Genomic DNA, 288358 nt, shown 5'->3' with positions numbered 1-288358 from the left:
CACAACTCTATGTGGTGAGCATTGTTTCTCCATGTCGGAAATGCAAAAAGTCAAAATGAGTTGAAATAACTCACCCAAGGTCAGCAAGCTGGAGAATGATGGCGGATGAAACCAGGTTCCCAGGCCTAAGCATTCAAACAACTATTTCGGGATTCAGCAGGCGATCAAACAAGGCAGTGTAAGAACAGGTCATGGCAAAAATTAGGCAACTGGTTATATTTTTCAGATGTGTTATTTCATTCGTCAGGAAACAGCAGTCTGTGTGTCCAATATTATTTGGTAGACATATACCTAGAACTAAAAGAGGAAACCTTTCTGACTAGCTACTGTTCTTCCCAATTCATTACAGAGAGGACTCCAAAATCTGTCACCTGGCCACTGAAAACCAAGTTCCATTTGTGAGACAGGAGACAGAAGCCCGTCCCTTGCAGGTTGCATCAGGGTGTGGAGATGGTTGGGCCTGATGGTGGCGCATGGCGGGAGGAGAGCAATGATAAATGGTCCCGGAGTCTGTGCTTTCTCTTTGCATGAACATGGCCTCCAGGAACACATGCTGAGGTCCCAGAGAGAGGAGAGAGAGAGAGTGAGAGAGAGAGAGCAGCTGCCACCTGTCTCTGTGGAGTACGTGCATCCTCAGTGCCATTATTTCACCTGCCACACACACTCACAGATGTAAAACCTCGGGACAACCAACTCGCCATCTTTCTCTGGGAAACTTGATGTGAGCTCTGGAAGTTAGGAATGAAAAGGCGGGGAACCTCCTTCACTGCACTTATTTTTAGCTCCCTGTCCTTTGCAGAATGGCTAACGCCAACTCAAACTATTTCTGAGAAGAGTTGCTGGGGACGGAGCGGCGCTGTGGGCCCGCCTCCTCGCCTCCTCGAGCTGGGCTCTCAGAAGCAGGTGAGATGCAAGATAAAGCGATTGCTCAGCCGCCACCTTTAACGTAAGTGCTGGATTTCTTCAATTAGCTTAATCCTTTCCTCCTGACACACTCTTTACGGGAAAGAAATGCCATCATTATCCTCCCCCATCCTCTCTAATCCCTGTTCCTGCTGCATGCAGACTGGCTCTGCCCCCTGCGCTGCCTGCCTCTCCTGGCCCTGGGTTGCACTGAGGCGGGCTGTGTGTGACAGATTGCGGAATCTGGCCTCCTCAAGGCAGGGGACTCTGTGTTCAAGTGGCAGTGACTGCTCAAGCCTCCCTGTGGGCCTGAGGCAGGCCCAGAAAGTTCTGGAGGGCTGCCTTGTGACTCAGGAAATCCCTTGCAGAGAAGGCCAAGCCCCTCACTGCTGGCAGAGCCCACTGGAAGTAGCTGGCCTTGTTTCGGATTTAAACCTGGGACCCTGCCCAGGAAAAGTTTCTCCCCTCTAGAGAAGAACATCCGGCCTCAGATGCCATGGCAAGCACAGACAATCATGTGACAGCTGGGGGCCTATTACCTGGTCCTGCCCTCCCATCTGAACACAGCAGGGCCCGTCTGTTTGCAGCCATTTAGCTATCCATCTATCTATTACTTCCTCTCCCCACACACTTACATTTCTTTTCTTGGGACAACTTTAGTGGATTCAGAAACTGCTATTAGTTAAAATTCAGCCCTGCCTCCAACCACCTGTGTGAACCACTTTCTGAGCCTTAGTTTCCTCATCAGTAAATTGGTAAAATTTATTTCTTCACAAGATCTTTGTCACGCTTGAATGAAATCATGAGTGCAAGTCACATAGTATACAGCGAGTATATAATAAACTTATTAATGGGACCAACCATGGCATATTAACATTACTGATACAGCCAGTAATGCATACTTCTCTAGTGCTTTACTTCATTATGATTTTCAAAATAATTTCACATAACATTTCTTCATTTGCTGTAAAGTAGATATTATGTCCCCAACTTTTTTTTCAGATAAGGTTTGATATGTTCTAGATCACTGAGATCAGAGGTTGGCCAACTATGGCCAGTAGACCAAAGTCAGCCCGACATCTGCTTTTGCAAATAAAGTTCTGTTGGAACACAACCATGTCCATTCATTTATGTATTGTCTGTGGCTGCTTTTGTGCCACAAAGGCAGAGTTGAGAAGTTTAGGCTTGTAAACCTTAAAACATTTTCTAACTGTCCCTTTACAGAAAAAGTTTGCTGACCTCTGACACAGATTACAAATGGCAGAACCAGGACTAAAATAATGAAGATGTCCTCTGATGCTCTTTATTGGGCTCATTTCTCTTTTTCCTGTTCCCACCCAGACCTATAGCACTCAAAAGCTTCTCAGAGTATTGGAGTGTGGCCTGCGCTGCTCAGAGGTTTGATGCTATCATCTCCTGGGCAGAAAATCCAGCACTCATGGCCCCTCCCTGTTACAGAATGGGGGAGTCCAAAAACCCCCAGAGCTTGTGGCTAGGGGATGGGGAAAAGGAAACAGCTTTCAGGATGCCTTCTCATGCTTGTGGCTGGTGGTTGGTGTCTTTGTTACACAAATGGCTTTGATGCTTCCAAGGCCCAAGAAGATGGGAGGGGTCTTGGACCATGGGATGGTACTGAAAGAGATTACAGAGCCTGTGTGAGGTTCTGTGAATGGTCAGAACTGGGTACCATGCGCACTGCGTCACAGGACACAGTCAGGGATTTAAAAATAAGCGGCAGACATTTTAACTGGGGACACCATGCGGTTTTGAGAAGGGCACACCATGCGGCTTTGAGAAGGGAGGACTCCATGCAGTTTACAAGGGGGCTGGGGAATCCAGGCGGTTCTGGATTAAAAGCTGGCAGGCAGCATAACACAGACAAGGCCTCCCCAGTCAGAATTGAATGATTAGCAGCTACTAGTAAAGCTGAACTGTGTCAAGAAGTAGGGAAACGGTATCTCTAACTTTTCTAAAACTAGCCTGGTTTGGTAAGGGGAGGCTGAATTGTGTGTTTGTGGGTGTTTTAAAGAAAATGAGACTTAATGGCAGAAATCCGCAAATAATCTAAATCTATATAACTATTAAATAAGGAATTCTTTTTCTTTTCACTAAACTCTGGTATTGAGAGTTATAATTCTGGCGGTGGGCAATTGGACCCCTAACAAAACAGCCTGTGGGTTCTGTTTCAATTGGAGAGCCCAGGGGTTCTGTTAGATCCCCACTCCCCTTCCTCCCCCACATATTTTCTAACAGCCTACCATGTGCGAAGCCCAGGCCTGACTGCCAGGGAGACACCAGGGGTGACAAGCCCAGGTGCTGGCCCTCCAAAAGCAGGGAGGAGGAAGAGGATCAGAAAGTAAAGAAATAATATTAAATTAAGGTAGATTATCTGCTCTGGGTATGCAAATTGTTTAGTAGATCTGGACTGCAAATTTGAGAGGGAACCTGGGAGAAGTGGCTGAGGCTAGAGAAGTACAGAAAAGGAAGACATTTGGGGGCTTTAAATCACATTTTCAGGACTTTGGATGGTTTCCTGAGGGCAGGAAGGAGTTCTTGAGGGTTCAAAGCGGGAGACGGCCTGAGGCTTGCCCCTCACACCTGCAGAGCCACCCCCCCCCCCCCCCCCCCCGCCACCTCTCATCCCAGTTCTGTTCCAGTCGGCAGAGGTGCTTTCTCCACCCTACGTTCAGGCTTCATCCGTACCCGGCTCCCAGGCAAACAGCTGTCACTTGGGTATGTACATTGGTCACAGCTCTGCCTTCAGGAAAACGGACTTGGGAGGGGTCCTCTGTAGGCCCAGAGTGGGTTCAGAGTGGGAGTATCAGGAATGCAAAGTCCTGGGTATACAGATCAAGGCCTTGAATTATGTGGTACAGGGGAGGAAGGGGGTACACAGGCTTTGGTGGGAACATCCCCTTGGCCTGGAGACTGTTGGTCCCATGGTGACTACTCTCCCCATCTGTGGGGCATAGCAGGAGAGCCAGAACTGGACCCTATGCAGTGTGGAACCCAGGCAAGAAGCCTAAAGATAAGGATCATGCCCTGTCACCCAATCAGATTGGACTGCTATCGTAGTTCATGCAACATTAATGATGGTCTGAACCGAGGTGAAGGAAACAGGATTGAATGGAGAAGATAATTCAGGAAGACAGATTGATAGGCCCAATTCTCCTAGTTGGTACTGTGGTCTGGCCCCTGCCCACTCGGATCAGGTCACACACAGCAGCTGAAGAGGCTGCCATCTGCACCTCCAAGGGCCGCCTCTGAACATGGAGGACTGCAGGATGGGACGTGTAGCGTTATAATTCAAGTATGTACCTCTCTGAGTCAGTGAGATCCGAAGGGTGGCTATGGGTCAGCCGAGGAAAGAGGGTGAGGGTGGGACATGAAAGAGAAAAGGACAGGGAACCATGTTCCAACAGAAGGATTGTCAGGAGGTGAAGAAATTGTGATGTCTACCCATGTTCTCTGGCAGGAGTGAAAGAGGAAGGTGGTAAGTGGCAAAAGGTAGGCCAGACCCAGGCTGTCAGTGGCATTAGAATAGAACTTAGTGTGTGTGTGTCCATACAAGTGTGAACGTGTCTATGCATTCACGTGTGTGCACACACTCACATGTTGGGTAGAATGTAAGGGCCCATAGGAGATACCTCTCCAAGCAACGCATAGAAGAAGGTTATACCAAGCAAGTCAGGGGATGTCTGCCTCAATACCTATCTCCTCTCTCCTGTGTGGGAATGTAAACATAGAGAAAGAATCCAATCTTATGAAGTGGAGGTACAAAATATCAACAACACACACATATGCACAAAGCAAAATGAAAAAAAACCGCAAACATCTCTTCATCTACATAATGAAAATAATTTGAAGTCTGACCCGACAAAGCATCTGAAAAGCAGGCAAGAGGGACATGACTTAGAGGCTAATCACTCTGTTTTTAACGAGTTCTTCAGATGAGTTTATGTTCCAGGCCTCAGTAGCCCCAGAGGACTCCTGGGTCAGTTATCTCTGGTGGGAACATTGTGTATACTCTCTCAGCACAAAACAGGGCCCACTTCCAAGGAGACGTAATGTTTTCCCTATCGATACAGCTTGATTTTTATGGATGTTTAAAATCCCACCACCGAGACCCACTGGTATTACACGGGTAGGTGTTGAATGAGTTCCAAGACGTGAATCTGCCAACATCCATAATCTTCATGAGCTCCAATGCCCTAAAATACTGCCCTTGAGGTTCTTCCCAGAAAGACCAGCCTTGCCAATCTGTCAGCACTCCTGAAACAAGACAGACACTTCTGAAGTTTGCAGAGCATTTTGGAAAGAGCTGCGCACTTCCCTCAGTGGGAGCCGGCCAGCCCTCCTTAACTTTAGGCCGCCTTATTCAATGGCAACTTCTACTTCCTCTCCTTGCTATCAATCCTCTTGTCTCCTCTCTGACCATTAACACACCTTTTAATAGGGATGCGGTGGAAGACCTAAATTAAGGTCTGGTATTATGGGCTGCCTTGGCATTTGGTGACATCAGGAGGGCCTTAAATTGCCTATACCTCATCTTCACAACCCACCTGGTTAAACAGATCAGTTGCAGTTCTTGCTTATACCCAAGAAGGAGGGTTTGGGTCCTCGCCAGCTCTAAGAATTATCCAAATGAGCCAATTAGATCCTCCTACTGGAACCAAGGGGGTTCCCCTCCCCTTTGGTAAATCTTTCGCACAGCCCCTCGTAGTTCCCTCTGTCCACGAGTGCAAGCCCAGTGTCTGCCTGGCACAGTGTCCTCCTCCTGAGAGCTGTTGAGTTTGTGACTAATAAACTGCTTTTAGTTTCATCCGTCCAGTGTCAGGTGTCCTGTATTGGGCCACTCCATAGCCCCGGGAAGTGAATCCCTCCCTCTCCTGCAGGTTGAATAGGAGATCATTAAAACCATGGGAGGCAGATGAGATGGCTTCAAGTCATTGTGCTATGCTACTCCAGTCTTTGACTATGTGACTTGGGAAAGTTATTTTAACTTCTCTGAGCCCCTCACCTGTAGTGCAGGACCCGCCTTATGGGTTGTTTAGGAAGATCAAATAGGATCACTTATTCAACAAATCTTTTCTGAGGACCTTCAAGGTGCCAGGAACAGGGAATGCAGCAATGCCCAAGCTAACAGGGTTTTTGTCCACGTAGAACTAATATGCTAATGGAAGACTCCAACAACAAGCATTTAAAATTAATGAGATGGTAATAGACAGTGTAAAATGCTACGAAGACAGAAAATTTAAAGTATGGTAGTGGCAGGTGCTAGGCCAGGGGTTGGAGGGTATGTTAGCTATGGATGGCATGGAGGGTCCTTTGGGTTGGTAACATTGGAGCCGAGACCCTAATGAAGAGGAGCCAGCCGTTGGAAGATTTGGAAGACAGCTATCACAGGCTGAGGAAAGCCAATGCAAATAGTTGGAGGCGGGAGCAAGCTGGGAGTATTGGAGCAACACCAGAGAAATCAGTGTGGCAGAAGTGTGAGGGGAGCATGGTACTTAAGGACCAGCGCCTACCTTCTCCAGGTGTTACAGAGGGAACCTGGCTACCGGTTCCATTAGTCCCATCAGTCCCATCTGGGGTCGCCAAAACTGTTACAGAGCAAAAGGGGGTTCTTTCACATGGCGCCTAGCTGTAAAACCCAACAACTAGTGTTGAGGAAAACAGGTTTTTACTTACAATATTCCAATGTGGGGAGGAGAGTGAGCACTTCAGCTCAGAGCCTTGTTCTCCCACGGGACCCAGCACTGCCCTTGCTCCCCAAAGGGCTAGAAGCCAAAAACATGTCCAGAAGTTCCCCATCCCTTATCTGTCAGCTGTCTCCTTCAGGATCTTGGGTACGAAGTCATCAGCCTCTGTATAACAGTCCAGGAAAACATGTGCCACGTTGCACTGGATCATGCATGGTTCTCCCTTTGCCCCTTCAAAGCTGCATGGAGTTCTCCTCCGCCCTCCTTGCAAACTGCATGGATCTCCTCTCCTCCTCTCAAAGCCGCATAGAGATCTTCTCTTCTCAAAACTGCATGGAGAATGCAGCTAAAATGTCTGCTGCCTATTTTTAAACCCCTGACTGCGTCCTCTGACACAGTGGGTGTGGTACCCAGTTCTGACGATTCACAGAACCTTGCGCAGGCTCTGTGTGCTTTTTCTGCATCATTCCATGGTCATAACCCCTTCCATCTTCTTGGGGCCTTGGAAGGACCAAAGGCATTTGCATAACCAAGACACTAGCTACCAGCCATAGTCATGCAAAGGCATCTTAAAAGCTGTTCTCTTTTCCCCATCCCCCAATCTGCAGGCTCTGGGGATTTTTGGAGACCCCCATTCTGTAACACAGGGAGCCCTCCAAAGTCAAAGCCTCCACTGCAACCACTGCGGTGCGCCCCAGGAGAAGGCACGCTCTGTCATTCTGAATCACAAGGGTTGCGAAGGGGAGAGCCAGAGGGGACAGGGTGTCCTGTGTGAACTAGTGAAAAGTCTGAGCCAGAGCATTTTTGCAGAAATGAAGTCTTTCCAGAGATCAGAATATAAAGAGAACTAGACCAAGTTTTGGCAAATACAGGTCCTACCGGGAACTGCTTCAGTAAAAATAATTAATAATAACCGCTTGAGACTAGCACCTCAGCTGATGAAAATTTCAAGCTTCTAATACTTATTTTTAAAGTACTGGGAAAGAGTTTGATTTCTCCAGTGCTTGGCTGGGCATTAGCTGTCTCTGGATTTGCATTCGACCTTCATAACTTTCTAGATACACAGAGCATGGACAAAGTACTTAAAGGTGTAAGCCTCAGTCTCTTCCTGTATCAAATGGGAAGAAAGGTGATGATGGTGATGATGACAATGGTAACGACAGCAGCTCCTATCGCTAAGAGCTTCACTGAAAAGATTAATTGAGATAATGCTTGGAGAACTCTTAGTGTAGCATATATGACCCCGATCAGAGTCCCCAAGGTTAATAAATTCAATATTTTCTGAAATATTTGTCCAATATTAATTACTTGCTTAAAGGTTTAAGTTACAATGGGTTTTGGAACACTGACCTACAGCCTGCAGCAACCTGTCCAGGAAACCAATGGCCAGTAGTTATCTATAGTAACCAGCCGAGGAAGCCAGCCAGCTGTAAGCCTTTCTTGCAGGATATCAGACTGCTAAACAATCTACGATGCTAAACAATAACTTCTGTAACAATTGACTCCCAATGGCGACTTAATAGCCAACAGCTTCCCTAATTTTTGTTTCCACTTCCAACCTGAGATACCAATCTGAGAAGGCCAAATGTTATCCCTTAACTGGTCACGTAGAATATCTCCCTTCTAGTTAGCCCCGCTCCAGCTCTCCCAGGCCAACAGCCTCCGATCAGATTCCCAGTCCTCTGCCTGCCTTTAAGTCTTTGCCAAAATGCAAGTGATAGTGGCTGACCCTGCTATAACAAGATCAGAATAAATAACCTTTGACTATTCTTATTTGGTTGGTCTTCTTTTGTTTTCATGAACTCCAAAGATCTCTTGGGCAGCTGGAATGGAGATAAGGGCCTTGTGTGAATCCATGTATTCTTCAGCCAGAGGTAGGCGCTTCAGGCATGAACGGAAGCTGTGCTCTCCCTTGGCTTCTTGGGACCAGTGGGTATACAGAGTGTCTTAGGTGGCCCATGAAGGTCCCTGCCAAGCCTGAACTTCTCTAAGAAACTCTCCACCATGGCTAAGGCAGAAGGAGTTTGGAATCTCGGTTTTCCGCCTACATTCTGGTTTTTATCTCTGTTGGAGAGAAGTTTAAAGCCAGTGTGCTCTTTACTGTCCAATGTAGAATTAAAGAAAAAAAAAAGTAGACCCAATGATTGTATCTTACTCTTTTCAATGAAAATTACTTTTCAGAACTATTAAATCTTCTGTGAAGGTTATAATAGAGGACTTAGATTCAGTTTAGCCCATTTATTAAGATATAGGCTACCGAGCCCCAACAGAAAAAAATAAACAAACAACTAGCAGTTTACTTGGATTTATGCTCAGTTTGTCTAATCAATCAATCTGTAAACATTATGCAAATGTGGGTAAAGCCAGACCTAGCCCAGACTTTACATATGCATTGTTATGTAAACGATCAATCTTGTTAATACAAATATTAGTATAAACGTGACATTAAACACAAGTTTACACAGCCTTGCTGGTTGGAGAGGGCTTGATTTACATTGAAATGTAAATAGCAGTAATGTTCTTTGAGGGGCTTTGGAAACCAGACTGAACTAGAGTTCACTGGGTGGCCTGACCCCACCAGGTTTTCAGACCCACCCCCAGGCCCTTCATTCAATGCATCTCCATGAGGACTTCAGGAAGCATTTGAATGGTACCTCATCAATGCTTACTATGTCCTTATCTTTGATATCCTAGGTCCCCAGGACCTCTTCTCAGACCACCTTTAGAACTGGGAATCCCTAAGCTCCAAAGCAATGGTGCAGGGAGAGTCATTTACTAGCTTCAACTCCCAGATGATTGAGGGCTTGCAGGTGAGTTGTTATGCCAACAGGGTCTGCTGTGAGGTGGCCCACTGGGCAGCTCTGCGAACAGCAGGTCTTGTTTCACTCTGCCCCTCCCCGTCCCCCTGGCTAACTTCTTATCTTCAAGTCTGTTTTAAATGTCACCTCTTCGGCCAGGCCTGCCTTTATATTCTCAATAGCGTCTCTCCTCATCTGTTATCTAACATAGCATCCTGTACATCACATTTATGATGCCGTTCTCAATTGTGATGACATATTTATGGCCTTTACTTCTGTGTTCACTGTTGTCCATCTTCCCCACCTATGAGCTTCATGAGATCAGAGTTATGTCTGTTTAGTTCATTGTTTTATACTCAGTGCCAGGCACATGAGCTGTGCTTAGAAAGATTTTGTTGGATGGATGGATAGATGGGTGAATGGACGGACGGATGGATGAGTGCATGTGCCTGCGCCCGCGTGTACACACAAACTCACACACACACTCTGGAACCTTGTTGCTTAGTACAAAGTTCTGCCTTTCTGTAGGCAGCCTCAGGAAATTGCCTGGTCCTGTCTTGTCTTAGGTCCTGGATCCTGCCCTGAATATACTGATAACCAGCCTGGCTTCCCCCCAACCCCTTCTGCCAGAGCTGAATCCTGTTCTCTAAGCTCTCATCATGACATGATAACAGCAGAAAAAGAAGAAGCTGTCATATATGCAACACTTAGTAGGTTCCGGGCATCATAGTAGGTGCTTTACACCCATCGTCTCATCTGAGCTTTAATCTTCAAAGCCTGTTTTTCAAAAGATCAGGCTTTTAACAAGGAGCTCAAGGTAACAGGGCTCGGGCGGGGATAGCACCTAGAACAGTTCCAAGTCCAGATGGGAAGTCAGCTAGATGTGAATTCAAATCCTGACTTCACTAGCTACGGGTCTTGGAAGAGACATTTACTCTGAGCCTCCGTTTCCTGAGGCGCTGAACAGGGCAGTGAATATTTGTTCCCCAGCGTTGCTGTGATGGTTAAATGAGACCGAGAGTATGGCACAAGAATTCAGTAAATATTTCTAACTATTTCCAGCTCTTACGCAACAGTTCAGACATCTGGAGAGCAAGGGCTGGATTTATTCTCGGTGATCTCTGTCTTCTTTGTCCCCTTTAAACCCTTGGATGTTGTAGTTCTCTCACGTCACCCCGTGTTCCTTCTAGTAGAGAATTTACATGGGTTGTACCTACCTTAGGGTGCGTCTGCCGAAATCAATCACCCCGGGCTGAGATTGAGGAGGTGATGACCCAGGTCCTTGCAGGTGGAAGAAAGAGACAGTGAAATGCCCTGAAACTTCAATACAACACATATCAGCCCTCACCCCAAAGGCCCTGAAACAAAGGGCGTGGAACTGGCCTCCACAAGGCGCAGCTAGTGGGTTACAACTTCCACCCAGAGCATATCTGTTACTGGCATGACTGTAAATGTCTGGATTCCACAGAGAGCAGGGCCTGTATCTGACTCATCTTTGTAACTCAGCAGCTGACAAAGTACCAGCACCAGGTGGGTGTCCAATTTGTTGAGTGAATATCCTTCTATAAACCCTCTTACCAGATTCACTGAACTTCTACTTTTTTTGTTTGTTTGTTTTTTGGTGTTTTTTGGGGGAAGGAGGTACTTCCGAGGTTGTCTTTGGGCGGCAGTTGTGGGTACAATAGGAAGAAGCCCACACAAATATAATTTCTCCTAGACTCTCTATGTCTCTTGGTGATGTCTGCTTGAAAATTGCCTGTTTATGGAGAGGCTCAGAGAGAGAGAGAAACACTGATCGGTTGCCTTCTGTATGTGCCCTGCCAAGGGATCGAACCTGAAACCTAGGTATGTGCACTGACCAGGAATCAAACCTTCAAATTTTTGGTGCATGGGACAATGCTCAAACCAACCGAGCCACCTGGCCAGGGCTTGACATATATTAATAATAGCACCTTCTGTCTGAAAAGGACTTTGGGATTAATAAAATGCTCTTTTCTGTATTATCTCATTCATTTCTCGCCAAATCCTTTGAAGTATTATTTATAAACAATTTGCAGATGGAGAAACTGTTCAGAGATAGGCCACAAAAGCAGCTGAAACCTCATGACAGCAGCTACCAGCATCCTTTAATGTTCCTTGATGTTTCTCTGGAATAAACCAAGGTAAGTAAGGGCCTCACGGGGGTCAGCTAGATGACCCCCTGGCGAAGTGATTGTAATTGTTTGCATTGTTATAGGCTCACAAATGCTTTGTTAAAGAAAGGAAACTTAGCCAGGATGGGATTTTCCCAATTCTTTAGAAAGAGTGCCAGAACCCTTACCTTCCACCTTGACAGTCCCCAGAGACTAACTGGAAGGACCTCGCTTAATGTCTCATCCGAAGGGTATTTGCAGCTCTGACTTCATCATTCAAAGCAGGAAAGGCCTTTGTCATGGTCAAATGGTTTTAATGTGTTTTGAATGCTACATAAATTCAAACTTGATGGCTCATTTATTTGTTGGATTGAAGTTTTATACAATAAACTAAGCCTTGGTATTTACTAATAACCTGTGCACTGCCCTTTGTTTGTTTAGAACAGACAGAAGGCAAAGAAGCTGACCCGAGTCCCCCATGGCCAATATGGTGTTCAGATCCTGGCATTTCCTGGGACAGTTTATGGGCTGGTGGGAGGGAAAATAAGATGGTTATGTGTGGAGGGGGCAGCAGACACAGTGGGGAAAGCACTGCAGATAGGTGTTTTTTCCTGACTTTCTCAGCAGAATCCCTCCCCCCTGCATCCCCCCCCACCCCAATGCCCCCCAACTGCTGAATTCAGTGAGCTGGGAATTCAGAACGGTGAGTGACAGGCCAGGCTTGGCTAGTGACTTGTGGCATGACCTTGGAAGATTCATTGTCCCCTGCTGTGTCTCACTGTCTCACTCTGAGAAAGAAAAAACAGGAAAGCTTATAATAAATTTCATTTATTGTTCAAGGTGAGTTTTTTTCACGTACTCCACTTTCAGGAGATCTTTGCTCTTTATTTGTACCCCATCCACAGATATTTTTCTCTTTCTCAAACTCCAGGAGGTATTATTTCTTCATGTCTTATGAGCAATAACACAGGCTTTGGTGTCAGAGCTGAGTGTGAGTCCCACGCTCCCCACTCATCTGATCTTGAACAAGTTAGGAGTGTTTTTGAGCTCCCATTACCCTATCTGCGAAATGGTAATAGCAGTGTATAATCTGGTGATGGCATTGTGAAAAGTAAATGATTGAATACGTGTTAGGCCCTAAGCTCAGTGCCTGACATTCAGGAAGTACTCCTTATATTATAAATAAGAGCCACATTAATTATAGCCTTATGTTTTTGGGTCCAGAATAAATTGTAAGATCCTGGAGGGGAGGGACTGGGTGGTTTCCAATCCTTCATCCTCCAGCACGTGGAGATGGACTTATTTTCTGTGATAACAGATTTTCATAGCCTACCTCTCAGACAGATAATGTGACGGCCCCTCCGAGGGCTCGCTGAGATCAGCAGCATCTTTGGGTTCATTTGAAGGGCAAGAATAAGTGGGCAGAATTTAGAAATCTCTACATTTCCATTGCCAAGGAAATGTATTCCTCTTGAGAATGGATAATAGGATGTTTCTTCAGTACCTCCCTGTTTCAAGGCAGCTGCAGCCCCTGCCAGTCCTCACGTCTTAGTCCAGGGGCTCAAAGGCTGGGGTAGGTTCTGGCTCCAACAGCGTACAGGAGGAAAGGCCCTGCTGGATTAGAGCCGTGGCCAGGGCCACTGCTGTGTGGGTCCCAACCTGAGCGAGGCCTGCTGCCCCTGCCTGCCTCTGCTCTGCTGTGGCTCACACTGGCGACCCTCGCCCCTTCCCCCACACTGGAGGAGGCCCAGTTTGGCTCCAGGCTCCACATCTCCCCCAGGCTACTTAAATGGATTCAGACTGGTGGAAGCCAATCACAGCAGTCTCTCTCCTCCGGTGAGAATAGAGCTTCTGAGTAAGGTTTCTTAACACTTCAAAAAGGGATCAAAGAGATATCAACGTCATACTGGTCCCCCCCTCCGCTGCCTTGCGGCATACCTCTTCAGGGGAAAGGCTAAGGGAGTAAACCCTGACAGAAAATCCTGAGCCGGAGTCCCTAAGGCGGTTTGACGTTGTAGTCAACACTGGCAACTCCTGCGGCGCACCTGAAGCCAAGCTGTATTGACTCCGTCTTTCCCTTGGACCCTTCAGCTGCGAAGAGAGGGGGGATCTGCTGCATGGGCAACAGCAGACCCTCCATATCACCCTGCCCAGGCTCTGTAGCTTCAGCTTCACTGGAGAGGACACTCCAGCGTCATCGCAAGATGTCGATTCAACACGGGAGGAGACAGATACCGTGTCACTCCCGAGTCGGACTGCACAGCCATTCTCGGCGGTGCAGATAGACTCTTAAGAAGCTACACCATCGTCTCTTGAGACGGACAGCTGCCGACGACGACTGGTCCCCCCCTCTAATCAGGGTGCTCCTAAGAACCAATAGAATGGATATATACTCATGATCTGGCTTCTGGTTTCTATTTCAGCTTCAACTCTTTATCACTTGTCCACAGGTCAGACTGTAAGCTGCTGAAGTCTCTCTCTCTCTCTCTCTCTCTCTCTCTCTCTCTTTGTCTCCCTTCAGGACCTTTGCATATACAGTTTCCTCAAAATGAAATGCCACCTACTGCTCTCTATGTTGGCCCATCCGTGCCATCTCATTCTTCATGACTCAACTAAGCCACTCCCTCATCTAGGAGGCTTATTTATTTATTCATTTTTAACACCCTATTCTTTGGTTGGATATTTTCAGATTCTGGAACAATGTTGTTGCTTCCTTTCCCCTTAACGTGGCCTGGGAGACTCCATGTTGTGATGGCCAGAGCACGGGACAGAGAGTCGGAGGCTGAGGTTGCTGCCTCAGGGTCTAGCACTAATAAGCTGTGGGACCTTGGGGAAATCCCTGGGGGCCTCGGCTCCTCTGCCTTTTGAAGGACGAAGTCCAGCTGTGCCAACAGTTTTCAAACTGTGTCCTTCAGAGCCTGAGGGTTGCAGAGAGATGGCCCAGGCCAAGAGCAGAGGAAGGGCAAAGAGCTCCTGGGTCCCGGGTCCCGTCTCCTAATTCCATCCAATTCTGACTACCATCTGCATCATGTATTGTGCTTTCATAAAGACAGTTTCCCCAAAAAAACAAAAAACCAACAAAAAAGAATTAAAAGCTTAAAAATGTTATAAAACCACCAGTCTTTCTAACTCAAGTCTTCTTCAGCCCACAGATACTGTCGTAGCCCAGGCAGATGAAGAGAGAGTCAGCTGAGGAAACAAACAATGATTATGGCAGGCCTGTGAGGCGAAATGAGATCCTGAGCCCCTGGGCAGGGCTGCACAGGATCTAAAGGCTACAGGATGAGACTGGATAGTATGGGCTTGGAATCAAAAGGCCTGAGTCTTCTGGACTCCAGCCCAGGGATTCACACCCTGGATGCTCAGAAGAATAACTTGGGGGCTTTTAAGAAACACCAATGCCAAGGGTCCACCCCCAGACAACTGACTCAATCTCCAGGGGTAGCGCTGAAGCATCTGGGTGATTCCAAGCATCTAAACCCTGGAACAGGAGGGACTGCGACTCTCTCGTTCCCGCTCGTATTCCTGGTGCCCAGCATATACGACCAACAGGGAACAGGCAAAAGCCAATATGTGATGAGTAGGTGAGTAAATGAGTTTTGTATTAGCAACTGACAGGCCTGTGTCACCTTATTCAGGTTGCTGCAACTTGCCAAGGTTCAGTTTTTCATATGTCAAATGAGAAAAGTAATTTCTACTTGGAAGCGATGTTTTGAGAATTGGAAATACATCAAGTACCTTGCTTAGCATATGGCACCCAGTAGTTGATTACTAAAATGGTACTACAATCATTAGTAGCCACTGATATTGCTCAGATTCGAATAAAAAATACTGGGTTTCAATTTGGCTGCCTCGTATCGGTCAGGATAAGCTAAGTTATGCTGTGGTGGCAAACAACTCCCAACTCTCAGGGGCATAACACAGCAAAAGTTTATTTTTACCCACCTTACCTATCCATCCCAGGTTGGCTGGGGACTGTCAGAGTGTCAGTCCCATGGAACATTACCAGTGACCATGAAAGTTAAGAGGAATGAATACTCAGGAACCCCTTCCACTGGCAAAAACTCCCCCTAGCACTGGCCAATGTCACTTCCACTCACAACTGATTGGCCAGAACTAGTCACATGACTGTAGAGGCCCAGAAAGTGCAACACAGCAGGTGCCCAGAAGACAGACAATGGGGAGTTATGTTGAAAAGCAACAAAAAAGAATTAGCACAGTTGATCTCAATAGTTGTGTGTGACTCTATACACACGTAATTCCCAACAATGACAGCAAGAGGAGCAAGGAACTCTGGGTATTTTGTTTTGATACCCAATGTTAATTCCTCCTTCTTTGGGGATCAGCACAAAAATATAATTTTCAAACAACCTGATAAGATCTAAGTTACATACCACAAATTTCCTTTGTTTTGAATGTGCAGTTCGGTGGTTTTAGGAAATTTACAGAGTTGTGCAACCATCAGCACAGTCCAGCATTTCCATCATCTCGTGCCCAGTTAAAGTCAGTCCCCGCTCACGCAGCTATTCATTCCTTTCCTGCTTCTACATTTTTACCTTTACTAAACATTTCATATCAATGAAATCATACAGGATGTAGTCTGTGTCTGTCTTCTTTCACTTCACATGTTGTTTTGGGGTTCATCCATGGTGTAGCTTTGTACGAGGTTCATAGAATTTAGGGCTGATTAAAGAAAAAATACGCCCAGGAGAAGCAGCATCACACAAGTTTTATTGGGTGGTGCTTCGGGTTGCATGAGAGGGAAAGTCCCTTTCAGGATGAGGTCATGCAGAGCCCTGTGGCTCTGGGGACACCATTCAGAAGGAGAGGGACACAAGGAACTCCTGGTGGAGAACTGGATCAGACAGGGGCTTTCGTGTCTAAGTGATGTCCCTTGACAGGGCAGTGGCAGTCTCCGGGTCAGAGAGCACTGAAGGGCAGCAGCAGCTCAGGGTCTCTGGCCCAGGGCACGTCTTATCTATTGCTAGCAGGGCGGGGTTACTGGGGAATGTGAAGCAGATAAGCTCTAAAGGACTAAAAATGTGCTTGTTTGGACTAGTTTTAGAGTAATTGGGTGTATAAAGACTTGGGTTTTGTCATAATTTTTAGCTAATGGTTCTCAGCCTGCAAAAATAAACAACCCAGAGGCAATACAGAGGCCATTATTTGGCTCATTTTTATAACAGCAAATAACCAATAACTTTTTCTCTCTTTTTTTTTTTTTTTTTTTTGCTGAATAGTATTTTATTGTATAGATATACCACATTTTGTTTATCCATTCATCAGTTGATGGACCTGTGGACATTTCCAATATTTGTCTGTTATAAATAATGTATATTCATTATTTATACTATACATTCACGTATAAGTTTTTTTTTTTTTTTTTGGTCGTTGAGATATGTTTTCATTTTTCTTGGGAAGATACCCGGCAGTGGCACAGCCAGATCATATGATAAGTTTCTATTTACTTATTTAGGGAACAGCCAAGTTGTTTCCCAAAGCAGTTATAAACATTTTACATTCCCACCAGCAATGTATAATATAAGGGGTCTAATTTCTTCACATTCTTGCCAAAATTTGTTATTGTCTGTCTTTTTGATTATAGCCATGCTAGTTAAAGTGGTGTCTTGTGTTGTAATTTTAATTTGCATTTCCCTGATGACTAATAATGGTGGTCAACTTTTCACGTGTTATCAGGGATTCATATATTCTCTTTGGTGATATGTCTATTCAAATGTTTTGCCCATTTTTAAATTGAGTTGTCTTCTCTGTTATTCTGTTATTTATTCTGAATACAGGTCTATTAGCAGGTATAGTTTGAAAATATTTTCTCCTAGTCTATTACTTGTTTCTTCATTTTCTTAATGGTATCTTTTGGAGACAGACACCATTACATAAAAAGTTGTTAATTTTGATGAAGTCTGATTTAGCAATTTTTTCTTTTGTGGATCATGCTTTGAGTATTGTATCTAACAGGTCTTTGTCTAATCCAAAGTCACAAGGATTTATTCCTGTTTTTTCTTTCTAGAAGTTTTATAGATTTAGCTCCATTTTAAACTAATTTTTGTGTGTGTGATGTGGAGTTAAGAGTCTAGATTAATCATTTTGCATGTGAATATTCAATTGTTTCAGCATTGTTTACTGAAAAGACTATTCTTTCCCCACTGAGTTGTCTTTTAGACTCAATTGTTTAATTTAAACATATACATATTTTCATACCCCAGTGTCACACTGTCTTGATTACAATAGTTAATAGAAAATTTTGAAGTGAAATTTCTCCCACATTTTTTTCCCTTCAAAATCAGTTTAGTTATTATGGGACTTTTGTCTCTTTATATATATTTTAGGCTCAGTTTGTTAATTTCTGAAAAACACTCCTGGAATTTTAATAGAGGTTATGTTGAATCTGTAGATTAATATGGGGAAAATTAACTTCTTAACAACTTTGTCTTCCAATCCATAAATATGGAATATCTATTTCTATATTTAGATGTTCTTCAATTTCTCTTAATAGTGCTCTGTAATTTTCAGTGCATAAGTCTTACATCTATTGATAAATCTATTTATAAATTTTTATCCTTTTGATGCTATTGTGAATGAAATTGTTATATTAATTTCATTTTGTGAATTATTAATTGCTATAATGTAGAAATACAATTGATTTTTTATATTGATCTTATATCTTGTGATCTTGCTGTACTCATATATTATTTCTAGTAATTTGAAAAGAAAATTATATGGATTCTTTAGGATTTTCTCTATATAGGCTCATGTAATCTGCAAATAAAGACCATTTTACTTCTTACTTTTAATTTAAAATTTTTGCCTTTATTGATTAACTTAAACCTCTAGCACAATGTAAACAGAAAGTGGCAAGTGAGGACATTCTTACTTTGTTCCTGAACTTGAGGAAAGAGTATTAAGTCTTTCACCATTGAGTATGATATTTAGCTGTAAGTTCTGCATAGATGCCCTTTATCAGGTTTAGGAAGGTTTATCCCTTCTATTTCTAGTTTGTTGAAAATTTTTTACTTGAATGAGTGTTGAATTTTGTTAAATGCCTTTTCAGCGTCTATTGAGATAATCATGTGGCTTTTGTGCTTTATTCTATTAATATGGCACTTTACATTAATTAATGTTCAGATGTTAAACCAATCTTGCATTACTGAGATAAATCCTACATGGTCATGGTGTATAATTCTTTTTATATATTTCAAGATTCATTCTGCTAATATATTCCTGAAGATTTTTTTGCATTTATATTCATGAGGATATTAGTGTGTAGTTTTATTTTCTGCTGATATCTTTGTCTGACTTTGACATCAGGGTAGTACTGGCTCTATAAAGTGATTTTCTGGAAGGGTTTTTGAAGGATTGGTATTTTTTACTATTTAAATATTTGACAGAATTCACTAATGAAGCCAAGTGGGTGTGGAGTATTTTTTTGGTGGTGGTGGGGGAGATTTTAAAATTAGTAATTTCATTTCTTTTTTGTTATAGGTCCATTTATATTTTTATATTTCTTCTTAAGTTCATTTTGATAATTAGTATGCTTCTAGGCATTTGTCACCTTCATTTAAACTGTATAATCTGTTGCCATAACATTGTTTTTACTAATCCATTATAATTCCTTTAATTTCTGTAGGATAGGTAGTGATATATTCTATTTCAATTCTGATTTTTGTTATTTATATCTTCTCTCTCTCAAGTTCCCGATTTCTCTCTTTTGTTTTATGGTCAATTTGCCTAGAGGCTGTCAATTTTATTGATCTTCTGAAAGAACCAACTTTGATTTCATTAATATTTCAGTGTTGTTTGTTTTCTACTTCATTGATGTCCAGTATAATTTTTATTATTTTCTTTCTCTGTTTGCTTTCAGTTTAATTTGCTCCATTTTCCTAGTTTCTTAAGGTGGAAGCTTAAGTTATTGATTTGAGGTCCTTTCTCTTCTTTAATATAAGCATTTAAAGCTATACATTTTCCTGTTAGCATTACTTTAGCTACAACCCATACATTCTTGATATGTTGTATCTTCATTTAAAAATGTTTTCAGTTTGCTTTGTGATTATTTTCTTTGACTCATTGGTTATTATGAAGTGTCTTATTTAATATAAAATATTTGTGGATTTCCCAATTTTATTTCTGTTGCTGATTTTTAATTTAATTCCTTGTGATTGTATTTTTTTTCCCCTAGTACATTCAATATGTCCTTCCACTGCCTCTGGCTGCCATTTTTAAAATAAGATGTTAGTTATTAATTGTATTTATGTCATTCTGTATGTGATGAGTCATTTTTCTCTTGCTGCTTTCAAGCTTGTTTTTTAGTTTTCTGTAGTATATCTATTTATATTTATCCTCCTTGGAGTTCATAAAACTTATGGAATCTGTCGATTAATATTTCTCATCAATTTGGGGGATTTGGGACATTTTTTTCTTCACATATTTTTATGTCCTTTCTCACACTTATTTCCATCTGAGAATCCCATTACATGGGGTTGTGTTTAGTTTTCTTCTTCTTCCTCCTTTTTTTCTCCTTCTTCTTCTCTTCTTCCTCCTCCTTCCTTCTTTTACCTCTCCCCTCCTCCTCCTCCTTCTGTTCTTCACGTTGGATAATTTCTTTTGATTTATATTCAAGGTCACTGATTCTTTATTATGCATCTCTAATATTCTCTTGAGCCCCTCTAGTGAAAATTTTATTTGACTTATTGTATTTTTCAACTCTAGATTTTCTATTTGGTTTTTCTACAAATATAATTTCTATCTGTATGTTGATATTCTCTATTTGATGAGTCATTGTCATCATATTTTCCCTTAATTTTTAAAGTATAATTTCTTTAAATTTTTGAACATATTTCTACTAGCTGTTTTGAAGGTTTTTTTTTTTTTTTTTTCTTTTTTCTTTGTGCTAGGTCCATCATTTTAGAGGACCTCTCAGAGACAGTTTCTGTTGACTATGTTTTCCCTGAGCTTTTTCCACTTAAATATTTCTTTGAATGTCTTATAATCTTTTATTAGGAACTAACCATTTTAGATAATATATTGTAGTAATTCTGGATTCTTACTTCCTCTCTGGGAGTTGTTGATATTGCTATTTTTTATTGTTGTTTTTGAATTGCCTGCATTTATTCTGTAGAGCCTTTCTTTACTCAGTGTGTGACAGCTGACATGTTTGCTAAGTTGCTTTTTTTGTTTTTGTTTTTCTTTCTAAGCTTTGCATTCTACTATTTACCCTTAGTTCATAACAACTTACTTATTGATCAGAGGTACTACTCAGACACATTGGGCCAGTAAGACTTTTACCCTTTGCTGACAGATCTCTCTACATGGATTGGGGAACACACTCAAGTGGAGGGAGTTTAGGAATCTGCCTGAGCTCTTCCTTTCTACTGAGCCTGTTTGTGTCTTCTCTGAACGCACACAAGCTCTCACATTACCCAGGGATGTGTAGAGGCCACCGTTTTCTCTAGTCTCCCCTGAGTATGCACTCAGCCTTTGAACACGATTACAGCCTTTCAGACCTTTGGGGATAGGATGGATTTTTTTTCTTAGCCCACTATGCCTATCTAGGTCCCTAGATGTCCCTGTCAAATGTCTGGCTATGTTTCCAGTCTATTACTTGTTCCAACCAATATCACAACCTCAGAATAACTATGACATTGGCCTTCCCCATTTGTCTGGTTATGCAACCATCTCTGTTTTCCATGATTTCAGCAGCATGGGATTTTTTTTTTCCATGCTCCGTTCCAAATCGAGTCAGCTGCCTCTGGCAGAAAAGCTTCCTCTGTGCTGGTAGACCTACTATGCTACTGAAACGGAAGAGTTGAAGGGAACAGCCCCAGGCTAAAATTTCAGAGTCCAATTGTCCTTTGCCAAGTTTCAGTAGGTTTCCTTGAATAAACATTTCTCAAATTTTTTTGCCAGTTTGGTCCATTTTTAGCATCTCAAGGTTGTTTTTGAAAACTTTGTCCAGTTTCATAGTTGTTTTAAGGGGAAGAATTTGCCCAGCTTCTCACTGCCATTCTGGAAATCCTACCTCTTCAATATAATTTTATGTCTTTATGTCTCTGTTGTGTGCTGCTTTGCTGAGACTGCTAACCAGAGGGCCCACCTTTTTCTACCCAGGAGATACACCTAAGACACAAGCTGAGCCTTCAAATCCTCTTGGCTCAAATTTTAAATTTCGATGGGTGTGATACAAAAACAGAAAATAAAAGGATGTGATTCATTCATGTTATGCACACCCTGACAAGACTCTCAATTATCTCCCCCTATGTACATTTCCAGCGCTCCCCAGTTTCATCATGTGCAAAGCCCGTTTCTCAAACCATTCATCAATTGTGGAAGGGCCCTCATGTTCATCAAAAAATGGCCTCTCCTGCTCAAGTTCACCAGAGCTCGTTTCTGTTGCTTGCAAACAAAGAACCTGACTAATACAACTTTTCAAAAGAAGGGAATCTTTAAAGACTCCAGATAAGAGGCCAATTATTCACATGACAGTTTTCAGAGTTGCCACAACACCCACGTGCCAGTGGGAAGCTCCTGAGCCGCGGTATGCTGTGTGTCTGATGAGATCCCACTGGAGGGGCCAAGTCTGCACCTGTCACCAGCCACAAAGAGGATCCAACTTTTATCCATTTCATCTGGAGAACCATCTGGGCTGGGAATAGCAGTAATAATAACACATTATTGTCACCAGATTTCCTCATAGATAGCACTTCTTTTTTGTTGCTCTTGTTAAAAATCAAGTTTTCAAGTTGGCTGCTGAAGAAGCAGCCAGCAATAGCTGTAAAGGCTGTTGTGGTCTGTTCTGCGACTGGACTGGGACTGGGACTGGGCCTAGAAACACAGCATAGAGAAACTTGGCTGCCAGTAGTCTTTTCCGGAGGGACAGAAATTTGGGAGGAAAGCCCCAGAAGAGTACGGTAGGAAATAGTCCTACTAAAAACCATGCAAGGGAGAGTTGGATAGTAATGGCTTTCTTATCAACATTATGTATGACAGTTGAGGTTTTGCTTGATGGAAGCAGGATGTGAGCACAAAGTAAGCAATCTCGGATGTTAAGTAGCATTAAGAGAAGTATGTTATCCTAAAGGAAAAGGTCGTCCTCTTCTATTTCATGCTTCTCAGGGTAAATTATATCTTCCTTTGGCTTCATACATTTTGTGTTATATAGACTAACAAGAACACATTCAGAGGAGAACAATCAAGATGGCTAATTGTTGTAAATTACCATGTCATGAACAATAAAAGAAACAGAAGGCATTTATTTTATAGAGGAGAAAATAAGGAGGTGGGAATAGCGAAGAAAAGGCATGAGAGATATTATTTAAAATCTGCCGGTCTGACAGGTGAAAAAGGATAAAATTTGTTCTCTCCACTTCCAGGTCTAGGATCACTGGGCAGATTCTATAATCAAGACACAACTTAAATCCATATACCCTCTATGTGAAATTCTTAAGTATATTTTTTCCAAAAAAGGTCTGGAAATGAACTTTCACCTTATAATTCCAGTCAAAGAGTGTATTATTGTGAACACTAAAGTTGTTAATTTATAAATACTGATACTGATAAGTGGCAGGTAAGGTGATAGGTATACCATTTGTGTGTGTGTGTGTGTGTGTGTGTGTGTGTGTCGGTATGATTTTGTTTACTTACTCTTTTAAAAATTAAGCTTAGCAATTGTATTACAGATTGTAACCGATAGTAGCAAATATGTGTTTCAAGAAAGAACTTACAGAATTGTCCAAATTTGAAATGTAAAGCTACTGGAGAACATGGATTTTCCATAATTAGAGGGGGCCAGGTTTGGTTATAGGAAGTAAGAAAACAGTCTAGCAAATACAACTAAGATCTAAAGTCCGAGTGGAATTAGGAGCAAAGTTGGTGAGCCCATGTCAGTGATTTTCAAAGATTAGGGTGCATCAGAACCTCCTGGAGTTTATAAGCACATATTTATGGACCCCACTCCCAGAGTTCTTTATTCAGTAGACTCTAGCAGTTCCCAGGTCATGATGATGATGCTGGTCTAGAGACCATCCTTTGAGACTGTACTATAGGTATTTGCAAATCTTAACGTGGGTACAAATCACTTGGAGAACTTGTGCAATTGTAGGTTCTAATTCAGTGCATCTGCAGTGGGCCCTGAGATTCTGCATTTCCTAGACAGTCTCACGTGCTGGGTCAAGGACCAGGTTTTGAGTATTAAAGGCCAAAGACTGCTTCCATGGCAGATGCTGAGCCTGAAGTCATGTGTCAATTTATCTCAGCTGTAGAGACTAGAGGACTGGTGGGCAGTGGGCCAGGTAGTTCACTCATGCATTCCACAGACATGAGTGCCTACTGAGTGCCAGGTGCTGTTAAAGGTACTGGGGACACAGCAGTGAACAAGCAAAGCCCTTGCTTTCGTGAAGTTTGCATTCCAGAGAAGCAAAGTCATGTTCACAGCTCAGTCCCCAATCTCTCAGAGGATTCAACATTTCATATCACAGCTTATCCCGAGAAAGAAGAACTATAAAAGACTGCAGAAAAGTAGAATAACTTAAAATACTTTTTTCTTTTCATATAAAGAAGTTTAAAATTTCTTAGACTTGTGAATAAATCATTCAAAAAAAGTTAGTATATTTAAATAGGCATAGTCACTTTTATTTTCTGTGAATAATTTCTAACAGAATGTTAAATGCATCTTAATGCCACTGTCATGTGGAGCTATAGACATACTTAAAACCTGAAAATTGACTTTATTTTTAAAAATATTTTATGTATTTGTTTTTAGAGTGACGGGAAGGGAGAGAGAAAGAGAAGAGAGGAACACAGATGTGCGAGAGGGACACCAGGTGATTGCCTCTCACAGGCCCCCGAGTGGGGATGTGGCCTGCAACCCAGGCATGTGCCCTGACTAGGAATTGAACCGATGACCTTTAGGTTCACATGCTGGTGCTCAATCCACTGAGCCACACCAGCCAGGGCTGGAGATTGACTTTAAATTGCGATACTTCAAAAGTATGGATCAGTTTAATATTTGAAGGGAGCGAATGGGAGTTTTCCATTGACTTCTACCTTCCTCCCAGGAAGTCTGGGTGAGTGGGAAGGAAACACCCAATAGATTGGCAGTCCAGGTGAGGCAGTGAAGGTTAGTGGCCAGATACATGGGTTCAAACCCTGTCCCCATCACTTACAAAATTTGTATCCCTAGTTCTTATCTGAAAAGGAAGAATAGAGTCTACCTTACAAGTGGTTAAGAGAAAGAGTGAAATAATATTCATACAGCTCAGAGTCGTCGTCGTCGTCGGCAGCCGTCCGTCTCGAGAGACGATGGTGTAGCTTCTTAAGAGTCTATCTGCACGGCCGAGAATGGCTGTGCAGTCCGACTCGGGAGTGACATGGTATCTGTCTCCTCCCATGTTGAATCGACATCTTGCGATGACGCTGAAGCTACAGAGCCTGGGCAGGGTGATATGGAGGGCCAGCTGTTGCCCATGCAGCAGACCCCCCCTCTCTTCGCAGCTGAAGGATCCAAGGGAAAGACGGAGTCAATACAGCTTGGGTTCAGGTGCGCCGCAGGAGTTGCCGGTGTTGACTACAACGTCGAACCGCCTTAGGGACTCCGGCTCCGGATTTTCTGTCGGGGTTTACTCCCTTAGCCTTTCCCCTGAAGAGGTATGCCGCAAGGCAGCGGAGGTTTTTTGGAGTCAGAGTTTTCCTTCTCTGATGTACCCTGACTGGAAGATCGAACCAGCGACACTTAGCTCGCAGGCCGACGCTCAATCCACTGAGCTAAACCAGCCAGGGCTACAGCTCAGAGTAAACACTCAGTAAATAGTAACATAGCAGCCTAGAGGTAGACCAGAAAATCAGGATAGTTCAAGGCTATTTTTGAGACATGTAAGCAGGGCAGAGGAATCCATATAGCTCAGGCTGTTAAAATTCTCCTCGGCCAACTGCCCAGAAGGAGGCTGGGAATGCAGTAGAAGAATTGTGTTGGGATAAAAAGAACGACACCAACTGGATAGTAAAGGACTGAGCTAGGCTGAGCAGGGCCGAGCTCTATGGCTATAACTAGTATGGATTCTTTTCTAGAATGATGGTGATGAAATTTTACAACAGGTACACAAGAACAGCTTTCAAATGTGTCATGCTTTTAAATATACCTAAAATCACAACACCCAGTTCTGGTGAAGTTGTAATACAACTGCTATACCCATAACTTTTTTGTGGCAAATTGGTGCTGACTTTTAGGAAAGTAATTTGGCAGTGTGAATTAGAAATTGTAAAAATGTTTATACTCTCTCACTTGGTTCTTTTTCTTTTGGAAATGTTTTCTAAGTAAATAATCCAAAAGAAGAAAAATGAGGAAAGTGGTGATTTCTATTACCTCTGTTTGAGAAGATAAAAACAGAAAGGAGATATAATAATGTATTTTTATTTTTTATTGAGATAATTGACATGTAACATTGTATACGTTTAAGGTGTATGTGTTCATTTGATACACTTACATATTGCAATATGTTTACTACAGTACCATTAGCTAACACCATCATCATATCATGTCACTTAATTATTGTTGTGTGTGTGTGTGTGTGTGTATGGTGAGAAGATTTAAGATCTGGTCTGGTAGCAACATTCAAATACACAATACAGTATTGTTACCTATAATCACACTGCTGTGCATTAGATCCCCAGAACTTATGTATCTTCTAACTGCAAGTTTGTACCCTTCTGACCAACATCTCACCAATTTTTCCCCACCCCCTAGACCCAGGTAACCATCATTCCACTTTGTATTTCTATGAGTTTGGCTTTTTTAGATTCTACATATGACATCATACAAGATTTGTCTTTCTCTGTCTGACTTATCTCAGTGTAATGGCCTCAAGGTCCACCTATGCTGTTACAAACGACAGAATTTTCTTCTTTCTCATAGCTCAATACTATCCCATTGTGTATATATTACCACTTAATAGACCCAATCTTTTCCCATTCATTTGTTGATGAACACTAAGGTTGTTTCCCTATCTTAGCTATTGTGAATAATGCTGTAATAAACACGAGAATGCAGATATCTTTTTGATACCCTATTTTCATTTCCTTTGGATATATATACCCAGATGTGGAATTGCTTGGTTCTATGGTAGTGTTATTTTTAATTTTTTGAGGGAATCCCATACTGTTTCCCATAGTAACCAAACCAATTTACATACCCACCAACAGTATACAAGGGTTCCCTTTTCTTTTTAGTTTGAGTTCGTCCCAGTTGGTTATTTTTGCTTCTGTTGCTTGTGCTTTTGGGGTCATATGCAAAAAAAAGTTGTTGCCAAGAGCAATGTCAAGAAGTTTTTTTCCTATGTTTCCTTCTAGGAGTTTTGTGGTTTTAGGGCTCATGGTTAAGTCTTTAAACCACTTGAGTTAATTTTTGTGAGTGGCATGAGATAGGCATTTAATATCACTCTTCTGCATGTGTTTATCTAGTTCTCCCAACATCATTTATTGAAGACACTCTCCTTTCCTTATTGAGCATTCTTGGCTCCCTTGTCAAATATTAGTTGACCTTGTATGTGGGGTTTATTTTGGGCTCTCTATTCTGTTCCATTGGTCTGTGTGTCTATTTTTATGCCAGTACCATATTGCTTTTAGTATTATAGCTTTGTAGCCTAGTTTGAAATCAGAAAGTGTGGTGCCTTAACCTTGTTCTTCTTTCTCAGGATTGTCTCGGCTATTCAGTCTTTCGTGGTTCCATATAAATGTTAAAATTTGTTTTTTCAATTATGTGAAAAGTGCCATTGGAATTTTGATAGGGATTTCATTGAATCTATAGATAGATTTGGATAGTTCGTCCTTTTCTGTAATAAATAGCTTGTGTTTGCAGCTGGGTATCTTTCTCATTCTGCCCCCTTCCCACTGAAGGTTGGGGATCCAAAGATCTCTTTTCATTTTGCTCTGTTTCTGCCTCTTTCAGTTCAAGATGGTATTCCTTTTGCCAATATAATGGTCTTGAAAATTTTGTGGTTTTTATGAATCTTATTAGTGTTCTCTTCATTGACAAAACCCACAAAGGGTCTTTGAGACAGACCCTTCTCTCTCTTAGACTCATTGTAAGGCTGCTAAGGGCAATACCCTTAAGAGCTTAGGTCTGTTATTTAAGTGGTATGATCTACAATGCATGGCCTTAAGGTCCTTAGATGCTTTTTACCTGGAGGGCAGTGTCTTGAGATACCATCTTGAATTTTTCTGAAATCTTTAAAAGTGTTTTAAAGTCACCCCTCTGGCTTCATTCTTCCCCCCTGACCACATTTTCTTGAACATCTTTTCCCCGAGGCTAATTTTTACTTTAAGAACCCTCTACTGACTAAAAATATCATCTTGGGCCCTTTGTGTTTTCTCCAAATTCCACTTGAAAACTGAGTAGTTGGCTTTTCAGTTTACTTGTTTGTACCTCTTTGCTCTCATTTTATTTTATTTTATTATAGGAAACCAGAAGAAGCCGGGAAGCATCTCCAACCCTCTGCCTGGACATTTCCTTGCCTAGATCGTAGAGTTCACTGGGTGCAATTTTTACTTTCAGCATTACTGCAGGTAATGGTTTCACTGACTTTCCACCACTACCTGATGATGGTCTTCATTCCTTCTATTTCTTTTAACATTTTCCTCCCTTTCCTTTAAGATCTCACTGACATAATTCACAAGGCCTTTGTTCATTGCCCAGTGTCAAAGCCAATACCATACGTATTACATTTTAAATACAGCAGTCCCTCATTTCCAGGTACCAAAATTCATTTTGGTTACTATTGCTGTATGGAAAATTGTCTCAAAACTTAGTGGCTTAAATCAAGGCTTTTATTTTGCTTATAATTTTGTGTATCATAAATTTGAAAAGGTTTCAGCTGAACAGTTCTCACTTGAGGGTGCTCATGCAGTTGCAATAAGATGTCAGCTGGGGCTGCAAAAAAAAAAAAAAAAATCCCCCAAAACAAAAATCAGATGACTTGAGTGGGCTAGATGTCCAAGATGGCTCAGCTGCAAGCACAGTGGGGACGTGTGTAGAGTGTCTGTCTACATGTGGGCCCTCCAGCATGGCAGTCTCAGGATACTTGTCTTCCTACACGGTGTTAGTTTCCCCTAGAGCTCACAGCCCAACAGAACCAGGCAAAAGCTGTAAGGCCTCTTCTGACTCCATTTGAAAGTTATAACACATCACCCCTGTTGCATTCTGTTGGCTACAAGGAGGTCAGTAAGTCATTGCAGATGTTCTAAGGGAGAGACACAGATACCACCTGTCCACGAGAGGAGTGACAAAGAATGTGTGGGTTTCTTTTCAAACTGCCACGACATATTAACTCCTCTAAGATGAAGTAAGTATAAGAAGCAGGATATAGAATTGCATGGATACTGTCATTGAAGCAATACACAAAAAATGTGTGTGTTGAAAACATCGGAAAGAAATGCAAAAATTGTAATTATTTGTCTCCATTTATTTTATAATAGGAAAGAGAAAAAGATGTTTTTGCTTTCTAACTTTTTATTTTTTTCTTATAGTTTCCACTTAGAGTACCATGAAGATCACCTGAAACTGGCTTTGGGGGTGAGCTGGGGCATTGTTAACATGACTGATTGGGCATGAAGGCAGCCATGGCTGTGGTGGCATCAAATGAGCCGTGGTCTAGGGGCTTTTATATGACACTTCTAGAGCAGTCTAACTCAGGGCCAGGAAGAAGCCCAAAGGTGCTTTCTTCTTAGTTGCAGGCTCAAGAACTCCCAAAGTAGGTTCATACATTCCATTACAATTGAATTCTCTCTCCTGCATAAAACGATTAACAGGAAAAAAAAAAAAAAAAAAAAAAAACTAGATCAAATGATGAAACCGGAAAATGGTGCACACCTGTCCAAACAGAATGTGCTTACATTCAGTCATGCAATCGATGCAGAGCCAAAACCATCTGTGTGTTACACACCAGACCACATCACCTCTTGTCTTCATACTCTGCTGTCCAGAAAGCTTTCTCAGCCTGCTTTTGCTCACATCACAGGGCCTGAACCACTAATCAGGTGAAAAGGACTATTATGGACGACTGCACTGTGTACTTCCAAAATTCATATGTTGAAACCCTAACTCTCAATGTGACCATATAAGGAGATAGTTAAGGTTGAATGAGGTCATCAGGGTGCGACCCTAATCTAATAGAGCTGGTGTTCTTATAAGAAGAGGAGAGAGATAGCAGAGAGTTCTCTGTCTCTCAGTGCACACTCAGAGGGAAGGTCACATGACAACACAGAGAGACGGTGGCCATCTGCAACCCAGGAGGAGAGACTTCAGGAGTAACCCAACCTGCTGACATTTAAATTTTGGGCTTTCAGCCTCTAGAACTGTGGGAAAATAAATTTCTGTTGTTTAAGCTACCCAGCCTGTGCTACTTTGTTATGGCAGCCTGAGCAGACTAATACAAGGCCCTTCAAGCTGGTTCCTGGTATCCTTTTGACATGTCTTTATCATTTATTGAGCACTTTTTTACTTTCTGGCACAATAGGCTCTTCACATTATCTAATGCTTTTCTTGTCTGTGGTAAATAGAACGATGCCAACCCCCACCCTGCCCCAAGACATTCACATCTTAATTCTCCAAATCTGTAAATATGTTACCTTGAAGGCCAGTTTGTATGTCACCATATGAAATTGTCTCCCATGAGAACAAAGAAAAGAATTTTGAAGAACACATATTTATAATTTTTCCTAATGAAATAAATATTGAAAATGAACTTAATTGAAATTTAAGAAAATAAGGAGCATTTTCAAGAATGAGAATGGTTCACTTCTTACCATCTCTGTACAGCAGAGACAAATGGAAATGGTAAAGAGTTACCATGGGATGGACTTGAGTGGGTGGTATGGAGAAATGAGGGCTTATACCATTGGAGTGGGCCATACACAGACTGAAAAACATCCTTTGAGAAAAGAGTTAGAACATATAAACTAATTCCCAATAATTCCAAGGTGTCTACAGGAAGGCACAGAGGTAGGAGCTGAGGGAAAGACAAAGGTTTTTAAGACATGATTCCTGTCCTCAAGGAATTTACAAACTAGGAGTAGATTCTCATCTATGTGGGCAACCAAAGAGATTACCTAAAATATATAGATATTTGGTGCTGGCAAGCAAATCAGAGGACTTGTTTAGTGACCTAAATGATGGAAAGATTTAACAACTAGAAGGCAGAAAGACACAGCAGTGAGGAATCTGACTTGAAAAGGTCAGGAGAGAAAATCATACTCACCCCAAAGCAAGCTTTATCACAGCTGAAAGAAGCCCAATACAAAAGAAACTATAGCACGTGGCAGAGCGAGGCCTTTGGGATCCTGGCACCTGTGTTTGCAGAGTTTAAACAGTTGCATGTGAATGATGTTAGCAGGAACAAAGCAACTGAAGAATTGGAGAGCTGTGGCTGAAGCTGCTGCTCCTGGTATCCCCTGTAAGATGGTGAAGAAATCAACTGGAAACATTCAAAAATGTTCTGCTGATGTTCTATGCTTCTCTTTGTTGGCTTCTGCTCCATATGAAACCCAGCAGAGGTCTTCGGGGTTAACTTCATGCTTAGCTCATGCTCAAAATATGCCTTTTCACCTTCGTAATGTGTTGATAAATGAAGAGTGTTAAGAATTTCCAAGATCCACCCAAGAAAAGTGCTTTGTGTAGTAGCTTTGGAATGATTATCCAGGTACAGGTCTTAGAAGCTTTATAGGCTGTGTGAGCTTAGTTGTGTTCCTAAACCTTTCTGGGTGTTAGCTTCTGTTTTATAAAATGGAACTGACCGTATAGCAAACAGCTGCATGGTAGGTGGGATCTTTACTTGGTTGACTCCAGGTCAGAATTCTTTGTGGGATGCTTGGATTCTTGGAGAAAAAATGACTGAACCTAGAGTACCTTTCCCTTGACCAAGCTGTTGGTGTCTCATAGTGAACCCTAGAGCTGGGTGAGACAATCCTTTCTTCATTATTATAGTTTAGGCCAAGTCAACTTGGCCTAAACTCTAGCATGTGGGGACATCTGGGGCCTTTCTCTTGGCAGTTGAGGGAAGCTGAGCCTAGCCCCAAACCAGCCAGAAGGGTGCATGTCGGGAAAACAGAGCTGTTGAATATGTCTGGCCCATCAGAGCTATGACCTTTTTTCCTGTATTTTACTTCTCTGTCATTGTCTCCACACCTATGCTAGGTCTCATTAAAAGTGACAACCTGGTCTCTCATCCCCTGTGGGAACTGAGTGGAAAGGCATGCCTCCATTTGCGACTCAGTGAACATAAGAGCAGAGTCCTCGCTTCCTTGAGGCCAGATTGGCAGTAGCAGTAAAGTCACCAGCAAAGGGCCATTGGAGACAGGGTCACTGTATGGTGACATGATGAAGAGGACTGAGTGGCAGAACTCAAAGGTCTGCACCTGAGCCCATGAAACAAGGCACCCAGAGGACTGAAATAGCTGGGAAAGGCTATGGTGAAATAGGAGAGTATTTTCTGCTAAATGAGTAGGCAGGGCTATGGACATAGTCCCTTGGGTTACAAGCTCAACACATTTCTTTGATAGAACCCACATACCTCCATACCCAATGACCATAGCCACTGTATTTAACCACTACTATATTGACAAGGACTAATTGCAAAGGATGTAGCTGGCCGTGGTGCTGAAGCTTCCAATCATTTGCGGAAGAAAGTAAATCCTATTGGTGGTGACATAAAAACGCGCTCCAAAACTCTTTTATAAAGAATGAGGATAATTGAGTTGTCCATCATTTCCCCCAATAAACCACGGGCTTCTTCCTGTTGAGACCAATAGAACTCACTACCAATCTTTTTGAATCCTGGATTTTAGTATTGGAGTTCTCTCAAGAAAACAGAGGGCATCTGACTTTCTGGGTGCCCCACTGTGACAGGAATTAACCCTTTAATTGCTGGAAAGTGGGGAAGTCCATGAGGTCCCAGAGGAGGGAATGGGGTAGCTGGTAATGAGGAGGTAAGCAAAGGACTTGGGTCAATGTTTATTTACAAAGGATTATGAAAATATTCCAGTGTTTAAACAACTGGAGCAGCTGGGTACTGATGCACACCAGTTCTGCATATACACACAATACCTCCACACAGCAGGTGTGTCTTCACCCTGATGTCACTTCCTGAGGATCTAGATAGCAAACTGAAGCTCTGGGTTCCCTGAAATTTAGCTGGGGGCTGGATAGGAGGACAACCCTGCTTCAGTTCAGGGCTCCCCCCATACTCAGGCATGTCTTTCCACATACCCCCCCCCCCCCTGCATAGGTAGGGAAGCTACATGGGAGAGACCCTGTGCTGTTACCCTTTCCCCCTGAGTCTTCAATGCAAGGCTGGTCCACATGCCCCAATTACTGTTTTAAGGCTGTGCTCTGCTTTGCCTAAAAATAAAGGTTGACTTATTTTTAACTTTAGCTCTTCTCCTTCTGGGCCTGCATGAATGCTAGTTGATTCAGAGCTGGCAAAATAAAACTATTCCCATGACCACAAAATCCCATCCAAGGTCCTTACCAACTCAACCCACACTCTCCTAGTCCAAATCAGTGAGGCTGACTCAGTTTCCTGCTGACTCACAGCAGTCCCAGCTTCCTCAGTCAGTTGGTTCCATGGGTTAAAAGTGACTCAAACCAAACCCAAGATCCCAAGGAGCCAGAGCCTTGCTCATGGTGCTGTGAGAAACTCTGTGTGAGTCCTCAGACCCCCTGCGTTGTCCTCCTGGCCTGATCTTCTCAGTGGGCTGAAGACCTCCAGTTTGCACTCTGAAATGGGAGCTTGAAACAGCAGGAGGTGCAAGGAGCAGCTAGAGGCGCAGGGCTGAGACTGCTCTTGAGCCAAAGGCCTCCGATTCCTCATCTGTTAACTTGAAATAAAACACTTTGGGATAGTCAGGCAACCTGGTGGTCAGTTGCAGAGAAAAACTGGATTTTCAATTAAACTCCAACTAGTTATGAAAGAAAGTAAACCCTAGTGTTTGTGACCTGGAAAGGCTCTAAAGCCATTTTTTTCAAGGAGAGAAAGGATAATTAGGTTGTCCATGATTTCCCCAATAAACCACGTTTTCTTCCTGCTGAGACCTATAGAACTCTCAACACTAATCTTTTTTAATTCTGAGTTGTGATACTGCAGTTCTTTCAAGAGAGCAGAAGGAATCAGATTTTCTTAAAGGAATATATTCATGGCTTAACATCAACCTTTTAATATCCACTCTAGTGAATCTCCTTGCGCAATTAACAACACTCACTCTGCTAACAAAAAAGTTGATAATCTTCTAATAAAAACAGCCAATTCCAAGTGGATGGAACAAACTACTTTATCTTCTCATAATTCTTAATTTTAATAAAATCTGTGGGCTCTGGGAGTAGGGCTTACAAGTGACAAGTAAATGGTTCCTCTTGGGGGAGTGACCGAGAAATTTCAGAGAGCATTTGTTTGTGGCCAAGCAAGAGATGTGACTTCAAATAACCACTGCTCTCCTGTCTTTACTTCTTAAAGATAAAGTTTTTTATATCCCCGAACAACTGTTAAATTGCTATGGTAAATATTATATTTCAACTTGGGTGAGCCACCATGCCCAGGTATGTTGTCAAATGTTATTCTAGATGTTTCTGTGATAGTGTTTTTGGATGAGATTAACATTTAAACCAATAGACCATGTGTAAAGCAGATTACCCTCTGTAATGTGGGTGGGCCTCATCCAATCAGTTGAGGGTCTGAATAGAACAAGAGACTGACCTTCTCCAAGCAGGAGAGGATTCAATAGCAGAGAGCCTTTAGACTTGAACTGTAGCATCATCTCTTCTCTGGTTCCTAGACTGCAGTCCACTCTGCACATGTTGAACTTTCCACTTGCATAAGTGCATTAGCCAGTCTCTTAAAGCAAATTGCCTGTGTATCTATACATCCCATTGGTTCTGTGTCCCTGGAGAACCTTGGCTAATACAAAAATGTTTCCATATTTCCCTAACTTGATTCCCTCCTCATATTCTCTTCTCAACCTTGGCTGAACAGCGGAATCATCAAAGGAGCTTTGAAAAACACAGATTCTGGAAAACCCACAAAAATGTGTTTTATGTTTATTTAGGAATAATAGAGAAATTACTGTTATTTTTGATGGAGAAAGTCAAATTTTTATAGTTTATTTCAATGTAAATAAAATGTGAATTTTGTTTATTTAAAAAAACAACAAGACACATAGATGGTGGGCCCTTGATTCCAGAGTCTAATTTGATTAGTCTTGGCTGTGGCCTGAGCATCAAGACTGTAAAAGCTTCCCAGATGTTTCTAAAGTGTAATCATGGTTGAGAAATATTACTTACTTGGTCAGAAAAATTCTAGGGAAAAACTGGGCTAAAACTCTAACTATTCCAGTTCTTGATCAGCTGATTGGCTCCCTCTCCTGCAAATCTTATCTTTCTGAGACTCTAGAGAAGGTTTACAATGTCCCAGGATGTATTTTTTCTCACAAAGAGCTTGGTGACAGCTCTTTGTCACCAAGTATGAACCATGCCACTTTGTATTTACACACAAATTCTGATCTTGAAGAAGAAAACCATGCCTTTCAACTTTATTTCAAAGTTTCACATTAATTCTTTAATGCTGGCAAGTGCTAGTTAATTTGCATCCATTTGACTCACAAGGAAACTGGGACAAAAAGAGACAATTTCTTTGCATAGAATTCTTTCTAGCAGCCATAACTGTCCAGTGAAGGAATAAATTGCCTTTTAAGAATTTCTTCCCATAGAAATTCTTATGAAGTCATGGAACCATGTCTATTGCTATATTTGTACATGAGCAAAACGACACACACAAGGTTATCCATTATAAGCCTGGTTTGTGAAAGTAAAAGACTGGAAACAACCTAAGTGTCTACCACGAGGGACTAGTTAAAAAATTATAGTACGTCCTAAATTGACATGGTCTGGGGTCATAAAAAGGAATAAGGCAACTTTTCACGCTCTGATATGGAATGATCCAGTCATGGGCTGGAGCTGGCTTGTACCAGTTTGTGAGGGTAGATTATTAGCACTTCATCCTAACTCTGCAGTCAGTGACCTCACATAGCTGGCAATGGCCATGGTGGGAGTTACAGTGTGGAAATCCATAAATGCTACCAAATCAGGGCTTTTCCTAACCTATGAAAGCTGGTTATTCAACATCTACTAGCACACCACTGAAAAGTTCTCCAAAACCTATCATCAATTGAAGAAAGGAAGGTGCAGAACAGTGTGCATATAGTAGAGTAGCAACTCTACAAAAATAGAGTGAATTATGGACATTCAGAAAACCTCTGGGTCCTCAATATTTAAACATAGAATTACTGTATGACCCAGCAAACCCACTTCTGGGTGTATACACAAGAGGAGTGTAAACATGCACTTGTACACAAATGTTACAGCAGCATTATTCATAATAGCCAACATGGTGAAAATAACCCAAATGTCATTCAGCCATAGAAAGGAATAAAGCACTGATACATGCTACAACTTGGATGAACCTCAAAAACACTAAGATAAGGGAAAGAAGCCAGACAGAAAAGGCCACATATTTTATGATTCCTTTAACATGGCAAATTCACTATAAGCCAGTCCACAGAGATGGAAAACAAACTGGTGGTTATCAAGGAGTAGGGGAGGAGGGAATGGGGGATGGTTGTTACTAAATGGGTGATTTAGCTGTTTGTCTTTTTTTTTTCTGGATTAATAAAAATGTCATACTAGAGAGAGGTGGTGGTTATACAACATTCTGAATATACTAAATGCCATTGAATTGTACACTTTCTAATGGCTATATGTGAATTTCACTTCAAGTTTTGCAAAAACCAGACCAAAAATCTCTGAGAGGCTGTACAAAGACAGGTAAATTAATTGTCTCTGGGAAAAGGGAACTGGATACCTGGGAGATAGTGTGCAAGGGTGGCTTTTCTTTATATGCCTTGTTGTACTTTAAAATTTTAAGCCATGTGGACAAGAGAGGGCACAAAAGTGTAGCAGACAGATGCATCTCCTCTGCAAAGTCCAAGATAAGTAGGTGAAGAATGAGTTAGTGGCAGATTACAATTAATTTAGAATCTACAAACTAAGGCTCTAGCTCACTTCTCCAAACACCCGTTTTGCAGATACTACCATTGGTTGGGCTAAGTTCACCAAATGCGATCAGTGGGCGTAGCTTTTCCAGAGGGCCGTTGGGCATCTGCGTGGACCCTGCCCTGTGGATGGAGGATGCAGAATGCTTCTCCAGTGGAAGAAAGGGTGAGGCCGATTGGGGGAATGGTCACAGGTCCTTGGGTTAAGTGTGTGAACTCCTGAACCTCAGCTTTCCCCTCTGTAATGTGGGACTGATCAGACACCTCTCAGAGTTGGTCTGACAGGGGTGTGGAGAATTAAGATATCATAAGGATGTGCCTGGTACACTGCAGGCACTCAGCAATGCCAAAATCCTTTCCTAGGAAGGGGACAGTGCTGCAGGCTTTGGTTTGCTCAGGAGACTCTACCTGGAGACTTAGGAAGACTTGCTCAGTCTTCTTTGTTCAACTAGTCCAGCTACTAGCACAATATTTCTTCAATGTCTTTGTGAGCCCTGCATTTCTTCTGTTTTTACCAGTCAAGACTGTCACTGAAGTGGAGAGTGAATAACAAAGTAAGAGAACTAGAGTCCTAAGGGTAATTCGAGGTAGGATTTATTGGGTGCTTACATTGGGCTTTGTGTCTTCAATGTATTATTTCTAACTCTTACAACAGCTCTGGAAGCAATATATTTCAAGCCTCGCTTTACAGGGTGCAGAGATGTTACGTAACCTGCTCACAGTCACACAGAGCTAGCAAGAGTTAAAGGTGGGACAGGAACCCAAGACTGCCTGATTTTCTACCCCTCACACTCCATTATGGAACCCAACCTGCACATTCCCAAAGTCAAGACTACTGCTCAGTGTGGACTTAGAACAATCATAGACTCTAGATGAATCTTGGAAGAGGCTCCAAAGAGTGACAAGGAGCCCTCACTCCAACACCCCTGATTCTTCGAGCTGGGGGTAGAGGACTCACCACCTCATGTGACAGCCCATTCCATTTTTAGACAGCTCTAATTACTAGGCAGACTCATAATGTGCTATTTGCAGGCAGATTCACCTGCTATTTTCATTCCAACTTTATACACCCTGATGAGGCCATCATTAAAATGTGCTCAGCTGAAATCCTGAACTCCATTACCTCCTGGACTTGCCATAAGGCCCCCAACATCATTGCCAAATAAGGTGTCTCCAGAACGTCAGCAATGCAGACAAAGTTGTGAAAGGGATGTTGATTGCTGCTTCAAATGAGTCTGGGATAGGCGATTATCTTTTCCTGAGAACAGGTTATTCTGGATGGGGTGTATTGTTACTCGGGACAGAGGTATAGCAGATATTGCAGTTTCAAATAATCAGAGTCTTGTGTATGCAGTGCAATTCCTTGGATAATTAAAAAGCTGAGAAAAGCATCGAGAGCTGATTTGGGTGCATCTCCTTCTTCCTGGTTTTCAGCTTCTCTGGCAGTTTTCCGTTGGGTTGAAGGACAGTCAGTTCTAAAATGATCTGAAATAAGCGAATGTCGCTAGCTTCCTGCATGATGAGCCTACTGTAAATCCAAGAACTAATGATGGAGATTATAAATGGATAAAAATTTCAGAACGGGTATTCAAGGTCTTCTAAGTGTGTGAGCTGTGCTCACCTGCTTCTCCGCAGGGGAAACAAAATATGTTTGCGTGATTGTGCGAACTGCGGGGAACTCCAGAGGCCAGGGTCAGAGGAGGCGCGGGACTTCTCTGGGAGTTCAGGTGGCAAATAGGATGGAGAATCTTAACTTCAATGAAGACAACAAAAATCACATAATTAACACACACTGTTAACACCTCATTAGTCTCCCGGGGCTTAAGCTATGCTAAAAATAATCAACACATTTTGCTTAAATAAGCAAATAAGTTGCTTTTACAGGTGGTCCTGAAGGCTGCCTTTGGTCATAGCAACATGAGACCATTTCTCTGCATTTTCTTTAAATGCTTTAAAGCAGACCTTATCTTTATTCCGAGGGAAGGATTACTAAACACATGTGGAACTCTGGAGTGGAAATGAGTGCACCGCTGAGAGCCTCTCTGACTCCAAAATCTTACACAGCCCTATTTTACAACCCAGGTCCCTTAAGTCAGGACTGCCTCCTAAGTTGATTTGCTAGGCGGATATTGGTGGTGGCCATGAGTCAAGCTGTGAAGTAAGCAAGTTTTATTTGGTCCCTTCCCTTCCCTTCCCTTCCCTTCCCTTCCCTTCCCTTCCCTTCCCTTCCCTTCCCTTCCCTTCCCTTCCCTTGCCTTGCCTTGCCTTGCCTTCCGTTCTCTTCTCTGTCACATTCTAAGCATTAAAACTTCTCTGTTTATACATTCTTTTCCACCCAATCTGGGCTTGGCCTGTGACCGCTTTGACTGATGGAATTTGAAGGAAGGGATGTTTGGGATTTCTGAGCCCAGGGAACCATTTGCAGTGTGTTGAGCCACCAGGTAAGATGTCTGAGTGCCCCTGCTGTAGAACGAGGCCGCTTGGAGAAGTCTTGGAGGATGTCATCACATGGAGAGCAACCACATGAAGGAATACGTGAGCCTCGCAGGTCCAGCCCAGGGGCAGCTGTCCCCATGGGGTTAAACAGCAAAACCCAGTGCTTAGGGATTGGGTGTTTTGTAAGGACTTTGCAGGATGTGGAAGCCCTGAAGTAAAAAATGATGATGATGATTCTACCAGCCAAGTGCCAATTGATTTGAACACTTTCTGGCTTTCAGGTAAAAGAGGAGGTTTGTTTTTTTTTTTGTCTGTTTAGCTAACATTTATGGCTTCCAACTGAATGATCTAATTCATTCATCTTATTTGACTGGTCTCATAACAGGAAGCAATTAAAATGTCCCAAGGGACCAAGTAGCCCACTTGTAAAAAGGGAATATTTGGAAAAACAAACAATCCCTCCCTTCGCGTCCACCCAACTAAGCCACCTTCACTGTACAAAAAGGGCAGCACTGAAGTAAACCAAAGCTCTGTTTAAATAGAAAGAAGTTCCAAAGTCTGGTCAATGACAAGACAAAGTCATGGACACTTAATAGAAACAGTCAGTTTTCAGTGGGGAGCTAATGTTCTTAGGACTTTTAAGAAACAGTGTCTCACTGGGAATAGATGTGAAAACTGAGCGACAGGATCATGTGATATACAGGCAGCTTCACAGGAGTTAATTTCTCTCCAGAACACTAATCAGTTTGTGCATAATCCACTGTGGAATGCAGTGTGGCATATGCAGAGGGGACAGATTTGTAGTGCTAGAAAGCATTCTCCACATGTGCAGAACTCGGACAACGCAGAGCAGCACCTGCGCTTTCCTTTGGGGAGCCATGTCTTTCTCTCTCTTCTCTGTGATTTGGGTGGTGCCGACCCCACTCCCAGTTACAGGGACAGGCCTGTGACAGAGCTGTATTCCATCCTCATCAAGCGGTAATTGGTTCAGATACGGGAACATGACCCAAATAGGTCTTTTGAGACTCAACCTGAGACCTCTGTTGGAGTTATTAGGGGTTGTAGAGCTACTGAAATATAAGATCCTGGATTTTTCAGTCATATGAACGGATAAAATCCCTTCTTGCTGAAATTGGCATGAGTTGCATTTCTGTCCCTTGCCACGTTAGGAGATCTAGCTGATACAGAAACAAAACATACCAGTATCTTGAGTCCTAAAGAGGAGAAATAGTCAACTGTGCTGATATAAATTTATTTTATATTCACCATAATCTTCCCATCTTACCCTGGGTTCTTAGTGTGTTCCCTAGCTCAATGTAGAAAATGAATTATCCTTACAAATAAGCAATAAAAGTAGAAAATGTGTGTTGGTACTATGTGCCAACCACTTTGCTTGTTACTTTTATACACATTTCTCATTTAATCCTTACACAATTAGTGTCTGGTTTTTACATGGGAGACCAAGGAGGCTGAGGCTCAGATGGATAACTGGTGTGAGGGGCATATGAGCTAGTAAACCTGAGGTCAGAAGCAGCACTCTGACCATCCTAGAGGTCTCCATCAGTTGTCAACTGCCCAACAGTTGTTGCAAGGATTGTTTAGTACCTCCACGGGACAACCATCCCAGCAATGACTAAAACCCCCTTCTCTGTTTATTCTAGAATGCTTGCTCCTTAGAGATCTGATCTCAATCTCTGCAAAACTGAATTATAAGGACCAACAATGTATAATATAAAATTCCATTCAAGTGACCTTGCCTGGAAAGAATTTGAACTTGAGGCTAACCTCACACCAATGTGGTCAGCCCAACAGCTGCCAGCCTTGTTATTCTGCTAATGTTTGCAAATGTCTCTGCTTTCCAAATTTATGGAAGTACAATTTATAAGCAATAAAATGCATGATACTTGACAGATGTGAATCCTCATGTCAGCATCCCATATTCAATGTATAGGACATTTCCATCATTCCAGAAAGATGTCTCATGTCCCTTTGGAGCTAATTCTAGCATACACCCACAACCTCTTCTCCCCTTCCTAGGAAGCCATTGCTCTGATCTCTATGACAATAGGTTAGCTTACCTGTTCTAGAACTTCATGTGAATAGAGTCATGTAATATGTACTATTTTGTGTTTGACTTCTCTCACTCAGGGTAACAATGTTGAGATCTACCAATGTTGTTGTATACACCAGTAGTTTATTCCTTCTTATGTCTGAATTGTGTTCAGGTTGGAAGTATGATACAAATGATCTATTCATCTGCTGATAGACATCCATGGTATTCCCAGTGGAACTATTAGGAATAAAGCTCATGTGCATATTCTTGTATAAGTCTTGTGTGGACATACACTTTTATTTCTTTTAAGTAAATCCCTGGGGATGAAATTATTGGATTACATGTTAAATGTATTCTTAATCCATTAAAAAATTGCACTATCTTCTTATTACTGTGTTGTTAGAGTTCTTTATAAATTCTGGGGATAAGTCCTTTGACAAATATGTGTATTAAGAATATTTTCTCCCCACCTGTGGTTTGTCTTTTCAGTTTTGTAAAGTTGTCATTTTAAGAGCAAACCTTTTTATTTGTAATGAAGCCCAATTTGTCCATTTTTCTCTTCTGATTTATGCTTTTTGTGTTCAATAAACAACCTTTGCTTTCCTGGAGACCACAAAGATTTATCCCTTGTACTTGATTGCTAATGTTTTATAGTAAGCTTTAAAGTATAAGTCTTTTTGACTACCCACTCCCAAATTATTTTAGCAATTTTATAAAAAATCTGCTAGGATTGTGACTCGTCGTCGGCAGCCGTCCGTCTCGAGAGACGATGGTGTAGCTTCACAAGAGTCTATCTGCACCGCCGAGAATGGCTGTGCAGTCCGACTCGGGAGTGACACGGTATCTGTCTCCTCCCGTGTTGAATCGACATCTTGCAATGATGCTGGAGTGTCCTCTCCAGTGAAGCTGAAGCTACAGAGCCTGGGCAGGGTGATATGGAGGGTCTGCTGTTGCCCATGCAGCAGACGCCCCCTCTCTTCGCAGCTGAAGGGTCCAAGGGAAAGACGGAGTCGATACAGCTTGGCTTCAGGTGCGCCGCAGGAGTTGCCGGTGTTGACTACAACGTCAAACCGCCTTAGGGACTCCGGCTCCGGATTTTCTGTCGGGGTTTACTCCCTTAGCCTTTCCCCTGAAGAGGTATGCCGCAAGGCAGCGGAGGTTTTTTGGAGTCAGAGTTTTCCTTCTCTGATGTACCCTGACTGGAAGATCGAACCAGCGACACTTAGCTCGCAGGCCGACGCTCAATCCACTGAGCTAAACCAGCCAGGGGTAGGATTGTGACTAGAATTGCATTAAATTTGAGATAATTCACATCCTAACGATATTGAATTTTTTTAAAAAATGATTTATTTGTTTGTTTATTTATTTTATTTTTAGAGAGAGGGGAAAGAAGAAAGGGAGAGAAACATCATTGTGTGGTTGCCTCTCACTTGCGCCCCCAACTGGGGACCAGACGTGCAACCTAGTAATGTGCCCTGACTGGGAATCGAACCAGCGACACTTGGCTCACAGGCTGACGCTCAATCCACTGAGCCACAGCAGCCAGGGCCTAACAATATTGAATTTTAATTGAATTATAATCAATGAATATGAAATACCTCTCTATGTATTTATATATATTTTCATAACTCCCAGACATTTTGTATTTTTGTACATTTTGTAAGTTTTAAGGGCAGAGATCTTTAAATCTTTTCCTAAACTTATTACTAAATATTTTATTCTCTTTGTGCTGTTATAAGTGGAATTTATTTAAATTGTTTGTTGCTAGTATAAAAATACATTTGATATTTACTCATTGATTTTGTGCTTTGTGACCTTGTTTAATTCCCTTATTACTTATAGTAGTGTCTTTTAATAGTTCTTAGCATTTCTTAAGTGGACAATCATGGTGATTGTACAATGTTTATTTTCTTCCTGATTTTTATGCATTTTATTATTTTTTATTCTTGTTTTACTGCACTGGCTAGGGCTTCCAGTACAATACTGAACAGGGGTAGGAAGTTCAGATGCCTTTGCTCTGTGCCCAGTCTTAAGTGGAAAGCAGTCAATTATTTCTTTATTAAGTATATATGCTGTTACCTGTAGGTTTTTCATAGCTGGCTTTAATAAAATTAAGAAAGTTTCCCCCTACTCCTAGTTTGCTAAATGTTTTGATCATGAATAGGTGTTGGATTTTGTCAAACACTTTTTATCTATCAAGATAATCATGAGATTTTTCTTCTTAATTCTGTTAATGTGGTGAATTGCATAAACAAATTTTCAAATATTAAATCAATTTTGCTTTGAGATAAACTCTACTTGGTCATAATATATTTCTCATGTTCTATATTTTCTGAATTTGTTTCGCCAATATTTTGTTGATTTTTTTTCTCTCTGTTTACGAGAGACCTTGGTCTGTCAGTATTTTGGTTTCAGGGTTACACTAGCTTCAAAATAGATTGAGAAGAATTTTCTTCTCTGTTTTCTAAAATAGTTAATAGAAAGTTGGTATTACTTCTTTCTTAAATATTTGACAATTGTTTGGTAAAAATCACCAAGTGAATGCACCTGGGTGTACACTTTTTGGGGGGTCTGTTAAGGATTATTTAAATTACAAAGTTGATTTTGAAACTATATATAAGGCCATTTAACTATTTTTCCTGCATCAGTTTTAACAAGTTATGCTTTCCCTTTTACCTCAGCTATTGACTTTACAAACATAAATTTGCTCAAAATATTTTCTTAGCCTCTTGAAAGCTATAGATACAAAGTGATATGCCTGCTTCCATTTCTTATGTTTGTAATTTGGATTTTTTTAGTAGTCTTGCTAAGACTTTATCAATTTTATTAATCTTTCCAAAGAATCCACTATTAGCTTTCTAAACTTTCTGTAATGTTTATCAATTCCCAATTTCAGTGATTTATGTTTTTTATTACTTGTTTTTCTACTTACATTGGATTTAATTTTCTGTTATTTGTCTAGATTCTTAACATTTAAACCTTCCTATTTTTTAAATATAGACATTTAAAGTTATACATTTTCCCCTAATAACTGCTTTGGCTACATCCTACAAATTTTAATATGTTGTTTTTATTAGGATTTACTTAGAAATATTTTCTACTTCCCTTATGGTTTCTTTTTGACTCATGGATTATTTAGTATGTATTATTTAATTTTTATAGATTTTGAGATTTTCTAGGTATCTTGTTATTGATTTCTATATTTTTAATTTATTTTTTTAATTGTATTTTTATATTACCATTTATCCCCCTAATACCTTCCTCCACCTCCACCCACTCCTCCTTCCTCCTGCAATTGATTTCTATTTTTATTTTATTGAAATCAGATAACTTAGTCTGTAAGGCTTTAACCTTTTTAAATTTGATGAAATCAAGATGGTGAATATCTCATGAGAACTTGAAAAGAATATTTTTGCAATTATTGGGGAAATATTTCAGTCACCTTGGTTGATAGTGTTGTTCAGATAATCTATATGCTAACTGATATTTTATCTATTTCTTCTATCAGTTAATAAGGGTATGTTAAAAATAAGGGTATGTTAAAAATGTTCAACTATAATTATGGATTTCTTTATTTCTTTAGACTTATAAGTTTTTATTTAATGTTTTCTAAAGCTTTGTTATTGACTATGCAAATATTTAAGATAATTGTCTTTTAAATAAATTTACCTTTTATCATTATGAAATGTCCAGTTGCTGTGACTATCTACAGCAATAGTCTTTGTCTTGATAACTACTTTGCCTGATATTAACACAATCATGCTCATCTTATGCTTAACTGTTTCCATGGTAAATCTCTTTCCAACCTTTTACTGCCAATCCATCTGTATTTATATTTAATATATATCTCTTATAGTCAGGAAATAACAATACTGAGCCATCACTTTAAAAAATGAGAGATATCACATAGAAACCTGAATCTCTGGCCTCTCTTGAGAAATAGAAGATCTGGCAGTAACAGGCGGCGCTCCCACGTGGCAGCACGTGGTTCCGCAGCTGCTGCCCCCTGTGGACGTGGGGCGTCCTCTCCCATTCCCAGTTGTCTGTACGGTCTCCCAGGCTCTGGTGCTGAATTACCATTTTTCAATGGGCTGTTGTTCTTCTCAGAGAAGACAAATATTTCTTCTGGTAAATATTTCCACTAAAATGGGAAGATAAAATGTAGGTAAAAGGCTGCCTGTTTAAAGACACAAGGCAACAAAGTATACAAGGCCTACTTTATTACGTTACCTCTTTGACTTCCATAGACATTAGACCTTCAATTTCTGTTGTAGTAAATATTTAAATTCTGTTTGAGATGATCTAACTTGGAGGATTAGAATTTTTTAAAAGGAGAGGAGAGAAAGGCAATGGCTTCAGCCCATGCATAGGCTATGGTTTTCACTCTTCATAGTTGTGGTGACCAGGACAGGATCTGGTATATAATTATATCAATTAGGCATAAATTTGGCTGTTACAGAAATCCACTCACAATGAAAGACATTGAGGTTTATTTTTCTCCCATTAAGAGAAGACTGGAGCTGCTGGTGTTGGTTAAGGTCCTCAATGAGGCACTTGTTTTCCCCTTTAGTATTCAGTTTATTTTGTTTACTTTTTTTTAAGTATGTTTTATTGATTATGTTGTTACAGTTGTCCCAGTTTTTCCCCCTTTGCTTCCCTCTGCCCAGTAACCCCACTTCCCTCCAGCAATCCCACCTCCTTTAGTTCATGTCCATGGATTGTGCATATCAGTTCTTTGGCTTCACCCTTTCCTATATTATTCTTAGCTTCCCCTTGTCTATTTTGTACCAACCAATTATGCTTCTTAGTCCCTGCACCATTTCCCCATTTCTCCCCTTTCCCCCACCCAGCTGATGACCATCCAAATGATTCCCATACCTATGATTCTGTTCCTATTCTGGTTTGCATAGTTGGATTTTGTTTTTACTTTTTAGATTCAGTTGTTGATAGTTGTGAGTTTATTGTCATTTTAATGTTCATAATTTTGATCTTCTTTTTATTAAGAAAGTCCTTTTGATATTTCATATAATAATAGCTTGGTGATGATGAACTCCTTTAGTTTTACCTTGTCTGGGAAGCACTTCATCAGCCCTTCCATTCTAAATGACAGCTTTGCTGGATAGAGTAATCTTGAATGTAAGTCCTTGCTTTTCATCACCTTGAATACTTCTTGCCAGTCCCTTCTTGCCTGCAAAGTTTCTTTTGAGAATTCAGCTGATAGGTAGGTAACTTTCTGCTTTTCTCTTGGTGCTTTTAAGATTGTCTCTTTATTTGAACCTTTGGCATTTTAATTATGATGTGTCTTGGTGTGGTCCTCGTTGGGTCTAGCTTGATTGGGACTCTCTGTGCTTCCTGGACTTGTATGTCTATTTCCTTTGCCAAATTTGGGAAGTTTTCCTTCATTATTTTTTCACATAAGCTTTCAATTTCTTGCTCTTCCTCTTCTCCTTCTGGCATCTCTATGATTTGGATATTGGTATGTTTAAAGTTGTCTCAGAGGTTCCTAAGCCTCTCTTCATTTTTTTCAATTCTTGTTTCCTCATTCTGTGCTGGTTGACTATTTTTTTCTTCTTTATGTTCCAAATCATTGATTTGAATTCCAGTTTCCTTCCCTTCACCATTGGTTCTGTGTGGATTTTCCTTTGTTTCATTTAGCATGGCCTTCACTTCTCCCCTTATGTGTTTGCCATATTTAAGCATATCTGTCAAACCTGTGAGCATCTTTATCACCAGTGTTTTGAACTCTACATCTGTTAGGTTGGCTATCTCCTTGTCTGTTAGGTTGGCTATCCCCTTGTCACTTAGTTGTTTCACTGGAACCTTGATCTGTTCCCTCTTTTGGGCCATACTTCTCTGTCTCCTCATCTTTACTGGATCCTATGTTTGTTTGACTCTGTTACATTGTAAGCGGGCAGAGCCTTAGGTATTCGTCAGTACAGGGTGATGTGTTTCACCATGTTGGGGCACTGTATGTGGGGGAGGGGTCTGAGAGGAAACAATACTGCTTGCTCAGCACTTGCCCCTTTTCCAGGCACTTCTCCCACTTCCATAGGGGACTGGCACCTCTCTAGCTGATGCCCTGGCTGTTGTTTCCAAAGTGGGTGGGTCTGTGGATGCTCTAGGATCATGAGGGCCCTTTAAACAAGTAGACTCTACTGAGAGACTAGCAGTTTTTTCCTCTGCCCCAACTCCCACTGGTTTTCACAGTCAGAAGCAATGAGGCTTAATTTTCACCAGCATTGGAACCATGAGCTGTGGGGTCTGGTCTAGTACTGAAAGTGCTCCCCAGGTGTCTCTCCCTACATTTTAAAATGTGTGATTGCACTTTCCAGTGGCCTGCTGCTGCCACCGCTGCTGCCGCCACCACACCACATCCTCTCCACCCCAGTTCTGCCCCTCCTACCTGTCTAGATGAGTATTTCTTTTTCATATCTTTGTTTGTTGAACTTCCATGTTGTTTTCTGGAACTTCTGGTTGTCCCTAGTTTTGAGGTAGTTGTATTCCTTCTTAGTGGTGGAGGGAGATACAGCGTGTCTGTCTATGCTTCCATCTTGGCTGGAAGTCCTATTTTGTTTACTTTTTCAATGAAGTTTTTGAAGACCCAGGATCTTTTCATCTTTCCCCTCCTCCATTCTGTGCATGTTGGCCTTTTGTTCTCATTCTTGTCAACTGATAGTCTCAAGGCAACAGCCACATTGCTAACTTTTCAATCCACGTTCAATGCAAAAGAAGGACGAATGGGTGGCACCAAGCACTTCTGTCCCTTTTATAATGAAGGTAAAAGGAAGTCATGTCAGGTTATGTCTCCTTTGCTATGACTAGGTCACATGACCACCACCAGTTGAAAGGCATGCTGGGAAAGCAGGTGTCTTGTTTTCCAGCTTGTATTGTGAGAGGCAGCAAGAACATGGGTAGGTATGGCTATGGGCTCAACAAATATTTTAAATAAATATGATTAGGAAGTAAGCTGAAAAGGCTTCCCTTTCTCCAAGTGGAATGTACTTGCAATTATTTTGGGGAAATCAATACTACCTTGGATATGCTTTGAAGTTACTCAGACTGTATCTTGTTTTTATTATTATTTTTTAATCCTCACGGAGGACATGCTTATTGATTTTAGAGAGTGAGGGAGAGAGGGAGGGGGAGAGAGAGAGAGAGAGAAAGAGAGAGGGAGAGAGAGAGAGAGACATCAATGTAAGAGAAAAACATCAGTTGGTCACCTCTTGTATGCGGCCATACCAGAGACTGAACCTGCAACCTAGGCATGTGCCCTGTCTAGCAATCGAACCTGCAACTTTTTGGTTCATAGGATGACACTCCAACCAACTGAGCCACATGGGTCAGGGCAGTCTCTTGTTTTTATATGGTAGAACAGGAATGGCTTGAGCTCCCTCTCACAGGTACATGCAAAAAGTGGACCTGGAAGCAGGGTCAGAGTCCACAAAAATGTAGCTTAGAGGGATTTCACTCAGGTGTTTTCCTGAGGGAATACTTCACAGACACTTATCTTCTGGTCAGAAAAGTCATTGCTTTCATGTCTGATCATTGGTCATTATCTTCGCATGGCCAGCCAACTGTACCTAGTTGAGAAGTTCCTAGTTTTGACTAGTTTTCATTACCTTCTGAGTCAAACACATTGTTCAAACACTTGAATGGAAGGGTGACATGTTCTCAGTGAAAAGGAAACTTTCCAGAATGTGACATGGACACAGAATGCAATCCATCTTTTTCATCAAGGAGCAGAACCATTAATTCAAATAAAAAGGTGCATGTAAATTGCTTACTGAGTGCCTGGCACACAGAGGCACTTAATAAATGTTAGATGCTATTACTTTATTCTTATTAATAAGAATGATGCTTCTTTTCTTCCTGCCCACCTTGCCAACAAGGATCTCTTTGTCCCTATATTACCCAAATGTGTTTTGGACAAAATGACAGGATCCAAGATTGAATTATGTACTTAACTGGTTCTACTTCCCTTCCCCCTCGGTGTTTCTGGAAGAACCTTAGGCAGGCAAGACATGCTTTCTCGGGCGTGTCTGAAACACTCTGGCTGAGTACACTGTCATCACACAGAACTTAGCCTTTAAGGGAGACAGCCTGAAACCCTAACTGTTGCTTTAAATTTTTTTCTCGTGGTAACCACTTATTTCCCAGTGGAATTTAATTATATTGGTTTTTCTGAACCCAGTGAAAAGGAAGCTATTTACAACTGGTATTTCTGTATAAAAGAAATACAAAGTCCTTAGCAGGGATCTTTTCTGCATACAGGGTGGGATAAAAGTTTTACAGTTGTTCGTATGGAAAAAATACAATAATTAGTAAATAATAATATAGGAATAAACTCTGTGTTTTGTATACTCACAACTGTAAACCTACTTTTGCCCCATGCTGTGTAAGTTCATGACTATTGACTGTATCAAGTGGTACTTTCTTTATTTATTCTAATTTTATTTCTTTTAAGGTCCAAGAAAGATCTCCATATGGAATTCTAGAATTGGCCTTCTAGGGGAAATTCACCCTGACCCTGGCAACATTCAATTCTCTTTCCTTTGGCAATAGTACCCAAATTTCCTTCTTGGAAACCAGTGCATCTTCAGTCAATGCAGGGGACATTGACTCTGCCCCTTGCTCCAAAGGTGGGGTCATGACTGATCATAGCATTGAATCGGTTCCAGGATAATCTCTTCATAGCCAATGAGATCAAAGACACTTGCTGGGGCTGTTGGAAAAGAGGTATCCTCTCTTTCCCACTGGATTTGAAACCAGAAGAGAAAGATTGGAGTTTTTGCAGCCACCTTGCCCCACTAAGGGACAACCTATCTGAGGACAGGGCCAATGTGGAGGGAAGCAAAATAAAAGGTGAAACATGGACCCAACAGCAGTATCTGAGTCCCTGGATCTCACCATGTCTAAAGCTATAACTCTTCATGATGAGGGTCAATACATTCTTATTTTGCTTGTTTAGGTTTGGTTTTCTGGACTTGCAACAGAACACTTTACAAGACACTTTCTCATATAGTATGTTATTTAATGCTTGCAATGTTTTTGTTGTATGGCTATTAATTTGCTCACTATGTAGATAAGGACATAAAGTACAGAGACAATAAGTAATGGGTCCAAAGTAGCAGAGCTAAATTGCAAAGTCAAGATTTACTTAAGACTCTCTGATTGCTAATCATTGTACTTTACTGCCTCCCAGCCTAGAGAGGAGACAAAAGGAAAGTTACAAAGGACAGGTGATTCTATACGGTGTAGTTATCTCTATAACATCAGTGACTCCCTTGCACTTGAGACACTGAAATACTGACCTTTAAACCTACTTTTGTCCACCCTGTATAATTATTATTTCATGAACTGAACAAAAATGCAGATTTATTTTTAAAAATTTGATGAATGAGTCACAATGAGAAACCAGAATGCTGTGGGGGTGGGGTAGGGCGAGAGCTGGCATCTGGAACTCTGAAAAGTCAACAGTCAAGGACAACTACACCCAGCAGCAGAATGCAGAGCAGCAAGGGCTGAGCGATGAGCCTGAAGGGTGGGTGGGTGGGTGGGTGGTGGGCAGAGGGGCTGGAGTCTCTGAATTCCCAGAAGTCTCCATCTTACCTTCTGGAATGGCTACTCCTGGCCAAAGATCTTTCGTTTGAATTCTTCCTGCCACATAGTGGTTCTCAAACTTGGCTGCTTACTAGAGCTATCAGCTTTTTATAGAGATGGCTCCAGAAAGCTCTTGCTGGCAATTGACTCACTCAGCCTGGAGTGGGGCCCAGAAGTCTGGATTTCTGTGGTGAGGACCAGTGTTTGGGTCTCCCAGGGCCTTGCCCACCCCCCGCAGCTGTACTCCCCACTCTGCAGTCAGTGGACCTGTTGACACTGCTGTTCCCTCCCCAGAGTTGAGCCCGCAGAGGAGAGGGGCACCTGCAGCCTTAGACGCCTGGCACACAGCGCAGTACCTGGCGTGGAGTGAGCACCCACTAAACATTTGTTGAAGGGAAAGCTGGGGGACACACAGGCAGCTGGGCCAGCTGCCTTTCCTCATGTGGCAGAACAATCGGGGGAATGAAAGCTTCTATTTCTGGATGGAGCTCTGTGATTGAGAAAAGATCCCAGCAGCAAAGGAAGAAAGGCCCCTGGGGCTGGGCTGGGCTCAAGGCTCGCTCAGACTCCATACTCCTTTAAAATGCTCCTTCACCACTTCGTAACCTAGTGACGGCGACACTGGTGACAATGGTACCGGTCAGCATTACATCCCCATTTTACAGACGAGGAAAGGGAGGCGCAGGGAGCTGGCAGGTCCAGGAGCACAGCGCCAGGAAGGGACACAGCTGGCGCTCTGCGGCCTGTGCTACCACACCTGCCTCTCACGTCTCCCAGGCGACGCGGCGCCCTTCTAAGGAGACACCAGGCATACTTGTCAGGTGCCCATTTCCATCGCAAAAGCATCCAGCAAAAATAAGTCAATAGCCAAGGAAATCGGGACAGAGCAAAGGGCCTCACAAGAAAGAAACCATTGTACCCCTCTCCAAAGAGGCTATTTTCTGACTTATTTTTATTTCCCTGCTGCTGCGTGCTGAAGGTCACTGGCTACGTCTGCACAAACCAGTGAAGTCATTCATGACAAGGAATACTTGGCCACGGAGGCCGGGACTGGGGAGAGGCTGGGGGCGGAGGAAACGCAGGAGAAGGAGTGAGGCAATTCACCCAGGGCCAGCCCGGCCTGCTTTCCCTCCCTAACTGGCCCAATGACCTTCTTTCCTCGGGGTGACCACTCCCCCGGGCTGGCTTTCCGGCACACCCACAAACAGCCCAGCCGCAGGCGTCCGGCGGCATTCCTGCAACTGGCTACTGCTGGATGCTGCCCCCCTGCCACACACTTGGAACAGCTGGAAAGGTGGGTGCCAAGAGGAAGTTCGTTGCGTTCTTCTCAGAGTTTGCCTAGTAGAAGCTTGCAACTGGGCTGGGACACCAGGCCTTGTCTTGGAAAAGTATTTGATCATCTTGAGAGAGAAATAGGCTTCATGACGTAAGCTGGCTCTTCTGCGGGATGAGCTGGGAGCTGGGGAGAGGCGTGAGGAAGGCAAGTGGGAGAAGCGGTTCCACTTTGGGTCTGCCAAGGCTGGACCGAGAGGACTTCGGTGTTAGAAAAGAGAAATCTGGAGGGAGCAAGGCTGCCCTTTCTGGATGCTGCATGGCCCAGGGGGCGGGGTGGGGGTGAGGGGGAGCTATTGAGAGAAAGCCACCTGCTTGTGGCAGGAAGAGAGAGGCAGGCCTGGCCTGGCGGCTCAGGCTCCCAGCCAGGCTCCTTCTGCAAGGGAGCCCAGGGATTAGAACGGACCAGGCTGCCATCTTCCCCTTTTGGTCCCATTTCTCTGCTAATCTTGTCTTCCCCTCCAGACCAGGCACAGAGCAGGGCCTGAAAAAGCCACTTGATCACCCACAGTTCAAACTAAGGGGGAAACTGGGCAAGAAGCTGGAGGCTTATGCGAGCTGGCCTTACGGGACAGAATCAACGGCTTAGGAGACAGGAGTCAGGGCTTAGCTGGGGTTCAGGGAGAATTTTCTTTTTGTAAAGAGAAAAACATCTCTGTACCATGTTAATTATTACCCAAGAGTTGTTGAAAGACAACAATCTGTTTTTGCTCCCTGTTTTTTAAGGAAGAACTTTCCAATTGGCAGAGGCCTCCTGAGGGGCAGGATTGCCTCCCAAGGAGGGGCTGGTTCCCGATGCTCGAGGCTGAGCTCTGGCAGGGCTGCTCCCCACTCCCTGGGCTTGCGTGTCGTCAGCCACACCAGGCCGTGTCAGACGTGCTCCCTCGTCATTCTCTGGGGTTTCCCTTCTACCTGCCACTTGTTTTTGGAGCCTCTTCTGGGCTCCTCTTCCCACGGTTTCAATGTCGTCTCTCAGGGGACGGGCCTGAAATCCCTATCACTCGTTTGTTTCTGATCTCTAAGAGCTGCCGTTTACCGAGAATTTTCTAGGTACCAGGCTCTGAGCTAAGTGCCTTCGACGAGAGCTGTTTAGTGTGGTGTCTAAGGTCGAGGCTTAGAGAAGACCACACACTTTCCAATCTTATCCTCAATGTGTAATCTTGGGCAAAACATTCATCTCTCTGCACCTCAGTTTCCCCACACTTCAGAGTGGGGCTAACGGTAACACCTGCCCTACAGGTGTGTGAGGCTCATGCGAATGACTTAACACACGCCACCTGCTTTTAACAGTGCCTGGCACATGTGTTCAGTACATATCAGCGATTCTAGTTGTCTCTTCTAAGCTTCACAGCAATCCTCTAGGGGAAGGGTAATGACCCCTATTTGCAGATCAAGAAAATGGAGGCTCAGAGAGGAGGTGGAGCCCAACCAGGGTTTGCAGTCCAGCATCTTCTCTGCTCCTCTGCCCTAAAGGGACAATGACAGACAGCTAACCCTCAGAGCCTGTGGCAGAGTCGGATTTGAGGTGGAGGCAGAGAGTTTCAGAATCCATCCTTTAACCACCCTACCGCCTCACCTTTCTGTAATAATTACGGAGAGAATAAATACCCAACCCCAGCACGGCCTTTTATTTTTTTATTTTTTATTTTTTATTTTTTAATGTTTTTTATTGATTATATTGTTACAACAGTTCCAATTTTCTCCCCCTTGTTCCCCTCCCCCCAGCACCCCCCTCCCCCAGCGATCCCCCCCAAGTCCATACCCCTGGTTCGTAAAAATTAACTATCCCCCCCCTCTCAAATATTAGGACCCTTTGTAATCTTGTAAAGGACAATGGGCGAAGGTCTCAAGCTCCTCTAGCTGCCCAGCACGGCCTTTTAGAATGGCACTTGCTTTGGGGTTGGAGAAGGCCTTTGAAAGTGCAGCTGACCCCCCGAATCAGTTGTTTGGAGGCAGTATTGATCCCCACGGGCAGATTTAAAGATGTGAAAATACCTGGCATTTAATCCCCACCGTGACCCTCGGGGGGTGTGACTGGCCTTATCTTACAAGTAACTGAGAGAGGGTCAGTCATACCTTCCCTGATGGTGTCACAGTTCCTATGAGTTGGGATTGGGATTTGAATCTGTATCTCTCTAAAATCCCTGGCAGGGTCCCAGAATCTTTGATGGAGCTTAAAAAAAAAAAAAAAAAAAAAGGCACATTTCCAGTTCATGGAATCAGAAGCTCTTAAGGTGGAGCCTGGGCCTGATTTTTAAGAGTCAGAATCTCACGTGCTGCCAACACTGAGAACCCTTCCCAGGTACACTGCTTCTTCCAGGTGCCACAGTCATGTTTCAGTCACCTTCTGAACATCCCACCTGGGCACCTCAGCAGCATCTCCCCCTCTCTCCTTCCTGTCGAGGCCTTAGACCACCATCCACACAGCCGTTCTCCCCTGGGAACTCAGTCATCCTCAACTGCTCCCCACCCCTCAATCCCCACCTCCACCCTACCCAGGGCTGCCCAGGATGTCTCCCAGTCCTTGCCCTCTTCTGCCTCTGCTGCCTCCACCTTGGAAAAAGCCTTCATTACCACTGACCTGGGTTCCTGCAACAGCCTCCGGTCTTATCGCCCTCTGAGATCTGTTTCTCCTTCTCTGTGTCTCCATCTCTCTCTCTAGGCTGTTCCCATTCCTTCTTCCCAATCACCTGTATCCCCAAAGTCCAGCCGCATCCTTCCTCCTGGCAGACTTAATGAACTAAAAAGCTATCTCATTATCCCCTTTGCTGCTTAAAAGCTTCCACCAGCACAAGCCTCCCAGCTAATAGCCACATTCAGCACAGCAAACCCAGCCCCTCCATCCCTGCCTCAAAGTTTGCTCTTAACCTCCGACTCCTCCCAGGTGGCTCAGGCCAGGTTCCAGCCACACTGAATTTGTCTCCATCCCCAAAACAAAGTGTCCTTTCACAGCCTGTGACTATGTCATGTTGTGCCGGAAATGGGCTCCCAACCTCGCTTGGCAGAAAAACTCCTACTTATCTTGTAGGACCCAGCTCAAAAGTCACCTCCTCTGGGAAGCCTTCCTGGAGTTCCCCAGGGACATGGACGCTGCTTCCTCCATCCATCCCTAGCACAGATTGAAGTTGGAATGATTTGATGACATGTCCGTCCCTCAGTGAACTCCTCATTCAACAATCACTTATTAAATGTTTCCTACTGCCAGGTGTGGGCCCAGGTGCTTGGGATACTGATGAATAAAACAGAGTTTCTGTCTTCAAGTCCACTGAGCACTGTAGAGAGGGGGACAGGGCACTCCAGAGAGAGGGCTCAGCCCTGCAAAGATCAGGAAGGCAAGGGCAGCACGTCTTACGCATGCCTGTGGGAGACGATGCTTAGAGAGTGGCAGGGGAGGGGAGATGAGAGGGGGGAGGTCTGGAAGGGCCATGAGATTCCCTCTCATGTGCCCCGAGACACCCCACCTTTGCCCTGAGACCCCCGCCTTTGCCCTGAGACTCTCCACTTATGAAAAGAGGACTCGAGAAGACCATGATCAGATTTGTGGCTCTTAAAAGCCCCTATGAGTTTCCCGAGATTTCTGTGTCAACCATCTTCACAAGCCCAGCAGTTAACAAAGTTCCTGGAACTCAGTAAGCCCTGGAGAAATATGGGCTGAAAGAAGGAATGGGCGAGGATGCTCCCTGGTGAGGATGGGTTGGATCCAAGGACTTGGGGTGCCTGAGATTTCGTGTCTCTGTTGACTAAGCCTCGCTCTTCCCCCACCCCGGGGGTGCCCGCAGGTGCCCGACTCCAGCCATGCTGGCGCTGCTGTGTGCCTGCTTCTTCATGGTGGCCTGCGCCTCGGACGACCGGGTGGGCCGGGACGTGTCGGACGCCAGCTTGAGCATGGAGGAGCAGATCCGCGACATGCACGCCAAAGTGACGGAGATCTGGCAGGAGGTGACAGGGCAGCGGGCGGCGGGTGGCCCAGACGCCACACTCCACGCCGCCTGCCAGGTGCGGCCCTCGGCCTCTCTGGATGCTGAGCAGCCCCAGGTGACCGGCTTAGTGCTCTTCCGGCAGCTGGCACCCGGCGCCCCGCTCGAGGCCTTCTTTGATATGGAGGGCTTTCCGGCGGAGCCCAATGTCTCCAGACGCGCCATCCACGTGCACCAGTTCGGGGACCTGAGCCAGGGCTGTGAGTCCACCGGGCCGCACTACAACCCGCGGGGGGTGCAGCACCCTCAGCACCCGGGCGACTTCGGCAACTTCGCTGTGCGGGACGGCAGCCTCTGGAAGTACCGCTCCGGCCTCGTCGCCTCGCTCAGCGGCCCGCACTCGATCGTGGGCCGAGCCGTGGTGGTGCACGAGGGTGAGGACGACCTGGGCCGCGGCGGCAACCTGGCCAGCCTGGAGCACGGCAACGCGGGGCGCCGGCTGGCCTGCTGCGTGGTGGGCTTGTGCGGGCCGGGGCCGTGGGCGCGCCAGACGCAGGAGCGCAGGAAGCGCAAGCGGGACAGCGAATGCAAGACCACCTGAGCGAGTCCCACCGGCGCGCGGCGCAGAGCTCCCGCCCTGACACTGCCCCTAGTGCCCCGAGATCTCCTCCACGTGCCTGAAGACCCCACACACCCTTGCACTCCTCTAGGCGCCCTGAGAGCCCCTCCATGTGCCCCAAGACCCTACCCCCACCCTGATTCTCTCCCTCTGCTCTCAGAGACACCCTCTACCCTGCGGTCCCATTTCTTGCATGGCTGAGGTCTCCCCAGAAGTCTCCTCTACCCTGAGATCTCTAACTAGGTAGACTCTTAAGGTCCCTTACTTCCCTAGACCCCTACCCTCACCCATGAGCCCTGAGATACCTGTATGCCCTAAGGACTCCCCCAACACCCCCACCCCCTGAGATTCCTCCTTGGCTTTCCGAGGCCGGTGCTGAGGTGGCCTAGGGTCCCCCCCTCCCCACCCACCACCAAAGTGTGACCCTGCCACCTCATGCTGCTTGCAGTTAGGTGCCCCTGCCGGAGTCCTCAGCTGTGTTTGGCATCCTGCCACCCTGCAGAGAGCAGATAGATAGCTTGGGGGCTGTTTGGCAATCTTCACGTTGCACATTAAAAGTTCAGCAGCTCAGTATTGCATCAGGGCCTTGCTTACTTTTTTTGTTTATTTGAGGCCTCTCTCCCGGGCTCAGTTACTATTTGGAAATAGCAGAGATATTTCCAAAAATCCCAGTAGGACTCCTTATCATTCTCTTCCCAATTCTGCTGGCAACAATGTTCAGTCACCAATGGTTGTGGGGAAAAAAAAAAAATCAGCTTGGAAAAACCAGCTGTGGGACCCAAGCAGAGAGAAGGAAATCTATTTGCAATAAACTTCTGGCGATTCTGACACTAGAGCCACTGGCCTGGGCCCGTGGCCCTCACATCTGCCTCTAAATGCAGCATGAGGTCCATTTCCCAGATGGTCAAAACAGGGCCCGTGAAGCAAAGCCACACTGGGCAAGTTACTGGGAGGCTGGTGTTGGCAAATGAAGTCACCAGCCTTCCCACAGTAAGGACAAAGCTCTTCTTGACACAAAGGCACTTGGAAGCAGTGAGGTTCAAAGGTAGGCTGATTTTAATTCCAGGCTTGTTGGAGTTTCAGCCTCTTTGAAAATTATAATCTACATAGAGACTAGATCAGTCTTGCGTATCCACCTTCACTTACTGAACAAAAGTTCTCATAATTCTTCAACCTCCTCAGGTAGACTGGCTTTCTAGCTGTGTCCTTTCCACTCTGGTTATTCGGAGGCAGCTTCCATTTCTCCCAGACTCTTAAGACAGTGAATCAAACTGAATCTTACCCAGAAACCCATCCCCAGTGGTTATTTTTACCTCTTACTAAGACTAACATTATTGAAAATTCTTTCCTTGAACCCAAGTGACAACTGGAGAGAAAGGCTATTATTGTCTGGTGACTTTGCTCCACTAACTCGTTCTCACTGGTTTGAAATATTAACTTGAACTGCACAGGTCAGCACAGAAAAGAAATGAGCAAACTAAGTCTTTAAGTACCCTGATCTCAAGGAGACGTATTTTCCTAGCCCCACAATTAAAAGTCCTGAATACGAGGTGGCCATTACATAGGGACACAAGATGAAGAGAAATAAAATGCCGATCTGCCATCTTCGACTCTGCTGCCCAGATTATAGGTTATTCAGGGTCATCCAGAGAGGTTTGGATTCATTTTCGGAAGGAGACTGGTGCTTTCCCTCACTTACCCTCTGTATTTGTCTGCTGCTGTCACGAAATACCGCAGATTGGGTAGCTTAGAAACAACAGAAATTTCTCACAATTCTGGAGGCTGGAAGTCCAAGATCATGGCCCCAGCACGACCAGGTTAGGACCTCTTTGGGGTTCACAGCCAGTGTTATTTCGCTGCATCCTCACATGGTGGAAGAGGCAAGGGATCTCTCCGGAGCCTCTTAGGCACTAACGAGATTAGTGTTCTCCCTGCCCCCCACCCCCATTCATGATTTTGGGATCTCCCAAAGGTCTTATGTCCTACTACTATCACCTTTGGCGGGTAGCATTTCAATATAGTTATTGGGGAGGGAGGGGGTGCACATTCAGACAATAGCACCTCCTGTTCTTACTTTCTGCATTACCCTCAGCTCCCCAGACTAAAGAGAGACCCTAGCAGACATATTCCTTTCTGTTCTGTCCATTAATGGGAATGGAATTCATTAACTATTTAATGGGGCTCTGGAGCCAAGAAATAGAGAGGAAATAACACAAGGGCAAATTACAGTTCACTGTCAGGGCAAAGGAATGCACAGAGTGTGGTGGCTGGCAGTGTAGGCTGAGCTAGAAAGGCTCGTTTGGAACCCCAGCTCTGCCACACTTACATTCTGTGTGACTTGAGCAAGTCACTTCACCTCTCTGGGCCTGGGTTTTCTCCTCTGTAAATTAAGACGATCCCATTGGATTGTTGTGAGGATTAATTAAATCAAGTGTTATTCATGAAAGCCATGTAGCATAACATGAAGACCTAAGGATCTAATAAGTGTCTAATTAATAACGCTGGCTAATGTCAGGAAAAGAGCTACTACTAATGGATTGGCCACCTTGTCAGATACTGAGTACCACTGAACTACAAAGACTCAAGTAAAGGAAAGGTTATCACCTCTTAGGTTTGTAAGAAGGATTTCTGCACCGATTAAGAGGCTAGCTGAGAGAAACTCTGTGATCCCATCTCTTGGGGGGGATGTGGCTAAGATGAAGGAGAGATTGTGGACCCCACTTGGCCCCTGGAGGCTATTTTTACCCCTCTCCTCTTACAGATCTATTTTGTTAATCTCTTTACATTTGCTGTTTTGACTTCCCAGCCAGCTTGCTAATCAGTTTGCCTGTTTGACTCACAGGGTTTGGATTTGTCACTGAGACTTAAACACACACTTGTTTTGATTTCTTTCTGTAAAATTAGAAGCATTTGATGTAATGACTCTACCTAGACACAGCTGGTAAAGTGAGAATAATGCTCAAGTTTGCACAGTTTAAACACAATGTAGACAATAATTAGAAATGCTATCTTTAGATGTTTAGGATAAGCTTTTTCTCAGAATTGCAGTGAATTTTTTTCTGAGTTGGGCTTTTCAGTGCATATATATATATATATATATATATATATATACGGAAATACTAAAAACGTAAGAAAATAGAGCAAATCAGTGAGTGCTTTGGTCAACTCGAAAGACTGCAAGAAATAACCCAACTGATTTTAGATCTGGCATTTTTGACTGAATGCATAAAATCTCTACATGCTCCATAATTTTCATGATAAGCATGTGAGCTAATAACTATAGGTGACAGATTGTAACTGATAAGTTGATACAATATTCTGGAAGAAATGCTCAGCCTGTGCTTGGCCTGCAGCTAGGGTGGAGAAACTGGCCCAAATAATAAAGATAATTAATCACATATATCAGGAAAATTACATTTTTACGTTATTTATTTATAAAAGATTTTATTTATTCTTAGAGGGGAAGGGAGGGAGAGAAACAGTGGTGTGTGAGAGAAACATCGATTGGTTGCCTCTTGCACAAATGCCCCAACCAGGGACAGGCAGGCAACCTAGGCATGTGTCCTGACTGGGTATCGAACCAGTGACCTTTTCTTTGTGAGAAAATGCCCAACCAACTGAGCTACACCAGTCAAGGCACACATTTTTATTTTAGGTAACAGAAATGATATAGTTATGATATATGATCATAGAATCCAATAAAGTAAGGTCTGCAAATAAACAGAAGTTACTTCTTTAAGTTAAACTATAAAATAGCAGTTGTTTTGCCTTTTTAAAAACCCAATTGTTTCACATTTAATCAGCTATCACTGGCCTTGGCTAAGATCCCAAAATATGTACATTCCTGGGCTCACATAGGTTCCAGAAAGTCAAACTTGTCAGTGTTATGCAAACATTCACTATGTATTAAAAAAATTCTCATTTAGTAAAGAGGTGATATGAAATGTAAGGAAGCACATCGATATCTATCATTTTAAATTGCCTTCATGCTGTATCAACGTGCTTTGTTTTTGGGAGCAATCATAACATCGAGAGACGGGGCCTTCTTATTTTTTCTGCTTCTCATTTCTATTTAGATCCATTACTGAGCTCTCTGTTGCATCTTTCTGATCTTCAAATTTTCCTCTGTTGAGAAAGGTATCCGGAAAAAAAGGAATATATTACAGGAGTGAGTTAAGGGGACTCCTTTGCCTTTTTGACATTCTAAGGTAGCCTCAATATTATTAAGGAGGAAGATTGTTTCAAATGGAGGCTTCCCGAATGAAAGCAGGGGGAGGCGGTGCTGAAACAGAACTCTTTCAAAGCAAAGTAGGGTACCAGGCCATCCACAGGGCTGCAGGAAAATGATCGAGCCAGGAGAAAGTGTCGTCTTTTTTTTTTTTTTTTTTTACAGGATCAAAAAGCCAAGAGGAGCAAAGGCATGCTGCTCTTGAAACTGTGAAGATAACCACGTGGGGCAGGTAGCTGGTCTTTGAAATTCCTTAAAAAGGAGCTTGAACCTTTTAAGTCCCACGGTGAATTGGGGCGCCAACACTCCAGTCTGAAGAACATGTCCGAAAAGGCACTCCAACAGGTGAAGGACTGCTACCAGAACCCTTTTTTAGAACTTCACACTGTGCTGGTGGTATCTGTTTGGGAGGAACAATGATGGGAAAACGAGTTTAGCTTATTTAAGACTGCCAGTTGGGAGGAGGTTCCAGCAGGGATTGAGCTGAATGCCATTAGAAGCCTCCAGCTAGCGAGGCGTGGCGAAGAAGAAAGGGGGGTGGGGGGAGGAGGTGGGCAGAGGAGGCTTGGAAAGGGAAGGAGTTAGGGATGAGAAATGCCTGGTTTACAGAAACCAATCCATTTCCACAGGCCTTAATTAAAAGAACGACAAACACTCATATGTAAAAAGGCTCTCAGGTACAGGGAGATCATAAGAAATGCAGTGTGTGCAAAGAAGCTTTCATTAAGAGACCTGTCAGCTCTGTTTCATTTATCCAGACTGTTCTGCATTCTGCTGGCAACCGAGCTGGAAAAATAATGGAAGGACAGACACACTTGAAGAGGTAAACAAAAGTGGGAACGTTCCAGCTGCAAAACAGGACAGATGATAAAGCAGCCAGGGAAGGGGGGAGGTGGCATTTTTCTTTACTAACAAACCCACCAATAGCCACCACCACTTCTCCCCCCAACTCCGCCCTCATCAGTAGCATAATATGCTGGCTTTTTAAGGACAAAAAACCAAAAAAAAAAAAACAAAAACAGACGCGGTTCTGTGACAATGCTGTTGGTGGCCTACTCAAATCTGTTTTCAACCCTTCTGTATTTCTCAAGACCTGCTTTTCGTGTTGGTGTTTATACCCTTTTAGAGTCTGTATGCTCAGGCACAGGGTCTCTCCCCAGTTCAAAGGGTGATCTTGATGAACCTAAACCCATGACATCATTTCATCTCCCTTGCCAGGGATTGGTTTAGACATAGATAGGTGTGCGATAATTCTTACCAATGACACATGACAAGAACTGAGTTTTTGTTCTTCAACAGACACACACAGAAAGAATAACTTTCTTCAGCCTTTGAACACAGATGTGGAAACAGGTGCTGGCTGGAGCAGCTGCAGTTATCTTGTGAGCTTGAGGAAGTAGCTGAAACACTGGCAGGCAGAGCAGGAAGATGAGAACCAGGTCCTTGATGACGTTCTTGAATGAACCAGACCTGGAATGCCCTACTTCTAAAGTTCTTGTTATACAATATAATTCGTTTTCTTATTGTTTACGTTTCTTAAAGGGTGAATTATGGCTGAGAGTACCCTGACTACTGCAGGCTTATCTGCTGAAATAGGGGAGAGAAGGCTATATACTTTTGCAATGACTCTTAAAAAGACAAAAGACAACCCTAAGTAATTGCTGAAACTCTCTTTAATGACTATGGAACACAAGGACCACACTGGGTTGGGAGAGCAGAGGTGGGACAGTGTCACATGTGTATATAATGCAAGGTCAAGGTTACGCATACAACAGGATCAACTCATTGGCTCCAGTGCCATCTCATAATGCAAAACCTTCCTAGGCTGATTGTGCACACACAGTTTAGCTTATTGCTCTACAACCTCCCCGCCCTGAACCCCAGACTCTCTGGTGCTCATGGCAGTTTTCCTGCCCATGATGGAATGTGTTGAGGGTTTGTTATAAGCCTTGCTTTTTAGAAGGTAAAGATGGGCCCTGAAGATGTGCTCCTGGCCCACAGTGTGTCGAAGCCAGAGCTTCTCTAGGAAGAGAGTTTTCTTTTTATTATTGTATTAAATCTGGCTGTGTTTTCCTTTGGTGACTCTGGTGTCCTATGTAGGAGCGCTGAACATTTGCAGATAACTAAGGCCTAGTGCAGAGGAAAATGATTTCCGTGACTGCTGGACTGTGCATGCTCTGCAGCTGTAGAAGCGACCTCCCTGCAGGGGAGGTTGAGGGGGTGGGCCTGGGGAAAGGCGAGGCTGGAGCACAGAGGGAGGAATGGGCACTTGGGCCTGGCAGGCAGGGGTAGATGGTGTGCCCAGCTCACCAGGAGCAGCAGTGCATTGGCTCGGCCATGCCCCCCATGCCACCAGCGGGGGTGACCTCTGGTGGGTGGAAAGAAAGCAACTGGAGGTTCCACCACTGTGCATGTGGCAAAGGACGGGACCTTCTAGCTGTAATTTCCCCCTTCAGAGTGAGACAGCACAGATTCCTACTGGGCTCCTGCTCTGCTAGCAGAGTGGCGCCTGGAGATGAAATGTGGCGGGGAAGTGTCAGGGAGGGCTGGCCACCCACGGGCAGTATCACACCTGGTTCACAATCCTGGTATAAACATCCGACTTTTAGGATGAATTTTTTACCTTTCCCACCTCAGGAGCCTCTTTTATCCCTGCAGGAGTGTCATGAAGGAGTGATTCTGGTTCTTAACGGTATTTCGAGCTTCTGGGATCTGGTATCAGGTCTTTCTGGGATAAGAAACTGAGTTCAGCTCAAAGAAAGTTCTATCGTGTGATAAGCCTTCAGTTTTCTGCAATGCCAGATGCTGCAGAAATAAAGCTAATTTTATCCCCGAGGAAAGAACCAGGTAGGGTTGACCACTCCCTCCTTTCCCACACTTGGAGCTAGTATGTGGTTCCACAGTGCCCCTCCAGGCTGTAATCAAGTTATTTTGTTTTCCTCTCTTTCCACTCGAGGGCCATAAGCTCTGTGTTTCGTCTTTAAACTCCCTGTACCTGGGGGATGGGGCGGGGGTTGCAGCAGGAAGGAGGCAGACTTCACATTCTGTTGGAGTGAAGCCTTAGAGGTTTTAGGAGGGGCGGGAAATTGGCCCTTAGCAGTTCTATCTTGCCCCAACCCCACATGGCCACAAAACCCTATATGCAGCGCAGGTTGAATGAGAGAGACTTCATTTCCAGGTTCTGGCTCTCAACTCATCTCAAAAACAAAAAATCAACACACCCCTGGAGTCCCCTTCCTCCCTTCTTATGCCCCCATCCATCCAGGTCGATTAATCCTCCAGAATTACAGGCTGGAAAACTCAGCCCGAGCAGTCAGCAAACAGGTCTCCGCAGGGGCTGTGGATTTCAAACTGGAAGCCCAACCTTCTGAGCCTGCTTAAGCCCCGTTCCACCTGCCAGTCGGAGCCACGACAGACAGGGCTGCAGGCGGGATGCCAAGAACACCCATGATGGGAGGTCCCGCGGGGGCCCCGGCGTGATGAAGTGCAGTGGGGACCCATTACACTCAATTACACCTTTCTCTCCAGCCGCCTAGCCATCACAAAGACGGGGCTCTGATTAAAAACCCCAGTGGTTTCTCACTCTTCCCATAATTTGGATCAACAACATTAAATGCTAATAAAAAACATCTTATCTCTAATAAAACAAATGCTGACAGAAAGACGGATGTGGAAAACCAGCCATATGGCGGACGCGATTCCGTGCCTAGCCGTGTTCACAGCAGTGCGTCGTCGGCAGCAAGAGATGACACCGGGGAGCCTGAGGACCCGCGTTTAATAAATCAGACCGTGCTGGCGTCCTCAGAATAGTCACAGTTTGCGACAGGATCCGTGTCTTTTCTCACTTGCAGACTTGGAGGTGTTTTAGGAGAAAGCAACTTCAGAGAGCTGTCTGACGCTGAATTCTCTATGTCCCCCAGTGCTTTTCATGTGTCATTATGCCAGGTCCCTGCCCCCTTCATGTTTTCACGGTGCTCCTTGGGCCACCACCCTCTGCAGCCTCCTTGCCATCCTCCAGGGTGGGAGCAGGGGCCGCTGGCTGGCTGGGCTCAGAGGAGTCCCGGCAAGATTTGGGGAGCGGCTCCCTGGAGGCCAGACCCAGAGGGGACGGCGCCGTCTTGTCCCTCAGACCCTCCCCCACGGGACGCTCTGCCCTCATCCCTGCCGGTTCTGTAGCTGCCTGTTCCTCTGTCAGTTTTGTTATTTCCCTTCCAAGCCTGTTTATTCCTGCTTCCTCAGAAGGTAACTGGGGTAATGAAGGATGAAAGTGCTTGCGTTGGTTCCCGTGGCTCTGATTTGCTGGGGAGGTGACAGCAGGCCTCCCGGCATCCTCCAGCGCCGTCAGCACCTGGGCTGGGGCACGACTTTCATCTTGTTCTTGCGTCCGAACCTCCCCTGGAACAGAACGAGGACAGTATCAAATCCCTGGCTGGAAGTCAGGCCCCTCGTCCCCGCCCCTCCCCACCTTCGCCCTCGGTCTTGGGCCCTCTGAGAAAGAAAATGCTTCAGCCCCACCCCGACGCCCACCCCTTGCTGAAGGGGAACACTGGACTCAAGTTCAGAAAGAAAGCGGCAGGGGCTTTGGTGGTTAATGTGTCATTGCGGGAGGGAAAGGGTCATTTCATAATGCATCCTGTCCAGGCTTCTCTTATCTCCTGCTTCACTGGCCTGCTGGAGTGTGCCCATTAAATATTTAGATCGAGGACAAAGGTTTTGTATGCTCTGTAGTGCAGGGAAGACCCGGGGCTCTTTAAAAACGGAAAGGGGGTCTGTCTGCCTTCAGGGTGGGAAGCAGAAGTGCAGTTTGGGAGGGATTCAGTGTTGCTCCCCCAATTCTCCATCAGCACCTGACTCTTTGATGCAAACACTGAAGTTTCCTCAAATTCTAATAAAACTATACACAAAAGCAGCTTCAAGCGCCCTCTGTCCCCGGCTAAACTGTTCCCTAAACCCCTGCTCTAACAATAGAAATTCTCGAGCTGTAACCTAAAGCAGACAGGAGAGAGCGTGAGGCCCTGGGAGCAGGTGTCTGGCCATCATTTTCCTGCTCACTTGCTTTGTGATGGGGGGACCTGTCTGGCCTCCTTTTCCCGATAGAAAATGAGGGGCAGGACTCTCTGAGGTCCCTTCCCTGCCGAACAAGCAACAGTGCTGCTGCATGGTGAGGAAGCAGCTGGGGAGCAAGGTTTTAGCACCCGGACACGTGAATTCAGCACCAGACTGTCAGGTTCCCAGAAGTCAAGCTTTTCTGAGCCCCGGGAACACAGAGTGATGAGATATACAGAAGAGGCTCACTGGTCTGCAGGGGTGAGGGGCCTAGGGAACGCTTCCTGGTCTCCCCGATGGAACCAGAGTAAAGTCCCACTGCCATCGGCTCGCATGACATGCATGCAGATGTGCTTTGGGGCTGAAAGCTGAAACTTTGGGGAACTGAGAGCAAACTGTAGGAGCATTAGAAAGGACGTTGGCCTGTTCTGACCATGCACTTTTCTGCTTAAAACCTTCTGCTGGAGGCTTGTGGTTTTTAGGAGAAATTTCAATTCCTTCCACCTTGGTTCTTCATAAGGTCCTACCTGACCTGCTCCCGCTTCACCCTGCAGCCTCATTTCCCATACTTCCCTCACCTCCAGGTGTCCTGTCCGTTCTATGCTGTCTTTCAGTCTGCCTGCACCATTTGGTTTCTCCTCTCTCTAATGTGAAACATACCAGATCATTATAACAGCTTATTAGGTGCTTTTCTGTGCTAGGCTTAGGACTCAGCATTTTAAACATTTACCTTACTTGAGAATGTATGCAGGGATATCACCTGACCTGTTCAGTGCTTGGAACATTCTATGCATTCAAGAAATTAAAAAAATAATAATTCCTCACTTTTTTTTCCTGATGGAAGTATAACATACATAGAAGTATACAAATCCTAAGTCTACGGCTCAGCTTAATTTTTCACAAAGTGAACACACCATGTAACCAGCAGCTGGGATAAGGAATGAAGTATTACCAATGCCCTACAAACACATCCCAGTCTAGTCCCCCCTAGATCCCCTTCCTAGTCACTTCTCTTCTGCAAAGGGTGACCACTATCCTACTTCAGATGCCAAGGATAAGTTTTGTCTGGTCTTTTTACTTTAAATACTGAAGTCATGCTGTATGTCTGGTTTGTGTCTGTATTGGCAGGTGATGGGTATATGCTGACTGTTTATAAGAATTATATGAATTTTTGAGGATTATTTACATAATTTTAAAAGATTGCATATTTAAACATGCATCAATCTACGTAGATATAACCTAAAAATGACATAATCTAAAACATTTGAATTAAAATGCAACTTAAAATTTCTGCAACATGTACTAATATTATAGGTATGGTCCACTTTAATTTTAATACAATGCATAAAAGTGTTTCTTAAGAACCGGACCTGTTAAAACAGAGTCTACTACAACAATATTTAAAAAATCAATGAAACCAGAAGCTAGTTCTTTGAAAAGATAAACAAGATTGATAAATTTTAACCAGACTCATCAAGAAAAAAAACAGAAAGGACCCAAAGAACTAAAATCATAAATGAAAGAGAAGTGAGAACTGACACCACAGGAATATAAAACATTATAAGAAAATACTATATTAACAATTATATGCCAATGAATTAGACAGTCTGGAAGAAATGGATAAATTGCTAAAAACATACAATCTTCTTAAGACTGAATCAATAAGAGACAGAAAATCTGAAGAGACCAATTACAACCAACAAAATTGAAGGAATAATCCAAAAAACAACCAAAGATAAAAGTCCTGGACAGATGACTTCACAGATAAATATTACTGAACATTCGAAGAAGAATTAACACCTATCCTTCTCAAACTAGTCAAAAAAAATCCAAGAGGAGGAAAGACTCCTATGCTTACTTATGAGGCCAGCATTATCCTTATTCCAAAACCAGATAGAGGTTCTACAAAGAAAAAAAATTATAGACCAATATCCCTGGTGAACATAGATGCAAAAATCCTCAACAAATTATTAGCGAACAGAACTCAGCAATACATTTAAAAAGATCATACACCATAATCAGGTGGGATTTATTCCTGAAATGCAAGGTTGGTTCAATATCTGCATATCAATTAATGTGATACACCACATCGGCAAAATGAAAGGTAAAAATCATATAATCATATCAACAAAATACAAAAATAAAAAGCATTTGACAAAATCTAGCATCCATTTATGATAAAACCTCGCAGCAAAGTGGGAATAGAGGGAACATATCTGAACATACTAAAGGCCATATATGACAAATCCACAGCTAACATCATAGTCAACAGAAAAAAACTAAAAACATTTTCCTTAAGATCAGGATCAAGATAGGGATGTCCACTTTCACCATTCTTATTCAACAAAGTGTTGGAAGTCCTAGCCACAGCAATCAGATAAGAAGAAATAAAAGGCATCCAAATTGTAAAGGAAGAAGTAAAACCTCATTATTTGCAAATGGCACCTGTGATACTGTATATAGAGAATCCTAAAAATTTCACCAAAAAACTACTAGAACTGAAAAATGAATTTGTAAAGCAGCAGGATATAAAATAAATATTCAGAAATTGGTTGCATTTTTATACTCCAATAATAAACTATCAGAAAGGGAAACTAAGAAAGCAATCCCATTTACAATTGCATAAAAATAAACTACCTGGGAATAAATTTAACCAAAAAAGTAAAAGACCTATACTTGGGAAATCATAAGACATTGAAGAAAGAAAATAAAGAAGATACAAATAAATGGAATCATATACTGTGTTCAAGAATAGAAAGAATTAACATCTTTAGAGTGTCCATACTACCCAAAGCAATCTATAGATTCAATGCAATACCAATGACATCTTTTTCTAGAACTAGAACAAGTAATCCAAAAATTTATATGAAACCACAAAAGATTCTGAATAGTCACAGCAATCTTGAAAAAGAAGAACAAAATTGGAGGTATCATACTACCTGAAATAAAAATATACTACAAGGCCACAATAATCAAAATAGCATGGTAATGGCATAAAACAGACACATAGGTAAATGGAATAGAATATAGAAATAAACCAAAGCAAGAACATACAATGTGGTAAAGACAGCCTATTCAATAAAAGGTGTTAGAAAAATTGGACAGATACATGCAAAAAATAAAATAAAATAAAATGAAACCAGATCATCTTCTTAGAACATACATAAGAATAAACTCAAAATGAATTAAAGACTTGAAACCAAAAAATTCCTAAAAGAAAACACAGGCAGTAAACTCTCTGACATTTCTCTTAGCAATATTTTAATATCTCCTCAGGCAAGGAAAATAAAAGAGAAAATAAACAAATGGAATACATCAAACTTCAAAGTTTTTGCATGGCAAATGAAACCATCACCAAGGCAAAAAGACCACCTACTGAATGGGAGATATTTACCCATGATACTTCCAATAAGGAGTTAATATCCAAAATTTATAAAGAACTCATACAACTCAACACCAAAAAACCTAACATTCCAATTAAAAAATAGGCAAAAGACCTAAGCAGACACTTTTCCAAAGAGGACACACAGATAACCAATAGGCATATGAAAAGATGCTTAACATCACAAATCATCAGAGAGATGCAAATTAAAACCACAATGAGATATCACCTCACACCTGTCAGAATGACTACATCAATAAATCAATAAACAACAAGTGTTGGTGAAATGTTGCAAAAAAGGAATCCTCATGCACTACTGGTGGGAATGCATATTGGCACAGCTACTATGGAAGACGTTATGGAGGTTCCTCAAAAAACTAAAAATGGAGCTGTCTTATGACCCAGCAATTTCACTTCAGGGTATATATCCAGTTCCACTTCTAGGTATAAAGAAACTTAGAACACTAATTCAAAAAGATATATGCCTCTCTATGTTCATTGAATTGTTATTTACAACAACCAACACATGGAAGCAACACAGGTGCCCATGAATAGATTGAATGAAAAAAAAAAAAAAGGTACATATATACAATGGAATATTACTTAGCCATTAAAAAAGAATGAAATTATACCATTTATAACAGCATGGATGGACCTAGAGGGTATTATCCTACGCAAAATAAATCAAACAGAGAAAGACAAATATCACATGATTTTATTCATATGCAGATTCTAAAGAACAAAATAAACAAACAAAACAGAAATAGAGTCATAGACAGTGAACAGACTGATGCTTGCCAGAGGGGCGGGGGGTTTGGGGGACTGGGTCGGAAAGGTGAAGGGATTAGAAGTACAGATTGTTAGTTACAAAACAGTCATGGGGATGTAAAGTACAGCACAGGGAATAGAGTCAATGATCTTGTAATCACTGTGTATGGTATCAGATGGGTACTTGAAATATCAAAGGATCACTTCATAAATTATCCAAATGCATAACCCCTATGCAGTATGCCTGAAACTAACATAAAATAATATTAAATGTCTACTGTAATTGAAACATACAATTAAAAAAGAATAGGATGTATTTTGAGCATCTATTTATTTAATTTAAAAGCTGGATGTGTTTTTTTGAGCATTTAGTTATTTAAAATAGTATTTAAATTTTCAAGAAACTTACAAATGGTGGAACACTGCTAAAAGAAAAACAACCTCTGAGAAACTTTAGAAGAAATGAAATATTAGTGAGTTCAGACTGACCATAAGACTGGACTGAAGCTACTAAAATGAAGAGGGTGGGGCACAGTGAAGGAAGAGAAGATGGTTGGTTGCAGACAGAGCTGGTGGTTGTGAAGTCCGCAGGCTGGAATCACTGGGGAAGGTGACTGTGGGTCTCAGTTCAGCCAGGCAGGCCATGACCACTGTCCCCTCACCTCTCCAGTCCTTCCCATGCACATTTGCTTCTCACCTTCAAAAGAAGCCATTTTCTTTTTCTTTAGCCTTTTTGATATCCATAGAAAAAGTCCAAGGGACAGAAGTTCAACCAAATCCACACTGTACTTTCTGAAGTGTGTGCTCAGTCACGGATAGCTACGTATTACTCTCCCGGGAACTCATTGACCTCAGTAAGTATTGTACCTGAAAATGAGCCCATTACTTGTGCTGACAATAAAATTCATAGTGTATAAATGAGTGAATAAAGCAAGACTTGGTTTTAAAAAAATAACTATTCGGATCTGCTCAGCTGGGATGATTTTGTTAGCTTCTAATCAGTTACTTTGCTTCTAGTCTCCTGCTCTAATCTACCCTGTTGGGAGAGCAACCATCCCTAAAGCTTTGCTACTCCAAGTGAGGTCCATGGACCAGCAGCTGCATCTCCTGGGAGCTTGTTCAACGTGCAGGCTCTTGGGCCCTACCCTGGACCTACTGTTTCAGAATCTGCACTTTAACAAGATCTGAAGCATTTGGGGTGCACGTTACAGTTTCAGAAGCACTATGAGTTTAAAGCACAAATCTGACCGTGCCTTTCCCTGACTATAAAACCTTCAGAGTCTGCCACTGCCACAGGAACAGGGCCTTAGCTCTTAGCCTGATTTTCAAGAATTTCAATAACCCAACATCCATGACCTTTCTACCTGACATCCCAGCTCTTCTCCTTGTATCCCGAGACTCCAGCCACACTGAACCTCAGTGACATTCCAGCCATGCCCTCTGTGCCTTTGCTCAGGAGGGTGATTCCTCCAGGACCATCATTCCTTTATGTACCCAGATGGCCAAGTTCAAGAATCAGCTCCACCTCCACCTCCTCCATGAAGCCTACTGGATTAAATCCAGCCAGAAGTAATTTCCCCAGTGACCTAATCTTCACACGGCTGTCTCTGGACCTCCAAGGGAACATAATACTTCCTTTTACCCTTAAACGATTACCTATATATAGATAGCTTATAAAAACCACCTGAAGTATAAAATCTTACCAGATTAATTTTTTTAACTTTGCCAATGTTCTACAGTAGGGGCTCAACAAATAGCTTATTAAATGTTTGAATCTATGGACATATGCATTAATTCATGAATAAATTAGTATATTTAAACACCAGGCATTAATAAATAAAGCAATTCTTGAATTTATGGTTCTTGATCCAGGTTGTATTCAGGATGCTACCCTAAAAGTTCTTACTATTACACTTCTGGAGAGAGAAAGAGGGAGAGGGAGAGGGGGAGAGAGAGAGAGAGAGACAGAGACAGAGAGAGAGACAGAGAGACAGAGAGAGAGAGTTCTAATTCACACAAACAGCTAGCTACTTCCGGGGTAGCTCAGGGAAGCAGTCACATCACTTTCATACTAAACAAGTGAAAATTTTTATAGTGTTTGCACAGGGAGCATGGGAAACACTGAGTCAAAATGACTACGTTTCCAGAATGGAGTGAGGAGCTGCATTCAAGAGGAGTAAATGACCGTCTTTTCTGCAGTGAAATTGTTCACCAGCATGAGATGAATAAACTTCTGAAAATTACTCTTATGACGTTACTCCATCCAGGACCCTTAACAGTGTATTTGGAAGGCCCTGAAAAATTAATTAACCCTCCCAGCAACAACCTGACCCCTAAACCACTGGTACTGTTTTTACTGTGGTCAGGTTAAGCTTCTCTACCTTCATTTATATTTAAGTGAGGGTGGTCTAAATGACACCGGGGACTTCTGGTGGCTAGCGCTTTGCCTTGTGCCATTACTTTAGGTGGCGGTCTGCTCACAATCAAATGTATCTACAAATCTTTCTGAAAATGGCAGGTCTCTGAGGTTAGCAGGGAGAACCTTTAAACTTTGCTTTTTGGGTGTGGGGAGGGGAGCAAAGCTGTGGTCATCACTAGGGGCCAACGCACAGCTGCAAAGCGGGATGGACAAGGCTGCAATTCTCCTGTTTGGTTCTCCCAGGGATTTCTTTCTGGTAAAGACCAGCTTTGCAGAGCCTCGGGACGTGAGAGATACAGAGGCCAGGTTCCAGGTCTAGCTTCTGGGTCTGTAGCAGATTTACCAAAATACTTCCCCCTCTTTGTTTATCCAACAGGTGTCTAAAAAATATACTCAAGTCATTGCTCTTAGGTCCAGCAAGAGTGAGAGGAGAAACAACAGGAGAACAGGGCATGAGTCTAAAACGTGTATTTGGCCAGCTGCACAAGCGGGCTGAGACCAGGAAGGCAGGAAGGGGTCAGCAGCAAACACAATAAAAGCAAGGGTTTTAAAAGGGGGAAGGGAATGGAAAGGGCTCTGTTGATGGCTTTGGGGGAGTTGGCCCTGGGAACAGAGAGGCTCACTAAAACAGAAAAGTTGCTAAGTTCTTGCTGGCAGGCTATGATATCTTGAAGGACACAGGCCTGGCCAGCAGGCTAAGCTATCTTAGGAGGACATGGGGAGTTACTAACATCGGCAGTTACTTAGAGGGGCCACAGATTTAATGGGGTTTGCTGAAATTATACCAGAATTCCTGGAACTCAGGTCTTATGCCTAAGAATTACCAGGAGACCAAAAGAAGTTACCAAAAAATGCCATGACTGTTGAGCCAAAACTAGGGCCTCTGGTTACTTGCAGTGGGAGCAAAATCGCCCTTTAATTCTGCGATTCTGGAACATTAACTCTTAAGCTGTGGAAATTTCATTTTCCCTTTGAGAACAGACACATGGCATTGCCATTTTCATAAAAAAGATTTCTGAACTCACCCAGTGGAGGAAAATATTATTATAAATAACAGTAATTATTCTGTGCTGTTTTAGCAAATGGAATTAGTACCATTAATACTTATTAATAACAATACACATATTAATAATGATGGGGCAATCAACTGATACAAATGCACTATGACACAAATAGTGTGGAAAAACATATTTTCTCAAAGAAAAAAAAAAGAAGAACAAACAGTAGTTCTCTGAAGGAAAGCTTGCTAGCTCCCTAAAAATGTTCCCCCCTCCCCTCTTACTGGCCCAGAGGGGATATTTGTCTTCTTTTGTTAACTGGTCTCTGATGCGCTTTGTCCCCCCTAGTGTGAGCCGCTTCAAGTTGGAATTTATCAGAGCACTGGTGACAGGGCAGGCCATCCCAACACCGACTGCTGCTACATAAACGCTTCCTTGTTTCCATGTGTGCGGCCGAAGGCCGAAGGCCGGGGTTGGAACAATGAGGGCTAATGATGGAATCCAGGAAGGTATCATTTTGAATCAGGCCATTACTTCTGTCACTCTTGTGAAAAGCAAGGCAGGCTCAAGTTCCATTTCGGTGAAGCAGGCCCATGCCCAGGCCCCCCAGGAGCTCAGCAGGCCCAGAGCAGGGAGAGGGCTTCGCTCTGCATATGGATCCTGGATGCTGGCATGGGGTGACCACCAGCCAAGACGTGTTCCAGTCTGCACAGTGGGCCATGCTGCGTTACAGACCAGCCTTGTGAACAGCCATATCCTGCTGGCTGGGAAGACCCAGCCTTGCCTTCTGGCAAGTGTGTGACCCACCCAAGTTGGGGGTCTCTCCAGGAATTCTCCCTGTGTGTGCCTGGGGAACCTCTGTTGAAATCCCAGACCTGTCCTAGCTTCTCTTCTTACCATTCCAGAACTATGATGAGTGTTTAGCACAGGCTTTAACACACAGCTGTCCAGATGTGCGAGGAAGTTTGTCGAGCCCAGCTCAGGTCAGCAGACCCGCCCATCTGACCAAAAGGCTTGTGATAAACAATACACCATTGTTGCTTTAAGGCCTAACATTTGGGGTGGTTTGTTACACAAAAATAACTGACTGATTGAGTTGGTTTGCAATTTTGTGTTTTGGTCAAACACAGTTTCCATGTCAGAGAATCATAAGGTTACAAAGGCAGGCTAGGCCAGGCCGCAGAGCTGTGATTTCAAGAGGAAGGCAGCTGGGAGCCACTGCAGCATTTGGAGCAGGGTGCAAAGATGCAAAGCCATGCTCCAGGGGCTTCACATTAGAGCAGCAGGATGAAGATGGGAATGAAGTCAGGAGGGTCTGGGAGCCAGGATATCGAGGGAGGAAGCCTTGCCGAGGAGGAAAAGTGGGCCTGTACCAAGTCAGAAGTGGGAGGAGTGGAAGTATTATATAAGAAACTCTAAAGAAAGGGCTGGGCTAAAGACCAGAAGAGGATGGGGAAGGAAAGTTGACAATGGTCAATGGTGACTCAAAGGTTTCAAGCCTGGGTAGCTGAGAGGGTGATGAAGAAGGGAGGAAGTAGGAAGGGCTGGTGATGTCATACTTGAGAAACCCATAGAGTATTTGGGTGCAAAACTTTGAGCTTCGGGAAATGTGGGACTATAACTGCAGATGGACCCAGTGGGAGGAAAATATTTTGAGAATATTTTCATGGAGGTGATGGTTGAAGGCATGACTCCGGAGCAAGAGAAGATGGAGAGAAAATGTAGATGTTTGAGGAAAGAACCTGGGTGTATTAGACATGTACTGCTGTGTAACAAATGACCTCAAAACATAACAGCTTAAGATTCAGGAGCCTGGCAGCAGTTTATCTGGCTGGTTCTGGTTCATGGTCTCTCCTGAGGTTGCATGCAAAATGTTGTCATCTGATGGCCTGACTGGGGCTGGAGAATCTGCCTCCAAGAGGGCCCCCTCACATGGCCAATGACCGGAGGCCTCAGCTCCACACCACACAAATGCATTAGGGCTGCCTAAGGAGTATCCTCATGACATGGCAGCCAGGCTCCTCCAGAGTGAATGATCCAAGACAGAGAGGGCAAAGCATATGCCACGTGTCTTTCATGACCTAGCCTTGGGAGTCACATACTGTCACTTCTGCTGGGTTCTGTAAGTTATATAGATCAACCCTGACACAGTGCAGGAGAGGGCTACACAAGGACATGAATACCAGGAGGCAGGGGTCATGTGGGGCCATTTTGGAAGCTGGCAAGCAAACTGGGGATGGAGGAAGAAGACAAGCCAAACTTAGAAAGATGTGAAGGACAGTTCAGTTGGAGAAACAAGACTGCCACATGGGAAGAGATCTGGCTCTTACACCTGATGGCTCATCTGTACCCTAAATGGCTCCCTTCAGAATACCCTGCCTCCAGAAAGTGTGCCTGTTGAGCAGAAGATTTTTTTCTCCATGCAACTGATTCCCAAGCCACTTACCAGTGCCAAGCAACGTGCCAGGATTTTTCTGAGGTTGGCACCATCGCTTATAGGTAAAGAAACTGAGGCTGAAGTTACTAGCCCAAGTCCTCACAGCCAATATGACATGGGGCTAGAATATGAACCCAAGGTGTTCAGCCAACGGAGCCCACACTCTCACCCTCTGTGCCACCGTGCAGAGTGTGCAGGGGCCTGCATTCTTCTGCTGGAAGCTCCGAACAAGATGAACCCATGTAAGCAACAAGAAAGAAGTAACCGAGAAACATGAGGGATGACCCAACTGTGCCTCTGAAGCTGCAAGAAGAGGAAGGACTGATGCCCACTGAGCCCTCTTCTGTCCCACGCACCAGCCAAGCAAAGACGAAGAGATCAAAGTTTGCTTACGGTCCCCGGGGTTTGCTTTGTTCTCAGCAGGCTGCTCAGCCAACTTCAGCAAAGGCGATCTGGACCTCTGCATGGCGGGAAGAGCGGGGTCACTGAACAGTATGGTGTCCTTGCCCCCTGTCATGGAAAAGGGGAAAATGGACATATTAGTTCCTCAGTGGAGTCACTGCTATAATACATTCATCCCTACACAAAGGACTGGCTGGTGAACAAGGCACCCCCTTCAGTCGTAGGTAATACTGTGGAAGGGAAATGGCCAGAAGGTCCTTTCTGTAATGTGAGGACAGGCAACAGCTGTCTATGAGCCCTGAGAGTCTGCTTAAAATAGGGCCACCCACAAATGCCACCAGTAAGGGGCAGCTTGTATGTCAGCCAAAAACTGAGTGGCATTGATCAGGGTGAGACAGTAATAGGAACGACATCAGCAGCATGCGTAGAAGCATAGGCTCTGGAGCCACACTATAGTGATTGTGTTCTGGACTCCATCGCTGCCTAGCTGGGTGGCTTTGGGCAAGTCACTGAACCTCTCTGAGCCACAGAGTCCTCATCTGTTAAATGAGGACAAATAACAGCATCCACCTCACTGAGTGGCTTTGATGAACTGATGCATGACAAGTGATTAGGCATTTAATCAGCACTCAATAAATGTCACCTATTAAAATCACTACTTTACAGGGCACCTTCCATAGCACTGTCATATACACTACATATGATTTAACTTGATTTGGTCATTAAGATTGAATAATAACTCTGTCCTAAGTCAGGTAGTATCAGATCCCCCAAATGACCACAGCTAAACTTTCACTTAAAACATACAATCCCAGACCAGTCAAAACCTCTCAGCTATTTGTATGAACTCCCTAAGTGGACTGAGAAAGTATGAGGCAAAGAGAAGGAGAAAAGGAGAAAAGGAAAACCATCACAACTCCACTCTGAAGGCCACAGCAAATGACAGAGACGAGGAGCGGGGAAGTATGGCTCTGAAGCAGGAGCACTGCGAACACAGGCACAAAACACATGGACATAAAGGGATGCTGCCACAGCAGTTATAGGAGTCCAGAAGGTGGGACTGGATCCCAAACTTTGCACCATGAGGCCTTGGGACTCTCTTGGTGGGAACCACTGTGCCAAACCCCAACCCCCAGGGGCCATGTCCCAGCCTATGCACCAACCTTAGCTGTCCAACTTTGTGCAAGACCCTTTCTAAAGCCAAGTCATTAAATGGGGCTTGCGTCAGAGGCTCGCACGTTCTTTGATCTTAGTTTCAGGTTTCACAGAGCACAGTGCAGTATTTGTGGGAAGACTTTCACTCCTTTGGTGAACCTAGACTCTACGCCCGAGTCCTCAATTTGTTTATAACACTATCTTCCCATTAGGCCATATCTTATTAACTTGATTTCTAAGAGTGTAGTAGAGTTTGTACATGGTAGGTGCTTGATAAGCATCTGATAAATGTGTGAATAAATGGCAGATGCATGCTTGGGAATCCTGATGTCTTGCGGCTGGTGCTTGCTGCTGCCTCAGGCAGATGGCATGTGCCATTAGCAGCCACAGCTCTCTGCTTTCTCTGCTCTCTGAGGGTCTTTCCAGAAGAATGGATATCTGATAGGAGCTGACCCTGAAGTGCGCCACCAGCACAGCTACTCTTCACATATGGAAAGAATGCGTAAATCTTCTGGGCCACAGTCTGGAGAGGCTTCCCAGAGACAACCATTGGGATATTGTTAAGAGACTCTCAGAATAAAGTCAACACAATCAGGTTTTCCTCTGAGCTGCAAAGGGACCATCTGGAAACACCTTGAGGGCTTAATGGTTACTATGACCCCACAGCAGATGCCTCAGGATGGACTTCTCGTTTCTCGCCACAGGCAACAGATACTGTACTCCGGTTGGGGAAAGAAAAGCATCTTTTGATCCATTGTTTTTCTAGCATGTAGGCTGGCGGCTCTCTGGCCGTAAGGGGACTCAGTAAGAGACACACTCTGCCCCTCTGTGAACAACCAGGTTCCCAAGTCCCCTCTGCCCTGGTGGTCAAAGAATCAGAATTATGGGCATAACTGGCAGCCGGCTGAGATCCCAAGCCCTTCCTGCCATGAGGAATTCTCCAGGGTGGAAGTCTGTGGCCCTCTCAAACCACAAGGCGTCATTCATCCATAAAGCTGGAGCAACATGAAGCCTCGCCCAGACTCTGAGAAACAAGCATGTAGAGAAGGGAACAGAAGCCACTGCTCATTCATGTCCAATCAAGGTGGGGCTTGAGGAGAAGATAAATACCTCCCCCAATGCCTGCCTGGGCAGATCGTTTCCCAATTTTGAGGCAAATGCCAAGATTTGGTCATTCTTGCAAAATATTTGAAGGATTCAAAGGTCTTTCTTAGAAGGATCCCAATTCTGTTGTTTCTAACTCAGTCTAGATTCCACCTACATTGGCTAAATTGAGTTCTAATCCGATGGTCTGCTGTTTCATAGTTTCATTTTGGGTTGTTGAACTGGAGGATGAGGAGCAGGGCAAGGGTGGCCCACAAACTAGAGTCAAACCTCAACTAACGTAGAAGGTCACCCCGGCCCTTCCATCCATTCAATGTGTTTGGGCTTCTGGAAGCCCTCCTGACTCCTTCTAACATAACATCCCTCATCTTATCTGAAACGTACCAAGAACTTTCAATATGCACATTTTCCTCCCCAGGCTGATACTTAAAGTGGAGAAGAGAGAATTAAAATGAAAAGCTCACAGAGCCAGGCTCTGCGCGCACCTGATTTGTTCTGGCGTTTAGGGTTTCTTTTCAGAGCAGAAGCATATCCAGGACACCTCCTTTCAGAGCTCCCCAAGCACCATTGTCCATGCAGAGGCCAACAAAGGGCTGGGAGGAGGATGACAGGTCTGGGCTGGGACGGGTGGGCAGAAGGTCATTCCTTCTGGAGGGGTGTGGCCAAGTGGGCCAGCCCACCTCTGGCACAATAGCTCAGGGACAGTTCAACAGTATGGAATGTGCTTTGCTAGCCAGATGATTTCTCCACAGGCTCTGACATTTGTCCAGCCTGTCTACTTTCCAGCAAGATCACAAGTTTGCCCCAACTCTATCAAACAGCATCAAGAGCTAGATACTGTTGGCTGAGAGAGTGAGGAGGGAGGGAGAAGAGAGTCAAAGAAAAATCATAGCATGTTCAAAGCCCAGCAATACTTCTGTCTTGCAGGAAGGAGTGGTTGGCTTCTTCTCCATTGTCCTTCAGTGTCTCAGAAGAGATTATTCTTGCTTCTGACTTCCTCTTCTCCAATGCAACCCCCTTTGTGAACTGTTTCCCAGCTGGTCTGATCTACCCTATCGTCTCTTCTCTGGATTGCAGTTCCCAAGGACAGGTGAGCCACTGAAAAGAAGACCTGAACTCCTGGGTTCTCATACCAGGCACTGTGGCCTCAGGTGTCATCTAACCTTCCAGGCTGCCTTAAGATAACTTCTCCACCTAAAACAAGGGAATCAAAATAGATCAGGAAAGAGGAAAATGTTTTCTCTCAAGTGTCCACTCTGACCCGGAGGTAGCTTCCTGGAAAGCCAAGATGGAAGACTGCTCCGAGGGCCACAGGTGAGATCATGAAGGAAGAGCAATGTGACTGATGCGCAATGTCTGCCACTGTCGTGGGAATGGCTGTTGTGCCTTATACACCAAGTATTCACCATCCTTGAACGTTTTGCTCTCAATGGTCCTTCCAGGTCTAGCACTCACTGACACCTCACACACCTATGCCTTTATGCCTCAGCACTTAATCATGTACCACCTTCTGCTTTCCTCTCACCACCTGACGTATGTTCATCTTGCTTCCCTAATGGGAAAGTGGATTCTTGGAGCGAGTGAGGGGCACGTCCTAGAAGACCTGGTACAGAACTAAATTCACCAAGTTGGTGCTCAGAAAGGCATCAAACACACCGAAGGCTGATTTATTGGAGGAGACACAGATGCTTTTGAGATGATGGTAACTAAGAGAGAGCTAGCAATTCTCTGAAACCACTGAGACCTACTTCCCTATGATTGGCTGAAAACATTATACTTTGGCTCCCATTTGGGGAAAGGAAGAGGTAGAGGAAGAAGAAGAGAAGGAAGAGGAAGGAGGAAAATGTAGACAAAGAAGAGGAGGAACAGGAGGAGGAGGAAATGAATATACATAGTACCTTAAATGGAGCCATAAAACAATGAACAGACAGAAGGGGCCCATCCTCCCCTTACTCTCACCAGGCTCTGAGAATGATCCTAATGTGAGGCTTCGTTGTAACATCCTTCATCACTGTACCAGGGCAGTGCTATTCCACTGTGAAATTGCCACTCTTTTTCCTGTCCTCCCATTTTGTATCTATGTGGAGGTCATGGCATAAAATCCATTCAGCTGGGTCCCTCAAAGCTAATTTTACCATTTAATATTTGCTTTGTACTAATTGAATTCTTGATTTCAATTAACCATTCTAATCAGGGAAGTGCAAGGATACATAGAGAATGCATTTCTATTTATTTACATGCATGGATGATATTAATGCACTACTGATATTTGCCACAAACACAGATATTTCAAATAGAACATACTCCCAAATCCTACTGAAACATTGTAGCTCAGGCCTTCAGGCAGCAAAAGGAAGGAAAGAAACAATGGTTATTGCATAATTCCCATTCCAACCTAGACCAAACATCACCAGAGACAGAAAACTCTCCACATTCATTCTTACTCAACTTCCAGCTTTTTTACATAAGTTGCAGAAATAAAACATTGTGAAATTTCACTAAGTCATTTGGAGAGGGGGAAAAAGAAAATCAAAACTTCAGTACATGCACAGAAATAGCAATCTGACTGCACAAATAAACGATAAATTTGCCCGACCGTGTTGAAATTCAATGCAATAAAAGAAAGGCCTTCAAAGAAGATAAGGTTTTAAATGCATCAAAAGGTTCTTGTGCAAAACGGATCATTCAAATCCCCAGGATGGCACTCGCCACTAATTAGTTCTGTTAGGTCTTTTGACCTCAACTTCAAGGAATCGCTGCTAAAAAATCCAATTTATGAAACACACTTCCAGGCAACCCAAGGCAGCTATTCAGATTTACGTTAAGAAACGTGTTGCCCATATCCCTGCTGCAATTCTCATCCCCCCACATTGTAGGGAAGCAACTGATACGGATCAAGGGAAGAGGAGCCTAGTTTGCGCAGAAAGGTTAAGTAACTAAAATAGACGTACAACGTTGCTTTTACGGGAAGAGGAGGGGGTGGGAAATGATAAGCACACGTTTCTGGGGCTGTAAAGAAAAAAGGGGAATGATTGACTGGGGCCTCATGAAGGAGGTGTTTTTTTCAAGACATACAGAATAAATATAGCTAGTTAAGGCGAAACATCAGTTTCCTCATGCACACAACTGTGAACAAAAATTTCCACAGGAAATTTTGATTTTCAGGCCACATCACAAATGGGATGGGGGAAGAGAGGAGAAGGAGGTTATCAAATGTCTTTGGGTTAAAGCATTTGTTTTTTCTTATTTCCACTTTTAGGATTGATGATTAAATTAATCTTTGTATTTTCTTAACATTCATTTGCAGGGGTGATAATTAAATTGAAAAAACCTTTATAAGACACGTATGGGTAACAAAAATGAGACAATTTCTTATATTCACAAAGTTTTAAAAAAATATACAAATCTTAAACAAAAAAACACACACACACACAATGACAATTTCAGAATTTAAATTAGCAAAACTTCATAGTTACATAGATGAGAACCTGCATATTTTATTTCAATGTTCAGACTTCCCTCCACAATGACAGTTTCTAAGTTTCAAACACTTGTAGATTTCTCAGCAATGATCTTCAAAAAAACAAAAGGAAAACAAGTTTTATGAAGTTCTGCTTACCTGGGAGACTCCACAAACCAGAAACTTCCAGAGTTCTTAATTTTTTCTCCAGTTCAGCCACCCGATTCCCTAGGATTCTGGAAAAGGGAGACAATTGCAACAGATGGATTAATGAGCATCTTTTCAGTTGCCAAAGCTGTGAGTAGGCTGCTTGGGAAACCCACTAGTGCACTAATAGAAAATGTTTTGAGATATAAGATATTTGCTAAACATGAAACACACAGACACATATATACTCTTTTGAAACACAAATAAAAATAGAGTAAATAATTGTTTAAAAAATACTGAAATGTTGCGATTGAAGTGACTCCTCTCCCAAAAAGGTGTGGGAGACCAGTACATAGCCACGGTGCCCCACATACCATACTGCCGATCCCACACGCTGGAGGGTTTTAGAAGTAGAATAGGGATGCAATGCACTCTTTGAAGCTGACCAAGCCTGCTTGCTCTGTGTAGCCCCAAATTCTTATCAGTAGGACGTGGAAACAAAATGTTTCAGGAAAAAGAGGCTTCTGGACTTCTAGGATAAGCCTTGGCGCCTCCCAGACTTGCTACCGATCTCCCTGTGCTGATCCCTGTGCTGACGTGTGTTTCCCTTTGTTCTTACCCCCAACCAGTAGGTGGAGGTCTGCATGCTCATCCCGTGCATGTCCGCACGCAGCAAACTCAGTACAAACCCTGACTGAGAAAGGAGTGATCAGTGATCTCCTATGAGACACTCACCCTTCTCTCTCCTTAGGCAACCTGTTTCTGAGTCAGTTCTTTCATCCGCACCGAGGGAGCTGCGGGACAGGGAACCTCGCAAGTGGCACACTGAGCAGGGACTGGCGAGAAGGACTCGCCAGGGAACCTCACAAAAAGGTAGTTCCTCGGAGAAGCTAAATGATTATTCACCATTGCCCAAACATCTTACAGCCTGTCTGTTGAAGAACTGCCTATTGCTAAAAATGACTATGAATTTTGAATACCCTTAGTGGCATCGCACCTTAATTCTTTGAAGGTAGATCAAGTCTAATAAATAACATGGGTAAACACACTTGGTAATGCTGCTTTGAGTGAGTAAAATAATAGTACCTGCCTTCTTAGACCTCACTTATGTCAGACTGATATCCCATTCTTGCTTGATATGTAGCATAACAATTGGTAGATGTTCAAAAATGCACTTGATTAAATAAATGTTATTCTTTTCTCATGGCTTGTAATTATTGATGGAGAGAATTTTTTAAAAAAACAGACATTTCTAAAGAATTCTCAGTAATTGCAGAATCACTAGAATAATGATATTGCTTTCCAAGGTAACGGTTATGTCTCATTGATATGTAAGTTCTGACGTGTGTATTTGAAAAGACTATACTCTTTACCTGCATGTCAAACTTTGCCTGTATGCATGGGAAGACATACACGCGGGCACATATTTCCCCTCTGTTACTCTACACAAATTAAATATACTGGGAAATGATTTCATAGTCATTTAAAACTTCAATCACTTTCCATTGGTCTGGAAATTAAAAGAACTAGTCTTTATATTATTTGGGGAATCTTCTTGGCACTGCTACGCTAAAATGATGCAGAAATATCCTAATAGCAAAGCTTCAATTCCTTTTAACAGGAGAAATCAGAACTCCAGAATTTCTCTTCTGGCTCTCTTTATATTCCAGAGATAGCTGCACACACCCACATACATACAGAGACATGAATATGTATATCTCTTCACATATGTATATGGCTTTAAATTCATCCTTATTTTATCTGAATTGACTTATAGCATATTAATTAATATTCCCTGTGAGTTCACAAAAAAAACTCTTTGACATTACTATATGTGGTTTTCCTCATCTAGGTACTTAGAGCATCTCTTTGCCTTTTTTCCTTAAGTCTTAAATTCTGCATAGTCTTTATCAATTACTTTCAATTTTCACTCCAATTGTTGGGTCTGTTCTGCTTTCATGACTCTGACCCTTCAATAAACACCATTCTTCTTAATCTCACTTTCAATATTTTGCTCAGACCCTCTGATCCAAGCTCCCTTTTCACCAGCTGATGGGTTTGAGATGCAATCACAGCAGTGTTCAAGTTAACGCCTGTTTCTTAACGAGATCAGATCATCTGTGTGCGGCTGCCTCTTGGAAACAAAAGATAAGGCTTAACTCTTCTGTGGACATTGAAGAATGCCGTCAGGGCAATGTTCAAAGGCGTGGTGAAGAGACATTTGGTTGTATTTTTTTTTCTAATGTTCCCAGATAACAGCCCTGTCTCCCAGAAATGGAGTGAGGTGAATTTGCTGGTGTCCCTAACAATCTACTTTGAGAGGCCCCATCTAAGTTTCTCTGTGGTGACTGTTTTCTTCTTTGGCCTGACACAGGCATTTGATGCGGGGCTGTAGGTCATCAAATGGACCCAGCAGAAGTTGCAGGAGTAGTAACAGTACCAATACCGACAGCAACTACACTACTGTTAACACTGTCAGCAAAACTAATCTTTCCTGAGTCTTGTATACAAACCAGGGTTCATACCAAACACCTACAGACTTGCGTTATTTCATCAGACCTGACAAAAACCTTGCAGTGTACAATGTATTTTTATCCTTCTTTTACACGTGGGAACCCCAAGGAACAGAGAGGGTAATCCACTTGCCCAAGGACCCAGAGTTCATCTCAAAGCTCTGCCTTTCCCAACACCCAGTGCTCTCACCACCATACTGTGCTTCTCCCATTACAAAACAGAGGTATGGGAATTAGTCACCTTCACTAAAACCACATGCAGGACTCAGCTGGTGATAAATCTGGATTTGAAACTATCAACCCATGGTCATTGGCGCCAATTCGAATGCCAACGGGAATCCCCAATTTGGAGTGCGGTGAAGAAGGGAACTTCACTCAGTGAAAACGGCTCAATGGTAATATAGCATGGCTTGGGATATAGCACGGCTTTGAAAACAGCACTGCTGTGGAACAGCTCGGTAGTGCGACAGCATGACTGTGAGGCTGTTTGCTCAGTGATGCTCTGCTCTGCTCCACTCCACACTGCACTGGTCTGGAGCCTGGAAACTCAGTCTTCAGATTTCTGTGGGAACTGCGCTTCCCAATCCAGAGGGAAGCCAGCTTTTATAGACAGAAGTCCCTGCCCCTCATCCATGATTGGTCTGTCCTTGTGCAAATGAGGACACCGAATCCCCAGTTTGGTTGGTCCAAAGGGTACTGTCCTGGTTGGTCAGAATAGAGCTGCTGTGATTGGTCAGAGCTCTACAGCTCTGATTGGATGGGGAAGCCTTAGTTAGTCCTATTGGTTGAAATAGGATTCCAGGAACTCCTTTATAAGGGCTGGCTCAGATGGCAGAAACATGACAGAAATGCCAGCAGGCAGTTCAGTGCAGAGGAAGGCAGTTTAGCACAGAGGTGGGCATGTCAGCGCAGAGGTTTCTCAGTGAAGTGCAGTTTGTGGGGGAGGCCCTATGCAGAAATGGCTGTGAGGTTCTCTCTCTCTCTCTCTCTCTCTCTCTCTCTCTCTCTCTCTATTTGAGTCTAGTTAGCCACCAGGAACCCTTCTTAGTCCTCAGGAGTCACAAACCTAAGCCTCAGTTTGCCTCTGAAGTGCATACTCTTAACGAAGACCCAGTAATGATAATGTAAAATGAGCTTTATCACGTCTGGAGCAAATATTCTCGTTAAAAACCATTTATATTGAAATATGGATGTAACCACAGCTGACTTGCCAAATATAACCCAAGATGCTTCAAATGACAAAGAGGGGCCTCCTGATTGGCTTGACACTGAAAGAATATGGCAGGTGGTCCACAGAACATAGCGGGATACAGCCCAGTGAGAGAAGAGGGCTATTTGAGTCTTAATAGCTAGCTGTATTTATAGATGGAGATGGTGGAAGGAGGAACAGGGTCCATTCAATTCAGTTTGACCAATTCGACAAACAGTTATTGCGGCTGTAGAGGATAATGAAGAGGAGCAGACCCTGTCCCTGAGCTTGAGGGACTTAAAAGCCTGGTGAGAGACAGACACACAAATGCACACACACGTGCAGTACCAGTGGAAGGCTTTAGTAACAGTTGATATGTGTCAATCACTTGCTCTGTACCAGATATTACTCTAAGCACTGCACAGTTATTATCTCCTTTAATCCCTTGCCACAACCAATGAGGAAGCTTTTATCATCCTAATTTTTAGATGAGGGAACTGAGACCCAGGGAGGTCAGCTAACATGCCCAGGGTGACACAGCTGCTAAGTGACGGGGCCAGAACCAAAACCTGGGCCTGGAAGTACACCAGTCCTTCAGTACATCTGTGGAGCAGAAGCAAAGTGTAAATAAAAGAAAAATCTAGAGAGGCTTGTAGGGACCCAGACATAATGACCTTGTTGCCATATTGACAATGTTCAGATTTATACACTGGCAATGGGTGGATATTGCAGGGTGAAGCAGCATAATGAATTTTAGGAAAAGTATTCTGGAGGCAGAGTTGAGAAGGGATGGGAAGACATATTAGTAGAAGCAGAAAGACCAGTAAGATGCTCATCATCCAAGTTGGCAATAGAGGTGGCCCCAAACAAGCCAGTGGGAATGTAGGGAAGCCAAAGAAATGGGTCAACCACCAGGCAGCGGGTGAGGAGTGTGAGGTGTCTACAGGATACCCATCTAGACACATGGGAGAGAGGAAAGATCTGGGAGTGAAAAGGTGGGTGTGGCTAGGGGGAGTGCTCACCAATAGCAGGGAGAAGTCAGAAGAACAGGGGACTAGTTTACCTCCTGCACAGGGCAAGAAAGGACCAGAGAAGTGCACCTGGAGATGAAGGAGGACAGCTAGGGCAATGGGGGGCCTTGGAAGCCAAGAGAGAGGCCCAGGCGGGACGCACGGTCAGTATTGGCTTGTTCTAGAAGTGGTCATACTTCTAAATGAAAGTTTAGAAGAGGCCACTTAGAAGATGTGCCTGAACCTTGGGAGAGATGTTTCAGTGGAGGTGATGAAATCCAGAATCCAAGTGACAGGGCTGAGACAACAGCAGACTATAAGTTGAGGCCATGCGTATAGATAATGCTCCAAGTAGTTTAGCAGGGGCTAGAAGGAGACAGCTGGGGCAGTAGCTTGAGGTATAAACAGGCTTGAGAGACCATTTTTCTTCTAGGGGATATTTTAAACAAAAATTTCACTTAGTTACAGTTTGTTTTAAGATTGGGGAAATTTCAGCATATGTCCATCCAGTAGTTTTAGGAAAAGCCTCAAGATGTCAGGCCTCTAGATACATTTTCAGTAGCAGTTTGTGATAATAACTTCATCATAAGGGATCTGCAAAGACAGAGCTCACTCAGGAACTGGACGGCATTGTGCCTCTGTTCTTGCTTTCTGGACAATACAGGGAGCAGGAATCCCTGAGAGGGGGTTCTTAAAAAAAAAAAAAAACAGGGCCCAAAGAAGCAGCCACTGGCTGTGGCTCTACACGGCAATGGAGATAACCCTGCTCCCAACTCCACCCAAGTGGCTTTCTTTTCAATCTCTGCTCTGATCCATGATAGCTTATGCTGCTACCAAGATCGTGAACTTCCAAGCTAGTTACCACTGGCCAGGGAGGCGGAAGAGCAACAAACAGTTTCAGCACAGCAGGAAGGGTAGTGAGAGGCCAGTATGTCTTCATAAATTCACCACCACCGCCACCTCTGGCGAAGTGACGGTCTGTTGGGAAGGACTGGGGAGTGAAACAGGACTTTAACATCTGCCTCTTCTATTAATGTTTTGCAATCTGTTTACAAGACAAGTGAACCTCATCTCTTCTTTAGCGATAATCAGGCAACAGTCAACTCTTTGGGAACAAGCACCTCAAGCAAAATGCCTTGTAATTGAACATGCTCTCAAAATGTGAAGTCCTAGGTTTAGTCATCACTTCTTCAAGATGGCTCTCATTGCACCTTCTCAAGGGGTGGGCGGTAACTGTCAGGCAGAGGGAATCATACTTCCGGAACAGAATATCTTTATTCCTGCTTATGATATGCTCCACAAAAACAAAGCTATCTTATTATCGTAGTTAGAAAATGCTAAATCATGGGGAATAACAGCAAGGAGACAAAATTCACATTCGATTCTTAGTGCCCATTCCATTTCTCATTTAATTAGTTTCTTTACATGCTCCCAAATAAAACATTTATCAAAAGTATCAAACTTAGGACCCTCTAAGTATTAAAAATGGCACATTAGGTACTTTATGTACTGATATAAAGCAATCTTCAAGATCTATTGTTATGGGCAAAGTGCAGAAGAGTGAAAACCTTTTTTAAAAAATGTATACTATCTACTATGTAAAAAAAGAGTATCTATATCTGTATAACCATACATGAGTATTTTTGTGTGTCTGTGTAAATGTATTATGTATTTACTTACACATGCATGCTTGGGGGGGAACCATAAGAAATGAGGAATGGTGCTTTCTTCCAGGAAGGGGAATTTGATGGTTAAGAGACAGCAGTAATTTGAAGATACAGGTAAGTCTTAACTTAACATCCTCAATAGGTTCTTTGACTTTAAGCAAAACAATCTATAATGAAACCAATTTTACCATAGGCTAATTGATATAAATGGGAATTAACTTCCTACACAACACGTCAACATTATAACAAGCTGACGTTATTCAAGGACCTGCTGTGTAACCTTGCAAATTTGAACCACGAAACAGTTTAAAATTATTAAATAGTTCAGAATGAAAAAGTGCATTAAAGCAAAGATAAGCCTGGCAAAATGAAAATGTCAGCCTTTCTCAAATGAGGTAAGCACCCGGGGACCTCAGAAATGCACAGGGCTCGGCAGGACAGGTTAGGGACACTGTAGGAAAGCAGCCTGTCCGAGGGGCAGGAGTGTCAGATCAACAGCAGTGTGGACCACCACACGGATCCTACGTCATGCCTGTTCTGGGGAGATTTCCCGTTCCTTCTCCCTTCCCTTATTAGCATTTGCATTTCAGCCTCTGGCTGTTCCAGTCCTTGGTTAAGATTTCTTTTAAAAGAATTTTTGAAACTTCTGTCAATAAATTACCCTTGTCATCCCTTTGAGATTGCCCAGACTCCCTCCACTGCTCCCTGCCTTCTTTTATATATATCTTAATCTCCTGCGCGATCTTCCCTTCATTTCCATCTCCTTTCTTTTCTGTTTTGTTTTTACAATACTCTCAATCATTTTCCAGGGCCCCGATTCCCTGATCCCTCCCCTGCTTGCTGGAAGCCCAGCCTTTCGTGGCCTGCTCACTTCTTCCACACTTGAGTTTTGGTTCTGGGATCAACTACATAATTGGCAGGACCCAGTGCAAGATGAAATTGTGGAGACAGGAGCATTAGACCAAATGCAGGTGCTTCTGAGTGTGGGGTGCTGAGCAGCCAGGGGGCACGAGCCCACAAACCGGCCCTGTTTGCAGTGTTCGCTGCTTTAATTGCTTGGTTACTCACCGTTCTCTGAACACTTTCCATTTTGCTTCTGTCGTCTCTAATGGCTACTTTAACGGGCTTGATTTTGCCCAGCACAGTCGCTATGTTTATAATAACCAAGTAAGATATTCTATTGTCATTGTTATTCCTTTTCACCATCTTTTCTGGATGACCCTGAAGGGTGACACGGGACTGCTTTGCAGGCTCAGCTGCCTTTGAGTGGATGCTTGGCTGTTGCTGCCATTCAGAGCCCCTCAAGGTCATGCTGCAGGTGCAAATGGCCCTCAGGAGGCGCCTCCCCTAAAGAAGACCTGGAGGACTAGTAGGCTGAGTTACCCAGGCAAGTGTACTACCAAAATCTCCATTTAACAGGCATTACTCAGTGAGTAGTTCTGGGTAAGCATTCAATAAGCAGTGACCAGTATTATTTGTTGGCTTGACCTCAGCTGAGAGCCAAGGTGCTGTCTTAATGCAGAAGCATAGTTCTAGTTGAAGGAGTTTCCTTCCAGAGGCAACGGTTCTCACCTGCTTCCCTTAAGGCCTGTAGTCCTGCCATTTGTCATCCCCCCATGTCTCTCCTGCCCAGCCCCCACCCAAAGGTCCAGCCACCTACTTGTTGGTCTGCCTCTGGTGCTGGATGACCATGTTTTTCTCATGGATTGTCTCCAACAGGGCTGTGGCCAGAGATTTCAGATCAGAAATGGACTGCGGAGTAGCTGGGAGGCTGCATCCGTGATCCTCAGATAACAGATCCTGAACTAGGTGGGAAATGAAATGTACAGCTCAGTCTTAAATTCTCCTGGAACACTGGGATGCAAACCCATGGCAGCGCTTCCTGGATAATGACGGGCCCCCCTACCCCTGCCCCCTGCTTCTCAACGCTACTATGATGCTTTAGAGAGTACAATTCAGGGGGTAGAAGTACAACAAAATAAAATTCAGTGTGCGGGTTAAACAGAAAGGAGGAAGTCCTTATGGACTTTTGTTAAAAAATTTTAAAAGGATAGTGATCTGTTGCATTTGTCCAGCATTTAACAGTTTCAACAAAACTTTTATATTAACTCACTTGAGACTTAAAATGAACCCTCCCCCCCCCAAATATCCACCTGGCAAATAGCATTTATCCTCATTTCATAGACAGCAAAGCAAGGTGCAGGTAGATTGAAAACACTGGCTGAAGGTCACGCAGCCAGGCTAATGACAATGACTCTACTCCTGAACTCCCTCTTTTAAAACAGAATCTCCCAGGGCACGGTGCCTTCAGTGGGTAGCAAGAAAATTTAGGAGGTTATTTAAACTACAAAATATATTTTGTATATGCACATTTTTAGAAAGGATAGATAAACAAAGAGATTACACAAAAAGAAAACAGCCACATGCACTCCCACCAGATAGAAGAAAAGGAAGCTATATAAATCGCCATAGATTTTTGAACACCATCTCCTATGTGTCTATATGTAGATACTCATATTTGTCCACTTTTCTTCAAAAATAGGAAAAACCCTGCTTTTTTCACTTAACCTGATGCCACATCATGAGTATTTCCCAAAAAGAAAATGATGCAGCTGCTTAGTTCATGTATAGATATATAATAATTAATAACTATGTTGTTTCCAAGGTTTTTTATTATAACCAATATAGGAAGAGCTTTCTTGAAATAAAATGTTTGCATCTGTCTATAGTTATTTCTTGCTGGCTCAACGGACATCCAATTAAGGCATTTCCTAATAAGTTGCCAAATGGTTATCTAGGAGGGTCGTCCAGATTTACCGCTCTGCCGTGGTGTCTGAGTGTGGCTGGCCTTCCCAGGGCAGTGGTAAGACTGCGATCTCAGCTAAGCTTAGATGGGCTACTTCACAGTTCTGTAGAGTACTGTAGTTTCGTTTTTAAAAGACAATTCTAGAGTGTCCTTTCCTACTGGAATAAAAAGAAGTTGTTGCTTGGAGAAGTGCCTCGGTTATTAGGTGAGCTGGAGAGTCGGCGTTTTTTCGGCTGCCCTCGCCCTGATTAAGACTGCCACCTGATCGTTGCTGCCCACATCGCCCACAAGCCAAGAGGGGGCCGGTCAAGCACGTTCAACCTGAGGCTGACGTTTAACACTGAGTTCCCAAATAGTAAGTGTCAGAAGCAAGCTCTCTGTTATTTACTCCCCTGGACTGTTCCTGGAAGATCATTATTTTTCATCGGAATCGACAAGGAGGGGGAACAAAATTGCAATCAATAAAAGCTTCTTTGAAAAAGGCACGTGTTCCATGATGAAATGATTTCAGCAGCTATGCGGCTTCTATTCTGATCAAAGAGGCCAGGAAAAAGGGAAATTCGATGAGGCTGAACCATGTACTCGGGGATGCTAAACCGATGATCAGAGAAGGGACGGCATTCTTGGAAGGAGAGCACAGTGCAGGGGAAGGGACATGCACAAGGGCCAGCTACTAGGAAAACCTCTAAGGCAGGGCCCTCAAACCAGCATCAACATCATCTGGGAACTTTATAGCAACGCCTGTACTCCAGGGCCCACCCCACCCCTACTCAATCAGAAACTCTGGGTGGGGTGGGGGGCAGTGATCTGTGTTCTAACAAGCCGTCCAGGGAATTCTGATGCAGGCGGAAGTTTCTAGGGCTCAGTTAGTTCCCAGTCCACAGAACGAGATGTGGATTGAGAGCTCCAGCATTCTGATCCTAAGGGGCCCCTCCCAGAGAAGGCACCCTACCTTGCTTTGCAGAGAGGACTCCGGTCAGAGCACTGCTGTTGGATCTACCCTGGCCCTTTGAGTTTTTCCGTCTCTCGAGAGCATTCTAAAGTAGCATTGGGAGGAAAGAAAAAAAAAACAACCGTTGTCAGAAAGGCCAGTAATGGAAAAATACCCAGTTACGGTTAGACGCATCCTCCCAATTCAGCGCACAAGAACCCTTCGCACACTCCAAAGGTTAGCCCACCTGTTCAAACTCTGAGTCCCTGCCAAAGGGTTAGGATTTGTATGGACCCGGTAAAGGGTTAAAAAAAAATGGTGCCTGGCAGAATGACAGCAACTACCTTCCCCTAAATACAAAAGGCACTCAATGCATATTTGTCAAATTACCAAATCTGAAGCAAGAACTTAGTCTAATATGTGAAGTCACTGGTTATGAAAACCCTTTCCAGATAGACAAGAGATGGAGAACAGGTTAACTTTCATGCACTGATGCCCAGAAATCATTAGTGGTATTTGGAAGGATTCTATGGCTGGACTGGAATGTGAGCCACCATCAATAGGTGATACCTGCCATGGATATAAGAAACAGAAGTGCATATGTGTCACCTAAATGCCATTCCTAGAAGAGACTCTTATATTAAAATCGATATGTACTATACAGCCAGTGCTTTGCATAAGGAGGAACTGAATAAATATTCTTAAATAAATGCATATGCACATATTTTTTAATTATAAATTTAAAAATGTATTAATTGTACATCTTTAAAAGCTGTATTCTTCTTTGGCTGCATGTGTATATTTAGACTGGTATAAACTGAAGTGTGGTGCAACAGAACGGAAAGGAGGAACAGCGTGGAGACTTCTGAGGAAAAAAGCCCACGTCAAAAGCCAGGAAAATAAGAAGCCTCTCTCTCAAGCATCTAGACTGCTGGAAAACTTCACCCTCAGGAAGAGAAATCAATCTATTTTCAAAGCAGAGAAACCCAGGAGATTTTTCTAATTATAACACAAGTAACATCTGCAGAAATAGATATTATCAAACTAATGGTGCTGGAATGAGAGGAGGAAATAACAGTGGGGAGAATTTAGACATTCTGTCCTTTCAGGGAGATGTGAACATTATGGTCTGGGTTGTGATTTCCTAATCTTTGTTTCTTCGTCGCTCGGAAACCATTTTCTTATAGATGACGACGAGACAAATAGTATCTGATGACAGAACGTTTTACAGAAAAGCCGGATGAGAAGCCTAATGTCACATGGACCGAGGCTGTAAGGCAACCACGTCTAGATTCTAGGGGTCTCCACGTGTCCTGTCCTGATAACAGCAAAAGAAGGAGCTCTCGCAAAAGCTGTTTTCCTTGTGTTTGTTGTTTCCGGTTTAATTCTCACCGGTGACCTCAGCTAAAGCTCTTATGGGCCTCTCTCTGGGGGGGCAGGCAGGCATTAAAATATCTTTGGCACATAAAAGAGAATTAAAACAGGATGACATTTAGAGGTACAATAGTGAATCATCACCGTCATCGTCACGGTTCTGCTACCTTGTATTTGGCAATGTTAGATTTCAAGAGGTTGACCTCTTCATGAAGTTGCTTTAGTCTCTCTTGAAGGTACCTGAAAAGAAAATACAACTAGAAAGTGTCCGGGGGCAAAATAAAACACATACATTCAAATAGGAGAGGAGAAAAAAAGAAAAGCGTATGTCTGAAGAGCCATCTTTTACATATGATGCCTTCTCACCACTGAATGGAGAGGGAGGAAAGTGTATCTTTGTGACCTCTGCTTAAATGGATGCGATCAAGGTCAAATGTGCCCAAATCACAAAAACCCCACTTCAGAAGAGCCCTCTGCAGAGATCCCCTAAGGGATATCAACACAGTTTTCACATAATTCTCATTAAGATGATTCCACCGGGAAGGAAGGCAGGAAGAGGTGGCACCAGACATAACACTATACACACACTGAAATCTGCCTCGGGGAAAAGAAAGAGCTAAGGGAATTTCTCAATTTATTTTCTTATTCTTTTCTCTCTCCTTGATAGCAATAACAAGCAGCTTTTACTGGTTCCCTACCCTCTCGCCCAAATAGGGAGAGGGAGGATGGGGTACACATGTAGGCATGTGGTACCTCCTTTCTGACTTTTACTACAGATACGTGACATTAACACCATTGTTTTGGGGGCTGTGACTTTCCTTCCACTGTAAGGCAGTTCTCTCCGATGTGAAGAGGGTGCCCAGCCTGGAGGCCTGCGGAAGAGCCAGTATACTACCCAGCGGATTGCGGGGCGGGACCTGACCACTTGCCTGTTCTCCATACACAGGGCGTCCACGTCAATGATGCGGTTCTCGTGGCCGCCCAGGATGTGATTTAGCTCCTGGTTGAGCCTCTCCACTTTGTCCTGGTAGGAAGACCGCTCTTCTTTCACGTCCTGAAGCTCATCCACAGAGGCCTGCAGGTCATGCTCCAGAGACTCAATCTGAAACCAAAGGAAGCGCCCTTACTCAAGATGTTCTTCCAACATCAGCTTTATGGCCAGAGATGGAGCCTTCTGTGTGGTTGGCTGACTTTTAGAGAGCTTATTAATACCACCCGAATGCTATAAAGCCATAAGAGTCACTCTCTGGAATATGATCAAAGCTAAAAGGAAGGGGACAATGTCCTGCCAGACACTTACTAAATATATCTAAGGTGGGAGGGGCACACCAGCTTAGAAAAACAGAGCCAGTCCCTTACCAACGGCAGCATGCCCTAAAATCAGGGGCTCAGAGAGGGCAACGCCCAGTGTTGGGGACAGCAGTCAGTCTCTTACTAACACATGCTTTTTCAATCCACTCTAGACCCAGAAATCTTGTTCTGCTCTTCAAAACCAATTAGCAAGAGAAGGAAAGCAAAGTCTGGGCTCTTTTAGCTGTTCCCTAACTAGGACTCCGTACCCGTTGAGATTTTGCCTAAAAAGCACTGCTCAGCATTTGAGCGGAAACTTGCAAATTAAGGCCAGTTTGTCACGTTTTGTTCTCTCCTTGTCTATCCTGGGTAAGGGGGGTGTTTCTTGTTGTGTTCAGAACAATGGCACCAAAACTGACAGCAGATCTGCTGGTAGCCAGAAACAGAGGCAGCTTGGGAGCCTAGCAGAGGGCCAAGGAAGAGAAAGCCTCCAGCTTCTATCCTCCATCCTCCCCTGACTCGCATCCCAGACACTCCACACCCTCTGAGCAACAGGGATTCTGCTCTGGGTGTGTTCTGCTGTGCAAACCCATTCCCTGCTCACAGTTGTTAGCAATAACCTGTTCCTTTGCTCTCTCCAGCTGATGAACCAAGTCTTCACGCTCATGGGCTGCAAAGTGCCGCACACCAATTTCTTCATCTCCAAGCCTCTGTTTCGCGATTGTCATCCTCAAGAGCTGCATTTTCCATTAGTAGGAGAGAGAGAGAGAGTAGATTAAAAAAAACAAAAACCCTAGCACACTAGGCAGAAAGTTTTGAAGGATTTTCAAGAAATACTGGGAAAAAGCATAAGACAAAGACATTTCTTGCCAATATCATGAGTTTTAAAAAAATACATTGTATTTTGTACACATGTGCATATGTGCATGCACACATGGTATAAGGCCTGAGTGTTTGAAGGTGGATGTCCTATGTAGAATAGCCACAGTGAGGCAAACAACTCTGTGTTTCTTTAAACTTGGCAAAATAGAAAATAATAACACATGCTGAGATGGGCAGGCTCCCACACTCCTAACAATAACCCTAACCCTAACCCTTGTTGTTTTTCCCTAACACACAGATCCAACTCGGCCAGCAGTGCCTGCTGAGGGTACGCTTCTTTGTTCCTTTCAGTGAATCTTAAGGGACTCATTACGAGTAGGGAAAATGAATGGCTTTATTTTCAAGTCTCTGAAGGGGCAAGTGAGAGATACTAAGTCAAAACACTTTTAATCCTCATGCACCACTGGTGGGAATGCAGACTGGTGCAGCCTCAGTGGAAAGTAGCATGGAGTTACCTCAAAAAATAAAAAAATGGAATTGCCCATGACTCAGCAATTCCACTTCTTGGAATTTGTCCAAAGAAACCCAAAACACTAATTTGAAAGACTATCTGCACCCCTATGTTCATCTCAGTGTTATTTACAATTGCCAAGATTTGGAGGCAGTTCAAGTGTCCGTCAGTCGGTGAGTGGACAAAACAGCTACAATATCTTTAAACAACACTGGGGAACACAGTTTCCGTTGAGTTAGATCTGACACTTGTTTTTGACTAACTTTTGGCATCTGAATCCAAAAATGATATAGTTTTTCTCTAGTACGTCAGCTTTTTAAGGTACAGGATACCTTCCCTTTGTCCTAAAAATCATACAAAATGTATATACAAAGGAAAATAAAGAAAAAAATTACCTGAATATACTGTTTATTTAGAGTTATTTTATTCATATAAAGGCTATATGTTGTTACTGTAAGTCAAATTGTATACAAGTAGTAAAGTTCTGCTACCAAACATACATATTAAGGTATTTTATCTTTTCAAACGACAGGCTAGGAAATGCCAAAATGAGATACTTGAAACAGTCTCCTTCAGTTGGCAAAGCTTTCACAAATTGCTTCATGAAATGCAGTTTTATGTGCAGTGGTGAGAATATAATGTTCTTTCTGTCAACAAGTGGCTCATGTAGAACGTTTGGATCACCAGGTTTGAGGCCAGATCTTGGAGACCAGTTCGACTCCACCCAATGCTTCTCATGAGCTCTGCTGTCCCACATAAACAGAAAACAGGGATACTTGGTGTATTCACGTTGCTGACCAAGAAGGAAACAGACCATTAAGGTCAACACAGATGATCCAATTGTGCTTGTGATATTGCAACGGATCAGTGACTCTCTTTATGTCTTCATACTCTTCACGAAAACAAACTGAATGGCCAATTGGAACTGCACCAAATAAATTGTCATTGTGGGGGGCGGGGGCACACTTCAAACTCCGCCTTGAGCTATCGATGAACAGTCGCCATTCAGTTGCATTCTAGATTGGAATTCCCAATTCCTCCATTAAACCATGTATGTTGTGGCAATACACAAAGCCACCGTCACTTCGAAAGTACTGCAGAAATGCACTTTCTCTTGATCGAAAGTAGGATACCTTCACTCCTTTTCAAGCAAGTTTTTCTCATGCAGTCTTGATGCTAGGAGTCCTGAAGCCTTCTTGGATAGCCCCAAATCTCGTGCCAAATCATTCAACTCATGCTGATCAAATCCCTTATGAACTGAGTCATCCTCAATTTTAAAATCTTCATTGTTGCTGTCACTTAGTTCTTCACCACACTCCTGTTTTTTGAAAGAGGGTAATTCAATGAAAACTGGCACTGGGATTTCAGCTGAATGAGGCACTGGGTGTATAGCTGATGGTAGACTAGGATACTCTATTTTACATTTATTTTTCTTGTTATATCCTGATGTTTTCACTATACAAAAGTAACAGTCACTTGAATGATCTCTGGGCTCTCACCAAACCATAGGTATACCAAATGGCAATTTATCACGTCTTCCCTTCCTCCACATCCATAAACTCTACACACCGCTTGTACACTTTGTGAGGGGCCCAAGATTTATCTTGATCGCTAAGTTTTACTTTAAAATATGCAAACTAGGCTTGCCTGAAAAATGCACTGATGTTTGTCCTTTGACTGGGAGTGGTGAAACTGCCACAGATAGAACAAAATGAATCAGGGTTGTTTAGGCACTTATGACAAGAAATAGCAGAGGCAGACATGATCTGAAGGAAAGGAAATAAGTACGTATGTAAATAAAATAATAAATTCTGCTAACCCCTTGCATACAGAAAAGAACTCAGACTACACTTCAGAATACGATTCACTATATAGAGCGGCACACAGCCTCTCATCACACTGTCTCATGTGTAAGTGAACAGCCTAGACAAGTAAGAACCTGTCACAGGTCTCAAAGGTTGTCTCCTACCCCTCCCCACTTGAGGGAGTTCTGCTCTCAGCCAACAGGAGAGCACTAGTGCTTCCCTCGATCCAGGCTTGATCCAGCCTAGAGTGGGTGCATTAAGATAAGCTATAGAAAAATTTGACATGATAGAAGAAAACTAACTGCAGTTTTGAAATCAGCATGCCTATTAAAGTCTAAAACAGCTGAAAAATTGAACTCAACAGAAATTATGTTAAAAATTGTTCCCCTGTGCAATGGAATACTATTCAGCTGTTAAAAAGAAAGAAAGAAAGAAAGAAAATTTAACCCTTGTGACAGCATGAATAGACCTGGAGAACATTATGCTATGTGAAATAATGCAGTCAGAGAAAGACAAATACCATATGACTTCACTCATATGTGGAATCTAATGAACAAACAGAACTAACAAGCAAAGCAGAGACAGACTCAGAGAGCAGGATGACAGCTCAGGGATGGGGAGCGGGCTGGGGAGAAAGTAGAGGAATTGAGCAAAAAAGAAAAGAGAAAGTACTCATGGACATGGAAAAGAAAAGGAAGTTAAAAGACATGGTAGAATACTAACTAGATTGAAATCATAACAAATTTTGAAAAGAAATAATGACTGGAGAAAAGTAAAGAGGATTTCAAGTGACATCCACTTGGAGTCTTTATTTAAAAACCATTCCTCTGACTTGGACTTATATTTAGTGTGCACCTACTGTGTGCCAAAGCATCACTGCGACTGGGCAGACAATGCTCTAGGCAGCGGAATAGCTTATATCGTACAAAGACCTGGCAGAGGATGTATACAGACAGCTGTGCTTTATGGAATCTGATTACAGTCAAGCTACATTACTCAAGGATTCTGTATTTTCAAATGTGCACAAATTTATTTGTAATCTCAAAATCAACACCCGTGGCACTTCTAAATCATGCACGGATGTGGGTGAACAAGTGCAGAGTTGCAAAAAATGTGAATTGTCCATCAGCCTGGCACCCAGCTGAGGCTGAACCAGGCAACGCTCTGCCTCTCGCTTAGCTCTCTACGCAAGTGTCCTTTTCATGGTTTATTTAGTGCCACATTTTTTTCACTTTTTTTTGCATTTTTGGGTGTTTTGCTGTTTAAAATGCCCCCATGAACAATGCTGAAGTGTGGCCTAGTGTTCCTAAGCACAAGAAGGCTGTGATGTGTCTCATGGAGAAAACATGTGTGTTAGATAATCTTCATTCAAGAATGAATTACAGTGCTATTGGCTGTGAGTTCAATGTTAATGAATCAACAATAGACATTAAATAATGTGGTTTTAAATAGAACAAAACACACGTAAAAAAAAAAAGTTATGTATTAATCCGTTGACAAAAATGTTGTGACCAGAGGCTCACAGGAACCTGTTAACCAATGTTGGCACCAATTCAATGCCAAGAGGAATCCTCAATTTGGGGTGCAGTAAAGAAGGAAACATCATTCAGTGTAAACAGCTCAAGTGTGATACAGCAGGGCTGTGAGAAAGTGCTCTCTCTCCCTTGGCCAGAGGAGAACTGACATAGAGACAGAAGTCCCCAATCCTGGTCCCCTATTGGTCTATCCTCATGCAAATGAGGACTCCAAATCCTCGCACTCTGATTGGTCAGTGAAGATGCTAATTGGGACACGGTTGTGGAGCTCCGATTAGACAGGGAAAGTCTTAGTTCTATTGGTTGAAATAGGATTCCAGGAACTGCTTTATAAGGGCTGGCTCAGACGGCAGGAACACAGTGCAGGCAGGCAGCTCAGTGCAAGCAGCAAGCAGCAAGCAGATTAATGCAAGCTTCTCCCTGAAGTGTGGCTTCTGTGAGGGGCCCCTGCTTACAAATGGCTGCTAGCCGCTGCTTTTACATTTGAGCCCAGCTAGCCACAGGAGCCCTTCTTGGTAGGTATTTTCTTTCTAAGGTCAACAAACCTAATCCTGTATTTCCCCTAGGAGCGGTAGTTCAGTTTCACTAATTCAGTGTTTGCAGCAACTTTGGAAAATATAACTACAGTAAATAATGAGAATCAAGTGTACTGGGTGTGGTGGGAAGGGGGTGGAATTTATGGCAGCACTTCTTAATTCACCTGAAAGCTGATGTGGGAAAATTATTTCACGTTACACAGTTGCTTGGCTCAGGACTGGCAGAGCCCCAAGTGAATATACAGAAAGACAAATAACTAAGCAAATACATTTTTTTTTCTCAAACCCAAGCGTCTAGGAGCAGGTAGGCTTCTGCCTTTTGTGGCCTGAGGCAACAGGAGATCTGTGACATGACTTTGCAAACGGGGCTCTTTTCTTGATACATGAAAAGCCAGACTGACAGCCTGAACTTTAAGTAATAAAGCACCACTGTGGTTTTCTATTCACAATATGCTTCACTGAACACGTAATTTAGAATTACACAATTATGTTTGCTTAATGCCAATTAATTATTAAACGTGTTTATTGAGGTCTGACAGCCATATAAGAGAGTCATCTTTTATATACTGGATGCCTGTTAAGCTTCAATAAATATGTTAACAATCATTTGGTATTTAATGTGCATACAATATCGGCTATTAAATCTCAGGGCTAGACTGTTTGGAACACTTATTTTTAAAAGTCAGGCCCAAGTTGTTAATAGCTGGATCGTTAGTTGGGTCTGACACTCAAGTACAATCAGCTGAAGGAGCCCAAGGAGGCCACTGCAGCAGGTATGGCAGCGCCCAGGAAGAGTCTCCTGCCTTCCCAGCTGACAGCTCATGGGCTCTGGAATCCCCCTGCCTGGGGTTCACGTCCCAGCTCCACAGTCTGTGCACTATACAACCTCAAGCATATGCCTTAATGTCTCTGAGCCTTAGTATCCTTTACTGTAAAAATTTGACAATAATAGTATAGCTTTTTACTGTCAGCTGAGCGAGAATGGAGTTGCCTTAAATGCACATTTAACTTAGGGCATTCAAATATATGTGTTTGGGAAAACAATGGCGGGAGGGCAGGAAGAGGAATAAGAGAGAGATGAAGAAGAGAGACCAAGAAATAAAAATTTAAAAAATTGGGTGACTTTACCCACCTCTACTGGGAGGTGGGCAAAATCATACAGTTCATATTTATACACAATACCACTGTTAGGTGTACACATGAGCACGTGCCCTGAACTTATGAACAATTTTAAGGGTCCATCAAGGAGAATTTTGACTCGACACAAGTTTCGGCCTATTACATGCTAACTTCAGGACCTAATCCTACGTGAGAGATCAACAATACCTTGCAGAACCCCTGGAACATAAAAAGTGCTCAGTAAATGTTAGCTGCTATTATGGTTACTGTTACCATGATGGTCAATGTCATCCTCCACATGAGCTTCCCAAAATAGACCCCCAGCTGTAGGAAGCAGAGCTCCCAGGCCAGCCTTATCTGTAGGCTGCAGGCAATGATGCTGATTTCCCCTCTTGGAAATGGCAAGGAAGCAACTGCTCAGGGCACTTAATTCCCTCAAACATGGTGTCCGCACTGCACAGCCAGCCTCCCGTGCCAGCCCTTGAAGTGGATCAGTGCCCTGTGAGGTGCACGCACTGCCATCAGTGCATGCATTCATTTGGTGACTTAGATAGAAATAAACGTTTATGAATGAGTTATGGGTGTGAGTTGTCAGCGTATGGATGAGCCGCAGCTGCAGCTGGGATGTGGCTGAAGGACTCGCCTGTGAAATGATGAGCCGGATGGCCCTTAGGTGCCCATCCCCCACCCTGACCACTGTGTCCAACTACCCTGCCAGTGCCCTGCTCAGAGTCCAGTCCTCTTCAGAGCCCCCAGCTCCTTCCCTGATCTCTTCTTAGGCTTCATCCCTCACAGCCCTCAACATTCTCTCTCTCATCTTGTTTTCATTTGTCTGAATCCATCCCCCCACCTAGACATTAAGAGGCAGCCAGCCGCAGGAGCAGCTATTACTCTCCAGGTGTTCAGATCCTGCTTCTGCTAATCCTAGTCATGTGTCCTTGGCAGCCACCAACCTCACTGGGCCTGGTGACATGTTATGCGTGTGTGTGTGTGTGTTTAATTGTAATTGTCTTCGTCCATTCAGGCTGCTATAACAGAATACCATAGACTGAGTAGCTTACCAACAACAGCTGCTTATTTCACATAGGTCTGGAACCTGGGAAGTCAAGATCAAGGTGCCAGATGATTTGGTATCTGGGGACAGCCTGCTTCCTGGTTCATGGTTGCTGTTATCTCATGTGGTGGCGAGGGCAAAAAGGCTCCCTGGGGTCTCTTTGATGAAAGCACTAATCCCATTCCTGAGAGCCCTGCCTGCCGTCATGACCTAAGCAACTCCCAAAGGCCCCATGCCCAGTACATCACCTTGGGGAGTAGATTTCAGCATAGGCATCTCATGGGGACACATTCAGTCAATAGTGAGGATAAAAGCTACCAATATAGTGGTAACTATATTGTTGATGTAGAGCTTTAAAAGTGAAATCCCCAGTCACAGTTGGTATGGTCATGGTTCTTATAAAATGACTGTATTTGCCAGGATTACTGTGAGAGTCAAATGAGGGAACCGTTAAACAAATGCTGAAGCTAGCCCTTCCTCACCCCCTGCTCCTGTGTACTGACGCAGATGGCACACTTAGGATGAGGTCAGCACCGAACACACTGATTGAACATTCACCTGGCATAGTGCTGTGCCTGGCAACTTCATAAACAAGGCCCCGACAATCTTTTCTTTACCTTTCCTGTTGGCTTTCTCCACATCCTCTCCCATTGCCCCCTGATACTTGAGATACTCTCAATAACATCGAATGTGAGAGTTAAAAAGACCCCACGTGGTCAACTTTTTTGTAAATAACAGAGTCCAAATTTCTGGTCCAGTTTTAGCTTTAAACCAAAGCATTTGTCACTGAAATAAAACAAATAAAAACAAAACCAGCAGTTTTGATTTCCTTTCTCCCAAGACTCTGGAGATCATTGCGCGCACACTCGTTAGTGTGGATCAGTGTTCCCCGGTTCATGAGCACTCAGTTTGGGCCCAGCAACATGCTGGACGATTCCTTCACTTCCAGGGGCACTTCCAGTGGCTCTTCACTGCACTGGAAAAAATGCCACAGCCCTTAGGAAGCTAACAAGCTGCTGCTTCCCGCCCATCCCCCACACCCCCATCCCCACCAACCCCATTTCTAACCCTCTCACCTTGCTCTCTGTTGTCCAGCCACTTTTTGAGTGCCTCAAATACATATGCTCCTGCCTGCCTCTGGGCCTCTGCACTCCCTCTGCCCTTGGACTAGCCTGCCCTCGTGTCAGTCCAGAACCAACTTCTTTTGTCACCTTCAGGTCTCAGGTTAAATGTCACCTGCTCTGAGAAGTCTTCCTTGGATATCGTCACTGAAGTTGTTCACCCGCTGGGTTACTGTCCCTCCCGCCGGCCTGCCCCACTGTCTCCATCGCACGAACAGGTGTGACCTCCTGCCCCTGCCCTGCCCTCCCCGCTACCAGCTCCACTGCAGCAGGCACCTTGCTTGTCATCTGCAGAGAACCAGCCTGGCACCCACAGCTGTGTCTGGCTTACCGCAGGGAGTCCTCAAGACCTTTTTAAATTAGGAAGCCTCTCATTTGATGCTTCCCACAACTCCAGGAGGCAGACACCATCCTCAACCCTGCACAGGTGAGAAGCCCTGAGGGGCTGACACAGGGCACTGAGGCCAGGTCTCCGTGCCCTGGGCACGTGCAGAGCCCAGGAGTACCCCCCACCCAAGGTTTCAGTCTCAACACTTTGAGCGCGAACACACATGCAGAACTACCTGCATGCCCAGCCCACGCAAGTCCAGAAAGCATCCTGTAAGTCACTGTTACCATCCTCATTTTCAAGTAAGAAGCCGAGACACATGGACATGCAGCACCTTGCCCCCATTAGACCTTCTGCAGAAACGGCAGGGCCAGGCGTGGGGCCCTGGTAGTCGAGGGCACTGGAGTTTGTGCTGCGCTACCTCTCTCCACAGCAGCAACAGTGCACAGGCCCCACCACGAAGGGGTGCTCTGTGCTTCATGCCGCTTCTGTTTAATCCTCACCAAAGGCCGCCTGGTCCCAGGCTGGGCTCTGTCACCCCCAGCTCGCTCTGCCTGCAGGTCCCCTCCCCGCATCCCCGGGTTCTTTGACCACCTCCCTCACTCTTCCTTCAAGTCTTAGTGCCAAGGGCATGTGAATAGACACTCTTTCCCTGACCACCCAACATGGCGTCCCCCGTTCAGCGCAGCCTGCATTCTACGTATTCTGTGGTTTGTATTTAGCGCTTTGCACCTCCTAACATATTACGTCGCACAGTAGCGCCCCCTTATCTGAGGGGGATGTATTCCAAGGGCGCTGGCAGAGGCCTGAAGCCACAGACAGTACTGAAGCCGATATAGACTCTGCTTTTTCCTACACATACAGACCTTGTCACACAAAGGAAGCACTTTACAGGCTCTCTTTGGCATATCCGAATTGCCAGCACCACCGCTCTTGTCATCTGAGGCCATTATTAAGTAAAACACCGGAGACTTGAGCACAAGCACTGTGATACCACTGATAACCGAGACAGCTACTTAATGACGGGTGGCTGGGCAGCGCGTGCAGCGTGGAGATGCTGGGCAAGGGATGAGTCATGCCCCAGGCGGGACACGGAGGCATGGCTCGAGATTTCATCACCGTACTCAGAACTGCCCTCAATTTAAAAGTTATTTGTTGTTTATTTCTGGAATTTTCCATTTAATATTTTTGGACCAGAGTTGACCACAGGTAACGGAAACTGTAGAAAGCAAAACCGCAGATAAGGAGGAACCACTGTGTTTCATCAAACGTGAGTCTCCATCACCTTTAAGAGCCACCATTATGCACCTCTGAAAAGAACAAAAGGTGACAATCATAATGACATGATACCACTGACTATGTCAGAGGTGTTCAAGTGTGAAAGGCTGTGCATCTCAGAATCTGTGAAGTACGATATATTCATTTACTTAATAAGTAAATATGTATGTGCTTCCTGTCCCTCTATCCCCACTGAAATGAAAGCCCCATGAAAGCAGGGAGTCATTGATTACTGTCCTACCCCCAGCACATCTAGTGGGCTTCTCAACAGAGATGTATTGATATGAATTGAACCACCCTCCACAAGGCAAGTACTGCTATTATCTCCACTGTACAGATGAGAACAGCTGAGGCACAGAGAAGTCAAGCAACTGACGCAAGATCACGCAGCTAGGAAGCCCCTGAATGACCTTCAGATACCTCAGCACACATTGCTCCCAGAGCCACAGTAGTGTCCCACCAAATAGTTTTAAAGCCGCTTTGATTTTGTTTTGCTTCAGTATAATTTGGATATGATGTGCTATAAAATAAGTCTTGGGCAGCGGTATCTTTCAGAACCAGTTCTCTACTAAGAAGTGCAATGACAACCCACGGTCTACATGGGACTAACGTCCCAAACCATGCTGTTTTGGTCTCATGGGCCATCCAGGCTACAAGCTCGTATAAGCCAGGACAGGCTCAAATATGGTCTGAGACCAAACGCGTCTAATTCATTTGCCAATGAAACATTAGGGAATGCTGATCAATCTGGCTGCTTGCTGAACGAGCTGAGCGTTACCTGTAGTTCAGTCAAGATCCCAGTTAGAGTAAGATATGATGGGGCTGGAGCGAGTGAAGGGCCCTTATCACTCATTTCAATTTTTTGTAATTAATTTCTCTAATGCCCAAGGTGAGAGCTTTTCATTAGAGTGCCCTCTTCATTTGGGTTCCTACAGCTAGGACATCTCTGTGCTTCTTTAAAGCATAAAGAGGAACCATTTGCAAAGAGCTCTCTGATGCCTCATCCTGGACCATTACAAGCATCCACAGCTGAGCTCTTTTTTAAAAATTTTAAATGAAGTGTACTTAATTAATCACCTGCATGCTCACTGGTCTGTCTTTATTGGCCTGTGGCTTTGACTTAATTGGTGTGCTCGCTGAATCTATTCGAAAGTCCCACGTCAAAGAGAGGTACGGTCACAGAAGGGCTTTATCGTTTTATGGTGCCGACACCAGATAAAATAGAGGTACTGAGAGATGTCAGCTGGTGTAGCAGAAAGCTCATTATTCAGGGCGAGCCCGGTGTTTATGCAATGTCGCCAACAGCTACATTTAATCTGGCCAGTGGGGGCCCAGGATATGCGAATGCGTGACAGCGTTAGCAGCAGTTGTCCACCTGAACCTGCTGGCTTTTGAATGCCTCGCACTGCATCATTGTTCTGCACTAACGTGCCATACTCTACACAATGAAGAGAAACACGAGCAAATGGACAAGAAGGTCAGCTGCTGGCTGTCTCCACGGGAACATGAGTTGCGCCTGCTGGTGTACCTATAAGGTGCTTATTCCACAAGGGGCACACAAAATGCAAGGAAGCGTCCAGGAACTCCGCACCAAAGCAAGGAGGCTGGGTGTTGGCAAAGTCTGGAGAGGGAATTAGGAGGGTTGAGTTTGGGGGATCATCTACCCAGCTTCTCATGCTGGTCTGTCTCTGTGGGGAGACACATAGCCAGTCCACTGGAAACAGTGGACCTTGAAAGATTCCTGGTGGAAGTCTTGTATGAGAGGATTCTGGTATGTTTACCCCATGTTGTGCTAAACATACCAGCAACATTCACCCTTGATGGAGTGCTTACCAGGCGCCAGGCTATACACTTTAGAAACACTTAATATTGTGTAAACACACATACAAAATCATTAAATCTCATTTTCCTGTTTCCGCTATCTAATGATCTTATTTATCTGTTTTCTTACTGTCTGTCTTCCCAGCTGGAACATAAGCTCTGTGAGAACGAGTACTTTGTCCTTTTTATTCCCTGATGTTTCCTTAAATCTCCGAACATTAATCAACACATAACAAGTCCCCAGGTATGTGCTGATGAATAAATGATGAAACCTGACAACAATTCTGCCAGAGGTGTTACTAGTCCCTTTTTACAGATGGGGACACTGAGGCCTAAAGAAAATATTGATTTGCCCAAGGGCACAGAGACAGTAACTGGCAGAGCTAGAATAAAGACCTGGGTCCCAAAATTTCCGAAGGCGGACCTACTAGACTATACAGTAAGTCCCCACTGAACATCATCAATAGGTTCTTGGAGGCCAACTTTAAGCAAAATGACATATAGCAAAATAAATATTATTGTAGGCTAATTGATATGAACATGAGTTAAGTTCCCAAAGCCTATTTCCAGTCACAAAAACGTCACCAAATTTCTAAATAAAAACCCCAAACACTTACAATATTAAATATTACAATAAATATAAATTATACAAACATTTAAGAAAGATTAATAGAAACAAGTGAAAATAATTATTTTCTAGCCTGCTGACTCTAGTTCAGGGTCACGGTTGGAGCCTGTTCTGGCAGCTCAGGGTACAAGATGGGACCCACGTGGACAGGACGTCCTTCCATCTCAGGGTGCACTCATACCCACCCACAACCATTCACATTGCGACAATGTACACTCTCACATGCACATTTCTGTGATGTGGGAGGACACTGGAGTTCAGAGGAAACCCATGTGAACAGGGTGAAAACATGCAAACTGCACATGAAATCTATTTTTTTTCTCATCAATTTTATAATTAAATGACATTGAACAAAGCAACGCTATTTGAAGACCTGCTGTATGACAATACATGACTTGGCAGTGGCAGGCTGGAGCTGGCTCTCCCTGGCAGTCTTTGCAACTCCAAGTTCAGTGACTTCTCTTTGGTAGCCTGATATTTGTCAGGGCGTCAGTAATTTACATCATGGAATTTAGCAAAGCGATCCCTGCCAGGCTTCCTCTTTCAGAGACCCAGCTGGTCCACCAGCTCTCCTTGGGATATTTGTGACTCAGAAGTGCTCTGCTAGTTTTGTTGATTGATTCTTACTACTCCTTACATTCTCAGAAACCTCCTTCTTCCCCTGGTCCCCTTCCCTGGATCCACTCTGAATGCAGAGCTCTGGGGCGGCCATTCTCTCAGAGTGCGCTGCTTTTCAGGCTTGAGGCTCAGCATGGTCTGGGTTTTCCACATAATTAATCGGTCCTTATTCCTTATAGATGGACACACCGAGAGCCCTTTCCCAGGGCGATTTGTGGAGTTGTGTGTCCTTCTAACCCCAAAGGCCTCCTCTTCCCTCATTCACCTTTCGGAACTATAATTATCAAGGCAGGGGACGGTTCCAGTAAGTTTCCTTTTTCACCTCTTTCATCTGGTTTGGATTGGGGGGAGGTTGTGTCCATCTGGGAGCCCCGGGAAATTCTTGGGCACTGTTCAGAGAGACAGCAGGTGGTGTTTGATCACAGCACCCCCACACTGTCACAGAAGCCGTCCCCAACCCCATGTGAGCGCTAAACTGTTTGTAAGCCAGGGTGGTGGCAACAAATCTTTCAAGAGGCTGTTTGAAAATGCTTTATGGCACATAGGGTTACAAGGCTCTAGCTGAACAAATGGAAAAATTAGTCTACCTTAAAATATCCAAGGCAAGTAATTTCCTATCACCTTGTTTCTTAAATGTAGTTAACATCTAGAAGCTGGGCTTCCCAAATGTGGATAAGGGTCATCAATTAAAATGGCAACTCGAAGATAAAAATCTTCCACTTTAACGGTCGCTCATAAAACGGCGCCATCAGCCCCTCTGTTTGGAAAGTGGGGAGCTGGGAGTCCAACAACAAACAGCAATTAAGTTTTCCTGAATTTCACAGGCTTCAGGTATTCGGCTAGTCAATGAACAGGACCTTACCCTGTGTCCACTGAGGCTCGGCATCAAACCCTCTGCTCGCGCCACGGGGGCGCTTCCCAAGGTCTCACACCTTGGGTTGGGTTGGGTTTGATTTGTTTTTTTCTCTGATGAAATGGTCTGCTTTTCTAGCTCCTTTTTCCAAATTCTTAAACAACTCCTCGCCCCATGAAGAGAGTTACCGATAAGAACCAGAGTGGCAGAGAGTAGTCCACTCATACTCTTGTATTTTCTTTTTCTTTTTTTTTGTTTTTGAACAGAAAAAAACATTGATTCATCAAATAACGTTTACTTATCAGGAACTAAGAGTGTTAATTCCTAGGTAGACAGTAGTGGTCAGTCAGGAATCTGGCCCGCAAGGAGATTACCTTTGGACGGAACGGGGAGCATACAAGTGCAGGCAGAGGGGAGGAAGTGGGGCTCTGTGAGCACCAGACCTGCCCCTAAGGGGCAGAGAAAGCTGCATTTGACCTATAACCTGAAAGATGAGCAGCAGTTTTCAGGAGAAGGGGAACAGTTAACCAGACAGCGCAAACAACAGGTATAAAGGCCCGGGGGCACAAGGCAGTTCAGCTTAGCAAAGGGGCTAAATTAGTGCTGCTGGGGCTGAAGAAGCAGGAGACTAGTGGTTAGAGAAATCAGTAGGGGCCAAGTAATGAAGGTCTAGCACACCATGGCAAGAAGGTGGGATAGGATTCAGAAGGCTACATAGATAGATGAATAAAAATAGTAATAATGAAGGGTTAACCTATTTTCCAACATACAGTCACAGCCACCTTTGAACAGGGGCCTCTTGAGCTTCTCAAGATGCCTGGTGTCCTTATCAAATAAGTAATCTGGTCTTAATTTTGATGACTGGGGAGTAGGGAGGATGACCGTGACCCACAGGGGGCTGAGAAGAAGCCAGCCCTACAACTTTGGAGGCAGATGACAATAAATGAAATTGCCGGGGCTCCCTGTGGTTGGTCTTCTTTGAGGGCGAGAGTCTGGACATTGAGATGCGGGATCTGTGGAACATTATAATGTCCTTCCTACACGTTTTGGCAGGTATATTCCTTCACAGGCCGTGAATTTGAGTCACTAAATTCTAAACCTTGGGCGAGAAAACAAAGTTTGATAAATGTGTCCAGCTACCTGGAATAAAGACCCAGAGCACAAGAAAACCAAGAAGTTCATACTGTATAAATGTGAGAAAAGCCCCAGACTGGTGCTTAGTGTTACACACACACACACACACACACACACACACACACACACCCATACATACTCACACCCTCTCTTTCCTTGAAATATCAGTTGTTAACATCAATTCCTAAAATATCTCATGCCTAAAAGTTGGTACAATTAAAAGTGACCAAAAGATGAGGTGTATTTAGGAAAGTCAGAGGTGGGGGTAGCTCAAAAAGAAAAAAAAAAGCATAGAAGAGAATATCAGTCAGTCAAGAAGAACCATAAAAATAACATTATAAAATGTTTCGGTATTTTGTGGGTTTATAATGTCTCCAAAATTCCTGTCGTATTTTTATGGACTTAAAGAAAACTACTGCACACACTTCACTTTATTCTCTAGAAAACTTGCCCTGCTGTCATCTCTTGAGGAAGTGACTAAGGTCTGGCCTTTAATTATTGACCAAAACTTAGGTTACAGGGCTTACATCCTTTTAATAATATGTAAAACCACACCAGATGCCTGATTAGCTTGTCCCATGTTAATTAGAACCTTTCTTAGGCATTCTTTCACACCTGCTATTTCATGACTGGAAATAGTAGAGCCTACTTTCTCAAATATATGTTAAATAGAAGAAGTATAAAAAAATTTTAGAGGCAGATTAAGTGGAGACGTCTCCCTCTAAGAAAGACTTCCCACAGATGGAGACTCTCAAGATAGCAAGCAGTACACTCAAAATCCTCTCCGAGCTTCTGTTATAGAAGAGTCCTTGGGTAACCAGACACTTTCATGCATTTTCTAAAAGAGGGAACATCTTTCAAAATGGGGCCTTCCAATAACCAAGTTGCCTTGCAACTCCCAGAAACTATGACCATGACCACACTTGGTCAAGGAATTTGGTCAGGTTTCAGAAACACTTCCCACGAAAGTACTTCCTCCCCACCAAGTAGTTTTCTTGAGTTAAACTCCAATGGTCATCTCTGTTGAGAAAGCCGCCTCTGGCAGGGAATTGGAAACAAATCTATCTCGGCAAAATGGGAAATTATCTGTGGGGACGGAATTAAACTTCCGTAGTTCTTCCTTTACTCAATTGTACTTTTGTTTGACGCTTCAGCTGGGAGAGTGCATGCATTTAGTTTGGTTTATGAGTTCATATTTTATAATTAACGTTGCCAACAGGGGAGTTTGATTAATACCAAACAGTGGATTTTGAGCAATGTTCCTTACAAATTGCCAAATTTAGCAATAAAATAAATTGGTTATGTGAATGTAATTAGTAGGATGACTACTTAAAATTCAAAACCGAATGTGAATAATTCCAAATCATCTGAGCCACAAGTCATTATTTGTATGGAAGGAGGAAAAGTATAGCATTTGGGTTTTATTTTGCCCTCAACCACAATGTTATTCACCACCAAGCTGAACATAATGAAGCTTCGACAATGAGTTGTGATGATATTTTAGGGCAACCCAGAAACACACACATACACATGCATGAACACACAAACACACACACACACACACACACACACAGGGAATGTCATAAAGATAACAAATGCCCAACTGTGCATTTTCATTGCAAATGTAAAAATCTCTAACCAATTTTTCAGCAAATGCTGCATTACATTTTTTCCGATGCACTCTGTATAAACCTCTAGCACACAGTCGCTCAGCAGGGTCCCTTTAAATAGTCACAGTACCTTATTGTCACCCTGGACTTCTCCAAGCCTTTGCTGAAGTTCTTTAATTTCTTCTCCCAGATGTTTATTTTGGTCCTGAGAATCTCTCAATAGTTGTGCAAGATTAGCCTGGAAATATCAACACATGATGAAATACAATCAGAAACGGAGGAGTGGATAAATGAGAGGCTTTATTAGGCTTATCGAGGCTGGCGTCCAAGCCCAGCTGAACCACACAAAGCCCATTAGAGTAAACAAACACATATATGAATGCAGCGAGTGTGCAAATCACACCACGACAACTGCACGAGGAAATGAAGTTGGCCATGAACCTCAGTCTGGGGATACTCTTTGTTTCCAGAATGGCTCACAGACAAGTAATAAAAAAGTTGTTTGTATTTGACTTAAAAAAAAAAGAATAATTAAGTGCTCTTCACTAAAAATCTTGTGAGGGGCATAGAGTTTAATTCTAAAATTTGGGCCAACAATATAGGGAAAGTTTCATTTCCTTGCTTAGATAGGACTTTTTCCCCCTTTAAGTAGATCTTGTTTCATAAACTTCTTTGCTACCTCAACTCCCAGAATTTTGATCACAAAAGGAAGCAGCCAGAGAAGACATGAGCGATGTGCCACAATTTCAGAAATCAGGATCCAGAGATAATTCAACAGTCTCCTGGGCTGGTTTTCCTACTTCCTCATTCCCAAACAGCCAGGACGGTCACGCGCCCACCCATCTTCGTGATGTCCTCCCTTCCTTAAGATTTGCGTGCAGCGCCGACCCAGAGCCCTCTAGCCCATGCGGCTGTCCAATAGCCTGTCTTCCCTCTCAATCCCACTTCACCCCTCACCATCACTGCCCTTTCCCCGTAACATACAGCGCCTTTTCCCACGTTCTCGCCACTTCTTCAGGTTCCCCAAACCTGGAAGTGCTCATTCTCCCCACCTCTGGACATGCTTTCATCCGTCAAGCCTGTACCTTCCCGCCCCACTGAGCGTCACCGGCTTCCTGTTCTGCAGCACTGTTTGTATTTCACTAGCTGTCATTGGCCCCAGGTCTCACCTTGTTTACGCTGTTCTTATCTAACATTAGCAAGAAGACCGCAAGCTATGGAAAGGCAGTCTGCTTCCCTGGCTCCAGGAAGCCCGTGTTCCAGCAAATGTTTGAAAGACTCATGATGAATAAACAAGAGAGGACAGAGGGAAGGAAGCAAGCAATCGGAACATGACTCCTGGATAGGGACTATTCAGAAATCATCACACAGGGCTTTTCAAAGGTTTTCTTGTAGAGTCCCTTCGTGTGATAGCTGAAGAAATTCTGATCCGTGGCCATTAGGCCCCTAGTATAACTGTACTGTTTAAATCTCCAAAGGCCTCAACGCTTCCACATTGGAAAATACTCAGTTATGTTAGGTACTAAAAAAAGAATAAAGGGGAAAGAATAGAAAAATTAAACATGGGCTCATCCTTGACTCCTTCCTTGGTCTCAGCTCCCATTTCTCATCGATCGGGGTATCTCGTGCCTCTATTCACAAGGCATCCCCCACCCAGGTCAGCTTCCCTCCAAGCCCTTTGCTGCTCCCCATGCACACCAGGCATGATCCCAGCTCGGCACTGCTGTACTGTGCTCTCCTGCTGGAAGGCTCTCCCTCCAGAATATCACTTGGTTCACACCCTCGCCTTTTTCAGGCCTTGGTTCAAAGTTCATGGTCTCAGGGGCCCACCTAAACCACTTCATTTAATACTGCATACTGCTCCTGCACCCAAGCCCCTCCCCCTACACTGCTTTTTCTTTTTTTTCCATAGCACTTGTAAGCTTTCCACATACCACGTGGTTTACTTTATGGTTTGTTGCTTATACTTATTTCCTGTCTTCTTCTCCCTACTAAAATAGAACTTACATGAAGGGCATGAAACTTTGTTTTCTCTGCTGACCTACCTCAAGCACCTACTAGATACTTCATAAATATTTTTTTTTTTAATGAGACACAATATGCTGAGCCTGGAGATTGTGATCTCAGCCCAGGCAGAAACCTGGAATAATAATAACAGTTACCAACACTGAAACTAGTCCCAGCTTGGAGTCTTTCATGAAAAAGCCCACTCCTCCCCACTGACTGATATTAACCAAGCCCCAATTTCTACTAACTTATTTGTGAACATTAATCTGATCTAATTTTTCTATCCCGTATTTGCAAAGTTCGTATCTTGTAATAGTTGCATTCCAATTTCCCCAGATTCTGTTCTCAGCAAATAAAAACTTGGTGGAGGAGGAAGAAAATTAATTCCTATTTTACAAGAAAGAAAGAAAAGAAATGAGACATTGTTACCAACCAACAGACTATTTTTGGAAAATTCTCTCTGTGGAATCAGAAAGACTAAGTCGGATCCTGGTCCTGCCACTTACTGGGTTGGGTGACCTTAGGTGAGTTTCTTAACCTCGAGTTTCCCCATCTGTAAAATGGAGTCACCATACATACTTTATGTGGAGATTTGATACTGCAAGTAACAAATACAGGACACCTACCACAGTGTTTGGCATACGTAGGCTCCCCTGATTAAAGGCTGGTTGCCTCCCCTTGATGGTGCCCTTCCACTTGCCCCAACTCAACCATGCAGAGAACCATTGGGTAGATATGGCCAAATGCCTCCTTGGACACAGATGGACCCTTTGTGATGCTGCCTCTTCACTCTTCCTTACTCATAGATTCATTTATACAACAAATATTGAGCACCTACTATGTGCCAGGCACTGTTTTAGACTCTGGAGCTATAGCACTGAGCAACACAGATAACATCCCTCGTCCTTGTAAACTTACACTTTAAGAGATGATAGTACATTAATTACATTATATTGTAACACAATAAATAATGATCCAGTAGTCGGATGATTAGTGCTATGGAGAAAAATAAAGCAGGCAAAGGAAACAGAGTGTGTCAGGGGAAAGAGCCACAGAAGGCCTCCCCGGAAAGGCCACATTTAAACCAAGACTTGAAAAAGGAGAGAGTGAGCAAGCACCTGTGGAAATCCCAGGGGGGAGGGGTGGTATGTTCCAGCTACTGACTTCCCTCTCTCCCTCTCCCCCATCACATGGAAAACCTGCCACTTTGGAGAGCAGTTCACCCAGAGACTGCAGTGAGTAGACAGACAGGAGATTCAGTTCTCCGGTTCCTTTTGCTGGCTCCTCTGCTCCATCCCATAGCTCTTCTTCCTGAGCACAAACTATCACATGTACACAGCCTCTGCCTTTCCCCCATATAACTCCAGAACATTTCCCAAACGTTAGCTCAGCAAGCATGACCCTTTTCCAACAGATGGAGGGACAGGCCCTCAGGCCTAGGGACTGGCCCAGAGGAGGCAGAGAGGGGCCCAATGCTGAAGGCAGCATCCCAGGAACCCGCTTCAGCCTCCACGTGGTCAGGCATGTCGGCACCCCATTTGCTGGGCACAGCAGCCTGTGGAAGAGACTCTCAGAAAGATATGCTTAAAAAAGTAACAGTGAAAACTTAATAAAAGACAAACAATGACAAAAAAATTTGCAATGTCCTTAGCCTTCCTTTTTAGAATCAATAATGCCTGGAGCCCCTCAGGTGGGTAGATGTTTTCTCACCTACATGATGCTCAGTATCTAAATCAGTACAACTCCATCTCTTAGTAGTGAGAGACCAGTTCTCTACCTCTACTCCATCACAAACCAGTACTTCTGCAAAACACCATAACCATCAATTACTAGGAACATGAATTTAAGAAGACATCAAGACCCCAAGTGTCTGTTAGAATCAAAACTCATGCTGTCAGATTGCTATCAAACTTTCTGAACACTTTTGACTTCTGCACTTAGCTTGTCCAGAAACAGAAGCTTGCAACCTGGTCCTTGGCCCTCACTTTGGACACGTCTGAGCTCGGTGATGCTCCCTCGTACTTAGACATGAGATAAAGCAGGGCGGGCACCCGGTATAAACCTCCGTTTCCAGTGATACATAAAGCAGAGGACGGGGCTGCTTTAGAAACAGCGGTTCAGAGACACTGTGATGTGATTGGCAGGCATTATTTATTTTGCAGCCTGGCTAAAGAGTAATCTACCAAAATAAAGTCAGGCATGTCTACAGCCGCTGCAAAACAATAGTCAATCAGAATCGCACTGCCTCCAAGTGAGTTCACAGTAAATGTTCACCAGCTTTAAAATTGACCCCGGGGGTAGGCTGGGGTGGGGGTGGTGTCCCGCTTTAAAGCAGTGACTTGTAATTTTCTTTTACATGTCATGGGCTGGATTACTTGTCAACACACAATTCTTTCCTATTCATCAGGCCTTCCACCTCTTCAACTCCAAAACAATGACTCTGAAAACTAGAAAATGACTATTCTGATACAGTGACTAACACCTTAACACCGTAAAGAACAAAAAGAAAAAGAAAAGTAGTACATTTCAAAGCACTCAAAATGGAGGAGAAAAGTTCACACAATTCTTTTGACCAAAAATAACCCCTGTGACTCACGCATGTTCACTGTAACAATCCATCAAGCGAACACGCTACGCCTGCTTATAATTTATCAGCTATGCAGAGTGTCTGGTCTCCGTGTTATTGAGAAGGATTCTGTGACCATCATTTAGCATGGCAGCACTATGTACAGGAAATGTCAGGGAAAAGGTGGCAGACGCTGGGAAGGATTTCACAGGGAAAGAAAACAAAACTGAGAGATTATTTTCTCTAAATCTCCAGGGCGCGGGGGAGCATAAATAGCAAAACATGAAAAGTCTTTAAAAAAAAAAAAGCCCTCTTTTCAATATTCAGATCTAGCCAGGACCGACATTAAAGGCTGACATTTTAGCTCGGATTACAGCAGAATGCTGAATATGATGGAATATATTGTAGAACCCACCCACACACACTTAAGTCACCCTTTTTGGCTAGATGTTTATCTATTAAAGTTGGGATGGGGAAGGGAGAGAAGAGAGGTTTGATGAAAATATAGCCAGGAGAGCTGAGGCTGAAAGTATGTTACAGCCCCCCTTCCTTTGTGGAGGAGGAGCTCACCCCCAATTACAAGCAATGTCTGCGGAAGTATTTTGCCAAGGCCAGCCCCTATTAGTGCAGAAACGAGGAGGCTCCTGGAAATTCTCCCAGCACAGAGATGAAGACTGGAGCTCCCGACAGGTGTGGCGAAGGCAGAGATCTGGGAGTTGAGAAGCCTGTGTGCATCTCACCCCAGGCCTTCCTGCGCCTTCCTGCAGAAATGTGCACCGAGGCAGATCCATCCCCTGGGCAAGGGCAGGCTCTCCTGCCTCTCTTCAGGTCCAGCTGCGTCCTAAACTCCTGCCTCTACTGCTGTTTCAAGTCCTTTAGAAATGCCACAAAATGTATCAGAACAGTTTATACCCTGGATGCAATACATTTTTTAAACTTATAAAAAGTGATGGGAGATTTTTTTTTTAAATGATACCTCACATTTGGCAATGACAACCACTGTAAAGGGTCCCTGTTTTCAACGATCAAGTATTCATCACTGGTGCACAAGGAGCAGATTTCAGGATACGAGTTGGGAGAAACAGCCCTAACCCTTTGAGACGGGGAGAAAGGGAGCCACAGTATACCGTTTTTCTCCCTGATGTAAGAAGTGGAAAGATGGTTACATGGGGATTAGAATATGTCACTCTAAAATATACCACTTTGTCATAAGGATTATTTTGAGCTAAAGGCAATTGAGAATCAACAAATACAGAGAGTACTCTTTCCTCCACTTTTCTGCCTAAAAGCAGGGTATAAATTTCCTTTTGTGAGCATGTCCCACCCTCTCCAGTGCCAGGAAGAGGAGAGCGATGCCTACCGCCAGAGACGGAGAGCCGGCACTGTCAACACCCCTAACTAACACATCCCCAGTCTTCCATTAGCTTCCGCATAAATTACCTAGTCACTTTCCTACAACTTACCTTTTGAAGCCCAAACCCTTTCCTTTTGTTAGGTTGGTATTTAAACCCTCAAATCTAATCACTTCTTTGAGCTCCACTTCTTTTCTGTGAATTCCCTTTTACATAAAATATTCATAAAATTATATGCTTTTTTTCTCCTGTTAGTTAAATTCACAGCCCCCCCCCGCCCCCCTACTGAACCGAAGAGGGTAGAAAATAAAAGAAATGAAAATAAAGTGGTGAAAATTTTAAGATTAACCTTCCAACCTGGTGCTACCTCCAACACTGGGAAGAGCCACATGTCTTCACCCAAGTCTTTCAATAATTCAGACCGGTGACCAGGAGGGGAAAGGGCGACTTTCTAGGACCGATCCCTCAGTCATCTTGAATCTTGGTAATTCACTAGATGAACATCATTTCCGTTAACCTAGCCATGGAAAAGTTACTTTATGTCGTAGCATAAAAATGATGCCCTACCAGAAAGCCCTGCACCCTACTTCTCAATTTGCTTACATAGCAAAACTGGAATTCAAAAATGGGAGGGAAAAATCAGAGAGAGACAGAGAGATAGGTAAAATCATGACCTAGGTACTTCCTCAAGGAGGTTAGGGGAAAAACGGTGTTAAAAAGCTCAACACTCTGGACTTCCAGCCAAGATGGAGGCATAAGCAGACATGCTTCACCTCCTCACACAACCACAGAAACAATTACAACCAGATCTCAAAACAAATAACACCCAGAACTGTCAGAAAACCAAGCTGTATGAAAGTCTGACAACCAAGGATTTAAAGAAGCCACATTCAACCAGACAGGTAGGAGGGGCGGAGACATAGTGTGAAGCAGAGAGGCAGCAATGGCAGTGGAATTGAAGGGCCTACATTCACACCAGGTAGATAAAAATCAAGAGGGATGCCTTGGGAGTGAGTGATCCCAGCCCCAGGCCAGACCACATAGCCCAAGTTTCCAGCACCAAGAAGAAAAATCCCAATCATCTCTGGCTTTAAAAACCAGTGGGAATTGGGGTGGGGGAAGAAACTGCCAGATTTTCACCTCTTACAGGGCCCATATGGACTGAGAATGTATGCAAACCCACCCACTCTGGGTTTCACCACCAAAGCAGCAGTGAGAAGGGCACCAGTCACATATGAGATGTAGGTGGAGTGACTGGAAATGAGGTGTGTACCAGGCAAACCTCCAGAAGCCAGGCAGTAGCATTGTCCCCTCTCAGAGCCCTCCCCCCATGCAGAGCCACAAAGCAGTAAAGTGGGTCACCCCACTCTGGAGAATACCTAAGGCTCTGCCTCACACAATTTAATAGGTGCACTAAAATGGAGTCAAAGTAGCTATACCTAATACAGTACACAGAAACAAACACAGGGAGGCTGCTGAATTGAGGAGGCAGAGAACTATGTCCCATGAAAGAACAAAACAAAACCCCAGAAAAAGAACTAAATGAAATGGAGACAGCCAACTTATCAGATGCAGAGTTCAAAACACTGGTGATCAGGATGCTCAGAGAACTCACTGAGTACAGCAACAACATAAAGGAAAAAATAAAGGTTACACTGAGTGAAATAAAGAAAAATCTGCAGGGAACCAACAGTGAAGGGAAGGAAGCTGGGATTCAGATCAATGATTTGGAACATAAGGAAGAAATAAAAATTTAACCAGAAAAGAAGGAAGAAACAAGAATTCAAAAAAATGAGGAGAGGCTTAGGAACCTCTGGGACAACTTTAAACATGCCAACATCTGAATCCTAGGGGTTCCAGAAGGAGAAGAGGAAGAGCAAGAAATTGAAAACTTACGTGAAAAAATAATGAAAGAAAACTTCCCTAATTTGGTGAAGAAAATACACAAGTCCAGGAAGCACAGAGAGACCCAACAAATTGGACTCAAAGAGGACTATATCAAGACATATCATAATTAAAATGCCAAAGGTTAAAGATAGAGAGAGAATCTTAAAAGCTGTAAGAGAAAAGCAGAGAGTTACCTTCACAGGAGTTCCCATAAGACTCTCAGCTGATTTCTCAAAAGAAACTTTGCAGGCAAGAAGGGACTGGCAAGAAGTATTCAAAGTGATGAAAAGAAAGGACCTACAACCAGGATTACTCTATCCAGCAAAGCTATCATTTGGAATGGAAGGGCAGAGAAAGTGCTTCCCAGACAAGGTAAAGCTAAAGGAGTTCATCATCACCAAGCCATCATTATATGAAATGTTACAGGAACTTATTTAAGAAAAAGAAGCAGTTCAAAACCATGAACATTAAAATGGTAACAAATTTACAACTATCAACAACTGAATCAAAAAAAAATCTCAAACAAACTAAGCAAACAATTGGAACAGAAACAGAATCACAGGTATAGAGATCATTTGGAGTGTTATCAGCTGGGAGGGGGAAGGGAGAGAATAGGCGAAATGGTGCAGGGATTAAGAAGCATAATTGGTAGGAACAAAACAGACAGGGGGATGTTAAGAACAGTATAGGAAATGGAGAAGCCAAAGAACTTATATGCACAATCCATGGACATGAACTAAGAGGGGGGATTGCTGGAGGGAAGGGGAGATATCAGGTGGGGGGGGGGCAAAGGGAGAAAATTTGGGACAATGTAATAGCATAAGCAATAAAATATACTTTAAAGAAAGTTCAACACTCTGGACCCCTTAAACCCACACCTTCGATAGGGGAAAGCGCTACATTAAACAAGATTATGAAATTAAAAAAAAAAAAAAGACAAAAAAAACATTGGATGAAACATCAGGCATACTTGAGAGGTGTGATTGATAGCAAATTTAATTGCAATTTCTACTCGGCTGCTTTGGTCTATGGCGACTCCTGTGTTAATAGTAATAAAGTGAAACTTGTTTTGCTGAGCAAGGGCCCCCTATTCATAGCAACCGCCAAACTGATGACCTTGGCTGCAGTGACAGCTTTCTGATTTACAAAAAACAACCACCCAAGAGATTATTCTCTACACATTTTTTGGCTGTGCAAGAAGCTCTCAGTAGCCTACTCCCACCTCATTATAATCTCAAAACACACACTTGTGAATGCATTTCCAGCCCACAGGCAAACCCCCTTCAATAGGTTTGGGAGGTTGCTATTTAAATAAACGTCTGCTTAATCTTGGTCATTATGATTCTGCGTCTGCCACTTAATGACTCCCTTAACAGATCCCAGGTTCTTTAGACTTAAGGAGCCTCTATTTCCTCACCTGTAAATTGTGGGTTGCTCTCACCTTCCTTACAAAACTGTTGCAAGATTCAAGGGTCTTATAGAAAGAGACATTAGGGCTCGTCAGGAAGTTAGCATTACATTTTGGGAGGCTTCCCACAGGCTGGACCCTGGATGTCTTCCCTGGATGCTGTACTGTTCAAAGTGTTATGAAAGAAATATCTCAAAGCACTTGAGACCTTTGAAGGAAGTTTTGGTTTCTGAGCATCAATCCAGGACCCAGATAAAAAGTTGCTCTGATTTGCAGTCACTGGGGACTTTAAGAAGTTTGACCAAGAAGACTTTGGTACTGAGATAAAAGGCTCTCCCACATGCCCCATCTCACAAAGGGCCACATATGCTCTGATTTCTCCAGGGTTGTCATCCTGGCGCATGCCACTATCTAAATAAGCTGTCACTTTTAAAGATTTCATTTATTTATTTGTAGAGAGTGGGGAAGAGAGGGAGAAAGAGAGGGAGAGAAACACTGATGTGTGAGAGAAGCATCGATTGGTTGCCTCTCAAATGCACTTGCCCCAACTGGAGAGCAGACTGCAACCCAGACATGTGCCCTGACTGGGAATCGAACCTACAAGCTTTCTGTTTTGGGGGCGGGGGATGCCAAATCCACTGAGCCACACCGGTCAGGGCTAGCCATCACCTTTTAAGGGAAGAAAGCCAAAGCTTCCTCCTGGACCAGGAGGAATGCCTCCCTGGTTTATCAGCTTGAAATCAAAACCGAAAGACACAAAGATGCAGCTGATGATTTCTTCAAGGAGGAATTTGCGTAGGGAAAATGTGTTGTTGTGATTCCCCCCAAATCTCACTTTAGAAGAAGATTAACCCAAGATCATTATTTCCATTCCCCTTTTTGACTCCTTTGGAGAGACAGCCTGTTTAGCAAAAGAAAAATATTTGAAGGGTCCTCAGAGGCCTTTTGGTGATCTCTCTCTTTGGTGCAAAGAGGCGCTCAGTGCACAGCTCTGCCTGGAGTGTCAAGAAGAAATTTTCATTTCAATATTCCACCAGAAGCTATTAGCGCGTCACTGTCGTCACAATTTCTTCACAGCTTCTTTAACGGATGAGTTACCGTTGGAAATTGAGTTGTCTTAAAAAGGATTCTAAGTTCTAAAAGAAAGCCTCGACAACTATATTTCTAGAACCACAACCATGAAAGTGCTGGTCTGTCCTCTGAGGAGGAGACAAAAAAAGCAGGAAAAAATAAATGATGGCCAGATATTGTTTACCACAGGGAAGAACACTGGCCTAGGTAAAAATTCCTAGGTCCATTTCGGGTTCTCCACCACTGTGAAGCAGAAAGCTTCAAGTAAAGCATTTAATCTTTGGACTTTCCAAATGGGTTGGGTTAAATACTGATTATGCATCCTCTCCACTCAAACATTCCAAGAACTGAATGTAGAACCAAAGCACCTGAACTCAAATCCTGAACCACAAGTTAGGACGATTCTAGTCCTGCTCTATTAACCTGCAATGTGACCTTGGGCAAGTCATAGGAAAAATCAAAAGTAGTCAAAAGATATTTTTTACTCACCATGGAGCACTCACCAAGTACAAGGAAGTCAGCATTAGAAGCATTATCATACCAGTTCCTCATAAGAACTTTACAAATATATCTAATTATTATGTTAATTTTGAAGAGAAGAGAATTGAGTCTCGGATAGGTTATACAAGTTCACCCAACCAGCAAGTGGTTGGGTTAAACTTGAATCCATGCCCATAATGTGCCCTTGAGACTATGAAAGACATAACTTGTCAGTGTGACTTCAGAAGGTAGTTGGGAGATTACATCCATCCATCTATCCATCCATTCATCTATCCCACAGCCAGACAACCAGTCATCCGGCTACCAAGCCATGCATATATATGCAGTCTCTAAAAAAAAGAAAAGAAAAAGCTCACAGCGCTACAAAGATGGAGGACGTGGTATTGTTCCCATTGATATCTGAGAAGGACCCTCAATACCTTTCGAGCAGCAGCTCTTAAATGCAGTCCCAAGAACCCCAAAGATCCATGTACGGGCTTCAGACAGAGTGTGAATCTAGGAAATTGAATGCAAATGTGTTTGTGGGCATGTATGTGTCCCATTTCTGGAGCAAAGGCCCATGGCTTTCATTGTATTCTCAAAGATATCTCTGATTCTCAAGAGTATAAGAACCACTGGTCCAGACAAATGGAACTGAAAACACTTACTTGTAATATCTCACTTGTTCCTTATAGCCACACTACAGAATGGGTACCACTTTCTGCCATTTTATGCTTGGGAAAGCTGAAACTCAGACCCCCAAAGCAACCTTCCCAAGGCCACACAGTTAGTTTGATGGGTGTCATGGCTGGCTCCTCATAGCTCTCCCATCCCGGGTGCTTAATCTAAGGAAATTAATGTATCGTATTCTCCTGGTGAATGCTAGTAGACCAGAAAGAGAAACAAGTCCAACGCTCCCCCAATTAGACTGGAGGGAAGGACTTATATTCTGGGCCTGGGTTTTCTACCTCTCCTGCTTAGAGGAATGAGCCTTAGAAGAAAACTTAGGCTAAGTTCAAGAGGAAGCTGATGTTAAGGTTGGCACAGTGATGGAATGGTCAGATAAAATACAGGACACCCAGTTCAATATGAATTTCAGATAAACAGTGAATAATGTTCAGCATAGGTATGTCTCTAATAATGCATGGAACATATCTTTATACTGAAAAAGTACTAGTCGTCTACCTGAAATTCAGATTTACCTGGGTGTTCTGTATTTTTCTACGTAATTTTATTTGCTAAGTGGGGCACAGTGGAGAGAATGAGTACATGATTATACAGCACCTGAAGCCTACACTACCTCTGAACTTTCTGTTATGTAAAGTCATGATTTCTGTATTGTTTAAGCAGTTTAGAATTTCTGTCTCTTGCACCCAATACATCCTATCTCATGCAGCAAGTCATGGCTCCAACCCAGTAGGCAGGGTGCAGGTGCAAGCTCTCAGCACCATACTAATCCTAGAGGGACAGAAACTCAATGCCACAGTAAAGTCATATTAAAATCTACAATGCCACTGTTTAGGATGTTGAAAAGTATATATATTTTTTAGATCTAGGAGAATGCAGCTTAACAGATTTACTAGAATTCATCAGATTCCTCAGTCAATGTACATTTTTTATAATAGAGTCATGGAATGAAAATTCATTTACACTGTAAAATTCCTCCAAGAATACTAACAAACTCTAAATTTATGGCAAAGATGACTGCTCATAGCCACCAAAAACACAAAAACAAAAGCACCTAGCAATTCCAGATGAAGGATTCCAATTTTTAGATATTAATAATAAATTTCCATGTAATTTTGTTTAGAAAAAAAAAATCAATTGGCTCCATAGAAAAATTTGACTTTAGATGAAACCTGGAGCATTGTAAAGTAATCAAATAAAATAGCAAGGAGGTTATGGGAGTGAGTAGAACCAAATGACTAAATGGGTAAGCACAGGCCTGAATGGCTGTTTAAGGGTGAACATTTGTGTGTGTGTCTTGGGTATACTGTTAAAACACAGAATCAAAAATCACAAGGTAATGAAACCAAGGAGTTTATATGCAGTGCCAGGTATATGATCAATGAACAAAAACAGGGGGTATTGCTATATTGGTGAAAATATTGCTCCGTGGGATACCTGAAATTTTCCTGCCTATATTTTCCTCTAGGACTTTTATGGTGTCATGATTTACATATAAGTCTTTTATCCATCTTGAGTTGATTCTCATGTATGGTGTAAGTTGATGGTCTAATTTCATTTTTTTGTAGGTACCTGTCCAAATCTCCCAACACCATTTGTTGAAGAGGCTGTTTTTACTCCATTTTATGCTCCTGCCCCCTTTATCAAATATTAATTGACCACAGAGACCTGGGTTTATTTCTGGGCTCTCTATTCTGTTCCATTGATCTATATGTCTGTTCTTATGCCAGTAGCAGACTGTTTTGATTACAGAGGCCTTCTAATATAGTTTGATATCAGGTATTGTAATTCCTCCTACTTGTTCTTCTTTCTCAAGATTGCTGAGGCTAGTCAGGGTCTTTTTTGATTCCATAAAATTTTTTGAAATATTTGTTTTAGATCTGTGAAATATGTAATTGGTATTTGAATAGAAATTGTGTTTTATCTATAAATTGCTTTGGGTAGTATGGACATTTTAATGATGTTAATTCTTCCAATCCATGAATACGGTATGTGCTTCCATTTATTTGTATCTTCCTTAATCTCTTTCTTCAGTGTTCTGTAGTTTTCTGAGTATAGGTCTTTTACCTCCTTGGTTAAGTTTATTCCTAGGTACTTTATTTTTCTTGTTGTTATAGTAAATGGGACTTTTTCCTAGTTTCTATATCTGATATTTCATTGTTGGTATACAGAAATGCCTTTAATTTCTGTATATTGACTTTGTATCCCACTATTTTGTCAAGTTCACTTATTAGGATGTTGAATTAGCCATTACAGTTATGAAGAGACCAAACAAATCTGTCCTTATTTGCATCCAGCGGTTTTGAAGCTCTCCTCTGGTGCAGAGCCTTCCCATAACACAGAACACACAGCATTAACATCACCATCAGCTCAGGTCCCTTTAAACATGTAAAAGGCTACAGTTCAAGGTATGTCAGTATAGAACAATTGTGAAGTTGAGAAAAGTTATAACAAAGATATCTTTGGAAAAAGCAATATGTATGTATGTATGCAATTGTATTAAAATAAATTTGATGTACAATATTCCTAGACATGAACATATAAAAATATTAACCATGCCCAAATTAATCTATAAATTTAACAAACCCTGAATCAAAATACCAATAGGTATGGGTTTTGGTGGGTGTTGGTGGGATCAGTGAAGGACCTGACAAAAATGTTTGTAAGTGTATCTTCCTGAAAAAAAAGTACAAAAGGAAGGAAATGAGCCCAAATAGATGTTAAAAGTACTATCAATTAGAACCAGAATAATGTGGTACAACCACAGGACTATACAGAAAGTTCAAAGGAACAGAATAGGAAGTCCAGAAACAGATCCATGTATATATACAAGGATTTGTTCATTGATAAAGTGGGCATCTAAAATCTGCAGGGAAAAACTGAATTTGTCAATAAGTAATGTTGGCTACCATTTAGGAGAAAAGAACATAAATGGCTTGTGAATTTTGCTGGTCAGATGGCTTTTAAAAGTCTGAAGTGCTAGGTGTCCACTTATAGATGAATGGGTAAAGAAGGTGTGGTCCACAGGGGAGAGCAATGGGGGGAAATGGGACAACTGTAATAGAATAACAATAAAAAAAAGAAATTTAAAAAAATCAAAGAAGAAGATGGGGTACATATACACAGTGGATTATTACTCAGGAATATGAAAAACTTAAATCTCACCATTTGCGACAAGATGGATGGACATAAAGGGTATCATGCTAAGTGAAACAAGTCAGAGTGAGAAAGCCAAATATCATATGATTTCACTTATATGTGAAAAACAAAACAAACGAACAAACCAAAACAAAAACAGACTCATAGATAAAGAGACCAAACTGATGGTTGCCATCATTTTGGAGGTTGGGGGGATGGGTGAAAGGTAAAGGGGAATAAGAGGTACAAACTTCTAGTTATAAAATAAACAAGTCATGGGAATGTAGTGCAGAGCACAGAGAAGAAAGTCAACAATATCATAATGACTTTGTATGGTGATGGATGGTTACTAGACTTAGTGTGGTGATCACATTATAAGGTGTATAAACATTGAATCACTAGTTTTACATGTGAAGCTAATATACTACTGTATACTAACTATACTAAAATGTAAATAAAATATTATTGTAATTTTTTTACATAAAGTATTAATGTAAATAATACAGAGAAGAGTAAGCTAAAGTGCCATATGCATGAACCCTAAACTCATGGTTTTCCAAAAGCATTCCCAATGAAGAAAGGGAATGAGGTCAACTGGGGTGTCTTCTTCTGCCTGTTGGACTTCACTGGGTTTCCCTCACCCTTCATCCCACGCGATCCCCTCTTTGCAGTCAGAATTCCCTACCAGCTTCCCCCCACCCCCGTAATATAAAAGGATTCTGGAAAATAAAAGATTTCTCTATACATTGTGGAATACCCTGATCTCCCTAACTGTTGTAAAGCACCAATGTAAGCAATGTAAGAGTTATCCAAAATCAGGAATAGGTCTTACCTGTTTCCTCTTTTCAGGGGGAAGTGATGGATCTCCATCCTACAAAGAAACAAGTGCTACACTTTAGTTTAAAAAAAAAAAAAGTGCTTAGATTTAGACCCTCTCAACTCCCGCCCCCTGCAACCAGAAATATGCTGAATCAAGCTCAACTATGCTTTTAAAAAATTAACCAGACTTATTTTGGAAAACCTCTAAGGAATCAGTTCCAATTAGGACCAAACCTATATATTTTCTCAAACTATGAGAACCAGCCTTGGTTGGTGTAGCTCAGTTGGTCAGAGCATCGTTGCTGGTTCGGTTCCTGGTCAGGTACATGCCTAGCTTGTGGCTTTGATCCCTGTGTGAATGTTTCTCTCTCCCTTCCTTCCCCTCTTGCTCAAATGAGAACAACAACAACAACAAAACTTAAAATAAAAACAAATATGTGAACCCAATAACAACTGGATTTATCAAAATTATCTTTGAGCAGAACCAATCTTATATTTCATTTGGTTTGAGTGGAGTCCCTCTTTTATATAGTTAGATCACTTGAGTTTTCTCTATGAATAGAATAATTTGGGGGTTGTGGAAAGGATGTGCTCAAAATAAAAGAAAATCAACTGAGTACTTTCAGCCCTATTAGACTTTTTGTCTTAAAAGGATTCAATCCTTTCCCTTGTGGGTCATGCAGGAATACAAGTATTTCTGGTGAATGAGTAAATGCTATAAAATGAGTACATTTTTTTCTGACACTGCCCACTTCTAGGTGAATGTTTTATTAACCTGAGGAATCTCTCTATTCTATTTCTGTTCCAGGACAGTGCAATGATCTCGGCACAAATGGTTAAAGGTGAGCAATAGTGTCAGCACCTAAAAAAGAGGTTGTGTCCATGCGGGAAAAAAAAGCAAAAATACAAAGTAGTACGATGTTGTTGGTTTCCCCCATTTCAGAATACAGTAGTCCTGCTCTCAGAGAAGGAAAACTCTGACTCCAAAAAACCTCCGCTGCCTTGCGGCATACCTCTTCAGGGGAAAGGCTAAGGGAGTAAACCCCGACAGAAAATCCGGAGCCGGAGTCCCTAAGGCGGTTTGACGTTGTAGTCAACACCGGCAACTCCTGCGGCGCACCTGAAGCCAAGCTGTATTGACTCCGTCTTTCCCTTGGACCCTTCAGCTGCGAAGAGAGGGGGGGTCTGCTGCATGGGCAACAGCAGACCCTCCATATTACCCTGCCCAGGCTCTGTAGCTTCAGCTTCACTGGAGAGGACACTCCAGCGTCATCGCAAGATGTCGATTCAACACGGGAGGAGACAGATACCGTGTCACTCCCGAGTTGGACTGCACGGCCATTCTCGGCGGTGCAGATAGACTCTTAAGAAGCTACACCATCGTCTCTTGAGACGGACGGCTGCCGACAGTCCCGCTCTATATCGCGGTTCACTTATCGCGGCCTCACTGTATCGTGGGATTTTTAAAAATATTATATTTAATTATTTATTGCAGGTTTTTCGCTATATCTTGGGATTTTGCAGTACTGTATACGTATGTTGTTAAAGTTACGTAGGTTTAAGAGTGTAGAATATGTTTAAGAACATAAGTAGTGTTTATGAAAGTGCGGGAAAGGTTAATAAGGGAGTGGGAACGGTTTATAAGTGTGTGGGAAGGGTTTATAGAGCCTTAAAATATATATGTACTAAAATAAATGTAAGGTTCCTACTTCACTGATTTTCATCTATCGCTGGGGGGGGCGGGTAGTGGTCTAGAACGTAATACCTGTGATAAGTGAGGAAACATTGTAATGTATATCCTTAAAATTCTTGCTATATAAAACCTTAGAGAGAATCTAAATGCTCAAGATAAGTGATTGGTTTTAAAAATTATGGAAATATTACTGTGCTACTACTTTTAAAAAGGAACGGAATTCGTGTGTATGGCCTCGAGAGATGTCCACAACAAAGCACTGAATGAAGAGAGCACGCTGCAGAACAACACGTACACCGCGCTATCCCGCAGAACTCTGCAGTGATGGGAACATCCTACACCCAACTGTCCGGCATAGGAGCCACCACGGAAACGTTCCACAGCAATGCGATTTAATACAGTCACCACCAGCCGCCACCTCTGCCAACTGAGTCCATGAAATGCGACAAGGCTGAAGAACTGAGTTTTCAATTCTACTTAATTCTGATTACTTAAAAATGGAATTTAAATAACCACATGTGGTTTCTGTATTAGAGCAGATTTATAATACAAATCTTAAAAATACTCCATATGAACAAATTAATAAGTAAACAGGCTCACATACACATACATACATGTGCATGTTTCATAGGGGCCCGAGTAAGCGGTCTGGAGGGATGTACACATGACTAGCCCGTGAGTTGTGGAGGAAATAGGGATGATGACTTTCGCTTTTTAATTTTCCCACTTTGGAATTGTTTGGAGTCAATCCTTTTTTGAAGGAACAGCATGTTAAAATGCCCTCTTTCCAGCCTCACGAGGGACCAGGAATGTTACCCTGATGTGATACGTACAATCAGCTCTCGGTACTTCTTCTTCAGGGCCTGGTGGCGTTCGCGAAGCTGATTGGCCATGAGTTTGTACTGGTCTCGCTCCTGCTGGCACGTGTCCAGCTCCTTGGAGAGGATCAGCAGGGCTTCCTTTTTACTTTCCAGCTTCCTTTTGCACACCAGATACTGCAACACAAACCCAGGCGAATGGTCAGAACGGCAGCAGGCCTCCGTTTAACACGCCCTGCAGGGCTGGATTTTTATTTTGTTCTGTTGCTTTTTTTGTTTTTAGAGATCATATACCCAGAAACACTTGTCAGTAACTGACATACGCACCAAAAGACTGCTACCTGACCTGTTTCCCTCAGGACAGAACTGAAATCTTGGATGCTCAGGAAGTTTGGTAAACCGGGGCTGATAAAATCATTTCATTGAGAGATAAGTAAAAGAGTAGAATATTTTTAAAGAATTACATAGCTGAATAGATAGATAGCTGGACCCCAATTTTGTTTTAAAAGGATTTATATATCCAGATACGATTATGTAAAGTTTTCCTAAAATTTTGCAAAATGATAGGCACAAAAAGTCACTTAATATATTACTAACAATTATCACTTGGTAGCAAAATTATTTGCATGCTTTTACAACTTTGTTCTTTATGTTTTTTCTGTGTTTTCTAAATTTTCTAGAATAAACCCATATGGCTTTTATAATTAAAAAACCCACAAAATGTTATTAAAAATAATTTAATTGAACCATAACTCACTGCAATAGATTGCACCTGTTCATGCAACAGCAGACATTTTCTCACTTGAGAGTTTTTGTTCACCGACTTGGCCAAGATATGCACAACGTCTCTGAATCCAGTGTACCCCCCTCCCACTAGAAACCAATTCTATGGGCTATTTGAGCCACATTTTGAATTATCCCCAAACAGTCAGGCGCACCTTGCAGGAACTCTTCGTCCCTCCTTCTCCCCACCCCACCCCTACTGGGTACCACCACCACCTGACAATCGCCCACCACATGGGCCAGGGGAGCCCTGACCAGGACGTCTTTACTTTTATTGGCTATGCTGCACCATCTGGTGCTATTCACACCTGTGAAATGTGGCGCTAAGTACCTTCTGAATGTGCCCCGCAAAAGACCCAATTCAGAGCATTCACGCAAACAATTCATAGTTTCATTATACACAAAGTGCTCTGACACCAGCACTTTGTCATTATGGATGCTCACACAAAGCAGAGGGAATCAGCACTCTGTGCCATTTGAGCCAGTGCTCTCTCATGGACAAAAAGCATTCCTCATATACAGTGCTTGCTCAGAACCGACTTTGTTAAGTTCCATTTCAAATAAATGAAAGGGGAGAAAGAGAGTTTTGTGCATGAGCACAATTTTTTCCCCTTAAAAAAAAAAAAGAAGTAATTGCTTAGCTTCCAAAACAAAGGGGAAAGAAAAGCCATTCTGAAACAGATTTGAGTTCTAAGAAAGGACACTTCCACCTTGGATGAATCTTTTTCCTGACAGTAATGAGGTTGGAACCCTGCCTTAAAATGTCCCGGATTTTAAGAGTTTGACATCGTCTTCATGGACGCAAAATGGTTCTGTTGCCACAGTGATTTCTCGAGAGTAAAATCCCCAACGAGTAAATATCAAAGGCGAGCGGCTCAGAAACCTCAGCTGCAATGTCCTAAGGGAGGTACTGAGACGTCCCCGGAAAAAAATACCGCTTACACACAACTGAACAGATCTGCCCACATGCCTGCCATTCCTTGCCCGCAGTCGGCAGCCTCCACTGTTAGTGCTATTAGTATTAGTGGTACCAAGACAGCCACCTTCACCCCTGCAGTTCATCAGATCCAAACAGGAAGCACCAGAGATACTCGGTGTCTTCCAACTTTGGGGAAGAAGACCCCAGTGGCATGGAGACATTGTAAGGGGCCGCAGGCGGGATGAGTCGTAACATCCAGTCTACTGAAGGGGAACAGGTCAGGACCACCACTATTCGAAAAGTGGAAATTCAAGTTCCCTGACCTTGAACTGCAGTCAGTTAGGGTCCAGGAGAAAAGCCATTTCTCTCTGAAAGCCTGGTCCAATGGGGCCTCGGAATCAGCGACACCCTCCCCTTGGGTCTAAGGTACCTGGCAGAAATCAGTCACAGAGGCCTCTGCCGAAACCCAGGGACCAGGATTGGAGGAGCAGGACCCCCGCAGTTTGCTTCCCCTCAGGGCATGGAAAACAGGACAATTATGACTCCACGAACAGGTAGGAAAGCAAATGCATTCTGTATAGAAGATGAAGCCACTCCAACAAAAGGGCGGTCTTTAGAAAGCCACTGCTGGACGGCGCTTTCTTCTGCTCACTATGGTCTAGAACAGTGAATTTCAAAAATTGCATTCCATGTCATTTATTTTTTTATCAGAAGAACAGATCTTAGGCTGAAACCTCATTTCTAAAACAGCTCGAAGTGGGACGCCTCCCCTGTAGCCCCCCTGCCCTGGTGTGGCTGCATCAACAAGGAGCCCCAGAAAAGATTGCTCTGCATCAACCTTGGGATGATGGTGAAAATGAAGATTCCTGGGCCACCGCCCAGACCCACTGATCAGAGTCTGTGGTGACTGGCTTGGGAATCTGCAGGTAGCACATGGCACAGGTGATTCTCACAACCATCTACACTTCATGGTGTCTCAGAAATTAGAACCTGCCACAATAGTCTGGAAGGACGGAGAGACCAGCAGCAAGCCACAAATTCAGGACCAAGGAATGGGCTCAGAATTGTTCTGGGGATGCCTGGGCCACCTTCTGTTGCCCAGAGGGGTAGTAAACAAGGACAAGCATGTCCCTAATAGCTGTTGGTGTTGATGTACCCATTATGTTCATTGCAACATTATTTGCAATAGCCAAGACATGGAATAAGCCAAAGTGTGCATCAAGGGATGACGGATAAGGAAGATGTGGTACATATATACAGTGGAATACTACTCAGCCATACAAAAGATGAACCATTGTCATTTGTGACAACATGGATAGAGCTTGAGGGCATTATGTTATGTGAAATAAGTGATATCGAAAAGGATAAAAATCATATGGTTTCACTCATATGTGAGCCTATAAAACAAAAAATTAACAAACAAGCTAACAAAACCAACAAAAACAAACAGAATGGTGGTTACCAGAGGGAAAAGGGGGTAGGGAAGGGCAAAATGGGTAAACGGTTCAAACATATGGTAACAGAAGGAAGTTAGACTTTGAGCGGTAAGCCCACAAGATTATACAGACATCGAAACATAATGTTGTATACTGAAATTTATATGTTATTAACCAATGTTACCTCAACACAACCCAAGCATAAGCATGAACTATCAATTACTATATCTGGCAAAACATCCTGTATGTGCAGAGTCTTAATAAAATAACAATAGGAACCCCTGGGAGGTGTGTGTTGGTGGGGTACTGGGGAAGGGAATGGACTTTCTCCCACTCATTCTAAAATGATGGTGGTTTAGTGCCTGTGATGGCAGCTGTTAGCATGTCCCATTTCCTATCTCTCCAACTGGAAACAAACAACAAAAACCTGGAAGGAAAGAAAAAAGGTGCTGAAGATCCTCCTGTTGGAGCTCCAACCCACCAGCAAATTCACAGATTTGCCTCTCAGCCTTAGAAGGAACTGGTAATAGCACAGAAAGCCAGACCAGCCAAGTACTCGGGATGTTTCGGCTCCTAAAAGGAGGATGAAGAGTAGATGATGGGGGAGGTGAATAGCAGAAAATCACTGGACAGAGGCAGGAGGCCTCCATCCAGGTGTAGGTCTAATGATGAGCTAATTGTGAACTATTGGGACCCTGGGAAAGCCACGAACACCAGGAGCAAAACAAGCACACACTGCCTGGGCCTCAGTTTCCACATTTGGAGTATGAGGGGTGTTCTTAGGGTGCCCCCCAACTTGAGGAACCCATAATTTTAACACCAGCACTCAATATCATTGGGGGTGAAGGGTGTGAGGGAAAACACTGGGGTGAGGGGCTCCTGTCCAGGAGGTGTGACTCACTTGAAGCGCCCAGAAATCACCTCCTCTGCCTTGTCTAGGACAGAGCTGGCTCAATGATGTTGAAAGATCATCCACGACAGTGGCAATGCCAGAATCTTTACACTGCAGGGGCTTTAGCCACCTGGTTGGAAGGGGTGCTCAAGCTGTGTTTGTAAGAGAGAGAAAAGCTATGTCTTATGAGTGCTTCTTCCCCAATATTTCCAGGTCTCCTTGACTTCCAGACAAGTGGAGGGACTGTCCTTCCCCATTGCTTTGAAGTAAGGCAAAGCCATGTAACTTGCTTTATCCAATAAAATGGGACTGGAAGGGATGCAGGAAACCTCTAGGGTGGAAGCACTTAAGAGTCAAGGTAAGAATCGCCAAGCTTTCTCCTCCCGTTGCTAGGTGAGCATGTGTCACTACGGAGGTGCCATAGGAACAAATCAGCCTGGAGCATGGTGCCAACACACAGACAATTGCCCTAGAGTCATGTGGGTCCACAGAGAAATCTGTGTGATCCACAAGTGCACGTTCATAGTATTAAGTTTCAGAGATTTGGAGGGCGGGGGAGTGTTTGTTACCAGAGCAGAGCTGAGCCCAGCCTGACTGCTACAGTCCATATCAAAGAATGGAAGACTGATGGGGTTGTATTTTCTCCTGCTCTGTGCTTCTGGCTGAGTCACCACAATGACGATGAGGATGAACATTTTCACTATTACTATCAACAACAACAACAGAACCAAAGTTTGGTGCCAAACACTTTCCACGTGTGACCACCTTTAGCCCTCACAAGAACACAGTCAGGTTACTGTGTTATCTTAGTTTTTCTAAATGAGAAGGTGGAGCTTAGAGTTTATATAACGTGCCAAGGGATTGGCAGAGTCAGAATTCAATCCCAGATCTCTGTAGAGCCAAGCCTGTGAAACCCCAATTCCTGACAAACTAAGCATTCTGTGCCCCCCACCGCTGCCCACACACACCCCCGAAAGAACCTCAGAATATTCCTGAAGTTGACTACTCCCTGCACAAGAAAGCTAAGAAAGAGTAATTTTGCATATGGCTATTTTTTAGACCTAGAACCAACGGGTCAAACATTTATTTGTCTTTTCACCCAATCCCCCCCTCTCTAAAACTAGTGGGTCTGCCTCTCCTTTCCTCAGATGCAAGGCCTAAAGGAAGAAGGGGAAAAAAACACAGAAATCCACAAGTGTCTCTCTCTTCTGCTCCTCGTGAGGCAGCGAAGCGGAAGCAATGAGGTCTCTATCCACTTGTAGGAAATGGAGCAAGATGAGAGGGCCTCAGAGGAGAACTAGAGGGCTCTCTTCTCAACAACTGCTTGGTCATAACAGGGGTTTTCTATAAGCTGTAGTCGGTCTCCATTCGTCATTCAACAAATATTTTCTGGGTGCCTCCTATGTGTGACGCTCTGAGCCAAGCATTGGTGTCCTAAAGGTGTACACGTTCCTGTCGGTCATGAAAAGGAAAACCATGAAACCGGGAGAACAAAATTTTACTTCCACAACCCCTTATGGATTGTTGGGAAACCCCTAAATTTCTAAAAACTTGCAAATATGTTCATATCCTGTTAAGGCCCTCAGCTGACATGAGGGTGTATGGTCATTAGGCCCCTAAGTATGAATATTCAGACATTTGCTGAAGACACATCAATGTTTTTGAGTATGGGCTGCTGCCCACGCCTCTACTGGGGATGAGATAAAATATACAGAATGTTTATTGCATTTCCTTCCAGATGCCAAAAATTCCTGCAGCTGAAACATTTGGGGCCCAAGGATTCTGGACAGGGAACCTAACTTATTTGAAAGTCACCCTTGCAAATGTCTGCATAGTCTCAACACACGTGGAACTAAGCTCAGATCTTCCTCAAATAGTAATTGCCCCAAATCTAAGCATTTATTAGATTTCAACTTCCTCATGTCACCTAGGAAAAACTAAAAGCACTTTCCGAGCAGTAAACGTTTAAGCTGCCATCATGCTGATGCGGTTCCCATGGCCTCCTACTTTCTTTCTTCTGTAGGATCAGCATGAATGCTGGAGCTGGGAGAACCTCGCAGATAACCCAGGCTACTGGCAAAGGACAAGGTTCCTGGCGGCCAGCATATTCCATAACCGTGTTTTCCAAATTGTGGGCCATGATACATTAGTCTGGGTAGTGAAATCAATTCAGTTGCAACCCTCGTTTTCTTAAATAAAAAAAAACACAAAAATTAGAGAATAGAACAGAAATGAATGAACAGAATTCATCAGCATGAATCCCTTGCAGTAAGGGTAAATATTGCTTCATGGAACTGTTTTGGATATGGGTGTGAGAATAAACACACATCATATGCACATTTTCACACATTCATTGTGGACTGTCACTTAAAAAGTTTGAAAACTACTGTTCTATAATAAGCTACTCTACACATTTATTCATTCAGGCGGTAAATATTTAGTAAAAGGCACCAAGAGAGACAAGAGTGAGGTTGTGGGCAGGGAGGAAAAGCTACACAGGAGATGATGCTTGGAAGGAGTTTTGAGGGATGAGTAGGTATAAAAGGCACCAAAAAAGGGCTATTATGTAATAGAAATAATTAGCCAGTTCTCTGGGATTGAGGCACAACCCTGATTAATTAATACCTGCTCTGCCAATCTCACTGAAGCTACTGTGAGCTTGAAATAAAAGGTGACATGCTGAACTTTGGCTTTATTTTTAAAGGTATTATTTTTATAGCACTTAAAGCTTACAGAACACTGTCACAGACACTCTCTCATTTGCTAGTAAACACTATATGACAAGTGGGACAAAAACTTCTTCCTATTTTACTGACAAAAGAGATTGTCTTTCTCAGGGTCACATAATCAACAATTGTCACCTCGAACTGGGACTCCTACCTACAAATTCCAGGCTCTTTTTCCTATTGCATATCAGTACCAAACAAATTATTATTTTAAAAATAATTTATTTATTTATTTATTTTTAGAGAGAGGGGAAAGGAGAGAGAGAGAGAAACATCTCTGTGTGGTTCCCTCTCACTCGTGCCCCCCAACTGGGGACCTGACGTACAACCTAGTCATGTGCCCTGACTGGGAATCGAACCAGCAACACTTGGTTCGCAGGCCGACACTCAATCCACTGAGCCACAGCAGCCAGGGCCAATCATATTTTTAACAAGACACTGTTAGGTTAGGGACCATTGGAGAACTGAAAGCAATGCATTTTAATTCATAGTATTTCCAGACCCTGTTTGGAAAACTGGCCTCCCAGCCGGGACCTTTTCAGTCCCGTTCCACAGGCAGCAGTTGAGGTGCAAGAGGCTGCCTGGAGATCTGCTCAGTGGTCAGTCACCTCCACATCCCTGAGACGTCTGGTTAGCTGAGGGGATGACAGGCTCCTCACACTGGGGTCTTCACCAGCGGAATCTCAGCTACGAGACACCTTATGTTTTAAAGAGAACGTGCGTGTGTAGCTGTGGCAGTTGTATCATGGGCGCTAGCCCTTGCCTCTTGGCTAACTCTAACCCCACCAGGTCAGAAAGGGCCTGGAAGGCGTTCACATTTTATTCTTCCAGCAAGCAGGAGCCCCACGGGTCTCGGACTAGGGGAGTGACAGTAGTAATCCCTTTAGGCCATCATAAAAAAATCAACAGACAACAAGTGCTGGCGAGGACGTGGAGCAAAGGGAACACTAGCGCACTGATGGTGGGAATGCAGACTGGTGCAGCCACTGTGGGAAACACAATGGAATTTCCTCAAAAAACTAAAAATAGAACTGCCTTTTGAACCAGCAATTCCATTCCTAGGATTATACCCGAAGAATCCTGAAACACCAATTCAAAAGACCTTATGCACCCCTATGTTCATAGCAGCACTGTTTACAATAGCTAAGTGCTGGAAACAACCTAAGTGCCCATCTGTAGATGAGTGGATCAAAAAACTGTGGTACATTTACACAATGGAGTACTATGTAGCAGAAAGAAAGACGGAACTCCTGCCTTTTGCTATAGCATGGATGGAACTGGAGAGAATTATGCTTAGTGAAATAAGCCAGGTGGCAAAAGATAAATATCATATGATCTCACCTAATACAGGAAACTAATGAACAAAACAAACAAACAAGCAAAACAGAACCAGAGGCATGTAAACAGGGAACAGACTGACGGTGACCAGAGGGGAGGGGAGAGGGGGAAAAGTGGGGAAAGAAGGGGAAGGGTCTAGTCAAGGAACTAATATGAATGACCCATGGACACAGACAACTACATGCAGATGGACTGTGGGAGAGAAGGAGTTGGGGGGAGCAGGGGAGAGCAAAGGGGGGAAAATGGGGAAACTGTAATAGAAAAACAATAAAAAAAGAACTGAAAAAAATACATAATAGTCGTAAAAGTTTTTTTAAAAAAAGGAATCCTTTTAGGAAGACAGTTTCATCCTGACATCATTGTGGAGGGGAGACCATTCCATGACATGACCACTGTCCGCCCCTCAAATTTGACCTGGGCCAGAATGGAGGTTGCTTTCTGCAGCCCCACCCCCAACCCCCCACCCTTACGCCCTTAAGAGACTGATTGTAACTGATGCTCATTCTGACATAAGTCAGCATCCCTCCCCTATCTCCTGCTATGAGCTGGGTCTTGGAACTGGTTGTTGTCCTGACCTGGTCAAGCACATAAAGTAACTTCCCTCACAGGGTAGCATTCACTTACTAGTACCCAAGACTGTGCCCACCCTTTACGTCTGTCATTCTTTGGCCCCTGCCAAATGGACATAGCGATCCATTTCATCTTGCAGCTGCCCAAGATATGCTTGGTATGTAAGTGTCCCTTAATGAACTCTATTAATTACCAGGCTGGAGTGGCCAGCCTCTTTCTTCTGTCTTTCCTGCCCTCTGATCACAGGATAGATTTCTAGTCTCAGGGCTTCTCCCTGGATCTGCGTGCATTGACAATCCCGTGTTGTATACCATCTTGGACTATATACAGCTTGGGTAGAATTTGTGGCCAAGCTCACATACGGAGGGGAAGGTGGTTGGGGTTCAGACCTCCCACTTTGCAGACCTACCTCTGGATCCTGTAGTTTGTTCTGATTGTCAGGTCTACAAAGCACATACTGGTTTTGCTGTTTCTAATGTGGGGTTTGTCTCGCCTCGTCTAACACAATATTGTTTGGCAGGTGGCTACCAGATGCACACATGGGTTTAGCCTCAATCAAGGCAGCTGGTGAGTGGGTGAGTGGGTTACATGGCCACCCACCCCAGCCCCCAAAGGGCTGAGCTGAGCAGGGCAAACCAAAGAAAAATGTCCCACTTTCCGGTCACTCGGTGGGGCCTAGGGATGCACACTCAGTTCTTTTTAGGCCTTGGTTTCCACTCCTTAGTCAAGGTGTAACTCTGCTTGTCAAGTTCATGTGTAGTGTAGGGGCCAGAGATATTTGCCCTCCCCTCTAGCCCCAGAAAAGGAGGGTTTGGTTTGTTGCCAAAAGAGAGGAAGGAGAAAACAAGTTAGTATTTTTTTTTGAATGTCTACTATGTGCCAAAAAAAAAAGACATTTATTTGATTATAATAGTAAGTGCAGCAGCTGCTATTTAGTGAACATTACTACTTTCCAAGCCCCTGGCTGGTTTGGCTCAGTGGATTGAGTGTCGGCCTGCGAGCTAAGTGTCGCTGGTTCGATCTTCCAGTCAGGGCACATCAGAGAAGGAAAACTCTGACTCCAAAAAACCTCCGCTGCCTTGCGGCATACCTCTTCAGGGGAAAGGCTAAGGGAGTAAACCCCGACAGAAAATCCGGAGCCGGAGTCCCTAAGGCGGTTTGACGTTGTAGTCAACACCGGCAACTCCTGCGGTGCACCTGAAGCCAAGCTGTATTGACTCCGTCTTTCCCTTGGGCCCTTCAGCTGCGAAGAGAGGGGGGGTCTGCTGCATGGGCAACAGCAGACCCTCCATATCACCCTGCCCAGGCTCTGTACCTTCAGCTTCACTGGAGAGGACACTCCAGCGTCATCGCAAGATGTTGATTCAACACGGGAGGAGACAGATACCATGTCACTCCCGAGTTGGACTGCACAGCCATTCTCGGCGGTGCAGATAGACTCTTAAGAAGCTACACCATCGTCTCTCGAGACGGACGGCTGCCAACGATGACGACTACTTTCCAAACTGTGCTAAATGCTCTGCTTGAAACGTATTTAATCCATTTGGCTGCCCTATGAAACAAGTTGTGTGATTAGCCCCATTTTAGAGATGAGGACACAGACGCTCTAAGAGGTCAATTTATCCTTCATCACAAAGGCTGTAAGTGGCAGAGCCAGCCAGTCCTCTGCGTATACCGATCAGGATCCCTGGGTTATAGCAGCAGCAACTGACACTCTAACAAGGGAATCTATTGGAAGGATATTGGCACTCCCAGAATTGGCAGGACAGCAAACTTAGAAACGGGTAGGTAGTGAGGTGACTCTGGAGGCTGGAGGCAGGACCAGGGACCTCCAGGTCTCCGTGAAGAAAGTTCAGGTCAGAGGCCACCAAACAGGGTAGAACTGAACTCATTATGTTTCGGTCATTTTGTCTCTCTGCTCAAGGGTGTCTCCAGCTGGCCTACAGCAGATCAGGTGCCCTCCTTTGCCTTGTGGGAGGACAAGACAACCAGATCATGTCCCTTCAATCTGTCCCCCCAGATTGTATCTAGCGGTAACAGCCTCCCAATTGAGGTGCCATTGAGAAGGAGAAACGAATGCTGGGAAGTAAGAAAACAGTAAGTTTTCACCACAGTAACCAAGGCAGATGCATGCCACTGAGCTTCTTTCTCAACCTTGTTCCCCTTCTAGTGAATGAACAAAGGTTGAAAAAGAAACAGCAGGTATTTAATAATAATTCCTCTTACTTTAATTTCAGAGTCTCTATTATTCAAACACAGAGACACAGAGACGGTGGTGAAGTTTACGCCACTGCTGTGGGGTAGGCACCTACCAACTGCGGAGGGAAGAAGGACGCACACCAACTAGACTGGGTAATCGGTGAAATTCAAATGGAATAAACTTGATACCATGTGCCCAGTTTTTGGCATATATACTAGAGCTCGTGAAATATTTTTATTATCCTTTCAAAAACAGTTCTCTTTTGAATTGTATTCCAATTACATCTTTAAAGCAGAACTCATAACTCATTTGTCGATGTAAATTCATGCCCGCCCACAAACACCATGAAGGTAGCCTTGCGCTTATCATCTTAAGAACCTGAACCCACAATTTTTACTACTGAGCAGCTTTTATCTACCCATTTGCTGTTATCTGCAATAAAGCAAGTCATAATTGCTACAAGGAAGATAATAATAATTAAGGGACTATCTGACATACTACATTCCTATCTGGACGGCTTTACCACCAGATAACAGCTGAGAGATGAAGGTAGCAGGCCGTCAGCTCGGGGACCTCCCCATCAAACAGTGATCCGTGGTCCTTGGAGACTTCCACTGATGAGATCAGGCTAGCTCTCATGAACCACTGCCAGAACGTGGCCTGCTAATCCAGAACGGTTTCTCAGTGTCATGATGAACACATGACACTCATGCCCAGGAATAATTTAGAAACTTCTCTACTGTAGACTCACTCTTAGACGTATTTCCTCCTCTGGCCCCCCTCAACTTTCTACTCTGTTACTGTCCTCTCTCTGCTTCCCCTCCCTCCTCCATCCAGAATATCTCCATCCCCATCCAATAAGCCGCTCGAGGTAAACAGGATTCAACCACCAACAGAACTTCTCCAACCTCAAATAAGTCCCTTCCTCCATTCCAAGAATCCCTACTTTGCCCTGCTCAGTGATCTCTGGCCGGGACCATCTTGACAGCCTCCTTTTGTCTCCCTACCTGTCTAGTCCAGGTACCAGTCTCTTTGACAACCATCAATTAGGTCCTGCCACTCTTCTTTAAAAATGCCTCCATTAAGGAGATCAGCAAATGAGAGCCCTTTAATATGTGCCCGCCAACCACCTTTCGGGCTTCTCCGGTCCACCATGTCACCATTAGTCCCACCTACAGGTACCCCACACTCATCTCCCTCCCCTCTGTCTTTCTTGTCCTGTCCTGGACCCAGCTCCCACATCCCTGTCTGGGAAGCCCACTGCCACCCCTGGGGCAGAGTAAGAACTGGTTCCTGAGAGCCATGAAACACCTTGATTAGAGTGCCACACACTGCATCACCGCCACCTGCCCACCTGTCTGCCTCCCACTGCCCAAGGCCTCCTTGCAGCCAGAGCAATACAACTTTGCAGCTCCAGAGCCAAGCACAGCTCCCGACCCAGAGGGAGTGCTCAATAAATATTTCACTAAGCTGAAAATATATAGATACATAGATATATACCTAGTATATTAATATTTGTTTATATATTTATAATATATATTTTTGTAGGGTAGCCATCAATTTATTAAGCCCAAATCTCTAAATCCTACTTTAGCATCATGTTTAGAAGAAAAAAGTCCAGGTACATAAACTCCATGTGTATGGAGAGGTCACAGGATAGCTCCTATAGGACTTTCTAAGTGGCATTTGCATTTATCATCATTTTTATTGCTTAAAATGAGCACTTCCCTACATCACATGGCCATATACTCAATTCACCACCTCTATTTTCTAAAGTCTTGCAAATTCACCATTCTAGGTAGGCATATAAAATTGTCACTTGGATACACATGTGAGTACACCTAACATAGCCAGGCTGAGCTGAGGCACCTGTAGTGTAAAATGCCACGTGTCACCAACCACACGCTGGTGTGCACCGCGCTGAAGTCCCCCGGCCCGCGGCGTCCCCAGCCACCAACATGGCTCACCTATGCTCTCGGTATACGTCTCTCCTGTCCGAGCCCAAACCCCACTCTCCAGGAGTACAGCTTCCTGAGCATTTCCACAACTGTCTAAGGCTGTGCTCACCTCGAATTTTCAGATAACACTTCAGCAATTTCAAGTTGGTAACTTAATGATTCTAATGCCATTCTCTAAGATAATTTTTTTTTAAATCTATCTTTCTCAGAGTCATCTTGGTGGTTTCCCCTCTCCAGTACTACTTTCGACAGGCAAACTTTGATTATTTGAATGCCCCAGGGGATGTGCTAAATTTTAAGTTAAGTGAGATTTCAGGTAATTGGAAGAGTCTATAATGTGAACTATAGTAGCTGGTGAGTATGTGGGATCCACTCACAGTCTTGGTTAACTGGAGTTCTGAATAAGGAAGGTTTGCCTTGAATATCTATTTCACCCCTTTCACTCCTGTTATTTCTCTTTCCTCTTTCTCCCCATCTTCCTTGTCTCTACACTCTACAAAGAGCAGCCACTGCTCGTCTCAGGCCTGTAAAGATGAGGGGGAAATGCAGGGGGAAAGGCTGGCTTTTCTTCTAGCTGGCCACAAACGGTCTAGGAACCCCCATCTCATTTGCTGAAGAGAGTATATATTTTTAAACACCATTGCCGCCTAGAGTGATTTTGCAGTCTTCCCACTGCTGGGCTGATCCGACCTTGCCTCAGGCCCAGAGACTGATGGTGGGCGTGCAATTCTAGTTTGTTTCAGAGATATCAGGGGTTGAGGATGGAGCACTAAAATCACCAGGCACCTGAGGCTCCCTTCCCCAGGTTGCCAGGGGCCTGGGATACACTGGATGCAGGTGACAGCTCTCATCACCAATTCTCACACGTGCAATGACATTATATAAGTCACATGTGGCCTGTAATGATAGATTCTCTGATGACTCCATTACATGATAATTCAATGCAGTTGCAGAGGGCTTTTCTTGTGGGTGGGGTCACAGTAAAAAGCCAGCAAGGCATGGACAACTTTTGGTCAAACTGTCAAAATACTGTGGTTCATTTTCCCCTTGTCTCAAAAAGAAATCATAAAAAGACTCTAAAATCTCCACTATTAATGAGCTACGGCACCCTCTTGCATATCTATCAGCTCTTAACCTCTCCAGTCTGTCCCAAACACCATGTGGCAGAGGGTATCCAGAGCAGAGCCTTCACACTGTAAATGAGGTCCTGAGAGGCTTCGGGAGCAATAGAAACAAAGGCGTCATTAACAGAAGCCAGGTGGCACCTGGGATTGAGAGGAAAATGTGGGTGTCACTGCCACCCCCTACCACTGGGCGTGAGAAGCCACTCACCCTCTCTGTGTTTCTGTCTCCTCTTCTACAAATGATGACAAGAATAACCATCATCGTTTGGAGGCTACTTGGTGCCCAAAGATGACCTAGTATTTCACATATATAAATCATTAATCCTCATCACAACTCCAAAAGGGAAACATTATTATTTCCTATACAGATCAGGAAATGGAGGCTCTAAGAGGTTAAAAAGAAAAATGCAACTTGTAAGAACAAAGGTGGGATTTGAACCCATGCCCTTTCAGCCAGTGTCCTGCCTCTCTGAGAGAAGAGTCTGTAAGGCAATACATGTGGAAAAAAACAATAAATTCTAGAGGCACCAATCTTATTATCACAGTAATCAAAAGAACAGTGTCGGTCCTGTTCAAAGAAGGAAAACAATCTCTATTCCTAAGTTTGCTGGCAGACCCTGCCTTCCTGGAAAATATCTCCCTGCTGGGAGGAAGAGTTCCATGCAAGGGCCAGAGTGCCCCAGATGAAGATTTAACTCAAGATGCAGCCTTTGTGGGAATACTCACTGGCTCCCATCACTGAGATAGTTGAGTCAGGTGCAGATACTCTAAAACAAGGAGGTGTTCCATCCCAGTCCAACCCTAAAGGCAGTCATCTGCAGCCTACTCATCTTGAAATCAGCCATGCAAATCCATCACCACTTTAATTATCCAAGTAAATAGAGCTCTTACCGCCATAGGCCAAGATTCTAATCAATCGTGATCATTTACAGCTCCCCCAATGGTTCTCTCTGGATGAGAATCACGAGTCAGCACTAAAGAGCCACTTGGGCCCAAATTTCCACCTGCAGGATGAAGGCTTCCCCAGCTGAAGCTGGTGCCTGGGAGCTGTTTTTTTCCCCCTCTCTACATCTTGCTCACATTTTTCTGAGCACTGTTAATTTGCTCCTGCACTTCATCTTCGTCATTCTTACTTTCTCCCACCAACTCAAGGCAATACTGATTAGTGAGAATTTTCCTCAACAAGAACTGTCAGTTCAGAAGTCAGCCCCACGGCAAGAAGTTAGGTGGAGATTCATTCCAGACCATGGGTGGGTGGACAACCCCAGTGATTCAAGTCACTGGAGATTTCAGCGGACAGATTAAATTGTAAACAACTTCTTAAGGCAGGACTCTGTCCAGCTCTGTTCCTCTGACTGATAACTGTGCAAATGAGTTGATTATGTTAGCAAAAGGCTCCTGCTGGTGGCCTGAGTTAATTACAGCTTTTAAAGAAAATGGCAAAATTCTCTTGGCTACACGTCACCAATGGACCACAAGGCAATACTGGGCATAATTTTACTCATTTTCCTTGACCATTTGTCGACAACCACCACTACTTCCATCATCACCGTTCATCAGGAGATCATTTAAACAACAATAAAATAGGTTTCTCCATTTTATTCTTCTCCAAGTACAGAATTAGACTTGACACTCAAATTCCTTGGAGAAGGGCACACAGATATCACTGATGCAGGTAACATCAAGGTTTGGGCATTTATTTCTCTTTTAGTAAAGAAAATTCAATAATAATCAGGATCACTGCAGATAGAGTAGCATCACAATGACATGGTAAATAATGATCAAAGCTGACCCTCCAAAAGGAGATGAAATTTCATAGGTGGAGAGACCTAAGAAGATATGGAGGGCAGCCGTGGCTGGTGTATCTCAGTGGATTGAGCACCGGCTTGTGAACCAAAGGGTCACTGGTTCGATTCCCAGTCAGGGCACGTGCCTGGATTGAGGGCCAGGTCCTAGTTGGGGGTGTGAGAGAGGCAACCACGTACTGATGTTTCTCTCCCTCTCTTTCTCATCCTCTTCCCTCTCTCTAAAAATAAATAAAATTTTAAAAAAGATATGGAGGGCAATGGAGATCCCAAGTAAAACCCTGAACTTAAGGGGTCTAACTTTCCTGGCTTCCAATCCCTGCCCTGCCTCATCTAGATCAATGACCTGGGGCAAATTAATCCAACTCCTGCTGAGCCAAGATTCCTGATCTGTAAAATGACAACCATGATTATATCTTCTTCATAGGGTTTGTGAGAAAATGAAAGGAGGTAATAAAACAAGGGATGTAGCCCTGTAACTGGCATGTAGCTGGCATTTATAAGAGGTATCAATCATCATCATCACCATCATCCATAATTATTATCGTCATAGATTCATCAGACCAGTTGCTGTCCACTTTGTGTGGGAAGGAACAAAAACTAAAGTAGTTACAAGTCCTACTTGGGAAAGTCCTACCAAGCCTGATGGGTCCAGACCCCAGATATGACCATAGAAGCATCGGCCGAAATGCAGACAGCAGACCCCTCTATCATTCACTGTGTCCCAGGCACTGCTGTAGGCACTTGACACATTCGATTCTCACAGTGAGACCTATAAGTGCTGGAAGCAGAGGTGTCCTATGGGACTTACGGGAAGTTTCCTTAAGGGAACGGCATGCTCTTTTTCATGTCTTCCTCTCTCTTGCAGTATATGGGTCCACAAAATTAAAAGCCTCACTCTTGGAATGGAGTGGTTGGCTAGAGAACATGAAGGTGTCTGGGTCCCCCACAAACTGTGAGCTGCCATATTGGCTCCACACTTTATTGCTCCTGACAGAGAAATACAGATAATTCTTTTCTATTTAAACCACTGTTGTTTTTGATGTTACATTAAAATTAATTCTAAATAATATACCAATATGCCCAAACAACTGATATCGAGAAAATCTGGTACCTTATAATGCAAGGTATGTAATTGAGTTCATATTACAACCTTATGTCACCACTGACAGGTGACATTGGATATCTAAGTACTATATCAAGGCATTAAAAAAGTTTAAATGAGAGAATACTTTCATTCTGGCTCCATAATTCAAAATATATCCTTCCTAAAAATGAGTATTTCACTGTATCAAGTTGGTTGGTCCATCCATCCATCCATCCATCCATCCAGTGAGGCTATGGTAGAATGGGAAAAACACAGGCTTTGGAATCAGAAAAGCCTAGGGTTCAAATCCCAGCTCTCCTATTACTCACATATTCCTTATGTTCACTTGTCATCTCTTACCCATGCGGACCACAGTTATAATATAGTGGTAACTCTATCTGCCTCCCAAGGCTACTGCAAGGAATAAATGAAAGTGCATATATAAAGCATCCAGCATAGAACTCAGTACATTAAAAAGGGCTCAATAAAATATTTTCTTTTTCTTTCAAATATGTGCCTGAACTGAACATTATATGAAAAAAAGCTTCATGTTGTACCCGGCACACATGTACTTAATAACTATAAACAGTAAAAGAAAAACTTGACTGCTATCAGTAATAATAACAGTACTAACAGTAGTAGCAGCAATCAGAATAGTGTTGTAATAATAATAGTGGTAGTAAAATAATCAAAAGCTAAACCAAGAGAGGATGAGATCAGGGGATGTTCCCAAATGCGCCCACATGGCCTGACTTAACTGCTCAGTGTCAGGTAGGAGCGTGTTCCTGGGAGACGTGTGAAGTTCTTCTCTTTGTCAGTGTCTTCACAAATGACTCCAATAACCAAAACAGGTACTTTCCTAGCTCTTCAATGTCATCTGAAAAGAATGTTTTTTTAAACCCTGGTGTTTAGATTGTCCAATGAATTTCTCTCCTCTTTTAAAAATGAGTTGTTAACTTGATTTTAGAGAGAGAGAGGAAAGGAGAGAGACATCGATTTGCTGTTCCACTTAGTTATGCATTCATTGGTGGATTCTTTTATGTGCCCTGACCAGGGATCGAACTCACAACTTTCGCATATTGGGATGATGTTCTAACCAACTGAGCTACCTGGCCAGGGCATAAAAATAAATTTTTAAAAAAGAAGTTAAAGAATGGGATGAAGTCATACCCAAGAATTTGCTCTCCTGTAAAAAACTTTGTACCAAGTGCTAGGATGCAAGATGCTCTTTCCAGCACCTGGAGTGGATAGTAGGATGTTCAGCATGACACATGTGTACTCAACAAAGCAAGCAAGGAGAGAACGCACAGGCAGGCTTTGCAAAAAAACCACAGGAAAATCTCTAAGTCACTGACGCTGCAGCCTGTTCCGGAGCTAAATAGAACCCCTGATCAGACATCTGGGCTTTCTGATGGCGGGGACAATACAATCAGTATTTCTAAGACATAAGCTCAAAGTCCAACGAATGTCTGGATAGCCAGTGCTGTGGGATCCTCTGCTGCCAGTATGACTGATGATTATGAGGATAATGGCAATAAGTTAATGACATGGAAGCTATTCCCTACTTATTGCTGAGTAGGAAGAAGGACAAGTTATAAAACCAGTATGCATTGGCAGAAGTCAGAATAATGGTTACCGGGGGGAGGGTGACTGGGAGAGGACACACAGAACCTTCTGGGGAGCTGGGAATGTTCTATACCTTGATCGGGGAGGTGGTCACACAGGTGCGTGCCATGTAAAAATGCACTGAGCATTCACTGTGTGCATTTACTCTGCATATGTTGGTCGCCATACAAATGAAAAAAAAAAAAGCATACAATGTAAACTTAGTTTTAGAAATAAAGGCATGGGAAAATGGCTGATGATTGAGCACAAAAATGCTAACAGCGGTCAGCTCTGAGTACTGATGTAATTTTTTTTTATGTATCTATATTTTCTAAATTGAGTGGGTGCAGTGACTTCATGTTATTTGCATATGTAAAGTTAAGTCCACCATGACCCAAGGCTTTATCATCTCCAGGCAATGCCTTTGGCTACTCACTTTTCTTCCCAAACCTCTCCTCATTCCCGGTTCAGTCCATCACAGGCAGCCCTCCCCTCAACAGCTGCCTAAGGAATCTCTGAGCTGGGGGTGAAGCAGGAGGGAGAGGGGCAGTGAGCCCTTGCTGTCGTTAGACCCCCTCACAAAGGAGCTGGGTCACCTGCATCAGCCTATATCCTTCAAGACACGACCACATCCACAGGTCTCCTGACACTGCTTTCACTCACCTTGCGGTCCGTATCGAAGTCTGGGCAGGAATCTGGAACCAGACCCCAAAGGTCTCTTTCTCAGCTCAAGTTCTTGGATTTAGAGCTAGGTCAGCTGATGTGAGTGGGCACAGGGTCTGCACCCAAGGTTTCCAGTGGGAAACTCATCTGACTTGAAGTTACAAGCCTGAGGTCCATACACTCGCTTCTTTCCAAGGAACCATAAAGAAGGGCTCAGAATTTCCATTTCTGTGTCTATAAAATGAAGACCCTACCTGCTGCTTGTCCTAACTGGCAAGGTGGTTATGGGGATTAGATTAGGGAATATAGAGGAAGGTGGCGATATCCCACTGGGCTGTGCACCCCAACAATTAGCAAAGTGTTTGGGACATATTAAATCCTCTTCAATATCAGGAGAAGAAAGACAAGGAGTTGTTTTTACTGTTTCTCATAAAGAGAAGCTGACCATAGGAACCAAAGAAATGACACAATTCTTTTGCATGAGAGTCAATGGTGGGGAGCAGATAACCCTTAATCAAGCTTAAACTGTAGTCCAGCTCAGAGTTCAAGGCTGGCACCTGTTCAGATCCACCTAACACAGGTCAGAGCCCATTCAGAAAACAGTTATTCACAACCAAATGAGTTCGCACCCGCCACTTCTGCCTGACTCTTCCCAAGCAATGTATCCGATATGATAAAATTCCAGTTGGAAGAAAGGAAGGAAAAGAAAGGACGGACAGAGAGACGGAGGAAGAAGTTACCTTCTAGTAAATTCATAAATCCTTTAGGGCTTATTAAAAGGAGATCTGACTCACTACCTTAAAAAAATCACAATTGTTTGAAACTCAAGTCTGTCCAAAGATACAACAGAACTTTGGGGGAAGAAACAGAGGAGAGTAGTGATTTGACAGGAAAAAAAAAAGAATGTTCTTGTTCTAATTCAATAGTTTTTCAACTCAAGGGTTCACTGAGAACCCAATAGGTTTGTCATCTCTTTAAAATTTGTTCACTACACACAGGACTTTGCACTGGGCCCAGTGGGCGATTCACGGATGAATCGGTCCTTTCCTGCTGGGAGCAATTCCTGGCTGGAGGGAGGCAAGAACATAAGTAATTCTAACATAAGCCGGCCAGGGAGATGTGAGTCACAGAGGCATGCCCAGATGCTATGGGGTCGCAAGTGGCAAGGGAGCATTCCACTGGGGGGCAAAGGAGTCATGGCCACGCCTTGAAAGAGGAGTGAGGAAAAGTAAGAACCCAAGGGTTCTAGGCAGAGGGCAGGATCTGAGCCACAGCCAGGTGTGTGGAAACCCAGAGAAGTTCTGTTTGCCAGGAGCACGGGACGTGTGAAAAGGAGAAATATGAAACAAGGCTGAACGTCTGGTTTAGATGAAGGGAAGAAAGGCCTTCCATGACAACGGAGTCTGAACCAAAGTGAGAGCCAACAGGGGCTATGGAGGCCTTTGAGCAAGGAAGGGTCAGGACCGGAGTTTTACAGGTGGGATGGAAAGGAGAAGGGGAGGGGGGGGTGCCCGTTAGTGCCATGTCTTTTCCTGAGGGTGGCCATCAGCTTAATAGGGGGCTTATTCAAGACTCCAACAAACAGGGAAATGGAGTGGTCAGCAGATAACTGACAAACAGAAAGGGGTACACATGGGGAAGGGCCAGACCATGAGGGAAAAGGTTAGACTGGGGACGGGAAGAGGGGTAGTATGTCAGAGGTGAATAAAGGGAGCACAGCAGAAGAGGCTGTGGTAATGGGAGGTGCTCAGGAATCGACTGAGTAGCTACAATGATGCTGAAAGTTCTGGCAATGCTGGAGACTATCGGGAAAGAAGAAAAGGTGACAGTGACCCTGGCAGAACTCGCCAGGGTGGAGCAAATTAAAAAGCAAATTGGAACTGGCTAGGAAGTCCCATCCCTGCCACCTCCAATATTGCCTTGGTCATGGGGTCTGCAGATGGCAGAGCAAGCAGATACGTCAATCTGTGCCCCATCACTATGAATTTTCAATGGCATCATGTTGACAGCTGGCAGCTGACACATCACCTCTCTTTGCAGAAGCATCTCTAAAGGTCCAGGAAGGGTTTTCTTAAAGCCCTGGCAAGGATGGAACCACTGCCTCTACTTTAGAGGGTTGGCGACTTTAAAACACATCCTCATATCACTGCACTTCATCCTCATCTTAAAGGAGAGACACAAGGCAGATACTGTTATCCTCACTGTATCAAGTCCGGAGAAACTGAGGACTGGAGAAGTCAGGGGATTTGCCCAAGATCATGGGCTACCTAATGGTAGAGCTCAATGACATGTGACCCTCTGAAGCCTGAACCAAGAAGCTGGCCAGGACACCAGACATGTGCCAGAGCCTTGTGGACACACTCCCAGCTCTTTCAGGGCTTGATCAGCCTGGGGAGAAGGTGAAAATGGACCATACTGGCAGTTGAGCAGGGCTGGCTTCACAGAAAATGTCAGAAATGCCTTTCCTTCCTACTTTCTTTCTCTTTATTCCCTCTTTCCCTTCTTCCTTCCTTCCTTCCACAAGTACCTGCCGAGTATCAGCTGCCTGACATTATGCTAGACATTGGTGACCACCCACCTCTCTGAGTGTCCCCCATCCTCAGGAACCCCATTACCTTGCCTTCTTATTCTGCCAACAATCCCCACACCACTTCCCCAACTGAAATACAGCATCTACTTCTCAACATCTTAAGGCCCAAGGAAGGCAGGAAGCCCAAGTGGAGGACGTGATATTTGAGCTGGGCTTCCTTAAAGTACGAGGTTACTTCTTAACACAAGCAAAGGCTTGGAGATGACTGAGGGTGTGGAATGGTCTGGTAATAGTCAGGAGTTGACTATTGGGGGAAACAGTAGGCATTGGGTGTACAGGGGAGTTACTGGATAAGAGGAGGCAGCAGGACCCTTGGGGGCCAACTGAGGGGCTGGCTTTCACTCTGCCAGCCCTGAAAGGCCATCAGAGAACTTCAGGCAAAGGAGTAGTAATGACAGCTCTGGTAAGTGCCTGGAGGAAAGATCTTAGAGGACGATGCAAATATTCTGGGGACAATGGATGAGAAGCTAGGCCATGGCGGGAGAGTGGGAATGGTGACATGCAGCCCTTATTGAAGGACTTGGACAGAAACAGAAAAAGTGAACCTTGATGAAAATTAAATTGGTGGGTAAGGTAAGTTGGGAAGAAGAACCAAAGAAGACACAGTGATGTCATTAGTTTAGATGGCATGGAATAAGGAGAGATAGAAGAGGTGGAGAGAGGATGAATTCAGGGCAGGGCATGTTGAGTGTGAGGTGTCTGGGGACATGTCCAGTGGCCTATAGAGGAATACAGAAGCCCAGCATGTAGGGACAAAAGAGTGGGGTGTCAGAGCCTGCACAGCCAGGTATCAAGTAGGTTGAGGTCTGAAGAAAGACCATTGGGCGTGGCAAATGTGAGGCTGGTCTTGGGTGGTCTTGGCAAGAGTATTTTTGGGAGGAAAGCAGGGGTGGAAGGCAGACTCAGGTGGGTTGAAAGTGGATGACAACAAGGGGACAGAAGTACAGGTACAGGTACAGGTAGGCTCCTGTGTCCTGCTCAATCCTCATGCCTATACTCTTGGCAGATCATTTACCTTCACAAAGTGTCCAGGCAACGTCTCCTTCAGCAAAGGGTCTGACCATGCCATCAGTCACCTCCACAATGAAGGCCACACTCAGGACCCTAGTGCCCTATACAGCTAAATGGGCACTCAAGGTCTACCTAACAAACAACATCTGGTGCCCTACTATGTGTCAACAACCAGAGACCAGACAATCTGGGATTTCCGAAACAAGCCTTGCATTTCACCACCTTTGCTCTCTCCCCTCCTTCTGCCTAGATCACCCTTCCTTTACATTGCTACCCACTGAAATCCTGCCAACCTTCCTGGCCAAAGTGCCACCTCCACCAAGAATCTTCCTCAACCCTCCAGTCTAAATTAAATTTCCCCTAACCTGCAGAGCACTTATCCCAGTGTGTCATAGTATAGTGGCCTGACCCCCATTCTCTGTCACCACTGGACTGTAAACCCCTCGAGAGCAGATGTCTCAGGTACAAGGCTTGCACACGGTAGTACTTAATATGGGTCTGGTATGTCCAACAGTGACCTTCTCCCCTGCTAGCCCCTGACCCACCAAAACACCCCTGGGCTCTCCTACATGCCTCCTTCATGCCAACCAACAAACCTAACAGCAGGATGGATCCATCTGAATGTCCCTATTCCCCCACCAGTGTCTCTGGCATTAATAAAGCTATAGGTGCACAGGCACATCCACGAGTCTCTTTCCATACATGAGGATGTGGGCTCAAAGTAAAGGCCGCACAAAGGGCCAGAACTAGGTCGGTTTGGGGATGCTGCATCAGTGTCCTCACTCAGGTCCTCCTCCTCTTGAACCATCGTATGAAACTCATCATTCTAGAATTCCTGTTTCCTACCCCAACACAGGCGCTCACAGTCCAGTCCCTCAGGACCTCACTACCTGGCGTCGGACTTAAGATCCGCACACAGAGAAGGAAGCACGTGAGTTCTGCGTAAGTGGTCTGGAATCTAAGCTACATAGGATGAACCTAGGATGAAAAAGCTCACGTCATGCTTGGGTGACTTTGTGAGGGATGTGGGTTTCTCTGTTCCACCTCAAAGGACTGGGAAAGGCTGGGAAGAAGTGGAAGGCCCACCTGCATGAGGTCAGGGCGCAGAAATGAGGTGGAAGCCAGAATGCACAACCGATCAGTTTGGCTGGAGCAGCCAATGTATGAAGGGAACAGTGACACAGAAGGCTAGAAAGGTCAAGGCCAGTTGGAGGAGGGCCTTCAATACCAGTAATGGGGAGCCATGGAAGGCTTCTGAATAAGAGACCCTGGTGAAATGTGTTTTATTTTTTTAAGGTGGCTCTGTAGGTTAGTTGTATAGCGGGTAGACTGGCTTGAAGAAATTTGATAACCTGAACATAATTAAGATGTGTGGTGTTTTAATAACTGATTTTCTCTATGCAAGCGCCACACAAAGCTTAATCATTGCTCACAGCTCTTTGCCAATTCTTCATCAGATCACATACTGCTGCTTCTAGCTCTTATATAACATAGTAGCTTTTTAAACTTTTAATAATCTAGTTAACATTCTATCAAGCACCACTATTTCAGCAAGTACCCTTTTCCAGTGCCTTTTAATTCAATATCTGAATATTGTAATTATTTTCCTCAGATGTTTTGTTTTCTCTTAATTTTGTATTTCTTAAACATTCTGAAAATATTTAAAAAATATTTCAAAATAATTTTTAAAAAAAGATGTGTGTTACAATAAAATGACATAAAATAACGAAAACAGTGGAATAGAAGAGATAAAAGGACAATGGGAAGACTTCAAAATAAAAAATTAACCAAATATTTGTGTTTCTGGGGGACCAGGCATCATTTTACCTGACGGGTGAGAGATGCAGCCTCTCCACTCAGCAATGTCCTCTGCCGTGAGGTGCCCGAAGCCCCAAATGGTTTTATTGGTAGAAAACCAGGCACTTGAGTAAGAAATGTCATTCACTCCAATCATTTTCATTCAGGGACTAGCCAAAGTCCTCTTCTAATCTTCAGCCAATTATTTCATTCAATGTGACGGTCAGTAAATTAACTTTTAACAAAGTAAGAGTAGAAACTGTCCATTTTAGAAACACATACGTGGATTTCCCTGCACAGGAGAGAACATGAATCCATCCCATCAGTTAAAAATGGCGGTTGTGCTCACTTTCCCCCACATGCTAATTTTAATAAACTTATTCTGAAATTAGTCTGCCTCTGTGAAGAGAGCTGCTCAACAGAAATGTCCCCAGTAAGCACTAAGATTGCCTCATTAGAGTTCCAGGGCTCCTAGGAAACCGAACAATGTGGAGTTCTGCACAGAACTCGGCCTTCTGGCAGACTCGACCACTCCCCAACCTTCTATCACACCCAGCACCCCACTTCATCCAGCCACCAAAGGTCATCTCAGACTCATTCCATTCCATATCCCCAATCCAGTTGGCTATGAAATCTGGTAGGGGTCATCCTTTAAAATCTTTCTCACTGCCATACCTTTTTCTCTACTCCTACTGAGGCTACATCATCTTCATTCATTCAAGCATCGAAGCATTCATATATTCCACCAGGCACACTGTTGAGTGCTAAAGTAACAAGTCAATAACATGTGGTCCCTACTTTCCAGGAGTCCTAGATCTTTTGGGTCCAGGGGTGAGAAAGATGAGTCATGGGTTACTTAGGAAACCCTGATAAGTGGCATGACATAGGAGCAACAGGGGTATTTGATGATGTGGATGGCAACAGGAAAAACTGGACTACCGATTTCTCATCTTAACTTGTCATTTCCTAATTCCTGGAAGAGTTACCAAATTTGTCTTTATTTGGTAAATAAAGGCTTGCAGATGATAACGGCGCAGTGATTCTTGAGTTCAGTGGAAACAAACTATCCCAAGGGTTTTCATCAACTTGTACTCCAGCTAGAATAGCATTCAGTGCCTCTCTGTTATAGCTACCTTTCTGTCTTGCTTTTGAAGTCATTCACCATCTGGCCCACCCTGGCCAGCCAACCTTAATCAATGTCCACTAAACCTCAACCCACTAGTTTCTGTCTTTATCTGAAGCATTTTCTCGAAGGTCAACCTCTAGCCCAGTATTCACATCATGCCCTCTTCAACCAAAGGGGAAGGACCCAGTTCAAGTTTCACTTCTTCTAAGAAGCTTTTTCCTATTTCATAAAACCTCACCAACTGCCCATACATGTGTTTAAGATATATTGTTCACTGTTGTGTACTGATTTTTTTCATTAAATAGTATTATTAATGTAGGTAATACTTTGAAATATTAACTGATACCCTATCTATCCATCTTGTCCCCATTTCCCGTCCTTCCCCACATACTCCTGTCCCTTTTTAGAAGCCAGACATTCTGTCTTTGTGTTCCAAGGAGGGGAGCATGCAGTAGAACACAGGCAAAAAGTGGCTGGTTTTTCAGTTTTGAAAGCCTGGTCCCTAAGACCTTGGGGCATAGAAGAGTCTCCCCACTACCTCTCTTCCCCATGACGTACCACCCCCATGCCAACACACACACAAAAAGACTAGAAAAGATCTTAGGGTTGGAAAAAAGACAAAATCAGAGTGCAGAAAAGGAGAGCTTGGTTATTAGCGAGTCTCTAAGAATAAACACTGAGCTTTGCCCTGTCAGCCTAGGGTGGGAAGAACGAAATAAGGACCGGGGGACTGGAGGGCGGCTGTGGGCTAGTTGTTATGGACACCTGATGAGCTGAGAAATGGAGAGGTAAGGAGTAACTTTTCTATAGTGATAGCTGTCTTGAATATTTATTTCCCCCCTTTTAAAAAAAAATTAGGTTTCTCTATGTAAATTTGGGGCATAATTTACATAGAGAAAAATTCACTCTTTTTAGGTGTACTGTGCTATAAATTTTCACAAACCTATACAGTCTTGTAGTCGTCACCACGATCAAGCCACGGAATATGTCTATCACTCCAAAAGCTCCCACGTGTTCCTCTGCAGTCGATCTGCTCACCCCACTCCCGGGTTCTGGCTAGCATGGATCTTGGTTTTCGTCGGCTTTGTTTCGCCTTTTTTGTGTTTGCCTTTTCAAGAATTTCACCAAAATGGAATCTTACAGTAGGCACGTTTGAGTCTCTGGCTTCTTTCAGTTACCAAAGCTTTTTAAGATTCATCCATTTTTTGCATGGACCAGTAGTCTGTCCCATCTTAACACTGAGTAGGTTTCTGTCAAAGAATGTCGTCTAGTTTATCTGCTCACCGGTTAATGGACATTGAGATTATTTCCAGTTTTCAGCAATTATAAGTAAGACTGCTATATACATTCCCAGAGAGGTTTTCTGTATGAACATGTGTCTTCATTTCTCCTGGGTAAATACCTAGGAGTAGGATTGCTGGGTTGTTCAGTTAAGTGTATCTATGACTTTATGAGAAACTGCAGAACTGTTTCCAAAGGTGCTTATACCATTTTATATTTCTCCAGCAACATATGAGACTTCTAATTGCTTCTCACCCTTGTCAGCTTTTGGTTTATCCATTTTTGATTTGTTGGTTTTTCCATTCTAATAGTGTGTTGTGGTATCTTATGGTGGTTTTCATTTACATTTCCCTAATCATTAACCATGTTGAGTATTTGTTTATATGCTTATTTGCTATCCAAATCTCTTCTTGAGTGTAGTTTCTGTTTAACTTTTCTGTCCATTTAAAAAATTAGTTTGTTTTCTTATTATTGAGTTATGAGAGTTCTCTGTGTATTCTGGATATAAACTATGTGTTCTGTGCACATTTTCTCCCATTCTGTGGCTTGTCTTTCCATTTTCTTAACAGATCTTTCAAAAAACGGAAGTTTTTAATTTTGATAAAGTCCAATTTATCCTTTTTTTCTGTTACTTTCTGAGTTTTTTCGTCCAATATACCCTCTTACTTTTTAACCTCCCAGATTTTGAAAGAGCACATCAGATAGTGATAAGAACAACTCTCCTCAATTTAAGTTGAGCATGCCCAGCTAAAAATTGCCATCCCTGCCTCCCTTGCAGCTAGAGGTGGCCACATAGCTATGCTTAAACCAGTGGGATGTAAGCAGAAGCGATATGTTCAGCTCTCAAGTCATCCCTAGTTAAAGAAAAACCCCTTGTTCTGAACTTTCTCTCTCTCTCCACACCCCCCTTCCAATTGGCTGGGACAAAAACACAGTAACAATCCAGCTTCAACCATACAGCTAAGGATCAACTCTTAAGACAAGTGAAAAGATGGAAAAAAACCTTGAGTTCTTAAATGACTCATGAAGCAGGGCTGCTCTCCCAGCCTGAGCTTCCACACTGTGACATGAAAGGCATGTTCATATTGATCTGATTTAAAACAATATATTTGGGGTGGGGGTAGGAATCTTTGTTAGAGTAGTTTAGACTTTACCCTAACAAATACACCCTTCTTGCTTAGGAAGTGTAAAATAATTCTAAGATTCCAGGACCCAGTCTTGTGTTGTGTGGTACATCTATGCAGACAAAGCACAATAGTTTCCCGCAGTTTCCCTCAGCTCAGGAGTAATTTGGAGGTGGCAGCATATGACCTTGCACCCACCTTGGGCAAGACAGCAGAACTGCCCATGCCCAGAGCAATGAAGGAGCACTACACTAACTTGTTCTTCGTTTCCCCAAAGTTACATGGGTGTAGCACAGACAGCCAAAGAGCCAGAGGGGCCTGAGAGGGGGACAAGCAAGGACACAACAGTGACAGCCAGTGACCAATGACCATATACTAGATTGAAATGACAGAAGTATAGCTAAATAAAAATAGCCCTCCATCCTATCCCCCCCTGCCAATGGCTAAGTACTACTGAAGCCCCCCCCAGAACTTAAATACAAGTTCACAGAAAGGGAAAGGCATGACTCCAATCCAGATTACATTTCTACCACCCTCATAGTGCGCATTTATAATAAAAATTAAGGTGCTATAGCCAAATAAAGAAGTTCCCATTTTGTGAACACCTGAGTTTGCGTTCTGAGATTCATCCTTATTTTGCCAGTGGTCACTAAACACTTACCACCAAGCAGATAGCGAGGATTAATTCATTTGAGCTTCATAATTACAGCACCTATGAGTTGGGTACTTTATTATCCTATTTAAAGATGAAAAAAAAGAGTCTTGGAGAAGTTGCATGGTGTGATGATTCTCTCATCATCCATTCCCCTGTTTCTGACAAACAACCTCTGAAGTCCCACCCACTCTCAGTCCATCTGGTCTGAACAGGGCCCCGTGCACAGCTCCAGAGCTAAGACAATTACGTCACTACTCTCCTGAGCGATTTCTCACAGAGAAGTTCAAATGGAGTGACTCGTGGAATTTTATGGGATCTACTACATAAGACTTTCCGGCTTCTTTTCTGGTCTTGAACTTGAGAGGATGAGAGGCTGAGACCAAAGGCAGGGAGCAAGCAGACTCAAAGATGGAGAGAAAGAATCTGTTTGAGTGCTGAATCTAGCTATGCCCAAGTGACCCCTATCTTGGAATTATTAGTCACATCAGCTGTATTAGTTTACTAGGGCTGACACAACAATTGCCATGAACTGGTGTCTTCAAACAACAGAAGCTAATTCTCTGACATTCTTGGGAAATGGAAGTCCAAAATCAAGGTGTCAGCAGGGCCATGCTCCCTGAAGAGGCTCCAGGGAAGGACCCTTCCTTGCCTCTTTCTGGATTCTCGTAGCGGCCATTGATCCTGGCATATCCCTTAGCTTGGGCTGCGTAACTCCAACATCTGCCTCTGTTCACACAGCCTTCTTTCCTCTGTGACTTCACCTTTTCTCCTTTCTGTGCATCTCTGTGTCCAAATTTCCCTCTTCTTATTCTAAGAATGCTGGCCATTGGATTAGGAGCCCATTCTAATGCCCTCACCTTCACTTGATTACATCTCCCAAGATTCTATAGATACAGGGGGGTTAGGACTTGAACATATCTTTTTTGGGGAGACACAATTCAATCCAAAGCATCAGCCAATAATTTTCCCCTGATCTGAACCACTTCAGGTTGGGTTTTTGAGCATCTGCATCAAGGAAGAGGTAGAGTCAAAACTCAACCCCAGATCTCTGTCAACAACCAAGACCCAGGACTGTGCCCTTAACCGCAGAGCCAGACTATATTTCGCTCCGACCCCTCTCTTCCAACTCAGTGGCTGTGCTTCAGCAGAGGCCCAGAGTTAACCATCTTCTGCCTCGCAGCCACTGCATACAATACATTCAAGGAACAGGAGAGTGACTGCTGTCTAATTAATTAATCAAGATTGAGTTAGGCACGGTTTATCATAGGGCAGTAGGCTGAGCGATGACCAAGATTTGTATCTGGGAAATGAAAAGCTATTGATTGTTTGCATGGTTGTATTTCAAGATTTTCCTCCAATTTTGGAAGATCACCTCAGGTGGTGATAAGAAGAACATTTCCCCCTCCCCAAACATTTAATTTTCAAAATAGAATACCAGCCATGCCTCTTTCGCATGCATGGCTGTGTTTACTCCAGGGCCTGAGAAAAGACTGTAATTTCAGCTTGTTATACTAAAAATATGAAAATAAAACTGATCTCTGCAGAATCATTTTAAATGAAAACTGCTTCCTGGAGGCAAGCTAAGGAAGCACACTGATTGAACGTGAGCGCAGGGCTCTGGGCGGGGAAGGGTTCAGGAGTGCAGACCCTGAGTGAGAGGCAGAAACCGGGACTTCTGAAGAAACAGGTATGTGTCAAAAAGGCCATCTGTCCCAGGTCAGCTGTCTGGTGGCCTCTTCCCCAGTTCCTTTGGCTGGGGGCCAAAATCACTCTGAAGTATCACTGGCCACTGACTACACTCTTCCTTAAACCCTACCTGGCTGAGTACCAGCCAATCCTCCACGCCAGGCCGAGTCCACACCTGGCAAGCTGAACTTGAGTGGGCAGGGGACTCACCTGGGTAGGTCAGTTTGTAAAAAAGGTAGATTTGGGGCTATATCCGCAGGTAATTTCATGTCCTATGTGTATTAGTTTACTATGGCTTCCATAACAAATTACCACAAACTAAGTGGCTTAAAACACAGAATTTTATTCTCTCACAGTTGGGGAGGCCAGAAGTCCAAACTCAACATGAGAGCAGCATTGGTTCTTTCCAGAGGCTCTGGAGCAGAATGTGTCCCAGGCCTCTTCCAGCTTCCGGTGGCCGCTGGCCACCCTTGACATTCTCTGGCTTGTGGTTGCAGAACTCCCATTTCTGTCCCCATCTTCATACGGCCTTCCTCTGGGTGTGTCTTAACCTTCTCACAGCCTCTTCCCTTGTACCCCTATAGCTCAAGTCTACCTTCTCGGGACACCACTCAGAGTTAGGACCCACCCGAAACCTAGGATGATATCATCCTGAGATTCTAAACTTGATTATATCTGCAAAGGCCCTATTTCCAAGTAAGTTCACATTCATGAGGGTAGGGGGAAGGAACATTAGGTAGATGTATCTATCAGAGGGCAAGCAGGAAGATTTCAATTCATTACAGTAGATTTGTGGTGAGACTCAAAATCTTGCATTTTTCCCCCAAATGCAAAGTGACTAAAATGACTCTGATGCAGGTGATCTGTAGATCATGTTCTGAGAAACATTTAATCCAGTTTCTGAGGAGTCAAAAATGAATAACACATGGTCCCCTCACCTGGAGAACCTACTGTCTAGTAGAAGATAGAGAGAGATGAACAGATGATTAAAATACAAAGTGTGTGCTCTGGCTGGTGTGGCTCAGTTGGTTGGAGCACTGACTCATAACCAAAAGGCTGAGTGTTCAATTGCTAGTCAGGGCACGTACCTAGGTTGTAGGTTCAATCCCTAGTCTGGGCACATACAGGAGGCAACCAATCGATGTTTCTCTCTTTCCCTTCCTCTTTCTCTAGAAAGAAGTGGAAAAATGTCCTTGGGTGAGGATAAATAAAATAAAACAAAACAAAATAAAACACAAAGTGTGGCCTCTCTGAAGTCAGACAGACCAAGGTTCCAATGCGGCTCCTCCAGCTGTGAGATTCTGAACAAGTTCCTTAGCCTGTCTGAGCCACAGTCTCTTAATCTGTAAAATAAGAAATAATTTCTCCTTTATACCATTATGAGAATGAGGCCACGTACAAGGCTTAACAGCAAAGATGGAGACAAGCAATAGCTATTAGCTATGGGGAAGGCAGGAAGCACGTCGCATTCAGTTTCACATGCCCTGGCCCCTTGCTGTGTGCTTTCTGCGTCTTAAGCCTTTAATGAATGTCAGTGGAAGGCAAGAAGGCATAACTGGAGAAATGCAGCTGGGACAGGTGAGACAAGTCCTGGATCTCGACTTTGTTCTGCAAGCATTTTCTGAGCACCTGCAGTGTACGGTGCTCAGTGTGTAGACCACTGGAAGAAAGCCAAAGAAAGCACACAGCCTAGCAGTGAGACCACTCGATTACAATACAGTGCACCTCCTTCCTTTGGTTTTCCACACTTCACGTTCACCTGTTGTATTCTTAGTATTGGTAGAGTTTGGGAAGGCTCCTCTCAAACTACCTTATGCTCCAGGAGTCCTTTGATGGCAGAAGGGGTTCTCGCTTCACCACTGAATCCCAAGGACCTAGCAATGTTCCTAACACCTAACAGGCATCTGATGAGTATTTGTGGGTGTGCTGAATAATCTGCTGATATTCCAGAGTTCAACACTGGACTAGTATGAAGAACCACCTCCAGCCTCCTTGACTGCTGGGTATGATTCTTGATGGGCCTAGAGAAAAGATGCCCAGAGGATCTGTCCCTCAGCCTAAAGCCTGAATGTTAGGGGAGATGGGGATGATGTAGAGTTAGAAGCTTTCAACTACTAGACCCAGAGTAAACAAATTAAACCATAGGAGAAGCTCTGACCTCTCATTCCTCCTCAGAAAGACAATGCTTTGCATACACGTTATCAGGCTGATCTGGAGGCCCAGAGAATGTTTAGAAGAGAACGTCAGTTCAGGATTTCCCTTCCAATCCCCCACAATAGAAAGAAGAGAGCAAACCATTACAGTCTGCGTGTGTGCACAGGAGTAAAGGAAAAGAAGCCCCATGTGGGCCTTGGGATGGAGGATAATTCTCAGAAGGGACAGAAGGGAGAATTTCTGGTGGGTGGTCAGCCTGGCTAGGTGACTTAGGTGACTGCCATCACAAACGGTAGTAAGCCAGGCAGCTTACCTGTGAGAAGGGGACATCAGCAAACCCTCTCACCTGGAGAAGTCAGGTAGTCCCTCCCAAGCCAAGAACTGTCAGGGTGGACTGAAGAGGAAATAGCATAGGAGTCCAAAACCCAGACCCAGGGGTGTTTATGACAAAATAGGAGGACATGGTTTCTCTGCTTCCACAAATCGAATGACTTTTGCACCTGTTTCATTTAGTAGGCCTACAGTAAACACGCCTTGATTTAGTGGAATAGTGAATGAATGAAGGCTGCCGAGGAACCTGAATTCCCCCACCCAAATCTCCGCTGTCCTGCGGGTAATGCCACCTGGCCCGGGTGTCACCCCAGGGCCCGGATTTCCCTCTGGCACCACCTTTCCGCTTCAGCACGGGGCGTCCAATCGCTTGGCTGCTAAAGAGTGGTGACTAGGAGGCGGGTGGGGCTTGGCTCCTACCCCTCCCGGATCCCCAGGCTTCTCTCTCCAATCCAGGGCCAAGCTCTGCCGCAGGGAGGGCCCCTCCCCAAAGGCTGTCACCAGATGGCGTGGAAGAAAGTGGCACCGAGATAGACCGGAAAGTGCAGGAGGAACAGCACACCTGGCAGGTCGCGCGGGGCCAAGGGGCCGCGGCCACCGGGTGCGCCTTCCCCGCCCGCACGTCCCTGCCCCTGCTCGGCCGCCCGGGGAGCAGGGGTCCGGGGCTGGCGGGCGCTCGGCCCTGCCCATCCTGCCTGGCCGGCGCCTTGGCCTCACCTCGCTCACCAGCCCCTGCCAGTCGCTCTCGGTCCGGTCGCCGTTCATGGCCTCCTCCTGCAAGTGCGGGCGGGCTGCATGGACGCCACCCTCCTCCGCCTCCGCCTCCGCCTGCGCCTCCTGCTGCGCCGCCGCCGTCGCAGCCACCCGGCCCGCGAGGGCCTGGAGCCTCGGAGCCGCTGCGCCGACGCCTCCCGCAGCCGCCCGCGCTGTCGCCTCCACGTCAGCCTCGGCGGGAGGAAAGGGAGGAGGAGCCCGGCCCGGGCCCGCAGCCACAGCCCTGCCGGCCGTGGCCTCCTCCACGCCCACCCTCGCGCGGCCCGGGACCCCGACGGCCGCCCCCGGCTGGCGCCCGGACTCCTGGGGAAGGGGCGGCCCGGGTCTCAGCCCGGAGGAAACCCGTGACCCCAGCATCACCGCTTTGCAGGACGGGAGGCAGGCAGGCAGGGTGGGCACCTGAGGGTCCCGGCAAGAAGCATATCCCCCAATCCTGCCCTTTCCTGCCCACCACCAGGCTCGGGCCGTGAGACTGGAAGCCCCCCACCCCGCCCCCGCCCCTGATGAAAGGCAGGTACAGGGCCTTGGCACACGGCAGGTGCTCCAAACATTGGTTGAACACCTGAATGGGTAAAGCACGTGTTATACAATTAACATTGCTTATCAGCTGTCAAAAATAAAGACTGTAAAAAATTAAAAATAAAATGATAGTGCATTCTAAATAGGTCCCAAAGCTGAGTGTGGCAGGAGAGGTGTTACAGACACATCATCAGCAGAGACTTCTAAGACGAAGGACGGAAAGAGAATGACAGAGGCCAGGTGGGCCTCACAGAAGTCGATGTCAGCCAAGGTGCTTTTCCTGTGCCCCCTAAAACCCTCCCGTGGACCACCACCAGCAGTGAGCTTCCCATACCTGCAGCAGCACTGCCTGTGGAGCGGAGCAGGGAGGGTGAGAAGCTGTGAAGTGTAAAGCAACCCAGCCTATAGGTACTTGTTATTTCTAGCCATTATTGATCCTGGATCAACCCTGTGAGGTGGATGGCATCCCCATTTATCAAGTGGGGAAACAAAGGCCTGAAAAGTGCAGAAACAGGGACTCAATGAGGGCGTCTGGCTCCAAGAGGCCCTCTTCAGCATCTTGGAGATCTGCAAATGAAGTATGCATCACCCCCGTGAGTTGGAAAGATTGGATTCTCTTGTTGGCCTTGTGTTGTTGACATGGTAGATTGTTTGCAAAATGGCATGAATAATTTCCTGCCTGTGTCCCAGCCATTGTCTGTAACTTTGATTCTTGGCTCAGCCATGTGACTCTCTATGGCTGATACAATGTTTGCAAATGTGCTACCGAAGAAGCCTAAAGCACTCTGTGCAGTCAGGCTTATCCTTGCTGATGTCCTTGGGAACCTGTGATCCCCACCATAGAAAGAAACCCAGAAAAGCTTGCTGGATGACGAGGGATTCATGGCCAACAACCACTCAGCTGCCACATGTGTGAGTGAGGCCACTGACCCCTAGCTGCCACAGATGAGACCAGAAGAACTACCCAGCTGAGCTTTGCCCAGTTGGCTGCCCCACAGATCATGTGCTCCATAAACTGTTGTGGTTTTAAGCCACTGATGTTTAGGAGGGTTTGCTATATATCAACAAATAACTGATGTAAATGGTAACAGTGGTGATGAAGAGCCGGGATAGCCTGAATGCTCCCTGGCAGCACTTAAAAAGCAATAGCCCCTGGCATCATGACCTGTTGGGTCCTCATCTGAAGAAGATTCTACAACAGATTCTGGCAGGCCAGGGACTATGAGACTGCTAGTCAGCACATTTACTCCGAGCCTCTTGTATACGAATCCTATATTCATCCTGGGTTCAATAACATTGCAGACCAGAGTCCCAGTCCTGGGACTTGAGGGTTTGCAAACCTTACTATTGAGGTTTTGCTCTAGGGAATAAGAAGAGAAAAAGAAGGGGCTAGAATGCAGCTAAAGCATCCAGTCTTCTGACAATGCTGGGCCACCTATTCTATTCTCTTTTTAATCCAAGGAGGTGGAAGGAAGGTCATCCCTGAGCTGAACGTCTAGGGTTAACTCAGTGCCAAGCTCTTGTTCCTAAAAGCCTGATGTCTCATGCTAAGAAGCAGGTACTGTCTGCCAATATATTGCCCTCTGGCAAACCATCTGGTTCCATTCTGACCTGTCGAAGGAATAGACTGTAGGAAGAGTGGACATAACTTGGTCCATCTGCCTTCCGCTGCTTCCTGGTCTGTGTCTTGCTCTCGGCTGGCATTCAGGTGGGAAAGCATCCTGCCCCTTCCAGTTACCACGTTTAGCTGAGCAGTACTGCTGCTCCTTGGGAACATTCGCTGAGACGTATTTCAGGCAGCAGGACAGGCCATCAGCAAGCTGTTGGGGGCTGAGGAATCTTACATTAGAGGCCATGTACCTTTAAGACAACTCTCTGTGTGACGCCATTTCTCCTATTTGCTTTCCTTCTCTGAAGTTAGCCAGTGTTTAAGGTATTTTAGAATAAAATTGGGAAGAAAAATCAAAGCATGGTGAGCTTCTTCCCTCCCCGGCATGTGGAGAAGCTTCCCACTCAGTTGAAACAACATCTCCAGTTGCTGGGTTTTCCTTAGAGGTTTCATGCCCCACCTGCCAGCTCGAACCTGCTTCACTTATGAGATGTGATGAAATCACAAACCAAGGCAGTGTTGCTGCGAGCAATCTTTTTTATCTCTTTTCATTTATGAAGCCTGACATTGAGTAATAATAATAATTAAATGCCATTTAAGCTTTCAGGCACCTATATAAGAAGGCTTCTAGACACCTCATCACCAGCAGCCCAGGCTGACAAAAACAAAGCCAATTATATTGTTGGTTAATGTTTTTCAAAAAATAGGAAAATTAATAAAACTGCTGACCAACTAGCCTTACCTCTGATGAAAGCACTACATTAAATGCTTTATCCGACAGTCCATTTGCACAGAACCAGTTTAAGACCAGGGGCCCTTGACTTAAATTTCCCACCTTGGACTAAGTATTAACACATGACTTTGGCCTCTATTTTCTTTTCTTTTCTTTTTTTTTTTACAGTTAAATGGAATTTTATTTGCTTTGCTCTAAAAAGAAGATAATAAAACTCCTATGACCTAGGACAATTGCTATATATATTTTAGCCTATTTCTCATATTTTTTCTATGCACTTATTGGGGGGGGGGGTGTTGGTTTTTACCATAGTGTGATATTCTGTCTTTTCTACCCTTTTGTAAATGTAAAAAATAAATGCTGTTAATACTGACATATTTTTAAAGCCCACATCAGGGTGTTTTATTTATTTTTTATTTTATTTGTCAATTACACTTTACATTCAATGTTATTTTGTATGAGTTTCAGAAGTACAGCATAGCGGTTAGATAATCATATATTTGCAAAGTGTTCCCCCGATGTTTCCAGTACCCGCCTGCCCCCATACACAGTGATTACAGTATTCGTGACTGTATTCCCCATGTTGTCCTTTGCATCCCCATGGCTGTTTTGTAACCACCAATCTGTACTTCTGAATCCCTTCGCTTGTTTCTCCCAGACCCTCAAACCGCCTCCCCTCTGGCAACCATCAGTCCACTCTCCCTGTCTATGAGGCTTTCTGTTTTGCTGGTTCGTTTATTTTTTAGACTCTATTTTCAAGTTCCCTTAGCACTCTGAAAGATCTCTAGGGACCCAATTTTTCCATATATATTGTAGCCGCGGGGCCAGTTTTATTTATTTATTTATATGCACCTTAGAGTTAGAAGAAAGTGGTTAGATGCTTCTGAGTGATGCTTTTCGCTTTCAAAGGCTGGAGAGGGTTTTAGATGTGGAAACTCCGAAATAGCTTGATCTAAGAAATTGAACCAGCAGATACCGATGAAAACAAAGGAAACAAAACAAAACAAAACAAAAAAAGTCTCTGGAGAGACTGGGAAAGAACAACGTGAACTTATTGTTGGAAACCCGATCCTCTCGTTACAGGTTTTCTACTGACTGGCAGGATCACCCTGGCCAAGTCCCAACTGCCCCAGACACCCGGGGGGAAACCATAAAGCTTTTGATACAACTTCTCCCGACAGTATTTTCCGTTCAAATTCTGGCTGCCCAAGCAAAAATGTCAGAGTTCTCATTAAAGGAAACGAAGCCAATCTCCAGGAGAGATTTTTGGCTCAGTTTTTCTTTGAACTGTACAGCTGGGCCATATTCATGGCCACTCCTTTCCCAAGCCTCTTTTCTCCTCAATGAATTAAGAAACCCAGTCTGATGAGCCTGGGAAGAAAATTATTCATAATGACTGTGGTTTATAGTGGTAGATATATATACATATTTTATAAAATACATATATTTTAATTAGCTCTATGTGAGCCAAGGTCCCCAGTTCTTGCTCTTGTCAAGGGAAGGCCATTTTGACAGGTCCTGCCAGGAGGCCCCGTGGGCTGGCTGCTAAATGCCTTCCTTTGTTCTGGATTTCATCCAGGGGCAGGGGACTGCCTATCCCAGTGTGCACTGCAGTCAGGCTTCCTGCAGGGCCCTGAGACCTGAGGTCCTGGGGCCACTGGCCTCAATTCTGTTTAAGATAAATTCCTCTCTTCCTCCTACCTGGGGACACTTTGCAAAGGGCTTCATCCATTTTTCTACCAGGGCCGGCAGCCAAGCAGGCAGGGGATTCTGGCCGGGTTCCTGACTCAGAGCATCCTCAATCTCATAGCCCCCGAGCCCCTGGGTCCTCCCTCTGCCCCCCCAAAGCCTCCCTGCGTGGGAGCAAACAATCAGTTGCTGGCTGCTTCCCGCCCCCAGCTCCGCTGGCTGCCAATCAGCCAGGCAGCAGAGGGTGGAAGTAAGTTCCACTCCCCGCTGAACCGCCAGGAGGTGCTCAAATTGACAGAGTGGGGCTGATGATGGCCTGGCAGGCTGGGGACCCGCAATTGTCATCCTGAGGGGGCCCAGGCACGGGCCTGATTGGCTGGGGTGTTATGGGGCAGGGGTTGGGGACTAGCGGAAGCAGAGGGGCAGCTCCTTCTGCGGATGGAAGAGTTCCAGGAGGAGGCACAGAGACACCAGCAGGGAAGGGCTATCTGCTGGAGGAGGCGAGATAGGAAAGGAGAGGCAGGGGGAGATGTGGGGCCTTGGGCTCCTGATGAGAGGCCAGACAATCAAGAACCAGGGGAGAAAAGTGGAAAACCTTGGGCACAGGGGTGGATGTGGAGAAAGACTTGTTGGATTCATGGGGGGTGTGGGAGGAGCAGTGGCCCAAGGAAGGAATTAAATGAAGAAGAGACAGGAAAAGTCACTGGCCTCTCAGATTATTCAAATTTGTTGCACTTATTGATAATGCATTTCATTTCTTCTATGTGTGTGTGTGGGGGGGGATATTTGATTTAGCACAAACCTGATGTAAATTTATGGAAATGTAGATGCAGAGAGGCTGCATGCAGGAGCTGAGGCAGGCCAGCTGCCTGGCCCTCAGGGAGGCGAGGTTACCACTTTCTGGACTTGGGGAGCTCAAAATAGAAGCAGCTGACTTGGGGGCCACTGGCCTCCACTTCAAGCCAAGAGAAGGACTGACCCTGTCGCTCTGGAAGGCTTATTTTAAGAAAAAAGCCTAATGACTATCTAAAGTAGAATCACCTACATTGTCCTCCCATCTGATTTTTGTCTCAGTGGGGGGGAGGGGGCAATTTTCATCCAGCAGCTATGGTCAGGGGACAAAAAAGAAGATTAACATTAACGAGGACCTCCTGGTACACAGAGTTGGCTGAGGAAGTGACAGAAATGTTGTTTTTCCCTGTGCACTATGAAAGAATAATGGGTTTGGGAAGGGAAAGAAACAAAACAAAGAAAACAATTTGCTAGCGAGGGTGAAAAGGTGGCATTTCATATAAATGGCCAGAGCTGGTAAAATATTTATTGTCCATTAGGCTGTCCTTCACAATACTGTGGATGCCGGTTTTTATCTTCCCCACTCCGACCGGGTCATGGCATCTCTCTGAAGACGTGTCTCACCCAACCAGCTGCAGCGTCCCCCACGCGGCAGTGGCTGTGGCCATGACAGCCAAGAGAACCATTCACAGTTGGGGGATAGCCTCTCTGGGCCAGGCTTTCCTCTGCAACTTGGAATCGCAGTGAGATAGGAGTTTCAGATGGTAGAGACAAAGCCAGGCCAAAGGGTTTTACTGTCTGTTCATCCCCGTTAAAGACAGATATTCTTGCTTTCCGCCAAAGCTGTGATTCCTTTCAAGGTCCAGACAGTGGTGCTGCCCCAAGCTGCTGTGGTCACCTGGCCTGGGGGGCAGACAAAGAGGTATTTAGTTGCAGCCCACGGCCATGGTTCATGGGCATATTTGAGCCAATGTTTCAAAGGATGGCCGTGATCTGTTCATTTTTATTACATTCATGGGGCAGAATCTGTCAGCCCTTGGTGACACTGATTATAATGCTTTGATCTCATTCAGTCACCAAAGGGCAAATTTCTCTTTGTTCTCTAACAGAAACACAACATGGCAAGTAAACATGAATTCTAAAAAGAAGCTGTCACATAGGGTATTTATGAGCTTATCTTGTACCTGCCGTTGCACCAAGGAGCTTCCCTTTGGAGAAAGAGGCACAAATGTGTTCTTCATAGGCCCTCATATGACACTATGGTTGCCATTTATTAACCCTGTCTATTCCCATGGGACAGGACAAGCAATCTTAAGGTGATATAAGAGAGTCTTAGGAAGCTCTCTTTTAACAGATAGGGTCACTTATTCACTCAGCAAACATTTCTTGAGCATGTATATGCTGAACTAGGTGGTGGGAATGACCAAGCTTAGACCTGATCCTCTGGCCTCGAGGCTCTTAGTCCAGTAGCCTCAAGCAGCTGAGTGCTGCAGATTCCTGGAGAGATGGTCCACAGCTGGTCTCTCCAGATATGAGGTATCATACAGGCTGAAAGAACAAGGAATGAACCATGGAAACTAGAGCCCTTTAGTATGCTTAGAAATGGTTAGAACGGCAAATTTTATGTTACCAATATTTTACCATAATAAAAAAAAAGTAAAAGAAAAAACATTGAGAAAAGAGAAAACACAAAAAATAAAAATCCGGGTCCATGTGGAAAGCTGGGACAGGACAAGTTCAAAGACTATGCAGGCACAGAAAGCACACGTTGGCGATTTTACTCATCAAATCCCAGGGCATTTGAGAAAGAGGAAGCAATGACCCCTTTGCAAAGTGAAGCAAGGAGAAATTGGACAAAAACTTTAGAAAGGGAGCAGGGGTGGAAGCAGTGAGTGTGGAACCTGGGACAGCATCACCTCTCTGTGACTTATCCTCTCCTACACAATGAGCAGGTTGGGCCAGATGACCTTGGAGATCTATGATTCTGTGAAATTAAAGCAGAATTTTACATTTGAATGGAACTCTGTACAAAAGGTTGGAGAAGGTGGTATTCATATCATTCAAGAGAGATTATGGCGCCACAGAGCATTAGAAATATGAGGAATCTTAGCAATCTGGACCCTTATTATACAAGAAAAGAAACAGAGGGACAGAGTGATAAAAGTCACAGAGCTTGTTAGGGACAGAGCTGTTGTGAGAGCCCAGACTTTAGACTCCCCGCGCCCTGGCCCTTTCACAGTGCTTACAGGTTGCCAATATTTGAGGTTCATAAGAGCAGGATTCTGATTATCTATTGCTATTCAATAAACCACCCAAAACCAGTGGCTTGAATATTAATTTATCATAGTCTCTTGTGGTTTTGTGGGTTGACTAGGCTCAGCTGGCTGGAGGCTGGGGCTGTGGTCCTCTAAAGACTTGGCTGGGCTGGATGTCCAAGTCGGCTTGCTCATATGGCTAGTGGTTGATGCTGTCTGTTAGCTAGGAACTCAGCTGAAGCTGTCAGCTGGAGCACCTATCATGTCTCTCCATATTGGGCTTCCCACAACATGGCACCTGGGTTCCCAGAAGGAGCTGCCCAAGAGCAGGTGTTTCAAGAGAGCAGAAGGGTGACTCAGTCCATTCTGCCTCTTATAACAAAATTTTCAGCTACCATGTACTGGTAGCTTAAAATCAACAGAAGTTTATTTCTCACAGATCTGGAGACTGGGAAGTTCAAGATCATGATGCAGGCAAATTCAATGTCCAGAGAGAACCCACTTCCCTATGACCATCTTTTCGTGGTGACCTCACTGTGGTGGAATGTGAGCTCTCTGGGGCCTCTTTAATCAAGATGTAAATCCAAGTCATGAGGGCAGAGCATTCATGACCTAATCACCTCCCAAACACCCCATCTCCCAATACCATCACCTTGGAGTTAGAATTTCACATACAAACTTCCAGGAGACAGAAACCTTCAGACCACAGCAAAGTGGAAGTTGCCAGTCCTCTTAAAGGCTGGTTCTGGAATTGGCATTGAGTCACTCCCACCATATCCATGTGGTCAAAGTTCTTCACAAGCCAGCCTAGATTCAAGAAGGTAGATAAATAGACTCTACTTCTAGATGGGGTTGAAATGATGCCTTGTGCATACATGGAGAGAAGAATTGGATGGTTACCATCTTTGGAAAAATGTGACCATAGCAGCAATTCTGATTTTTACCACAAATTATTTTTTGGTGCCCTCTTTGGAAAAATAATACTAGGCAGGTATTAGCCCAGCCTGACATTTTTTGTCTTAATAGAAATAAAATCAGTTGAAGTCAGGTCTCAATACAAGTTTTTGTTCGCTTGTTTGTTTAGAACCTACTAGATCAGGATCACTTAAGTCAAGCCATGACATAAGCAAGTCTCCAAAGAAATACTCAAATGAGGAATGCACGAAGGCATCTAGTGTGGACACAAAGGTGGAGCCAACAATGACAGGCACTGAAATACCGAAAGAGCCTCATCTCCCTTTGTTATGAAAAGTAGGGAAGTAAAGAGGGGAATCTCAGCTCTGCTAAAAATAAACTCCTTGAGGGCAGGGATTATGCCATATTCATCTCTGTGTTCCTAGTGCCTGGGCTAGTGCCTGGCACATAGTAGGTGCTTAATTAATGCTTAATAAATTTAGCTCCATTTAAGTACCATTCTTCTCAATAATAATGTAACTGGTATTTACTGAGCACTTACCATATGCCAGGCATTTTGCTAAGCACATGACACGTGTCGTCTAATCTTCTCAAAACTGTATAATTGTCTGGAGTTATCACAGGCCTGATATTCAGCAGGTAAAAGTCAGGAATGCCCAGCTGAGTGTTGAAATATTAAAATACTTCTATATAGGTTGGCAAGTAACAGCTTCTCTGTATTCCTTGAATGAGCCCCTTACCTCACACCTGTTTCCACTGAATACTCCAGCCCAGGAGAGACCCAGGTGGGCACTACCAGGGAGCCTCCATTAGCCTGGGGCCTCTAAGAGGTTCCTCCACAGTGGTCCCATCCCTGGCCTGATTTGACCAGACCCCAAAGGAATAGACAGAACGCTGGTACACATGTTGCTGTCACCTCAGCAGGTAAATGCTTGGTGCCTGTCTAGTCACCCAAAACTGGAATGTATCTTTAAGAATGACCTAGAGCCACTCTCTAGTGGCCACAGGTGTGTTTGGCAGCCTCAATGACATGGCTAATAGGCTGTTGAATATTTTGAATATCACTCCTGATTATCTACATTTGAGAGAAAAGGAAGTTGAGAATTTTAAAGTTTTTTAATGACTTGACCTGAGTCACATGGCCAGTAAGGGGTAGATCCAGGACCCACGCATGCCTTCGAGATCCAGGCACTCTGCTATTGTGAGATGCTCTGTGTTAGGTGTCTCGGGCTGCTGTGACAGAGGACCCCAGGCTGGGTGCTTTAAGTAACAGAAGTTTACTGTCTCACAGCTCTAGAGGCTAGAACTGTGAAATTAAAATCGGCTGCGGTGGTTCCTTCTCTGGATTGGGAAGGAAGAATCTGTTCAAGCCTCTCTCCTCGGCTGGTAGATGGCCATTTTCTCCCTGTGTCTCTTCACATTGGCTTCCTTCTCTGTGTGTCTATTTCTGTTCAAGTGTCTTTTTCTTTTTCATAAGGACACCAGTGATAGGGGATTAGGGGCCCACCCTACTCCAGTATGACCTCATCTTAACACATCTTCAATGACCATATTTCCAAAAAAAAGTCACATTCTGTGGTACTCAGGTGGAGGGAGGGGACGCAATTCAACTCATAACAGCTGTTTTCTTTCTTTTTGATGAGACTTCTGCATTTCTGTATAACAAACTTAACTAGGCATCTACATAAATGATCTGGGCCCACTAGCTTCTCAACAAATGCTTAACCACCGGCAAGGGTTCCCTGCCTTACCTTAATCAGAAGTGGTTTGAATTGGTGCTACCCGGCAACGCTCGCCCTTTCCCCATGCAACTCATATCTTTCCCTGGTGTCAATCCATTTTGCTATCTAGTGGAAAGCACTGAGATGATGTGTTTTTCTTACTCACTTTATTCCTTCTTCATGCTACTTCACAAAAAGGAATAAAATGTCCTTAGGCTTGCTGCTCTTTCTGCCATCACTGCCTGGCACATGAGGTCGGCTCTTGTGCCTTCAGTAGGTCAGTGAACTCTGTAGCTCAAGAGATCCTGGAACTGCCGTTCCTGTATGGTGACTCCTTCCTGGGTCCCAAGGAGACACCGCAAAGGCCGTTCTCGGGAAGTGCTGCGGGAAGCACTGCGTTTCAGCGGGAGCTCACTCTGTATTTCGTGTATGTAAGATGGTGGTCCGGTTTTCCTGCACACTGCTTTGAAACGACAGTAACCTTGGTCTCAGAGGCGCTGTCCTCACACTTGGAAACTCATTGGACCAAAAATGTCTACAACTTATTTTTCCCTTAGATTCTCTTTTTTTTATTGATTTTCCATTTTTAGCACAAGATTGATCACCAGCCAAATACCAATTTACATACAAATTCTGCTAAACTCAGCATCCTATATACTTGGGACTTTTTCATCCATAAACCAATTTTTTAAAGAGAGAGATTCTATTATCAGAAGTGTCCCTGATGACATCAAGATGGCCTATAAGGAGCAAACTCAGGAGGCCCTCAGCCGGGTGGGGTGAGCTCAGCTGATTTGTGAGCATAATAACTATGAAGCCAAGGTCGTAGGTTGCTACCGTGTGGGCAAGTTCATCTTTTGCTTACTTCTGTGGCCACAAGCTTGAACTCCAAAGCCTAGTCAGCTGTCTTACAAGTTCATTCAATAAAATTTAACAAATAGTCTTTGAGTACCTACTATGTGCCAGGATCTGTATAGGTCCTGGGAACAGAGCAGGAAACAAGACGGACATGGGCCTTGTCCCCATGATGTCTATAGTAGAGTAGCGAAACAGATATCAAACAGTTATGCAAATGATTATTTCATCAGCAAGATCATAAGTGCCATGAAAGAAAACTATGAGGACGCCATGAGAGCATAGAATAGGGAATCTAAGTTAAGTGTCTTTAAGCAAGATCTGAAATATGTGTAGAAGTTAGCTGGGCATACAATGAGCTGAGAAGGAGTGGCACCCAAGCGGAGAGAACAGCATGAAAACAAAAGAATGTCATGAAGACCAGCTTAACTTAAGTGCAGAGTAGGGAAGAAGTGATAGGACATCACGCTGGAGGGAGGATCAGAGCCTTAGCCATGTTAAGAAAGTTGGAACTTGTCACACAAGCACTAGGAGCCTTTGGAGGGTGCAGGGAGGCTCAGAGTGAAGCTACAGTAACAGAGACCCAAATACACTGGCTTGAATAAGAAAGAATTAAATTTCTCCTTCACATGACAGGCTGACAGGCAGCCCTGCTTCCAAGGCCATCCAAAGCCGTCGGTTCTTTACATGTTCTTCCTTCACCTGGGAAACCAATCTCAAGTGCAAGTTTGAGCTGAGTTGCTGGCCCAAGTGTGTTTCAGCTTGTGGGAAGCGAAAAAAGCCCAGGGGCCAGCAAGTTCCTTCTAAACAACTGAGAGGGAGGTGGCTTTCTTTCACTCCTATTCCCTTAGTGAGAACTCAATCACAAGGGCACATACCACTGCAAAGGAGCTGGGGATCCTCCCTAACCGGGTGGCCATGTGCCCATAGAAAGAAAATAGATTTCGGGTGAAAGAATGTTTTCCAGCCATAAAGTAATTCAATCAGATTTTCAAGTCTTTGTAGCTGAAAAAAAAAAAAAAATAGATTTTGGAAGTCATACAGGCCAAATTTTTCATCTTACAAATGGGAAGACAATACAAGGCCTAGGGCTTCAGTTACTATTGCTACATAACAAACTGTCTCAAAATTTGTGGTGTAAAATGTGTCATTATGTTCAGGAATCCAGAAAGGGCACAGTAGGCCCCGCTTGCTCTTCTTCATTAAGCATGGGTTCTCACTGGAGCGATTCAAAGGCAGTGAGTGACTCAGTGGCTGGGGCTGGACTCAACTGAAGGTCATTCTTTTGCATGACTGACACCTGGTCTGGGAGGGCTCTAAGACTGTTGACGAGAATGTTGACTTGTGGTCTCTCCATGTGGCTTTCTTCCTTACAGCATGGCAGCTCAGGGTGGTGATTTCTTACAGGGTGCTGTGGAGTTGCAAGAATGACTATTTCAGCAAACATGGTGGAAACTACATTGCCTTTTATGACCTATTCTTGGGAGTCGTTTAACATCATTTCCGCTACATTTTGTTTGTTCATGAGTGAGTCAAAAACTTGTCCAGACTTCACCTGTTGATGGGAAGAGTATCAGGGTTACAATTCAGAGGCATTTGGGGGATGGAAAAAGTTGTTGCAGTTATCTTTGGAAAATGTAATCTGTCACAGTGGCCATACCCACTGGCCACAATGTCCATTGCACATTCAAAATGAATCACTTGCCTCTCAAGACATACAAAATTTCACCTCATCACTTCATCAAATGTAAGTCCAGAATCGCATCATTTAAGTCATGTCAAGTGTGGATTAAGCTTCCATAGCACAGCTTTTTTTGGGGGGAGGGGTGCAGTGGGGTGGTCAATTTCTTTACCATTCTTCTTGATCTGCACATCTATGAACTAAAGAGAGGAGCACACAGCACAGCATGCAGCAGTAGGACAGGCCCAGTATAACTGCTGTCAACATTCCATTCAAAAATAGGGGAAACAGAAATCATTGATGGTCCCCGGTCCATAGCAATTCTGAAACCAGAGTTAGACTCAGTAAGCACAGATTTAGACTCACTAAAAAACTCTCTAGGAGTTTTTCCTTGTGGCTCTTTGTTCTACTCTGAGTTATTCCTCCTTTTTCTTAAGAAATGAATCATGCATGCAACTCAATAGCTTTTCATCCTGCTTCTTGTCCTTAAAAAATTAGAAGTCAAAAACCTCTCTTCAGACTTCCAGCCAAGATGGAGGCTTAGACTGACACGCTCAGTCTCCCTCTACAACTAGAAAGGAATACAACTACTTCAAAACAAAAGATAACTAGAAATTCCAGAAAATAAAACTACACAGGAGCACAATGTACGAAGTTATAAATCAGCGGTGCTCGTCGGACAGCTAGGAAGAGCAGAAACCGGGAGGTGCTGTTTGCGGTAGCACCAGGGACAGTGGCAAGGAGAGCAATCCTGGCTGCAGTCGAGCCCGGGCAGCTCACGACCCCAACGCTGGGCAAGGCAGCCACCGCATTGCCTCTGAAGGTGAGACCCAGAGGGCGGGAGGACGGATCCCGGTCTCCCGGTGGAGAATAACGACAGAAATCCATCTTGGACTCCCCCCCCACACACAAAGCACCACAGCACAGAGAAAAAGTTTGCAGATCGCCGCCAGTTGTGAGTTGTGATGAGTACACGGGCTCTGCCCCCCACAGCCTACTCAAGAAGCAAAGCAAAACACAAATCTGGCAAAATGAGGCAGACAACTATAGAAATCTCGGTGACGCAGCTCACCAGGCAACAGATGAAGAATTTGACAGATGAACAAATAAGAAACCTTTCAGAGGCTCAATTCAGAGCTATAGTCATTAGGTGGCTTACAGAATTAACAAAAGATTTGGAACAAGAAGAGAAAGGATTGAAAGCCACTCATACTGAAAAGAACAAAAACACATACAAGACAAGTGGTGAGGAAATAAAATCCAGAGATCAAATCAACAAATGGGAACATAGGGAAGGAACAAACAGTCGACCAGTGCAGAAAGAGGAAACAGAAAGCAAGGAAAGTGAGGTGAGGATCAGAAATCTCTGGGACAGCTATAAGAAATCGAACATATGGATTATAGGATTGCCAAAGGGTGAAGAAGAACTAGAAATTGAAAAATTATGTGAAAAATTAATAAAGCAGAACTTCCCAAACTTGGGGAAGGAAATAGACTTACAGGTCCAGGAAGCACAGGGAGTTCCAAAAAAACTGGACCCAGGGAGAAACACTCCAAGACACATTATAATCGAATTGTCAGAAATTAAAGATAAAGAGAGAATCTTAAAAGCAGCAAGAGAGAAGAAGAGAATCGTGTACAAAGGAGTCTCAATTAGACTATCAGCTGACTTCTCAAGGGAGACCCTGCAGGCAAGAAGGGACTGGCAAGAAATATTCAAAGTAATGAAAATCCGAAACCTACAGCCACGAATACTCTATCCAGCAAAATTGTCATTCAGAATAGAAGGGCAGAGAAAGTGCTTCCAGGACAAAATAAAACTGAAAGAGTTCATTAGATCCAAACCACTGTTATATGAGATGTTAAAGGGACTGGTTTGGAGAAAGGAGGATCAAAACTATGAACATTAAAATGAAAATTGCATCACAAGATCCAACAACAGAAGCTAGGGAATCAAAACAAAGGCAAACTAAATAGGCAACGAGAGTGGAAAAAGAACTATAGGTATGGGGAACATACTGGGGGGAGGTCAACAGGGAGGGGGAGAGGGAGGGAGATGGTACAGGAATTAAGAAGCATAGTAGGAGGGAATGGAATAGACAGGAAGAGGTTGAGAAGAACTACATGCACAACCAATGGGCATGGACTAAAAGGGGGGGACAACTGGAGGGAGTAGGGCCACCAGGTGGAGAGGAGCAGAGGGAAGGGAAATTGGGACAACTGTAACAGTATAATCAATAAAATGTATTTTAAAAAATTAAAAAATAAAATAAAAAACATCTCTCTTCATTTTACACTGTCCCTGTGCCTTTTTGCCAAAGCTAACATAGTTCCTTAAAATAAACTTAATGTGTTTTATTGTGTAGCAATACATCGTCCACTGTATTAGACAAAACCACACTGACACATCATTTTGAATCAGACCCTTCTTTTTTGGGCCGTGGTGTGGTTATGGTGGGACAGCGCCCTCAAGATTCTTTGAAGTTTTATTGTTTAATGAAGAGATTCTACAAGGCACACACTAAAGATCCTTAGAAGGCCTTTTATCTTTCTGGAAGAATCTCTAAAGTAGCACTTTAGATCTTCTGAGATTTAAACAAAGGGTCTTATAGCTACATCTTGAAATTATATTTTCTCAGAAGCTACTTTTTAATTTGGGATCCTTTCCTGGCTGAAAAGACTGCCCTGGGATCTTTCTTTAGTCTCGAAATCACACGTGAAAGCTTAAGAACTCATTAGTCTATCTTACTGCTCTCTCCTTTTGTTATATCCAACCACAAGAAGTCAGGCAGCACCCTGAATACTCTGTCTGGAAATCAAGTTTACTAAATTACATAGATGTAGTTTCTCTTTAAAACGTCACCACGGGAAACAGTGTGGCTGACATTTCTTCCACTACATAAAAAGGGTCTCCTTTCCTTCATTTCCTAATAACATCTGCCTCAGTTTGCTTTGAACGCTCACTAGCACTCTCCTCCAGGCCCTTCCAACTTTCCCTAATGGCCCCCACACAGGGCTTCTAGAACTCACCACCGCTGGGTCCCCGATTTAGATTTCTGTGACAGTAGTCCCCCACTTCCAGATTCCAGATTTTCTGTTTCTATTACTGCCAATTCTTTCCCTATTGTTTCCAAACTCAGTGGCATGAAATACTATGCTAATAGATGATGTGGATCAGGAACTCCGCAAGAACAAGGCAGGGAGAGCTTGTGTCTGGCCTCTCTGGAGCTTTGGCTGGAAATACTTGGAGGCTGGGAGGGACTCCACAACTGCGAGTTTGGAGCATCTGGAGGCTTTTGCAGTCAGGCTGGCACCTGACCTGGGAGAACTCAAAGACCATACTTTTGACTGGAGCGCCTATCCATGGCTACTCCGTGCTGCTTAGCTTCATACTGTGAATAGTCAGACCTGTCCCATGGCAACCCGGCTCCCAATGCGAATGTTCTGGTGAACAAGTCAGAAGCTCCATGGTCTTTATGACTCAGCCTCAGAAGTCATGCATGGTCACTTCTGCTACATTCCATTTGTTACATAGAAGTCACAAGCCTATTGAGATTCTAGAGGAGGGGACATAGACGCTTCCTCCTGATGGGAAAGTGTCAAGTTCACATTGTAAAGGAGTATGTGGGATGAGAGATTTTTGAGGTCATCCGTGGAAAATATAATCTGCCACATCCAGGAAGGTCATTACTGATGAAGCTGAAGTGAAAGGCAGTTGTTTTTAGGCCCAGACCCCAGTTCCTTTGCTATACCGCGCTGATGAGTCAATAGCATCATTTGCATGAATGAAGGACCTTATGTTATTAGAAAAAAAGTTGAAACATAAGGATAGAAGCCAAATTCAGTCTCAATTGAACATTCTCTATCTTACAAATGCAGCATAAATATATGTTTTCCGTAGCTCTCCCAGAGCAAACAGCTGCATTTATTTGTGTCCAAAAACATGGGAAAATTACAAACTGTAAGCAAAGGGAAGGAACTCAAGAAAACAACTTTCACTTCTATAAGTGTAAATCTTCATAAAAATAGTTGTAAGGTTGATTAAAGCAGGTGCTGAAAACTTTTCCTAGCCTGAAGTGTTCCACTTAACAAACGACTTCCTTCCCATATAATGATGTCATTCTCTAGGTATTACTCCTGTATTTGTCTAAGCAGTCAAAGACTTTTTACACTGTCCTGTGTTAACTTGTCCACCACTCTATCTCCACCCCCCCACACACACACACATTTACACACACATGCACATGAATACACAAAATTTCCCGTATCCCTCTGGAGTCCTTAGAGTTCCTTAGGTTCCTTATACAGAACAGGTATATTTTCTATAGCTAAGACTTGATTCGGACAAAAAAGTAGGGCATACCCACCTGTGTCCAAGTTGATTTGAATTGATTTTACTCCAGGTGAATTCCTTCCTCTTGCCCCATGAATAAAGATAAGTCTGGAAGAAGGTGGCATCAAAGAACCTTTATAAAATTCTCACCCCTTTTCACCCCTTGATCATATTCTTTCTCTGGGCTGAAAATCTGAAAATGTCAGGAAATGCACTGTTCCCTACAATTTAGCATTAGCAAGAGAGCTCTGTGGAAGGATTCCATTACATCTTTATGTCTTTGCGCATATACTAGGTCTTCCCTAAAAAACTCAGTTCGAATTTGATTTGCAGTGGAAATCCCTAAAGTTGTGGTAGGGATTTTAAGAGCTAAAGAAGGAAATATCACGCAGTGTGTACTGTGTCCAAAGCAACATGCTAGGTGCTTTTCTAGAGAGACATACATTGTATGGTTTGGCGTAAAAGAGGTGCGTAGATGGGGCAGGTGTCCAGGAAGGAAGAGGTGGGGGTGGGGGTGAGACAGGAGAGGGGCAGAATCAGGGAAAGTGGACACAGGATGGTTTTGAGGAATGCCTAGGAATTCCAGTACAATGGATGGTATGTGTATTTCTCCCACTTTCTTAATCAACCCGCTGCCTCCTTACCACTGCTAATGTGTGAACTTGACCATTACCAGGCTGTCTGAAACTCTCATCTCAGTTCCCACTGCCCTTAATCTTGCTTTCTCTGCTCCAATTACATTGGCCAGGTACCCTCCCACTTCAGAGCCTTTTCAGTTAGTTCCTTCTTCTTTGAACCCTCTTCCAAAAGTGCAAGAGAATAAATGGCTGTTGTTTTCAACCACCAAGTTTGTGGTACCTGGTTGTGGCAGCCCCAGGAAACCAGCAGAAATGTGCCATCATAGTCACAGAGTAAAGGTGTTTCCCTGTTGTTCTTGACGTGTCTGGGAGCTGAAATGAGTCTGGAAGCTAGGGAAGAAGAAAAATAAGAGGCACAGGGACATGTGATGGGTTGGGTAGCACACCTCTCATCTTTAGGTGACATTTGTCGTCAACTAAAATGAACTTGAATTATTGCTAAACTTCATCTGCCTGGTTACTACAGTGTCACGCACTTAGCTGGTCTGTCTGTCTGATGTAAATGAAGCATAAGCACCTTGATTAGCATAGTGCTCTGCCTCCTATCCACTGATGCTTCTTGCAAAAGCTGAGGGTGGCGAAAAGCAGTCCCAACCCCAGTGGTTTTACATCCCACAGTATGGTGACAATATTTGGTCCCATTCAGAACTGGTCTAAACGTGCTGTTTGGTGACTTCTGTGTTCTCCAAACTGGGTGACCCACCGCCCTGCTCTGCTGATTCTCAGAAGCTTCCGGAACCTGCTGTACTTTTTATCGTGTGGGTTCCCAGGGAGTAGAAATTGGCCCAGGGAAGCTCCAAATGGTGAGCTCAAAGTTTCTTCTCGGAGTAAGACCGAAAGACTTCGGGTAGATTAAGAAATTTTCCAAAATCTCTTCTCTCTCCTAATCATTAGCACCACCACCACTATCATTTCCATAATCATCTTTATAATTATTTGAAATGGAAAGAGAGCAGGTTACCTGCTTAATGAAAAATAGATGGGAAAAAATAGAAACTGTGGAAAGAGGTGATTGAAATGCACATAATCATGTGTGATTAGCAAGTTTGTGGGCATTGGACCCCAACACACCGTTCCAGCTTAAATGTGCTCTCTCCTCTCTTCATTCCAGCACAATGAATCTGACTTCCTACCATAAAGACTCCCCAATTCCTGACCTCTGTACCTACAACACCCCCTCCCACCACAGAATCCTCCACCTACCCCTTTCCTCAATCTCCAGGAAGACTTATCTAAACCTCTCTTGGAGATTTTTGTCATTTTTCTGCCTATATTATACATACGTAGAGTTTTTTCTTCTACTAGATTACAAACTCTCCAAGCAAGACTTTCTTCTCTGCACTCCCCATACCCTAGCCCCCACGCATGTGCTTTGAACAGAGTGGGTGTTTGATTAGTGTCTATTGAAAGAATGAGAAACCAAAAGTTTATTAGCTGGTTCTCTGAATAGACATATATCAAGAAGGAAGTGTTTCAGGGAACAACAGCAGGTGTGGTAGAGTCTGCTATTATTCTCCAAACATCTTTCCTCTCCTTCTTGGACACACAGGTAAATAACATTGACCTGCCTCATTTGCAGTTAAAGGAGAGCCTATAAGTGAGTTCTGGCCACTGGAAAGTGAGCAGAAGTGATTTGTACCACGTTAAGGCCTGGCCCACTACACCTCCATGCATGGCCTCCCATTTTCTTTCTCTTTTGCCAGCTTGATACAGATTAGCCTGGAGAGCTTGAAGGCTACATCTGAAAGATGACAAAGCCACAGGATAGAAGGAGCCTGGGTCCTTGAATCATCACCTGGAAAGAAGCCACCTACCAGTCAGGAGTACCATTTTAGGATTTTCTGTAAGAAATAAATGTCCTCCATGGTTGAGCCATTACACAGTTTGGGATTTATTTGTTACAGTAGCTAGGATTACCTTCACTAATATAACAGCTTTTAGTATTTCTGGGAAAAAGGTGCAAAAACCAGGATTCTTGGTTTTCTTATAACGTATATAAAATTTTGTATTAGTTTAAAACAGGTTAGGTTATACTACTTACCAATTGTCTGGGTTTTATGTGTGGGTTTGAGTCAAAGGAGGTCTCTGCTCCACACTGACACTCAGGTACTCAGCTGATGGCCTTTCTATACTTGGAGCTACAACATTTGGGAGGTGTGGCCTTCTCATTCACTGCATCAGGAGAGCAGAGACCAGACCAGCTCTGCCCCATTCACCGCATTGGCTAGAACTTACCATGTGACCTAGCTGGAAAGTAGGCAGATCAAACATAATATTTAGTGAGCATTATTGTCTTTGCCACATTTTTAGAAAGTCTCCGAGTTTTCCTCCAGCTATAGATAATGTCTCCTGCCTCAGAATTCTGATAGCTCTATATGTGCCCCTTCCTTATAATAGTTATTTCTTACATTGTATGAAGACACACACACACATGCACACCCCTATGTATATAAAATAGAAACCACTTTCCTGTTTTCATGTGTTAACTCATTTAAAACCCCACAATAACCCTGGAAGTAGTTACTCTTATTGTTTCCAACTTATAGACAAGGGAATCAGGGCACAGAAGGCTCGGTATTCCAGATGGATTCTAGCCAGGATTCTAGCACAGCCAGCTCACGTCCACAATGCGTGCTCTGAATTACTCCAGTGTAATGGCTTGTCTTTTTAACTTTCTTATTAGCAGAGATTAAGATATAAAATTGATTTATTGCTTTATTTTCCATAATGCCAAGTACCGTGTTAGGTACATTACAGGTTTTCTGAAAGGCCCAGCACACAATCAGTACCTCTTCTAATCAAGATTGTCAACAGATCTGATCTTTTAGTAATTCGACCTTCTGCACTGCTGATTGCTCGAGGTATCAGGAAGCATTTTAGGAAATGTGATTGTTTCTCCTTAGAAAGCTACAGGTCTTCAAGAAGATGAAATGGGGTCTTTCGGGACATCTAGGGCCTAGCAAGACAGAAGGCAACAGAGACTAAGGTGAGACGTGAGGGAAGACTTGAATCACTTTATTTATATTATGTTTGATTTTGTGCTTAAGAGACTGTTAAATTGCAATAGGGAAGTGTGGCTGCTAAATCTGTTTGGTCTTCATTTGCATCTCTAAACTCTTAAAATAAATCCAGATCCCCAGAGAGGGTTTTCCTTTGCTTAAATATGGATTCCTGGTAAGCTGTAATCCCTGACCATTGGCTGTGAGCCTTCTACAGACTAAATTTAGAAAAGTTAAATTATGACCTAGCAATGCGGTTCCCAAAATGAAATATACAGGGAAAAGTACCTGAAAACACCAGGTAGATAGTGGTGGAGGGACATGTCACAGGCCTGGTGGTCAGTGTCATGTGTCTACAATCAGAAGGCAAAGATCCTGTTCATTTAGAAAGCAATGGGGCTGTGCAAACCAATACACGTAGAACCATCAGGGCAGTGATGGGGAGAGGAGCCTCGCCCTAATTATGACTCTGTGGTCCAACCAGCCATGAAAGGAATCATAGGAAACCTATTTCAGGGGGAGGAGAAGGCATTCCCCAGTGTGGCCACGGCTGATGTCTCATGTGTGGTGAGAGCCAGTGAGTCAGGGAGGAAAAATACTAGAAAATGATCTTCTTCGATGACTAACAAAGAGGGGGCTGTTTCTCGTGTTACTCTGATGGAAAAATTGGTGGGATCTCAGGAACTAAGAAGGAACTATCAGCCCCTGCTTGGATGTCCTGTTGTAAAAGTGTAGACTTGTATGTATTTAAATGGGAGGATCTGGGAGGCACAAGAAGTCTATCCTGAGAAGACAGGGGACTAAGTGGTACTTTGTTATTAACCTACCCCTGGGATGGCTCTGCACTATCTAGTGAATGGTAATAGTTTCCAAGTCACCTTGACTGCACATCTTGACCCAAAATATTTTCTAGATTGAACAAACGAACAAAAAACCTAACGTTTTCCTAGTACTCTGAAGAGATCTCTGGTTTAAAAAAGGCTTTGGGGATTTAAAGAAAATTGTTTCCATTAAGATTTTTATAGAAGAGTAAGGCTCATGTATCAGTTAGGGTTATCAGTATTAATTTGTATGACAAATTATGTATGTATGTATATATGTTTGTATGTATCACACAAGCTTTTACTCATTTATTTACTTTGCAGCCTGGTGTCACTAGACAAATATTTATTGAGTCCTAAACTAGGCCAGGGATTATTCCACGCAATCCCTGAGAATGCCGTGGTGAATCAAAGTCCTTTTCCTTGTAGAGTTTATGTTCCAGAGGGAGAGACAGAGAACAAACAGCAGACAGAAAAACTAATAATTGTGTGGTTTCTTACTGAGATAATTGCTATGAAGGAAAACAAACAGTGTCTTAATCTGTTCAGGCTACTAAAACAAAATAGCATTAAAATATGGCATAAAAAATATTATAGGCTGAGTGGCTTATAAAGACCAGAGATTCATTTCTCATGGTTCTGAGGCTGGGAAGTCTACGGTCAGGTGCTGGCCAACTTGCTGTCTGCGGAGAGTCTGCCACCTGGTTTGTAAATACCATCTTCTGGCTGTGCCCTCACATGGCAGAAGGGGAATGAGACAGCTCTCTGGGGTCTCTTTTATAAGGGCACTCATCCCATTCATGAGAGCTTTATCCTGAAAGTGGTAACTTTCTATTTGTTTTCTGGGAGGACTGAATGCCGACGCAGGGAGGTGTACGTGCAGCTCCTCCTAGGACATGGGTCCTCACGCTGTGCAGCACTTCAGGTCCCCGGACGTCCCGTTTACACACAGATTGCTGGGCTCCGCTCCCAAAGTTTGTGACTCTGTAGGTGTAGGGTGGGGCCTGAGAACTTACATTTTGTGGAATACTGAGTTAAATAGTGTCCCCCAACATACACAAACACACACACCATGTTCATGTCCACCCAGAATCTCAAAAAGTGACCTTATTTGGAAGTAGGATCTCAGCAAATGTGACTAGTTAAGATAGGTCATACTGGATGAGTGTGTGCCCTGAATCCAAGATGACTGGCGTCTTTCTAAGAAGAGAAGAGACACAGAGAGGCACAGAGAGAATGCCATGCGGTGACAGAGGCAAAGATGGAAGTCATGCATTCACAAGCAGCGGAACACCAGGGCTGCCAGCAACTGCCAGAAACTAGGACCAGACAAGGAGGGATTCTTCCTTGAGCCCTTAACGTGGTCTACACTTAGCTGGGTTGAAAAGGAATAAGGACTTTTTACTTAAATTTTTTTATCATTCAAAGATAATTTTTTTTATTAAAAATATCTTTTTTCCCAATCATAAAAGGAATGCACATGTTAAAACAAAGAAAATGTGCTTTCTAAAGTGGTTTGTAAAACAATCTTTTTGCTTGTGACCCGTTGGTTAAAATGTCATTGTGAGCTGGTTGCTGTGCCTCAGTGGATTGAGCGTCGGCCTTTGAACCAAGTGTTGCTGGTTCGATTCCGGTCAGGGCACATGACTAGGTTGCATGTCAGGTCCCCAGTTGGGGGCACGAGTGAGAGGCAACCACACAGTGATGTTCCTCTCCCTCTCTTTCTCCTTTCCCCTCTCTCTAAAAATAAATAAACAAATAAATAAATGAATTTTTTTTAAAAATGCCATTGTATATCCCACTGTATAGACCATGAGAAGACTCAATGTTGACCAACTGAAGAACATTTCCCTGCGCAGGGAACACAAAAATGGTTGTCAAAAAAGCCCACGGTCCTGGTGAGTATGAGGGGATTTCATCCTAGCAAGGGGTGGGAGTTTCCTTTCTGTTAGGCCATCATGCAAGTTAATATACCTCCAGCTTTATCATCAGTCTAAGATTTGCCTTAAAACTCTCATTTATGTTAATCCTACACGCACTGTTAGAGTTTAAGACTTAAGTTTTTCATACACAATTGTTCGTGGCGTCTAAGGTTTCACATGCACACATGGCTTTTCCTCCGTGACCTGTGTCTTTTGACACTATGTGCCTCCTCCGCCTGAGCCACTTTGTAATGCTGTTATAAAGTCGGCTTCAGTGGCTTCCTACCTGACCTAGAAATCAGGGTCCTGTGCAACATGGTAACTTTTTCTTCTTCAAACCATTAAGGTGGATTATGGCGACTTTTTCCTTTTTACCCATGCACAAATGCATTTAAATAGTCTTAGCCAGGTTTTTTATACCTGCTCTTTGCTTCACAAACTCCATCCTCCTGACCTGCACTGAATCACAGGTGTTTAAGTCAGACCTGGCTCCCATGAGCCTGCCCCCAAGCCCATCTTTTTTTTCCCCAAGAAATTCCAGCCAAGCTTCCCTGACTCTCCCCCAATAACTTTCTACCACATAGTAAATATTCAAAATTTGCCACTACCCATCTTGCGTATTTCATATAAACATACAAAATGCTACCTTTTAAAAATGAAAAAGCCAGTAAAGTGCTCCCCAAGTTTCAATTCAAGTTTAGGAATTCATTACAATGAAAAGAAAAGAAGGAGGATTTTTTTTTCTTTTTTTTTTTTTTTTATTGCTGATAGTCGGTGGCATTGATAGATCATGGCAGCACCATCCGCAATAGGGCCAAATAATTTCACTGGAGAAGATTTTATATAGCTACAGCTAAAATTCAATGAACTGATTCAGAAGACTCAGTATAAAATATAATAGTGACTGTGAGTGCCAAATCAATCTGGGGACTTGAAGGGATAGGGAGAGCCCCCTTCACGGATGTGACTAAGTGGAACTGTAAATTCAGAGGCATTGGAGTGGCTGGGCAGTAGGTTATAGCCAGTGATTTAGGAGACCTGTCACAAAAAAAATCAGCAAGTGGTTGCGAAGACCAATGCTTAGGGAAGCATGTGACTCTAAAGTATGTCCGTGAGGGGAAGCTAGAAGGATATTCCTGAGGACAAATTAGGGATTTGCAATGCTGTGGCTAAGGTTCTGGATTTGCAATTTGGATCGATTCAAGATCCTATGTTCTACCTCAATTTCCTCACTTGTGAAATAGAAGGGATGGATCAGAGCAATGATTTTCACAGTTTTGTTTTGCCTTGGCTTTTTAATCAGCGGATTCATCTTACTGTGTTGAATGTTTGATTTGCTTCCCCGGACCTATACTTTAGCTGCTGTGGACTGAATGTCTATGACTGCCCGAGATTCATATGTTGAGTTCTAACCCCCAATGTGATGGTATTTGGAGGTGGGGCCTTTGCAAGGTGATCCAGCCATGAGAATGGAGCTCTCTCATGAACAGGATTAATGCCTTCATCAAAAAGACCCCAGAGGGCTCTCTTGCTCCCTTTAGGCCATGTGAGAATGTAGTGAGAAGACTGGTCTGTGACCCAGGAAGCAGGTCCTCACCTGACACTGAATAAACTGGCACCTGGATCTGGGACATCCCAGTCCTTAGACGTATGAGAAGCAAATATTTGCTGTTTAAGCCACCCAGGCTCTGGGTTTTGTTTGTTTGTTTGTTTGTTTTCTGGTTACAGCATCACCTTCTTCACCCTACCCTGAGCTCCAGGACTAACCCCTTCCACAGCGCAGGTGTGGCCAGTAGGAGGAGCCCGCAGGAGACTGAAGGATGGGAGATGCGGCATGAAGGTGTTTATTCCCTCAGATCTCTCCCAGCCTTGTCACTGGTTGGCAGTGGCTGTGTTCTTGCTTGGTGGCCCTCTCCTTCAGCTCCACCTCTCTCTCTGTTCCTCTGGGTTCCAGAAACATCCCCGGCCTTGTCCCTTCAAACATGGGCAGCAACCACTCTCATTAATCTCCAGAGTTCTGTCACCCCCTACAGGTTTCTGTTAACCCCACCTTTGCAAACAACACCTCTTTGTTAATTTCTCCTCAATGACCCCACAGAAACGTCACCTTTCTTTCCTGCTGGAACTGGTGCATACAGAAACTTCTCAGGTTAAACAGGTGACAGAGAGGCTGCTCTGGTTGGGGCGGGTACACAATATGTCCCACACCCACATGTGGGTGGGAGGGTGGGGGGAGTGGCAGGGAGACTCCTCTCATGCAGGAAGGAACTGCCAAAATATTTCTTTCCAAGCCATCACCTGGATGGGGGGGCTCCCTTATCCAATGTAATCAAAATTGACTGAGCACGCACATTCATTTGTTCCCTTACTAACTAGTGTCAATAGAACACCTCCATGAGCCAGAATCTGTGCTACATTCTGAGGTTAAGAGATACACAGGACATGATCCTGGTCTCAGGAGGCTCACACACATTCCACAAACACACACATCCCGCAAGCACAGGCACCGACTACTTTTCGTGGATTCACAGTCTGGGGGAGAGAGCTGCCCTGTAGACAACTCTCATTCCTGGCTGCACCGAAGTCACTCAATGGGGACTCTGGTGGAAGGGAGGCCCCACCTCCATACACAAACAGTCAGTTGTGCAGTGAGGACCCCACACCCTCTGAGAGGAGAGGGCGCAGGCAGAAGGATGAGACAGAGACGGCCTTGCCCCTGCAATGCTGTCAGGGGTTCAGGTGCACACTCTCCAGGGCTCTTGGCTTGGGTGGATGGTTGCTTCAGAAACCTGCAGGTCCCTAGAGTGGGCAGCAGAGGAGGCTGTGAATAGGATGGGCGAGAGAGTCGATGGGTTGTGCCAAGGGCCAGAGAGGCACTGTTTGCATGCCAGGGCCAGTCCAATGCCATGGTCTCTCCACCAGGGGAGGTGAGAAGAATCGTGCTCATCCAGATGAGAAGAGTCGAAATGGCCCTGCCATTCCTCAGCCCCATAAGAGGGCAGAGGGGGGATACAAGTGCATCTCCCTTATGACAGCTGACAGCCCGAAGCTGTGAGCATGAACTCCGGAGCCACACTGCCCAGCTATGAATCTAGACTGTGCCACTTGTTGACAAGTAATATATTTACCTTCGGTCTCCTCATCTGTAAAGGGAGGTTCTAGCCCTACATCATGGAACAGCTGTGAAAACTTAATCAATTAATGTACACAAAGGACTTAGAACCATGCCTGGCTCCGAGTACATGCTTTGTAAGTGTTAGTTCTTATTACTCCAAGTTACTTTACTATTTTCATTTCCTGGTGGCTAAGTTGTAAAAATGCTTCAAGACAGCCCCAAATCAAGTGGACTTGGAGGGGGACATTTAGCTGATGGGCACAAGGTTGAAAGGTGATGCAGAACATCCCAGGCCCACGAGCCAGCTCTGTGATCATGACAAGGATTTACCTTCTCCAATCCTTAGTTTCCTCATCTATAAAATGGGGATAACTACGGTGTTTACCTCCTAGGGCTGTGGTGGGGCTTAATGCAAATTACTCCTTCATTTATTATTCACTCAGTCACTCATTTATTTAATAAACAGATGTGTTCCACCATGCAAGCTGTGTTTACTAAGGCAACAAACTTGTTTTTCAATTTGAGGGTGAGTCTAAGGCACATATAACGGTCCTTTGGGTCATCTGCCAAGAAGGACCAGGTCTAAGCTGCCACCGGGAGTTGACATGATTCTAACTTCTGAGTGCAATGCTCCCCAGGTTTCTCAGTCCCGACCTTCAAGGACTCAGATTCCCTGAACACCCCATCTCAGCATCTGTGGACCCTCGGGGACCCCTCCTGGAGGAAAAGCAGCTGTTCCGATGGTGTGGAGGAAGGAAAGGGGCCGGGGACGGGAGTGTGCAGGAAATTGTTGCTGATGAACGCATGTGTGGTACCACTCAAGCCTGGGCGGTTACCAGGACTACAGGCCATGAGTGATAGAGCAGGAGCACGCCTCCTCATTCAGATGCACCCCCATGCTCCAGATCTTTCTGTTCCCAAGGAGGTTTCAGGGCAAGCTGCCCCGAATGTTTCTATTCAGAATGATGCATCCCACTCATTTTTGGAAGCTTTTAAACTTCAGGGTGGACAGCGTGGCCCTTGGGAATATGCTTTCATGTGCTGGGGAGTTGATTTTGAACAGCAAATATGCCGCAGTCAGTCACAGAAGGAAATAATAATACAACTTCAAAAGAGCAGAGGCCAAAAGAAAGGGTACTATTAATGGAAGAAAATTTTAAAGTCATATTAAACAGCCTCGAGTCTAGTGGAAAAAGCCAGGAAATGGGAACAAAATTAGCATTATTATAGCTTTTCATGGTAACTTACTCTGGTTTTTTATGGTGGCTTAAAACAGGAGAAAAGAAGAGAAGCCTAGCTGATAACAATTTCTCCGACCAAATACATTTCCCATCCAAAATGCACCTGTGATAGTGACTGTATTTAACATGTTTTCTTTTTATATCAGTTTGGCAGCTGTTTATACCTCACAGTGTTACTGGAGAAAGCAGTATTTTGTTTGGAACAGCAAATAGTAAAGCTCTTTGAGGCCTTTCAAGAAGAGGTGTCATTGAAGGGCCAGAAATTATGATTATTAATTTGCATCTTAATAATCCAGGTGTTCCCAGAAGCCCACACTGCAGATACAGCCTCCCAGACTCAGCAGAGGTCAGCACCTAGAGAAACGTGGCTCCTTGGATGCTATAGGACAAGGAGTTTCCACGAAGGACAAGGATTGTCTCTCTTTGCAATAATCTTCTTCTCATGGGCACAGAGTTCCCTCTGTTTCAGTCACCTCAGCTCACCTGGACCGCCTTGTCTTACTTAGAGTCTCCTCTTTCTCATCACTTAGGACACAGGGCCACCAATTCCCGGGCCTCCAAACATTTTTTTTCCATTTGGCTTAAGACGCTCACAACTCCACTCTCCTGGATGCATTAGAGGGCACCTGTATTCACATCCACATGTAGTGTGTGCACAGCTGCACCCTTTGACTCTTGAACACCCAACTTTATTGGTACACACACAGATTCTGTGATTCACTGTTTGGAGCCACCTGGGTTTGAAAGTAGGTGAAATTTAAATGGCTTAAAAAATATTTTCTATTGTGGTAAAAACACATAACATAGCATTTACCATCTTAATCATTTTTAAGTGTGCGGTAGTGTCAAGTGTATTCACATTGCTATGAAACAGATCTCCAGAAGTCTGCGGGTGAGTTAATGAAAAGGTTATATTTTTAGAGCAGTTTTAGGTTCATGGCAAAATTTAGAGAAAGGCACAGAGATTTCCTGTATAGCTCCTGTCCTCCCACATGCACGACTTCCCTCATTAACAATACCCCCTCACCGGAAGGCCCATTCGTCAGAACTGATGACCCTACGTGGACACCTCATAATCGCCCAAAGTCCGTAGTTTACAGCACAGCTCTCTGTTCACTCTTGGTGTTGAACATCCCATGGGCTTAGACAAATGTACAAGGACACATGGCCATCATTGTAGCATTAAACACACTGTTTTCACGGCCCGGAAACCACTCTGTGCTCTGCCTATTCACCCTCCCACCCTACCCCAAATTTTTCATCTTCCAACTGAAGCTCTATAACCAAAAACGATAACTCCCCAGTTCCCCCTGGTAACCACCCTTCCCCTTTCTGTTCCTGTGGACTTGACTACTTTAGATAGCTCAAATGGGTGGAATCAGGGTATTTGTCTTTTTGCCATGACTTTTTAAGAAAAGGTTGGAGTTCATCATTCTTGTTAGGAGACGATCGTGATGTCACTGGTGGTATCACTGATACTTCTGCGATGCTCCGTGACAGCCACCTGACCCTCTGGCAAAGCGCTCACTTCCCCAGTGACAGGGCTTGCTCCCCTCCCACTGTTGCCCACCGTCTATGTGGTCTGGGTGACAGCTGGGCAGGGACTAAGGACCACTGCTGGCACACCTGGTGGCAGGTCCAATGGAGTCGCCCTCCTCTCCCACCTCTGCATGACTACAGGGGCTGTCCCAGGTTCCTGTCAACCCTAGAAGGCCCCTGGCTCCACAGCGGCAAGAGAACTCCTTCCAGGCATGGCATGAGGGACAGTTCAATCAAATTCTCCTGGTGGGAAGGAAAGCAAGGGGGTGTCATACTGAGACTACATTTGAAGGAGGCATTTTGAAGAAACAAAGACAACGTTCTCCTAGGAACTTCAGTTACAGGACATTACCCCATCCCAAACTAGAGGGAAATAGGTGGGGGAGGATGAAGAGAGTCAAGGGGGTCAAAGATATGGTGATGGAGGGACAACAGACTTTGAATGGTGGGCACACAGATGATGTATTATGAAATTGTACACCTGAAACTTATAAACTGCTGTCATCGAATGCTAACCCAATAAATTTAATTTTTAAATAGAGGAAAACAGTCCTTGCTTTCATCTTCACCCAAGATGGTGACAGGAAACTTAATGAATGTCTTAGACTCTAGAGGTGGTTCTGAAAAAAACTGAGGCACAATTGCAAGAATATTGAGAGGCAAAAATATAAACCTCAAAGTTTTCGTGTATCTTCTACCAAATTAATTGGATCTGTGCTGAGTCATCTCTCCCTTTGCTGAGGGAGAAGCCAGAGTGCTTCTGGTGAGAGGAGGGGAAACCTAGTTAACCCAACTTGACCCCATAACAAGGATTTTCGTGAACTTGCCCCTGGCCTGATGATCCCAACTCATGGCCTCGGTGACCCTCTATTAACATATGTAAAGATTTTCAAAGTGACTTTTAAAGCTGTCCTGTTTTGTTTCAAGGCTGCTGACAGCCTCTGACTCCCTTCTCCAGGCTGAATTTGTGGATTTACTACACTGCCATTCTGGGAGGGCTGAACCAGATAGAGGCCATTTCAGGCTATTCATGTAAATTATTTTAGTGATCCGTTACCTCAGTTCCTCCCGGCACACACCTCACACGCACACCTACTTCCGGGCTTCACCACTACGCTCTGGCTCATAGGACATGGTGTTTCTAAGGGCCAGACCGATGGGCAGCCAACAAGCATATTGATTAATATGCATCACCAAGAGATTAAGGATGATGAGAAGACCGAGGTCAGCCATCTGAATAGGAAGGCATGACAAGAGCTAATTAAACTCAGAGCAATCCAGGACCCCACCCCATACATACTGTATGATTCCATATACACAAAACTCTAGAAGATGCAAAGTAATATAAAAGTGACAGAAGGCTGATCTGTAGGTACTTGGGATGGAAGAAGAGCAGGACTGAGAAGGGGGAATCACAAAGACAAGTTCTGAGCCATGGTTACACTCGTTCTCTTGATCGTGCTGATGGTTTCCTGGGTGCATGCATATGTCAACACTTACCAAACTGCACACTCTAAACATACTATTTCCTATAGCAATTATGCCCCAATAAAACTGTTTAAAAATTATCAGGGAAAAAGAAAAACATTCTTTTTGGTTGTACTTGGAGTGGTGTGTATGTAAGCCTGAGGCCACTGGCAGCCATATTGACATTGTGAGAAGAAAACCTGCCTGAGAGTGAAATTAGCACAGAGGAAACAGAACCAAAAGAAAGCCAGGGGAGACCAGACTCCGGTGATCCATTGAGCACCTGGATCTAGCTATGCCTGAAACTATCCTTTGAATTTTTGCTCTTTGTGTGTGTGTATGTGTGTGTGAGAGAGAGAGAGAGAGACAGACAGACAGACAGACACAAACACAGACACAGATATAGACTCAGAAAAAGATTAATAAACTTGGTTCAAATCAAGTTTTCTCTGTTGCAACTGAAGAGTTCCACACACACTGTTCACAGTCAGCCAGCAGCCTAAGAGCCTTTCATAATTGGCACAAATCTTAGGGAGGGATTCACTTGGGGATGATGGGCATGATTGGCACTGCCTGTCTTAAGGCAGGAGGGCTGTGCCCTGCTCCCCTGTGGCCCTTGAGCCGGAGGCCCAAGGGGAGGCTGCAGGGCTGTGCGCCGGGCTGTTGCCGGAGAGTCACGGCCAGTTGCGCCTCTGCTCTGGAGGAGTATTTTTAGAGGCAAATAGAGTGGTTTGTGAAGAAACAAACGCCTGGAACAAATCCTGAAAAGGAGAGCGCCTGTGTGTGTGCTCTGTCAAACTAGGTCAGCCTCGGGCACAACTACTTGTGACAGACAGTTTGCTCCCAGAGGTGACCCGCAGGGGCCGGCTCCTGTCCCCACAAATCAGCAATCTGTGGTTTGAGACTCTCAGGCCTGGAAGAGACCTGGGATGCGGTGGGCTCCATGCCCCTGCTTCCACGTGGGTGTACCCCTACTTCCATGTGGGTGTACCCCCACCCAATCGAGAACCCAGAAGGGTGAAAATTCCTTGAATTCCACCAAGGCAACCCTCACCCCTTTCTCGGTCGTTAATTCCAGGAGATGCCGTTTTGTCTAGCACCGACTAGATATTAAAAGGGATTTTTTTAAAAGGTGATATGAACGCAGATGAAATACAGGATATGATGGAGGCAGGCAGGACTGCAATCTAGCTCAGGCCCCAGCCCCGCTGCCCCCAAGGGATGTAAAATAGCTTAACCTCCCCTGATAACACCTCCCCCTAAGGGAGTATCTGCATGAGGTTGGTAACCCAAGGGGTCTGCCTCTTAGGAATGTTGACCAAATGGTGATAAGTACATGAAAACAGTTTGAAACTTACGTAGCAACAGGTTAGGTTCCCAACCTGTGCCGCCCAGCACAGTGGTCATTAGCCACACGGAGCTCGATATGGCTAATCCACGTTTCACTATGCTCTCAGCGTAAATGCACACTGGCTTGGGAAGGCTTTCTGTATGTTTTTAATAATGAGAATATCACATTAGTAACTTTTATGTTGACCGCCCAGTGAAAGGGTGCTATTTGTGATCATTGGGTTGAGTAAAATATATTGCTAAAATTAATTTTATTTGCATTTGATGTGAATACTAGCAAATTTTGAATTGCGCATGTGACTTACATTTGGAGTGTGACTTGTATTTATTTTGAACACCCCTTGTCTACATTCAAAGGGTGGTCAGTGAGCCTGGAGCAAAACTCAGATCGGGCGACAGGGTGGGGTAGGACAGCATCTGAAACAAGTCTGCTTTGGTTGTTTGGTTTTCTGTGAATAAAATGGACTGTCCTCCCTTTTCCTATCCTGCCTCCCATCATTCACCACCCACCGGCCTCCACAGGATGAAGTGGCTTCAGCAGTGAAAACGCTGGCAACACGGATGCAGATTCTGTTCTGCGGATGCTCCCTGGTTCCCTTCCCTCAAAGGACCATGTCTAGAAAGGAGCTCTTCGGGCTTCTCTGAGTGGAATATGTCTTCAGGAATTCTTCAAAGGGTGATATCTGTGGTCTACTGTCCAATGTCCATGCTTCCCTTTCTGGAAGCAACATGTTTTGTTTTTAGCATGGTTACTCCCAAAAGATGCTGACACCAAGATTTGGGTGCTGGAGGGAATCCTAAGGTGCACTGCAAAGCAGTAGAAATGCAACGCAGGGAAAGGATGGACACCAACAAAGGATGGATTGATAAGACCGCTGTGGGCACAGGGGCTCAGCCCCTTGGGGGACTTTGAGCTACAGAGTGGAGCACATACCATAATCACCTCACTAGGAATAAGCAGGCTAAGCTATTTATTCACTCACTTTTACTTCTTTATTTCGATACTGACAGTCACTTTGGAGGTACTAACTCTCTGGTATTTCTAGCTCGTAGCAATATTATACATACTCCTAGGGACAGAGAATTCCCTCAGTAAGAAAAATGTAGGGAATCTTTAAAGTATATAAGGAATGTCTTCAAGTGGACTTCAAGAAAGGCTGAGGGGAAATGGGAAACACACACCTTAGAAGATACAGAGGAGAGATGGGCAGAAATACGATCTTGGTGACGGTTCTGATCTGCTGGGTCAAGCCTCACCTGAATCCCACATAGGCCTCTCATTTCTCTGCACCTATCAATTCCATATACTGTTTGAGTTGAGTTTTCTGGTATTTCTAACATATTAATTCCTAACTCATTTCTTTCCTAACCTTGTTCCCACAACTAAGAAGCTTTCCTGTGGTTTCCAAGTCAGGAAACAGGGCTGACTGGTGAGTCATGCCATCATTTCCTTCCTGAAATGGGAGAGCAATGGTAAGGAAACGAGAAGCTGCATGAAATGATGGCCAAGTTCTCCTAGTGACCCAGCAGCCATTGCAGTGAAGGAGATCTCCCTGGGGAACTCACTCTACTCTCTGACCACTGTCCAAACTTCATGCCTAATGCATTTATGTTTATTCCAGATTCACATCAAGAATCTTCCTATGGATTTAGTAGATTTCTTTGATGCTCTAAGAATGTTCACAGAGCACTAAATGGAAAATGCCATGTTCCATGCAAGATAAATACATATATTTTACATACAATATAAAATAACTATTCCCACAAGTAACTTATGAAAATACCTAAGGAAGAATTTAAGCAGAAGAAGAGAACAAATTTCTCCTACTCTTCACATCATTTCACAAAGTTTCACGGATTCAGGCTATCCAGGCTCCAGGAAGATTTAGCATCACATCAGAGACTCCTCCAAAGCCTGCTTCTCTAGTACCCAAGCCCAGACCCACCAGTTTGGATCATTTGGTCTTCTCAATTTTGCTTTTGGGGGTGAGTGGGAAGGTGGGAAGTGATACAGGTCCATTGCTGAAATGGCCACAAGAGGGAGCTCCCAAAGGTTGGCTGTACCAGAAAGGAAGTCACAGTCCACTCCGTGGAACGTGACAGAAGAAAACTTGACAAAGAAAAGATGTCTTCCGATAAACCTCAGCACCTTTTCGCTAACATACAAAGAGCCATCACTGAACCCTTCTAGTCTGTTCAATGCAGCCTCTCAGGCTCTAAGCAAGAAGCATTGTCCTGTTCAATCGAGGTCATTCGATTTGGGGCACCGGTTTATCTTGGGAGCTGCTCCTAGATTTTCCAGGGTGAATTTTGGAGCAACAAGATCAAAGATTCAGAAAGTGGGTAAAGTTAACACTGAGCCCTTGCGTCTTGTAAACTGGCAATCGAGCCAGGATGGCTATTGACCATTCTGTAGCTCGGATCCTCATTTCACAGTGGTTTCTGAAGAATGCCTCCATCACCTCCCTTCCCAGCACTCCTCTGAGCCTTTTCAACTCATATTTGAATTGCTTCTCTCTCTTTCTCTTTCTTTTTAAAAATTTTATTATTATTATCATTTTGCCAGGGGCTTTGGATCATCACAAGATTGTGGGTAATGACAGACTATAATTAAGCTTAAAACAGCTTTTTCTTTTAGGGGAGAGAAGCCTCTGCTCTGGCTGAGACTCCAGATTGCTGGGCTGTCATCTGCGGCGCTGTGACAAAGGGGTCCTTTCTGCGCGTGGTGCGCGGCGATGATGAGCACGGAGCTAACGTTGAGGCGGGGGGGGGGGGGGGGGGGCTCTCGCGGCACGCTCGGAGCCAGCAGAATGGACGCCTAAATAGCTGAGTAGAGCTTGAGGCTGATTACAGGCCAGATCCTGCTATTGTGCCTCATCAGTTGTCATTGTTGAAGCTGCAATTGCACGGTGTGTTTCTCTTTGTCGTCTGCTCCAAGCGTGTTTCTAGGACATGAGGGAGACTGTGTGGTGAGCCTGAGGCCTGGAGGGGGGAGAATTGTTCTTCTGGTGTGTCACCCAAGGAAGGGCTTGGCGGCTCTTTGGAAACGGAAGATGGGCTGGCTTCCGCCATGATGCCGGTCGCCTTGGTATTGGTTTGGCTCCCAGACTGACTGACCGATAATCTCTAACCAAGAGGAAGGCAGTCACGGCTCTGCCCTCACTAGCTGTGTGAACTTAGGCAGGCAGTTCAATGTCTTTGGCCTTAGTTTTCTCATCTGTACAACAGGATTAACATTACTCACCGCCTATTCTGATGGCAGATTTGAGTACCAATAAAATGAAATATAAAAACCTCTGACACACACTATATATCTATATGTATATCTATATATATAATAGGATAGTAGATATAACAATCACTAATATATATTACTATGGGTATTGTGTGTATGTGTGTGTATAGTTTCTTAGTAATAGGGGTCAGATTATAGAGGGTTTTATATGCCAGGAAATGAAGTTTGAACTCCACTGACTAATAATAATTATGATGATGATGATAAACTTACGTTTGGGTGCTTCCTATGAGCCAGGCACTTGCCCTGTAGTGAAGGAATGATTTTCTACAAAACACCATTGGAATCTGGGCAGGACCATTCTTTGTCCTCTTTGGGACAGTCCTGGCCATCGTATGACGTCCAGGTTCTTGCAGAACCTCAGCATCTCTGCCCAATGAGCACAGCTAACACATCCTCTGTCATCAGACAGCCCGACTCCCCTGCACATTTTAAAATACCCAGCTGAGAACCAGTTTCCTAAAGTAAAGGCCTCTGCTGTCCAGTAGAAGCTACTGGCCCCATGTGGCTGTGGCGCGCTGGAAATGAAGCCAGAATGAGGTGAGAGGTGCCAGAAGAGTAAGACAGTGCACACTGGGTTTTACAGACGTGGCATGAAAAAAAAAATAAGTATCTCGTGAATATTTTTATATTGATTACAAAACGCAATGATAACACCTAGGATATATCATGTTAAGTAATATATTTAAATTAATTTCACCTGTTTCTTGGTACTTTTAAACATGTGGCTACTAAGAAATGGTAAAGCCCATTTACCTGTAGTGAGCATTTGTGGTCTGTGTTACATTTCTTGGGGATAGTGCTGGTATAAACAGAGGGGCAGTGTGAAGGGGTTTTGAGCCAGGGCTTTTTATTATAAAATGGGAATAATATTTACCTGTAAGTGTGCAGTGAGAATTAAATGAGAAAGTGGTTCTTATGTGCTTACCCTAGTGCCTGGAAATAGTACGTTCTCAGCAAACGATAACTGCCGATTTTCTTGTAGCATCGTCCCTGATGGGCTCAGCTCCCAGCCCCCTCTCTGACCTCCATATCTTCAGGGCCCATGTGGGGACAAATCTGACACCCGCTGCAGCATCAAGGAAGCGGGAGACCTTAGACAACCAAGAATTCCCAGAGGTGAGATTTTGGTTTCATTTTTTCCTGATAGAAAGGCACACCGAACTTCTCTATGACTCTGATGCCTCAGATGGAGCTTCCTAGACAATGCTACAACGAGAAATGTAGGCCATGTGATCAGCCAGGAATGCCACAGGCTCATAGCAGAAGCTCTGAGCTGCCACAGACACCTGTCTGCACCAGAAAGAACTGAGGATTGGGGATCAGACAGGTTCTTTCCTTAAAGTCCGCTGGGCCTCACCTCTCTCACTCCAGCCGCTTTGCAGTGGCCAGCTCCAGGCAGACCCTGACTGGCTTCGCGCAGGGACAAGTGGACACATTGTGTGGGACACACACCTCTGTCCTGCTGTGGGAGAACGTACATCCTGACGCCATCCTACGGGGCGCCCCCAGTGAATGTCTGCAAGGCCATCTGTGGCCAATGGGAGACGGGAGCTGATGCATATATGTTTCCCTTTCATTCCCGCTGCAGGCAGCCCTGAAACCCAGTTCACACGGCCACTTGGACGGGCCTCGTGGGATCAGGAGGCAGCCCCACAGCACCAGCCACCTTGCTTCTTCCTCCGGCTCTGGGGCTCACTCATTCCAGTAGTAACCCCTTCCAACAAAGCCTTGGTCTCAGGCCAAGACAACCCCCATGACTCTCCTGAAATGAAATTCATTCATCCTACATCCACACATATTTAAAAAATAAAATAAAGCAATATAATGCCCTTATTGTATTTTAATGGGCACATAATAGGAATAGGTTCTAAAAAATAAAACATCTTTCAACGTGTACAAGTTCAGACAAAACTCTTATAGAAGACCACGGGAGTGGTAGAGATGTGGGCACCTTTGTGTGGATGTGACCTCGTGGTCAGAACCCTAGGAGGGTCAGGGGACCTGGCTCTAGGTGTCAGGTCTGCCATTAACCTCCTGTGTCATCTGAGTCCTTTACTCTGGGCTCCCGTTTCCTCAAGGATAAAATGTGGCCTTGAACTCTATGCTCACTCAGGTCCACTTCTGCTCTATTTCTGGACGGTTTCCTGATCTTCAGACCTTTTCTGAACACGGGTTTCCTTATTCTGGTCTCCCTCCAGCTGTCAGAGTGGGCATTGACAGTTAAAATAATAATGTTCACATGGAGGAGCCATGTCCTCCAGACACTGACAGAGAGACAAAGCATGGCCATTACGGAATTTACATGTAGGGGGGCCGGTGTGGGGTGGAGAGCAGGCAACAAGCAAACAGCTAAGCAGAAAGTGTTACTGGACATCAAGAGTAACAGAGAAAAATAAAACAAGTAAGGACTAGGGAACATGGGGGTAGGAGGCAAGGAGGAGTTGCTGAATAAATACATCCTTTATGATGTTCATCTCAGAGATTTATACATGAACTCGCTCCCATTTGGAATGCCTGCTACTCTGGGTAGTATTGCTGCCTAAAGAATGGCCCCAACATGTAGTAGCTTAGAACAGTAAGTATGTCATCATCTCTCATGGTTTCTGCTGGCCAGGACTTTGGAAAGCGCACGGCCAGGTAGTTCTGACTTGGGGTCTCTCCCACAGTGCAGTCAGACAGGTGTGGGGCTGCAGCAGCTTAGGGTGTGAGACCTCGCTCTCTCTTCCTGTGGGCTCAGGGTTTCTCCATGGATCTCCCCACGTCGGGCAGTTGGAGTGTCCTCACAGCTGGGAGGCATCTGCACAGTCAGGCCACTTACGTGGTGGCACAAGAGCTCCAGGTGAACGTCCCAGCAAACCAGACGGAAGTCGTAACACCTTTTGTGGTCGACGGTCCCTAGAGAGGCCTCATGATTCTTGTCCCATAGTGTCTACATTCTGTGGAATGCCCTCCCCTTGAGGTTGGCAGGAAATGTGACCCCATTCTAACCAGTAGACTAGGGTGATGCAATGGGCTGTCAGTCCTATGATTGCATTATGTAAATGACAAAAGTGTAAAAAATTTTCAGATGCAATGTCCCTAATCATTTCACTTTGGGTTCATGAGCCTGAATGGGCCTGAACTAATCCCGTGGACCCTCTGCAAGAAGGTCTAGACCCTTCCTGAAGTGAGAGGCCCCCTCTGTCCGTTGCTTGGTATCAGGGGCTGACTGTGACCCCTCTAAATTCAAATGCTGAAGCGCTAACACCTGCTACCTTAGAAGGTGACTAGGTGGACATAGTGCCTTTAGAGATGATTAAGTTAAAAGGAGACCATTAGCGTGGCCCCTCAGCCAATTCAACTGGTGACCTCCTCAGAATAAGAAATTGGGACACACAGATAGACACCAGGGATGCATGTACACAGAGAAAGGACCATGGGAGGACAAGGGCAAGAAGGCCGCCATCTGCAAGCCAACCCTCAGAAGAAACCAAGCCTGTGGACACCTTGATGTCAGACTTCCAGCCTCTAGACCTGTGAGATAATAAATTTCTGTTGTTTAAGCCACCTGATCTGTGGTACTTTGTTATGACAGCCCAAGCAGACGAATACACTTGCCTTGAAGAAGCCAGCTGCCGTGAAGTCTAGAGTCACAAGGAAATAAATTCTGCCAAAAACCTGAGGAAGCTTAGAAGTGCATCCTTCCCTCCCTGAGCCTCCTGCAAAGAACACGGCCCAGTTAACACCTTGATTTCATCCTTGGGAGACCCGGCGAAGGCACACCAGAACATATGACCCACAGGAAGACTGAGAGGACAATAAATGACGTGGTAAGCCGTGACATGTGTGGTCATTTGTTACGCAGCATAGAACCCTAACCCATTTTGTATGGTTCAGCCTTGGAGGTCACAGCCCGACTTCTGCAGCGTTTTATTGCATACAAGGGAGACATAAGCCCGCCCAGATTCCAGCCTTGGGATGTGAGGTATTGCCATGGCCAAATTCGGAAAACACAGCCTGTGGCACTAACATAATTGAATTGTAATTTGTGGCTCACATTTGAAACCGTAGCTTGCTCTCTGCATTTACATCATGTTCATTTACACTGCCTGGCCACTCCTTGGTCTTCTGCTGAGGTCTGTTTGAGCCCCTCTGCAGGATGTCTGTCTGTCGCTTTGAAGAGCCCCCAACCTACACAACACCAGCATGTATTATAAAACAGGCTTTTCCAATTGTGCTCTCCATTTTTGATGGCTCTTCGTCAGACGTGTTCTCATTTAGTAGGTAAAAACATTTATTTCTCTTTACAGAGATTCCTTCCCCCCACCTTTGCGGCTCCTGGTGGCTGGTCAATTGGCCAAGCCAGGGAAAGCATGAGCACGGTGAGCCAACCAGAAGTGTGACCCCTTGTGAAGTGGTCCCGAAGTTGGTCCACTCAGCCAGTGCTCAGGGCTGTACCTGCTCGGAGAAGCCCCCAGCTTGGACGGGCACTGCTCATGTGGGCATAGTGAGGGAGCCACAGCCCAGAGCCCTGTCCCCAGGCTGGAATGCCAGAGGTGCCCTCAGAGGTCCATCAGCCAGGCCACACTCTCAGGTGCCCCCGGCCAGGAAGGACCTCAGGACATCCAGGCAGCTGAAGCTCAGTTACATTCTACAACATCCCCACCTAGTGGGCCTGCCAGAGTGCTTCTCCTCGGGGATGCTAATGACTCTCAGTTGCCCCCGGAAGGCAAGAGCGGGCTCTACCCAGAAGAAAGAGGCTATTCATCAGCTTGAGCCTCTAAGCTACCTTCCTTGACCTCTTTAGCAAGACAAGAGTCTTGACAGCCAAGTGCTGTCAAAAGAAAAGAATTTTCTAAATTCCTCTAGTTTCATTGGCCTACTGAATCATAGTTTTGCCTTAAGACAGAGGAAAGGGCAGTCCATTCCTTCTACTTTGGGATTGTGGGAAGGAGAGGAGAGAAGCAGGGGCAAGGTTCCGGATGTGGGGAGTTATGCTGCAGAGGTCAGAATTCTACAGAGCCAGTGACCCTTCCCCATGCATCCCAAGCAGAGGCTGCCAGGGTCTAAGAGAAGCAACCAAGTGGCCTCTTCCTATAAGGCGCCAGATGAGGGACGACAGCCTTAACAGGAGAGTATTTCTGGCCCCAGGGGATCTCAACATTTCTGTGACAGCGTGTGCTAAGAGGGCTGGCAGAGTGGCCTGCAAGGGAGACAAAGAGGCCGCTACAGGTAAATACCTAAGACCTGGGCAAGTGGCCCAGATCCAGCGATGGGCCTGGCCAACAGCAACGAGATGAGATGTGTATCAAACCCACGCCAAATGTGAGGCATTGCTTGAAGTGGTTTTCATATATTATCTCATTTAATCTTTGAATCATCTGGTGAGGTAGGTACTGTTATAGTCACAATTTTGCAGATGAGGGAACCTGCCCAAGGTCACTTAGGAGATTATTTGGGATCAACTAGACCTTAGTGGTCCCAAGGCCAAGTACCAAACAAGGGCAGGGTAAAGGCCAGGTAGAATCCAGAAAATTCTACGTGCATATAAGGATCCTCTCTTACCCCACTCTCTCTGCCACAAGGACCCTGAAAGTTCTCCTGAAGGAGAAACCCAGACAGTGGAAATCTGAAAAGCTGGGTGTTTAACCCACCACAGCCGGAATGATCTAGGGAGAGTACTGAAATTGTTCACTAAGACTGAGTTTATTGGACTGGCCTACATTTCATTTACTCGTTACCCAGTGGGGTGGAGTTCATAAAAAATATTAGGTTAATTAGAAGACAAATACAGAAGCTTAATTTTTTTTTGTATGTTCGAATGGTGTGGGAGTCAATTTATGACCTGACTTTATTTCTTAGCCTTGGTCTGTCTCAGGCATTGTTTGGTCTCAACTTAAGAGTTGGACAATTCTGGTTTGAATTCCTGCTGAGCTGCTCACTTGCTACTTGACTTTGAACAACTTGCTGAACCCTCGAGGGCTTCCTTTTCTTCACATGTACAAAGTGTGGGTGCTAGATTAGGGTTGCCAGATTTCACAAATAAAAATACGGGATGTCATGTCAATTAAAATTTGAATTTTAGAAAAGCAAAGAATAATTTTTAGCATAAGTGTATCCCATGCACCATTTGGGACATCCTTGTGCTTTGAAATGTTGTTGTTTATCTGAGATGCAAACTTAACTGGGCATCCTGCATCTTCAACCCCATTCTGGAGGTGAACTAGGTGTGTTCATACCCCAGGTCTCATTCACTCTACAAACGAGCGAGTTACCTAACTGTTCCGGGCCACAGTTGCCTGGTTTTGCTCATCTTTAGCTGTACGACCCAGGGAATCCCTCAACCTCTTTGTGCCTCTATTTTCTTATCTGTAAAATGGGGATATGAGAGTGCCCACTTCATAGAATAGTTGTGAGAATAAGTGAGTTAAGGCATGTGATACCCTCTACCTAGTGCCCAACAGTCAAAAATCACATCCTTTCAGAAAATATTAATCGGGAAACTGACTCAGACACAGACTCTGGAATGAGCGTTTCCTCTTGCTGTGGCCGCTTTCCTCACCCACGACTTTACTGGTTATAGAAATTCCACATCAGTTTCATCTTTCACTTCCTAATGGCTCAGTGAGCAGTTGTTTGAATTAACTCATATTTTTCTTTGAGAATGTCCACTGTTTTCTTCCTCTGAGCCATCATGACTATAAGTCATTGTCTGTAGTTCCAGGCTTAGAAAGAGCCATTCTGGAGCCTCTGGAGGGTTTTACTGGGCTATTTATTGTGACCGAAATGCAAATGTATTGGCAGTAAGCATAAGGGGAAACGCTACCTCAGCAGTACACACAGAACGTAAATGCAGATGGAAGCGGTGGGAGAAAGTGTCATTTTTAGTAAGTAGAGCAGATACTCCACTTTGCTGAAAATACGAAATGCCAGAAAATTCTCCTGATTTTCTGTGTTACTGAAAGAAATTTAAAGTTGACCTGTTTCTTCTTCGGGATCCCAGGATGACATTACAATTCATTATATTCGATGTGAAAAGATAAAATAGCCAATAAAAATCTAGAAAGGGATTGTGGGAAAGAACAGAGCTTTACCCAATTCTATCAACTCCTATCACCTGCAAAACATGTCCTCTCTCAGTGCTGGCAAATTTCCCTTGTCTTCGGGTCTGTTTCATACCGAAAAGATCTTTTCCACGTGGATAAGATATATTGTTCTGGTCTCTGTGAACAAGTTGAAAATAGACGTTAAGAAATAGGAAGGTTGAGCTCCCCATACCTGCTCAGATGTAAAGAGACATTGCCTTGTCCCGAATTGTTGATGCTAGGGGGAAGAAGGCTCCTTTCCTACTCCCGGTTTCTCCTTCCCTATGGAGGAGACCCTAAGAGCATAATAGTCCCAATGCTAACCTGCACACTTCACTCTCCACCCGAGCCAATGTGGGATGTCCTACTGGGACTGATGAGTGAGGACAGAGAAACTGGACATGCTAAAGCCAGTCTCCCCCTCCCGTTCCCGGTGTGCACGCCGAGAGCATACCCCTGCTCCTCCACACTATAAGTCTGCGACCAGGTATGCCTGTCTGTTTCGGGGCTTAGTGCTAGGAAACCCACTTGCCTGCACATAGTAAGTCACAGTCTCTAATATAATCTTTACCAATAATAAAGGTGCTATTCTGGCATGTTCCCATTTCTCAATGGGTGTAGTCTTTAAAGAACAGAGGCTTGTGTCAGTCAGGGCTGCTCTAAAAGAATACCATGGACTTGATGGCTTATAAAAAGAAATTTATTTCTCACAGTTCTGGCGACTGGAAGTCCAAGACCAAGGAGCTGGTAGATTAGGTATCTGGGGAGAGCCCACTGCATGGCTTGCAGGTGGCTTCCTTTCCCTTATATCCTCATATGGTAGAGAGCAGAGAGAGATCTTATGTTTCCTCTTCTTTTTATAAGGGCACTGATCCTGTTCCTGAGGGCTCCACCCTTATGACCTCCTCACCTCCCAAAGGTCTCATCTCCAAACCATCACATTGGGGGTTAGACTTCAACAGATGAATTCAAGGGGGCGCACAAACTTTCAGTCCTTAGCAGCTCGTGACAGGGTGAGTATCCTGGATGGCCTTCAAAGCAATGTCATCTTTCTCTGGGTCAGACAAAAGCCTCAAAACAAAGGCAGACGATTAGGAGTAAATCACACCAGGGCTAAGCAGAATTGAACCTGGGGCCAGGACAAGATTCAAGACTGTTATTTTCTTCTAGGCCCCAACTTGCATTCACATACTCTTCAGATCATTCTACTCTCAAAAGAAAAAAGGGAGAGGACAGAACTAACTGGGCTGGTGATACAACCTGGAGTCTCTCAGTCCTACCAACTATAGATGCTGATTGGAGCTCTGGGTCATTTCAGGGGATGGTGGAGGGGGCAAGATGGAGACGGAGACCTGGGCAGGTTTCTCTCTGCCCTAACGAGTATTTATTGCAAGGGGAAGGAACTCAGCTGTACTTTTCACTCTTGGTTTCCAGTAGACTTCCTGGAGTAGACAACTGGAGGGGTATGCAGGAGAATGTTTTTCAGGCCTCACATAGACATTTCAGAAAGTGCTGGAGATTCTGGAGTAGCTCTTCCATTACTGAAGGCCTCTCTTCCTGTGTTACGTTGGTTTGCTATCTGGCTGAAGGCCACTTCAGGTTGAGCAAGAGACTGCCTGGAGCAGTGGCCAAGAGGTAGAGTTCATTCACAGCCTTCGGTCTCAGCTCTGCTACCCATTTGTTGGGAAAAGTCATTTGTGCCAATTAGACCCTGCTTAGTAAAGGGTTGTCCTGTCTGGGAAGCAGGTAAAGAAGCTATTTGCAAGAATAGGTGATCAATGAAAGTGACACATTACTTATGCCTCCAATTCTTCTTAGACAGTTAGCCCTCAATTAGCTCTCTGAGAAGCAGAGAAAATACATCTACTTGCCTTGCTAATGGGCACATGGTCAGGACTGGGCAATTTGTACAAAGCATTTAAGCTCTAAGATGAAATACACTGAGATATTGGGATTAATGAGCTTCTGATTCGTGAGCTTGGAAAGATTGTGTTTTTACACTTCTCCACAAACAATGATTCAGTAATAAAACAATAAGGAACCAGTCCCTTTTCCCCTCTTTGTCCTGGTCAAAAGAGTACTTGTCCTGACCTGAGTGACATTTTCTCCTAGGAATCTATCATCTATACTCACAGCTTATATCCCATGGGAATGCACTGGACCCAGCTTAGTGGTTGTTTATGGTTAATATCTATTCTGATTCACTGGGCATCCATTCTGTTTGTGGACGCCTGTGGTGGACACACCCTAAGGTGGGCTCCTCCTATGAGTCAGCCATGTTCTTTATAATCCATTCCCTTTGAGTAAGAGCAGAACCTGTGACCTGCTTCAAACCAATAGAATAGGGCGATGGTGATGGGGCGTCATACTGATGACTCCTGATGACCTTGGAGAAACCAGCAGTTACGTTGTAAGAGGATTTATGGAGAAGGTCACTGGCAGCCACATGTGGGTAGCCTCTAGGAGCTAAAAGAGGCCCCCTGACCAGGAGCCAGCAAGGAAAGGAGGCCCTCAATTAAGAAGGACAAACTTCCAGTTATAAAATAAGTCACAGGGATGTAAAGAACAGCATAGGGCACACAGTCAATAATTTCTGAGTAAGTATGTACAGTGACAAATGGTTACTAGATTTATTGTGATCACTTCGTAATGTACATGAATGTTGAGTTGCTATGTCGTAAACCTGAAATTAATATAATATTGTATGTCAACTACAATTAAAAATAAATTTTAAAAAAATCCACTGCCACACACACACACACACACACACACACACACAAAACGAGGCCCTCAGTCCTATAGTCACAGAGAATTGAATTCTATTAACTACCTGAATGAGCTTGGAAGCAGATCTGTCCCTAGCTGAGACTCCAAATGAGAATGTAGTCTGGCCAACCCCTTGACTGCAGCCTGTGAGACCCTGAGCAGGGGACCCAGCTGAGTCGTGCCAGGACCCTTGACCCACTGAATAGTGAGCTCACGTGTTTTGTTTAAGCCACTACCTCTGTGGTAATCTGTTACATAGCCATAAAAAAACAAATTCACTGCACACCCCATACCAGTAGTTAAATACTCGACCATCACCCCTGTTCCCTTCAGTGCACAATTAGCTACACACCACTTTGTAATACAGAATGGTGTCTAGACCTTGTGTTACGTCTATAGACTCAGGCAATTCTGAGTTTCCCTCTTAATCAGATTGCATGTCCCATGAGGACCAGAATTCTGTTCTTGTACTTCTTAAAAATTCCACAACACATCAAAGTACTTGGCACACAGTAGATATGGAGTCATATGTTATTTGAGTTTTTGACCTTGCACTTGTGTCAACTAAACTAAATGGGTCTTAAAGACAGAGAGACATGCAGCAAAGTTTCACCAAATGCCTAGTGTATACCAGGTTAGATCCCAGACACGCAGAGGACAAGTCAAACATCCTGTCTTGCCAGCTGTTCGTGGTTCAGTCCAACCAATGAGATCTTGCAATCTCATCTCTTTACCATGCAGAATCAGAAGACACCCAAAGATTCCTAGAGTTCTTTGTCAGTCTGTCAAATTCTGATTCTGCAGGTCAGGTAAAGGTACAACTGGAACATTCTTCAGTGACTTTTCGTGGGTGTTTAATTTGCAAGTAGGAGACACAAAAGATCCTTGTGGTACCCATCTTCCAATGAAATAGGGACTAAGCCATGAAGACATGTGGACACACTCTGCTCTTCCTCAACAGTCCGGGGTGGTCATCCCTTCAACTCTGTGATTCAAGGGGACATATCCACATTCAAGCAGACGAGAGATCAAAGCCATAATAGGCAGAAGCTACTCTTTATTCATAGGGTTACAGAATATATCAAATTAAGAGGCATATCATTTGTTAACTCTATTTACCAAAAAGAACTAAATATATATTCAGCCTTAAAATGCATTCATTGTAGCTTGCATACTGCAAAATTCGCTTTCATATACATACAAACTATTCTTATTTTGCCTAAATTATGCATTTAAAATACATAAAAATGGTACCAAATGGCACATTGGCCTATTTTATCACAGGTCTTATACATTCCTGATAGTCAAAGGGGTTGAGGGGAATGCATAGTTTCCTACTAGAAAAAAGGTAGATTCTGATACAAGCAATGGCATAATGTAAGGATAAGAGTGCCTTGGTTTAATTTCAGTAGCTTTCCAGATACTTCTTATTCTAATTAGTGTTATAATTGGCTCTTTTCATTAATAATCAGGATGCTATTAATTTGCCTGGTCATTCCACCGTCTACTTGCCTGGCTGAGGCAAAGGAAATCATTATGACTTTTTCTTTTCTTCCAGTTTATTTCCACTTTCCCCAAAGAGTTTCCTCCACCACAGCCATCTGCCCTGCTTTTCTATCCATTTCCTTTACTTTTCCCCCAGGTCTGGGCCATTTTACTCACTGTGTGAACAACTAGATTATTGCCCTCTAGTCCAGGGTGCTGTTTAACAGAATCTTTGGTCACTGCCTAATTAAAGAACTCTTCTAAAGCTGGGAGTAAGGGGCTGAGATTTCTGCAGAAGAATCAGAAGCCGGCTCAAGACATTTTCCTTAGGTGGCATGCAAATAGACTCCCCTCCCGCAGACCTTCCTCTCCCGTTTATTATACCCCGATGGAGAAATTTCCATCGTGAGTGTTTTTGGCAGCCAAACCTCCAGCATCCCACGCTGATTTCTTTCCTAAAAATATGCAGCCTCTCACTCCATGGGGAAGAAAAATGCAACCCTGCCATTTCCAGCGCGCTCCCCAAAGGCTGATGGCGGCCTGGAGCAATCCATCATCACTCATGCATTCAAGTTTTCGTTTTCCCCCCTCACGAAACTGTCCTTGTGTATCCTGTGGACATCGTGACAAGAACCAGATGCGTCTCAACCTCAGCATCCTTCCCACAGATATGTGAGAGGAGAAACAACAGTGCCAGCTAGAAACCCTCTTTAGAACAGAAAATTATCTAAAACTTCTGGAAGGCATTCAAGAATGGGGACTTGCATGTAACGGCAGTTCCATGGTATTTAATTGTTAAATGGACCGGTTGATTGGATGGTGTCTACTCAGCACTATTTTCCTTCTGGCTATGCACATTTTGTTGCATTTTTAAGTTTTATCTCAAGGTGCTGTTATATTCAAAATCAAAACTAGAATGTTTTCACTTAGAGGGCATGGCCATGTCACAGAAAATACAAAGCCTGCTGCTCAAAGGGAAAGTTCTAGTTTTGCCACTCACTACTGGGTAATTTCGAGTGAGCAATTGACTTAGAATTTGTGTCTATTTCCTTCTCTCTGAAATTGGAATAATATCTGCCCTCCAGTAAACCGAAGAACTCCCTATGAACAAATGAGAAGAGCACAGTTTACATTGAAAACTATAAAGCTTTGCTGAAATTCAAGTGGGTCTTATTATCCGCTGCCCATGAACACAGCATCATTCACACAGAAGGTTTATTTTTAGAGTCCTCATAAAAGGTCTATTCCTGACTCCATGGCATTTGGGGACAAGTCCTCAGTTTAAGACTGTGTCTTGGCCACATGGTTACGTGGAAGGACTCATCCTGGGAGTCTAGCCACCAAGATTACAAAGAAAAACAAGCTGAGATGGTTGATCAGTGGGTTACGGAAATGGACGAAGAAAGAAGCACATCTCCTAAAGCTACCTCCACAGAGATGGTCCCCCCCGTCTCTCAGCTTTGGACTTGTGTTGTTGCTTTTTTTGCCCTTACATTATTACTGGAAGAAATCTTCTTACAGAAATTGTTTAAAACTTGAGGGCCTTTTGGGATGGAGCAGTAAGATTAATGAAGCAAAGCTTTCATCGCCTCGTGCCAAGAACATCTACACTCCTTAAGTAAGTCGGCCAGAACAAATATCTCCTCCCTCAGCGCAGGGACTCTGCAGACTGCACACTCGGATCTTGTCTAAAAGTTTTCAGACAAGCAGGTAAAAGAAAAGAAATCCTGATTGCAGCTGAGTGGCTTACCCACCCTCTCTCTCTCCGACCCCCACCCCCCATTACAAGCTTTAGATTTTTTGTTCACCCGGTCTCATCTGGACTCAGCAAGTCACCCCACCCTGCCCCACGCCCAGCCCGGCACCCTGTGCTCCCTAGTTTTCCAGACTGTGGGCACTGGTGACCAGGGTGTGAGTGCATGTGGTAAACCCCTAATTTCACCCTCAGAGGGGAAGCTGGGAAGTTGGTGCACCACGCGGTAGAGGCAGCACTGTGACCATGGCCCAGCTGCTTTCTCTACAAACATCTGAATCAGGACATCATTTTGGTCTGGCCCTAGTGTAGTCTAAACGTGTCCTACTTGGCTATTTGCCTTGTCAGCATCCAGTGCAGGGATCTGGGCATTTGCAGTCAATTCAAATAACCAGGAAGGCACAAGAACGCAGAAGAACGAGTCACTTGTGCTTTAAAAGATGAAAACCCACCACGTTTCTCTTGTTCGTTTGGTGCTTAGTATGAATGTTTCAAGCAACAAAGCCACTATGTGTGGATGAGTTAGTTCATTAAAATCCCTGGTGTCCTAGGCTGGAAGTCCTCACCCTGCAGTCCCAGAATGCGCCCGAGAGAGCTGTTGTGACATCAATGCATTGTTCTCTAAATGTTATTTATTGCCTAGATCTGCATTGCTTAAAGTCTGGAAACAACAAACACATTCATATTTGTGGCAAAATATCTACCTACTCATGACTTGGCCAACAAAAAAAAAAAAAAAAATCATTAAAAAGATAACAATACAGTACAATGATTATGCTACGTTCATGGCTAGAAGAGAAGTCGTGGGGTTACTCTTTGAGAGCCACTCCTAAAAAGCATTCACTTCACATTCTCTGAACAGAACCAGCTAACCAGGCAGGACATCCACGTGGACCCTTCCACAAAATCGGAACACTGCCCCACCCCGCACTGACGAGTTGCCCAATGGTCTACACCGGAGACGCCCAGTTGAAACAGACTACCTGGGCCCCTGAGCACAGACCTGCTCTGTGGGAGTCAGTGTCTGGCTCCAAAGCTGGTCCCTACTGATCAGTTGGTCCCCCACCCCCACCCCGTACAGGATGAACCCCTTGGTGGCACATGACCCCAAGTGAGCTAAGGACAAGGAGAGGAAGCGTACCATCCAGAGTACCTCATCTTCTACAGTTTGGTGCTACAGCACCTTTAGAAGGGCTGTGCTGGCAGCAGCAGTATCGGCACATCAATAAAGCAGACTGTTACATGAGTAGGGAGGTAGGCAGGTGGGCAGGTAGGTAGGTTGCTATTCAATTACTTGGAAGATTAAGTTGCCCAGAGGGCAGAGACATGCATCAGTCAAAGGGCCATCTCTAGGTTTCAAAGTACATGGAGATTTCTGTAAAGTCCTCCTTGACTCCATGAAAATCTGACTTCAAAAATTCTCATCAGATGGAAATAACTGTTCTGTTGGTCTACAGGACAGAATAAAAAGCACCATTCAGTCTCTGGGCTGTCTGCTGGTTACCCGCACACTCACAGGAGGGGGTCAGAGGAGTAGATGAGTCACGGAGAGCATCAAACAAGCCCTGTAGCTCCGGCCACCATTGGGGTCAGCTCTGAACCACAAGAGGAGGAGAAACTCCTTTGTCTCACTCCTGGGCCCACAGCCCATCCTGGGCCTAGACATGTGTCAGCAGAATGTTTTCTTTGTAGCAGAGGAAGCAATTTGTCAGACATTATTTGTTGACACACCCATTGACAAGCATCCATACAAGCCAATGAAATAGCCAAGGTTCTGCTATTAACGGGGGTGGGGGTGGGGGTGTTCGGGAAATTGGGATGGCTCAAAATAGCATTGCTGAGTGTTATCAGATTTTTAAACTTATCATCAGCAAATCTTTTCAGCTGACTTTGGCTTTAAGAGTTCTTACCAGAAGGATTGCTAAAATGGTATGAGAAGGGCTCATAGTTGGTTTGGTCTTTTAAAATTTTTCATTTTAATAGCTGTCCCATCTTATCCAATTTTGTCCTTTCTCATAAAAAAAAAAAAAAAAAAAGCATATAACTTTCTTAGATGGTAAGAGTTAATACTATACTCTTTTCTTGAGAACCACAGGCTTTAAGATGTCTTTGTAAATGGGAGAATGGGCATGTCATGCAGTTAGCCAATAAATGCAATCTCTGATTAAAATGTGAGTTCTAAAAGTTTGAAAACTTCTAACTATTTCCCCAATGCGTTTTTAATTTCAGACCTCTGAACCTGGCTTTTTTTCAAATTTTTTTCCTGGTCCTCTATTGGAAGAGTGAGTGCTACGTGTCTCTTAAATTCACCTAGCACACCTTCACAGACTTAAGTCAACAACTATGTGTTCAAAAATCTTTGTTTTCCCTTTGAAACTGGATGCAAAAAAGAAATCTCTCCTGTCAGTGGAGACAGCTGTGAAGCAACGAGGTGCCTGCACATAAATCTCCTTAAATTTTTTGAATAGCTGCTTCTCTTTATCCCACTGGTAGATCTGAGAGAACGTATAGTCACTGCCCAGGGCCAGGTAGTGATTCTCTTTAAAAGAAAAGGGCTGCAGGGTCATGGCCCCCCGGGATGGGAGAGCCTGGATCTCCACAAACTGCTTACTGTTCCACCTCATGACCCTGGAGTCCCCAATGAAGCGGGTGAGGGAGAGGTAGAGGGCGTTCTGCATCCGGAAGCTCTTCACAGCCAGCACATCCTCCATGTTGGGGATGTCACTGTGGGGGACAAACTTCTTAGAGCTTTTATTCCACTGCAGGATGATGGGGACCTGGGAGCGGCTGGACAGGATCAGGTGCGATTTCCCATCGATGTCTACAAACTCTGCGTCTGTGTCCCTGAACCACTCGTGCAGAGACTGGTATGAGTAGAATCCCTTGCTGTTCCACTTGTAAACTGTCGACAGACCGGCTTTCGAGCTGTCAGCGATGACGAAGAATGTCTCATCGTCAATCTGAAACAGCTCAATGTCGTTGGGCTTGGAAATGCGAGACACTTCGATGTCTTGGAATTTGACAAACTTGGTCCAGCTCTCATCATATTTGTAAATGTGAGAGCCACCAAAGAGCTGGGCCACCACCACAAAGACTTGGTCATCGATGAGGATGGCTTTACAGCCCACGATGGACTGACCTGCGCTCCAAAAGAAAGGAGAGGGGATTAGCGCAGCCACGGTTGCAGGTGCTCCTCCACAGTGACATTGGGACCCTGGGGAATTGCTGGTGAGAAATGCATAATGGGGCAGCTCCTAGGGAAACCACGGAAAAATTAAACCGTTGAAAAATGAAACAAAGAATTACCATATGATCCAGAAATTCTGCTGTGGATCCTTAGCCAGAAGAGTTCAAAGCAGGGTCTTGAAGAGAGATTTGTAGACCCATGTCCATAGCAGCGTTACTCACAATAGCTAAGAGGTGGAAGCAACCCAAGAGTCCACGGATGGATGAATGGATAAACAATGTGGTCTAGCCATACAATGGAATATTGTGCAGCCTTAAAAAGGAAGGAAATTCTGATACACGCTACAACGTGGATGAATGGTGAGGACATTAGCCAAGTGAAATAAGCCAGTTCACAAATCAATAAATACTGTATGATTCCCCTTATATGACGCACCTAGGGTAGTCAGATTCATAGAGACAGAAAGCAGAGGGTGGTGCCTGAGCCTGGGAGGAGAAGGTGGGGAGTTGTTTCATGGCTGTAGATTTTCAGTAGTTCAAGATGAAAAGGGTTCTGTGAATGTACTTAACACAACTAAACAGCATACTTCAACATGGTTAAGATGGTAAATTTTATGCTATGTCTCATTTTCTATAATTAAATTTTTTAAAACACTTTTTAATAAATGGTGGTGCCATAGAAATAGGACATACCTGGGTCTCTGCATCTTTAGAGGCAAACGTACAACTTAGGAAATTCACAACCAAATGAATTTTCTTCATGCTACTTAGAAAAGTAGTCCCCAATCCCATAGAGCAGAATGAGGCCATTAAATGGGCTTCTTTTCTTGTACGCAGCAGCGGGAGTGGTTTAAAGGTAGGAGTGAAGCCCCAAGGGCAGGAGGAAAACTTTTTAATAAGGGCTCTTGAACACATTTGGCCTCTTCTGATTTCCAGAGCTAAAGAAAACTGAGGCAGCATAGTGTTAGACCTTGTGACTGCAGAGCAGGTGGCCCAGGGTTCCAAAGGAAGCCCCACACCTGAAAAACTTTGTGACCCTGAGCCAGTTAACTCAACTCTGTGCTCAGACTCCTGTCTATGAAATGAGACTAAGGATTAAAGACTGAATGAGAAGTGTCATGGTTTGGGGTTTAGTTCAGAGCGCCCGCACACAGGAAGCAGTCAATAACTAGTAGCAATCATTACTGGGGCATTGAACCAACTGTCTTGATCATCAAAAGACCTAGCTCCTTTAGAGATAGGCCACTGCGTAAACACCTGTAGAATGAGCAATGATCTGGATGATCTAGTGCAGGTAGCATAGAATTAGAACTCTGCAGGAAAAAGGGAACATCTTCACTACTGACAACCCTGAAGGTCGGGGCCACCTCCTACCACCCTTGCCCAGTCTGCATTCGGACCCCCAGACAACCCCCAGACACCCCTCACCAACCTCCCCATTCCAGCCAGCAAGCAAGACGACCACTCATGTTTCAAAAGTATTAACCCTCCATCGAAGTCATTTTATTAAAAGTTCTTTCCTCTAATTTTCTAGGCAATTTGGACCAAAGTGAATTTGATCTGTAAATTATAAGGATAGTCACCCAGTTTCTGCCCTTAGTAATAACTTTGGGGGCAGACAGTAGGCGGCTTTTACAGTGGTATTGACTTCCCCTGTCGCTGCTTTGGCCTTCTTGCAAGAACCTGGTTCCTTTCCTCTGTTTATTGCATTTTTTTTTCTGAGTATCAAAGTTTTAAGTGTTCGCCAAAGCAAGTTTCAAAAATAATAATAACAAGGCACACTTATAAAGGGTGTACTATGACCAAACACTGTACTAAGCACTTTATATGTATTTTTACTCATTTAATCCTTATAACAACCAGATGAGGCAAGTACTATTTTTATCATGATCCCCACTTTATAAGAGTAAAACTGGGGTACAGAGCTTATGCAAGGCCACACAGCTAGCATACGATGGAGCCTGGAAAACCCAGGCAGTCTGGCTCCAGTCTACACTCCATCAACAACATACCAAAAGACACGCAGAAGAAAATCAAAGTCCCCCTTGTATGGCAAATGCTGAAATAATACTTAATAGCTTGATGTGTTTCTTTAATCATCAATCGGTGCTCATATGCAAATGCACTTTTTAAAAATAAATTTGAGCTGATAGCATATATACACAAGCTTCTTATAACCTACGTCTTTTTCACTTGATCGGTATGGTGTGGACATTTTCCCACGTTATTTCATCTTTTATAACTAGATTTTTAAATACTGCACAGGATGCCACTGCATGAATGCACCATAGTTTGTTTAACTAGTCCCCTATTGTTGGATACGGCAGTTATTTCTAGTTTTTCATTGTTGTAAGTAACATGCTTCCTCGTAGAGAAATCTTTTTTGGAAAACCATCTGGCAATGTTCTTCAGTGTTTGCTGAGTCAAACATTGTGCACATTTTTGAAGGTTTCTGGGTTTAAACGACCAAACAGCTCTTCGAAAGTTGTGCTGATTCCCTGCCCCCTGCCTCCTGCCTACAGTAATTGAGAGTGTATGCTTCTGGTCTCTCCTTCCTGAACCGCCTGGCCATGGAGGTCCCTGCTGCCCGGAAGCATCCGTCAGGGCTGCCAGTCTCAGCTGGGGGCATGTGAGACAGAAAGAACCCATTCTTTAGAAATGCTGCATAATGCCTCTGTCCACGGAGTTGTCAGTAGCAGCAGAGATAGTCGTGTGTGTGTGTGTGTGTGTGTGTGTGTGTGTGTGTAGTTTCATGGAGGAAAGAGAGATTAGAGACTTGACCATACTTTGTATATAGAAATCAAAAGGCAAGCAAAATAAATCAAAACCAGGAGAGCTGAAAAGACATGTAGAAAGAAAAAGATGTGAAGAGTAAAACCCTGGGGTGAACATGACCATGGGTTTCCCTCTGCCACGAGAAGATGAAGCACAGCTAGAACTGGCCCCTTTGCCCCACCCTCACTGGGGCCACAAGGGAGGGATCAGGTGCCCCTCCCTCTCCTCAGAACTCCAGTCTTGCCAGGCACAGATTGAGAAAATCCTACTCAGCCCTTGCTGACCCTGGGATCATCCAACGATCAAACAAGGTGACAAATGAGACAGGCACATCCCGTGAAGGGAAACAGTCCACGTTTCCGTCGGTCTTTTTCAGGGCAAGTGGTTGCGGGGCTGTTTCCTTGCTTATTCACCTGCCCAGTGCACGCATGCCGCAGGCCAGGCTAAAGTCCAGCTGGCCTCGCCCCTTCCTGCACCCAGGGGTCCACCTACTTCTGCAAACACCCCCTTCCCCTGCCTCCCTCAGGCCCTTCCCTGCTGGTTCCTATGCTAATGAGCATTGTGGGGAGGTTTTAATTGAAGTCAAAGAGTTAGGTTCTGTGGGGGAAGGAGGCGTGCTCCTGTCTTTTTTCTCTACAAAATGGAGATAACAGTACACATGTTAAGAGGTTATGTGGTTTACGAGAGAAAAGGCTTATAAATCACTGCGTACATAAATGTTAGTTGTCTTCCTTTGAGTGAAAAGCTGTGTGACAATGAATATGATCTGTGTTTAATAGCAATCCACATACTAAGGGAGTAAAGAAGACAGATACTTTATTCTTATCAAGTCATCAAGGAATGCTTCCTGTAGGAGGCTGCATTTGAGCCTGGAGACCCAGGTGAAAAAAAGAAATATAAGCAAGTGAGGTGGTTAAATTTTAAGATATGATCAGAAATCAGTAAGTGACGTAAAAGAGGCCATACATACTAGGAAGGTAGGTTGAGACCCTGCTACATGGATTTGTGTGCTTTAGTGAAGAAGCATGAAAGATCTGAAGCTGGTAGCTTCCCCTAGTGGTGGTGGCAAAGAATGGTAATCAAATATCTATTTTTACTCACAAGAAATAACCCAACATTCATTGAGAATTTCCTGTATACTAGGCTCTGTGCTAAATGTTATACACATTACCCTCATTCAGTTCCCATGGGCCCAATACTACAATGGCCCATTTTACAGATGAAAGGGGCTCATGGAAGTTCACTAACTTGGCCAAGGTCACCAGCTATAAAGATCTGGAGCCACTTTTATCAAACGCAAGTGTGATGTTGACTCTTGTAGGTTTAGCTACCATTGCTGAGATCCTTTCTTGAGCTTGACTGTGAAGAGAATCCCAATGGGCTTCATGACTGGCTGCCACCTCTCAGATTCCAACTTCAAACCTGAGGGGCTGAGGAATCTCTGCAAACTAGCAAGATCCAGCACTGGTTCTGGCCATGACCATAGCCACTCCAATCTCATTGGTCACTTCCTACCCACCCCCTATGTGTCCTCCGCTGGTTCTAGGCCATCGGTGCCCACCTGAAATTCTTGCACTCACCTCTCAACTCTTCATTCTCTTTCCACCTCTGTTCCTCCTCCCACAGACTACTCTCAACCTGGCTGGACACAACCCAGCACTCTGTGCTGGGCACCTGCCTCTTCTGGGGCAGCCCTCTGATCCCCACAAAAAACCCTGCAAGGCTCTGCAGAGCCCCTGGAGAAAAAGCCAAAGTCTTTTGTAAGACCTGCAAGGCCCCGTGATGAGCCCTTCTTACCTCTCTGACTCTGTCTTCTGCAACTCTCCCCTGGATCATCTTGCTCATGCCAAACTGGCCTCCCGAATTATCCAAACAGGAAAGATATCCTCCCACCTCTGGACCTTTGCACGTGCTGTTCCCTGTCCAGAACACTCTCCCCCAAGCTCTTCATATGGATCAAGCCCTTATGTCCCACAGGTCTAACTCAAATAACACCTCCTTAATGAGGCCTTTGCCAGACACTATCTAAAATTTCAACTCTCCCATACCTAGCACTCCCAAGCTCCCTTCCCCACCTGCATTTCGCTTCTTAGCATGCTGCTATCTAAGTGTTACATGTATTACCATTGTTTGTTCTTTTTATGCTCTCTCTCTCTCCTGCTAGAATGTAAAGTCCTTGAAGGCAGAGGTTTTCACCTGCGTTGTTTATGGCTATGGCCCCAGCACCAAGACTGTGTCTGGCTCATAATAAGTACTCAAGAGATCTCTATGAATGAATGAATGAATGAATGAATGACTTGAACTCAAGCATGCCACAAGCTATATCCCTTCCTACCTAGGTCAACCAAGGAAAGGGAAGGAGCCCAACACAACAGTGACAAACCCTGGGCTGTGCCTAAGAAGTCACAGTGCAGTGACTCATCTGGAAAGGTGTGGAAAGGAAGTCATCATGAAGAACTGCCTGCCCTGTGCCTGGCACTCATCAAGTCCTCACAACAACCACACAGGGTATATCTGCCCATTTCACGGATGAGAAAACTAAGCCTCAGCGGCCACTGTGACTTCTTAGCACGTGGCAGAGTCAGGGGTAGACCCCACATTCATCACTTTCCAAAACCCAAGCTCTTCATAGTCTGGACGCCAGCTCTGCCTTGAACAGAGGACTCTTGTCCTCTACCTAAGGGCAGGCGACCTACAGTAATACCCCCAGCGGCTGCTGTGAGTTTCCAAGGAGACAAACCAGTATCTGTCACCTTGCAGGCCCACAGCTAGCATTGGTAATAAGCATTGACATTAGAACTCCGCGCAGAAGAGCAAAGCTTCACTCTGCTCCCACCTCGTATCATGGGAGAAGGCAGAGGGACCAGCTCTTTCACCCCTCACCTACCTTCCAAGTCAGGGAAAGAAGAGAAGAAAACACACACGGGTAGCAAGTCATCCCTCTCTTGCCTCCCTTTTTCCTTTAATGTGGGCTTGCTGTAGGGTCCGAAGGCCTCAGCCTCCCTTGACAGGTCCACCTGCACTGCTCTGTGCTGAATCTGCACTTGGACAAGCGGGGCTGCTCTCAAGAATGTGAGCTCAGCACCAGGTGGCCAGATGGCCCAACAGAAACATGGCTCATCTGAAAGGGCCTCTTGGTGGCATCAGCATGTGCATATCACAGACCTCTCAGGGCTGCGAAAGGAGCCTCATTACGACACTCTCCCTGTCTCTCTACAATCTGCACCTGCTGCGAAGCCACTTGGTGCCGGAGAGATTCCTGGGTGCCTCCCCATCCGGAAATTCTACCTCGATATGCTTCTCGCTGCAACAGCAAAACACTGCTCAAATTCCAAACTGGGAACCACTACAGGAAATTCTCTCGTGGGGTAACAGTTGGGCCATTGTGATGCTGTTTATAAAATTAGTGTTATTATCAGGTTGCACTTGATAAATAAGAAGTCTTTGAAAGATTATTTTGATTTTATCCACTTATTTAGAAAGCAAATAGGCCATCCGTTTTTTATAGCACAAGACACTGGGATCCCCTGCCAGCACTAAAAGAAACATTAACTAAATCTTGTCCCAAAGGCCTGAATCTAGAAAGCCATGTATTCTTATTTTGTTCGCACTTATTAAAAGGAAGCAGTGATCACCAGGACCTGACAAGGGGGCAGGAAGAACAGCTAGAGAGTGTACATGTGTTTATATGCATGTTTACACATGCGTGCATGAGCATGTGTGTGCATGCCTTATGAACACATGTGCATAGTGCTTGTGTCGTGTGGGTGCATGTGAGCACATATGCCTGTTAGTTAACAAGCTTTACAAAAGTCAAAGGAGTCATTTAGCTGCTACTAACCTGATGCAGTCTTAGGTACCTATGACTGCTCAAGACCAAGGGGTTCTCGGGGTGACATCTCACCAGTCTAGGAAAATGCCTCGCACCACAGACAACCCAGCACACTCTCCCTTTTCAAAAGGATCGCCAACAATAAACAGGATCACCACCTGAGGCTTCCGTTCTCACCAATAACAGACCATGTCATGAAAAAATCAGAGAGATGGGGCTAGGCTGGAATGTGTCCTCCAAACCTAACCAAGTGAGAGAGCCACGTGCTTCCTCGGTACGGTAGAGAACGTTTCTTCTCTCGCCAAAATGAGGCCAATACATCCAATTAAAGCCACAACACACCTGTAATGTTGTCATAGCTCCGGAAGTTCATTTCGATGTGGTCCCACTCGAGCACCATGCAGTTCTCCATGCTGGGCTGGGCGATGGCCACATACACGTCATTCTTGGAGTTAAACGTATCCACCGAGACCGACTGGTAGGGCAGAGTCTGATGAACAACAAAATCTGGGAATGGGTGTTTAAAGAGAAAGGCTCTGTGAGATCTCTTGCGGGAATTACCAACCAACCCTTCTTTCCTTTTTCTCATCAGTTCCAAAAAAGGGGAGGGGGAAGGACAGGAGAGAAGCCACCCAAACATCGCAGTGTGTTTGACTCTGGGAGATTCCGGAAGGTTCTGGCATGTGCAGGATTATCAGACTGAACGCACAACTTCTAATGCAGCTTCTTTGAGATAAACAGCTCACAGGTTTGGCTAAAGGATCTCAGTGTTTTAAACAAATTGGGTGAGACCTGGCTTTCAAAAAGGCAAAACAGAAAGACTGCCGAAAAGCAGCATTCCCGACACTAACTCGAACATTCCTCCATGAACCTGGGCGGCAGCGGGCAAATTCATTTGGGAAACGCTGTATTTCTAGCCCTCTCAGAAGAGCCCCGGTTGTAAAGAAACCTGTTTGTGGTGTTTGCTGCGGTGAGTCTCCAGCTTACCTGACAATGGGCTCCTTGTAGCACCGGCGAGCTCACTCCCCAGCTCTGCATTACCCCAGCGCGAAACTGCCACAGCAGCTTCCCAACAAGATGTCAACTCCCAAACAGCACACCGCATATTTGGAAACCAAACCAAACCCTCCGATACGGTCTCAGAGGTTTGTAAAGCCCCTCATGCAGGGAAGTTAAGCATGTTTACTGATCCCTGGAACCAAGTGAAGGGTGAGTGATGGCTGTGCCTGGGGTCTGGAGAGCTCCTGGAGTTTCAAGTGTGTGCTAGACTCTTACATTTAGTGGTAAATTAATACCCCTCGTCCACATCACTGCCCCGACTCACTGTGTTAAATCTCGGGAGGGAATGTATCATTTTACCAAGGAACAGGATGCAGATCTCTCAGATGCATGGATAGTTAGTGTTGGGTGGGGGGTGGGGGTGGGGGGGGCAGAGAACCAATGAAGAAAAGGGAAAAAGGAACACTAATGAAGTTATTTCTTTGGCCAGAGGGCCTTCCATGTGCACTGCTTCTTGCTTCTTGGCAGGTTAAATGCGCCCAGGACAAGATGATGGGGATGGCTGGGGAAGGAAAGTTGCTCCTACAAGAAAATCCTGCTTTTGCCCATCTATTTCCCACACTGTCCTTAACAGTGTCCCCCTCACACCCCATCTCCTCTGCAAAGCCTCCCCTGACCCGTCCAAGCCACAGGACTCTTCCTGATTCCCTGGACATGTAAGCAGGCATTGTTGTGTACCCCTTATTATTCACGATGATTGAATCTTCAACATGGGGGCATCAGAGTCAGATATGGAGAAATGGGAGAGATCTTAGAGCCTTGAGTAATTTTACGGAACCAGAAGCCCAGAGAGGGTGCGTGTCTGGCCATGGGCACACAGTGTGGTGTATCTCCTGAACGACAGGCTTTACGGTCAGACCTGGGTCTTACACTTTTCAGAAGCCCCATGGCATGAGCCCCCGGCAGCCACTCAAGAAATAACCCTGAAATGGAAGCCTCATAAAGCTGTTATACAAGATAGATAATAAAGGGACAGGCCACCTAGCAGTGAGTAAAGAGGGACCGTGCTAAAGGAATGGAGGCAGAAACAGAGATGAGAGCCACTCTCAGGTGTGGGGGTAGGAAGTGTGGGGGCAGGAAGAGCAGGTGCCCGTTGGGGCAGCAAAGAGGAGGGGAAGGGCCGAGGGAGTGCGGGCAACGTGGGGCACTGGAAAGAGCACCGTGCCCGGAGTCAGACCACCCGAAACCACTTCCTGCGCAGGAGAGCCCCCAGGTCTGTGCTTCCCCTTATAAGGCCTCAGTTTACTTATCCCCACTATGGATGCAATGGTGCTTGCCTCCCGAGCTTAGTGGCAGGGGGACGCATTGGGAAATGTTGGTGGAAATGCCTACCTCAGGGCTTAGCGCATTGCAGTTGCTTAATAGATACAGAATTACAGTCTGAGAAAGGATGGTCCGCCTCCCACGTCCTAGTCACCACCCGGCTGCCTCTTGGGGGAGAATCCATTTTAATGGCATCGAGGATGAGATGCCAGAGCTGTGACTCCACCTTCCTGCTGAGTGGCCTTGAGGATGTTACTTAACCTCTCTCTGCCTTAGTTTCCTCATTGCATATTATGATTCACACTCACTTAGAACTGTACCAAGTTAGTGCTTGATGTATGTTAGCTGTCAGAGGTGTCCCTCCCTGTGTACAGTAGGGGCTTAATCAGTGCTGCTGGCTCATTCTGAAGACTACCGGGGGGGGGGGGGGGGTGTAGGTGTACAGGCGAGGCCGAGGCTGAACGAATGATGCTTGGAGGTGTAGCGAGAAGAGAAAGAAGCAAAGAGGAGGCTGCCCCTGTCTGCCAACAGCAAGAAGCGGCCAACAGGGAATGGGGACAGGTGGCATTGTGGACAAGATGGACTGTCCAGAAGAGCTGGGCCTCTCAGGTAAAAGTGACTGGGCGTCAGGTTTCCGCTGTCCTTGGAGTCTGCAACCTTGGGCAAGAAACTTGAGCCTCAGGTTCCTCATGAGCAAAATGAGGGTGGCGTTTATGTCATAGGCTGCTGTAGAGATTAAATAAGAAAGTGCCCATAAGTGTTCTCCCAGAGCCTGGTCTGTGGTCATCCCTTAGCTGTGTTACATAGAGTTGAATAGTCATAGTTCCAATGGTAACACTAGGCTGCCTGCATGAAGATACGGAAGAGTCACAATGACTTCTCGCCCCAATCCTCTACCAACACCCCCAAAATACCATCGTTTATTGGCCAATGAGCCAAGCAGAAAACATCAGCCTCAGTTCTTTCCTATTGGCAGGGGCAGCTGGAGAACACTGGCCTGCGACACTGTCGCTAGATGGGAAAAGGTATCAGGCCCTGTCTGTTTCCTCTTCTGCAGTTAGAAAAATGCCCTGGCTGGTGTGGCTCAGTGGTTGAGCACCAGCCAGCAAACCAAAAGGTCGCTGGTTTGATTCCTGGTCAGAGCACATACCTGGGTTGTGGGCCAGGTCCCCCGTTGGGGGCGTGTGAGAGGCAACCAGTCAATATATCCCTCACACATGTTCATTTCTCTCCATCTCTCTCTCCCTCCCTTCCCCTCTATCTAGAAAAAAAAAAAAGGCAAGGACTCAGAGAATGCAGGTGAGCTCTTTCAATGACAGCCGAGTCAGCTACAAACATCTCCCTGACATCCAGGGGCACCCGTCTGATCCAAGTCTGCAGAAGCTGCTAAACAAGCGTGGGATGCCCGTAACTCACTTGTTGTAGTCCATCTCCTGGCTCCATGCTGAATTCTCAGAAATGTGAGCATCTGCTTAAACATGCAGGTCATTTAAAGTGCAGACCGAAAAAGTTGTTTTTTTACGAACAAATCCCAGAATGAGAAAGAGCTGCCAGCGTGCACAGCGTTTGAGTCTGATGGCCATTTATTTCCCCAAAACATTGCTTTGATCAAGTTTTCTATAACCTGAGTACCTGGCAATCTAGCACAACACAGACTGTTAAGTCATTTGAACTATGGTCTAATTCTAAGGAAACTCCTTTTCCCCTCCTCCCCCCCACCCCGATTAAAAAAGGAGGAGGAAGAGAAGAAAAAGAGGAAGAAATGGGCGGAAGAAAATGATTAATGCAGATGTGTTTGTGTGTGCGGCGGGGAGGTGGGAGGGGGAAAGGGATTCGAATGGAAATATCCTCTTCCATCCTCATCTTAATCTATCTTTCACAAACGGCAAATGCATACTCATGTGGAAAGCGCTCAGAGAACGCACATATTGATACGACATCAATTCACTAGTGTTTAAGTATTATTGGTATTCTCCACAAAAGCCTGCCACTTCCATTCACACTGGATTAAGTTCATGATGTCAGTGGGACTCTTCCAGTTCAGGCATGGCTCCCACTGGAATCAACAGATTTTTACACAGCTATTTATAGCGCTTGCAGAAAATAAATTATACATGATGCCTATCCTGTTGGGAGAGAAACTGCACATGAATGCATTATTTCTCTTTGCATTTTCATCAGCCCTGAAATAAGGAAGCTAACAGGACCATTACGAGGTGAACTTCACTCCCTCTAAGGAATTTAGTGAATTATCCACCTAACACACGGAATCATGAGCAGGTAACAGGGATTTTTGAGGTGGTTAAAAATAGGCTTGAGGTGGAGTTCCGGCAGGACTGTGATTAACCTGGAGAGCTGGAACAGCCCAGGGGTTGCTATGTGGTGTTAATTACACCCCCGTGCCCGGAACAGTATCTGCCTCCCTTCTTCCACCTGAAGAACTTACTCTTCTCCTGAAAATCTGAGTGCAGAGGAAAATAACGTGCTAAGAAGATGTGCTTCCTCCCAAACTTTTGGTGAGGATGCGATAACAGTATCCTGACTGTAGGGTAGGCTTTCCATCTTCCACACGTATTTCCTCCCCAGCCTTGAACAAAGCACCAGGGGGTGACGCTTGATCTGAGCAGAAGAGAGGAACCCCCAAAACTCCCAGTTTATTAACCTATGTTTCTAAAAGGCAGGCATTCTATTCAGGGACTGGTCATAAGTTGGCTGTGATTTTTTTTTTTTTTCACCAGGGAAGAAACTGGGAGCACAAGTCACTGTGCCCGTGAGTCTTAATGAGAGAAAACAAGAGCAGAAACAGAATCATCTCCCTGTTAGCAGGGAAGGGGCAGCGCTGACTTTCTAAATTTTAATAGGAAGCTTTTTAGCAAAGACATCTATGAGAGAGAGAACGTCCTAAAATGGGCCAAGGGCTCATGCTGCCCTGTGGATCCTGAGTTTAAGACAGATTTCAGGACCTGGTCACCTCAGTTCCAAGCCTTCTCCATTCCCAAGACAATTCCCAGAGCCAGGATGGTTTCCATAACCATCCCCAGGGCTCTAAGGTCAGAAATCATGTCATCTCACTAAAATTGTTCCCAGTTCCTCTAGACCCATGTCATTCCTCTCAGAGCCTAGCAAAGTGTTCCCCCATTATGGCCAGGTGTGAACAGAACAATGGAAAAGCTGCGAATTTCACCTGGGGGTTAGAGAATGCTCCGGAAAAACTGGAGATGAGGTAGAGAGGAGCCCCGATGAGCTTTGGTTTAGTATGTTGTACCAAACGGCCTTGAGTGCCACCTTTGGGTGCAAATGTCATTGACTCGACCTCTGATTTATTGCACTGCCCAATATACGGTAAATAACCTGCAAGTGGCCCCAGCTGGCTAAAGGGCACCTGCCAATTACACAGCTGAATAAGCTCTCCCTCAGTGTTGAAAGACAAGGGCATTTCCACAAGATTTCAGGTGATCTCTCAGAAAAGAATAGGATTTGTAGGTTCCCTTACTTACAAAGATATCTGGAAGTAATTTTTGTTTTGTGTTAGATGGCAGCAGGACTGGCTTAAATGTGATATTTTGTCCTTTAAAGTTCTTTTGTCTTTTTAGTTTCTATAAATAGTTTCTGAGTTCTCATTCCTGCTGCTCCTACTGACATGCCCCGAAGCCCTGTAGATATCAAATCTCAGCCTAAATGTTTATTTTTCTAAGTCTGATGAGCTGTGGATTGATCCTCTCTCCTTTAAAAACGGACTTCAGAAGCTGTGGCAACTCCATCTAAGCCTTTCACAGGGAGATACTTATCTGCTCCCTACAAGATGTGCAGAGAGTGGAGGCAGTGAGCACAGTCTCCAGTTTAATTTGTTCCAGAAGGCTGTTCGAGAACCAAATTGTTCGAGATGGGAGACGCTCCAGAACCAATGTTTGACTGTATTTTAATTTTATCTTTATTGCCTGAAAAATGTATAAACTGAAAACCTGAGGCAAGCCCTGGAGAACAAAATCAGACTTTACAATTTTCCCTCAATATGAGTGTTATCTTTCAACAACTAACTGTTAACTTACATTTCTATTTTGCCATTTCTTATAATTTACCTAGTTTTTCTTTTTTTTTAAACCTGGAAGTAGGAATGCAATTTATAGATTTTAAGGTCTGGTATTTATTATTTAAATATTCAATAAAGTTCATATAATTCAGTCAAGAGAACAATAATTTATGCCTCTCTGCACTGGCTTTCTATGGAAACCTAAGTTGATTTGAAAATGTTTTTATGCCAAACTCACTAGTTTTTACGTTGCCCTTTAAAAAAACATCTTCAGAGAAATTTGAATTTTGTAGAGTCAACAAGACTCAAAATTAAAGCCAGTGCAGTTAACAAAAATCTAAACTGTTGAGATACTTTTCTTACCACATCTATTCATATCTTTTAGAATGCTTAACTTTTGCCTAAAATAATTTTGGTAGGAAATGTTCACACCCACTCTTCTCCACCCCTAAAAGGGAAGGTGATGGGGTATTCTCAGTAACAGTCCTCGGCGACAGAGGTTCTGAATACCTGTGGTTGTGCATTCATAGTCAAAGCTGGGCACGTCGTTTAGCTTCTTTTCCTGATACTCTGGTGGGCCGATACACAGCACGTCGGAAACCGTGGAGTTTGTCATCTTCAACCACAGATACAACCACTTGGCTTTGCAGTCACATTCAAATTTGTTGCCCCTCAAATCCCTAAAAAAATAAAATAAAATAAAACAAAACACAAACATGGAGAAACAGACATGTCTGAAATGAGACTCTAGATTACTAACATCTTGGTATATATAATACCTCCCAAAATAGAATCTAAAATTTTTTTCTATTTAAGAATCCTATTTCTTGTTCTTACCACTGATTTTATTTAATAACCTTCAGTGCCTACGAATTTATACAGCCTTCAGAGAGCTTTCACAGCTAACATACCACCATTTCTCCAAACTCTGCTGAAACTGTCGCCATGCCGTGCTGGACACGGGAGAGACGGCAGGAGAAAGCCACCCAGTCCAGGTTCTCACAAACAAAAGCAGGACATTGTAGGAAGCCAGTTTTCACAAACACAATTGAAGCATTAAGATCTTGTTAAACTATATCCAGTAACAAGTGACAAACACTAGAAAGTAAAACACTATCTCTGGGAAAGAGCCTAATGCCACAAAATCTATTCTAAAATGGCCAAATCCATCCCAATACAGACTATATGCTGTTTCCTAGTGGGCACTACTTTGTCACAGATTCTTTAGCGATAACATACAAGAAATGCAGTAAAGGGAGAGAGAATCTAAAGACATAATTAAGTGGGGCACAATGACAAGCAGACATAAACTTGATTTTCATTACTTACAGTTCAATCAGAGAGTCTAAATCACTGAAGACATCTCTTGGGAGTGCTTTTATGTGGTTATTGGCCAAAGAGCTAGAACAAGAAAGTAACATTTTAATGTGGTTATTATCTCATGCCCTATTACTCAGAAGTCCCTTAAATAAAGTAATGATTTCAAGCAGGGCTCTAAACCTCTTCAGGACAACATGGTTCAATTTCTGGCTCTGGTCATCAATACTGAGACAAAGGAATGAATTTAGTTATATAAAAATAACATTTAAAATGCTCGAGTGCAGTGTAAGTCTTTTGTTTTTAAGACAAGCATTTATTAAGCTCTTGATATACAATTGTTAAATCTCAGGTACCACTCATGTTTCTCAGAATAAAAGCCAAAGTCCCTTTGATGGCGTGCAAGACCCTCCGTTGTCCAGTTTATCTCCATTCTGGCCTACCTATGAGACCACATCTAAACCACCAAGATCTGCCCACAAAGGCCTTTTTTAAATATATTTTTTAATTGATTGATTTTAGAGAGAGATGAAGGGAGGGAGGGAGGGAGAGAGAAAGAGAGAAACACAGATTTGCTTTTCTACTTATTTATGCATTCACTGGTTGATATTCTTGTATGTGCCCTGACCAGGATCACACTCACAACCTTGGAGTATTGGGATGACACTCTCACCAACTGAGCTACCTGACCAGGGCACACTGGTCTCTTTGTTATTCCTCAAACAGGAGAAACACAGTCCCAGCTCAAGGCCTCTGAATTTGCTGTCCATCTGCCTAGAATGCTCTTCCCCCAGAGACCCCACAGCTCACTCCATCACCTCTTACATATGTCCTCAACTATTACCACCTTGTCTGACCTCTACACATCTTTCTCCTCTGCTCTGTTCTTCATTGCATGACTGTTACTTGGCATACTATACATTTTATTTATTTGTTTGTTTATTGACTGTGTATTTTTTCTATATGTAAGCAACATGAGGAAAGATTTCTGACTGTTCACATCTATACCCTCAGCTCATAGAACAGTGCCTGGCACATAGTAGGTGCTCAGTAAGTCTTCGTTGAATGAATGATTATGCACTAAAATTACAATGAGTTAAAAATAAAGATGTACAGTCTTGTGCCAAGAAGTTCCCTAATGGTCCATTTAAGTGAATCCTATGAAAGGACTCAGTAAATACGCTTTTGCATAAAGATTTTCAGTCCTAACCCTAATGATAACATCAAATCTCAATGAACCGTGTGTAGGAAATGAAGGATGGTGATCAGCTTCATTTTCTCATTAACGAAGGTTGACTAGAAACCATTCTGCATTATTGCTCTTACTGTTGAAGAGCTTTCTAAAATGTCCTAGCCCACCCCTGATCTCCCAGAAGTGGACTTGAATGAACACCATCAACTCTTTCTTCGATGATTCAGGATTTTGCAGTGCCCTGTCAACATCCTGCTAAAGACGAATGTCCATGGGACTGGGCTGCTGACATTGAAGGATGCTGGGTGTTGAAATGATGCACATCAGGTCTGTGGTTTCCCCCAGGCATTCTGCTCTACTATGAGTCAGCCAAGAAACTGATGCCTACGTTTTTTCTTTTACACATGAGTACAAAGAGCAAAACTCTAAAGGACAAACTGTAGGCAATTCAGCACCAACCTCTTTAAATATATATATGAAATTAGTCTTTTGTAGCATCAGAATGACCCATCCCAGAAAGAGGAATTAAAGAAATAAGTATTCTCCCTTAGACTCAGCTAGAGCAGGAAGCTTTGAGCCTACTTCCAACAAACCTTCTTGCTTCAAGATACTAACAGAATATGAGACCCCTTCCCTTCCAGATAACCACAAATGGCTTAAAATACCATTTCATGTATTTTTAAACCTTTCTTTCCTAAATGATTTATCTGTATATTTTTAAAGACATTGGAAAATAAACTAAACATATAATCTGATAGAGCATAACTCTACAATAGATTTCTGAAGTTTAAAAAAAAAAAGTTTGTTTTGATTTTTTTTTTTTTCCTGGTTGATGGTTGCGGTATCTGAGAAGTACAATTTTTTTAGCAAATTAAAAGTTAATTATTTAGCTAAATATTTTTAGTTATTTGATACGCATTGTCTTAAAGTGATAGGCTATAAGGAACGGTCCAGGCCAAGAACGCAGACTTCTTAGCAAGTGTTCCAAGTGTTCCATTTAGATTTCAGAAAGCTGAATTATTTACATGGGTCGTCACCCCACTCATACTCGGTGCCTAACGTCTTACTTTCCACTTCATTTTATCTACAAATTCATGGCACTTACTTCATTTCTAAAACTACTTAACAGCAACCCGTCCCTTGGGCTTTAGAGAACTGCTGGAAAACAAATGTCCCAGATTTTAGTTACAGATTGGCACTGCTCCTTCAATGCTCTGAAACTTGATTTATGTTTCTTTACCTATAGATGTGACCCTGTAGGTCCTGGAAAAGTTCATAAAAGAGAAAAATCAGATACTTAAGCAAATTCCAGATAGTGACTTCCTGAACCACAGGAGTGAACGTTAGAGAGCTGATGTGCTCGCTCTGCTTAGAAATTTACAAAGGGGGGCGGGGGGCACATGGAAGGATCTATTCATTCCAGCGTATTTATTTTTCTTCTTCTTTTTGTAAATCTCAGTGTTTCCATAAATGGAGCCACAGCACTCCACAGAATAAAGAATTTCTCTTCCATCTGACAATTTCATCTACTCTAAATCCTGTCTCTACTAAGTGGCATATTTCCAGGGTTTTGTTTTTTTTTTTTTTTTAATTATTATTATACACATTTCCCAGAGCATTCACCATTTCTTGCAAAAACTCAAGTTCATCAATGCCCCTCCTAAAGTTTGATGTTATTTCTCATGAGTATATATAAAGCAAAGACTACCTAATTCTATATTTTGCAGCTGGTACTTCAAAATGACACCTAATACTCCTAATTAAATGTTTTTTTTCTTATATTTGATGTCCTGTTGCAGACTAAAAGTATCTGAAACCCTGGTTCCAAGATCCATCTATTCAGCTAAAGGAACTGTAAAGAGTGCTCTGCTAATGTTAAAAATGTTTTCAAATCTTGACTTTTACCACTCATTAGCTCTACTGTACAGAAGGAGCTTATTAACATTGTTATATCACTGAAATTCTATTAATATTGTGGAATTAAAATCTTTAGCAAACTTTAGTGTTATGCTAATTTTAGTTTATGCTACTAAGTGTAAATAACTATCAAAAATGCACTTTGGTTTTAGTAAATAACCTTCAATTATACAAAAAAGAAGAAGAGGGAGGAGAAGAACAATGTATTTAAATGCTGTAATTACTACTTATATCTCCAGCCTGAGAGAGTCCACTTTCAAAGTCACCTGACTTGACCAGAAGTAGAGTCCATGTGGAAAATCCAGCTCAGTAAGGAACCCATTGGTCACCCAGCAATTCAGAAACAATGTCCTGCTTGCTTAGCCCTGTGCTGGAGGCTGGTGAAGAGCAGAGCTAATGGAAGATGTTTATGAGCCCTGCCCTCAGGAACCTTACAATGATGCTGGGAAGATAAAGCTAATACCTATTTAGCACCAACCAGTATGGTCCGAGTCTACAGTGAAGTACTGGGTGTGTGGAGCCCACAGGGAGGGTTCCAGGAGGAGTGAAGGGGGGATCCAAATGGAGAGTTAGAGCTTAATCTGGACCTTGAAGGAAAAGCAGACAGATTCCTGGAGATCACAGGCAGAAGAAACAGCACCCAGGGCAAGAGAAAGGGTGTAAGGAAAAGCCCAGGAATAAGAGGAGTTGGGTATGCATGGGGGCCCCCTGAAATCCAGTTCTGAGGACATTTAGGGATATGGGGTTGGAGAGCTGGGGAGAAAGGGGGCCTGTTGGCTTGACTGTCAGATGGCAGTACATGCTCGGATGGGTGTATTAATGCATGTCATGCGCTCTGGACCCAAGCAGAGGGCTCCTTTGTTCCTTCTGCATTTCACACAGAGAAGGAGATGCCTCTTACACGTATGTAAATTTGATATATACACATATGGTTATGTGTGCAGATGCACAAGCATGCACAAACACAGTTATGTACACATGTAGAGAAGTCCATGCTCCCATGGGCACATGTGCGTAAAACTATGCAAATATGCATGCACAATACCTTCATCTTCTCACCTGTTTTCAGACCTGGGACCCTAGCCAACTGGTCAAATAAACGTTGACATCTGGGCTAACTCAGTCACATGAGCTTTGCTTTAGGTTCACAATCTGCCCAGAGTCTTTGCTTAAAACAAAGCCCCTCATTGCTGACTTCTGGGAACTGGGTTTATCTGGCCACAGCTGTTCCTCTCCAGACACCCACAGCTGTCTTGTTAGAACACCCTGCCTGGCCACCCAAACTGCCAAGCCTACTCAGCAGTCCATGGAGAAAACTGAGATTTCTTCGTGAGTGGAGGAAGGGAATGATGTTGTTGTTGATGATGATGATAACAATGCCAAGCATATCTTGAGCATTTACCTGGGTGATAGGCTAAATGCTTTGCAAACATGCATTAACCCACTAAGTGCAGCATTCCTCTGGGGTCAGTACAATCATTCCCATATTTAGGATGAAGAATCAGGTTCAAAAGGCTAAGTAACACTAAGAAATGATGGCCCTGAGATTTGAACCCAAGTCTATATGACTCCAAGCCCATTGTCTTAGTCTCTACAGGACTGTAGGGATTTAACGTCTAGGTTGAATTTGAAAAAAATAAAATAAAATCAAGGCTTTTACAGGAAGAAACGAAAGCCTGGAGCAATAATGCCAAAAGACTTTGACGCTCTCCAGTATCAGCTGTGCTGACCCAGAGGTGTAAACGTCCCACTTCTGCCCCCTCACCGCCTTCCTCTGTGAGCCTGAACTCAGGCGGAGCTTCTGCTCTGTGGGATTCCAGAACCAAGCGCTCCCTGGGCCTGGTGACAGACCCCTTTGCCTATGTCAGTGTTTGACGTAAACAGTTATTGCTTGAGATGCTGTATAAGTCAGGTGACACCAGCTGAGGGCATTGCCACTCCTGCCCAACACCCCATTCAAAGCCCTCCAGTTTTCTCACTCCTCTTTTTACCACACACAGGCCGATGAGACATGTTATCTTGCTCAAACACAAAATATTGATCACACAAGTGGGACCTGGTCCTGGCTAATACATGGCTCTTACCAAGACAATGACTATTTTTACATTTTCATAAACACAGCCCCGAGTTTTTCCAGTTTACTACATTTGTTAAGTGTGTGAGCTGGCTCCATTCTGATATGCCAAATCAAATCAATCTGTTTAATTTTTTTCTCCAGAAAGCTATTAAAAAACCCAGAGCTTAGCTTAAGCCACCGATTAATCCAACATAAAAGAAAAAGCTATTTGCATTTAAATTAGAGGAACCACAAAATGTCTCTATTCCATTTTGTCCTAATTCTGACCCTGCGTTTGGCATTCTTCTATGAGTCACGTAAGCCTCGGTTCCTAAATCTGCAAAATGGGGACTCACAGCTTCTTGTGAAAAATAAACAGGAGACTGACTAAGCACCCCGCCCTGTGCCTGGCACACAGCAGGTCTACAATGCATGTCAGTTTCGTTCCTTTCTTGTGCATCACTCACACGGGCCCCTCACAGCTCAGCGTGCTCCCTGCTTAACATGCAGAGATGGGGCCCATGACGATGACCCAGAATGATGGAGAAGATGATAAAGACAAGTGTGTCTTCATTATCTTGGGCTGGGGACTGATCAGCAATATAGGAACCTCCAGGGCAACCTGGAAACTAATTTCGTTCAGAGGATGTTAACACTATGGACAAACCAGTAAAAAAGAAAAAAAGTAAAGAGTCACCAGGAAGTGAATTTGACTAGCAACACTTTTCATAGGACTTACAGGTGAGTCAGGTCCCGGAGGCCACGGAAGGCATTTCTTGAAATGGTTTCTATTTTGTTCCCTTCAATGAACCTAAGGAGAAGAGCAGTATAATTAAACAGAATTGTCTTAGCTTCCCACCTCTTAAAAATGATATTGGTATGCTTTGGGGATAACATCTAAAAACGTTCATGAAGTTTAACAATTCATCTCCGAAGAGTAGGTCAGCTGCCCCGGGTTCCAGGAGGGAGCAGGTGTGCAGGCATGTAATGCCCCCCACACCCTCCAGAAACAGCATGGCCGTCTTTCTGTTCAGAGTTGGCCACATGGGTAAAACACCTTAGGGACAAAAAGAAGAAAGCACTCCAGAGCGGCAAGAAATGTTCACATCTCTGCAAGCCTGGAATGCTCCCGGATGGCTAACCTTACATTTCACAGCCTGGCTATTACTGCTTTTGTTAATATCTTGTCCCTTGAGGGGAGCCCATTGTTTCACGTCTCCTTATTGAAGTTTTTGCTGAAGGAGAATTCCATTAAGCTTGGCTTCTGGCAAACTTTGAGTTCCTCCTGTCCTACACAGTTTGATCTCTGAACAGATTGGTGACGAGGTCGGGTCCTCTCAAGACCTCGAAAGTACTAGGAAGTAGGGAGTCTAATGACATTGAATATGGGGCAAGCTTCCTTCTCTGCACTGAAACATCTTGGGACTTGAGCATAGGATCCTGCAATATAATTCTGGCCGTGCTTTAAAGTCTTTGCGAGAAATACGAGCACCGTGACTGTGCCCCAGGGCCACAGAGACCTCCAGATAGAAGAGGGTCTTGGATGAGAGGGTCCAAGGGAGAGGCTTTGCAACATGGATGCCATTAGTTAGTGAAATAGCTCTTGGTTCTTGCACTGAGAACTTTCTGATGCCTGCTTTTTTAAAGTCAGGGATCTGTTCAGTGATAGACTTCAGAATAAACTAAGCTAACCTCCTCCTTGATCACCTGGACAGGAAGACGACCTGCTCATAAGAGAAAACTGGTAGCTTCACATTCACGCCCTCCATCGCCTGTTCACGTACTTTGACAGACCAGTTGGGCTTAGTGCTTCAGTCCTACCTGCCTGTCCATGTTAAATATACTATCCCAGTGTCACGAGAGCATACATATTATGTGCACTCTGGAGAAAGAACTCCAGAAATATCCTTCCTCAGGACATAAAATCAGAAGAGCGCTTTCCTAGACCCAGGATGTGTTTAGAATTCAAACATCTTCCAACACCTGTCCACCTCAGATAAGAAAGCAGAGACAAGGCTTTAAAAATCCCTTTGAATGCTAAATAAGGAAATCCCATCTGATAGCAGGATTAATATTATTACAAAGTTACAAAAGACCAGGATGAAAGAACTTAAGGGGAAAAAAAGACATGAAAGAGGGGAAAGACAGAAACCAGAGGGAGGGGAAAGCTCATGGCTGAGGAAAAACTGCACATCTGAAGAGAGAAAAATAACCCTTTTTGAAAGGAAAAGAAAGGAAATTAGACTCTCAGCGGCAGCTCACAGGAGATACTGCAAACGGGACATAGGTCAGCTGAATTAAAGACATGAAGTTGTATTCCCAGATAGGGAGACTTTATTTAAAAATAAGTAAGCCCCAGAACGCTTCAGCCTTATTTCTGGCTGATCAGCAAATCCAGTGATGAGAGGTAGAAATATCCAACCCAACTTCCAATTGTGCTTACTGCATGACAAATTTAATGTCAGCAGAGAATGAATGTTTTTCCTTCTTTGTTTCCTTTCTTCCTCTCTGTCCCCAGCCTCCTCCTGCCCCAGCATGTTTATACACAGGTAAACTCTAAAAGGTCAGTGCTGAAAAGAGAATGGGGTGTTCTCCGTTTTCTCCACCCCTGTTAGGCCTGGAAAGCAATACAGCAATTCTACTGACATACCAAAGTGCTCAGCAAATGGACCAAGCACAACACTTACAGGTATTCAAGATGAAAAAGGCCAGCAAAAGCATCATCCCGGATGACAGTAAAGGAGTTAGAATTCAGCAATCTGAAAATGAAGGACAGATTTCAATGCACAGATGTAAAACTGGAATCCCGTGGGGAAGCCATTTCTGTTTCTTTTCCTATGTTCTGATCAGTGGGCAAATGTGGGCTCTTCTCAACCTAAGACCGGCCCATAAGAGGCACAACCCAGCTCACAGATGTTGACAGAAAATGGCGAGTGGATCTCCTTTGGTCCGATTTTCTGGTCACCCCCATTACTCTATCCTCTCTCACCTGTGGGTCTCAGGAAATATGACCTGAGAGCTGTTATTTCAAAACATTTTAACACCAGCACAACTAACCAGCCAGGGGATGCTCTATGAGGCACAAGCAGTCATAGTATTAGAGACTTAAAATGAGCTAACCCAACCCTATTTTTAGAGAAATTTGTGCCCAGAGAAGTTGTGACTTCACAAAAATCACACAGCTGAGACGAAAAATAAAATAAAATAAAATAAATTAAATTAAAAACCGTTCTACTATAGTATACATTCCCATGAGAAAAAAAATGTTTAGGAAAACTTCCAAAGACTCTTTATCACCAAATAGTTTTTTAACGAGTCACCACCTAAGTACTTGGTAAAAGTTCATGTAGTCTATATAGTTACTACTTAAGTCTATTTGGTAAAATATCTAAAAGCTGTATTTCTATCATATGGAAAGTACATTTTAATAGAACTAGAATTTCCAAGAAATTTCAGAATTTAATGTATATTACTTAATTTTTATCTCCTCTCAAAATTTAAGAAACTAACACAGATACAGAGAGTGAGCTATCATATGTACTCATGACTTTGACTGTCACTGATTCACTTTTGAAAGCTGCTTTCTGGACATTTCTTTTCATTAGAAAACATCAACTGACCTAGGCAACAGGGCACGACCTAGGCACTCGCTAAGAGCAGCTGGGATGCAGAGCAATCACAAGTGCGGGTTAGAACTCTATCTGTGATCTTGAGCAAGTTACTTAACTTCCCTGAGCCTCAATTTTCTCATCTGTCAAATGGGGAAATAAAAATACCCTCCTTGTAGGGATAATAAAATGATTAAATAAAATTTTGCATATAAATGCATAGTATGCTTCCCAAAGTTTATTTGTTCAGTCAACTAGAAATACTGCCATTGCCAGAGTAACATTAATAGTTTGTAGGTTTTCTTTTAAAGTGAAGGAAACAGTTCATTTAGGTGAAGTTCTGGTGAGAATGCAATGTAAGCCCTGGCTGGAGTGACTCAGTGGATTAAGCACCGGCCTACAAACCAAAAGGTCACTGGTTCGATTCTCAGTCAAGGCACATGCTTGGGTTGTAGGCCAGGTATGTAGTTAGGGGCATGTGAGATGTTTCTCTCTCATATCCATGTTTCTTTCCCTCTCTTTCTCTCTCCCTTCTCCTCTCTCTGAAAATAAATAAATAAAACCTTTAAAAACATTCAACATAACCATGGCCCCAGTTGCTAGAGGTGGGGGTTGGGATCTATAATAAAATCCTTGAGGAAGGCCTGTGCCAGAAGAAGGAAAGGTTGCTGAGCCAAGAGGCTTTGGACTCGGCTTGGTGGCAATGCCACAGGCCAAGTTACCACTAAGATCCAGCCATGATTTACTCATGGAGCTTGAGTGTTTTAGGAAGAACTGACATCAAAGACACAGAGATTGCTCCTCCCTGGACCGCACCTCTGGGACCCCCATTTTCAGGGAGAACTTCCCATACTCACAGCAGCTGCAGAGAAGGCAGGTGGGAAAACATTCGGTCCTTGATCTCCAAGAATGTTCCATTTACCAGGCTCCTACAGGGAAAAGAGGAACACAGCGAGGCCAGGGCTGTTTGAGAAGTGCTGGGCAGGATGGGCCATCAGCCTTATCCTCCACATGCAGTTCAAATGCCTCCACTAGGGAATGAGTCTTAAAAGAGTTGGCCAGAGGCTTCTCAGGGTAAGAACAAGAGGAGTCAAGTTCACGTTCCAATGAACTGGAGCAATATGAAAACTAGTCTGAATAACAGCTCCTTCCCATCCAGCTCCTTCCACAGACGTTATCTCAGCCAGTTTGAATAAATCTCCTGCTTCCTTTTTCTTAACTACAGAAGGCCTGGGCTGCAAATGGATAATCATTTCACCTCTGCCCATGATTCTGTTTGTGCAGACACAGTGTTAATGTTGGCCAACAGAACTCCGGGGTAGGATTAAGCATTCCCCTTGGGAGCCCATCTCAGAAAGACACTCGGAGCACTTCTGATTAAATGCACCATGAAAGCCTTGGGGAAAAACTCAGAGACACCTGAACTTGAATGTGCAGTGGGAGGCAATGCCATCTGCCAGATTTAATGGTCAATGTGGGAGCAAGAGGCTTGGCTCTATTATTGCACCAAGTTCCCCATCCTTTCTGGCCACAGCAGGACCTCAATATGTTATTTCAGAATGACTTCAGTTAGCATGCAGATAAATTAAGCAGCTGCTGATCTAAAGGATTTAACAAGGGGAATTCTAATTTCTGGGATCCTCCATGTCACCAGATTTAGCAACATTAGGAACCAAAAAGGCTCTCTTTTCCTGCCAGCTGGACACCTAACTTTCTAGAAACACAAACAGGATGCCCTGCACTCCTGGGTCCAGGCCTCTATGCTTTGCCGGGGAGGGGGGGGGGGGGGTAGAGGCAGGACAGTGTAATTCCAAGAGGAAGTGCCCTGAGCAGAGCAGCTTCACCTGGGAATTCCCTGCCTCTGCAACTGCGTGGGCAGCCCCAGGCACCGTGGCCTGGAACAAGGGAGTCATTTCCCCAGGAAGCATTTCCCAACGGTGAAGCTATAGCCCAGGAGCCCCTTTCACAGCCATTATGAGAGCTGGTCATGTGGCTTGAGTGGCTCTGTGCGGGCCAGTTGAAAGCATCTCTTAGCAGGTGGATAAATGATGTGGAGCCTTTTCCCATCAGTTCCTCCAGTGGTGAAAAAACAGCCAATATAATATGTGGTGCAGAGACGGGGCAAGAAGCCCTTGTGGACCCAGGGCGAGAAGTCAGGCTGACTTCCAGCACCTGATCATTAGGCTGGGTGCCCTACATGGCCCAGCACTCTGCCAAGCCCTCTGTGTTCTTCTCTGCCAGATCACATGGGGCAGCACCCCTCCACCCCCCACTCCCAGAGGCTGTATGACTTTACCCAGGTCCTTCTCAACCCATACTGTGGAGAGGTCGGGGTGAGGCCACAGCGTAAACCACAGCCCCAGCCCTGAGGTGGGACAGGGAGGCCTCACCCCTTCCCAGGTACACTCACTCCAGTCACGCTCACCGCATATACGTGCCCACATACAACGAACCCCCGCCAACATGCACACATCTTCTCAAACTTTAATGCAGCCCAGAATCACCTGGGGACGCCAAATGCAGACTCCAAGGCTCCACTCCAGAGCCCCTGCCTCATTCAGCGCGGACCCCAGAATCCACCTTGGCAACACCTCCACCAGGTAGGTGGGTTTGACGTAGGTGGCCTGAGGGCCACACTTGGAGAAACACTGCCACAGGGACTTTCCCGGGTTCCCTCCATCCTCCCCAGGGCCCGAGGCTCCACCCACGTCTCACAGCGCGCCCCCACCCAAACATAAAGAAATGGGCAGGGGTGTGGGGTCAGATGGCGCTGTCCCAAGGCCAGAAGCAACTCCCTGGCGGCGGCAGGAGCAGGGTGGGGCGGGGCGGGGTGCTAAAGGGGTCCCACTCACTCACAGGGAGCTGATGTCGCCCGGCACGACCCTGGGCACCCAGGAAGAGCCCACGCAGATGATGGACTCCTTGGTACAGCTGCAAGTGGCGGGGCAGCGCGCCAACCGCCTCACCTGAGCGCTTGGCTGGACGCAGCACGCGGCGCCCAGCAGCAGCAGCAGCAGCAGCCGCCCCGGTACCCCGTCGCCACCCCTCCGCAGCGCCATGCCGGGTCCCCGCACCCCGCCCCAGTCCCGACCCCCACCGCCGCGCCGCGCGCTCGGACCGGGCAGCGCTGCAGACGCGGGCGCCGCTCACTGCTCCGCCGCCGCCGCTGCTGGAGAGGACGAGGGCGCAGCGGGTGTGGGAGGCCGAGCCGCAGCCGAGCAGCATGCTGGCCGCCGCCCCCACTCGGCGCCCCCCCACCCGCGCCCGGGCTGCTGGGCGGCCGCTGCTGTGCCCGCCGCACTCGCGCCCGCCTGACATCAGCGCTCTCGCCCGCAGCCCGCTCTGGCCAATGAAGAATGCGGGGCGGACGCCCGCCCCGCCCCTGCCGCGCCCCGGGGCCACCACCCACTCCGGACCCTCCCGGACCCTCCCCCGCAGCTGCGGGAAGAGGAAAAAGTTGGGTGACCTTGGGGGACGGACGGCCTCAGACAGAGACCCCCTGGGTGCCCGCTGAATGGCGGGGCATCAGATGCCCGCAGTCCCTCTGGCTAAACGAGAAGGGAAAAAAGTAGGGCCAAGGGAACTGGCTGGATGAGTGGGAAGGGAGATTTTTGTCCTGGGTGCTTTGAAGCGTGCAGAATTTTGAGCAGCCTTTATTAATTTTTAAAAGAAGAAACGAAACGAATGCTGCCATAGATTTGGGCAGGGGTAGCTTTGCTTATCTTGTGCGGTGGGGCTGGGGGGTCTGTCTCCCGTTCCCACAGCGCCGTGGGGTTACTGAAGCCAGCCAGCCAGCCAGCCACCTTTCCCTGCTGAACGAATGGAGAAAAGAGAGCCTGCTACAGCGCCGTGCGCCCCTGCTACTCTGGGGCCTGCCTGCTGCTTGGTACACAGCTAAGAAGCCCGCGAAAGTTTCCCCTCCTTCAGCATGCTCTCTGGCACCCCACGCACCCCAATTACAGGACGGGAGTGCTTTGTTAGTAGAGGTGGAGGGCATGGTATGTTCTAGGCACTGGACATTTAATCTACTCGTAACCCTTTGAGACAGGTCCTATTTATCTCCTTAATTCACTAGTGAGTAAACTGAGGCATAGAAAGCTCCAGTAACTGGTTGATGGTTTTGGAGTAGCAAGCTGGGTGGAGATGGGGGTTGGAGCCTGGGACCTGTATTGGAGCCTGAGATGGAGATTGGTAACCAGTCCCTACGGAGCCCCTCTTCCATTCTGCATGTTTGCTACACTGAGTTTGAACCTTATTACCACAAGGTAGTGTAAACTGGGAAAATCAAAGAAAATGGCCAAAATAGAACCAAAATGATGGTTAATAGCCTAAATTGCTGAGAGCAGGAAATCCAGGGCACCATCAACTGGCCGCTACCAAGGCCAACCATTTCTTCTGTTAAGGTACACCCAGAGAAGGCCGTACCCAATACAAAAGGTTATTACTGTCAGAGTCATCACTACTGTCCCTTCTCCAGCCATTGTTCTGAGCATGTCTCAGGCTGGCTACTGTGGGAGGGGACAAAGGGACAGGCCCCATCCTCAGGGACCTTGAAGTCTAGCTGGGCGGATAGCCCTAAAGGAGTAACTGCACACGGTACACTAGGGTAACAGACTGACCCAGGGGGGTCAGGAATTGGAAGTAGCCTGTGGCAGGTAACCACATGGAGGAAGTGGACCTTCATTTCAGGAAGCATTTATCCAACACTAGCATCCAGGTGAACCAGTCTACTTTTGTCATCGTTTAGTTCTCACACCTCCCCTGAAAATGGGTCTTTCCTGTTTTGTAGATGGGAAAATTGAGCTCAGAGCTGTTTTTCTCTTGCACAACGTTCCCAGGACACACCCGGGAGGATCCGTCTCCAGAACTGGCTGCTGTGTTCAGCCCTCGCTTCTGGGTTGGTGTGCATTCCATAAACGCTTTACTCAGCAAGGTCCAGTGCTGGGGGGTCAGGACACAGTCCTTGGTCTGGACAGGGTGACAGGCACATGGAGCCACTATCATGGATATGTGTCCTACACACCTGAAAGCTGCCTGCCTTTCAACAGATGGGCAACTAGGGGGAAGGGGCAAGGCTTTGCTAATGTAGTACCTTCCTGCCAAACCAAGTAAAGAAATGTAGGTTTTCACTTCTCACTGTATTGGGGTGGAGTGCGGAGGAAGGGTAGGGAAGGTAAACTCTCTGTCTCCAGGGCTAGACAGGTTTGGATTGTCATCCCAACATGCCACTCACTCATGTGTGATCACAGGCAAGCCTCAATTGAGGTAAGCCTCAATTTCCTCACATGTAAAACAGTTAGTTGTACCCACTTTGGTGAGTTAAATGTAATCAAGAATGTAAAGCACTCACTGCCACACAGGAAGTAATGGGTATTCAGAATTCTGAGTGATATTACAGAAAGGGAAATTCTCAGCTGACCCCCATGATTGGGGGAAACAGACAGGGGTGGGGGGAAGGGGTTTGAAAGGAGTTCGGTTTTATTAACCTTTCTGCTTCTTTTATAATCAAGAACAAGAACGCAAGCTAGCATAGTGGTTCTCAATCAGGAGTGACACTTGGCAATGTCTGGAGAGATTTTGGGTTGTCATAGTGGGATAGAGGCTACTGGCATCTAAGGTAGAGGCCAGGGATGTTGTAAAACAGCAATGCACAATAAAGAATGATACGGCCCCAAATGTCACTGGTGTCTAGGTGGAGAGACTCTTGGCATGAGGAATGCCAGAGATACAGATTCTCGGCCTGGCTCCACCACTCATCAGCAATGCTTGGTCATGTTGCTCCCATCTCAGCCTCTATTTCCTCATCTATAAAGTGAGAGGAGTGAGGCAATGAGACTTCCTTTCTCTTCCCTATATAAATATAACATGTCATTATTACTATCCTTACGCTTCCCCATCCAGGGCTGACTCCAGCCATCCTCTTCAACCGGAAAAACTAGAAAGGTTCTGATATGAAGACTGCGGTATCATAGCTGGCAGGGTTGCTATTTGTTTCGTCTCTGTTGGAGACACTAAGTGAGTGCTTGTAAATTATAAGGTACAGTTTATAAATTAAGATATAAAAATGGAGATGCAAATTACTTTGGTTTGGTTCCAACATCTTCAACCGTTGGGGGGAAAAACCTTAGTAGACAATCAGAGAAAACCTGTTTCCAAGAAATAGAAAGTTTTGCAAAGTGTAAAAATCCTTGTTCAGGTGTACTTACTCGAGCTGTCTCCATGATGAGCACACATTCATCACTGTAGGGCTGCCATGGTGCCGGCTGGAGTGGCAGCTCCAACCATTGTTCATTCAGTCCCCAGCTCATTTAACAACCTGTCAGTTTGGTCAGTATTGACTGAGAGTCTACTAGGTGCTGGGTTGGATTAGCTCTGAAATCAATGAAACATCAAGAATGCCTCCCAGGTTTTCGCTTGAGCCAGGGGGTAGGTAGTTGAGAAAGCCTTGAAGAGGAGAAGGTGTGGCAGGGAGAAAGGTATAAACAATTTGGTATTGGAGATGTTGGCTCTGAAATGTCTAGGAGGCATCACATGCAGCTGAGTTGGCAGCTAGATGACCAATGGGAATGGTAAGGAGGAAATGGGAGGGGTGGTAACCGATGGGAAATCTTCACACTCAGGTGAAATGTAAGCCTTTGGTGTAATGTTGGTTGATTGAATGAATGAATGAGTGATATTTTGGACATGCAGACATTGAAGAGAAAATATTGCTCAGGTGCAATCAGTAAAGAACAGCAGAAATCTCACAGAATCGGGTGAATCTAGGAACACAGAAGTTCAGGGAAATCTAATTTTAGACCAAAAATAATCTTCAAATACTAAACCAAACTGTAAATCTCACAAGAATATCAGAGACCTCATCATGGTTCTCATCTCCCTCCCCTATTTTCCAACAAAACTCCACTCCCACCCTGCAGCTGGTCTTCTCACCAGAATTATAAGCTTTGGAAAGCTTTTACTAGTCTAACACTTCTCTGACTTCGATGCTTGCTGTATAACAACGGGAAAAAAAAAACAAAACTATTCATACAAACCTCAAAGACACTCAGTTTGAATGGCTACAAATTAGATTCCTGGGGTAGAAAAAATAAATAAATAACAAAAACCATCTTGTCCATTATTTTTTAATCAGAGAATTTGCCAATCCCTCTTTGACCACATCACCTCAATATGCCACTCCTGTGGTTGACTGCTGGTCAAATGTAGATGCCATTTCTGGCTTCCCACCATTTCCTTTCTTCACAAACTCAGGGCAGGGGGTGGGTCACAAGTCTGGAGCTTGCTTTGAATCTGCCTCTGAGTGGCCTCTTGATTTTTCAATCATGTTCTTGAAGGGCTGCCTGTGGATATCTCATGTGGTTTCCTAAATCAGCTGAAAGGCCCTCAAGCCCCTGACCATGGTTTCTGGTGACCTTGGCCACCTCCTCCCCACCACCAGTGTAATGGACCCCCTGGGATATTTGTCACCCAGCCTTAGCGGCCCCCTCTCATGACAACAGGACACAATTTTGCTTGGGAGGAAATGACCCCTTCTCAAAATTCAATCCATGTGGCTCATTTAATGAACACTTCCAACTCCCATGCATATGTCATCTAAACTAAAGCATTCTAGAACATTCCATCTCCCAGCCACAGTGACTAGTTTTGTAATGAAACCATCACCCAACTGCAACCACCCTGGGAAGGGTGAATTCCCTCTCTGCTAGAGCTAGGACATCTGTCTTCTCCTGCCCTCAGACATTGGCGCTCCTGTTTCCCAGGCTTTTGGACTCAAACCAGGACTTGCACCATCGCACTGCACCCTACCTGCCCCCCACCCCCACTCTTCAATCCTTAGGCCTTTGGACTAAGCTGAATTACACTACCGGTCCTCCTAGGTCTTCAACCTACAGACGGCAGGTTATGGGACCTCTCAGCCTCCATAATTGTGTTGGCTAGTTCCTATAATAAATCCTCTAATATATATTACATAGATGATATGTATGTATATATATACATATGATATAAGATTATATAGATGATGTGTATGTATACATATCCAGGTTTCTCTGGAGAACCCTGACTAATACATCACTTCATAAGACAGAATGCCTTTAGCTATGTGCCTAGTTCTAAGAACCCAATCATAGTTGGGTTCAATTGAAAGGAAATACATCTGTGAGTCACAAACAGTGGGTCTGAGTAAAGTCAGTACCTTAAAATAAGGACAGTTTTCTAAATAACAAATTTTCACGGTCTCACATTTACAAGTCAATATAATAATTTTATGGGAAATCTCTTTGTTCTTCTTAGCAGACTTAGAAATTCTACTTTAGAACAAGTTGCAAAAGGAGTACAGATTTAACTTAAATTTAAAATAATGGGTCTGTAAATATCCTCTAATGTCTTCCCTCATCCGTAAACAATGGTTAATCCAATACTTTGCATTCTCAAAGGACATATAGTCTCTCAAGATTCCTGCTACTAAAGCTTGGGGCCTCTGGTCTCAACTTAATATTAATCAAGGCAAAATCAAAGATACTTGGGGCTTCTAATTTTTCCATTCTACAGCATTTGAATTATTCTGTGCTCTTACACCCTCTCCTCACCCCACCCCAGCCCATATCAAAATGTGGGCGGAGGGAAGTATCGGAAAAGCATCCGCAATGAATCCCAATGGCTGTCTACTCACTGGACTGCTCTTCCCAGGGACATTTGTGGTTGAACATTGCTCTCAGAAATAAACTAAACACCAAGGGGGAATTTCAGAGAGTCTTTGAAATCAGAAAAGAGACTAAGTCTTCCACTGCTACCTACGGGCCTGGCGAAGGGTCTCTCCTCTCTACCCAACCTATGTCTTAGGGGAAGGGTTGCTCTTAAGAAAGTATCCAGAACTTATCTTCAGAGCCCCTCACCCTGCCCCCAGCCCATGTCTCCCTTTCCTGAGCTCTTCAGAATCCAGTACTAAGAAACACTGGTGCAGTGAGGGTGTCATGCAATGTACTATTGGAGGGCCTGATTTGAATCTCAGTTTCACCACTGATTGCCTTAGCAGGTCTTATCTTCTAGGGGCCTTGATGTTCTCTTCTGCAAATGGAAGAGGACGATGCATATCACCATGTGTTGGTTGAAATCAGTTGAAGAAGGTGAAAATTCTTTATAAACAGTCCAAGTTAGTCAATTCAATGGTTAGCTAATGGGTCACTACCTGTTCATTGACAAGCACAAATCACTATAGATACAGATATGGATATGGTTATAGATAGATATAAATATAGATATAGGCACATATATGGGTATAGACAGATACAGATTAGTATACAGAGAGATATAAATATAATTATTGATAGATATAAATGTAGACATAGATATAGGTATGGATATGGATACAGGTCAACATAGATATGGATATAGACCTAGATAGATACATATTTAGATACATTTCTCTTCAAAAAGCTTAACACGTACCCAAGGAAATAAGACTTTTCTATATTATAATAGCCTGCAAGTACTCAGAAGTATCTTAGTTCTTCCAAAATATATTTCCACAACCCAAGAGATAGAATCTGCATTTATCTGAAAACTAGAAAGATTAGTTTAATTGGTTAACAAATATTATTGAGTGGCTCCACAGAGCCAGGTGCTGTGCTAGACTCTGGGAACACGGTGATGGACAAGGCAGATGTGGTCCAGCTGTGGATTCCTGCTGCCCCCAGCCTGCCCTGCTTTTATGCAGCCTGTCCAGGTGGACATCCTTACTCTTGGATCCACAACCCCCAGGCAACTGGGAAGAAGCTCAGGAGACTAACCAGGGGCCAAGGTGGGGGTAAACCACCACACACACACCTAGGTCCCCTCCCACCAGGACAAGACCAGACCCACCACTACACTGAGATACATTTTTTATCTCTTAAACAAACCTTGTCACTCCTTCTTCTCAATAATTAGAAAGAAATTGGAGGTTATAATTTGTGGCTCCCAAAGACTGTGGATTGGGTAGGAGAGCAGTTGATGGGTCAGTTAAGGAATGGCAGGGGGTGTATCCACTGGCCTGAATGCTGACCTACTGGAGTAGGTATTTCAGGAAGAGGCTGTTGTAAATCCCAAGCTGATTTTCAGCTGGCCATCATAGCTCATGTCAGACAAAGGCTTGCCCTCTGTTTAAGGAAAGTCCTGCAGTGTTTCTATTTCAAGGGTATTTCCCTTCTGTGGCAGGCGAAGTAAAGTAGCTCCTGTGGGTACAAGGAGAAGACCTGACATCTACACAGTAGTTTCCCACTTAACAAGGCCTTTCATCCCATAATCTCAATTGTAGCCTCCATCACCCTGGCCCAGAAGGCACTTCCAGAGGAAGACACTGAGGCATGGACAGATTAAGTGTCCTGCCTAAGAGCAGGCAGCCAATGTCAAAGTGCCAGAGGCCACAGTGAGCAGAGTTGTCCTACTCCATCACCGCATGGGAGGGTATTGGGGCGAGGGTCAGGGGAGGCATTGGAAAAAGATTGTATCAATGCCTTCCACAGAATTCTAGAAAGCAAAAGCCCTACCATTTCTTCCTCTATCTTGCCCCAAGGTATTTAAAGACATATCTTTTTATTTTTCCCTGGTGCACTGTTGGTGGGAATGTAAATTGGTGCAGCCACTATGGGAAATATATGGAGGTGTCTCAAAAAATTAAAAATAGAGATAATTGGGAGAGAACTTCCGCCAAGATGGAGGCCTAGACAGACACACTGAATCTCTCTTCACAACTAAGAAGAAATACAACTACCTCAGAACTAGAGACAAAGTTCCAGAAAATTGAGCTGCATGGAAGTCCAATAAACAAAGATATAAAGAAGAAATACTCATCCAGACAGGTAGGAGGGGCAAAGCTGGGGCGGAGAGGATGCAGTGTGGTGATGGCAGCAGCAGTGGCAGCGGCAGGCCTGCGGAAAGCACAGTCACACATTTTAAAAAGTCAGGAGGGACACCTGGGGAGCGTTCCCAGGCCCAGATCAGACCACACAGCTCACTGTCCCAGCACTGGGGAAAATCAAACCTCATTGCTTCTGACTGTGCAAACCAGTGGGGGTTGGGACGGAGGGAGAAACTGCTGATCTCTCAGTAGAGTCCGCTTATTTAAAGGGCCCCCACGGTCCTAGAACATCCGCAGACCTACCCACTCTGGGAACCACGGCCAGGGCAGGAGCTAGAAGGGATGCCAGTTTGATACAGAAGTGGAAGAAGTGCCTGGAAAAGGGGTGAGTGCTGAGCAAGCAGCATTGTTCCCTCTCAACCCCTCCCCCACATACAGCACCACAACTTGGTGAAACAGGTCGCTCTGTACTGACAAACACCTGAGGCTCCGCCCCTTACAATGTAACAGGTGCGACAGCTCTACCTAAGACATTGGGGCAAATAAACACAGGAGCCTGTCAAGATGAGGAGACAGAGAAGTATGGCCCAAAAGGGGGAAAGGATCAAGGTTCCAGTGGGAGAACTAAGCGACAAGGAGACAGCCAACAGATGAGGAGATAGCCAACATAACAGACACAGAATTCAAAACACTGGTGATAAAAATGCTCACAGGCTTGACAGATATGCTTAAGTATGGCAAACGAACAAGGAAAGAAGTGAAGGCTATGCTAAGTGAAACAAAGGAAAATCCACACAGAATCAATGGTGAAGGGAAGGAAACCGGGGTTCAAATCAATGATTTGGAATATAAGGAAGGAAAAAGCAGTCAACCAGTACGGAATGAGGAAACAAGAATTGAAAAAAACGAGGAGAGGCTTAGGAACCTCTGGGACAACTTTAAACGTGCCAACATCTGAACCATAGAGGAGCCAGAAGGAGAAGAAGAAAAGCAAGAAATTGAAAGCTTAAGTGGGAAAATAATGAAGGAAAACTCCCCAAATTTGGTGAAGGAAATAGACATACAAATCCAGGAAGCACAGAGAGTCCCAAACAAGCTAGACCAAAAAACGACCACACCAAGACACATTACAATTAAAATGCTAAAGATTAAAGATAAAGAGGGAATCTTAAAAGCAGCAAAAGAAAAGCAGAGAGTTACCTACAAAGGGGTGCCTCTAAGACTATCAGCTGATTTCTCAAAAGACACTTTGCAGGCAAGAAGAGGCTAGCAAGAAATATTCAAGGTGATGAAAAGCAAGGACCTACAACCAAGACTTCTCTATCCAGCAAAGCTATCATTTGGAATGGAAGGGCAGAAGAAGTGCTTCCCAGAAAAGGTAAAGCTAAAGGAGTTCATCATCACCAAGCCACTATTATATGAAATGTCAAAGGGACTCGCTTAAGAAAAAGAAGATCAAAACTATGAACACCAAAATGACAACAAACCCACAACTATCAACAACTGAATCTAAAAAATAAAAACAAAACCCAACTAAGTAAACCAGAATAGGAACAGAATCATAGGTATTGGGATCATTTGGAGGGTTATCAACATGAAGGGTAAAGGGGGAGAAATGGGGAGACAGTGCAGGGATTAAGAAGCATAATTGGTTGGTACAAAATAGATATGGGGAAGCTAAGAATAATATAGGAAAGGGTGAAGCCAAAGAACTTATATGCACAACTCATGGACATGAACTAAGGTGGGTGAGATTGCTGGAGGCAAGCGGGGTACTGGGCAGGGGGGAGCAAAGGGGAAAAAAATGGAACTACTGTAACAACATAATCAAGAAAGTATACTTTAAAAAATTAAAAATAGAAGTACAATATGATCCAGCAGTCCCACTACTGAGTATATGGCCAAAGGAAGTCAAATCAGGATCTCAAAGAGATATCTGCATGCCCATGTTCACTGCAGCATTATTCACAGTAGCCAGATGTGGATACCAGCCAAGGGTCTGTCGGTGAAGGCATATCTCTGATGCGGGGCTGTTGTCTAAAAGCAATGTTAAATATGACTATTCTTTAAGCCCTCAGGGCCTGGGTCTCGATGACTTTCAAGCCACACATGACCTCAGAGATAAACCTGTCTAAATATGCCAGGAAGCACCAGCTGAGTGCAAAAGGGTGAGTGGCAGAAGGAAAGTCCCCTATGAATTCCCCCTCGATGCACATGTCGCCTGGCTTGAGAAAAGAATTCTCAGGAACCCAAGAGACTTGTTGAAGGGTGAGAAGGTCAGGGAGAGGAAAAGACATAGTCACACTTGGAGATCACAGACAATCCAGGAAGCCTCCAGACCAAAGAAGAACCAGCTGGAAAAACTGCCCCCAGCCACCCTCCCCACCCCTCCCCATGTCAGGATGAACTGTGACAATTCCTCAGGGTGTACACTCTAAGACAGCACTATTTATTTTTATCTTTTATCCTCTGAAAGGAATAATAGGACTCATCAATAATATCTTGTTTTTAGACTCATTTGGGAAATTAGGACATTTGCCACATGAATAGCATTCCCTCGGATCAATGGTACTATAATATTTTGGATAATGTAATTACAGCTGGGTTTTCCCATAAAAACCAAAGGACCCTTAGTGTCTTTTCTGCTCTGTGAGCAGGTCACTGGATAAGACTTCCAATGGCCAGAATGTGGCCAAAATTGGTGCTTTCAGATCAGCTCAAGATTCCGTATTTCTTCATCTGTCATAAGTGTGCTCGGCTCCTGGAAAATGAGGTCAATCTTCCTTCTGGCTCTTTCTAGGCTCTCTTAGGACACTGGCCTGCAGTGGGGTGCTGCTTAGGATCTTTGAGAGGCAGAGGTTTAGCTGGAATTGAAAGTACAAAAGGCTTACTAGGGAATAACACCTGTAAAAGAAAAAGGGGAGAAGCAGGCCAGGGCCTGGGAGCCATCAGTCTGTGATGCAGACCCCAGAATTTAGTTAGAGGAGTCCCACACTGGGCAGAAATGGTGACTCTGTACCCCCAGCTTGTTTGGTCACAGCCCAGGGGTTCCCTGAGAGAAGAGTGAATTCAGCTTGCAAACTGAAGAGGATGCAGAGGAGCTAACAGCTGGAAACTGACCCCTGGCCGCTGGGCCTTCAGGCCTTTCAGGAAGAGACATCTGAGCTGTGATTCCTCAGGTCTGCAAAACATGGTAAAAAAGACATTTGGGCTTTGCCAGGTGACACAAACGGAGAGGAACTTGGTAAAAGCTGGTACCAATTTCCAGGACTTTCTGGGTCCAAGAGAATGTTAGCAGTGACTTCTTTCTTGAAATTGACTGCTTAACAGAAGCTAAGGACTGCTGCTTATTGAATTTCATTTTTCATAGTTCATTGGTTGATTCAATAAACATCTACTGAGCATTTTATGTTGAATTTTTTATTTATTTTTTATTAACAGATAGTTGACATCAACATTATATTAGCTTCAGGTGTACAACATAGTGATTCAACATTTATATGCCTTATGATGCGATCACCACTGTAAGGCTAGTAACCATCTGTCACCATACAAAGTCATGGCAATATTATTTCCTACCTTGCCTGTGCTCTACACCACATTCCCATGACTTACTTAGTTTATAACTGGATGCTTGTACCTCTTATTCCCCCTCACCTTTTTCACCCTCTCCCCCTCTGCCTCTGGCAACCATAGTTACTGAGCACTTTTAATACACACCTATTGAGTTCCTCGAATATGTCAAATCCTGGGTGAAGGACTGAGGTCACAATGAGGCCTGGCACTTAAGCCCTACTCTCAAAGAATCAGCACTTAAACAACAGACAAATAAAGAAATAATAATATATGGCAGTTGCTGGTGAAAGAAAGACACTTGGGCTTGTTTAGTTGACCAAAAATTGGAAGGACTCAGCAAAAGTTGCTAAAGAAGATCTTCAGGTCTTTCTGGAACCAGGAAACTATTGGTGATGATTTCTTATAAATTCACTGCTTAACTGGAGTTCATAACCCGGAGGGCTATAAATGCACAGCTTCCCAGGAGCAGCTTCCTAGAGCTGCTATCATTGGATCCGGGCATGGTGAACAGATAGGATCCTAACAGACAGAAACGAGGAGAGGGCCAGTCTGCACTGAAGAAATGACGTGAGCAAAGCCGCTGATTAATAACTACAGCAGGAATAAGAGCTAACCCTTTTCGAATACCCCCTTGTGCCAGGCCCTGTAGGTAAGTTTATCATACTTAAGACTAGAAATGTCTCTGTCAAGGAGGTGTTAATATTCCCAGCATACAGGGGAAGAATTGAGGTTCGGGAAGGTTAAATAATTTGCCTTAGGTTGCACAGGCAGTGGCAAAGTCAGAATTCAAAATTGGGTTTTCTGGTCTGAAAGCCCATTCCCAAACCTATGCTGTTCCCTAACCCTCATGCAGGTGAACTTGAGACCAATAGCACTGTTGGTGAGGGGCAGCACAAAGCAGGGTGAGGAGGAGGAGGCCAGCTTCTGAAGGAGAACAATAACAAGTCCAGGGCTGGGTTGTCTGTGGAACATCTGGTGGGTGCGCCCACGAACCAGGTGGAGATTTGCATCTGAAATGCAGGCAGGAGACTGGGATTAGAAAGGGTTTGGGGAGAGATATGGGGAAAGATCATTGCTGTGTTAGTAGGTAGAGACCTGTTTACTTACCAAGGAGAGCAATGGGCTGGCTTCAAAAAATACTATGACCGTGAGACTCCAAATGTTGGCTAAATGCTTTGTAGAATCTGTTTTCCCAGGAGTGGAAGTGGGATAGAAAATATGGAGAGAGAAGGAAGGGCAGAGACAAAGGGATGAGGAAGGCCTACTAGCTATATGATTCTTCAGTGTGATTCTTCATTTGGAAAAATGACCAAAAGCACACGTGCTCAGGGTGTGTGCATGTGTGTTTAAATTTTGGTGAAAACCAACAACGGAGCCTCTCATGTCAGGCCTACACAGGTGAAACAGAGACTCTGAGTTCAGAGCCAGGGCCCAAGGCCGAGGGACCCTGACAACCATGCTCTGGGAATTTGTAGAAATCATGGGTGGGGCTCTGGCCTTTCACAGACTGGAGATACAAGTCAAATCTACCAAGTTCTCCACAGACACAGGGAGGCCCTGGCTAAGTGCAAGCAGGCTGCGATGAAACTTCTGCCACCATTTAATGAAGCTCAGTGGAGACCAAATCCAGTGAAGGAGAAAGCAAAGGGCAGGGCAAAGAGGGGACAGGGGTGACTTCGAGCAGAGGGAAGAGCCAGGGGCCTGGTTCTGCCCGGAACCAATTGTTGGGCATTAGATAAATCAACTGAAAGCCACTGAATCTCATGTCTCCTAACAAGAGCACCAGACCACACAACCCCAGAGCTTTTCAATTTATGAAGCTCTGGGCTTTGGGGATGAATGGACGGGGCGGTAGGAGCAGCAGGAAGACCTTCATGTTCTGGGTGCAGAGACGGGAGATGCAAGGAGGCAGCTTCCAATGTTGCTGAGTGCTGAGACTAAGAAGTCGTGAGCTTAAGTTTGCCCACTGAGTCTAGAGAGCAGCGGTGCCTTCTGGGAGAGTCACAGGGCCACATCGCTGGTCTCCTGTCCAGGACATTGTGCCTACAATTCTTCTTTTAATAAGGTGCCAAGCATAGGTGTGTTGAGTTGGGAAAGCGTCTCTGTACCAAAGCTGAGCGGCCAGCCCTGCCATGGATGCGAGAGCAGCACATTCTGTCCTGGCTGCTGACCCATTTCTCAATGCCAGGTGACAGGAACCCCACTGCTCAGACTCATGGCTCCAGGGATAATTAGGTTCTGATCAAGCAGTTCTCGGAAATGATGCTCTGCTCTCCTAAGCGGATGAGGGACTCCCAGGAGGGATGTAATCTCGGGTGGCGTGTGTCCCTTCTGTCACTCTGACTTTGACTATTCCAGCTGGCTCTCCACAGTCCCCCCAACTGCACTGTGTCTGGCTGAAGAGAACATTGGGCAACTTAGACACAACCTCATGAGCCCAGGAGAGCAGATTGAGGGGCACTGGGGAGACCCCCACCTCCCTGATAAACCCCTCCTCCACTCAGATGCCACAGGGGCTTAGTGACAGAGATTCCTCCCTTGTCAATTCTTCTCTCTGATGTAATAATAACTAACCCATTACTCATCTCCACTCAGCCGTGGCTCATCTAGATGTGTCCTCAGGTGCCGTCTTCAGCAAGACCTTCACTGCCCAGCCCATCTATGATAAAATAAAACCTCCAGCACTGTCCATCTGTCCACACAGCTTTTTCTTGCTAAGCAGTTCCCACTACTTAACATAGTACGTATTCGTGTATTGGCTGCTTCCCTTCATATTGTCTGTCTCATTGAAATGGGACTTCTATGCTCTGGCTGGTGGCTCAGTTGGTTGGAGCATCGTCCTGTACACCAAAATGTTGAGGGTTTGATTCCCAGTTGGGAATATACCTAGGTTGCAGTTCGATCCCTGCTCAGTGCATCTACGAAAGGCAACCAATCGATGTTTCTCTCTCTCTCTAAAATAAATAAATAAATAAATAAATAAATAAATAAAATCCATAAACATATCCTCTGGTGACGACTTAAAAAAGTAAAGAATGTGACCTCCATGAAGAAAGAAACCTTGCCTGTCTCATTCTTTGCTGTCTCCTGAAGGCCTAGAAAAGCTCCTGACACTGAACAAATAAACACTGGATAAAAATAAATACTGGAGAATGAGTGGATGAGCGGTGGCATTGCGACAGAATGTTAAGGGGGAGGCCAAGGGCAGAGACCATGATGTTTGGTTTACAGTTCTTGTCCCATTGCCTTGTACTATCCCTGACATATCACAGACTTTCAAATATCATTGGATGAATAAATAAAAGGAGAAATGAAGAACCAGTGTCCGTCCCAGCCTCCTCACAGCGTGACTGAGGAGGAGTCCTAGACAGCACTGGCATTTGGAGTACCGAATGGGCACTAATGAAGGGAAAAAACTGTATGAAGAGAAGTCAGGGAGAACCAAAGAGGCTCGAGGCCCCTGGAGTCACTCGAATCTCTGGTTTAAAATGAGAAAGTCCCTGTCATATAGCTTGAAGGTGGGGTTCTAAAATTCTGCTTTGACCATAGGGAGTGATTGATGCTTCAGCCAAAAAGGATAGGCTCTGTCACTAATGGGTTCTACGGCCTTGATCACTTAACCTCTCTAGGCTCTATAAATGATTATATGAATGAATGAATGAATGAATGAATGAATGAATGAATGTAACACTGTGTTGTGGGAACCTTCAATAGTTCAAACTTTCAGTGGAGCATGGAGGTAGAGGGGAACTGGATTGCATGCAAAACTGGATTGCCTCAAAGGGGTTCTTCTAGGAAATTTGCCATTTGTGATAAGACGGCTAGATCTTGAGGGTATTATGCACTGAAGAAATAAGTCAGATGAAGAAAGAAAAATATCACATGGTTGCACTTAAATGTGGAACCTAAACATAAAACAGAAACAAAAACAAGAACAAATTCACAAATACAGAGATCAGACTGGTGATTTGTCAGAGGGGGCAAGGGGTTGAGAGAGAGCAAAATGGCGAAGGAGATCAAATGTATAGTGACGGGTAGTAACTAGATTTGTATGCAGTGCACACAAATATCGGATTACAATCCTGTGTGCCAAGTCTACCACATTTTTTTTTAATTGAAAGCAAATTTTTAAAATCCTAGTGTTAACCATCTACATTTCCATTATTCAGAGCACAGGAAATTTCTTCACAAGTTAAGGAATCAGATGTATTTAAAGGCAGCAGGGCTTAGCTTGGAAATAAATATATGAACCTGACTCTCTTTCCCCTGCTTTTTGTTCTGTCACCTTCTCTAGCCAAGTTCTCAGCTCAGCCATATTCTCAGCTCAGTGTCAGGTTCTGTGTTTGGATGGAGACGGATTCCCCTCCTGAGCAAAGAGGTTCGAATCCGGCGGGCCTTGCTGGGTTTCTACTCAGTAAATCCTGTAGGGTTGTCGGGGTTATCTCCGTTAACCCAATAAAAGTGGCGCTATAGCCTGTCATGAAAAGGACACCTGCAAGTCACAGCTACCGCTAAGTCATGGGGGTACCCTGGAGCTGTCTCATCTGAGTGATGACAGGGGAGTGTTTTAGTAATTTGAAATCACTAAATGAGTGAGGAGGCTCATCTCATCTTCCAAGTGTGCCCGAACTGCTGACAATTGTGTTTATGACATTATTTACTCTAAACTTTCATGTATACGCACTGTTCCCCACGAGCTCCTGAGTGGCTTTTGATTCTTTACCATTCCATGTCCCTCGTTTTACGCTATGGCGCCCCTCAGCAGCCAGGGATGGGATTGCAGGAAGTAACCGCCGCATAGGATTTGAATGACTTCACGCCAGAGGCATGTTTCCTTTGGACCTTCGGTGTGTTGTTACTGGCTGAGGGCTCAAGCCAAGAGCCATGCTTTTTCGCTACCTGCGTGTTTGCTCAAAACTATTCCCTCTGCCTGGAGCTCCAGGCCCTCCCACATCCCACCCGCAGGCGCCCTCACTTAACGAAGCCCTAATGTTCTCTAGCTCTGGTTCAGCCAATGAGAGGGACTGAGAGGGACTGAGAGGGATGGGAGGTTCAGCGGAAGGACGAACTGGGGTATTTCTTCCCTCCATCTCCATCTCACATGGCATCTCCTGCGACCTCAGCCCAGCACAGTTCTCGATTCTTACAGGTGACCCTGACCTTGGACCACCACCTGCGCCCTAGGGGCAGTCATGGCTTCTTGTACTCTGTCTCCTTTCGACTTCTTAGCTTTTCTTTCTGTGCCATAACAAATTCCTTTAATAAATTCCCTTTCTGTAAATACCCAAGGTGGTTTCTATTTCCCTGGTTGGACTCTGATGGGTACAGGTGAGAAATTACTTTACGTAGACTTTGCAAGAAAATAGACACTTATTTCAATGGTACTGTCACTGCTCCCATTAATTATGAAATTCCTTTCCCTTTGGGAATTGTCTGAAAAACCAAATTGTTAAGGCCCCAAAAGAACACCAGTGTATTAACTTTCTGGAGCTGCTGCAACAAATTACCACAAACATGACGGCTTAAGGTAAAAGAAATGCCCTTAGTTCTGGAGGACAGAACTCTGCAGTCAGGGAGTGGGCGGGGCCGCGCTCCCTCGGATGGTGGCAGGGGAGAATCTCCTGCGGCTTGCTGCCGCCCCCCCCCCCACCCCCACCCCCCCCCACCCCCACCCCCCAATCTCCTGCGGCTTGCTGCAGCTTCTGCCGGCCCCCTGGAGTTCCTGGCCTCGCGGCTGTACTGCTCCAATCTCTGCCTTTGTCTTCACATGGTCTTTTCCTCTGTGCTCGCTCCAATCTGCCTTTGCCTCTGTCTTATAAGATGCTTGTCATTGGATTCAAGGCCTACTTGGATAATCCAGGACAATCTCATTTTTATTTATTTCTTTACTTATTTTTAAGTTTAATCTTTATTGTACTTTTTCCATTGACGCTTAGTCCCTTTATACCCCCCGAGTCCCCACAATCACCACGCTGTTGTCCACGTTCATGAGTCTTTTATCCTTTTTGCTCAATCCTTCCACCCCTTGACCTCTGCCTCCGGGGCAGCTAGCTGTCATCTGCTCTTCATCTATGATTCTGTCTCTGCTTTGCTTGTTAGTTCAGTTTGTTCATTAGATTCCACACCGAGTGAAATCGTAAGGTATTTGTCTTTCTCTGACTAGCTGATTTCACTCAGCATAACGTTCTCCAGGTCCATCTGCGCTGTCGCAAAGAGTAAAATTTTCTTCTTTTTTATGGCTGAGTAGAATTCCGTTGTATCAACGTCCCATAGTTGCTTTCATTTTAAAATCCTTAACTTTCCCTCTTTAAAGACACTTTTTAAAAATAAGGTCACATTCATGGGTTCCTCAGATTAGGACATAGATCTTTTGGGGAGGGGACACTACACTACAGTCGATCTTATTGCTTTATTGTCAATGAGGAAACGCCCCCCACACACACACACACATTCGTAACTGCACTTGATTATCTACTTCATTTGCCCAACTTAGCTCTTAATGTTTTTTGCTATTTTCCAAAACTTCAATCAATGTTTAAAAGATGAGGAATGTGTTCTATGGCAAATAATGACACCTCATCATAGCAGCATAGAGAGAAAAAGTGACTTGCTAACATCCACAGAAGTTGGTTAATGGGAAGTTATGTTTCAGACTCTGTCTTTCACTCTGGCTGACTCCTCTAATCAGCAGGAAAGGGATTTGGGTTTCTTTACTTGAAAAGTATGCTCAGTCCACTTTACACTCCTTCTCTGCCCTCACTCAGCAGTTGCTTTTTCTGTTCTTAATCCAAATATATGTTTTCTTGATTATTCTTAGTACGCATGCATCTGCCAAGTTAAATATGGTAAAGGCAGCTATTTATTGGTCTTGTGATATTTTTAAGGATTCAGGGAGGTTCTTCAGAAGGCATAATTTGTTCACAGAAGCATCTACAGGCTTAATTTATATCACTTCTCTCGTCCTGGCTCAAGTCGATGAACAACAGTGATGTAAATGAAGACTGTAGATGACTTAACTGAGATTAAATTGCAGTTATTGGTTTGGAGCAAATAAAATGCTTTACTGAAATATAGCTACACTGACTAATGCTCACCAAGAATAAACTGGAAAGAGCATTAGGTGTAGAAATAGAACAAGTAATTTCCCTGGCTTTGAAAAAGATATGCTTTGTAGAGGAGTCAAATTCCATATAATTTTTAATGTGAGGTAGAAGCAAGGTCCCATGTAGATTATTTGCAGAGTCTTTAGAAAGTGAGGGAAAGGGGAAAAAACTGAGTTTTAAGAGCACACCCTAGTGACCAGTTAGACAACGCTTCTCCCTGTGGCTATTAGAGATGAAAGCTTGCCTCACAAAGCAGGGATACTAGAAAGAGGCTTTATGCGGCATTAATTAAAATATAAAGAAGAATGAGCCCCTAAAATCTTCTCCCTCATTTCCTTTTTAAAATTGTGAGTAACCAAATATGTGACTGACCATGCAAGGATATGGATTATTCTAGCAAAACGCTAATCAGACACATATTTTATAAAACTCTTAATAGACTGGCTGTTGATGAATTAAAGCTACCAGTCACTGTACTGAGGCCATTATATTCATCTCCAATATTTACAACAACGCTGTCTTTTCATAGATAAGGAAATTAGGACTCAGAAAAGCAAAGACTTTACCCAAGGCCACAAATAGAATTACTTCAATTCCAAAATGCCATCGAGTGTGGGACTCATCATTGATTTCATAGCTGCTTTACGGGGACCAACAAAAAACACACTTCATTAAGTGCATAGCTCTGTTTTAAAATCAATTGCGCTTTCAAAAACATTAAAATTTGAAGGGGAAAAAAAGAGCATCTGAAATACACAGAAATGTGGGAGAACATTAGCCCAGAGGACAGGCTTCATAGTGAGGTCTCTCTGGTCCCCAGGCCCAGGCTCTTTCCACAGCAGCCTGCTCGCTCCCTGTTCTGGGTAGCAGGCCCAACGATGGCCGGTCATGCTCACAACTGGAGCCAATGCAACAAAACCACATTTTTGGTCCTCTCCTTCTCTTGTTAGCTTTTCTGTAATCCTCTATCAGACACCATTGATTCATGCACATCCTCCTCATTTGATTCCTTAGTCTGCGAAGATTGTGACCGTCAGCAGAGAGCAAAACACTCTCCTCAGGAAGCTTACACATGGGTTGGAGGAGGTGAGGAGAGAGGAGACAGGGGCATTATCAACTAAGCACCCAAACCAAACAGAGGTGGAGCTGGGGTAGGTGGTGTGCGGAAGTTCTCAGTGTCCTGGAAGCCTCTCTAGGGAGATTGGATCATGGATGCCATTCTTGAATCAAGCTCTGGGAAGAGTTACCTTTGCTAAGGCAGAAAGGAAGAATGTGCTCAGCAGATCAGAGTGTGTGCAAAGGCCCTGTGGTGAGAGCAGGAGATATAGGAGGAAGTAGAAGCAGACCAGTGTTACTGGAATGCGGGGAGCGAGGAGTCTGGGGAAGTGGCAGGGGCCATTATAGACAGTTTCAAAAGCCACTAGGCCATTGTCCAGAACAGCAGGTAAGAGGACAGACGCTGGAGCCGGTCTCCTTGGGTTCAAGCCCCACTCTATCAGTTATTAGCTGTGTTACTTAATCTCTCTGTTTACTCATGTGAAATATGAGGATATAAATGGGAGTATTAAAATAATTAATACTGGTGTATAAAAAACTTTTTGAAACAGTGCTTGACACACATTCAGTGCCATATACATATTTGTTATTATTCTAAGAGCAACAGGAACACAAAATAGCTAAGTAGCAAGAAAGTAACATCGTCAGGTTTGGATTTCAAATGTTCACTCTAGCTTCCATAGAGAAAATAGATTGTAGGGAGGCAAGAAGCTGTGGTTTAGCCAATTAGAATGTTTGCAATAGGCCTCATCTTGGTTACTGTCACCATTCTTCCCCCATCACAGCTTAAAAAACCTACAGAAGGAAACTCGGAAGCAAAAACAAGAAGTCTATTTTCAAAGAATTGCAAGGAAATCAGAAAATTAAAAAACACAACAGGTATTTTTTAAAACCTTGCAAAACTGCTAAGATTGCCAACTTTCTTTTCATCTGTTCATGGTGGAATAAGATACATTTTCAGGTGTGATTTTTATCTCCACATCTGTAGAAACCAATGTTGCACAAGTCAGGGATAAAGGCATTTGGCTAGGTAATCAGCAACTGTCAGGAAATGCTCAAGGACTCATTTATTTGGGGTACAAGAACTAGACAGGGTGATCCTATTCTTTAGTTGTTTTCTTTCATTGTTATTTTACCTCAAGATGCAAAGTGTTGTAGATATTTGCCACCCATGAGGCATGATGGGTACACTTACTTATTCCTAGTGGAGACGTGCCAAGTGTCAGGTTTACTTTTATATTCCTTGTCCCTCACCCCCTTCTGCCACCTGCCGTGTTGAGGGGCCTTCTGCTCTGCATGTCCTTCTCTGGTCTTTTCTGGCTCCTCCTGCTGTTTGAGAGGCTCTCAAGAAGCTACCTGAGCTCTTCTCTGGTGCTGGGTTTCCTACAATCAAGGGGTTTCAAAGAGCAGAAATTCAGGGACATGGGGGTGGAGGGAAGTGCTTGGAAAGTTTCTGGCCATGACTCAGAGTCCTAATAAGAGAGTGTAATAAATTGAATAGTGTCCCCCAAATCCATGTCCACCTGAAACCTCAGAACATGACCATATTTAGAAATAGGATCTTTGCAGGTATAATTAAGGATCTTGAGAAGAAATCATCCTGGATTTAGCGTGGACCCTAAATCAAATGACTGGCATCCTTACAGACACAGTTGAGGACACAGAGAAATACTGAGAATATGACGTGAAGATGGAGGTAGAGATGAGAATGATGGGTCTTCAAGCCAAGAAAGGCCAGGGGCTAGTCCAGAAGCTAGAAGAGGTAGGAAAGGGTTCTCTCCTTGGACTTTGGAGGGGGCATGGCCTTGCTGGCACCTTCATTTTGAACTTCTGGCTTCCAGAACTATGAGAGAATAAACTTCGATCACTTAAGCCATCAAGTGTGTCATCATTTGTTACAGCAGCCTTGAGAAACTAGTACAGATGAAGTTTTGGTGTCAGGGATGGAAAGGGACTCAGTGGAATGGCAGAGGGTTGGATGGTGTCAAGAAGAGAAAGATGGGATCTGAACAGGAATCTGCTATCGCTCCCACCCAAACAGACTGACTTTCAGGACCACCCTAGGCCCAAGTATGGTTTCAGAATGTGAGTTAAATAAAGCTTAAATGGTATGGTAAAAAATGGCTGTCAATCAATACCTTTGCTCCCCTCTTCCTCTTAGTGAAGTGATAGTCCTCCTCACTACGTGTCCTTCAACTGTTAGCTGGGCACATGGCCACCAAGCCAGAGACTACATTCCCCACTCTCCTTTCCAGATAGATGTGTCCAAGTGACTAGATTCTTACCAATGCTAAGTCAAGGAAAGTGATGTATGTAACTTTGGAGTCTTGACTCCACAAAAATTGGGCACATGCTCCCCTTCCCTCCGCCCATGACCTGGAATGCAAAAGTAGTGTTGCTGAGCCAGATTTAACCAGGTAAGGCAAGAGCCATATGTGCTACTAAGCAGTTGCAATGTGACTCGTCCAAACTAAGATCTCTTTAAGTATATAACATGCACTGGATACCGAAGATTCTGTACCCCCCAAAAAAGGCAGTAAAATATCTAATGAATACTTATTTATTTTTTATTACATGTTGAAATGATAAAATCTTAGATGTGAGTTCAATACAATATGAAAATTAATTTGACTGGCTTCATTGTACTTTTTCTAACATGGCTATTAGAAAATTAAAAATTATATATATGGCTGGCATTACAGTCCCACTGGACTGCGCTGCTCCAGTTCCCACTGAGGAAACTACCACCTACAGGCTAAATCCCACCCATCAGTTGTTTTTGTCAATAAAGTTTTATTGGCACACAACTGTGTCTATTTGTTGATGTATAGTCTCTGCTGCTTTAGTGCTACGATGACAGAATTAAGCAGTCACAACAGAGGCCATTTGGATCACAAAGCTGGAAATATTTATTGTCTGGGCCTGTAGAAAAAATATTGCTGACTCCTGATCTAAAGGATGATCAATTTCAGGAGAAAAGTTGCTTGGGTCCTGAGGACCAGGTCCCAACAGATCAGAGTCGCCCACCCAGCCTGCACCATCTGACTACAAATAAGTGTTACATGAGAGAAAGGTAAGTTTAAATCTTGTATAAGGCTGTGTATTTTTTGGCATCATTGCAATAGTTTAGCATTTACCCTAAAAAATGATGGGATTCTCACAAGATGAAGCTGTAGTAAGAGTCCCTAGAGAGGGATATTTAGGGCGAGACAGTGGAGTACAAGTTAGGAAAAGACATTTCTCAAGCTTTGTCCAGGAGCTTGGGCCCAGAATGTTAATTGTCACCATAAACCATGAGCCAGGGTCAAAACTGCATCTGGGGTTGGCATCTAATTCTGAGAAAACCAGTGGATAATAGGGGGCATGGGGGCTAATTGCCAGCTTTTACTCAACGGTCACACTCTTGGCGTTTTAATCCCCTTTGTCACCGGGCTACCAGTCATTTAAAGCCCTCAGCAGTAATGACAGTGCTGTTTGGAAACAGCCTCCAAAATGTGCAACTATCTCTCTTTCCCAGGTTTAACCAGGGCTGAGTATCCGAATTCCCCAAGCGACCACGACAGTGTCCCCAAATGGGAAATGTCCAAACACATAAGCCGGGTGGTCCTTCTCTCCCATGTCTCCCAGGCCTTGAGCTTCCCTTTGCATCCCCCACCTGCCAGCTTTGAGCAGAAGAAGCCTGCCGCCTTCACATCACATTTGCGGCGCAGTTCCTTACCTGTATTCCCAATGACAACAGTGCCGGGAGTAATAAACTCTCCTCTCTCCGACATGCCTCAGCAGGCAGCCTCTGTAAGGATATTTTTGGCTGAATCAACCTATAAACTGGGGGCCCTATTACTGGGCACAGCTTGCAGCCCTACAGGCCAACCCCTACCCTCTCCTTTTTTCTTATTATATAAAGAATGTCACAGTAATACATGAGACTTTTCTTTTTCCCATGGGCATTCAGATCAGCTTTGCAAGTGGTCAGTCATTAAAGAAAGGCAAAAAAAAAATGTAAGCAGGGTGAGTTGGATAGTGTTCTGCATATGTATCCATGCATGCATGCGTGCGTGCATGTGCGTATGTGCGCACACACGTGTGTGTGTGCGGGCACATGCACAACCAAGCTCCAGTGCCCAAAATCCAGTTTGGGGAGGGGTTACTGTCGATGTTCACAGAAAATCCACATTTTGAGTTTGGATGCCAATTCTCTCATTTGCACCAAGTTCAAAGGTGGTATTTTTATGAACTTTCATTCCTTTCACTATAAAGGAAAACTGATAAGAGAAAAAAACTAGAACGAGGTACATTCCAGGAACACGTAGACATCTGCCTGCCCATGTAGGGTCTTGGGTTGGACTAAGTTTCCTGGATGCGTCCCAGAGGGGACCAGAGGCTTTATTTTCATTGGATAAGGCTGACACCACCTGTGAGATATTTTTTTGGAATTCCCACTGCTTGAGGCAATAATTTTACAAATTCCCATTTTTACTGCCTTCCTCATTGGTACCCCCCACATTCTTTATTTTTGTAATTTATTTTTTATTTTTTCCATTACCTTTTACATTCAATATTATTTTGCACTAGTTTCAGGTGTACAGCAGTGGTTAGACCATCATATACTTCACAAAGTGTTCCCTCTGATGTTCCCAGTACCCACCTGGCACATACACAGGGATCACAGTATTATTGACTATACTCCTTGTGCTGTATTTTACATTCCCATTACTAGTTTGTAACCACCAATCCGTACTTCTCAATCCCTTCCTATTTTTCACCTGGTCTCCCAAATCCCCTCCCCCCAAGCAACCATCAGTCTGTTCTCTGTACTCATAAATTTTACTTTGTTTATTTGTTTGTTTATATTGCTCCTTAGATTCCACATATAAGTGAAATCATATAGTATTTGTCTTTCTCTGTTTGACTTATTTCACTTGGCATAATGCCCTCTAGGGGCAAATGGTAAAATTTTGTTCTATTTTATGGCCAAGTAATATTCCCTAGTATACATGCACCACAGCTTTTTACCTACTCATCTACTGATGGGCACTTGGGCTGCTTCCATATCTTGGCTATTGTAAATAACAAATAGACATTTCTCCAAAGAGGAGAAATGCTGGCCGATAGTATATGAAAAGGTGTTCAACGTCACTAATCATCAGAGCAATGCAAATTAAAACCACAATGAGATATTGCCTCACACCTGGCCATCATCAATAAAGCAACAAACCACAAGTGTTGGCAAAAATGTTGTGGAAAGGGAACCCTCGTGCAGTGTTGGTGGGAGTGCAGACTGGTGCAGCCCCTGTGGAAAGCTGTATGGAGGTTCCTCAAAAAATTGAAAATGCGACTTGTCTTATGACCCAGCAATTCCAGTCCTAGGTAGATCTCCAAGAGACCCAAAACAGTGATTCAAAAGAATATATGCACTCCTGGCATTCTTGAGTGCAACTGTATTCTTGAGTGTAATTGTATTCTAATCATTTGTTCCTTTTTGTCTCAAAAAAATTGCAAATACAGGAATTAAGTCTTTGTTTATCCACACTTTGGGAGTCCTGCTTTCTTCTACCTCTCTCATCTTTCTCCACCTTTGCCTTGGGCCAAACCCCAGCAAACCTCAGCTGGTCTCTCTCCAGAGCATCCTGACTGCCCCTCTGCCTCCAGGATGCTTCATGACCTTCCCGAAACAGAACCAATCCTTCCACCATTCTGCTTGCAAATCTGAATTGAGCATCCACTGTCTAATTCTCAAGGTGGTACCAAAGCCCTCCTGTCCCCACCTGACTTCTCTCCTTGCCTCCCTCCCCTAACACACACAGTCTAACTCTTGCCACACCAAACCCCTTACTGCTCCTTAAATGTGCCCTTTCAGGCCTCCCCCCACATATACACCACTTCTTTCTGCCCGGACCCTCCTCTGATCTATCTGGTAAGATCCTACTCATCCTTCAGGACCCAATTTAAATATCACCTTTTCTTTAGGACTCCCCTGACTCTTCCAGGCAGGATGGTCCCTGTCTTGTCTAGATTCTTGTTTTTATTAGCCCTTACCTTTGTTATGAAGCACATTTGTCACATTGTATTATAATTGTTGCGGGATGTAAGATGCTATGATTGTCTGCTACATAACAAAGCTACTGAAGGCAGGCTATTTCCAAATTTTCCCTATAAGCAAATAAGCAGATATGCTTTCTTTACTTGGGATAGATTCCTAAAAGTGGTATTAGAGGCATGAAAAAAAACCATAAAGCAGATATAGAGCCGCAACAATACTAAGAAGAAAAATGCCAGAAAACTTCCACATTCTGCACTAAACAGGACTTTTTACCCAACCGTTGAAATAGACCATGTTGGCTCCCTCTGGTACAGAGCAGAGGGAGAGGGAATGAACTCTAAGAGCAATAGAACCAACATGCTTCTTTCCTTTTTTATTTTTTTCCCTTGTTTAGCTTGACAGTATTATTTATTTCTAAATGGAGAAATTAAGGAAATGAGATAAGTGAAGTCAACAAGTGAAAAAGCAGCCCACAAAGGAAGGCAAATTAACAGACCTCAGCGAGGACTCCTAATGGCCCCCCCGCCCCTCTCCAGCAGCAGAGGAATCGATAGGGCCGGCTAAGTGCTCGGGGAGCCGGGGTAGACCGCGCGGGGGAGGCACCACGAGTCAAGCATCGCTGCGATTTCATTAAAGACCCGGGGGTGACATCGGCCATCGATTTTGTTTTTCCCAGAACTTTTCTCTGATTCGGTGCTTTGTGAAGATGGATGGCTGGAATCCTGCGCAGCGAGAGGCCAGTGAGGAAGTCCAAGGAGCGGGATACACACACCCGAGCTGCTGGGTCTCCGGTCTCAAATTTAGCCAGATTTCCACATCAAAGAGAAACAGCAGGTACAGAGAAAGATGACTCAGGAATGCTGCCCTTGGCTTCAACATTCCAAATTAAGATTCAGAGGAAGTAGAGAAGAAAGAGGGTTAAGCATTTTGCTTTGGGAATAGAAAAGCCAGGTTAAGTTCTGAGCTCAGAAGCTAACTGATTGTAAATTTGGACAAATTACCCAACCTCCCTATGACTCAGTTTCTCATTTGGAGAAGAGCACCTGTCTCCAAGGACTATCGTGACAGTTCAATGAGATAATTTATGTAAAGTGCTTTACCTTAGAGTGAGCATTCGGGAAATGTTGGTCACTACTATTTTTGATGATACTATTTCATTATTATTGTGAGGGTCTTATAGAGCTGATCCATGCTTTTGCATGGGCTGTATTTTCTGCCTGAAATGTCTTTCTCCATTATCTCACCCCCCCTCTTTAACACCCACTCTTTCTTCAAGACCTAAGTCAAATGCTACCTCCTCCAGGAAGTCTTCCCTGATCCCCACAGGTCTGAGTTGGCTGACCCGCCTCTGCATCCCCACAGCACCCTATTCTTATATTTATAGCACTTGCCACATTGTATTATACTGTATTTAATACTCTGCCTAGTGGACCATGAGCAACTGCAAGACTGGGACTGGGTCTTATTCATCTACTTCTCCAGTCCCTAGTATAGGGACCAGGACATAATAGGCGCTCAAAAAAAAATACCTGTGGAATAAAGGAATTATATCATATAATTTCAAGTCCCTGGAAAACTCCTCCTGCTTCCAGAAGTGCCTCTCCCAGTTTGTAAAGTTCTATTATCAGAGCCTTGCCTGCTAGCCTAAGACTCTGATTCCATTTAAGTCCTACCTATGCCTCCTGCAGCTATCTGCCACCCACATGTACATGGTAGGAGCCCCCCAAATATTTAAAGAATCGAATTGATTTAGGGGTTAGGTGCCTCTAGGGGAAAAGAAAATCACACATCAGTAAATCAGAGAGGAGGGGATGGTGTGGAGGAAATAGAAGGTACCTTCTTAGTGGGGACGTCCCATTCAAACAGAAGCGCAGCTGCTCCCACAGAAGGCAAAGTTCAAGGGAAGGGAAGGTTTCTTCTGGGTCCTCTGCTTCTCCCTAGGGTGCCATTTTCTCCTCTGGCCCTCCAAGTCTCTTACTTCATCTCCTGAGCAAGGGTCCTGGTACCTTTTGCTGCTCCACGCTTTCAAGAGGCCGGACTTTGCTGAGGAGCAACACTTAACCCACAGGAAATGCGATTTGAATGAAGGAAGGGCGCCTACTGTGTGCCGGGCACTTCGCATGCAATTCCTAAAAGGTAGGTGTTATTAGCTCCATTTTACCGATGAGGAAAGGGAGACTCAGAGAAATTAAGACCTTGCCTGAAGTCACACAGCAAGTAAGTTGTGGCTTGTACATGCCACAACACCAAACATCTAAGGCGTTCTCAGTGACTGTGTGTGTTTTATTTGCAAAACCTGACCACCCCGCTCTATTTCATTGGTTGGACGAAAGATACTTACCTTGCTGTCCTGTTGTGTTCAGAACGTAAAAGGTTTTCTGGCGTTTTCCTTCTTCGTGTCATTGCTGCTCTGCTTCTAGCTTTGCCTTTCTGTTTCCAAGTCCCCAAATGTATGTGCTATCTACCTCTCAGTCACTTTTCGACACCTTCCTCTTCAAAGTTTTAAAAGGGTCATCAAGCACTGGGCTTGCTGTATGTGTTGAGGTGTGCCCTGTTGATACAGAATAGAGAAGAAATACTGGGCTGAAACTGTTTTGAAATGCACACACACTCACTCAACAGGAGATAGTGGCGGGTGATATGCTAAAAAGAAATGACATTATGTTTAGACCAAAGACTGCGAAACTCAGCCTAGCCGGGTGACAGCCAGTCAAGACAGCCCTACCTAATGGATAGTGCAAGCATTGTTGGGGGACATTTACTGCAGAATACAATGGGGTAAAGGCACCAAAGGTGAACAAAATATCATCCTTCATAGGCAGAAATGCGGGCCATGACAGAAAATAAATTGCTGGAGAAGCGTCTCTTAAAGAAGAGTAGTTTTAAATGTCTGCCTGACTTGAGTATCAGAAGCTGCCAGGATTTTTATCAACTGGAGGAATGGAGCTCAGCAGGAGAAATTTGTTTTATTTTTCTTTGGGGATATGGCGTGATGTAGAGAAGGCTCGTTGTGTGTGGAGAGACATTGAAATAAATGCCTAGCTTCTTTTACAGAAGTAAGCCCTGTCTTCCTTTCTTTCTCTTTTTTCAGACCATATATTTTACCTCAAATAAATAGTTTGGGAGCAATACAGAATAACATGATAGTAGTAGAGCATAATGTGGAAGATCATAGAATATGGTAAGAGGGCTGAATCCTGATTCCATTGACTATTAGCTATGAGATTGTGATAAATTACTAAACCCCTGTATATTAGTCAGGATGGGACAGGTTCTACTGCAGTAACAAATAAGCCCAAGAGCTCTGTTTGCTTTCTTGCTCATGTACCAGTCTGATGCAGGTTGAACACCAAGGATTCAGGTTCCATCACATCTTTTGACATTGCTGTGTTAAACATGTGGCTTCTGTGGTTGCTGTGGAAGGGGGAGAGGGTGTAGTAGACAGTTTAGGGGGTTTTAGGGCCAGGCCTGAGAATCACGTGCATCAGTTCTGCCCACTTTCTATTGGCCAGCTCCAGAAGCACGGCCCCACATAACTGTCACAGAGGCTAGAGGTGGTCCTGCTGTATGAGCACATGGAATCATCCCTGCCACACTGTCTGAGTGTCTGTACAATGGAGGGAATGCAATAGAACTTCCCGACATGGTTGTTGTGTAATTGATTGCTCATGCAAAGGTAGCTATTGCTATTTAAATTTGAGCTGATACAGGTACAATTAATCTGTCCTAAAATTAGGTCTGGTTATAGTCAAATTCATAGAGAAAGAAAGTAAAACGGTGGTTACAGGGCTGGGAGAGGTGGGAATGGGCAGTTATTTAATGGGCACAGAGTTTCAGTTTTACAAAATGAAATAATACTCTGTAGATGGAAGTGGTAATGGTTGCATGATAATGTGAATGTACTTCAGGCCAATGACCTCAAAGATGGTTAAAATAGTAAATTTTATGTTATGTATACTTTACCACAATTTTAAAAATGAACAATGTTGTTAAAAGTTAGGTATGAGTTAATCTGGCTCTAGGACAGGATGAGAACTGATTAGTGGTGTTTGTGTCAAATAGCAGGGAGCTTAGTTCTGAGCCTAAATTTCTGAGGAAATGAAGTTTTAGATGACTCGCTCTCTTTGTGCTTCATTGGGAACCTTGGTGTTTAAAGTTCTTAAAGCCCATCTTGAATGCAGAGTTACTTATCAAGAGAAAGAATGAAGAATAAAGTAGCAACAATGACTGGCATCCTTTATGAAGGTGCCCCCAATATACTTGCTGGCTTTACACCATCTGGAAGTCTTACCTCAGTCTAGGTCACCTCAGGACTGAGTCCCAGCTCCAGACCACCCAGCCGAATATCAGACTTACCTGGGGAGCCTTTAAAAAGATACCAATACCCAGGCCACAGCTCAATTCAATTAAATCAGCCACTCCTGGTGGGGCCTGGGAACCAGTGCTGTTCAAATAGCTCCCCAGCTGATTTTAATGTGCATCCAGGCTGAGAAGCGCTGAATAGTCTGTTCTGGCTTCTTCCCCACTGCCTTTCGGCAGAGCTCCTAAAAGCAGGGTGCTGGGGACGGTCTCAGGCTTCAGTCTCACTTCAGGGCCCCTGCTGTGTGGCCTTAGGCACATTGCATAACCTCTCTGGTCTTTAGTCTTGTCATCTATAGAATGGGGGCAATGAAACTGAATGAGATATTGGGTAGGGAACAGTGCAGTGCCTGGCACTCAGTAAGTGCTCACTGCAGGAAGGTACATGTTACTATGAACCCTTCCTGTTACTGTTACTCCCAAGGTTTAAGGGCTTAGTACACCAAGATGCATGTTCCTATTATGAACACTTCCTGGTGTGAGTTGGGACCTGCCGTTTCTCCCACAGGAATTCTTTGACTTGTAGTTTATTGCCTGCTCCATCAGGATCCTCTGGATTCTGTCAAAGGCAGGAAAGGGCCTGATCCCTTTTGTACCTTAACATGCCCCTCCCCTGGCCAGTCACCTGCTGCTCCCTTTAACACTCCTTTCCCTAGAACCTTCTAAATCCTAATAAGCAAAACCAAATATGAATATAAATAATCAAATACAGATGTCTTCCTAGCGTGCAGCTGCCAAGAAGTGTGACAGGAATGTGTTTATGGAGGGGCTGGGGATGGCCCTTTAACCGCGGCTTACCGGAATTTGTTCAGGCTGGTTTGAAGCTCAGGAGCACAGAGCAGTAACGAGTTGGTGCTGCTCTGAGTTAAGCCAGGTTTGGGTCTTCATCTCCCTAAACAAGCCAGTCAGACAGGCTGAGGCAAGAGGCATGGGGTGGGGGGTGCGGGCAGCCACTGGAACCGGTGGGGCGTACTAGAGGCTGGGAACTTGCTTCAGGAGCTAGCCTAGGGAGGGAGTGACCTTGAACTTGGTCAAAGCAGGAGGAGAGGCCCCGATGCAAAATTGCCAGGATCCTGTGACCCTCATCCTGCTCCCAGTCATTGTAGTGGGTATGAGTTTTGTTCTTGTTTTATTTATTATACTTAAATGTAAAATTAAATACAAGTCAAGCCACCACGTAACAGAGCCCTTTTCTTGGAAAAATTCCCTTTGGGGAGAGAGGTGAGGGAGGCAGGACTTCAAGAGTAATCCAGGATGATTCCTGAGTGCCCTTTAGTGCCGGTTCTCACTGGGCAATGTTGATGAGCCCATTGTCTGACACGCTGAAACCTCCAGGTGTTCCAGGTAGGTGCTTCCCAGAAAACCAGCCTGTGTTTCCTTCAGGTGCTACCCACACTGAAGGAACCAAGGGGTAGGACCTGCCATCTCCTTCCAGCCTCCCAAAATCCAGGTGCATCCAGTCTTTGGCAACTTCCCCACCACCCACACCCCAGTTCTTGGCACCTTTAGGTCACCCACTTAACCACTCAGTGCCTCAGTTTCCTCCTGTAAAAAATCAGAATAGCCATTGTGTCTTCCTCGTGAAGTCGGGTCCTGGTGAAGAACAAACATGTTAACACAAAGTCCTTGGCACGGTGCCTAGCACAAAGTAAATGCTACGAACATGTTAGCTTTTGTTTTTTTAAGTATATTTTATTATGTTGTAACAGTAGTTCCAATTTTTTCCCCTTTGCTCCCTTCTGCCCAGTACCCCCACTTCCCTCCAGCAATCCCATCTCTCTTAGTTCATGTCCATGCACATAAGTTCTTTAGCTTCACCCTTTCCTATATTATTCTTAACTTACCCCTGTCTATTTTGTGCCAGCCGATTATGCTTCTTAATCCCTGTACCATTTCCCCATTTCTCCCCCTGCCCCCTCCCAGCTGATAACCCTGCAAATGATCCCCATACCTATGATTCTGTTCCTATTCTGATATGCTTAGTTGGATTTTGTTTTTATTTTTTAGATTCAGTTGTTGATAGTTGTGAGTTTGTTGTCATTTTAGTGTTCATAGTTTTGATCTTCTTTTTCTTAAATAAGTCCCTTTAACATTTCATATAATAATGGCTTGGTGATGATGAACTCCTTTAGCTTTATCTTGTCTGGGAAGCACTTCTTCTGCCCTTCCATTCTAAATGATAGCTTTGCTGGATAGAGTAATCTTGGTTGTAGGTCCTTGCTTTTCATCACATTGAATACTGCTTGCCAGTCCCTTCTTGCCTGCAAAGTGTCTTTAGAGAAATCAGCTGATAGTCTTAGAGGCACCCCTTTGTAGGTAACTCTCCACTTTTCTCTTGCTGCTTTTAAGATTCTCTCTATTTTTCATCTTTGGCATTTTAATTATGATGTGTCTTGGTTTGGTCCTCTTTGGGTCTAGCTTCTTTGGGACTCTGTGCTTCCTGGACTTGTATGTCTATTTCCTTCACCAAATTTGGGAAGTTTTCCTCCATTATTTTTTCACATAAGTTTTCAATTTCTTGCTCTTCCTCTTCTCCTTCTGGCTCCCCTATGGTTAAGATGTTGGCATGTTTAAAGTTGTCCCAGAGGTTCCTAAGTCTCTCCTCATTTTTTTCAATTCTCCTTTCCTCATTCTGTACTGGTTGACTGTTTTCTTCTTCATTATGTTCCAAATCATTGATTTGAACCACTGTTTCCTTCCCTTCACCATTGGTTTCCTGTGGATTTTCCTTCATTTCATTTAGCGTAGCCTTCACTTTTCCTCTTATGCGTTTGTCATACTCAAGCATATCTGTCAAGCCTGTGAGCATCTTTATCACCAGTGTTTTGAACTCTGCATCTGTTAGGTTGGCTATCTCCTCATCTGTGAGGTTGGCTAACTCCTTGTCACTTAGTTCTCCTACTGGAACCTTGATACGTTTCCCCTTTTGGGCCATACTTATCTGTGTCCTCATCTTGACAGGCTCCTGTCTTTGTTTGCCTCTGTGTCTTAGGTAGAGCTGTTGCTCCTGTTACACTGCAAGGGGTGGAGCCTTAGGTATTCATCAGTACAGGGCGACCTGTTTCACCACGTTGCGGAGCTGTTGGGTGGAGAGGGGTCTGAGAGGGAACAATGCCACTTGCCCAGCACTCGCCCCTTTTCCAGGTACTTCTCCCACTTTTGTATGGGACTGGTGCCTCTCTAGCTATTGCCCTGGCCATCTTTCCCAGACTGGGTGGGTCTGTGGACGTTCTAGAACAGCGGGGGCCCTTTAAACATGTGGACTCTGTTGAGAGACCAACAGTTTTTTCCTCCATCCCAACCCCCACTGGTTTGCACAGTCAAAAGCAATGAGGCTTAATTTTCACCAGTGCTGGGACTGTCAGCTGTGTAATCTGGTGAGGAGCTGGGAACGCTCCCCAGGTGTCCCTCCTGACCTTACAAAATGTGTGACTGCACTCTCCGCTGGCCTGCTGCTGCCACTGCTGCTGCCACCACCACACTGCATCCTCTCTGCCCCAGCTGCGCCCCTCCTACCTGTCTGGGTATTTCTTCTTTATATCTTTGTTTGTTGGGCTTCCATGCAGCTTGATTTTCTGGAACTTCTGGTTATCTCTAGTTTTGAGGTAGTTGTATTCCTTCTTAGCTGTGGAGGGAGACCCAGTGTGTCTGTCTAGGCCTCCATCTTGGCCGGAAGTAAATATGTTAGCTCTCAGTAGCCCTCAGAGTGTCCCTGAACCCTCAACACCATCCTAGGTCCGCCCACGCTCAATCCCCTTCCAGCATATGGGCTCCAAATCTAAGCTTTCAAAAACAGAGTTCTCCTCCTTCTGCCCCAAGGGTGACAAAATACCTACTTTCAAGACTCCAAGTTTCTGAGCTCTGCTTCCTTCTTAAGACAGGGAAAGACAAAAAAGAAAAAGAAAAAAGAAAAGAAAAAAAAGCCTTTCATTCTTACCAAATCGTCTACAAATGCAAAGACAAACAAAAACGAAAACCTCAATATCTTCACCGGCAGCCAGAGCAAAGCATGAGGAAGAGGAAGGCAGGGCCTTTATTCACTTGCTCATTTTGTATTAAGCACCTGCTGTAAACCAGCAAGACAGCCCCCCTCCCCCTATCCTCAGGGTGACGCTGTCTAAACATTAGGATCACCTCATCTGGGGAGACTTTAAAAGCACTAAGCCGTTCAGACCCATTAAATCAGAATTGCTTGGGGTGGGGCCCAGGTGGCAGAATTTTTAAAGTTCCCCAGAGGAGTCCAATGCGTAACCCAGAGCCAGTGATCTGATACCCGAAGCAGATACAAGATCATTCCAATCCGTGTTGCTAGAACAAGCAAGTGATGGATAGTATGTGAATTATATCTCAATAAATCTGTTTAGAAACAAGCAAACAAAAACAGGCAAGTGTGGGAGTGGCAGGAGCCCAGGGAGGGCACCTTGACTCTGACTTGGTGCGGGGCTGGGACTCAGCCAGGTCTCCCAAAGGGGAAGAGTAGCCTCTCTACTTAGGTATCAGCACCAGCCAGACATGCTGAAATAATGAAGGGAGAAGTGTTCCCTTAATTCTCATTTGTAAAGCAACAACCTCTTACATTATTGACAGTATGGGACACACTACATAATTAAGTCTGTTAATGAGTATTAAAATTGGCACTTTTTTTTTTTCATTTAGATTAACACTTTTCAAGCCTCAGAAACACCTTTTGGTGGTTGGGTTAGATCCTATTCAGAACTCTGGGAGAGGAAATTTGGTGGGGGAACAAAAAAATCAAGTCCTGGACCAGAAAAGCTCTGTGGCAGCTTTGACTCTTATCTTCCCTCCTCCCTGGGTCTAAGCAAGCACCAATCCTGATCAGTCTCTGCAGTGAACACACTCTAGATACAGCCCCCAGTAATTTCTCCCCTCCTTGATATGCTGCTCTTCACATCACGAGTGGCTCTGTCTTCCCTCCCCTGGAATCTTAACTGGCCTGTGACCTGTTTTAATCAGTAGAAGGTTGTGGAAGCAATTTTCAGAACTTCTAAGCCCAGGCCTGAAGAGAACTGAAAGGTTCTACTTTGTCCTTCTGGAACCCAAATGCCATACTGTAAGGAGGCATGATCAGAGCTTACACACGGAAAGAGGCCTGGGGGAATGCTATGGACTGAATTACCTGCCCCCCAAAACTCATGTTGATGTCCTAATCTGCAGTGTGACTATATTTGGAGATAGGGTCTTTACTGAGGTAAATAAGGTTAAGTGAGGTCACAAGGGTGGGGCCCTAATCTGATAGAATTAGTGTCCTTACAAGAAGGGGAAGAGAGACCAGAGCTTTCTCCTCCATGCACACACAGGCACCAAGGAAAGGTCAAGTGAGTACAGAGCAAGAAGCTGACTGTCTACAAACCAGAAATAGAGCCCTCAGCAGAAAGCAGTGCTGCAAGAAACTTTTTGGACTTTCCAGTCTCCAAAACTGTGAGGAAATAAATTTCCATTGTTTAATCCACTCAGTCTATGGTATCTTGTTCTGGCAGCCTAAGCAGACTAAGACATGGGATGAGAGGCCATTTTGGAAGCTCCAGCTGTAGCCATGCTCCCAACTAAATGAAGCACATGAAAAACCCCAAGTAAGACCAGCAGCAAACTGCCTAACTGAGCCCCATTCAAACATGTAACATACGGAATCATAAGGGAATCCATAAATCATTGTTCTAAGTCAATATGTTTTGAAGTCGTTTTATAGCAATAGTAACGGGGGTAGGGGGCTGCCTTCCTCTGGCACCTTTTCTTTCCTTCATGTGGTATTGCAGTCTGACCTAACTAAACCCATTTGGCCACACCCAATTATTATCAGGGTAGCTATTAGTGGTTTCCCAGTAGAGATTTTTACCCTGAGGGTCATGGAATTCAAAAGGTCTGAGAACTTGGATAAGAAAAAGATAAAATCTTTATTTTCATTAACCTTTTACTGAAATTAACTATTGTCTTAAATTATACGAGTTCTGTCCAGACAATATCCAGCCCTATACTATGAAAAAGACATTACTGAAGAAGAGGCAAGATACAAGAAACATTGCACATAGGACAATGATGCCTCAGTCCCCTTCAAAGTAGGCGCCTTGGGACCTCACACAGTTCTCCCAATTGCCATCAGCTGTCCTCTTGTATTTTCCTGAATCTCATCAATTGTCTGAAATCTCCTCCCTTTCAAAGGTGATTTTAGTTTTGGGAAAAGCCAGAAATCACAGGGCACCAAATCTGGGCTGTACGGGGGCTGAGTCACCTGGGTGATTTGATGTTTCACCAAAAAACTGCAGGAGGCGTGATGCATGAGCGAGCCTACTGTCGTGATGAAGCTGCCAGTCACCAGTTGCCCACAGCTGCAGCCTTCTGAGTCATTCAAGTACTTTCTGTGCAGGAATGTTCAAGCTTAACAGAAAATCTGGTGCAGATTAATTGCTCTACTCCATACTCGTTCAGTCATTTTGAATGCAACAGCCACACAGTACACATGCTCACACACCGGCGTCTACTGGCTCCACTGACTAGTACAATGAAGTCATCATTGTTCACGCATGTGCATTTCAGTCCACTCTCTTTGGCTGCCAGGTTACCTCAATGTTGTACAAACCGTTCTTGTTATATTAGCAATGGCTGGAGTTTTTGCGGACAGACCTTGTAAATGAGGCAACAAAACACAGTGGTATAACAGTGCTTATGACTTTGTCACTAATGGAAATCAGAGGTTTTTCTTTTTATTTCACATTACAGTTGTTAGCAAGTAGCCTACATATCTTTTATTTTATCTCTACCCACTGCTTAGACCTTGCTTTTTAAGGTGTGAATAAAAAAGTCCATATATTGTTATAGTAAATTTGTTTATTGATATTTTGATAACTGTACTTCAATATAATTCATTTCCTCTGTGATACTAGTATTTTGTTTCATGCACTATGAATCATTATCCTGCAATGGTATCCATAGGCTTCCCCAGACCCCTGATTAAGAGGCCCATGGCCTTAAAAGGAATAAAAAACCCCGAACCAGAGGTAAGTACTGGCCAAAGTTCTCTGCTCCACAAATTTCCCACCAGGTTGCATTGAAAGCAACTTCCAGAGTCCTGCCATCTACACAGATATTTATTAGCAAGCTGGCACTAAAGCAGTTGCTACAACTTCTTCTGAAAGTACAATCAAGCTCCGGGTCTCTCTCTTTTCAGTAGTTTCTGCAGCATCTCCTCTGAAAGGTTCATTCAAGGCAAATATTCTAGTTGCAGGTTTCAGCCAACTAACAGCTCGATAATATAATCCTACCCTGGGAATTTTTCCAAAGAGCATCCTAAAAATTGTTTGAATAAGAATAATATAATAACGGCTAACACTCACAGACTATTTTAAGTATTTGGCATGAATGAACTCATTAAATCCTCACAACCACCAGATGAGATAAGCATATTATTATACCTGTGTTACAGATGAGGAAACTGAGGCTCACAGAGGTTAGTAACTTGCTCAAGGTCACAGCTATGGAGCCAAATGTGGAGCACAACAATTAAGTCCATTTCTGCAGGTAGAACCCTGATCTCATGGTACTCGGTTGGCCAGCCCACCATGACTCCTAGCTGGAGGGTGAGTGATAGAATGAATGAATGTACCAATACTAACAAATTCCTGTGTTCCTTCACTGAGTACAAGCAGGCTCTTTGAATTGTAACTTGGTCCTGCATGCAGCCGCTACAGAAGGTGTGGGAGCAGGAGAGGCAGGCTATGTGGTCCTAGGCAGGTCACCGGGCCTCTCTGAGCATGTGGCGCCTGACCTACAGACTAGATCCACTCCAGATTATAGGGCGTGAAATCTCTGAAACAGGGTTTTCCCTCTTTGAGGAAAATTACAGCTTTCTAACCAGATTGGCCGTCCACTGGCCTTCTTCCCGAGTTTCTGATCATCCCAAGATGAAATGAGATTCCTTTCACAACTCCCAGGGCTGCCACCCTAGCCCTCCTGGTCCATTCCATCTGTCCAGCCTTCCTGGTCCCCTCCATCTGTCCAGGCTGAGTTAACAGTGTCTAGGAATGGGATCCTGGGTCAGAAAGATGTCACTGACTACGCCAGAAATGAAAAAGATGCCCCCTCCCTGCCATATGAGGGTTCTCAGAAGTTGGGGGTGGGGGTGGGGGCGAGGCCCCTTAAACAGCCCGGCTCCCAGGGAAGGAAGGGCATTTGCAGATGCAACAACCTTGAGCATCCGCACATCTGCTCCTGGTGTGTGCATTGCACAGCGCGGCAGACACGCCGCGATGGGTCCCAGTCATTAACTGGCTGTCAGGTTCTTCAGAAGATGGAGCTAAAAATAGCGCGCTATAGATAGAACCTTCTCCCACGCAGGCAGGCACAGGCTGCAAATGGAAGTGGGGAGTAGGGGCTGCACAGCTCTCCCTCCCCTCAAGGAACGTTGGAGCTCATCTTCCGCCCCCCACCCTCACCCCCACCCCCACCCCCACCCGGCCACCTCGCAGCCACGGCCTGGGCCTCCAGCAGCATCCCTCCCTCCTGATCCTCAGATGTGCCCAAATGTTCCAAATGCGCACAGCCCGGCGGGGCGCACAGTGGCAGGGTACACAGTGGCGGGGTTCATTTGTATGCCGCACCCTGGATAAAAGTGATAAGGCCCCAAAACACTCCAAGGAGACGCCGCAGATGAAACCCGGCGCTGGCTCGCTCAGGAGGCGAGCTATTTATAGAATCCAAATATCAGCATTTTCCACCCATTTACACAAAGCAATTTCAGCCTTTTCAGATGAGAAAAGAGCAGCCCGGGCCGTCATTCATTCCGGTGCTGGAATCACATTTGGGGCCAGGAAGCCCTGATTTTATAGGAAACCTCGAGGCGGGCTCGGATTAAAGATCAATGGCGACATAAAATGTAGGCTGTCATATTTTCGCGGCGAACATGTCCTGGTAATAAAAAATGTTGCTTTAGTAAATAAACTTGGGGAAATGCATTGCTGGCTGCTGTTGATCCCCCAGGCCTCACCCTCAGCGCTTGGAGCAAGGGACTGGGGGAAGAGAGGCGAACCAGCGGCCATAACGTGAGAGCCCACAGCTGAGCCTGCCAGCCAGCCGGCAAGCCGCTGACACATTCTCGCCTTCAGAGCCAAGGCTGCTGTGCTGGGTGTTTCTCTGCTGGATACTCACTCTGCTGCTTCTTTAAGAAAAGTGTGAAATGCCTTCCAAATAATGATGAGGCTGGTAACTGAGCTGGCTAGCTAGCAGACCTTGGGGATAGATAGACTTGAGGTCAAGTAGGGGCCCTCCCACACACCCTAGCTGTGCAAGTCTGGGAAGTTACCTAATTCCGCTAAAGCTCCATTTCTGCTCTGTTAAATGGGGGCATAGTAGTGCCCCTCTCTCTTTCTCTCTCCCACCCCCCTCCCCTCTCTTATCATTCATTGGGCAAAGTTCCAGTACATTCACACTATCCCCTCCAAACAATATGGCATTTCTAATTCCATGCCCTGACTTGGCCGAATCAGGCAGAGCAGGGAGCTGATAGAGGGCTGTCTTTTTTTTTTCAGGTGCCAATCTCCTCCTCATCCCTTGCTTCCTCCCCAGCTCACCCTTCTCCTTAGCCCAGTGGTTCTCAAACTTCAATGTGTCATCAAAATAGCCAGAACAGCTCATCCACCCCCAGATGCCAACATCCACCTCCTCCAGACTTTGCAATTCAGAAGGACTGGGTTGGGTGGGGCCTGAGAATTCACATCCCCGACAAGCGCCCAGATGATGCCAAATGAGGTAGACCCTGTGAAGGACCACATTTTGAGAACCAATGGTCTAGAGAAATGGCTAGGAAAAGTGAGGGACTAGGAAGTTCTGATGTTACTCATCACATCTTCTAGAGTCTCAGGGCATAAGCTCTTTAGGTCTTGCTGAGTCTGGACTTTGAAACACACAAATGAATATGTAATTACAAATTGAGGTGAGCGCTATGTCAGAAACCTCAGCATATCTTCAGAGCGTGCAGGGGGAACTGGTCAGAATGGAAAGCTGCTCTGAGGATGCAATCGAATCTGAGAATGTATATATAGAATGCTCAGCGTCTTTCGAGTGAAGATGCATAGAATTTACTGGATGAGGGGCCAGCAAACAGCATTGCAGGGAAGGGGCCCCGCATATGCCTTGGAGCCACACTGCCATGGGAGGGAGGTGAGAACAAAGGAGGCCATATACTAAACATGAGTTTCCAAGCCAAAGAAACCTATTACCAGCTGTGGTCTGGATGAGATGCGCTGATAAGAAATAAGAACAGAGACAAGATGCAGGTCCTTCCTTCTCACTATTATTCATCCCTGTCCTTTGACCCTCCTCTGACCCCCCTCCCACCTCCCTCAGCCCCACCATGTCTGTCCTGCTGCTGGGAGCCCTGCCTTCCTTGAATGGTCTCTTCGTTGCACGTTTTTTTCAGCTGTGGATTGCTGCATAGTAAACCCCAGCACGTAGGTCTCATGATTCTGTGGGCTGGTCAGTTGGTTCTTTGGCTGGACTCACCTGGGCTCACTCAGGCGGCCATACTTAGCCAGCAGGTGGGCTCGGCAGGGGGCCATCTGGGCTGGGCCTCACGTCACGCTCCATGTGGTCTTTGTGGGTTCTTTGTCCCATGGAGGTCTCTGGGGAATTCCAAGAAGGCGAGTTGGGAGCCGCAAGGTCTCCTAAGGCCTAGGCTTAAGAACATACCTGGTGAGACTTCTGCCACATTTATTGGTTGAGGGAAACTGGAAGGGTGGGGGAGGGAGAGGAGCTTGTTCCTTCCTGTTTCCTTTCTGTTCCCAAATGACAGCCTCAGCAATAGCCTTCCCCAGGCAGCAGGAGTGTGTTCTTGTGGTTTCCACCCTTCCAGTGGTTTCTGCCCTTCCAGACACAGCCGGGAGGCTGGTTTCACAGAGTTCCTCCTCCATGCCTCCAGTACCCAGTAACTCCCACCTCTTCCTGCTCCCGGGAGTTACTACCTGCTCCGTAGCCCATTTTTGCCTTTTCAGTACTCTTTCAGCCAATTTCCACTATTAAACTATCTCTGCTAAAAGTAGTTGATGTAGTTTCTGATTTCCTGACTAGGCCCTGAGTAACACTACGTCTGTCTGCTAAAATGTGCTCTGCTGCAGGTATCAGACACCCAACTACTGTTGGATTAAAGCATAAGGACATTTCTGGTTTACTCCGGAAAACGTCTGGAGGCTGAGCGTCTGAAAGCTGGCTTTATTTCTCAACAACGGTGCAGAGGACTCGGGTTCTACCCTCCTACTCTGCCATCTGTTGCAGCTCTCTCTTCGTCTTCGTTCCTGTCACCACGGGTACAGCAAGTCAGCTGCCGCAGCTCCAGATGTTGGGGCTGCACACGGAGGCAGAAAGCAGAGAGGCAGCCTCACAGGGCCGTGAGAAAGAACGTCCTCGACTCAGCCTCTTTTCTCTCTCTCTCCCTCCCCTTCTTTCTCTCTCTTAAAATGTCTCTAACAGACTTTGCCCTACATTTCACAGACCCCAAACTAGGACAGTGGTCCACCCCTAATGGCAAGGGAGGTGGGTGAATAAACTACCTAGCAAAGCAGGATGGGATGACCCCAAGAGGCTGGGGTCAATCATTATTCCCCTGCTGGGGCTCCCCCTCCTGCGTGGGGAAAAAAATCAGGGCTCTGTTCTCAGTGGGCTGTGGGCAGGAGTGGCAGGAGTGGGGACATTGCTGAGAAAAGTCCCCTGCTCAGCTCTTGGCCCTACCTCCGCTGCCCCCTGGCAGAGTCACTGCACTCAACTGTCCTACGAGTCTCCTCATCCAGGGCTTGCTGCAACCTCCAGGCCCTTCATGCAGCACAGGAAAGAATGATCCAGAAACAGACTCCTGCCTTCCGGTTGCTACCCCTGCAGGTGGGTAGACAAGCGTGAGGTCGCGGCCTCTCCTAATGCCTGGGCTTCCATACACCTGGCTGAGGGCTCTCGTTCCAGCCAGCTAACAAGACTCGGTCTGTCTACATACATCCCGGGCTCTGTGGCCAGAGCCCCCTTCGAAAGAGAGGCTCAGGCCTTAATATATTCAGAGTCCCGCGGTCCCCTTCTTCCTGCTACTGCTCATTCAGTCACTGGCCTGCCTACGGTAAACAGGGAAATAAAGGAATTTAGAAAAATGTTTTCCCCTTCAGCAGCGCCTTGCTATGTGAGGCTACTCTCCTACCAAGATGGCACCAGTCCCAGGTGCCAGGGAATGCCACCTCAGCTTGTCTGGCTGCCTGCCCCACCCCTGCCTCTCCACCATCACCCACAGCTAGGTCCTGTGGGGACAGACTGAGGCTTGGGTTTCCCCTGGGGGCCTGCAGCCTCCCCTGAGCCATGTCTGCCCCCCTCAATACAAAAGGTTCGAACTCCATGTTCCCTAGCGTACCCCGGCCTATCTGGATATTTCTAAAGCTGCCCACTCCACCAGTGGCCAGCAGGGAACAGAAAAGGAAAGACAAGTGCATGACCTTTTCAGTCTTCTTCTAATGCTATTTTCTCCACAACTCCTTGGAGTCAGAGGGTGAAGAAGGAATTTATCTCCTTTCTGTTATACCCCCTTCCTCCTAACTCCAGCTAAGCCTTTGCGATCTGAGTCCGTCAAGGCTGTATTCTGGGCCTGGCACACAGTGGTGCTGACCGAGTGACTCTGGATGGGTGATTGCCTTTGTTCCCTGCCCTTGCTCTGTGCCTGGGGTGCCTGGACCCTTCCCCTACCCCACCCCCAATCCTACTCCCTTCAAGGTCCAGGACACACTCACATCATCCAGCAAGCCTTCCCATGCTCCCCAGCAGTCAGGATGACTTGGGAGCTCCTTCTTTCTTCCTCCGGCCTCTCCCTGAGCATCATCTCCCTCCTCCTCTGCTTAGGAAGGATTCTGTTCAGCTTCATGTCAGATCGAGCAGCTCGTGCATCCTACTCCTGTCCTACATGTGTGTTCCCGTCGATGGGAACAGGAGAGAGTTTACTGTGTTCTACATTTATTCCCCCATTTCCAGAGGCCAGCGCCATGCTTGGCACATAGCAAGCACTTACTGAATATTTGTTGAACTAATACAAATAATAATTATTATATTATATACATTATGTTATATATAATCTATATATGTAGTATTATATTTTACCTATAATATGTGTTGTGTATATTACATATATAGTTATAATGAATTAGCCTTCCTCTGTTCCAGGCACAGTTTTATGTTCTTTGCATACTAACTCATTCCATCCTCCCAACAGCCCTGTGGGTTACCCAAGGACACATAGTTTGTACAAGAAAAAGCTGGAAATCTAGCGCTAGAGACTGTTTTTTTTTAAGTGCATTCTAAGGAAAGGGTATTGGCCAGTCAAGTTTGCTAAATCCCGGAAGGCTTCTTGAAGGCGGGGGAGTGGGGTGGTATTTGAAGGACAGGAAGAATGTTTTCTTGGAGGGGGCAGGCAGAGGAAACTGAGGAGGAATAGAACGTTCACAGGCAAAGCCATCTGCCCTTTTTCTATTCCTCACTTCTCTGGCCTTAAGTCAGCAAACGCGAAAGAGTAACTGCTTTCATTAGTTCCGGGGAATGATGGTTCCACGCACGTGACCCTGATCATGCTGACTGTACCGGCCACCGTGGCGCACAGCCTCCGCACATCAGACCTTTAGTAAGAGGTCACGGTCAGTTATGGCGGCGCGTTCCCTTCCGCACAGGCATTCAGCGGGTTGCAGAAATGCCAGCCGCTGTAGCTAACAGGCGCCTTCTCCGTCTGCATAATTCTCGGCGCTGTCAGTCGGCGTGACGTGTGTGCACTGGGCCTCTCACCGCCATCTGGCAGCCTCTGTGAAAGCACAGCTCCCCCTGCACCCCCCACCCGTCCGCCATCAGGAGTGGGGTCCCGAGCCAAGACTGGGTAAAGCAAGATCAGGACGTACGGACGCCCCTGCGATGACAGCCATGATTTAGCTGCGTCAATTGCTTTCTGACATTTCCATAGCTCTTCCTGGCTCTACCTCTGCAGCCGGCCGGTGGAGAGCTGCAGGAGGCAACAAGCAGAAATTGAATTTTCCACAGTATGCTCATCTGAGAGACTCATTCCTCAGTTCTACAGGCAGCTACCTGGGAACGTTCCAGCAGCTGTTCCTCCCCCCCTCCCCCACCCCGTGCTGTGCCCCGGCCAACTCCCTGGGGGGGGGATGGGGGGGCACTCTCCCCACCCAAGGAAGGGAAGCTTGGCCCTGGGGACAGTCAGGGAGGTAAGAGGGTGCTGTGCTCTGTGGTCACCGAGGAGGTGGACAGACACACTGCCCTGAGTATCCTGAGAAAGCCCAAGAGAATGTCCCCATTTGTTGACACACATAGCCACACAGAGGCTCCCAGGGTGTCTCAGGGAGCGAGGTTGTGGGGCAGACCCATTAGCACCCACACTTGGCCAGTTCTCTAAATCCCTCAGAGAAAAGAATGTTTGCCTGCAGCATCTGCCTGACGCTGAACAGTGGGCTGGCGGAGGGTGTGCAGGTGATGGGAGGGGCCAGGAAAGCCAGGTGGGCGCTTTCGTGTAAATCTTCTTCCCCGGCCTATTTCACTCTAACAGCTGTGGGGGGCGAGGAAAAGGGGGTGTGTGGCCCTGAGTGGCAGCTCCTGAGTTTTGATGAGTAAAGGAGTGTCTTGGTAGCTGTGTCAAGACCTGTCCAGTCTCCAGAGGTTTTCCGTTGCTTTCAAGATGGACCCAGGAAAATGCATTTTACACAAGCAATATGCAGGGTCCTCTTATAGGTGGTTCTCCACTGTAGTTTAAGAGATGTGGTTGCTACACATAGTCCCTTCCTCCTGCATTGAAACTCTCCTTAAAGGTGACACTCTGGGATGTTCCCTGTGTCCCCCGTCCATCCCCGAGGCCTCAGAGTCCGCTCCTAGGATGCGTCCCCTGCAATCAACCACATGGAACAACCCTCACTTCCTTGTTTATCTCCCTCCCACAGCATCGTTTGTTTCTCTCCAAATGTGGGTGCCCCCCTCCCATGCCAGGTGACATGCTGGGCTCCCTGTGGCCAACGGCAGAAACGATGCTATATTCCCCTTCACATCCAAGGAGCCCAGCATGGTGATGAGCTTTATAAATGTGCTTGAGCAACCGCATTTCATGTACAGTAACACTAACCTCACTTCAGACCCTAGGCTAGCTACTGGTGAGAAGAAAAAAGGTAGACAAATAATTTTAACCCAACTTGATCGATGGTGCTTAGGGTAGAAAGCATCAAACCTACTGGACTGGGAAAGTTGAAAAAAAGGAAAACACCCGGCTTTGTCAGAGGTGAGGAGAAGCTCTGACAATGTATAGGGGACTGTTCTGGGGGGTCAACCTGGCAATATGTGACTAAAGTCAAAATGTGTCTTCCTTTTGATCCTAAAATTCTTGTTCTGGGATCTTGTCCTAAGGAGATAAGAGAATGAGGATACAAAAGTCTTTGCTTGGGTTATTCCCCAAACACCAAATAAGAACCTGCTCTACACAGGACATGGATCTAGGGACTGGCCATTGTGACTCAGAGGGGCAGGAGGGTGTCAGGGTGTGGCAGGTCCCAGGAGAATCACCCCGGCGGGGTTTCTCAGACCAAAAAGGCCAGCAGCAACCTAAACGTGTGTCCATGGGTGACAGAGACTACGTTTTGATATAGCCACGTAACACAATCCAAAATGCTCATTTAAAATGTTTCTATGCGCCTATCGTCATTGTTGGAGGGAGCTCTCTGTGAGATTGTTGGAAAAAATGCAAACTGGGAAACAGAAAAAGTCTCATTATGTTGAGTGACACACAAATGCCAACATGAGCGTATATAGAGAGAGAGGTGTCAAAAACTTCGTTGTCCTGTGTCAGAATGTCTGAGGAGTGGATCTTGATTGGTGGAGAGTTGTACATTCTTCTTCCTACCTTTGTGTTTTAAATTTCCTACAAGAGCATATATACAAAATGCAAATATTATCTTTGTAAACAGAATGAATGAATGAATGAATGAATGAATGAGGAAAAGGGAAAATAGCATCAATATTCAACCAAGGAATTAACTACTCACTGCCTGGGAAGGCAAAACAGTGTTCACAGAAGACCCGGTACTCCCTCACATCCACCGTGGGAGGAGTGGAGCTCCCGGTGAGACAGGGGCTGGCTCGTGTCAGGCCTCCAGTGACACTGATGCATTTGCGTGGTTGCTGCCCTCCTGCCACACTCACCTCAGAAAGTCACACGGGTCCTCTCTAATCCGACAAATGTCAGACTCCATGATCTTCCTGCGCCTCTTCCAACTCAGAGACTCTAAGAGTCGGAGGTGGCCATCAGGCTGGGAGCTGGCCGGCTGGCCCTGGCCCTGGCTGCTTGTTTCTTAGATGTTGAGGCTCCACTGAACTGGCCGAGGGACGGGGCACAGCTGAGGCAGTTAAATCTTCCCCAGCAGCTGCCTGTGCTGTCAGGGTTACTCACAGCAGTGTGGGTCCCCTGCCCAAGACCCCTTCTCCCAAAGATACCCTTCCAAGCCCGGCTCACGGCTAATAAACCCAAACCCAAACTGATCTCACAGCTGTTCTTCCCGCGTGCTGCCAGCCCCTCATCGGAGCCAAGCTGTTTGCACTTGCAATAAATCGGGGCAATGTTTCATCTGGGGCTTTCCGTTGGTTTCAGAAACTGTTCTCATTCAGCAAAAGCTTTTTTTTAAAAAAAGATTTTATTTTGTTTAGAGCAATTTTAGATTGGCAATAAAATTGAGAGGGAGGCACAGAGATCTGCCATATACCCTCTGTCCCCACACATGCACAGCCTCCACCATTATCAGCATCACTCACCAGATGGGTACCTGTTTCACCAAGGATAAACCCACACTGACACATAATCACCCAAAGTCCATCGTTTACCTTAGGATTCACTCTTGATGTTGTACACTCAACAGCTTTGGAAGAAAGTATAATAACATATATCCATTATTATAGCATGTAGGTATTTTCACTGCCATAAAAGTCCTCTGCGCTCTGTCTAGGCCTCTCCCCCACTCCACCCCTGGCACCCACAGATGTTTTCATTGTCTCCATCATTTCAGCAAAGGCTTTTCAGTAGAGACAGTAACACATCTGGGCAACATCCTGAGTTTGGCACGGTGGTAGGCTTTCTCCTACCACCAGATATACTGGGAGAAGAGGTCTCCTCTATCTGCTAACCGAGTTTGGTTTTTCATGATGACATGATTTGCTCATGAGAGAGAAAAAGGGATGACAGTGAACAGCCCCACCCCACCCCTGCCCCATGCCACGCCCTGCCATAGCTTCCTTTCGTCACATGGAGCCACAACTTCCAACAACATGGCCCAGATGTGAGAA

At 44.5% G+C, this 288358-nt stretch overlaps 3 protein-coding genes and 2 long non-coding RNA genes across 8 annotated transcripts; 3 read left to right on the top strand and 2 right to left on the bottom strand.

Moving 5' to 3' along the window:
* The first annotated feature begins 9305 nt into the window (after positions 1–9305).
* On the top strand, positions 9306–29358 carry LOC150020303 (uncharacterized). Of its 2 annotated transcripts, none has more exons than XR_016509341.1 (3): positions 9306–9415; positions 27999–28104; positions 29065–29358. It is a non-coding gene; the product is annotated as an uncharacterized LOC150020303 (long non-coding RNA). The 2 variants fall into 2 exon arrangements; XR_016509340.1 differs by lacking the exon at positions 9306–9415 and adding an exon at positions 14758–15119.
* Positions 29359–51904: 22546 nt separating this feature from the next.
* On the top strand, positions 51905–57160 carry SOD3 (superoxide dismutase 3). Its single transcript, XM_090267016.1, has 2 exons — positions 51905–52016; positions 55834–57160. The coding sequence occupies exon 2, from the start codon at positions 55850–55852 to the stop codon at positions 56570–56572; it is 723 nt and encodes a 240-aa protein (XP_090123142.1). The 5' UTR covers positions 51905–52016; positions 55834–55849; the 3' UTR covers positions 56573–57160.
* Positions 57161–60968: 3808 nt separating this feature from the next.
* On the top strand, positions 60969–63804 carry LOC150020301 (uncharacterized). 2 transcript variants are annotated; one of them, XR_016509122.1, is made up of 3 exons: positions 60969–61163; positions 61577–61641; positions 62118–63804. It is a non-coding gene; the product is annotated as an uncharacterized LOC150020301 (long non-coding RNA). The 2 variants fall into 2 exon arrangements; XR_016509121.1 differs by having other exon boundaries at positions 61448–61641.
* A 212-nt stretch (positions 63805–64016) lies between these two features.
* CCDC149 (coiled-coil domain containing 149) lies at positions 64017–163495 on the bottom strand. Of its 2 annotated transcripts, XM_090267015.1 has the most exons (13): positions 163193–163495; positions 129631–129792; positions 127118–127156; positions 111820–111927; positions 95537–95653; positions 94556–94728; positions 93794–93866; positions 92274–92358; positions 90176–90320; positions 82149–82225; positions 80834–80866; positions 76262–76378; positions 64017–65213 (listed from the first exon to the last, which is right to left on the bottom strand). In XM_090267015.1, the coding sequence occupies exons 1-13, from the start codon at positions 163238–163240 to the stop codon at positions 64777–64779; spliced, it is 1614 nt and encodes a 537-aa protein (XP_090123141.1). In that variant the 5' UTR covers positions 163241–163495; the 3' UTR covers positions 64017–64776. The 2 variants fall into 2 exon arrangements, with proteins under 2 accessions (XP_090123141.1, XP_090123140.1); XM_090267014.1 differs by lacking the exon at positions 80834–80866 and having other exon boundaries at positions 163193–163307.
* A 48926-nt stretch (positions 163496–212421) lies between these two features.
* On the bottom strand, positions 212422–241103 carry LGI2 (leucine rich repeat LGI family member 2). Its single transcript, XM_090267013.1, has 8 exons — positions 240901–241103; positions 238902–238973; positions 237124–237195; positions 235176–235247; positions 229284–229355; positions 228465–228634; positions 221945–222109; positions 212422–214948 (listed from the first exon to the last, which is right to left on the bottom strand). The coding sequence occupies exons 1-8, from the start codon at positions 241101–241103 to the stop codon at positions 214131–214133; spliced, it is 1644 nt and encodes a 547-aa protein (XP_090123139.1). The 3' UTR covers positions 212422–214130.
* Positions 241104–288358: the final 47255 nt, after the last annotated feature.

Source organism: Furipterus horrens, unplaced genomic scaffold (assembly GCF_987537825.1).
Source record: "Furipterus horrens unplaced genomic scaffold, mFurHor1.1.pri manual_scaffold_2, whole genome shotgun sequence".
In the NCBI taxonomy this organism is placed as follows: Eukaryota; Metazoa; Chordata; class Mammalia; order Chiroptera; family Furipteridae; genus Furipterus; species Furipterus horrens.
This window is presented reverse-complemented; position numbering and strand designations above follow the sequence as displayed.

Coding starts and splice junctions, on each gene's coding strand:
- LGI2 (XM_090267013.1), bottom strand. CDS start 241,103: ATGGCGCTGCGGAGGGGTGGCGACGGGGTACCGGGGCGGCTGCTGCTG. Junction 235,248..237,123: donor CTTTTTCATCTTGAATACCT/GTAAGTGTTGTG, acceptor TCTTCTCCTTAG/GTTCATTGAAGGGAACAAAA. Junction 222,110..228,464: donor CTATGAATGCACAACCACAG/GTATTCAGAACC, acceptor ACCCATTCCCAG/ATTTTGTTGTTCATCAGACT.
- CCDC149 (XM_090267015.1), bottom strand. CDS start 163,240: ATGAACGGCGACCGGACCGAGAGCGACTGGCAGGGGCTGGTGAGCGAG. Junction 127,157..129,630: donor AGAAGTACCGAGAGCTGATT/GTACGTATCACA, acceptor GTTTCTTTGTAG/GATGGAGATCCATCACTTCC. Junction 76,379..80,833: donor TGTTTCAGTAGGATTTGGGA/GTATGTTCTATT, acceptor TTTCCATGACAG/GGGGCAAGGACACCATACTG.
- SOD3 (XM_090267016.1), top strand. CDS start 55,850: ATGCTGGCGCTGCTGTGTGCCTGCTTCTTCATGGTGGCCTGCGCCTCG.